The sequence below is a fragment of the Vulpes lagopus genome, chromosome 7 (assembly GCF_018345385.1).
Source record: "Vulpes lagopus strain Blue_001 chromosome 7, ASM1834538v1, whole genome shotgun sequence".
In the NCBI taxonomy this organism is placed as follows: Eukaryota; Metazoa; Chordata; class Mammalia; order Carnivora; family Canidae; genus Vulpes; species Vulpes lagopus.
This window is the reverse complement of record NC_054830.1, coordinates 13,681,642-13,962,437: the sequence shown is the minus strand read 5'-3', so window position 1 is coordinate 13,962,437 and position 280,796 is coordinate 13,681,642. Positions and strand designations below refer to the sequence as shown.

The 280,796-nt window shown below is 53.0% G+C and overlaps 9 protein-coding genes and 1 non-coding gene across 18 annotated transcripts; 5 read left to right on the top strand and 5 right to left on the bottom strand.

Annotated features, from left to right (window-relative positions):
- Positions 1-28,162: 28,162 nt before the first annotated feature.
- On the top strand, positions 28,163-36,125 carry HOMER3 (homer scaffold protein 3). The gene is made up of 10 exons (XM_041763949.1): positions 28,163-28,336; positions 30,229-30,310; positions 30,390-30,546; positions 30,798-30,929; positions 32,213-32,320; positions 33,189-33,310; positions 33,828-33,984; positions 34,322-34,435; positions 34,531-34,617; positions 35,657-36,125. The coding sequence occupies exons 2-10, from the start codon at positions 30,297-30,299 to the stop codon at positions 35,846-35,848; spliced, it is 1,083 nt and encodes a 360-aa protein (XP_041619883.1). The 5' UTR covers positions 28,163-28,336; positions 30,229-30,296; the 3' UTR covers positions 35,849-36,125.
- Positions 36,126-36,721: 596 nt separating this feature from the next.
- On the bottom strand, positions 36,722-44,669 carry DDX49 (DEAD-box helicase 49). The gene is made up of 13 exons (XM_041763948.1): positions 44,509-44,669; positions 43,156-43,279; positions 41,825-41,910; positions 41,616-41,737; positions 40,921-41,108; positions 40,623-40,763; positions 39,824-39,899; positions 39,475-39,551; positions 39,210-39,307; positions 38,420-38,494; positions 37,517-37,605; positions 37,365-37,436; positions 36,722-37,267 (listed from the first exon to the last, which is right to left on the bottom strand). Exons 1-13 carry the CDS (start codon positions 44,621-44,623, stop codon positions 37,064-37,066), a joined length of 1,467 nt encoding a protein of 488 aa, XP_041619882.1. The 5' UTR covers positions 44,624-44,669; the 3' UTR covers positions 36,722-37,063.
- Positions 44,670-44,943: 274 nt separating this feature from the next.
- On the top strand, positions 44,944-61,959 carry COPE (COPI coat complex subunit epsilon). Of its 2 annotated transcripts, XM_041760922.1 has the most exons (10): positions 44,946-45,114; positions 51,081-51,143; positions 52,462-52,562; positions 55,006-55,158; positions 56,922-56,975; positions 57,406-57,487; positions 58,415-58,570; positions 60,389-60,457; positions 61,537-61,611; positions 61,747-61,959. In XM_041760922.1, the coding sequence occupies exons 1-10, from the start codon at positions 44,989-44,991 to the stop codon at positions 61,792-61,794; spliced, it is 927 nt and encodes a 308-aa protein (XP_041616856.1). In that variant the 5' UTR covers positions 44,946-44,988; the 3' UTR covers positions 61,795-61,959. The 2 variants fall into 2 exon arrangements, with proteins under 2 accessions (XP_041616857.1, XP_041616856.1); XM_041760923.1 differs by lacking the exon at positions 55,006-55,158 and having other exon boundaries at positions 44,944-45,114.
- A 2,855-nt stretch (positions 61,960-64,814) lies between these two features.
- On the top strand, positions 64,815-81,380 carry CERS1 (ceramide synthase 1). The gene is made up of 7 exons (XM_041760919.1): positions 64,815-65,108; positions 67,501-67,660; positions 71,651-71,831; positions 73,450-73,611; positions 73,906-74,053; positions 74,296-74,405; positions 81,245-81,380. The coding sequence occupies exons 1-7, from the start codon at positions 64,860-64,862 to the stop codon at positions 81,285-81,287; spliced, it is 1,053 nt and encodes a 350-aa protein (XP_041616853.1). The 5' UTR covers positions 64,815-64,859; the 3' UTR covers positions 81,288-81,380.
- A 249-nt stretch (positions 81,381-81,629) lies between these two features.
- GDF1 (growth differentiation factor 1) lies at positions 81,630-83,400 on the top strand. The gene is made up of 2 exons (XM_041760921.1): positions 81,630-81,954; positions 82,566-83,400. Exons 1-2 carry the CDS (start codon positions 81,630-81,632, stop codon positions 83,354-83,356), a joined length of 1,116 nt encoding a protein of 371 aa, XP_041616855.1. The 3' UTR covers positions 83,357-83,400.
- Positions 83,401-83,746: 346 nt separating this feature from the next.
- On the bottom strand, positions 83,747-120,416 carry UPF1 (UPF1 RNA helicase and ATPase). 2 transcript variants are annotated; one of them, XM_041760917.1, is made up of 24 exons: positions 119,903-120,416; positions 106,605-106,747; positions 104,686-104,775; positions 102,272-102,439; positions 101,733-101,913; positions 100,020-100,181; positions 99,251-99,368; positions 99,001-99,099; positions 98,404-98,512; positions 98,077-98,236; positions 97,842-97,960; positions 97,190-97,354; positions 96,974-97,088; positions 96,390-96,533; positions 95,352-95,565; positions 92,117-92,234; positions 91,574-91,730; positions 90,694-90,836; positions 89,373-89,547; positions 88,726-88,807; positions 86,979-87,140; positions 86,627-86,844; positions 86,201-86,323; positions 83,747-85,611 (listed from the first exon to the last, which is right to left on the bottom strand). In XM_041760917.1, the coding sequence occupies exons 1-23, from the start codon at positions 120,131-120,133 to the stop codon at positions 86,204-86,206; spliced, it is 3,393 nt and encodes a 1,130-aa protein (XP_041616851.1). In that variant the 5' UTR covers positions 120,134-120,416; the 3' UTR covers positions 83,747-85,611; positions 86,201-86,203. The 2 variants fall into 2 exon arrangements, with proteins under 2 accessions (XP_041616851.1, XP_041616852.1); XM_041760918.1 differs by having other exon boundaries at positions 99,284-99,368; positions 119,903-120,415.
- A 35,133-nt stretch (positions 120,417-155,549) lies between these two features.
- On the top strand, positions 155,550-163,199 carry LOC121495334 (cartilage oligomeric matrix protein). The gene is made up of 19 exons (XM_041762643.1): positions 155,550-155,648; positions 155,887-155,972; positions 156,342-156,393; positions 156,842-157,011; positions 157,685-157,822; positions 158,104-158,178; positions 158,273-158,431; positions 158,539-158,643; positions 158,731-158,838; positions 159,064-159,223; positions 159,811-159,929; positions 160,145-160,197; positions 160,297-160,478; positions 160,641-160,819; positions 160,925-160,973; positions 161,327-161,523; positions 162,154-162,326; positions 162,781-162,920; positions 163,009-163,199. Exons 1-19 carry the CDS (start codon positions 155,570-155,572, stop codon positions 163,053-163,055), a joined length of 2,271 nt encoding a protein of 756 aa, XP_041618577.1. The 5' UTR covers positions 155,550-155,569; the 3' UTR covers positions 163,056-163,199.
- A 448-nt stretch (positions 163,200-163,647) lies between these two features.
- Positions 163,648-243,271, bottom strand: CRTC1 (CREB regulated transcription coactivator 1). 5 transcript variants are annotated; one of them, XM_041762169.1, is made up of 16 exons: positions 242,203-243,271; positions 199,502-199,618; positions 198,245-198,292; positions 196,555-196,692; positions 195,482-195,543; positions 193,648-193,742; positions 191,121-191,206; positions 186,380-186,420; positions 185,646-185,866; positions 180,194-180,327; positions 177,257-177,409; positions 177,098-177,148; positions 174,885-174,989; positions 171,752-171,838; positions 170,959-171,139; positions 163,648-169,254 (listed from the first exon to the last, which is right to left on the bottom strand). In XM_041762169.1, exons 1-16 carry the CDS (start codon positions 242,326-242,328, stop codon positions 169,043-169,045), a joined length of 1,857 nt encoding a protein of 618 aa, XP_041618103.1. In that variant the 5' UTR covers positions 242,329-243,271; the 3' UTR covers positions 163,648-169,042. The 5 variants fall into 5 exon arrangements, with proteins under 5 accessions (XP_041618103.1, XP_041618099.1, XP_041618104.1 ...); XM_041762165.1 differs by having other exon boundaries at positions 177,098-177,409; XM_041762170.1 differs by lacking the exon at positions 198,245-198,292 and having other exon boundaries at positions 242,203-243,270.
- On the bottom strand, positions 190,811-190,912 carry LOC121496333. The gene has a single exon (XR_005989165.1). It is a non-coding gene; the product is annotated as a U6 spliceosomal RNA (small nuclear RNA).
- A 7,405-nt stretch (positions 243,272-250,676) lies between the features above and the next one.
- Positions 250,677-280,234, bottom strand: KLHL26 (kelch like family member 26). Of its 3 annotated transcripts, XM_041764541.1 has the most exons (4): positions 280,116-280,196; positions 260,557-260,671; positions 257,301-257,483; positions 250,677-255,112 (listed from the first exon to the last, which is right to left on the bottom strand). In XM_041764541.1, exons 3-4 carry the CDS (start codon positions 257,480-257,482, stop codon positions 253,531-253,533), a joined length of 1,764 nt encoding a protein of 587 aa, XP_041620475.1. In that variant the 5' UTR covers position 257,483; positions 260,557-260,671; positions 280,116-280,196; the 3' UTR covers positions 250,677-253,530. The 3 variants fall into 3 exon arrangements, with proteins under 3 accessions (XP_041620475.1, XP_041620474.1, XP_041620476.1); XM_041764540.1 differs by lacking the exon at positions 260,557-260,671 and having other exon boundaries at positions 280,116-280,234; XM_041764542.1 differs by lacking the exons at positions 257,301-257,483; positions 260,557-260,671 and having other exon boundaries at positions 280,116-280,206.
- Between the last annotated feature and the right edge of the window lie 562 nt (positions 280,235-280,796).

Here is a 280,796-nt window from a genome sequence, read left to right as displayed (position 1 = left end):
GTGCATTGCTGAGCAGAACTTCAGCTGTCTCTCATGGAATGACAGTGTCAGGAGTATTTGATGCCACTGCCACCTGGTCTTCCCCCGGGGCAGTCTCCAACAGCCAGTTCCACAGGGTGTCTACAGGTTGATTCCCCTTCAAACCTTCCCTTTGGCCACAAAATTAAGAGCCACCAGAGCTCCAGATTGAGCCTGGAACAAATGAATATTCTGAACTTCTCCAGGAAAAAAAAATAGTTCTAGGGGTGCCTGGGAGGCTCATTCTGTTAAACATCTGCCTTTGGGTCAGGTCATGATCTCAGGGTTCTGGGATCAAGCCCCTCATCTGGCTCCCTGATGAATGGGGAGTCTGCTTCTCCCTTTCCCTCTGCTGCTCTCCTGCTCCCACTTGTGGTTTCTCTCTCTCTTAAATAAATAAATAAATAAATAAATAAATAAATAAACAAACAAACAAATAAATAAATAAAATTTTTTTATTTATTTATTTATTTTTTTAATTTATGATAGTCACAGAGAGAGAGAGAGAGAGGCAGAGACACAGGCGGAGGGAGAAGCAGGCTCCATGCACCGGGAGCCTGACGTGGGATTCGATCCCGGTTCTCCAGGATCGCGCCCTGGGCCAAAGGCAGGCGCCAAACCGCTGCGCCACCCAGGGATCCCAAATAAATAAAATTTTTAAAGGTAGTTCCAGGGGCACCTGGGTGACTCAATGGTTGAATGTCCACCTTTGGCTCAGGTCATGATTCCAGGTCCTGGGATTGAGTTCCACATCAGGCTCCCTGGAGGGAGCCTGCTTCTCCCTCTGCTTGTGTCTCTGCCTCTCTCTCTGTGTCACTCATGAATAAATAAATAAAATATTTAAGAAAAAAAAGGTCATTCCAGGAGCTCATGTTCACAAATATTATGGATGCCTCTGCCTTGTGCATGTCCCCAGGGCCCAGTAATTCTGGACCCATGAAAAGCTTCAGTCCTGAAGACTCCCCCTGGGGGAAGAGCAGAGACAAACCCAGATACTCCCAGCCCCCCAGGGTTAGGGCTAGACTAGAGGGAGGAATTGAAGCTGAGGGACCCCAGAGTAGGGGGCTGGGCTCTGCCGGCGGGGTGGTTAGAGGAGGCTTCTTGGGGAAAAGGCACTGGGTATTAAAGGATGAATAGGAGTTCAGCAGGTGGCAAGGTGGTGCGAGTGACTCTGACAGAGGGAACCTGCAAGAGCATGACGCAGGAACGTGGAGCAAACATGAGAAACCATAAGAGGTGGGCACAGAGTGGCCAGGGACACTGCTCAGGAATCCTCTGCTGCGGAGTGACCCGGGGGAAGCAGCTCCAGCAGAAGCAGGGGCCATGCCTTCCTCCAGCCTCACCAGCTCCATCCCGAGACCAGCTTCCACTTCAATGTCCTGCAAGAAACTTTCTCTTTAACAAGGATCTTTCTGCTGCAGTGGTAAAGTAAGCATCACCTCTGTGCCTCTTGAGAGCAATAATATGACACCCACTGCATGCAGACCACATGTCAGCCTCTTGTCAGAGGCAGAAACAGCCACTCAGGGAGGTTCTCGTCTTTGGATTCGAACCCCAGGCTGCAGGGAGGGGTGACTCTGACCTGCCACTGGGACCAGCTGGAGACATTCCTCTCCTGGATCCTGCACCACTTCATTTCATCATCACCCCAACACAGGAAGGGGGTGGTGACAGAAAGAGCCTGATCGCCACATACTGAGCCTCTGAGAGAGCATTCATGCTCAAGGATCCACAGTGCTGGCACCTCCAAGGAGTTGCAGAGCTCGTGACCCCCGCGTGCACCCATCCACTCCCAGGAGCTCAAACTGGGAACGTGGCCGAAACCCACCCTCAAGACAGGTCCCTGCGAGTGCACCCAGGTTAACCGCCCCACCCCGAAGTTTTACAGGACCACTTTCCCCTGATTATCAAAATGTTGGGCAATCTCCTGATGGAGAATCAAAGAAGCAGAAAAGAAAACAAATGAAAAAAGTCACAACCTCTCCCATAATCGCTCAGCACAGACATAATCTCTGTTGGTATTTTCATGCACTGCCTTCCAGCATCTATAAAAAGGTCTCATTATTTTGTTGTCGTTGTTATCCAAGTAATGTGACTGTGTGACTATACTGGAGAAAAAGCAACTGATGAGATAAGCAGAAAGAAAAAATAAACAGAAATTAGTTTCCCAAACAAGAACTTTTAATACTTTCAAGTATTTCTATTCCTTTGTACGCAACACTTCACGTCTACTTCAGACAATTTAGAAAATGCGGAATAGCCCAAAGCAGACCAGTTGCATTTTTGTTCCTCCACCCAGAGACAAGCCCAGTTAAACTCTAGTTCTATGATTTTCCAGACTACATATTCTCATGAGATGAAAGATAGCAAGCGGTTATGAACAAAGACTCTGGACACAGACAACTCAGGTTCAGCTCCCAGCAACTCCAACTGGCTGTGTGACTTTGGACAGGTAGCTTCACCTCTCTGGGCCCCAGTTTTCCTGTCTCTACATAACAGGAAGGATGATAATCATGCTGACTTCCTCCAAGGGCATAGTGAAGATTAAGAAAATGCAGTTGCAAAAAAAAAAAAAAAAAAAAGAAAGAAAGAAAATGCAGTTGCTGTGCCTAAAAGACATTCTTTAAAACTTCTTTCCTTCTTTCCTCTGCTTACAAAAATAAGATGTGAAGACCACATGCACACATGCACACATGTAGCAATACCTGATGTAGGAAGTGCAAGGCTGACAGTCCCACTCAGCAGAGCCCAGCCTGATCCCAGATGGAGCCATGGAACAGGAACAGCACCCTGAAGGTTGTCTAGCCTTAAGGCGAGGAGCTGGGCTAGTATATCCAAATCTGCCTTCCCAGGGTCTATTATTTCTCTTCATTTTACAGAGAAAGAAACTGAGGCCCAGAAAGGTGACTTGTCCAAGGACCAGACTTGATCCATGATGTGGATGAAAGGATCAAGTTATAAGGAAAAAAGGTAATTCTTTTTAAATTAGTGAGAGAGAGAGAGAGAGAGCACTAGTGGGGAGAGGGAGAAGCAGACTCCCCACTAAGCAGAGAGCCTGACATGGGGCTTGATCCCAGGACCCTGGGATCATGACCTGAGGCGAAGGCAAACGCTTAACTGAGTCACCCAGGTGCCCCAAAAGGTAATTCTTTTTTTTTTTTAATTAATTTTTATTGGTGTTCAATTTACCAACATACAGAAAAACACCCAGTGCTCATCCCGTCAAGTGTCCACCTCAGTGCCCGTCACCCATTCCCCTCCAACACCCGCCCTCCTCCCCTCTTCCACCACCCCTAGTTCGTTTCCCCGAGTTAGGAGTCTTTATGTTCTGTCTCCCTTCCTGATATTTCCCAACATTTCTTCTCCCTTCAAAAGGTAATTCTTTAAACAAATTTTCCTTTTGTTATTTTATGTTTAAAGAGTTTATTTATTTATTCATGAGAAATACACAGAGAGAGGCAGAGACACAGGCAGAGAGAGAAGCAGGCTCCATGCAGGGAGACTGATGCAGGACTCGATCCCGGGACTCCAGGATCACGCCCTGGGCTGAAGGCGGCGCTAAACTGCTGAGCCACCAGGGCTGCCCATGTTACTTTATTTATTATTTTTTTTAAGATTTTATTTATTTATTCATGAGAGACACAGAGAGAAAGAGAGGCAGAGACACAGGCAGAGAGAGAAGCAGGCTCCATGCAGGGAGCCCGATATGGGACTCGATCCCGGATCTCCAGGATTAGGCTCTGGGCTGAAGGCAGCGCTAAACCGCTGAGCCACCCGGGCTGCCCCTGTTACTTTATTTTAAATACAAAAATGAGGGGTGAGCAAAGTGGCTGAAAGTAGTCAAAAGGTATAAATAAATAAATCCTGGGATGTAATGTCCAGCATGGTGATGATAGTTAATAATACTGTATTCTACACTTGAAAGTTGCTAAGAAAGTAGATCATAAAATTTCTCATCACAAGAAAAAAATACCTTGTCTGTATGTGTAGTCATGGTTGTTAACTAGACTTATTAGGATGATCATTTCACAATATACACAAATATTATATCCTGTGTACATCTGAAACTAATGTAATGTTACATGACAATTATATCTCAATAAAAAATAGTATGTGCTCAGTGTGAAAAATTCAAATTTACAGAGTCCTGTGGAATAAAGAGAGAACTCTGACTATACCCTTTGGAGAGTAGTTTGACATGCATCCTGCCAGAAATAAACACATAGATGCAGAAATGTGCATGTGTGTACACTCTTAATTTCACTAAAATATGATTCTACTCTACGTATTATCTGCAAATTGTTTCATTCACCAACTCTGTGTTGTGAATGTGTGTGTGCATCTATTCTCTTAGATCTACCTCATTTTTTCCCCTTAAATGGACCATCTTAATCCCCCCTCCATTCACATTTTTGGAATATTTTTTCAAATTTGTTGTGAAATGTAAATTTATATTTTTCTTTTTTCTCTATTATTACAGTATGGCATATGCCCAGGAACATGCATAAAGTACACGAATCTTTTTTTAAAATATTTATTTATTTATTTATTTATTTATTTATTTATTTATTTATGAGAGAGAATGAGAGTATGAGAGAGAGAAAGATCACGAGCAGGGAGGAAGGGTAGAGGGAGAAGCGGACTCCCTCCTGAGCAGGGAGCCCAATGGGGAACTCCATCACAGGACCACCAGGATCATGACCTGAGCAGAAGGCAGATGCTTAACTGACTGAGCCACCCAGGTGCCCTAAAGTGCACTAACCTTAGGTGTGTGGAATTTGGTTAATTTTTCATATGAGCTCATGTAACCACCACCCAGATCAACCTGGAAGTTGCCCTGTGCCCCTCCCATACATCATCCAGTTCAAAATAACTATGTTCTACCTTTTTCGCAAAGGTTGTCCCCATTTTGCAAAATATCCATTGTTTTCTGTTATTTTCGATAGAGGATCTTTTTTTTTTAATTTTTTTTTTAAATTTTTTATTTATTTATGATAGTCATACAGAGAGAAAGAGAGAGAGGCAGAGACACAGGCAGAGGGAGAAGCAGGCTCCATGCGCCGGGAGCTTGATGTGGGATTCGATCCCGGGTCTCCAGGATCGCGCCCTGGGCCAAAGGCAGGCGCCAAACCGCTGCGCCACCCAGGGATCCCTCGATAGAGGATCTTAATCCCTCAGCACTGCAAGTTTTGTAGGGGTGTTTTCTTTTGTTTTGTTTTGTGTAAGTTCTGTACCCAAGATGGGGCTTGGATACCCAGAACAAAGAGTCTCATGGTCTACTGACTGAGCTAGCCAAGGACCCCTGCAAATCTCCCCTCTCCTCTTTTTAAAAAAGATTATTTATTTATTTATTCATGAGAGACACAGAGAGAGAAAGAGAGACAGAGACACAGGCAGAGGGAGAAGCAGGCTCCATGCAGGGAGCCTGATGCGGGACTCGATCCCGGGTCTCCAGGACCACACCCTGGTCTGAAGGCGGCGCTAAACCGCTGTGCCACCGGGGCTGCCCTACCCTTTTCGTTAAATGTTTTACTTTGAAATAATTCTGGATTTGTGTGCAGTTGTAAAAAGGTAGACAGAGAATTGAAAACATGTGTCCACACAAAAACATATACGTGAATATTCATACCAGTGTTATTTAGAATAGTTAAAAGTAGAGTGATCCAAATGTCTACCGACTGATGAATGGACAAGTAAAATGTGAACTATCTATGCAGCGGAATATTATTCAGCTACAAGGAAGGAATGAAATATTGAAACATACTAAACATGGAGGAATCTTAAAAAACATGATGCTGAGTGAAAGAAGTCAGACATAGAAGACTACATATTATATGAGTCCATTTATATGAAAAGTCCAAAACAGACAAATGTATAGAGATAGAGGGTAGATTAGTGGCTAGCCCGAGGTTGTGGGGGGGGATGTGGAGAATGAGAAATGATAGCTAATGGGCATGCAGTTTCTGAGGGTGATGAAAATATTCTGGAATTAGACAATGGTGATCTTCGTAGAACTTTGTGAATAAACTAAAAAACACTGAATTGAACGCTTTAAAAGGGTGAATTTTATGGTATATGAGTCATATCTCAATAGAACTGTTAAAAAAAAAACACAGAGAGATCTGGGGGTACCTTTCACGCACTTCCCCTGGTACTAACATCCTGCATGACTAGTATGTTATCATAACCAGGAAGTTGATATTCATACAATCAAGAGACCTTATTCAAATCTCTCTAGTTTTACATGGATTCATGTGTGTCTCATAGAATTTTAAAGAAATAATAATGGCAGTGGTTATGTGAGTTCTAACCACACAACAGGCCTACTGGATCCAATAGCACAGCAGCTCTGCAAGGTGGGGAACTCAGAGTGAGAAAGGGCTTTGCCTCAGGTTGAAATTTTGTATATGGCATGAGGTAGGGATCAAGGTCCAATTTATCCCACATAGATATCCAGTTGCCCCAGAACAAATTTTGAAAAGGCCATCCTTTTTTTAAAAAGCTCACACAGGTAACCAGGGAAGGAAAAGGGATTTTAAGCCAGATCCCTCTGACTCAATGCCTAATGCCACCGGAACAGTCTCCACATTCCCTCGGGGCCTGTCCTAACGGCCAGCCAGCTGAGCAAGCTTTGCCCTGTCAGCAAAATGCAATGACTTTCTAGAGCATTGCCAAAGGACGCAGGGTGGGGAGGCACAGGCCAGCTCTAACTCGCTTCCTTCCTGCAGGGACTATGAAACATCTCACTCTGCCTCCTGCCTACTCTGACCTCACCCATTTTTATTTTTTCCCTTTTCCTGCCTTCTTCCAAGGGGAAAGGTGGATGTCATGCCTGGTGTCCAATCCCCATGCAGAAGATTCAGCACGTCTTCACCAAGGGGAGGTTCAAGCTCATGCCCATGTCCAGCAGCTTCGTCCATAGGATTTGTGGATGTGAGGCCACCCTCAAGCCTGCCCAGTACCCTCCAAGTCTCCCCAAATCAAAGAGAGTCTTTGTCAAACACCCAGACTTCCAAGAGTCTCCCTAGGCTCCTCTCCTCCCTCAGCATCCTGAACATTTCCCACCCTGGCCAACTTCTCCCCTCCCCCCTCAAGCAGGCTGTCTCTCCCACAGAGGCTGCTCCAGCTCATCTTTGGTCTGGGGATGGTCAGGGAGCCAGGAGGTGGTCCGCGGGCCACAGTTGCTGTCTAATCAATGCTGAACAGAGCTGTAGTTACACTCTATGCCTCCTGCCACCACCCAGTCCCTTCTCCCTACAGCAGCCACAGGGAGCTTTTGAGAACTTGAAAAATACACCAAGTTTCTCCCTCACGCAAAAGCTGCCTGTGGCTCCCATCATCCTAGAATGGAGCCCCCTTACTCCCTACAGCCCTGGCAGGAGACCCAGCCCCTGCCCATCTCCCTGGCTTTCCCTCCTCCCTCTCCCCCTTGCTCACCCTGCTCCAGCCTCCGCACCCTCCTCGGTGCTCCTCAAACATACCCAACTCCTCTCCTCAAATATGCCCAACTCCTTTCCACCTCAGGACCTTTGCATATGCTGTGCCCTCCACCCGGGATGCCCTTCCCCGTGATCTCAGTGTGCTTGACTGGTTTCCGCTCTTTCAGATCTCAGCTTAAATGTCACTTCCTCAGAACAGCCCCCCACCCCATGATCTCCAGGCCACCTCCCATTTCCTGTTTGAGTCCCTTCTCAGTACACACTGCCACGTGATCTCTCCTTGTTTATATATTTGTCTTTTATGTTTATTATATCTCCCACCCCCAGCCCAGAACCTGCGATGTAATTACACCTCGATATGTATTTGCAGAATGGATGAATGAATGCAGGGACGGGTATGACTAGAACCGCCTTCTGTGGCCCAGCTAGTAGGGTGGACTGTTTATGCCTTCTCTGATTTGGAAGTGGGTACCTCTGGAAGCAGCCAGTAGGGGTGGAGGGTGAGGACACAGCCCAGGCCCCCCACCGCTGGATTCAGCCCTGTGCTCACCTGGCGTGGTGCCCCAGGTCAATGCCAGCCCCCTAACCTCAGTCTCCTTCTTGGGATAGCAGGCATAATAGTCACTGTGACTTCTCCCGCCCTCCTCCTCCACCCGGTTCAGGCAAGGGCAGGGTCCAGGCACAGCAACCACTGCCATCACTGGGACAGTGGGGAGCCAGGAGGCCTGGGAGCCGCGGTTGGTGCCTAATCAATGCTGAAGGGAGTCATAGTTACATTCCAGACCTCCTTTTGGGTCTTAGTTTATGGAACTCCTACTGCTTCTCCACCTAGGCAGCGAGGGTGGGGGGCAGTTCTTCATCTTTCTGGTCCTCCCCGAACCCCTAGATTTGGGAGAAGATAGGGAGTTGGGGCCTTGGAGATCCCCACCCCCACCTCACCCCAGTGAGGGAACATCCACAGTACACTGAGCTTCATGGCAGCCCAGATGGGGAAACTGAGACTCAGACATGCTTCCTTACCTCCAGCCCTGAGGAGGAAGATGCTGAAAAGGTCTTTCCACAATGTCTCTCTGGGCCTCTCTCTGCAGTAGAGGCTGAGGATGGGCCCCAGGAGGGCTGAAGCTCAGGGAAGTGGCTTTGTCCACCCAGAGGCACAGAGTGGGGAAGGACAAAGCCAGCGTCCTCCTGAGACAAGGAGGTCCAGACAGCTGACTATATGCAATGCAGGATGACAGCAAAAGCCACTAAACAGTCCTGCTCCCGAATGCTGATGAGTGCCAGGCACACATGGGCCCAGACTGTAGAAAAGTGAGATGATTCTGAGCACCTTGTATCAGGCAGCCAGGAAATCCCTCCCTCCCTCCCTTCCTCCTTCCTTTGAGCATCAACACAAACTCATAGATTTTTAACACGTCTGATGTGCTTCAACCCCATGGGTCCTTGTTCTTACTTATCCCATATTTAGCTTGTAGGCAACCCTCCGTGTTTGCTCCTTTGACAGGACCTCGATGATGTTTAGAAGTTTCCTTGCTTTCCGGTCTCATAATATACATCTGGCTCTTCTGACCCATCTCCTGCCCAGATACGAAGCCGGAGCTGTGCTTTCCCCAGGAGCCCTGGCTCCTTTTGTGGGAAGTGAGACCAGAGTTGGCAGGAAGGGGCTCATTGCTGCAGGTCTGGTCACCGTTTCTAGGCCTTTTCAGTGGACTGAGCCAAAGCATGCCTTTTCTTTTTAGAAGATAATGCATTCTGTGTTCCTACTGATTTTCCCATTCAATTATTTAGGATTGGGACGCCTGGGTGGCTCAGGGGTTGAGTGTCTGCCTTTGGCTCAGGGCATGAGCCTGGGGTCCAGGAATCGAGTTCCACATTCAGCTCTCTGAGAGGAGCCTGCTTCTCCCTTCGTCTATGACTGTCTCTCTCTCTGTGTCTCTCATGAATAAATAAATAAAATCTTTAAAAAAATTATTTAGGGCTGCAGAATTTCATTTAACTTCCTTGCTTTTATATGTGTACATCTTTCCTCTAACATTGAAAATCTTGGTTGCTAACATTAACAAAATTACTTATTTGCTTTATCAAAAAATGTAACAAATAGTTTCAGGATAGCAACACCAATATTATTACTAACACTACGAATATCAAAAGCAATTTAAGATTTCTTTGTGATTCTGTTTGTCCTTGGAATGTACTGTGTACCACGTGCTGTGTTCAGATGACTGTGTTTTAAAGTGATCTGAAGTAATTCCTGTTTGTGGCATTAAACCACCAACTCAAAACCAGAGTTAGTTTCATTTGTCTCATTGTGATTTCAAGATTTTGTTTTGTTGTTGTTTTTGTGTGTGTCTCTCTTTCATTTAATTTTGTTTTATAACCATACAAAACATTGACATGATCCCAAAGTTGCATTTACAAAACAAAGTAAACTCAGAGAAACCAGCTTTTAGACTGTCACTTTCATCCTGTTTCTTTTAATTTTTGAGAATTCTCTTCCTATTTAAAATATAAACAATAAATGATAACATATTCTGTGCACTGTTTCCTACTTTGCACTTTATAACATACTGAAGCATTACTCTGGTTGCTTCTTACAGTTGTGAACTCCACTGGGTGGACATAATGGGTCGTTCACCCCATCATCCCCTCTACATTGTTTACAGCTTTTGTTATTGCCAAGCATTTCACCCACATCTCTTTGGGAAAGATGCTTAGAAGTAGAGTTGCTGGTTCAAAGGGTAAATGGGGGCACCTGGGTGGCTCAGTCGGTTAAGCGCCTGCTTAACTCCAGGGTCCTGGGATCTAGTCCCACGTGGGGATTCCTTGCTTAGCAAGGAACTCTCTCATTGTACTCTCTCATTGTCCTTCTCTCTCAAAAATCTTAAAAAAAAAAAAGAGAGTAAATTAACATGTAGATTTGTTACATACTTTCACATTCCCCTCCATCACCATGCCATTATACTATTTTACATTCCTAGCGGCAACGAATGATTTCTCTGCAGTCTCACCAAGAACGTAGGGTCACACTTCTACCTCCATGTATCTTTTTTTTTTTTCAAATAAAATGGAAATTTAATTTCTTTCTTGTAAGAGTTCAGAGGTAGATCGTCCAGGGCAGGCATGGTGACTGTTCCACCAAGTCCTCTGAGATTCAGGATCCTTCCATCTTGACCTCCATGCCCAATGTCTCTTGGCTCAAAGTGGCTGCTTCAGCTCCAGCCATCATATTTGCATTCCAGGTAGCAAGAAGGAAGAAGAGATAGAGAAGGCTCAAAGAAGTGCCCTCTGTGTAATATTAATTTGCATTTCTCGTTAGAGCACATTTTCAAGGCAATTACATTTATTTACTGTGATTTCTTGCCCTTTTGTATCTACATAAGGGTAGTTGATTTCCTTTTTTTTTTTTTTTTTTGGAAACTATGTATTGGATATGTTAACTCTTTGCAATATAAGTTGCAACTATTTTTCCCACTTCATCATCTATCATTTTACATTGATAATGATGTATGTTGACAGACAAGACTTTCTGTTCTGTTTTACATATTCACAGACACATACATCCCTTCCCTTTTACTTCTGGGCTCTGAATTGCCATTAGGGAAGCTCTCCTCATTCCCAAGCAGCAAAGAAAGGCACACACATTGTCTTCTAGTGTTTGTGAGGTGTGTGTTTACAAGTACATCCCTGATGCATTAGGAGTTATCCCACTATACCTGGTGAAGTATGGACCCAACTTTATACATTTTTGTATTATTCTCCAGTTGACCTAACATCCTTTTGCGTCTCATAGATTTGAAACTGCGTAGAGGGAGCTACTTTGGCCAGGGTGGCAGGCAGCATTTGAGCTGAGTGACCTGAAGGAACAGCCAGTCAGGAGGAAGAGCTGAGGAAAGGAACTTCAGGCAGAGGGATCAGCATGTGCAAAGGTCCTGAGGTGGGAATGTTGCCCTGTGCGAGGACAAACAGCGACGCTTGTGGTGAATGAGGGAGAGTGGAGGGAAGAAAGGTTGGGGAGGAGAGTTGTCTGACTTTACTCTGAAGCTTCCGAGGTGCAGAGAAGCGTCCAGCTCTGGTACACATAAGGTCCCCTCTGGCTCGGGTATGGCGCGTGGCATTTATCAGATGTAGAGACATAGGTTTAGAGCTGCCGGGAAGAATGGAGCACAGACAGGGGATGAGGATCGTGACCTCATTTCCCTGAAGAGGAGCGTAGGCCAGTGGCCTCCTCCCCTCTCCTAGTGCGTGGACTGCGTGGGCCGGCAGCCTCGTCTACACCTGTTCCCTGGAGTTGCCGGAGGAGACACCTCAATACGTGCACTATCACCCTCAGTCAGCTCCCCCAATCTGGCCTCCAGTTTTTGCTCAATCCTATAAACGTCCTCCGGCCCGCCCAGGCCCCTCCCAGGCCAGCCTTCCCACCCCGCAGGTGCACCTCCACCTAACCCCGCCCACCAGAGGTCAAGCCCCGCCCCCCGCCCCGTCCTGAGGCTCCACCTACCTGGTGGGAACCTGGCCACCCGCCCCTGGAATCCAGACTCCAACTGCGGGCCTCAGCACCCGTGTGCCGCGTCTAGCCACCGCACCCTCCCAAGCCCCCCAGGCGCCCTGAGTTCAAGTCCACTCCTCGCTGCCCTCAGCTGTGTGGCCCCCGGCACCCCGCCAGTCTTTGTGCCTCACCTTTCTCTGCAGCTGAACATTCTTGTTTGTGACCTCAGGTGTGACACTTCGCCTTTCTGAACCTCAGCTTACCCCTCTATACAATGGGTGTGGATCCAACACCCCCTCTTCAAAACCCTGCCCTCTTTTCCAAGCTGTGGGAGCTTTGGCAAGCCAAGGGGCTTTTTGACTGCTTTTTGCCTCAGTTTGCTCACTTATAGTGGGCCGTTGGAAAGGTGAACTTTCGGCATGCAGGTTGGACGCCCAGCATACAGCAGGGACTCAATGTTTGAGGTTATTGGCTCAGTTGGTCCAGGAGAGGAGATGCAGAATCAGGGGGTGGTTGAGGGGGCTGGCTGAGGGGGAAGCCAGTAGGCTGAGGTTACAGGGCAGCACGGAACCTCAGTTTCTTTGTCTGCAAAATGGGTCTGCAAGATTGTAGTGAGGTCAAAAGGGGATTCACCCAGGGCGGCTTGGTGACAGAATAGGTGCTTTACAAATGAGGGTTTTCCCTCTGGTGGTGTCAACGACAGCCATCCCCAGCTGGTCCACCCTTACTCTAGAAACATTTCTTACTGGCCACCGCCTCAAGCAGACTAAGGTATTCCAGGGGTCTGGAGGCTGGCATGTGCTTGGCACTTTTAAGGACAAGATTTTTGAGCCTGGCTGGAGTGGGGATGAGCTGAGAGGGGCAGGCACTGGGCAGCTACAGCTGGGGAGGTGTGTGGGCAGAAGAAGAGCAGGATCCTTCTCCAATGGGCCAGCCTGAGCTGGGTGGGAGGGGAAAGTGTGGCCAACCAGCAGTTTAATGAGGCGTGTGGCAGAGGAAGGGGCTGAGAAGCCAACCTTGGGCACTGAGTCCTGGCCTGGAGTGGGCCTGGCTCTCCTCACATCTGCCCCTGCAGACACCCCACAGCCAACTCACATTCCAAGGCCCGCACGAACTGGGGCTTTGGGTGGAATTAAGAGGATGGAGAGGGTCTGGAGTCAGATCTGTGTTCAAACCCAGAATACTGCCCCTGCTTCTCCTTTCCCAGGGGGCTGTGGCCATCACAGTCCTTGGGCTCAGTTTCTGCATCTGTGACAAGTAGATGATAGTGTGAACTTGGGAGGTTGAAATGCCCCTGAGCTGGGGGGTGGGGAGGTCTGGCTAGGCTTGTGTACAAGGCCTGGGGAGGGGGTCTTCTTGAAACGGCTGCAGAAAGAATGAGCAAATCCAGTGTATGTGCCATTCACTTGGGTCACCATTGCCTTAGTTGGGACCACCAGAAGGTGACCCTGGGAAGCCCTGGTGCAGGTTGGGGGCATAAGACAGAGAGGGAGGGAGCCCTGCGCGTGATGCTAGGCAACAGGGGATCAGTCCCACTGAGGACCCCATCAGGAGACAACACAGAGTACATGTGACAGAGTGGCCCCAGGGATGATGTGGCACTTCCGGCCGGCCCCACAGGTGGGCAAGGTGGGCTAAGGCCAGAGCAGCGGCGTTAGGAACTGGGCAGGTCCTAGGGGGACGGAAGAAATCCCGCCAGCAGTTACTCTTCACACCTCATCTCAATGAATCCTCGCCCGATCCTTGAGCGTCAGTGCCCTCTCACGTAGCCAGAGTAACTGAGGCCCAGGGAGGGTGTGCACCTGCCCCTGTCACACAGCAGGACAGGGCAGACCCAAGATCCCCCCCGGGTCTGTGTGGGACAGTCTGGCACTCAGCAAAGCCTGGAGCACTAGCCCACCTCTGTGTCCTACCCCCAGACATTAGGTACCTGCCCAAGACCCATGGTCATTAGGGAAGAGGCCCCGGGATTCCCAGGCCATAGATTCCATGGAGCTGACTTTCCAGAAAGAGAGACCACCCCTCCATGGTCATCAGCCTGACCCATAAAAAGTCTCTCCCTCAGTACAACATATCCCTTCCGCCCTGCACACATCCGAGTCCACCTGCTTTTACCTGGTGCTGCCCCAGTCTCCTCCCAGAAGCCCCCAGCCCTGCCTCCAGCCCTCTCGTGCCTCCCTAATTCTGCCAAAGGGGGCTTCTCCAAATCTTCCTGTGATCCTCCAGCCCAGTGGGAATAAAACTCAAAGTCCCCACCAAGACCCTGCCCCACTTGGCCCCCTCCCAATGCCTCCGTCTACAAGTGCGCTCAGGCTACTCTTTGCCTCCCTCTGTTCACACTGCCAGGTACATCAATCATTCCCACCGTTGGGCCTTTGCATATACAATGTTCTCTACAGGAACACCTTCTCCTGTATCTTCCCCTGTCACTGAATTCCTCCATCCCTTAGCTCGAGCCACCTTCTAGAAGCCTTTCCAAACTCCCCCAGCCCAGGTCTGGCTCCTTGATATAAGCTCTCATAGAACAAATTCTTTTCCTTTCAAATAGCTCTCTTCATACTTAGACATTCATTTCTCTGACTATACCTTCTGCACTGGGTCATTGCACCACGAGGACAGGCCCAGGTCTCTTCTTGTTCCCAGTAGTATCCCAGGCTCAGCCCAGGGTTGCCACACAGTAGGACTCAATGAATGCTGAATAAACCTCTCCCATCACCTCACCCTTCCCACCCAGGCCAGGACTTCCCTTCTCCATTCTTTCCTACAGCAAACAGGTACTAAGTGTGTGCCCCATGTGATCCACAGGACTGCAGGCTGGGAAAGGACCCAGCATCTGGGTCCCGAAGTTCCCTGAATGTCCCTCTTTCAGTTATGCTACATGTCCCCAGAGTATCCCTGGTCTCAGGCCATCCTCCTTACCTACTCTAGGCCCCTGAGCCTGAAACCAGGGAGGGGCCCTGATGCCTCTCACTCCCAAACACACATTCACACAGGTCCCTGGTCCTGACAATTCTCCCTTCTCAACTTTTCAGCTCATCCCGTTTGCTGTCCCCACGGCCCCCAGGTTCCCACCCAGACCTCACCTAGACTCCTCCCTAGACCCCGAGTCTGGCTCACCCCAGAGGTTCATGCCTGGCCCACCTCCCCTGCTCATACCCCTTCATGGCTCCCCAGCACCATTAGGTGCTAGAAGGAGGACTCTGTTGCAGCCATGCCTGCCAGGAGGCCCTGACCTAGTGTGCAGAACCCACTGGAAGCCAGGAGGCCTGGGAGGAAGCCAGATAAGAGGCTGTGCCTGAGACCCTTCCCTACTGCTCCGGGGCCCCTACCTACTGCCTCCCCCTGGTCCAGCCCCCTGGCCTGGCTGCCAGGTACATGCAGCCCTGTCCCCTAGTCCTGGCCAGCCCACTGAGGCAGAAGCCAAGGCCATCTCTCACTCCCATTTCACAGGCGAGGGAACCACTGTCCTATAAACCCACAAAGGTAATGACAATTGATGTATCAAGTAGCCTCAAAGCAAGGAATGTCCTGTCTGTTTCAAGAGCAGCCACCGAGTGGCCTCAAAGGCTGAGCAGTTTTGCAAGAAGGGAAGGAGAATGGGTATTCCAAGTGGAGGGACTGCGTAGACAAAGGTGTGGTTGTAGGAAGGGGTGGGGTGGATTTTGAGGTCTGCACCTGACCTGGTGTCACTGCACTGTAGGGAGCAGTGGGAGAGAAGCCTGAGCTGGATCACAGGGGTTTTGATGCCTATAAGAACCATAACCGTATCCAGTGTTTATTGAGCACCTACTTTACGCAGGCTGTCTGGCGCTAAGTCCCGTTTATATATGATGACTCCTCACGCTGCCATTGGATGACTGTGCTCACTCCCATTTTTCACACAAGCAACCCAAGGCTGAAAACACACAGTCCCCACAGCTTGTGAGGGCAGGATGGAGACAGGACTAGGGCCCTCACAGGACTAAAGAGTTTCCTCTTTGTTTAGGGGTGATTAGCTCAGAGCGTCCAGGAGGGAAGCATGTCTGGCTGTTCCTTGGCTGGTAGGTAGACATACAACAGTGAGACACCTTAGCTACTTCCATACAAGTCGCCCCCAGGGGCTTAGGCTGGCTTGTTTGCTTTTATTTTTTATTCATTTATTTTGGTTTTTGGTTCTGTTTTGTTTTGTTTTTTAAAAAACTCTGTCCTTGGGGCACCTGGGTGGCTCAGCCGGTTAAGCATCTGCCTTCTGCTCAGGTCATAATCCCAGAGTCCTGGGATCAAGTCCCGCATCGGGCTCCCTGCTCAGTGGGGAGTCTGCTTCTCCCTCTCCCTCTGCCACTCCCCCTGCTTATATGCCCTCTCTCTCAAATAAATAAATAAAATCTTAAAAAGAAAAAAAAAAGCTCTGTGCATAAAGTGTTAATGCTGACCAGAAAATGCAACCAAGGGGGCCCCAGGGCTTGGGCTTTATCTTTGGAGACAATGACAGATGTCACCTCAAGCTCAGGGAGAGGATGACCCTTTCCCTCTGGCCAGTCCCCCCGGCCAAGCCATCCTGCTCAGCCACTCAAGACCCAAAGGTCCTTCCCTAGGACCAGAGCCCCCCGTCTGTCACCTCCCAGGACATCTTCTTGTCCTTACCTTTGGGAGTAACTCTTTGGAAAAGTTTCTGTCCGCCTCCCACACTCTGTGTGATTAAATGCACACGATTCATTTGCCCTCCAGCTGTTTGTAAAATAGACATTTCAGGGAAATGCACACAAGCAGAGAGAGGTGAGGAACTGTGTGCTCCACCTCCACCCCCTGGAGCCCCACACTTTGGTTGTCTTTTTCTGGATGGATTTTGCTCTTCCTTGCCTGGCCCTGGTCCCACTCTTTGCTATAGATTGTACCTGGCCTTTTTCCTGGACATGATAGCAATAATTGGACTGTGACTATTGTTTCATAAACATGTATGTATTCAGCAAATTTTCACTGAGGACCTACTCTATGCCTCCAGCAAGGCTACTGAATGAGTGAATAAATACATGAATGAATCAATGCCAGGGAGTGGTGGGAGTCATGAGGACAATAAGCAGACACATGGAAAGTGCTAGAAGATGTATGCGGGGTTGGGTATGGTAATAAGTGGAGGCTTCTAGAGTAGGTGGCATTGGAGCAGAGTTTGGGGGACTTTCTGGAAGACAGAGATGCCAGGTTGGGGCCTCTGATTTGTTTTTTGTTTTGTTTTTTTTTTTTAGGCAAAATTCACATAAAATAAAAATGACTACTTTTAAGTAGAATTCTGTGGCATATAGTGTATTCACAGTGTCATGCAACCACCACCTCTATCTAGTTCCAGAACTTTTTATCTCTCCTAGAAGAAACTCTGTACCTATTAACCAGTCACTCCCTATTCCTTCTTTGGGGGTCTCTGATTTCATTTTATTATTTTTTTTAAGATTTTATTTATCAAAAAAAAAAAAAAGATTTTATTTATCCATTCATGAGAGACACAAGCAGAGAGGCAGAGACAGAAGCAGGCTCCCTGCAATGCAGGACTCAATGCTGGGACCCCAGGATCACTCCCCAAGCCAAAGGCAAACACTCAACCACTGAGCCACCCAGGTGTCCTGGGAGTCTCTGATTTTAATCCACATCACATTTTCCAAAGGAAACATCTCTAGTATTTATATAAATGTCAGATGTTCAAGGAAATGGACACACTCACCCACTGCTGCCAGGAACAGATTGAGATATGGGTACATGGTATGGAAAGCAGTGTGGCCCTAAGCATCTGTTAAAAGCCTTAGGACACCTGGGTGGCTCAGAGGTTTGGTGCCTGGCTTTGGCCCAGGGCGCGATCCTGGAGTCCCGGGATCGAATCCCACATCAAGCTCCCTGCATGGAGCCTGCTTCTCCCTCTGCCTGTGTCTCTGCCTCTCTCTCTCTCTCTCTCTCTGTGCCTCTCATGAATAAATAAATAAAATCTTTTTAAAAAGCCTTGAAAATATGATTCTACTTTTAAAAAATTTTATTTATTTGTTTGTTTGTTTATTTGAAAGAGAATATGCATGCCAGTAAGGGGTGCGGGGAGGTTGGGGGGGCGGGTAGGGAGAGGGAAAGAGACTCTCGAACAGACTCAGTTGAGAGCAGAGCCCGACCTGGGTCTTGATCTCACGACCCTGAGATCATGGACCAGAGTTGCAAGAATCGATCAGTTAACCGACTGAGCCACTCAGGTGCCCCTAATTCTACTTTTAAGGCTGTCCCCAAAAGCCATCCCTGCAGGAAGCAACCTAGAACCCCAACCATGGGGGATCCATTTAATAAATCATGGAAGAGCCCCAGATGGACCATAGTGAAGTCTGTCAACACAAGAGGGTAGATTGGTGTCGATCACTGCGAAACATGGCACTGACAAATCATGTGTACACTAGGAGTCCACTGTGGCTGGAAAAAGGAAAAAACTGAGAGTGAAATAAGCCATCATGTTCATAACAATGATTTCTGGGTATTGCTTTTATTGTAAAAATTTCAGTCAACAGTTTGTTACAGAGCATCTGGTGTGTGTCAGCCCAGGTCGAGGGCAGGGACCGCGTCTCAGTTGAGTTTCTTTTGCCAGTGGTTTTTAAACTTACCAGTGAGCACCAGGCACATCATCAAGTGCATAACAAAGATTCATTCAGGAGAGTAAAGGCTATGACAAGGGAACTATTTAGATTATTTACATTGTGTTTGTATTTCCTGAAACTGCTTTTACCCTGAGCACATATTACTTTGGCCATCGGAAAACAGGTAAAGATGCTTCTGTTAGGAGATGTATGGGTGACTGTCCCATGCCCTCCCTGCACCCCCACCCCCAGCATGGCTCTCTACCTTCCCAGCCACCCCTCCTTTCCTGCAGCCTGGCTCCTCCTGGCTTCTCGGCAAGAGTGGGGCCTGGGGTGGGTCTGGGTTTCTGGAAAAAGTGTAAAGATGAGATGGAGGGGCACCTGGGTGGCTCAGTGGTTGAGCATCTGCCTTTGGCTCAGGGCGTGATCCTGGGTTCCTGGGATCAAGTCCTGCATCGGGCTCCCTCTGCCTGTGTCTCTGCCTCTCTCTCTGTGTCATGAATAAATGAATAAAATCTTAAAAAAAAAAAAAAAAAGAAGATGAGATGGAGAGATTTCCAGATGGAGGAACCAAGACTCAGAGAAGTAAAGTAACCTACCCAATGTCACAGTGTGTAAATGTCAGGGTTAAGCTGTCTGCTTAAGGCTGTCCCCAAAAGCCATCCCTGCAGGAAGCAACCTAGAACCCCAACCATGGGGGATCCATTTAATAAATCATGGAAGAGCCCCAGATGGACCATAGTGAAGTCTGTCAACACAAGAGGGTAGATTGGTGTCGCTCCTTACTGTTCCTTAAGGTGGACACAGGTCAAGCCCGGATTCTTTCCTTCCCTGTGGCCTTTTTATTTGGCTGCTATGCCAGTAGCTTTTTTACTGAGGAGGGAGATTGCACCCCACATGGAAGCCTGTTTGATTACTCAACAAGCTTTCAGCAGATCACTGGTCTTCTCCTCCGTCCCCACCTTCCACTGGGTTTACTGAGACCCCACGAAGCCTCAGCCCCAGGCTCTCAAAGAGCCCCCAGTCTGGGGACACCAAGTCAGACAATTCACTCTCAGCTCCACTGGATCTAGGCATGAGCCAGATGCTCTGTCTAAAAAGTCTGGAGGGCTGCACAGAGGAGGCGACACAGAGTGGGGGCTTGAAGAATGAGTGTACTGGACTGAGAAAAGCTGTGCAGACGCATGGGTGGGGAAGCTGGAGGTGAATCATGGATGATGCCTGCACCTGTGGGAGGGTGAGCAGGAGGGGGTATGGGCCACAGGGTGAATGGGTGGGAGAGTGGGTGGTGAATGGGTGAATGGATGGCTGGGTGGGCAGGTGGGCGGGTGGACAAATAGATTTGAGGGTGGAGAGGAGAGGAGAGGCCTTGGGCTCTGCACTCCGTAAGCACTCCACCACCACCTCCCTCCCAGAGACCTCAATGTAGAATGTCACATGGTGGCCGGCCACAGCGCCGCCTGCACTGCAGCCACTTCTCCCACCTGGCCCCCGCAGGTGGCTCTTGGTGGTCTAGCCCCTTCAGCTACGTGACTCCTGGACACCTGCTCTTGGCCCAGCCTGATGTTGCTCAACACCACGGAGACCGAGGCGGGGCCCTACAACTGCCAGTTGGCAGAGGGCGCTGGCAGGTGTGACCTGCAGGTCCCTGTGGCCAGCATCACCCTGTCTTGGATGCAGGCACCGCCACAGCTTCCCAGCTGGGCTCAGAGGCGCCCCCAGGTGAGGGGCCAGGCCCCTGGGGAATCCCCCGGAGCGCCCATTCTCCCAGGTCTGTGTGTGTGTTTGCCTTCCTGCCCTTCACCTGACTCACCTGGAGCCTCGCATGGGGTCACGTGCTCTCAGACACCCCCGGCCCACGTAGAAGGTCCCCGATTGCCGCCTCCCCTGCGTGTGTAGTTGGTGCCTGGTGTGTGAGCTTTTCTTTTTCCCTCAGTGGTCTCCCTCCCCCAGCCCAGGGGCAGCAGGCTCCTCTGGGGCCTCCTCTGGGGCCTCTCAGGGAAACAGGTGTTTCCGTCCAGTGGGAAGCCGGGGGTGTCAGCGATAAGTCCCGGGCCGGCATCAGGCCCAACGTGTAGGAGAGAAAGGAAGGCTGGACAAGGCGGAAAGAGGGTTACTGAGATGGACTTCCTCCCTGAGGCCCTGGGGGGGAAATAAACTCAGAGCCTGTGGACATCCCCACAGAAATAATGATCCTGCTAATAACAATGTCATTTGTTTGTCAAGCACAGCCCAGGATACCTTCTGCATCGTGATAATGGAGGAGGAAAGTATTAAAATCAATCCAACTGTCAAAAGCCTCCCATGGCTCTCTAGTGCTCCAGAGTATAAAGCCCATACTCTTTTTTTTTTAAGATTTTATTTTTTATTTATTCATGATAGACAGAGAAAGAGGCAGAGACAAGGCAGAGGGAGAAGCAGGCTCCATTCAGGAAGCCTGACATGGGACTCGATCCTGGGTCTCCAGGATCGCACCCTGGGCCAAAGGCAGGTGCTAAACCGCTGAGCCACCCAGGGAGCCCCATAAAGCCCATACTCTTTGTTGGGACCCACAGTGCCCCTTGCAACCCAGCCTATGGCTCCGCCCACCCCTCCCCTCCTCCCAAGTCAACCTGTTCCAGCCACACCCATCTCTCTGATGCTGGTGCTCCAAGGAGCTGAGCACATTCCCACCCCAGGGCCTTTGCACATGCTGTTCCCCTGAATCACTACCAAATCAGAGTAACCTTCACTGACCTCCCATCTTTGCTTTATTTCTTTGCCTGGTTTTCTTTCCTTTACAAATTGCTATCAGAAATAATCCTACTTAGTCCTCTGTCTGTCATGTTCACCAGATAGCTGAAGCACTCTGAGGTTAGGGCCCTCCGCAGTGCTGACACCTAGTAGGTGTTCAATAAATATGAGTTCACAGATGAACCACCATCTTTTTTTTTTAAAGATTTGTTTATTTATTCATGAGAGACACACAGAGAGAGGCAGAGACACAGGCAGAGGGAGAAGTAGGCTCCCTGCAAGGAGCCGATGCAGAACTCGATCCCAGGACCCCGGCCGGGATCACGACCTGAGCCGAAGGCAGCCACCCAACCTCTGAGTCACTCAGGCACCCCAGATGAACCCCCATCTTACAGAGAAATAAACCCCCAGAGAAGGCCCCATTGCTTCCATGGAGACAGGTTCTTGGACCCTAGAAGGCTGAGCCCAGCTCCTATCAACTCTGCCTTCAGGCAAGTGAATGTCCCCGTCCCCCTGCAGTGGGTAAATAAGCCTCCAAAAGCTGCAGAGAACAGGGTCTGGTCTTTCAGACCTGAGTTTGAGGCTAAGCTTTTCCACTTAGCCAGCTTTGAATTTGGGTAATTGGCTTAAGCTTCCTGAGCCTCAGTTTCCTTTTCTATAAAAATGGAGTTAGGGGCACCTGGGTGGCTCAGTTGATGAAGAGTCTGACTCTTGATCTTGGCTCAGGTCATGACCTCAGGGTCTTGAGATTGAGCCCTACATCGGGCTCTCCACTGGGCATGAAGCCTGATTGAGATGCTCTCTCCCCCTCTCTCTCTGCCCCCCTGCTCTCTCTCTCTCTCTCTCTCTAGAGAATAAAAAAAGGAGTGGGGCACCTAGGTAACTCAGTGGTTGAGCCCCTGCCTTTGGCTCAACTCAAGATCCCGGGGTCCTGGAATTCAGTCCCACATCAGGTTCCCAGCGGGTAGCCTGCTCCTCCCTCTGCCTATGTCTCTGCCTCTCTCTGTGTGTCTCTCATGAAAATATAAAGTCTTAAAAAAAAAAATAAAAGGAGTTAAAGGTAGGGCCAAGGAGATTCCTCCTCCTTCCCTTTGTGCCTCTCACACTGGGCAACAAGAGGGTCCCTCAGAGGCCTTGCCCTGAGCCGGGACTCCAAGGAGCCCCCAGTCTGAAGTGGGGACACAGCAGTCCTATGGGGTCAGGGTAGAGGCAGTGGAGGGAGTCTGGGAAGGCCTCCTGGAGGAGGAGGTGTCAGAGCTGGCATTTCAGGCCACAGGTGGGGCTGAGTGCAAAGGCTCAGTGATGAGGCTAAGGGCAAAGGTTCAGAGATGGCTTCGGGTGCTAGGACAGTGGTGATGAGGAGCCCGATTCTCCCTCTGAAGCCTCCAGCAAAGCCACGGAAGCCTCCAGAGCAGGAAAGTGAGCAATGCATCCAGTTAAGGGGATCCTGCAGTGGAGGCTGGAGCTGGTTTGCAGGCCACCCAGAGGGGCACCTGCTGATTCTCGCCTGTGCCTGGGGACCGGGATTGGCCTTCCCTGGCAGGCCGAGGGAGGAGGCTGCAGCATCTGAGTCACCCGGTTCCTGCAAGAACATTCGGCACCCAGCGGCCCCATGTGGGCTGTCACCAAGCGGGAACACGGCCCCCGGAGCCCCTCCACGTTGCTTCCCCACAGCTTCCCGCTCTCTGTTCCCACAGCTGTTCCTCCAAGGCCACAGAAGGAGAGTAGGAGGAGAGGGCAGGCAGAGAGGAGGCCATGTAGGGTTTGGGAGCCTGGGGTGCGGGGGCAGGGAGCTTCCCTGGCTGAGGGTCCAGTGTGTCCCGGGCCTGTCTGGGCCTCAGGACTGTCTCAGATGAGAAAAGGGAGGCTTGACGGGGGGAAGGGTCTGCCCCTGTTCTGCACACGTACAGATGCTTGATTCTCTCTCAAGAGCCGAAACCCTGCCCTGGAACTTGCAATGTTAATCTGATTGTGTCCCTTCCTCTCTGTCTCCACACTCTCCCATGGCTCCCCAGTCCCCTTGGGACAAAACTCACACACCACACCATTGCTTATGAGCTCTCAGCTGGCTCCTGTGACCTTCTTAGCTCTTGGTGACCCCTACTCTCTTCCCACTCACTCCTCTCTGGCTCCCCTTGACCCCCACTATTCGTCCAATACATTCAGCCCATCCCCACCTCAGAGCCTTTGCATCTGCTGTGCCCTCTGCCCAGAGTACTCTTTGTGAATTATTACCACCACCCCCCACCTTTGATCCCTCAGGAAAGGTGAAAGAGAGGAACTTCCATGTTCAGTAACACGCATCAAATTGGTGGGAGTCAGGACTTGCATCCAGGCCCGTCCGACTCTCCACTCAAGCCCTCTCCCACCAGTGGTGCCATATTTATTTATTTATTTATTTATTTATTTATTTATTTATTTATTTATTTAAAGGATTTAATTTATTTATTCATGAGAAACACAGAAAGAGAGGCAGAGGCTCAGGCAGAGGAAGAAGCAAGCTCCCTGCAGAGCAGGGAGCCCTATGTGGGACTCTATCCCAGGACCCTGGGATCATGACCTGAGCCAAAGGCAGAAGCTCAACCACTGAGCCACCAGGTGCCCCTGGTGTCATCTTTAAAACAGGCCTCCAGACCAGTGCACCTTTGAACTGAATGATTCTCAGTCCCTCCAGGTCTCGCAGCCTCCAGCTAGATGCCAAAGACCCTGAGGCAGGGGGGTCCAAAGTCCCCCTGCTCAGGGAGCTCCTGGGCCAACCTGACCCCTGAGTCCCCCACTGTCCCTCCTGATGTGGCCGCAATTTCTCCGCCCCACTTTCTGCCCTTCACGCAGAAGGATGGTGGAGCCTTCAAGGACGACACAGCCAAAAATAATCGGGCCCCGACCTACCTCCCAAAAGTGGGGCAGCCCCGCCCAGCCACCTGGCACCGCAGAGGTAATTAGTGCATGTGGCAAATGAGGGTAATTAGGTCTGTGGGAACCAAACCACAGATCCAGGTTTGGAGTTTGGAGGGGGCTCAAGTGCTGCTTGCCCCCACCCTCCACCCCTCCCTGCTCCCGGGAGCTCAAACGCAATGTCAGATGCCCTCCTCCCAGCCCCTTCACATCTTCCTGGGGGCTGCTTGTTTCACGAATTAACCTTGGCCTTGTGCAGAAGTTGAGTTGGATCTGAATTTAAGGTGGGGTCTCTCTTGAGTGATGAAACATCACCAATATTGAGTCATCAAGTTCTCCTATGCCATGACCCCCATGCATCCACTGCATGCTGGGAGAGCTAGACACAGACACCCCTAGTCCCTAGGATCAGAGTTGGGTCAGAAGGAGGGAGGGTGTTGGGGAGAGTCTAGAGGGAGACATGGGATGGCTTCTCAGAGAAGGGAGCATTAGAGGTGGGATGAATAGGAGCTTCTTAGGAGGCCAAGGTCTGGTGGCTGGCCCAACTGGCCATGGCGGAGGGAACATGGAGAAAGAGGATGAATGTGGCTAGAGGAGCATATAAGGTCCCATAGCTAAAGATTTAGAAGTTATCACGCCAAGTTGGATATTATTTCTGTCCTTAAATACTCATACCTAGTTGATCCCTCAACCCCTGACAGAAAATATTCAGAATTTGGCTCAGGATCAAAAGCATATTCCAGACAGCCAAGAATAAATATAATGTTTATAACAACCAGAATTTATTAAGGTGTCAGGGTCATGCCCTTTTCACACAAGGACTTGTTGGATCCTTAATGTAAACTTCAGCACCATTTTTATGTCCATTTTATAGATGGGGTAACTAAGGCACAGAGAGGGAAAATGGCTTCTTTAAGGTCACACTGTTCTTTTTTTTTTTAATTTTTTTTAAATTTATTTATGATAGTCACAGAGAGAGAGAGAGGCAGAGACACAGGCAGAGGGAGAAGCAGGCTCCATGCACCGGGAGCCCGACGTGGGACTCAATCCCGGGTCTCCAGGATTGCGCCCTGGGCCAAAGGCAGGCGCCAAACCACTGCGCCACCCAGGGATCCCATAAGGTCACACTGTTCTTAAGAGGCAGGGCTGGGAGTCACTCCTTGGTCACATGACTCTGGAGGCCACCAAGGACCAAGACTGGGGCTTGAGGATCCTCTCCTTCTTGAAGCATTTCAAGACTTCCTGCTGCAGGTCAGGCTTGCTCTAGGTGCTGGGGACAGAACCATGGAAGAGGTGGACAGTAACCAAATCATGTCATAAACAGATCTAAGTCTGGCCACTGTCATCCACATCATGAAGTTGGGCATGTAGCTTTGGGAAAGAGAGACAGACTTCCCCTGATCTGGTGGGATAGGAACTCTCCAGGGATGAGAGACAATTTAGCTTCAACCCAGAGGTGGGTCAGATTTAACTAGGCAGAGAACAGAGTCTAACCCATAAGAGCCACTCTACAAATACAGCATCCCTAGAGCCGAAGAAACTTTTCGAGGCTCTGCTTGGCCTTTTCTGTGACAGGAAGTTTGTTCCCTTATATCCCTCTCTCAGGCCCAAGGGAAAGCTATTGTTTCTTATCAGCCACCCTGGGATGGTGGCCTCTTCCCATTCTATAAGGACATCCCCAGGCAGACCAGGCCTCAGGCTGGGGTGGAGGTGGCAACTTGGGGCAGCCCCCTACTGTCTCTACCCAGAGGAGAGTGAGGAGCTGCTCGTGTTGCCCAGATTCTCCTGCTTCCTCTCTCTACCCCTTTGCCCTGCAAGCGTCAGACCATTCTCCAGGTGAAAAAAGTGAGGTCCACACTGACAAAGCCACTCCCTCAATTTGTACTCGAGTGACACTACATCAGGTCAGGGCTGCTCAAGGCGAGCCCCATCCAACTTCTCCTGGAGCCCTGAGGGGGGCCCAGGGAAGTGATTCAACTCCCCACTCTCCCTCATGTTGTTGCCTTCTGCCCACACAAGGAATAAAGTCAGCCTAGGCCCCTCTCCTGGCCACCCCCACAGAATAGCCACATGGCTCTGGCTCTGTAGCCGGCCAACACAGCACACCCTGAGTGGCCTCCAGAAGCCTCGGCCCTGTCGGCACCTTTCCCAGTTACTTAATTTTTTTTTTTAATTATTTTTTTGGTAATAAGGAAAAGTCACTCTTTGCACAGAACAGACGGTATTTTCTTTGTTCCCCACAATGTTCAAAGCGTTTTGTGGCTTCAGGCCTGAAAGTGAAGCCAAATCCTTTGCTTGTGCAGATGCCTTGTGAAGTTAGAAGCAGCTGGGGAAACTGAGCCTGAGCCTCAGTTTCCCCAGCAGGGGTGAGCGGTTCCTCTCATACTGGGTGAGGCTGGGGCTCCAGGATGGGCTAGTCCTCCAAAGAGTGCCCAGACCTGGCCACGATGGAAGTAATACACAGATAATACACATCAGGGAAGGGACACCTGGGTGGCTCAGTGGTTGAGCATCTGCTTTTGGCTCAGGGTGTGATTCCGGGGTCCTGGGATCAGGCTCCCCATAAGGAGCCTGCTTCTCCTTCTGTCTGTCTCTGCCTTTCTCTCTGTGTCTCTCATGAATAAATAAAATCTTAAAAAAAAAAAATGGATGAAGGGTCCCAGAGAAAGTGATGGGGTCCTGGTGCAGTACACAGCGAGATCCCTTCCAAGCCCCAGATAGAGTAGCTTCTAGGCCAAGAGGGGCCAGTGGAGCTGAGCCTAGAAGGACAAGGCCAAATATACACCTGCAGAAAGGGTGTTCCAGGTGTAGGGGAGAGTTAGGGCAAAGGCCTGAAGCAAGGTAAACTCCATCTTGGTCTGGAAATAAGTCGTCAGAAACGACACGACCTGGAATTCACCTAAAGGTAATTAGAAGATAGCTACCAGCCCAGATGATTCTGGTCAGGGGAAAACAGAAATAAAAACAGGGAAAGGAGTCGGGACGGAGAAGGCAAAAAGCAAAATCTCTGAGATTGTTGGAAAGCTCAAGCATGAGGTTTAGGGCTTTAGGGAACTGTAGGCCTCGGTTTGGGGGAGCTGCAGTGCCTCTGTCCATGAACCCGATGGCACTGTGTGACTTTGGAGGAGTCCAGAGAAAGGGCAGCCACTGAACTGCCAAGTAAGTGGATCCCACAGGCAGACCCTGGCCTGGGGAGGCTGATCCTGGCTCATCTCCAGTTGGACCCTCTCCTGGCAAATGCCTGAAGGGTTCCCCCTGACCAGTGATGGCAAACCCAGGCCTGAGGACCTCCAGGAGATTTGCACAATTGGTGAGAGCTGGGCCCCAATATTCGCTCTGCCCTGGGTTCTGAGACCCTATAACATAGCAATACTGATAATTCGACCATGTTGGCATTGTTACGGTCCTCTCCTGGGAGACAAGGTGGATAGAAGCCTCTCCCCAACAGGGGATTGGAACGATTCCTAACGGGGCACCCCTGATCCAGCCTCATTAAGTGCCTACTGTTTGCCTCTCTCAGTCTCTTCTAGCTTTCCCCAGCCTGTGTCTGTTTCATGTCCTGGCTACACCCACTGAGCACCTACTGTGTGCAAGCACCCAGCTCCTGCGATAGAGGAGCCCGGGCCTCTAGATCCCTGTCAGGTGGAGAGGGACTCCCATCAAAGGCAGAAGGTCATGACCTCAGGCAGTGCCCCGAGGGCCAGGGCCGCCCCGACAGGAGGATGAAGCCCCATCCTCCATCTGTCTCCTCCTGTGTCTCTCCCTCATATCTCTGCCTCTGGGTCTGGGTCTCGTCCCCATCCGCCCCGGCCCTCTTCCCCGCCCTTCACCCCCCCCACCCCGCCCCCAGGGAGTCCCGTCCCGCCCCGCTCCCGGCTTCCGCCCCTCCCTCTCCCCCTCTCCCCCGCCGCGGAGGGCCGGCAGGGGGCGCTGCGGGGCGGCCTCGGCGGCCCGGGGAGGCGGGGCGGGCGGCGGCCGCGTCGGGACCGGCCGCGATGGGACCGGAGGCGGCGCGGGCGGCGGCGGAGGCGCAGACAAAGGCGCGGGCGGCGCGGAGGGCGGCGCGGAGGGCGGCGCGGAGGGCGCGGGCCCCGGAGCCAGCGAGCGAGCGGGGCGCCCGGCTGCGGGGAGTCGGCGCCGCGGGGCAGCACCCGACTCGCGCCCGGACACTCGCGGGGCGCCGAGCCCGCAGGGTGAGCCCGGCTGTCCGAGCCTGCGCGGGGGACGCGGGGGACGCGGGGGCCCCCGGGCGCCAGGACCGGGGCGAGGGCGCGGGGGTCCCCGAAGTTCCGGGCCGGGAGGCTGGGGGCGGCCGGGGAGCCCCGAAGCTCCAGGGCGTGAGAGGGCGCAGGGGCCCCGAAGTTCCGGAGCGGGGGGCGGAGAGGGCACGGGGCGAGGGGTTCCCAAAGTTCCGGACCCGGCGTTGGAGGAGGCTGCGCGGTCCCCGGCGTCCCCGGCCTGGGGTTGGGAGGCGGCACGAGAGGATCCCGAAATCACCGGCCGGGGCTGGAGAGCTGGCAGGGAGTCCCCGGAATTTAGAAGTCGGAGGTGGTGCGAGGGATCCCCGAAGTTCTGGACCCGGAGTCGGGGGGCATCGCGCGAATCTCGGAAGTTCCCGGGTCGAGGGTGGCACTTCCCGAAGTCGGGGAGCGCATTGGGCGCCCCGATTCTGACGCGGATGGGAATTCTTTCCTTACTGAATACCAGGCCCCCCAGCCCGGGGCGCATGGGGTGGGGCTTCGCCCCCACACGCAACTGGGGATCCTGGCACCGGGCGGGGTCCGGGCCTCCTCCGGGAGCCCCGCGGCCGGCGGCGGCCGAGGCACATGACTAGTTGGTGAGTAACTTTCCCCAAAGCTGCAAGTCGCGGCAGGACCGTCAGGGCCGGAAGGGCCTGGGTTTCTGGGACCCCTGCACCCTGGAACCCTGCTTCGACCCAGGACTTGCTCCCAACCCGGGCCAGCGCTGCCGCCCCTCCCCCGCACAGGGGCTCCGGTTTCAGACCCTGTGACCCGGGCAGCAGCTGCCCAGGACAGGGTGGGGGGGCAACCCTCCTCTGACCAGGGAGGCCGCTCCGCGGGGGGCCTCCCTTCCCCCACTGGCCACCTCCCTTCCCCAGGTCCCTCCTGGTCCCCTGCAGATCCCCCAGATGCAGGTTTTGGAGGCAGAGAGGTGAGGTTAAGGAATTCTCCAGGGCAGCCATTCCTGGTGTCTGTGAGGTCGTGGCTGGAGGCAGCAAGAGGGGCTGGGGATCTCCCAATCCTTGATGCCACCCAGCCCTGCATGGTATTGGGATAGAGTGGTCATGGGCAACCGGTTAGTGGGTACCAGGGTAAATTTGTTTGGCTACATCTTCTTAACTAGGCTGGCAGCTCCCTGGGGATTTGGACTCTGCCTCCAAGTGTGCCTCTGCCCTAGAGTGGAAGCTGAGGGGTCCCTCTGTGGGATCTAGGAGGAACTGGTCTCCCAGGAGGCATCTGGTGATGGCCCACATTTTGATGGAGATCCTGGTTTGGGGAGTGATGAGTGAATGTGGCAGAAAATACCAAGTAGGAGTTCACCTTGGCCTTCTCTATCTAGCACCAGGATTGAGGGGGTGTCACTCTGGGTTCAGTAACCAGCATGCTGACAAGTTTATGCTGGGAGATCCAGGGCCACCTGCCTCCTCTCAGAGAGTCATCTCCTGCTCAGAGTGTGTGGGGGCTTCTTCCCAAAGGAGAGGGACAGGGTGTTTTTGCTGAGTGATCTGCTGATTCCTTTACCTTTTTTTTTTTTTTTTAATTTTTATTTATGATAGTCACAGAGAGAGAGAGAGAGAGAGAGAGAGAGAGGCAGAGACACAGGCAGAGGGAGAAGCAGGCTCCATGCACCGGGAGCCCGATGTGGAATTCGATCCCGGATCTCCAGGATCGCGCCCTGGGCCAAAGGCAGGCACCAAACCTCTGCGCCACCCAGGGATCCCTCCTTTACCTTTTTAATTGAGGTTCTATGAATGGTGTGGCTGGTGGTGGGTCCTGAGGTTGGACCCACTTGGTTTCCTTAAGCCTGTCCTGGGGAGACACTCATAATCCCTCTCTCCCCCCAGAGACTGAACCCGCAGCTCCTGCCATCCCTCTGGCTGCCTCTTGGAGCCCACCCAACCCAACCTGACCAATGTCCACAGCCAGGTGAGCCCCTGCCTCCCCAGCTTGGCCCTGAGCCCCCTGGGGGATGCCCAGCCCCACTGAGAACCGTCTCCCCACGCAGGGAGCAGCCCATCTTCAGCACACGGGCACATGTGTTCCAGATTGACCCGGCCACCAAGCGGAACTGGATCCCCGCGGGCAAGCACGCACTCACGGTCTCCTACTTCTATGATGCCACCCGCAATGTCTACCGAATCATCAGCATTGGGGGTGCCAAGGTCCTGGCAGGGCCTGGGTGGGGGTGGCAGGCTCCTGAGGTCTCAGAGGCAGGTTTGGGTCCAGTCATTACCCTGCTGTGTGCCTGGGGGCTGGGGGTTGGGAGGAGCCCTTAAATCAGTCTCTGTCCTGAGATGGCTCACACCTAGAACCTCCCAAGAGCTAATACAAAGTGACGCCCTGGGGGTCTCATGTTCATTATTGTCAGTCTCCTCAAGCTTGAATTGTGTTCCCCCCTCTTCCCTCTTCCCAGGCCATCATCAACAGCACTGTCACCCCCAACATGACCTTTACCAAAACCTCCCAGAAGTTTGGGCAGTGGGCAGACAGTCGTGCCAACACCGTCTATGGCCTTGGCTTTGCTTCTGAGCAGCATCTGACCCAGGTGGGCTTGCAGGATTACATGGCGGGAAGGACAGGGCTGGGCCTGGGGTTCCTCTTAGGGCCATGGGGGCCTCTGGGCAGGTGCTGTAGAATAGGCATGAGAATTAGACAACCCTTCCTGGTTCCCTGGCTCATGTCTCAGCTCTGCTGGCCACCTGCTCCAATTTTGGACACACCCCGCCCTTCTCTGGGTGCCTGGGATGAGTTGGGAGTTCCCTCACACACCCTAGCACTACCTTCATCATTGCCTCCCTCCACCCTCTGCTGTCTTCAGACTTCAATATTGTCTCATCCCATTGTTCCCCTGGATGAGTAGTGCTTTCTGATTCCTAATGAGATCGTGAGGATTCTCTTTGCTTCTAGAAGCTTTCATTTTCCTTTCAAATTTAGGTCTTGAATTAATTTCTGTGGGTGGTATAAAGCAGGAGTATTTTTTCTCACTGAGTATTTAGTTGCTCTTCAACCGTTTTTTGAGATGATTTCCCTCCAAGGACTTGCACTGGTCTCTTCCCCCCAATCGAGTGACCGTCTGTGTGTAAACATTTTCTTTAAAAAATTATTTTCAAACTAAAGAAGTTTATTTTAAAATGAAAACCAGTGTATCCTACCCTAACTGGAAAATCGGTATAGGTAGAGTAGGAATGAGAAGAGGGTGATTTACTTTTTCACTGAGTACAGGTGCCTCTCAGAGGCTCTGAGCCCAAGACCTGCTTTCTCTGTGTTATAAAAAGATATTCACAAGTGTCCGGGGCATTAAAGACAGCACCCACCTGAGGCTCTCCTTGCTGAAATAAGCCTGACTGAGAGGAAGGGGATTCCTTTCTTTCTTTTTTTTTTTTTTTTTCAAGATTTTATTTATTTATTCATGAGAGACACACAGAGAAAGAGGCAGAGACATAGGCAGAGGGAGAAGCAGGCTCCACGAAGGAAGCCCTATTCGGGACTCGATCCCTGTACTCTGGGATCACACCCTGAGCCGAAGGCAGATGCCCAACCGCTGAGCCACTCAGGTGTCCCAGGGGATCCCTTTCTCAAGGTGGCTCCATGGAATTCACCTCCACCTAAATCCTACCTCTACCATGATACTCAGTCTGCTCACTGGGACAACATATTCCAAGCCTCCTGACCACTCTTCCAGTTCATGAGACCAGAGGATATGCATGACTCCTAAAGTCCCTTTCAAAGTGACAAGGCTGGTGCTGGGTGGGGGTGACCAAGTGAGGCCCTGGGAGAGGGGGCTGGGTTGGCTTTGACTGTTTGTTCTGCTCCCCACCCCACCCCCAGTTTGCTGAGAAGTTCCAGGAAGTAAAGGAAGCAGCGAGGCTGGCGAGGGAGAAATCTCAGGATGGGGGGGAGCTCACCAGTCCAGCCCTGGCGCTCGCTGCCCACCAGGTCAGTATTTCCTGTCCCATGCCTGCCAGTCACTCAGCTGATACTGAGGGTCCAGGTACTGTGTGGGCACCCAGGACCAAATGCTCACAGATCCCATAAAACTCCACCTACAGCAGGAGCCTTGGAAGAAAAGGCTCAGGAGCACATCCTAGGGGTCCGGCCTAGCCTTGGATCACCGAAGGCCTGGAAACCAGCTTAGATGGCAAACCAGCTTAGATGGCGGAGTAAAAACCCGGAGGTTGAAATAGCTAATGGGGGTGGTGGTGGTGGGGGGTGGCCAAGTGAGAAACTGTCCCTGGAGCTTTCCCCCACTAATTTATTCAGCATAAGTTACTGACCACCTACTGTGTGCCAGGCCCAGGGCTGGGAAAGAGGGTGACAGAGATGAAAAAGCAGGCTGCTCCCTGCCCTCAGGGCCCGCGGGCCAGGCAGTGAGGGGGATACATAATGAATTCGGCCTGGTAGAGGGCTTCCTGTCTGAATCTTAAAAGCAGGTGGAAATTTGGCCCCAGGGAAGGACATTGCTATGAAGGAATAGCACAGAGGCTTCACATTGCTCCCCCCACCTTTGCAGATTTTGAGTGTCTCAGTGGTTTATTTAGACCAGCCTGAATCAGGTGTGCCTGGGGCCTTGGTGAGAGCCCAGGGAGGCTAAGTGGGGGTCCAATGCCTGGAACTCTGGCCCAGGGGCCATGGGGAGCCACAGAGGGTAGATGAGGAGAGGGGCGCGCTTGCATCCCAGGGCTGGAAAGGACCCTCGCCTTCAGTCACAATACCGGTGACATCAGTGCTGACCCCAACCATGACCTTACTGGTCCTTGGCCGAAGCCATACCCCTGTGTGACCCCTCTTCTGCCCACGCCCTTAGGTGCCCCCAAGTCCCCTCGTCAGCGCCAATGGCCCCGGCGACGAGAAACTGTTCCGTAGCCAGAGCGCGGACGTCCCCGGCCCCGTCGAGCGCGAGCGGCTCAAGAAGATGCTGTCCGAGGGGTGAGGCGGGTAGGGCGAGCAGAGGGGTTGGCAGGACGCCAGGCACCCGGAGGAGCTCCTCAGAAGCCCTTGGGGCGCGACGGGCCGCGGGATCGGACTGTACCCAAGGCCCGGGAAGGGGAGGAGACTGGCTCGCTTCCCGCCCCTCCTGGAGCCGACCTCGCCCCTGCAACGCGCTCCTCCTTCGAGCACGCCTCGGGCCGCCCCTGCCCGACCCCATCCCTCCCGGGGACTAACCCTGTCTCGGTCACTCCTCCCCGAGCGAATTCTAAACCCACGATGTCTCCAACCCGCTCTCCAACCCGCGCCGGGTTCGGAGCACGCCCCGAGGGGCTGACGCCGCTGCCTGTTCCGTGCGTCTCCCTGGGCGGGCACCCGGCACTTACTTTGACCCCGCCCCTGCCAAGACCCCGCCCAGGTGGCCCCGCCCCTGCCAAGGCCCTGCCCAGGTGGCCCCGCCGCTGCCCCCTACCCTTTGGGGCCGGGTCTAGCGCCGCCAACCCTTGCACCCCTGCAGCTCCGTGGGCGAGGTGCAGTGGGAGGCGGAATTCTTCGCGCTGCAGGACAGCAACAACAAGTTGGCGGGAGCCCTGCGAGAAGCCAACGCCGCCGCCGCCCAGTGGAGGCAGCAGCTGGAGGCCCAGCGTGCAGAGGCCGAGAGGCTGCGGCAGCGGGTGAGAGGATCCCTTCCTCCCAGAGACTCCGAGTGGCCCCAGCAGCTGGGGAGTCCGGGCCTCCGCAGGTCCTATCCGTCCTTGGGTTCACTGCCTGGCTGCAGGCAGTGAAATGACCTGATCTCTGCAGGTCATTTCTCTGCGCCTCAGTTTCTTGTTCTGTATTATGGGTCTGAGATAATGCCAACCATTGTCAAACCCTAAAGTCCTACCTGCTGCATGGTGGTGGCCCCAATCAGAGGGGATGAGTGCCTAGTCATGGGTGTGACCGAGCAAGGGCAGATTCCCCAGGAGAGTTCAGGCTGGGTGTCAGGGGCTGACTTTCCTGTCCACACAGGTGGCTGAGCTGGAGGCCCAGGCAGCGGCGGCAGAGCCACCCTCGGTCAGTGAGAAGGAAGGGCCAGGCCAGTCACTGGAGCAGCTGGAGGCACTAGTGCAAACCAAGGACCAGGTGAGCACTGAGTGTGTGTCCCTGGGCTTCATCTTCCCTGACATCCCACAAGGGAGCCAGGACCCCCAGAATAGACCCTGGGAACTCTTCTCTAGGAGATCCAGACACTGAAGAGCCAAACTGGTGGACCCCGTGAGGCCCTGGACGCCACGGAGCGTGAGGAGGCGCAGCAGAAAGTGCAGGTGTGTGTCGTGGGGTGGGGTGACAACACAGGGGCAGGCGGCTCTTGGTGTGGGACAGACCTGGGATCTTTCTTTCCTATTGGGTCCTGGGCAGCTGTGTGCCTATCCAAGCCTGTTTCTTAACCTGTAAGGGGTGAGGAAGAGATTTGCCTAAGTTTGTGAAGGATTGGGAAGACCGGGTACATGGAAAGCCTGAGTTGCAGGCAGTGTTTTGTAAAGGACAACTGTTATTAGGACAGTGTTTCCTATTCTTTGATTCAAAAGCAATTAAGACCTATTTTATTTATTTGAGATAGAGCTTGGGCAGGGAGGGGTAGAAGAAAAAAGAGAAGCAGGCTCCCCACTGAGCAGGGAGCCTGACATGGGGCTGGATCCCAGGACCCCGAGATCATGACTGAAGTCAAAGGCAGACGCTTAACTGACTGAGCCACCCAGGAGCCCCTCAACAATTTTTGAGTCCCTGCTGAATTCCCATTCTTGACCCCATCAAGTCCTCAGGTCAGGAGCCTGCATTTGAACCCAGGTCTGAGTGGCCTGGCTTTCACTGAAGACTTTATCGGAAAAATGTTGATGGGGTATGTCCCGTGAGTCCAGGAGGTGAAGATGTTAAAGGATCTGGGGACCCAAGAGAAGTTGGGGAGATGCTCCCTCTGGTCTCCTGCACAGTGTGCACAGCCTATGCAAAGGCCCTGAAGTGGAAAGAAACTCAATATTGTGGTTCAGAGAACCACAAGGAAGCCGGCAAGGCTGAGTTGGAAAGAACAAGGAGAGGAGGGAGTGATGTGGGTTTTGTTCCCAGCCTAATGGGTCACAGAAGGGTTTTGGGCAGAAGGGGGATGTGATCGGTTCTATGACCTTTAAATTGGCCAAGGGCTCAGGGAGTGTCTCTTATCCCTTCAAGGAGGATGAGACTAAAAGGCTTGGCATGGCCCAGAGTGGAGTTTGATGGGATGGCACTCAGATGCTGAATGCCCCAAGCAGGGCTGGTGACCCTAGAGATTTGTTGGGGCCCCAAAACCTGCCTGCTTTCTCCCTGCAGGACCTGGAGACCCGAAATGCCGAGCTAGAGCATCAGCTGCGGGCAACGGAGCGCAGCCTTGAGGAGGCCCGGGCCGAGCGGGAACGGGCGCGGGCTGAGGTGGGCCGGGCTGCACAGCTGCTGGACGTCAGGCTGTTTGAGCTGAGTGAGCTGCGAGAGGGCCTCGCCCGCCTGGCAGAGGGCACACCCTGAGCCTGGCTGCAGGGTCTGCGTGGGAGCCGGGGCCTGTGGCAGCTGGTTTTATACGCAGGATTCCCGCCTGGGGCACGAGCCGGGCCGCGGGCGGCACAGTGGGCTGTTCACCCTGGCAGGGACTGGGGGCCCAACCCAGCCTGGGGAGGGCCTGGCCATAGTGCCCCAGCTGGCCCTGGCTGCTCACAGCTCAAGGGCTGTTCTGGGGCTTTTCATTGTGTAGATTTCTAGAATTCCCAGGGCGCGTGCTGGTGCCCAGATTACATTTCTATGAGTGGCTGTGCCTGTGTGTGTGTTATGTGGGCACCCAGGCATCTGACCGCCGTCACTCACCCCTCTTCCTGCTTCCTCTTCCATGCACCTCAGCTGCTCTGTCTTTGTAGGGCTTAGTAAACCACTTGCAGGTGAGAAGAATGAGTTTCAGAGCCTGAGAAGCACACCCAGGCCACACAGCCAGGAGCTCAGCTCTGCCCAGCATAGCTGTGCCCACCCCCTGGGGCTCAACTCATGTGGTCTGGACCACTTTGCCCTAAAGTGGTCCTTGGTTAAGCATCCCCTCCCTCTACTCTGGCTACAAATCCCAAATTCCACCAGGCGTCATTTCACTGAACCTGATGGCCACGTTTGGAGGGTGATGCCCTTGCTGTGCCCATTTTTCAGACAAGGAAAGAGAGGCCCAAATGGGGCTTCTCAAACTCAAGGTCACTTGGCCAAAATGGCCAGCACTGTAGTTCAAAGCTTTGGGCCTGGCCCAATGGAAATGAAGAACGAATGGTGGGGTGGGGGTGACATGATGTCCTGGGGGGCTTGGGAAGCACCAGCAGCTGAACCCTCCTCCCCTGCCCCTACTGCCACAGAGTCAGACCAAGGAAGTTGAGAGACCCATTTATTAAGTGACTCCTGGCAAGCAACATGCCTTTGCTCTGGGGCCCTTAGCATCCCCCTGCCCACCCAACTGAGGTGACCAGTGTCACTGTGTATGGAGTTGGGCCCAAACTTGTAGCCAGTGTTCTTTCCTTCTCTGCAGCCTGATGCTTGGCAGAGGCTCTGAGAAGGGGCCAGCTGGGGGCTGCAGGGTGGAAGAGCTGTGCAGTGCACAACATGGGTGTCTTGGGTCCCACTGACAGGGACTGTGCAGGTCCAGGGGAGTGGAGGGGCCCTCCGACTGTCCGTTCTGGGAAGGAATCCCAGGTTAGGCACATGGCCATGTGGCGCTCAGGGCTGGCTGTGGATGGGCGCTGGGGCTGAGTGAGCTTCAGGTGGGGCCCTGGGTGGACGCCCCCTGGGTGGATGCCCCCCGCGGCCAGCCTTGCTGGCCTTCTGCCGCTGTAGCACCTGCTCCACCTTCTCCTTGAAGCGCCGGTTCTTCTGCTTGATCTTGGCCAGCTCAGCCTTGCGTTTGGCTTCTAGATCAGGGTCCTGGTGGGAGGACCCGCAGGTGGCCAAGCTGGGCAATCTGCCCCCTGGAAGCCCTCCCTTTACCCCCCACACCCCGACCAGCCCACTCAGCCCTCACCTTCCCCTCCAGGATCAGCTGCTTCCGCTTGTTGATCTCCTTCTTTTCGTCAAAGTTGGCCGCCTCCAGTTTCTGGGGAGAGAAGGAGAGGCTGTCATAGGGGCCCTCATCACAAAGGGAGCACCCTGGGCCCCAAGGCCTCCCATACTCACAATTTCACACTCCCTCCGCACCACATTGACCTGTGTGAGGATCTGCAGCACCTTGGCCTCCTCCACTGAGAGCTCCTCTAGCTGCTTCTCTGAGAGAGGGCAGACAAGAGGAGGGATCCTGGCTTAGGAGTGAGCTCCCCATGCAGTGGGGTATACAAGATTGGGGTCATATCATATAAAAGTCAGATGGGCAAGATCTGGAATTGTAGACCTAAAGAAAATAGGCTGTCCTTTTTTACTGCTATTAGCAATACTATGAATTTGACTGGAAGTTTGTTGTTGTTTTTATAAACTTTAGAGGCACCTGGCTGACTCAGAAGAGTATGTGACTCTTGATCTCGGGACTCTTGACTCCTGAGCCCTACGTTGGGTGTAGAGATTATTTTAACACTCTCCTTTAGGGATGCATGGCTGGCTTAGTCAGAACAGTGTGTGACTTTGATCTTGGGGTCATGAGTTTGAGCCCCATGTTGGGTATAGAGATTACTCAAACACTGTCCTTTGAAGTCCAGAGGCTTCTGAATTTTAGGACAGTCTGTGCAATGATTACAGATTTTCCAGTAGTTCTTGGTCTGGGCACTTGCTAAACCACCCAAGGGGGGTTTTAAACACACCCAGACCCTGTCCCTGGGGCCTCTGACTTAACCACAGGGACCATCCATACATCCCTGTCTAAAAAACCAAAATCCCTTCACATTGGATGTGGCTTTCAGTGGCTGAGGGCACTGTGGGAAGCTTGTTTAGCTAATTGGGCTAAAAGCCTTCATTTGGGATTGCACAGAAAGGAAAGTGGAGTTTAAGCCTGCTCGTGAGTAGCCCAGCAGGTGTCAGAGAGGGGTGAGTGGGCATCTTACCCAGAGGCATCCAGCTCCCCACAGCCCCCTCTCCCACCCTACCACTCACTGATCTGCTCCTCGATGGCATGTACAAGGTGGATGTCATACTGCGTCACCAGTGTGATGGCCTGTCCCTGCCGCCCTGCAAGGACACACCATAGTTACCTGCTGTGAGCTAGGGGCCAAATAGACAGGCTGTGACCACTAGGCGGCTCAGGGCTCCTCCTGGTGGGAACAGTAAGGGCTCAGTGAATGGGGCGAGGGCAGGTCCATCCCAGAGGAGACACAGGACACCAGCAGGGGTGGCTCCGCTGCCAGGCCGGCGGCGTTACACGGTGCTGGTGATGTGGCTGATCTCCCTTTGGGGTCTGGCTATCAGCATTTTGTCAGCGATAAGGCTCAATGGGCCTCAGCCCAGATCTGCCACACTACTTTCTCCATTCCCCGTTTCCGTGAGGGTGACTGGTGCTTGGGACAGCATGACAGCCACTGAGGCCTGTGACCTCTGGAGCAGCACCAAACAGGCATCGTTCTCATTACATGTCCTTTGATGAGGAGATGGGCCCAGAGGGCTGATGGAAACTGCCTGAGGCCACAGGACAGGAGAGAAGGGCCAGGCCCTGTCTGGCTCCAGAATCCATGTTTCTCCCCACTGCTGGCATGAGAGGATCTCATAAACCAGAGCATTCACCGCCTCTGCTTTCAAAAGGATGATTCCCCAAACTTTTGGACACTCCTTCTCACCAGCAGGCTATACCCCCATATCTTCTCTCACCGACTCCTGACTTTGGTTCCTCATGGTGAGGGGAAGGCAGGAGGGACATGGGTCCAAAGGCCATCCCGCCCTGTCCACTTACCTGCACGGGCTGTCCGGCCAACTCGGTGTATGTAGATCTTTGGCAGCCCGGGCGTGTTGTGGTTGATAACCACCTGCACTGTGGGAATGTCCAGGCCCCTAGAGGCAGAGGCCAGTCAGTGCCACTGTCCATGTGGGGAAACCGAGGCGGGGACTCATCCAAGGTCACTCAGCCACCCCAATTCTTGCCCAGGTCAGCCCTCTGGCCCCACTGTGGGGGTGCCACTGGACCAGCACAGAGGACGGAACACCCTGGGGCTGCTCACCGGGAGGCCACGTCTGTTGCAATCAGGATCCTGTAGATGCTGGACTTGAATTTGGCCAGGGCAGCAAAGCGTTCTTTCTGTTGCCAAGTTGGGGAGAGAATTGGGAAGATAGGAGTCAGGGAGCATCTCAGCAAACATTTGAGCACTTACTGTGTGAGGCCTGGGAACAGGGTAGAGTCCAGGATAGGCCCACCCTCACGGGGTTCACCCATGGAAAGGATGGACCAAGGCAAATGGGTAGCAGGAAGTGTTCAAGGCAGAGGAAAGAGCGTGGCCCTGAGGCTGGAATGAGTTGCCAGGGCAAGGCTAGGGGTGGCAGGTGGGTCTCTGGGGCAGTTTGATCCCACACCTGTTTCATCATGGAATGCAGAGCCACAGTGGGGAAGTTGAATTTACGCAGCATCATGCACAGGATCTGGCAGGTCCTGGTGGGAAGGACACACTGTCAACCTCTCGTCAACCTCTCCAGGGCCAGGGTCTTGGGAAGGCACTCCCATCCCAGCACACCCCAAGATCGAAAGTAGGTGGCCCTGCACCACCGGTAAAGGAGAAGCAGAGGTGTGCGGTATCCTGCCTGCTGACCCCTTCCCTGGCTAGGCCAATGACAGTCAGACCTACATCCAGATTTTCTTCTTCTGGAAGCCAATAAATTTTTGGAGGGCAGGAACCAGTTAGGGGGTCTCCTCCAGGAGATGTAGGCTACATATCTACTGACTCATGCTACTGCTTCCTAATAATCTCCTCTAAGACCTTCAAAGGATTTTGAAGGCCCCTGGGACTATAGAGAGGACAGACCTGGGTCTTGGAGCTGATGTGCCGGGGCCTAGCAACACACTGAGACACAGTGAAAAGGCCTTCCCAGCTATTGCTGAGGAATTCTGGGTATAGCCAGAGGCCCCTGGACCTTCTGGGTAAGAGTGGGCCTGAGGAACCCCAAATCCTGGCTCTGCCTTCAGGAGGGGTAACCTCAGCAAACTGCTTGACCTCCCAGAGCTTCCTTGAATGAATCCTCTAGAACCTTTGGTCTGAGCAGAGGCCCTGGAGTGCAAAGACTGGCTGTGTGTCTCGTACCTTGGGCCTTCATAAAGGGTTATGGGGGGCAGGGGGTGGGGGGATCTGAGGGAAGAGAGAGGCAGGCCCATGCTCACTTGCACGTGTTGGTAAAGATGATGATGGACCAGTCCTCGTGCTCATCCTGGAAGTTCTGAATCAGGTGGACCAGATAGGCGTCCTTGACCTTCTCAGGCACCAACAGGTAGCGCTGGTCCAGCTGCTCCACTGTACGCACCCTGGGGATGCGCAGGGCTCAGTTTCTCCCCCGCTGAATGGAGCCAATGCCCCACACTGGCCACGGGCCTTAACTTCTTTTGGGTGTGTCTCCCAGTCCCCTCACCCACACCCCCACCTGCCCCTGCCCTGCCCCTCTGGACCAGGCTGTGGACTCACGGGGCCTGAGCCTCCCAAAAGAAGGGCTGATTGGTGGCCAGTCCCTGCAGCTCTTTGAGTGTGTCAGTCAGTGTGGCACTGAAGAGCAGTGTCTGCCTACGAGTGGGCACGGCTGCCAGGATGGCCTCCAGATCCACGGTGAAATCTGTGCAGCCCTGCTCCAGCAGTCGGTCAGCCTCATCCATCACCTGCAGCACCAGGGGGAGGGGGTAGGAGGTCTGGGGTGAGAGCCCTGTCCAGGGCCTGAGCACATGCCCAGCCCAGCCTAGCTCAGCCAGTCTCCCTCACACACCTCCTGCCCAGCCTTGGACACATGCCCTGGAACCTTCTCCCTCTAGGTCTCTGACATCTGCTCCTCAGAGAGGCCCTGCCCCCAACCTCCATTGATCTCTCAGCTGTCCTATCACTTCTTCTTCTTTTTTTTTTTTTTTAATTTTTATTTATTTATGATAGTCACAGAGAGAGAGAGAGAGAGGCAGAGATATAGACAGAGGGAGAAGCAGGCTCCATGCACTGGGAGCCCGACGTGGGATTCGATCCCGGGTCTCCAGGATCGCGCCCTGGGCCAAAGGCAGGTGCTAAACCGCTGCGCCACCCAGGGATCCCCTGTCCTATCACTTCTAATGCTCTCCTGGATGGCCTGTGGGACACGTGTCCTGAATGGATCAATCAATTGATGCCCCAGGCCGACTCACCAGGAAACGGATCTTCTTTATGCTAAAAGTGTTGGAGCTCCGGAGGTGGTCAGCCAGGCGCCCTGGTGTGGCAATGACCACGTGTGGTTTCCGGGAGAGCTCCAGGGCCTGGGCCACCATATCTGTAGGTGGAATGTGAGAGGTGGGTCTGGGTGGGTGGCCTGAGGCCACGGGGGAGCCCTACCCAGAGCCTCCCCGGGCCCCCGTACCCATGCCGCCGACAATGATGCAGTCTTTCAGGCCCAAAGGCTTCCCCAGGACCCGGAACTGCTCTGCAATCTGGTAGGCCAGCTCCCTGTGGGTGTGAAGGGGCCAGGCTGGGTTAGATAGGGGCTCTGTACTTGCCTCTCAATCCCATGCCCATCCCTCAGACCTCCCGACTGGCCCTCTCCTGCTTATACACACACCACAACTTCCAGTTCCCTCTGGATAAGGGCTCGGTCGGATACTGAGCACTGGAGCCCTGTTTTGGCCCCTGCCCCCTTACAAGGCTGGGATCCAGACATCCCACAGCCCCTCGCCCACCAGACCCACCCAAACTGGCCTCTCCTCCTCAGTAGTGACCTCAACACCATAGTCACCAAAGTCCAAGATCTAAGCCCACAGTCACCAAAGCTCAAGATCTAAGCCCTCTCCCTTGGGGCTGGTCAGTGTCCAAGCCCTGTCTTCCGTAGCCTTCAGCCCCAGCTCTGCCCAGGCCTCTCCCTGGCCCATGTGTCCACTTCTTGTCCTCTTGTTTTGCCCTCTCCTGCTCACGTGCCCCCAGAATTGATCTAACTCTCTTCCTGGCATTCTGGGCTTTTCTCAAGTTGGCTCTAACCTGCCTGGCCCCAAGTACCCTTTCTGTGCCTTGCCTCTCTCTCACACCTCTGCTCGAATGCACTAGCAGTTCCCTCTGCCTAGAATATCTTTCCCCAAATTTGTCCCTTTGAGAGATCCTTGTCATTCTTTAAAGAACCCCTTGAATGAAATATTCCCCAACTCCCTCCTCCCCAGGCCACACCCTCATAGCATACAGTGCCTACCTCTCCTCCTGCTGCTATAGGACTTACCATGTCAACTGCCATATTTGTCTGCCCAAGAACAGGAGATGTGTCTCTATCTTGGGCTACAAAACTCTTGATAGCTCCTGACTAGCTGGAACTTGCCATGAGACAGGCCCTGTGCTCAGCACTTCTCACACACTATCCTGGTTAATTTTCTACCTCCCTTACGAGGCCAGAATGATTTTTGTCCCCATTTTATTTTATTTTATTTTTTTAAATTTTATTTATTTATGATAGGCACACAGTGAGAGAGAGAGAAGCAGAGACATAGGCAGAGGGAGAAGCAGGCTCCATGCACCGGGAGCCCGACGTGGGATTCGATCCCGGGTCTCCAGGATCGCGCCCCGGGCCAAAGGCAGGTGCCAAACCGCTGCGCCACCCAGGGATCCCTGTCCCCATTTTAAACAGAGGGAAAGTGAGCTCAGAGAGGTAAAGGTGCTTGCCTAAGAAAACACAGATGGTTAACTCACCCGGAAAGCCTATGGGGAGCTCACCTGGTAGGTGTCAGGACAAGGCAGAAGATGCCATAGGGATCCTCAGACAGCTTCTGCAAGATGGGCAGGACAAATGCTGCTGTCTTGCCACTGCCTGTCTTGGCACAGCCCAAGCAGTCCCGACCTGGGCAGAGGGCAAAGGAGCATCAACACACTTCAAATATCCACAAGTGTTCTACTGAGCACAGTTTACAATAGCTAATGTTTAATGAGCAGTTACTATGTATCCAATACTGGCCTATGTCATTTACATCTGGGCACACTGACAAATTCTAGGAGTGTATGATCATTACTGTCTACACGCAACAGAAAGGGAAACTGAGTCTCAGAGATGTGCCCGGGACACACAGCCAGTGAGCAGCAGGATGGAGCGGAACCCACATCCATCTGACCCAAGATGCTACTACTCACTATCTCATTATGAAGCCCTTACAGCACATCCCAGTGTGGGGAAACCTGAATGCCCCCCCCCCAATCTGCATCCTAGGATCCCTAATGATTTCTTCATCTTCATTTATTCAACCCTCAACCTGTTATTTCCTAGGTTTCCTAAGGGCATCTCTGCCTTTTTTTTTTTTTTTTTTTTTTAAGAGAGAGAGAGAGTGTGGGGAAGGGGTGGAGCAAAGGGAGAGGGAGAGAGAGAATTCCAAACAGGCTCTACACCCAGCACGCAGCCCAATTCGGGGCTTGAGCTCAACCCTGAGATCATGATCTGAGTGGAAATCGAGAGTCCGCAAGCTCTACGGGCTAAGCCACCCAGGCGCCCCCAAGAGCATCTTTTTTTTTTTTTTTTAAGATTTATTTATTTATTTATGATAGACATAGAGAGAGAGAGAGAGAGAGAGAGAGAGAGAGACAGGAGGAGGGAGAAGCAGGCGCCATGCCGGGAGCCAGACGTGGGACTCGATCCCGGGACTCCAGGACCGCGCCCTGGGCCAACGGCAGGCGCTAAACCGCTGAGCCACCCAGGGATCCCAAGAGCATCTTTTTAATGGCAAACCGGGTTGGGCCATTAGAGTAGAGAGTAGAGTCCTCTACTCTCGGGACCACAGTCCTGCATTTACCAGTAATCCTGACAACTTCAGTTTCCATTTGTAAAATTCAGATAGTAGTGCTGTGCTCTGAGACCACGAGTTTCTCGGATTACATCACTTATGTGCGGACACACAGGGAGTCAGCTGTGAATCCCAAACGCCAACACTGCCCAGTCTACCTTTGGGACCCAGGCTCGTCCATAACGCCCAAGCGTACCCCTCGCCTCGCAGAAGTGGCTTAGGCAAAGGCTAAGGCGCGAAGGCAAGGGAGCCGACAGAGTGGGGAGGCTTCCTGGGGAAGAGGCCGGGCCACACTTACCCTCCAGGATGGCGGGGATGCAGCCGAGCTGGACAGGCGTGGGCTGCTTCAAACCCAGCTGCCGACATTGTTCCACAAGCCACGATGACAGCCCAAGCTCCGCGAAGCCGGCCATCCTCCCCGCCAGCTCCGGGTGTGCACCGTGTGAGCCCTGCTTTCCGGCGCACGCCGATGACATCACGGAAACCTCGGTTACTGGATCGCCTGCAGCGCGGTCCCACCCCGGTCTAGCTCACACTGCCATTCCCGGGCTCCACCGTGTGCTTACCATGTTTCCCCGATTTCCATTGGCTCGCGCGATCAAATTAAACTACAATTCCCGAGATGCCCAGCGAGTCGCACTTGCGACTCCCGTCCAATTTGGCTCATCTTTAGGCAGGAACGAGTAAACTACAATTCCCAGCGTGCCTTGCGGCGACGGACTCCCTGCTTCCGGCCGACGTGTCCCTCCGGAAGAGGAGCGACTGGGACCGTAGCGATATGGCGCCTCCAGCCCCCGGGCCGGCCTCCGGCGGCTCCGGGGAAGTGGACGAGCTGTTCGACGTGAAGAACGCCTTCTACATTGGCAGCTACCAGCAGTGCATTAACGAGGCGCAGCGAGTGAAGGTGCGGCCGCTCGGGGGCGAGGGGACAGTGGTGGTTCCGAAAGGCGTTTCTTCCTGGTGGCCACTGGTCGTGCTTTGATTTTTAAAATCTTCCTTCTCCTCGAGGTGTTTTTTCCCCAACGTATCTCTTCAGAGCGTTGTAAGGAGTTACCCTTGTCTTATGACAAAACTCAGAGCCGTGACAGTTTTTGTTATTTCTCACTCTAAGAGCGCGTTCTGCGCGGTGGAAGGCATTTGAGTAACGGAGGCGTTTTACGCCACTATAGTGATAATAATAGTGATTTTCACTTGTGGAGGGCCCACGTGTGCCACCATACATACCCATAATACCCCTGAAGTAGGGACTGTTGTTTGTTCTCATTTTAGGATGCCAACACCGCCGTTGGAGAGAGAAATGGCTTCTCCGACGTTACCCTGCACCACTAGCCGGGTTATTTCTCTCCAGACTTGCCTCTTCATTTCATTTCGCTTCATTTCATTCACTCCTCGTTGAGTTTCTCTTTGGGCCAGGCAGTGTATTCGTGCTGGGCTCAAAGCAGTGATAAAACAGACAAAACTCCGAACTCTCTTAGAAACTTCAAGCTCAAAAAAAAAAAAAAAAGAAACTTCAAGCTCCCAAGGGAGACAGTAAAGCGGTTAATAAGAAGTTGGGGGTAGTGTGATGGATAGTGGTGGGAATGAGTTTGGCCATCTGAGAGTTAGAAATAACCCCGCTAGGGATCCCTGGGTGGCGCAGCGGTTTGGCGCCTGCCTTTGGCCCAGGGTGCGATCCTGGAGACCCGGGATCGAATCCCACGTCAGGCTCCCGGTACATGGAGCCTGCTTCTCCCTCTGCCTGTGTCTCTGCCTCTCTCTCTCTCTGTGTGTGACCATCATAAATAAATAAAAATAAAAATAAAATAAAATAAAATCGGACTTGCTTTAAAAAAAAAAAAAAGAAAAGAAAAGAAATAACCCCGCTAGGCAGGGCCCAGCCACCAGTGGATGACAAGAGAGGGTCGCAGGTCCTTTAGCAGAAACTTTTTTTTTTTTTTTTTTTTTTTTTAGCAGAAACTTTTAGGGAGGGACGTGGACGTACATTATAGACACTTTGAGAGTGAACTACTGGCGAACCGTTAAGAGCAGTGAACCTGACAGGGTCTTGCCTGCCCTGGTTGTTAACCTTCAAAAAAAACCTGTCAGTTATTTTACTAGCAAAATGGGTTTGCTGGGGATTAACGGATAATTGCAATCTGAGACATGTAACCTATGGCAAAACTGTAGGCAAGTCCAGAGAGCAGAGGAGAGGACTGCTGTCTTTCACAGGTGAAAGGGGGAGTTGAGAGGGGTCATTATGAACAAAAAAATCCATTGAAGTAAACTGAGCTCTGAGTGTTGCGGCTTCTCATTACCTGAGCTGTGACAGTGTCTCCTTGGCTCCGCAATTGCCAGACAAGGAGAACATCTCTCATCTTCCTGTGGGGGTGGTAAAGTATAGGCTTCTTCCTCTGGGGAATGCGTGGTACCTCTCTTTTGTTGGGGTCTGCCACTAACCTGGAGTGTCAGGGCTTGAAAGCTCCCCCTTCTGGTCTCCTGACTCTCTCTCTCTCTTTTTTTTTTTTTTAAGAGATTTTATTTATTTATTTATGAGAGAGAGAGAGAGAGAGAGAGAGGGAGGCAGAGACACAGGCAGAGGGAGAAGCAGGCTCCATGCAAGGAGCCCAACGCGGGACTCAATCCAGGATCTCCAGGATCACTCCCTGGGATGAAGGTGGCGCTAAACCGCTGAGCCACCCAGGCTGCCCCGACTCTCTTTTCAACAGGCTGCCTAAAGAGATTAGACAAGTAGAGAAATGTGTGAATATATCATAACTTGAGTGCTTAAGGGGACAAGGTGAGATAAAAAGTGCTGAGTTGGAGGGCACTGGATGGTTAGTCAGAAGAGCATAGGACTCTTGATCATGGTGTTGTGAGCTTGAGTCCCACGTTGGGTGTAGAGATGAGTAAAAATAAATATATCAACTAAAAAAAAAAAAAAAGACAACACACATACCACTCTTATTTTTTTTTGTATATTTTTTTATTGGAGTTCGATTTGCCAACATATAGTCTAACAGCCAGTGCTCATCCCGTCAAGCGCCCCCATCAGTAACCAGTCACCCAGTCACCCCATCCCCCCACCCACCTCCCCTTCCACTACCCCTTGTCCGTTTCCCAGAGTTAGGAGTCTCTCATGTTCTGTCACCCTCTCTAATATTTCCCACTCTTTTTTTTTTTTTTTTTTACCACTATTAATAAAAAAGAAAGGATGCTGAGTTGGAGAATGGGCAGGGGTCAGGGAGGAGGCTGCTTCCTCTGGGAATGGTCAGGTAAGCCCCAGTCTCTCTATTAGTTGAACCCAAGGCTGAACCTTGAGAAGCATCAAACCCCATAAATTGCTGCAAAGGTCTTGAGGCAGAGATGAGCTCCGGGGAGTCAGAGCATAAAAGACCAGTGTAGCAGAAGTGGGGTGAGTGGCTGGGTGTGTGTGTGTGTGTGTAGGATGGAGAATGAAGTAGGCAGGGCCTCACAGGAGCCACAGTAAGAGTTTGGATTTTATTCCTAAGATGTAGGGGGCCACTGGAGCACCAAGCAAAGGAAGAGCCATCTATTTCACCCGGGCAGCCAGAGGCTTGGGAGGACTTTGTACTCTGAAGTAGAGAAGGCTTACTTGTTCATGCTTCTGGCCTTTGACACTGTACCTGGTTTCCTTGAGCATCATGGGAATAAAGCCTAAAATGGGCTTCAGGAGACTGTCACACTCGGAATAGTACTTGTGCAATTGTATTCGTTTTCTGATTCTCTTATAACAAACAACCACAAATGATACCTTGCAGCCACACAAATTTATTTATTTATTTATTTATTTATTTATTTATTTATTTATTTATTTATTTATTTATTTATTTTATGATAGTCACAGAGAGAGAGAGAGAGGCAGAGACACAGGCAGAGGGAGAAGCAGGCTCCATGCACCGGGAGCCCGATGTGGGACTTGATCCCCGGTCTCCAGGATCGCGCCCTGGGCCAAAGGCAGGCGCCAAACCGCTGCGCCACCCAGGGATCCCGCCACACAAATTTATTATCTCTCACTTTCTGTAGGTCGGAAGTCCTACATGGCTTGCACCAGGCTAAAATCAAGGTGTTGGGTAGGCTGTATCTCTTCTGGAAATTCTAAGGAAAAATATGCTTCCAGACTCAAATGGTTGATAGCTCTGAGCCAGGGGCCAGCCTTGCCTCCTAGAGGCTTCTCTCCAATCCTCAGTCTTGAATGTGGTCTCTCCATGTCAGAACCAGCCACAGGGTGTCAGATTGAATATTCCTCTCTTGGGCTCACTTGGATTTCTCCTGCTGGTGCTTTATTTCTGACTATTCTCAGCTATAAAAACTCTTGCTATTAAGGGCTTCTGTGATTAGGGTGGGTCCTCCCCCATAACCGGGCACATTGTCCCCATTTTAGGATCCATAACCTTCATCACATCCTCGAGGCCCCTTTTGTGACAGAATGGAAGCTGTTCACAGATTCCAGGGCCTTGGATGGACATCGCAGGTTGAGTGCCTTATTCAGGTTGCCACCACAGTTGTGTGCCTCCTTCCTGGGTAACATAGGCGGTGAGAAGATCAAGACAGACCTGTGCTCAGACTCTGGCTCTGTGGTATTCTCTCTGCAGCCAGGGCTGAGTCATTGTACTTCTGTGCGCCTGTCTTCCCTCTGGCCCAGTGGGAACAGTGGTACCTGTTTCACCAAGGTCACTGTGAGATTCGGCGTCACACTCACACTCTGCCATGTGGCTTCTCTTGTCTGTCTTTTCTGCTTACATCATAGCGATATGTCTTTTGAGTCTTCTCTTGTCATAATGTGCAGACTTCCCGTCACTGCTGAAAGGAAGAACCATCATGACCTGCTGTACTTAGAGAGGGACGAGAAACATTCACAGAAGCCAGACTGGTGGTCCCTGTGGGTGGAGGCACACTGCAGCCTGGCCTCTGAGCTAGGGAACTGCTCCCTTTTTGGTGATGTGGGAAACATACACTGGCACGAAATCTGACATTCTTCCTGTTGCATCCAGAATGGGCATACTGTCCCCACTGAGCCACTTGATGTGCCTTAATTCTGGTCTTTGTGCTACCTAAACCCTCTTGGGCAGCCTATACTGGGTTGAACGGTGTTTCCTAAAAGATATGTTTACCCAGAACCTGTGAATTTGACTTATTTTGGAAAAGGATCATTGCAGATATAATTCCATAAAGGATCTCTGGATGTGATCAGCTGGGATTTAGGATAGGCCCTAAATCCAATGACTGGTGCTCTTCTAAGAGAAAGGCAAAGAGAGGTTTGAGGCAGATGGAGGAGAATAAGGAAACAGAGATTGGGGTGATGGGGCCACAAGCCAAGGAGTTCTTGGAGAACCTGGAAGAGGCCAGGAAGGATCCTTCTATAGAACCTTTGATAGTATGGTCCTACTGACACCTTGATTTTGAACTCCTAACCTCCAGGACTGTGAGAGAATAATTTTCTTTTTTTTTTTAAGGTTTTATTTATTAGAGAGAATGCGAGCATGCGAGCAGGGGCAGGAACAGAGGGAGAAGGAGTCTGTTTCTCGTTGAGCAGGGAGCTTGAGCAGGACTTGATCCCACGATGCTGGGATCATGACCTGAACCAAAGGCAGACACATAACTGAGCAACCCAGGTGCCCCAATTTTCTGTTATTTCTAACCACCCAGTTTATAATTCATTACAGTGGCCCCAGCAATCTCTGGCAGGCATGATCTGAGGTGGCCCCAAGTGGAACACCTGGTACATCATTGCTTTTTATCAGATGTAGTGCTCTGTCACCATCATGATGTTTGTTTGTCAGACATTTCTTAAGTATCCACAAATGGTAGGTACCACCCTAATGCTGGGGATAAAGCAGTGAAGAAAGCCTCAAGAAGCTGAAGGCCCAGCGTGGCCATCCTGACAAGGGCCATCCCCACCCCATCACTAGACCCACTTCTCCCCCCACAAAGGTACTCACTGTCCTCAGGACTGGCTGCACCTCTGAGCTGCCTAGGGGCAGTCAGAGGCCACTCTGGGATCGGCCATCATTGATGGGTATGAACCTCCTGGCTTTGTTCTCAGGTAATTCTGATGAGCTATCCCCAAGCAGCAAATGGCTGAGAAGCATTTGTTCAGAAAGACGCCATTCCTGTTTACTTAGATCTGGAGATCTGCCTAGCACTCAGCACACAGCTTCTGCCTGAGGCCTTATGAGCCTTCTTCCGTTCTTGGCTCTGAGGCCCTCCCAGGGCCTCATGGCCTGGCCAGGGCTCAGGGGGCTTTCCCCACAGCCCAGAGTGACCAGTGTGTGATGTCCCCTCTCCAGGGCTCCCCAGCCCTGTGGTGGGAGGCTTGAGTGGCACGGCCCAGGCTGGACACAGAGGTCACTGAGCCAGGGCAGCCCAGCTGAGCTCTCTCAGAAAGGCCCTCTGCGTGGGCAACCTTCGTCTCTTCTTCGATGTTTAAAAAAGTGTTTTGGAACAAAAACAGGACAGGAACACATTGCATAGAAGTACAAAAAGTAAAGTCCCCTGCGCATGTCTCCTGGGTCCCATCTGTTCTGCAGAATTACCCATCCACCTTTGGATAGGAATGCTCCCAGGCCTGTTTTCTCTACTTTTACAAACCCAAGCACTGGGGTATTTTCCCTCAACAACTTGGACCACCTGTACCACTGAGAAGCTTCTGTTTTGACCCGCTGCACCCTGGGAGCCCCTGTCAGTATGAGTGGCTGCATGTCCAGTGGTGAGAGGCATGGGCTCTACCCTGCTCCCTTCCCTGGGTAGTGGTAGTAGGGGACAAGGTCAGGGCTGGAACCCAGTCCTGGGGAAGCTGCTTGCTCCTGGTCTCTGCCAAGGACCTGTCTGGCCTGTGGCTCCAAGTGTCCTTATGTGCTTCTGTCTCCACAGCCCTCAAGCCCGGAGAGAGATGTGGAAAGGGATGTCTTCCTGTACAGAGCGTACCTTGCACAGGTGAGTGTGGACCTGTGACCTCCAGTGTTCCTGGGACAGGAGAGTAAGGAACAGAGTGCTGGGTGGCAACAGGGGCTGGGACGGTAGACAAAGGAGGTCAGAGTCCAGCAACTTCCCATGGTTGGTGTGGCCTCCACAAGTAGGTGGCTGTGTCCCCAAGGTTGTGGACTCACCAGGCCCAAGGACCAGTATGGGGATTTCTCCCTTTTCTTCTATCATCAGTAGATTGTGTTTGTTTAATACAGCTTCGGGTTTGCAGAATAGGATAGAGATAGATAGGAAAGAGAATCCCACCCCCAGTAGATAAGAAAGAGATAGGAAAGAGAATCCCACCGCCCACCCCTAGTCTGCAGGCAGGTTTTCTTCCTACTCACATCTGGGGTTGGTGGGATGCTTTCATTGGTGGATGCACCAGTGTTGGCACTGCTGTTAAGTCAGGGCCATAGTTTATTCCAGGCTCTAGGAACATTACCCTGGGAGTGCAAGCAGTCCAGATGGTGCGGACAGGACTGAGTCGTGCCCTGCCCTGGTTTCCCCCGCCAGGGCCCACTGGAAGCCAGCCTCCCACCTGCCTTCCCCCAGCCTCAGCCTTGGACTGTGGTCTGTCCTGGGCACTTGGCTCCACGGCTGCCCTCATCTCACCTCACCTCAGGCCTTGAGTGGCTTCCTGGTTCTGTTCACATCTTTCCCTCTGTGGAGTGTTCTGGAGCCTGATGGGACCCCACCCTCCCATTGACCAAGCCTCCCCTGCCCCCTGACCTTGAGGGTGAACAGTATGTGGTTGGCCTCTACAGAGGAGCTGCCCTGATGTATGTGGAATCTTCTTGCAATGTATACATTTTTTTTTTTTTAAAGAACACCTATATATGGCAGTAAAAACATCAGAATCACTCCAGTTCCCTCCCAGCAGTTAACACCACCACCAGTTCTGAATGTCAGCAGGGAGGGGGTGAATGTCCTGATTTATAGAAGTGCATTCCCTGCCTGCCTGCCCCCCTGCCCCTGAGCATTCCCCCCAGAGCTGGCAGGCCCCTCACCCTGTCACCTCAGCCCTGGGAACTGGACACTGAGCAGCTGGGGTCTCCATTGTGGCCTGACAGGTGACAAGTGACACTGTGCTGGCTCGCAGCAGGTTCTGTAGTAGAACTGGCAACTGGCAGGCTGAGGGGTCCCTGGGGGTGGTGGGCCTGGTTCCAGGTGCTAGGGCTCTGCCAGGGTGATGCTAGAGCCCTAAAAAGCTCTCATGTATTCTGGGGTCTGAGGTATAAGCCCTACGGGGGAGAGCAGGTCAGTGACAGTGTGCTTGTCTTGACTGCAGAGGAAGTATGGTGTAGTCCTGGATGAGATCAAGCCCTCCTCAGCCCCCGAGCTCCAGGCCGTGCGCATGTTCGCTGAGTACCTGGCCAACGACAGCCAGAGGTGAGGATGGGAGGGCACGGGTGGGCATCTCTCCCTACCTTCTCACCTCCCTGAGCCTCAGTGAAAGCACATTCCATGGGATGCCTGAGTGGTTCAGTGGTTGAGCGTCTGCCTTCCGCTCAGGGCGTGATCCCGAAGTTTGAGGATCGAGTCCTACATCGAGCTTCGGAGCCTGCTTCTCCTCTGTCTGCCTATGTCTCTATCTCTCTCTGTCTCTCATGTAAATAAAATCTTAAAAAAAAAAAAAGAAAGAAAGAAGGAAAGCACGTTCCTATCCTGCTTGGACATTTATGTAAGCCATTCATTCTGTTGCTGGCCAGGATACTTGCCCAGGTGCTTATGAGCTCTGCCTCTGCCTCTGCAGGTGGAAGCTGTGTGACCCTGCCTTGTCCGTGCATAGGGGACCAGCATGACCTGGCAGGCTCCATGGCTCCAGTGCACCTCAGTTCCCCCCACCCCAGGAATGGCTGGTTGTGAGGCCCCTAGGATTGGGAACGTAAAATGTTCCCCACAGGGTACCTGGGATAGGGCAACAGCCTAGCCCATGACATGGAGACACTCTGCTCTGTAGATCTTCCCTTGCCCCCCTGCCCAGCCCTGAGACCCCACCACCACCCTGGAGCATCCCTCATAGTGGCAAGGAGCCTCACGGAAAGGCCTTCCCCAAGCTCTGCCTAGTGGAACTTCTTAGATCAGGACTTGATTGTGACTTGTTGATACCGCGCTACTCTGTGGGCCACTGAGGTTGACTTTGGGTCCCAGGTGTGGGTGAGACCACCTGCTGTGATCCCTGCCACTGCTCTTATAGAGCGCAGTGTTCTGTGCCCTGTCTGCTGACTGGGCTCCTTCACCTTTGAAGCTTGAGGCTCAGGGAGATTTACTTGTCAGCGATGACAGCTGAATGGGGACCCCCAGATTCTGACCCCCAGAACCCATGAATGCAATACCATTGGAAATGAGGTCTTTGCAGATGGAATTAGTTAAGGATCTTGAGATTGTCCTGGATATAGGATGGACCCTGGTATCCTCATAAGAGACCAAAGAAGAGAAGACAGAGAAGGTACAGAGGGGTGGGCTGTGTGAAGATGGAGGCAGAATTGGGATGAGACAGAAGCCAAGGGGTGCCAAGGACTGTGGGCAGCCAGCTGAAGCCAGGGGAGAGGCTTGGGATGGATTCACCCTCAGGAGCCTCAGAAGGAACTCGCCCTGCCCACACTTGGATATCGAGCTTCTGTCTCCTAGAACTTCTTTTCTGTGAGTCTGTTCCTATTGCTTGTATCTTTCTGGTTTGTGATGCCTTGTGATGGCAGCCCCAGGACACCAAGACAGGCAGCCTCCTGAGGCTATCATTTCTTCCTCTCCACACTTCATGAGCCTTATTCTTTCAGAAGAAGACGGGCCCTGGGACCATCTAGGAGCAGGGGCTTAGGAAGGCAGAGTGGTTTGGGGTGCATATGTCCTGCCAGCACAAACTGCTGCCCCCTTGCCAGCCCAGCAGGCTGGCTATGGAGAAAGTCCCAGGACCTGCAGGTAAATGATGATATGTTACAGTAACGGCATATGACACCAAGGTCACGTTAGCAGCAGCATGTAGCATGTCTACTCTCAGTGCCACAAACCAGCCAGGAGACTATGGGGTGGCCCCAAGCGCTCCATGACAACTCTGTGTCACACCGTGTATATGGTCTAGGTGTGCAGAGTGGGAAATAGTCTCAGATTTGAAGTCCTTTGTCCATCAGGCTCTTCGGTGGGCCTGAGGACAGTGACAGTTGTGTCCCCATCCTCCAGGACCTTGAGACACAGATCCTTGGGCAACTTGGGGCCTGGCCTTTGCTTCCCTTCTCCTATCAGCTATTTAGCAGCCTTTTGAAACAAGGGGTCTTGACTCTGTTTAGTTAAGCAGATCTTGGTTCAGGTGTCCTGTGGCCCATGGAGAAACTGACTGATCCTTGGTGGAGCCCTGACTTCAGCCTGGCCCCCAGCCCAGCATGTCACCCACCTGCCAGGAGCAGCCAGCCTCCTTGGCAAGGCAGCGACGTCACTGGTGTGACATTCATCTGTGTAGCTTCCTGTCTCCAGAGAGGCACCCCTGGCGAGTCAGCTTGTACCTCTGTGTCCAGGGTGGTGTAGACACTATGGCCCCCTAGCTCTGAGGGCCAGGAGGTCTTTAAGCTTAGGCAATCATTTGTGCCACTTTATAGACATGGCCCCTCCTGCACCACATCTCCTCATGAGGCCTGAGACCACCCAGCCTCAGTTTCTCTGTGTAAGGGTGAGAAGTGCCACATGGGAAGGTGGTGGGTCTTAACAGAGAGCCTGTTCTGCCTGCAGCTGCTGTGTTCCCCTGGGGGCCCTCTCACCCTTTCCGGACCTGTCTGCTCCCACGAGGGCAAGGCTGGCTTCCCACTCCTGGCTGCAAGCCCTCAACAGCTTCCTCTTGCAGGGACTCGATCGTTGTCGAGCTGGACCGGGAGATGAGCAGGAGCGTGGACGTAACAAACACCACCTTCCTGCTGATGGCTGCCTCCATCTACTTCCACGACCAGAACCCAGATGCAGCCCTGCGTACTCTGCACCAGGGGGACAGCCTGGAGTGGTGGGTGTCCTCCCTGTTCCAGGGGGAAGGCCTGGAGGCCTGAGGGGCCCCTTTGGTCTCCAGGCTGCCCATGGCCCCATTGGCCATTGTCATGGGAACAGTGTGGGGCTGCCCAGAGAGACTGCTGGGGCCCAGGCTTCCCATTCAGGCCGCAGCTCCCATTCTCGGGCCAGGAGACACTCCTTTCTGTTCGGCTGGGCTGCTGTTCCCAAGGACACGGCTCCCAGGGCTGGAAATCCTCTTTTCCCAATGGCAGAGTTGAAAGCACCTTTGTTTCTGCCCGTGGTTTCTACACCCCCACCCCCACCACGGAGCTCTGTGTCCCTGGGCTCTGGCCTTTCCAAGGTCCTCCCCACGTTCCCCCAGGCCCTCCCTTGAGGCTAGCCCTCATTCATGGGACTCCAGGGCTGGGGTGCTGCTGGAGCCCCTTGTGGCGCACTATATGCTCTACCCACCACCTCAGGAAGTGACCCTGGGCTGGCGCTGCATTGAGGACCCTGTGTCCAGGGCTCCAACCCAGAGGGTGTGACAGCCCTGCCCTGTGAACTCTCTGGTGCCTGCTGTCCCTTGGTGGGTAGGTCACCACAGATTCATTATTGTATCTGTTTACATTCCCCCTTCAGTCCAGAAAGGGATTTGCGGCAGCCTAGATATAGGTCTGGCAAACAGTTTACAAGGCAATAGACTGTTGTTGTTGTTTTTTTAAAAGATTTATTTATTTATTTATGATGGACATAGAGAGAGAGGGAGGCAGAGACACAGGCAGAGGGAGAAGCAGGCTCCATGCAGGGAGCCCGATGTGGGACTTGATCCCAGGACTCCAGGATCGCGCCCCGGGCCAAAGGCAGGCGCCAAACTGCTGAGCCACCCAGGAATCCCCCGGCAGTAGACTGTTTTTCAGATTCCTACACAGGTTGATCTGGATGGGAAAATGTGGGAACTAGTGACTATATATATCATTGGTGGTCACAGCTGTCAGGCAGAGAGGGAAGCCATGGGTGTGGGACCCACCTGTCCCATGGAGCACCCCTGTGACTGGAACCACAGCCTTCTCTGGTGGCTGACCCTTTGCTTGGCTGCTCAGCTTGCTCCCTGGGCTCTTGGTACTGGGTGGTGGCTGGTGTCCCCCTCATACCAGGAGTGGGGTGCAGGTATGGTGCCTAGCCTTGGGGTAGTCAGTGGGATGACTTTAGACGCACTATATGCTCTACCCACCACCTCAGGAAGTGACCCTGGGCTGGCGCTGCATTGAGGACACTGTGTCCAGGGCTCCAACCCAGAGGGTGTGACAGCCCTGCCCTGTGAACTCTCTGGTGCCTGCTGTCCCTTGGTGGGTAGGTCACCACAGATTCATTATTGTATCTGTTTACATTCCCCCTTCAGTCCAGAAAGGGATTTGCGGCAGCCTAGATATAGGTCTGGCAAACAGTTTACAAGGCAATAGACTGTTGTTGTTGTTTTTTTAAAAGATTTATTTATTTATTTATGATGGACATAGAGAGAGAGGAACCCATGAAAGCTCCAGCCCCAAGTGCTTAGTGGTGAAATGGGGGAGCCAGGGTCCCAGGAAGCAGTGGGAGGTTTGGCCCAGTGTACAGTGCCTGGATCTGAGTCCAGTACTGTTCAGCATCGCCCTCTATAAGGCAAGGCCGGCAGCCCCAGCTCTCCTAGGAATGTTCCTGGAGGTGGCACTCACACAGAGTGAGCCCTGATAGGCAGCAGGGTGATGAGGATGCCTGCTGACTGCCCGCTCTGTCCCGCAGCATGGCCATGACTGTGCAGATCCTACTGAAGCTGGACCGCCTGGATCTTGCCAGGTAAGTCTCTCCCATGCGTGCCCACCTGTGGCTCCTGAGCTGGGACCCATGTGTCAGGGCTGTCTGAGCAGCGGCCAGGCCTTTGCCCACTAGGGGGCACTCACCCTGGGGACCTTCCCTGAGCCCCTTCCAAGGCCTAGAGCATTAGTGGTACTATCGCTTCTCCGGTCACTTCATTCTAGCCCACTGGGATGACTCACTGTGGTTTACCTGCCCTTCCCTGCAGGGTGTTGCCTGGGATGAGGAATGGTGCTGTCCATGCCTTAGTTTCCTTCTGTGACTTGGGGGGTAGGGCCTGCAGAGTTAGGGTGGGCTTCCCAAGTGTGTGGTGGCAGCGGCTGGGCCGGGTCCGTGAGCTGGCACCCATGGCTACTTTGTGAGTAGGAATGGGGTGGTGGGGGGGCTTCCTTCAACGCTTCTGTGTCCCCAGGAAGGAGCTGAAGAAAATGCAGGACCAGGACGAGGATGCGACCCTCACTCAGCTGGCCACTGCGTGGGTCAATCTGGCTGTGGTGAGCTCCTGGGCTGTACTGAGGGAAGGAGGGAGCCCCTGCCTCCAGAGCTGGCCGGTCCTATGGGGGAGAGTGCCAGTATGGGCTTCTGTGGACACATTGGACCTGCTGCTTCTTCGGGGCCAGGGCACATCCCCCAGGGGAGCCCCCAGCCTGGTGCGCCCTGGCACATTTCCTACTTTACTCAGAACCAACCCAATTCCTCCCTCCTCAGAGCTGAGCAGCTTGGCCAGAGCCAGAGTGAATGAGCTGGGGGAGGACTCTGGAACCATACTTGATGGACTGAGTGGGCCAGCCTGGCAGTGCAGCCTCCTCCCAGGGCTGACCCTGGACTTGGCTCCCACTCAGTTTGTTCCCTGGGCTTTTGGCACTGTGCAGTGGTCAGTGTCCTCCTAACACCTTCCCCTGCACCTAGCCCCTATCTCCCCCGGCCTGGGCAGCACCCCCCATCTTGGCAGTGGCCCCTTTTCTGGCTTTTGGCACTGGACTTTCTCTCTCTAAGCCTTTTTTTTTTTTTTTTTTTTTTTGGTATGGGCTGCTTAAGATGTGTTCCCCGTCTGTGTGTGCTTACACTGCCCTTGGGGGGCTGAGGCCTCACACGAGCTTGTTTCTAGTGTCTAGTTTAGCCGATGAACCCTGCCCACACTTCACCAGCTCTGCATTTTCCCGCAAGCTTTCACGTTTTGGTCTCGGGGTCCCCTGTAAGAGTGATGTTACTACATCTTTAGCAGGCAGACAGAACCTTTCATTCAGAACCCAGGTGGTCGAGATCAGGACTGCTGGTGACAGGGGTGTCTAGGGACTGCCTGCCATGCGCTGGCCATGCCAGGATCACCTCAGTAAAGTGATCTGCTCTGTGAGGGAGCGGGCAGTGGCAGGGCTGGGAAGCAGGGTGACAAACTGGTGATGTTGGAACTGTCCCTGCAGGGTGGTGAGAAGCTGCAGGACGCCTACTACATCTTTCAGGAAATGGCTGACAAGTGCTCATCCACCCTGCTGCTGCTCAACGGGCAGGCGGCCTGCCACATGGCCCAGGGCCGATGGGAGGCTGCCGAAGGGGTGCTCCAGGAGGCTCTGGACAAGGTATGGCAGGCCCAGCCTGCACCGCGGCTCCCAGTGGGGGCAGCAGGTGACGCAGGGCTTGGGTTTGCTTCAGAAGGAGACCCCATAGGCCTGACGTGTGATCACATGGGAATTTATATTAATGCCAAACCAGCTAAGAATCAGGATTGCAAATAGAAATGTTGAGTGTAGTTTCTCTTAGAAGTAGGAGGATCCCATCAGCCTGGGCTTCTGTTGGCCTGAGCTGAGCAAAAGTTCTTGCCATCATGTTGGCTGTTGGCCTGGGGGCCTCTTGATGTGATTCCTCACCTGAGTCGGTACTTGGAAGAGATGCCCGCTGTTCATCATCAAGGGGAGAGTGGGCTGCAAATGTGAGGTGTTGCCTGGGCCTGTCCTGGCCTAAAAGAGGGACCTTGAGTGAGGCCCTGTGGGGAAGCCCCAGCTGTTGTCTTCCCCCGACCAACATGTGAGGTCTTGTGTGTTATTTTTATAATCAGAGGACATGTCAAAGTTTCTTTCCATCTTTGGAAAACATTTCTTGATACAATGAGAAACAGACACCAGTAGGAAGCTTTCTCCCTGTATCTCTGTGAGGGGTCGAGTTACCATCAGAAGGTTGTTTGCAGATCAGGGACGGGCCAGGGCCGTTAGGTGCTCCTCAGGCTGCATACTTGGAGCTGCCTTGCCCTGCCAGGCAGCCACCATGCCTCCTTGACAGGGTCTGACTCAACTGGACTGCTGTATGCCAGCCGGGCTGGTCAGGAAAGCCTGGCCTGGTGGGGCGTCTCTGCCCTAGAAGGAGAGGGCAGTGGGGTCCCCAGTTAAATAACACCCATCTGTCCTCATTCTCTGAGACACCACCTGGGCTGGCTTGCTGCCCCGTGGCCCTGTCCCTGCCCCCCCCCCCCCCCCCCCCCCGCGGCCTGAGGCATGCCGTGGCCTCATTCATCCTGGTGCCTGCGTGTCACCCCATGCTTTCCACTGTCCTTCCCATTCCTTTTTGTGTTCACCTCGTTTTGCTTCTGTGAGCACATGCCATTGTGCCCTATGACAACAGCTGAGGAGTCTAAGGTGGAGAGAAGTTGAGTCTCCCCAGAGAAGGGCAGCCGTGGCATGGAGCTGGGTCTGGGCAGGAGGCTGGGGTCCATACAACTCCTTGAACCTGCAACACCACGAGTCTGGGTTGCTGTTCTCTGCTCCAGGTGCCCAGTTAGGGCTCCCTGCATTGTCCCTGCTTCAGAGCCCTGTGTGGGTGGGTAGAGTGAGGTCATCCGCTTGGATGTTCTGGTAATTTCCCAACAGTTTCTTGTCAAGGCCCCTGGAGAGCAGGAGGGGCAGGCGGGGTCTGCCCTGTGGTCTCAGACCTCATTTTTGCAGCAAGAGGGACAGCTTGCCAGTGATGGTATTCAGACCATCTTGGGTTGGGCTCTGTTACTTTGAGGTTGGTATAATAAATATACCCGTCGCAAATCACAGCAAGCAAGGGGGCTCTTTTGCATCTTGGTCCGCAGATGAGACACCGGGCTTCGAGGGGAAGCCGCTGTTGGGGAAAAGAAAGGTAGTCAGAAGGTGGGTTGGGGTTGGGGCTGGGCTGGGGCCCTCTCGTCACTTAGGTGGAAAGGAGGGCCCTGAGGTCACCACTTCGCAGAATGGCCAGTAGGCACGTTTTGGGTCTTGCAGCCCCGACCTGCTCCACCTCTGAGGGTATGACATTGTATGGGTCATGTCTTCACCCTGGGTCAGTGGGAGGCATTTTCCCACCTGAGATGGGGATGGGCAGGCCAAGTCCGGGGCCTAGGGGAGCTGACCCTGCTCGCCTGGTGTTCCCTGTGTTTCCAGGACAGTGGCCACCCGGAGACACTGATCAACCTCATCGTCCTGTCACAGCACCTGGGCAAGCCACCCGAGGTAGGGTCCCCTGGTGCATGGGAAGTGTTCTGGCCCTTAGGGTGCCAGCGTGTGGTGGGCAGGGGTCTGTGATACGGCTCCAGCCCCAGATGAAGGTCAGCATCTTGAGCGGAAACGCATTCCTTTTGGGGGCAGGGGTGGTGGTGGTGGTGAGTGCAGTTCATTGGCGGAGGGGCCCTGGGAAGTTGGTGTCGCAGGTGATCCTCTAGGGCCCCACCCTGGCCCAGGCTGTAGGCCAGCTGCTCCATGGGCCCTATGAACTATGAGCTGTGTCTCAGAGGGCCAGCTGAGCTGGGATCCCCATCTGTGCCATCTCTTGGTGGAGAGAAAATGGGCCCAGGGGAGCAATCCCTGTGAGCCCATGTTGTCTAAGGGTGGGGAGGGAGGGAGAACTCTGGGGCACCGCTCTCTGTAGGTGACTGACTGGCCCAGTTGGCCAAGGACCGACCCCAGGACTTCCTGACAGTCGGTCACCCATCCCTTATAGAAGCCCCACCCCCACCCCCGGCAGCCTCAGGTCTGGGGCAGAACAGCATAGACAAGACAGCTGTCCCACTCACCCCAGAAATAGCACTGGACCCCTAGTCTCAGGGAGACAGGTGCCCCACCCCCTGAGTCAGAGCTGGGCCTGGGGAGGTGAGGGGAGCTGGGAGCAAGGGCTCTTCCTGGGGTCCAGGTTCTAATACTGAGATCTCTGAGGTTTCTCTGTACAGTGTGCCCAGAACAAATTCACCTCCCCTCCCAACCCTCTTCCCCCTGACCTGCCCTCTGCTCCTCCTAGTCCTAGTCCTCTCCTAAGGTCCCTCCCAGCCTACTCCCCTGAATCTGGTGATGCATCCTCCAACTGTGCACTAGCATGGGCTCTGTGCCAGGTGCCCCCTCTTCCCTCCCCAGCCCTGGGGGTCCTCTGTCATCAGCCTGATTTCACAGTGGGGTGATGGACGTGATGGGAGACCAGGGCCCTTGCTTGGGGTCATCTGGGCAGCCCTCACTTCACCCCTCCTCTCGCTCTGCATGTGCAAGCCGCCTGGGTGCCCCCTATTCAACTGACCTGGCCTCTGGCCTCATTTCCCTTGCAGGTGACAAACCGCTACCTGTCCCAGCTGAAGGACGCACACAGGTCCCACCCCTTTATCAAGGAGTACCAGGCCAAGGTGAGCCTGAGCTGGCGGTCTGTCCCACATCCCCAGACCCCCCCTAGGCGGGGCCAGGGAAGGCCTGTGACTGAGGTCTTGACTCACGTTCTCTGTTTCTCTTTCTGCCCCCACTGTCCCCAATCCACATTGCAGGAGAACGACTTTGACCGGCTGGTGCTGCAGTATGCTCCCAGCGCCTGAGGCCGGCTGCAGGCTGGTTCCCAAGCCCGGGAACAGCGAGGCTGCGCATGCTGCCCCCACTGCCAGGCACCCATCCTCTTGTGCTCTTGGTTGCTCTGGCTAGAGGTGAAGGCTCGAGGCTCAGCCTGACCAGGGCCCCTTTTGTCAATAAATATCTCCACCTGATCCATGTCTGCCACTCTGGGAGGGACATGTGTGAACCACGACTCAGAAGGGAGGGTCCCAGGCACTGTCCCCCAGGGCTTTTCCTGGGAGGGAAGCCTTGGAGACCAGGGCCTGTGAACAGGAGCTGCACAGACTCCCCACCCCTGAAACAGCTGCCCCATGATGCTGAGCTACGGCGGCACTGCTATGTCTCCCAAGTCCACTTGGCATCCAGAGAAACTGAGATAGTGACAGCCATCATGAGGAGCATCAGGACTCAAAACCAGTATCCTGGGGGTGGCAAGGGAGGTAGGAAGTACTCAGGCCTCAGTTGAGTCACATGTGTTCAAGGAACACATGCACCCCCACCCCACCCCATCCGACCATCCCCTCCTCCTTGTTGTGGCCGAGACACTCAGCTCTCTACCTGGAGAGAGGAAGCCATGGTGAGTGCCCTTCCATAAGAGAAAGCCAGGGCAGTTGTCTGGAGAGAGGGTGGTACCCAAGCAGTGGGGACTTGTTGGCTGGGCCTCTCAGATGAGGTCACCACTGATCTGTCTCCACCCGAATAACTAGAAGGATCTGCCAGGCCAGGTTCTGGGGGGGCGAGCAGTCATTCAAGGCAGCATGGACAGCCCATGCAAAGCGCCTGAGGCTCCGTGAGCAGGACAAGGCTTTGTGGCCTTTGGCCCCAGGTCGTCAGTGTCTGGGCCTCTTCCAGGAAGGAGGTAAGACCTGGGTTGCCAGAGTGTGGCCTCATCTGCCTGAACCTAGGGCTCGGTTGCCAGGACAGGATATAGAGCATAGGATTCCCAGCTGCAGGACCCACCTGTGTCCCCTCCCTGCCTGGTGAGGAGCTCAGCAAGGGGGAGAGGTGACAGAGGCATCTGTCAGGGGTGCGGATCAGGGATCTGGGGATGAGCTCCCCAGGTTCCTCAGGTGGAATGAGGAAGGGGCACCTTTTGACCTTTGCAGCCCCTTGCCAGGTCACTGGCAGCTGGCAGCACCAGGAACCACATTCCACTTCTGCACTGCACCCACCCATTGGTGGCCTCCCAGCTGGCCCCATCAAGATGAAACTCAACACAGCTGGGGCCGGACTGGTGGGCGGGGGTGCCTCTCCCGTTACTGATGGCTGCCATGGCGACCAGATAGTGACAGATAGTGCTGGGTGGGAGGGTGGGGGTGGGGGAGTTGGAAAGTCCAGGGCTGCACCACATGCCCAGCCAGATCTCTGGGGGCATGGCTAGCCAGTTGAGGACCCTCAAGTCCCCCTCTGCCTGCTAGGCAAGCTGCATCAGTCCTGTCTCTGGCCTCTGGTTGAGCCTTAATACTTGACCAGGCCAGGCAGCGAGGCCTCAAACCCTGCAACATGCTGGGCCTGTCACTTATTGGCCTGGGTGGCCAGATGGACCCCTGCCCACAGAGTGCAGGTTCAAGAATAATGAGTAGGAGGTACAGTGAGCAGATAACAACACCGAAGAAGACTAATGGGAAAGTCAGGGGTGCACTGAGCAGGTGATCTTTGTAGATAAAGTCTGAAGGAAGTGAGCGAGGGTCCCCATTAGCACCTGGGAGAACAGCATTCTAGGCCAAAGGCCCTGAGGCAGGACTGTGCCAGGGTGCTAGAGGAACAGTGAGGTGGCCAGTGTAGCATATGGGGAGCAAGGTGGAGAGGAGAGCATGAGAGTAGGTCGTGAGTCAGTGAGGAGTTGGCCTTTACTCTGCATGGTGGGAGCCATGGGGGGCTGTGAGAGAGGAAGGACAGCAATCAGGCTCCCTCTGGCCTCTGGGATGAGGAGGAAGCCTGGGTGCTAGGCAAGAGGCACTAGGGGGGCCCAGGGGCCACAGGAGGCTGTATAGGTGCAGGGAAGTGGCTGAATTTGTGAACATTCAGAGGTAGGGCCAACTGAATGTGTTGCTCAACTGGATGAAGGAAGGGAAGGGGGAGAGATGTGTGACTCTTCAGTCTGCCTTCGGGTTTTCCCCAAGCACCTGAAGGTCAGGTGAGGCCTCCTACAAGTCCCATACTGATTTTCACTCTGCATCTTAAAGGTTTTGGGATGATGCCCTAGGTGGGAGGAAGGAAGAACACAGGAATGTGGGAGTTCCTGGGAGAGGGGCTATCAGTGTCAGGGAAGGCACTATCCCCAACAGGTGACCACAGGCCTTGATCATGGCTGTTGGGGGCTTCAGACACGGCCTGGTCACTGGACTGTAGAGTATCACCCAGGGTGGTCCCAATGGAGCCACCATCTTGATCCAGCCTCTGAGTCCCAGCAGGTGGGTCCCTGCTCAGTCCCTCTGCCTCAGCCCCCCACTCCCCCACCCCCGCAAGCCTGTGTTAACCTGGTGCAGAGGAGGCCTGCCAGGTGCTCAGGGTCACGGATAGCAGGTGGCCCTGAGGACAGGGAATGGTGAGGTCGGAGGGTGGAGGGCCGGGGAAAGAGCTACCGGTGCAGGGGAATGCCTGTTGGTGCTCGCCAAGCCCCACGCCGCGGGGGGCTGGGGAAGCCCAGGTGGGCACGGCACTTCGGCACTCCCGGGCGCGGACGGGTGCAGACGACTGACAGATGCCATTCCCCGCTGCCTCGCGCCTCGATTTCCTCCACTGGAAAATGGGCAGGAGCGCGGGCCCGTCTCCTGGACGCGTCGCCGGGTCTCGTCCTCCCGCGGTCGCCGCCGCTGCCCCGGGAGACCCAGCCCCCGCGCGCCCTCAGGGTCTCGGTCGCCGCGACCGGGCCCGGAGTCCCCGCCGCCCGCGCCCCCGCCGGGGCGGAGCTTGCGCCGGTCCCGCCCCCCCCGGCCCCAGCTCCCGCCGGCGCGCCCCCGGCCCAGCTGCGGCGCGTGACGCGGGGCGCGCGGCTCCGGAGGCCACCGCGGGCGGGCGCAAGCGGCGGCGGGGACGGCGAGCGGACTGCATGGCGGCGGCGGGGACGGCGGCGGGGCCGGCGGGGCCCGAGCCCATGCCGAGCTACGCGCAGCTGGTGCAGCGGGGCTGGGGCAGCGCGCTGGCGGCGGCGCGGGGCTGCGCGGACTGCGGCTGGGGGCTGGCGCGCCGCGGCCTGGCCGAGCACGCGCACCTGGCGCCGCCCGAGCTGCTGCTGCTGGCGCTCGGCGCGCTCGGCTGGACGGCGCTGCGCTCCGCGGCCACCGCGCGCCTCTTTCGGGTCAGTGCCGCCGGGGTCCGGGACGTGGGGCCGCGGGCTGGGGCGGGGGCGGGGGCCGGGGCCGGGGCGGGGGCCGGGCCGTCAGGAGGGCCCGGGACCCGGAGCCCGGCCCTCGCCTACCCCGCTCTGCCTCCCAGGGCCGGGTCGCTGGAACGTGGGGCCGCGGGCTGGAGGAGCTCGTCCCTCTCGGGCGGGGGGCGGGGGGATGCGGGGGTGTGGCCGAGCTAGAGGAAGCCCGGGACGTGGGGTCCTCCCCGCGGATGGGGCGTTCGAGAGGTGGGGGGACCGGGGCCGACTTGGCGGGTCAGGGCGGGACGAGGGGGCCCCGGCCGGTGGGAGGGCCCGGTCCGCCGCGCGCCCTCTCGGGCAGGCCGAGCCGGGACCGCGGGGCGGAGGGCGCGGCGGGGTAGGCTCGGGCCACAGAAGCCGCCTGCGCCTCGCGCCTCAGGGCGATGCGGGGCGCGCTCGGAACGGAGCGGGGCCCGCGGTCCGTGCGGCTGCGGAGCCGACTTGTCCGCCGCTCCCGGGAAGAGGCGGGAGCTGCCCGGCCCCTGCCTGGCGCATGTCTGCAGTCAGCGCCACCCTCCGACCGGGGGAGGCAACGGCCTGGGCTCCCCGGCCACGCCGGTGGTCGCAGGCTTGGGAGGTGGCACGGCCTGGGCCTTCAGAACGGCCGCCTCCGAATTGCCCAGTTTCTAGCGAGTCTGGGAGGCTACCGCCCCGATTGGAGAGTGACCCTGGGTGTGACATTGGCGCCTGGCCTCCCTCCCATCCTTAGGGAGGGGTCGCTGCTATGGGAGCTGCTGGGAAGGCATTTGGGCCCCTAGCTTGGCCGCGACTCCCCCAGGGACTGACGGGGGTCACTCCGCCCAATCTGGCTGGAGGTGGCAGGGGCTGCAGGGACAGAGAGCCCAGCGTCAACAAAGGGGCCTTTCTCTGCTGGCCGGGAAGAGGCTGGCCCTTGTTAAGTCAAGGGTAGGGTGTTGTTTGGCGGCCGCTGTCCCCACCACCATCTCGTATCACCCACATGGCGAGGAGACGCCGGCCACCGCCCTGCTCCCAAGAGTGGGGAGGCAGGCACGAGGGCCCCTCCACAAGTCCGCCTTGGTCCCCATCAGGCTTTGTTGGTCCCCCCGACTCTCCCAGTTTCTGGCTGGGGAATGGGGGGCGGATCCAGGAGGCTGAGAGTCCGAGCCTGGGAGGGGGATGTGGTCGCTCTGGGACAACCAGAGTGGAGCGGGCTGCCTCCTGGAGGAGGAGGCCTGGCGATGGGGGAGCCTGGCGGTGGTGGCGGGGGGGGGGGGGGGGGGGAACGGTGGAGGTGGGGGGAACGGCAAGATCCTGTGCACCCCCCCTGCTGAAATCCACAGAGCTCTGGCCGGTCGGGGCGGGGTGAGAGCAGTTCGAGGCTCGCCCTTCCCAAGAAACGGGTGGAGGGGCTGCTTTTTCCTCCAAAGCTCATCTTCTTGGCAGCCGCCTGGTTGCCAGGGGTGACTGGAACTGGCTCTGGCTGTCTCCATGGCAACTCCTGGTGCTCCGGCCCCCTCATGCCTCTCCTACGCGGAAGGGGGCGGGCTTGACCCAGCAGCTCTTAGCCCCACCCCCAGGGAGATGGAAACTGGGCTCCTGAAATCCAGGGGAGCTGTGCCCCTCAGATCCCTCCCTGACAGTTGCATGACCTCTCTTCCTTCCAGTGTCCCTGATGTGTCCCTAGGTGGCTGGGTTCATGTCCCCTATCATTGTACATCCTTTCCCTGCCCTGCCCCACTCTGTCCTCCATTGTCCCCCCAAGTTCTCATGCTGTCTCTCACCTACTCACTCCCTGCTTCCCCACCCTCTCTCTCTAGCCAACCTCCAGTCTCCCTCCGAGGTACCCCTTCCCCGAGGTGCCATGATTCCCCATGGGGATCACTTGGGGTTCCAGCCTCTCCACATTCACCCCAATGCCCCCATACTCACCTCTGTGCTCTCTTCACAGGCTCACCCCTACCGGCCCCTCACATCTTCTCTTTAATCCTGCTTCCTCCGTGGTATAGCCCCAGGTCCCTCTGGGACCCCAAGGCCCCCCAACTCCACTGAGCTGGCCCCATTGGTCTCCCTTGCTTGTACTCACGTGCCCCCTCCTCGGCGTCCTGGCTTCCCTTACGTTTCCCTCACATCCTCCCCCCCATTCCCCTCCCCACACAGCACTGGACAGCTGGGCACTAAGTTTAGCCCTTGGCTGGCAAATGTGGGCTCTGGTTACCCTCCAAGCGGCAGTGGGTACCAGGGCCCCCCCCCCACCAACACAGCCCAGCCTGGAGAGCCCCTGAGCCTGGCTTTGCCCACCCTGGAGGAGTGGGCCCTGGCCCTTGGCCCCAGTATTGATGGCCACCCACCTTCTCACCCACAGCCCCTGGCCAAGCGGTGTCGCCTCCAGCCTAGAGATGCCGCCAAGATGCCTGAGAGCGCCTGGAAGTTTCTTTTCTATCTGGGCGCCTGGAGCTACAGTGCCTACCTGCTATTTGGCACCGACTACCCGTTCTTTCATGACCCACCCTCCGTCTTCTACGGTAGGGGCCCTGCCAGACAGAGCTGGGTCGGGGAGAGTTCTGCTCTCCATGGGGGAGCTGGGCACTCATCACACATCTCATGTTGGATGTCTGCCCTAAGATAGGGCTGCTCCAACATAGCTCCAGGACAAGGGTGCTCAAAGGGCTCTGAGGACAGGGAAGGGTGCTATCAGGGCTCAGGGAGGTATTATCCTGATGAGGTGATTTCCAAATTATGGTAAGAGCCCAAATGTCCTTGTGTGGACCCAGGTGGGCATTCCAGGTGTCTGGAACAGCATATGTCAAGGCCCTGGGGCCTGTATGTGCTTGGTGCATGAGAATAAGAGGAAGGCAAGAGGAATCTGAGTTTGAGTTTCATTCTAAATGGGATGGGTTTGTGGATACTAAAAAGCTGCTTCTGGCTGCCATGTGCAGGTAGGAGAGACTTGGATAAGGAAGAAAGTGGCCCAGTGGGGAGGTGAGGGGCTACTGTGTCTTGGACCAGCTTGGCAAAGAGATAAAGATGGTGAGAAATGGCCGCATCCACTGATTGTGCTGGATATGGGGGCCGTCAAGGCCTGAGCCTGGTGGGATAGGCAGGAAGGTGACTGCAGTGTCCTTTATCACCTGCAGGCAGGCTGTTATAGAAAACCTGATCTGTGATGGGAGTGTCAGGATTTCTCTATTCCTGTGCTGAGCACCCAGGCTGTGTACCAGGGACACACACGGAAGTGTTTTCTGCCATGTGACGTAAACAGTTTCAGAAGGCTCCTGGTGGCACCAAGCCCCATGTCCCCATCTGAGGACTGGGCACAGAGCTTCTGTGTTTTGGTGTCCCAGTGACGAGCGCTGCGTTTGCCGGGCACCTGTCTGTCTCTGTGGGACCATGTCGCCCACATGGCCCCTCTTCCCATGTGCATTGCCCTTGTCGTAAATCTCTAGAGGGCAGGGTTTAGCTGTCATTCAGTTTCCCTTTGCGGGAATGAACCATGATGGACCTCTGTTCAGTTTCAGGTATGGAGTTGCTTCTGGTTTTTTCTTATTATAAGTTATGCTGTGATAACTTGCTTGCAGGTGAGCTGCTGCTTTGCATGTGCACTTACTGGGTACCTACTGTGTACCAGGCACTGCTCTGACACGGCTGAGTGCTTCAGAGAAAGCTCCCCCCACCTCCATCCCTTGTGGTGACAATGAAGTCTGGAATCTGTTAACAGCTATGAGAAAACTCTAGGGGGCGGGGAATGTTCTACAGAGATGGACGTTCACACCAGAAATGACTTTTGCGTGTGGACCTGGAGGTGCCTGGAACAGATAGGAAATCCAAAGGCCACTGTGGGACAGGCACACTCAGTGCAGATCAGAGGCAGCGAGGAGCCCCTCCAGGATAGTGGGTATCTACTGGGGCACTGTGAGCAGAGGAGGAATGTTGCCGGGCCCAACTGAGTAGGGGGCTGAGGGCAGGAGCCAGGGCATGAGGGGGGCTCTTCCCAGGACGGAGCCCAGAACAGGAGAGAAGTGGCTGGTTTGAGAAATGTTTTGAAGGGAGAACTGATAGGATTCATTGCCAAGTCAGAAGCAGGGGCGAGCAGGGACCGTAGGGATGACTCTGGGGGCTGGGATCCGGGGCTGGGGAGGAGGAGGTTTCAGGGAGAGCTGGAGCTGGGTTTGGGACACCTGGGCACTGATTCCAGAGGCCAGGGAGGGGGATGCAGTGGGGGTGGCATGGAGCGTCCAGAGCAGCAGGTAGGTTGTGCATGTGGAGGGCAGGCCAGCGGTCCCTGGGTGGAGTCCAGCCTCCGCATGCAGGGAGGTGCAGATGGAGTCCGAATGGTGAGCCCTATGTGGGCCATACCGCCCCTGCCCCGCCCCAGATCTGGGGCCTGAGGCTGGAGGGGGACACTTGCCCAATGGTAAAAGACTTGCCAGTGCAATTGGTGGAAAATTCGGTGTCCTGTTTCCACAGCAGGTTCTGTGCATTGAGGCTCCTCTATGTCTCTTCCTTCTAAAGGGGGGTTAGAAGCACCCAGCAGGAGTTGGAGGGGTGGCTCTACTGGCTACAGCATTCCCACCTAGCTGAGGACAGAACGCAGAGGAAGGGCCCTGCCAGAAGTGTGCGTTTTGCTGTCAAACTTTGGGGAGCCTTTGGACCTGATAAAGTGGTGGGTGGAGATCTAATCCACTGGGGGGATGCATTTTTTTTTTATTATTAATCAGATAAAATATACTTGACATAAAGTTAACCATAATTTACCAGTCGCAGGTTCTGCATGAGTCCACTTGTGTCAGGTCCTTGGAATAGCCAGATTCATGGAGACAGGAGCCAGGGCTTGGGGTGGGGGTGGAGGGCCATGGGGAGCTGGTGTTTAATGGGCACAGAGTTTCAGCCATACAGCGTGAGAAGAGCTCTGGAGATGGCTGCACAACCATGTGAACATAATAATGCTCCTGAACGTATGGCTGAGATGACAGGGTGTCCGTGGTATGTGTTTTACTATAGTTTTTAAATATTCACTGTTCTAAAGTGAGTTCAGTGGCATGTAGCACATTCACAGTGACGTGCAACCATCACCTGTGCCTAGTTCCAGAACATCTCCATCCCCCCAGAAGGAGACCCCATCCCCACGAGCAGTGATGCCTTCTCCCCTAACCCCTGGCAGCCACAAATCTGCTTTCTGTCTCTACGGCTTTGCCTGTCTGTTCTGGATGTTTCATGTACTTGGGATCATGCACCGTGTCACCTTTTGTGTCTGGCGTCTTTTGTTCAGCATCTTGTTTTTGAAGTTAATCCATGCGGAAGTGTGAACCAGCACAGCGCTCCTTTTCACGGCTGGGTAATATTCCGTTGTGTGGCTGGATCACATTTTCACCCACACACGAGTTGATGGGCACTCGGGCTGCTTTTGGTGATGGCCAGCAGTGCTGCTGGGGATGTGCAGGTACAAGGAGCCCTGATGTTAGCTCCCTTGAGCACATTACTAGGAGTGGACTTGCTGGGTCATGGGCTCACGTGTTCTTGGCCATTGAGGCCACCAAGGGGAGAGTGGACAGTCGGGAACAGCTCTGGAAGGCCAAGAGGAGCTGGGACAAAACTGAGCGGGAGACAGTGGTGCCAGGACCCGGGTCAGGGTAGCGAGGGCAGGGGAAGTGAGCAGAGGCATGGATGTAGAGGGGCCCCCACATGGGGGTCCACATGGATCCCTGTTGCATGAGGTGTCAAGGCGCAGATGAAGAATTGTCACTGAGGTGAGACACTGGGGCTTTTGAGGGGATAGCCAGGCTCCAGGGAACACGGGGGTCTGGCTCCAGGTCTCTGAGGCTGGAGGTGGGAGGCCCTAGATGGAGCCCAGGGAGGCCATTCTGGGGAGCAAGCAGAGAAGGAGTGGCCAGAGAAGTCCAGGTCGATGCAGGCAGAGCCCTCTTGGTGATAGTCCTAAGAGAGGAAGCAGAGGCGACTGGGAGAGTTGGGGGTCTGTGTCCCCAGGAGGGGTTGAAGCCTGAATGTGGGAGGGCACAGGTGCCAAGAGGAACGTGGTGGCTGCAAGAGCAGGCGAAGCGGAGCCACACCCCACTTGGTGGGACAACCCATACCCAACGGCATTGGCAGGTTTGATTTCTGCCTCAGCTGCCCTGCCCAGCACAGTGAGGCCAGTGGCAACCTCCATCCAGTGGAGGGACTGGCCGGGATGGGAGAGCCCAGGATGAGGGCATTGAAGCTGCTTCCAGAGAGCCTGAGGAGTAAGACAAGACAAGAAGGGGAGCCAAGCTAGAGTTGGAAGGCCTGCAGGGGACAGATTACAGGGATAGGAGTACTTTTTTCTATAAATCTAGAACCATTCCAAAAAAAGAACACCTATTCATAAAAAATAATGGGTAGAGAATGAGAACAGACAACCGGTGGCCAGTACACCTGCAGAAGTGGGTGGCACACCGTGGCTTGTGGAGGATGCATCCCAGCTTGAGGGGTCCTGGAGGCCCTGGCGGTCCCTGATGACACAGTCCTGCTCTCTCCAGACTGGACGCCGGGCATGGCGGTACCACGGGACATCGCAGCCGCCTACCTGCTGCAGGGAAGCTTTTATGGACACTCCATCTATGCCACGTTGTACATGGATGCCTGGCGCAAGGACTCGGTGGTCATGCTCATCCACCATGTCGTCACCCTGGTCCTCATCGTCTCCTCCTATGCCTTCCGGTGAGTCTCGGAGAGGGCAGGAGGGTGTAGGGCACAGCATGAGCAAAGAAGGGACACTGGCATGGGGCAGAGAGAGGGGGCCATGGTGGGTATCCAGGGAGGTAGGTTCTGGGGAGAGATCCCAGAGGGATGGGGTATATCAGGTGCAGAGAACCCCCACCACACTCATACCCCATCCATCCCCCTCTAAGCCCTCCCACCTTGTCACACAGCCTTGGTCGAGTCACGTAGCAGGTGTTTACTGCCCAGGTGCTGCGGGAGTGCAGCTAGGAACACCCACTGTGACATTCTAGAGCCCCCTACAGCCACCACACATGGCCCCTGAGGGCCTCAGATGCAGCCTGTCCACCCCTCAGTGTGCCATATGTGTAAGATCCAGTCTGATTTCAGAGGCATTGGAGGGTGAATATGTCTTGCCAATCCTTTTGTTGCATCAACTACACGTTAAGATGACAATAAAGGACTTACTGAGTTGATTAGAATTAGAATATAACATTAAAATTAGCTGGACGTCTTTTTTACCTCTTTTTTTTAAAGTGACTGATAGAGAATCTAAAATATCATACGCAGTTCACAGTCTGCTCCTGCTGGACGGGCTGCCCTGGCTGCACCTCCAGTATAATAGCTGCGGGGCCACTGGTGCCTATTTCAGCTTTAGCTAAACTGAAGTAAAGTTGCATATTTGTTCTTCAGCCACACTGGCCACATTTCAGCTGCTCAGTGGTCACATGTGGCTGCTGGCTGTCATACTGGACAATGCAGGTTTAGAACATTCCTATCATTCTAGAAAGTTCTATAAGATAGCACTGCTCTAGCGTAGAATCAGATGACAAACCCAAACAAACAGACAAGAAAGATACTAATGGTTTGTTTGAAGGTGATAACTATGGGGAAAAAAATCAAGTGGGAAGATAAGGTCTGTAGGAGTGGTGGGAGGTGTGGGTGGTTGGGTGATAAGAGCGAAGACTGAAAGGTGAAGGAAGGCTCCATGAACACTGGGGAGGTGCATGTTAGGCAATGGAAACAGCATGTGCAAAGGGCCTGTGGCACATGAGCTATCAGGAGTGCAGAGAGAGGTGTCCAGCCATGTCCAGGCTGAATTCAGGTCCAGTGGCCCAAGCAGCTGTTGAGTGTGAAATGCTGGGGAGGGATGGGGGGATGGCCTTCAGGCTGTAGAGCCTCATGGGGACTTGGCCTTTCCTAGGAGGGTCTGCAGATTGCAGCAATGTTTGGGTTAAATGAACTGAGCTAGGAGGGTGAGCTGGCAATGCTGTGCTGTTCAAGGGGAGGGATAAACTTGTGGGGGATCTGGATACAAAATGGATACAATCTGGATACCAGGCCACTGAGGGTCAGGGGTCACAGAGACCAGGAGGGGCAGACAAGGAACTTCCAGGGAGGCTCCTGGGTCACCCGGGAAGAGTGAGGCAGGGAAGGGGAGGATGCAGGTGGGGCTGCTCAGGGGCCGGCACAGCTTCCCCACTCGGCCTGGTGAGGAAATGGGCAGGTCACGTGGGCCCACAGGAAGCTGGGGGTACAGCCTTGGTGCAGGGTAAGGGTCCCGGGTGTAACTCGCCCTCTGTGCTCTCTTGTCCCACTCCTCCCCTGCCTCCACCAGGTATCACAACGTGGGCATCCTCGTGCTCTTCCTGCACGACATTAGCGACGTGCAGCTGGAGTTTACCAAGCTCAATGTCTACTTCAAGTCCCGCGGAGGCTCCCACCACCGCCTCCACGCCCTGGCGGCGGACCTGGGCTGCCTCAGCTTCAGCGTCAGCTGGTGAGGGGGCAGGGAGGGAGGTGGGGCTGGGGCGGGGTACACTGAGGGGTAGGGCTTGAGGGGGCGGGGCCTGGAAGGACGGGAGAGCCCCAGGGGGGCAGAGGCAGGGTCGGGCAGGAAAGGACAGGGGGGAGACAGATGGACTGGGGTGGGCAAGGCTGGGGCAGGGGGACAGGGATGGGTGGGGAGGTGCAGGACCAGATGGATGAGTTCAGACGAGACTGTGGGGGGGGGCAGCCCTCCCCCTCCCCCTCACAGCTTCCTCAGCTCCCACCGCTCCCCCGCCCCCTGCAGGTTCTGGTTCCGCCTCTACTGGTTTCCGCTCAAGGTTCTGTACGCCACGTGTCACTGCAGCCTGCGCTCAGTGCCCGACATCCCCTTCTACTTCTTCTTCAATGCACTCCTCCTGTTGCTCACCCTCATGAACCTCTACTGGTTTCTGGTGAGTCGGCAGCCCACAGCTCCTCGCCGCCCCCCCCTCCTCAGCTGGCAGTCCTGTTCTAGTTCCTGTCCTGAGCAGCGGTCCAGGGGCAGGGCCCCCCTCCCAGGCAGGCCCAGAGAGGAGCATGTTCACACCAGGAACAGCATGTGCAAAGGGCTGGTGGCAGGAGCGCACAGCCATCTGGAGGGCGGCAGGGTCAGGGAAGTGGCACTTGCTCACCTGTGCCTCCCCGCCTCCCACAGTACATCGTGGCTTTTGCCGCCAAGGTGCTGACCGGCCAGGTGCGCGAACTGAAGGACGTGCGGGAATACGACGCAGCAGAGGCCCAGAGCCCCAAGCCCAGCAAAGCTGAGTGAGTGTGGAGGGGCCACCACCCCGGTTCATTCCTTTAGCCACGCCTGGCCTGCTGCGCGCACTCTGGGGGCGCTGGAGATGAGGCAGTGGATGACCCGCCCTGGACGCTGCCCCCTGGAGCCTCCATCCCAAAGAGACTGCAATAAAGCCGTGGAAGATTAGCCACAGAGTTAGATGCTGTCAGGCCAGACAGGACGTGGGTAGAGTGGCCTGGGGGTGGGGGCAGGCTGGTGAGGGCGGAGAATCGGTCTCCATGGTAGGAGCAGTGAGGGCCAAGCTAGTAGCTAGTTCGGTGCACCAGCAGCTGTGAGCTAGGCCAGAAGGGAATCCGTAAGCAGGTGGCAGTGGAGGTGGGGAGGAGGGGGAGTGGGCAGCCCACTGGTCAGTTGAGCAGGAGGAGGGGCTGGGGGCTCAGACCCAGTCTGGCCCAGGTGGGAGTCCAAGGAAGGAGGGGAGAGGGCCCAACTGAGCACCGCAGAGGTAGGACACCTGGGACTCGCCAGCCCTAGGTTGTAAGCCAGATGATGTCCAATGCCCCCAGCCTGGAGGGGCCCCAGGAATGAATGGAGGCAGGCTTGGGTGACCAGTGGAGTCTAGGGTATCCAGTGCTCCAGAGACAACACGAGGAGTGTTTGATGGCTCACGAGGCACCGAGTCAGTAGAACCTATGATTTGGCTTCTGGGGGGCGCATCGGTGACCGGCCTGGGAAAGGTGGTCTCAGGGAAGCTTTGTGCTCAGAGCTCGATGAGGTGGGTCAGAATAGGCCATGAGGAGGAGGAGAGAAGCAGAGATTTTAAAAATCTTCTTGGAATACAGAAGAAGAGCAGGGAACTGGGGGTTGCCAGAGTGGAGAGCTGAGGGCTCTGTGGCCAGTTCGCATAAATAAAGGCACTTTATACCCTCCAAGCCTGGAACTACAGGTGGGGGGTGCTAAGACCAAAAGCCAGCACCCAGGCCAGAGGGGGACCAGAGAGGTGAGCAGGGATCACTGATATGAGAGGGCTGGGCAGCAGGTGGGGTCTCCCCAGCTGGATCATGTGTAGGCATGTTGGCCCAGGTGACTGATCACCACGAGGCCGTCACTGTCATCGGGGCATGAGGGCACAGGGGCCGTAGCCAGGAGGAATGTGGTCGGATCCCAACTCTGCTGTAGAACCAACCAGACTTGTTTTAGGTGAAACAAAAATAAAAGAAAAGACAATCCAAGACTTCTGGCTCAAGCTGCCATTTACGGAGATGGAAATTGGGGCTGAGTTGGGGTAGGGTTGTGCACACTGGCGGGGGGGGATCAGGCATCTGGTTTGGGGGCTATTAGATTGGCCTATATCTAGGGAACGTGAGCTGGGAGTTCATGACGACATCAGTGAGGTCTCACCAAGGAAGTCTGACCAATCCTCAGAGGCTTCCAGCACAAGCAACAGCTAAAGCAGTGGGTGGGAGAGGGCAGTGCCTGCATGGCCAAAACGAAAAATCTGAAAGATCTTCCTGCTGTACACCAGTGCATGCCCCACCCTGCGCGCCTCCCTAGTCTGTCTGCTCTGAGAAGGCCTAGCCAGGATCTTGGTGGGGGGCTGGCACCTGGCCAGCATTTCTGGTAGGATGAAGGCATGAACTCCAAATGTAAATGACAGGGCCTACACCAGGGAGCACACTGCCATGATCCACCGGCATGGGCGTCACTGGTGGAACTCAGTTCCCCGCGGTTGGCCAGAGTTAGCGCAGTTGGGTATAAAATGGGATAAAAAAGCAAGGAGAATGTGGATCAAGCTACACAAGAGCGGTCAGGATGCCTCCAAACCATCAGGTCATGGAAAACGAGGCAGCTGAGGAACTGTCCCCGATCAGAGGAGATGAAGAAGACATGGTGACTGAATGCTGTGTGGGCTCATGGGCCAGAAAAGGGACATCCAGTGGAAAAACTGGTGAAGTCATATAAGGTCTACGTTTCATTCAGAGCACTGTCCCAGAACCTTGGTTTCCAGTTGTGACAAATGCACTAGGATTTGCGGAGATGTAAGATGATAACATTCAGGGAGGCCAACCGAGGGCTACACTGCAGCTCCCTGTACTGCCTTTGCAACATCTTTGCAAATCGACGATTACCCTCAAATAAAAGTCTTAATAAAAAAAAAGAAAGCGAAAAGCATGAAAGACTGTCAGAAATGACACTGGATGTTATGCTGCATTGCGAGTTCTGAGTTCTGTTGTAACAAAGTATCATGAGTTGGGGGCCTTTAAAACAACAGCAATTTGTCTCTCTCTCCCAGTTCTGGAGACCAGGAGTCTCACGTTGTCAGCAGGGCTGTGCTCCCTCTGAAGTCCCTAGCAAATGACACTTCCTTGTCTCTTTTAGCTTCCCGGGGCTCCACACGTCCCTTAGCCTGTGGCTGTGTCACTCTGGCATCTGTTCTCTGTCTTCACATGGCCTTCTCCTCTCTGGCTCTACTCTCTTACAAGGACATTTGTCTTTGGATTTAGGGCCCACCCTAAATCCAGTCTGATCTCAGCCCAGATTCCTTAGTCACATCTGCAGAGACTTTTTTTTCCCTAAAAAAGTCACATTCACAGTTGCAAGAGATTAGGAGGTGGACACACCTCTTTGGGGACCACCCTTCGTCCCGAGGTGGATGTTAAGGTCCAGACAGTTAGATGCTGCTGAAGAGAGAATCGGGAAGTTGAAAGCTGCGAAGAAGTGACCCAGATTACAGTGAATGCAGCTGGAAGCGATGATAGCTAGACTTCTAAGAATGACCTGGCTTCACTGAGTTCTGATAGGAGGCAGAGACAACATGAAGATGCAGTGCTCAGAATTTTCCAGATGTAAAGATGTAAATCATAAAGAGGATGAATAAAAAGGCATCCATACCCCAAACACGTAGCAAGAAATGTAAAACAGCCACAAGAATGATGGCCTATGCGACAATGACACTAACAGCAGCGAGGGACACTGGATAACTGTGGAGGGAGCTGTCCTGTGCTGAAAAGAAGGAACCAGCAACTGGGAATTTCATAGACAATTTTGAAAACATTTACCTGACGGCGCCTGGCTGGCTCAATCGGTAGAGCACACCAACTCTCGATCTTGGGGTTCTGTGTTTGAGCCCCACACTGGGTGTAGAGTTTGTTTTAAAGAAATAAAATCTTTAAAACTAAACAAATGATTACTCAAGTGACAAGACACCCACAGAAACAAAAACTAGGAAAGTTTACCACCACAGATCTCAACGGGTATATTTCAAAACACAGGAAAACTATCCCAAGAGGTAGACCAGCAGGGGTGAAATGACATATATCTGGGTAAAAAAATTTAAATGCCTAGTTTGAGATTTTAAAAAAAATGACAAGTGAAGTAGTAAATACTGAAGTGGGATTGGCACTCAGCAGGAGGGTGGGGATTACATTTAGGCTACATTAGGGACCTCTATGACTGCTAGTGGGGTGTAGAGGGAAACCCGGAACAAAGAACAAAATAAATGCAAAAAAGGAAGGTTAGTAAAGGCAGGATAAGTAATGCAAAACGAGAGGGTAGGTTCTCAAATATTACACATCCAAATAAGCATTCATGGAATAATCAGTTGCAGAATTGGTTTATTTAATTTATTGTTTTAAAGATTTTATTTATCTATTTAGAGAGAGTGCAGGGGGGAGGGGCAGAGGGAGAGAGGGAATCTCATGCAGACTCCCTGCTGTGTGGACCACCAACCCCCCCCCCCCCACACACACACACACACACACACGAGGCTGGACCCCAGAACCCTGAGATCATAACCTGAGCCAAAACCAAGAGCCAAAACCAAGAGCCAAAACCAAGAGTCAGTCGCTTAACCAACTGAGCCACCCAGCTGCCTCACAAGATTGTGTTTGTTTTTAAATCCACCTCTCTACTGGTTAAAAGACTTCAAGTCTAGGGTATGTGAAAGTTGCAAATAAAAGGACAAGACAAGAAATTCAGATGTAATCCTTGATCTGGAACGTTCCACATGATACAGCCCTAAATCTCAGCTTGACGGAGCATCAAGCAGCTCAGAACAGGGTGAACAGACACTCTTTTTAAGCACAGGACGTTTCTCAAAATTGACCAAGGCTGGCCATGGGGGAAATCTCCGGGACTCAGAACCAGGATCCCGCAGGCCGTGTAGACGAAACTTCAGCAAGGTTTGAGGACAGTAAGGAAATGATGACTGAGACCCCTGGGGCATGATTCAGGAGCTGGGAGACAGAGTGTGTGACAAGTAAGCAGCACCCCTCTCTCCCTCCCAGAACAGACCACCCTCAGGGACTGCCCCCTGGGGGGACCCCCAGGACCTGACCCAGCCCCTCAGCCTGACCCAGCCCCTCAGGCTGGAGCCCTCCCCTTGTCGCCTCAGGGGCTGCTGGTCCCAGCAGCCATCGAGGGCCCTCACCTCACTCCGTCTGCTGACCTGCCCTGAGTTACCTGCCACTTACCCCCGGGGATCCCCTTCCCGCAGCCCCCTCATTTAACTCATCCAACTTCCAGCTTTCTCTCCCAGCTCCTGGGGCTCCCCAGCATGCCGTTCTCCGTCTCCGGGTCTACCTGATGTTTCTAGCATCTCTGAAAAATGCCTGGAATCAGCCCCCCTTCTCACCCCAAACTACCTCCCTGGAACATTTGCCCATTGCAGTCGTTGGAAACTCAGGGTGAAAACCGTGCCAAACTCCAGGGAGCCCCCTCGCTCCCTCTCCTTACGCCTGAGGAAACATCCAGAATCCCCCTGAGATGCCGCCTGTCCTCATCTCCGTCCAGCTCCCACCCTCGTTCTGCTTCTCTTTACCCGTAGCAGTGCAATGGAACTGAGAAGCCACCTCCCCCCCACCCCAGATACTAACAGGGGTTTTGAGCCCCACTGGGAGGGGCGCTTGGAGGCTTGTACAGAAAGATAAACCAGCATCATCGGGGAAGTTCTGATAAAAGGCTTGTGGCGAGGTATGAATCCTTGAATGTATTAAACCTACTAATGAAAGCATAGGAACGGAAACCTTGGAAGAGAGCCGAGTCCATAAATAGGCTCCAGTCCTAAAGATCACTGGGAGGGACGAGCTGTCAGAGTACTTGGTAATCATCTGGAGAAAAAGAGCAAACGTGTGTATCTCGAATCAGCCCGAGGGCAAACTCCCGATGGAGCAGATGTTGAGACAGAAGCAGAAGCTGCGAAATGAAACCAGAGGCCAAAAGGGAAATGGTGGCATCTAGCAGCTGAACTCTAAGGGTCAGAAGCCAGGAGCCCCACCTCTGCTCCGTCTAGAGAACCAATGGGCGAAAACGGATGACAAAGGACCCACAGGAGGCCCCCATGGGGCTTATCTGTAACCTCACAGATCAAGGGCCCCTGCGGGTGGGAGAGAAAGAGCCACGGAAGAGGGGGCAGAGGATGGGATGCGCGCTCCCAGGAAGGGACACATGTGGCTCCAGCCCAAGGGAAGAATGAATTGAAGTGACTGAGGTCATCTCCTGGGAAATAGGTTCTTCTATGAAAGGGTCTCTGAGCCAGAGTGCTCCGCAAAGTGAGGGGACCCGGGGTGGGGCGGTGGTAACACCCCAAGTGCTAGGATCCGTGTGAGATACCAGCAAGATTTGTGTGAAATTCGACACAGAAGCAAGAAACCCAGGTTGATTTCCAGGAGTGGCTCAGGGAAATGTGAGTTCTCCGTGCTTTCTGAGGTCTAGACCGTGAGAATATAGTACCAGCCCAGGAAATACGTTTGTGCGGAAGCTAGACTAGAACCCACTCCTGCAAAGGCACCGAAAGACCGATGTGCAAAGGCATGAGGGGCTCCCCGAAGCGGGAACGGGAATAGCCGGGGCCTTGGCCAGTAAGCCGCAGTAAGTAAGTAAGCAGGTGCTGACAAAGGCACCAAGGAGCAGGGGTGGAGCCCTTTGTCGGAGCTGGTGAGGTGGCCCCCGGCACACCCCCCAGTCAGAACCCGAGCGCCGCCACTGTTGCAGGCAGTGAAAATGCAATTTAGGGAGAGTGGTAGTGCACACAGGAGCAAGGTCAGTGTTGACTTTTTGGAACATTTGGGTGCAGAAGACGTGTGTGTGTGTGTGTGTGTGTGTGTGTGTATGTGTGTGTGTATTATATATTGATTTTACTTGGGAGAGCGGGAGAGGGAGAAAACAGAGGGAGAAGAGAGAGGGAGAGGCAGACTCCCCACCCCTCCCCCCTGAGCAAGGGGCCTGACACCAGACGCTCAATCCCAGGACCCCAACATCTGATCTGAGCCCAAGGCAGACGCCTAACCTACTGGACCACCCAGGCACCCCCAGAAGACATCTTTATAGACAGTTTGAAATATGCAAACCATACATTATCTAGAAATTAGGGGCCTTTCTCTGGACTTAACCTGGACACTTATTAGAGTTTTAAAACTGCTTAAGTTGTTTTAGGAACATGGAAGGAAAGTAGGGGCTGTGGCGGATGCAGAGCGCAGTGGCCGGAGAATCCCAGGGCGACCAGAGCCAGGGGAGGAGCTCTCCCTGGCTGGAGGGTCAGGGAGCGCGGCCCCTTGTGCGCGGCGCCTGGAAGGGAGGAGTATGCAGTGCAGGGTTTATCCAGACCCAAGTGGTGGTGGGGGGGCGGTTAGATGCCTTGGGTAGCGCAGGAGGGAGGAGAGAGGAGGGTGTAATTGGGAGGGGCAGGGACGCCGAGCCCGCCAGGCGGGAGGCAAAGGTCTGATGGCCGTGCGGGTAGGAAGGAAGGAGCCAGGTCGGTCTCCGTCTGGCAGGAAAAAGGGATGTGGAGGGCGATGCAGGCGAGGCAGGGTGGCACGCGGGGCATGGGGCCCGGGGCTAACCTGGGCCCGGTTCTGGCCCCCAGGAAGCCGCTGCGGAACGGCCTGGTGAAAGACAAGCGCTTCTGAGCTCCCTGATCGCCGGCCCACCCCTCAGCACCCTCCCCGCCCGGCCCGGCCCCGCCCCCTCGGAACCGACCCCGCCCCTCCCCGAGACTCCGGCTCTGTCCGCCCCGCCTGGGCCCGGCCACTCCCGGTCACCTCCCCCTGGACCCGCACCCCGAGACCCCGCCCCCGGGGTCTACCCCCGTCCGGCTTCTGGACCGCGGCCACGTCCCCTGGGGACCCTGACCCCGCCCAGCCCCAGCCCTCCGTCCTGGCCCCTCGGGGACCTCGGCCCCGCCCCCAGCCTGCAAGTCGAGGGTGCCCCGCGGCCCCTGAGCACTCGTCCGGCCGCCGCCAGCGAGGAAGATGCCCGCGCTGCGCCGCCCTCCTGGCCGCCGCGTCCTCTTCCTCCTCCTGGCCCTGCTGCTGCCCTCACCGCACCCAGCCCGCGCCCCCGCGCCCCCGGGCCCCGCCGCCGCCCTGCTGCAGGCTCTCGGGCTGCCCGACGTGCACCGGGGCGCCCCCAAGCCCCGGCCCGTACCCCCCGTCATGTGGCGCCTCTTCCGCCACCGGGACCCCCAGGAGGCCAGGGTGGGCCCGCGGCGGACGCCCCAGGGGACCACCCTGAGACCGTGCCACGTGGAGGAGCTGGGGGTCGCCGGAAACATCGTGCGCCACATCCCGGACCGCGGTGAGTGGGGTCTGCGCTGGGGGCGTGTCGAGGAGGCGGAGACCCCGCTGTGCGCCCCTCCACGAGTGGGGGAAGCCAGAGCAGCTCCGAACGTCCCGCCCGCCCAGTCCGGCCCACGAGCAACCGGAGCCTCCGCACTCCATCCGCTCCTCCCCGTGGGCACCTGCAGGGACCGGTCGGAGTGGCCGAAGGCCAGGCTCCTTGCACCGGGCAAGGCCCCTAGCTTGCAGCTGAAGCCCTGCCCCCACTCTCCCCTCCGTCCCCCGCTGTTTCACGCCATTTGATGCCTTTCCTGCAGATACCACCTCTCCGGCATCACTTCCCCACGGGCCCCAGGCATCCGTTCATCTCTCACCCTGCCCGGTCCCGCCGCAGGCCGCCGTGCCCTGGCGCTGGGCCTCCTCTTACTTGCAAGCGACGCCCTGCCCCCCACTCCATCACTCCCCGCCCCCCGCGCGCCGCTTCACACCATTTGACGCCTTCTAACGGCGCCCGCAGCCCCAGGCGCTCCACCTTTCCCTGGTCCGGTCCGCGATCAAAACCCTTGGCGGTTGGGGCCGGGCAGGGCACGGGGGCGCAGCGCGAGCCCAGCCCTCTCCCTGCCTCCCCAGGTGCGCCCACCCGGCCCCCGGAGCCCGCATGGGCCGCGGGACAGTGCCCTGAATGGACCGTCGTCTTCGATCTGTCGGCCGTGGAAGCCGCCGAGCGCCCGAGCCGGGCCCGCCTGGAGCTGCGCTTTGCGGCGGCGGAGACGGCGGCCGGCTGGGAGCTGAGCGTAGCGCGGGCGGCGGAGGGCGAGGGCGGCGGCGGCGGCGCCAGGCCGGTGCTGCTCCGCCAGGCGGTGCCCACCCTGGAAACGCCGGTGCGCGCCGAGCTGCTGGGCGCCGCCTGGGCCCGCAACGCGTCGGCGCCGCGCAGCCTCCGCCTGGCGCTGGCGCTGCGTCCCCGGGCCCCCGCCGCCTGCGCGCGCCTGGCCGAGGCCTCGCTGCTGCTGGTGACCCTTGACCCGCGCCTGTGCCACCCACTGGCCCGGCCGCGGCGCGAAGCCGAGCCCGCCCTGGGCGGCAGCCCCGGGGGCGCGTGTCGCACGAGGCGGCTCTACGTGAGCTTCCGCGAGGTGGGCTGGCACCGCTGGGTCATCGCGCCGCGCGGCTTCCTGGCCAACTACTGCCAGGGCCAGTGCTCGCTGCCCGCCACGCTGTCGGGACCCGGCGGGACGCCCCCGCTCAACCACGCCGTGCTGCGCGCACTCATGCACGCGGCTGCCCCCGGCGCCGCCGGCCTGCCCTGCTGCGTGCCCGCGCGCCTGTCGCCCATCTCAGTGCTCTTCTTTGACAACAGCGACAACGTGGTACTGAGGCACTACGAGGACATGGTGGTGGACGAGTGTGGCTGCCGCTGACGGAGCCAGGCGGGGCCCAAACAATAAACACTGCGTGGTCCGCTCCCCTGTCTCCAGTCTGGTGGCCTGAGGGTGGGAGAGGAGGCAGAGGCATCCACTACGACCTGCTGCCAGGGTGATGGGACGACCCACAGTGACACCACCTACCCTGTGCTCCCAGGGCTGGGTTCCTAGATCCTCATCTCCAGGAAGCGGCATGTCTAACCTGCCCACGAGGGTGGGAGCTGCCCACAGCACCCCCAGGTACTGCCCACCAGGGGCTGCCTGTCCTGGCACAGCTGGCCGTTCTAGCCTGGCCATCCAGGTGCCCCCAAAGCTCGCAACCAGCCAGACCCCAGATCAAGTGCTCTGCCATCTGCAGTTTATCTGCCGCAGTGTGAACACAACAGCTGTTTATTAAGATTTTATTGGTGACAATAGAGCTTAAAACAAATCGACCCAAAATCAAAAGTTACATTAAGCTGGTACAGATGCTCCATTTGGAAAACAGAATAACTGCTGCTATGAAGGTGGAGAACAAAGCGAACAGCACAAAGCAGAGGCAAAGCGTTCCAAGGAACAGAACAGGGCAGGCGGGTGGGCACAGGGTGTGGCCCACAGGGTGTGTCGCACAAGGGGTCATAGCGGAAACCTATCCAAACTCTATGCCTCTATGTGGCCTATCAAAAGAAGGGGGAAACCGAAAGCCCTACAGCAATGGTAATAAATAAGAGGCCTTGCCAGAAGGAAGGTGGCCTGTGTGTCCCCATCTCCCAAGTACAAGCTGGAATCTGGAGGCTTTGATAAGGGCATCAGCCTCACAGGGACGGGGACACTGGGGAAGGGGGTCAGGGTCACCAGGGCCCAGGTAGGCAAGGGATGGTCCCCAAAGAGGTGGTTGCCAGGGAGACTACCTCACCGTGGTGTGCAAGGAGCTGGGGGTGGCTCCCAGCTACAGCTCCTTCTTGAGTCGTGGCCCAGACCCAACCAGACAAAAGCCCCCTGTGCTAGCTAATGTGACAAGCCCCTCCCAGCCCCTTCGGCACAGAACCAACTTATTTTTGAAACTTACTCCTTTTCCCAAAAAAAAAAAGCAGAAATCACCCCACCCCACCACAGCTGTACCCACAGGTAGAGGGGTTCCCAGCTTGGAGGGTGGGGTAGAGAACAAGGCAGGTGGGGCGCTCAGCATGTCTAAGCAGCCACAGGTACTGTGGGTGCCTCCCTGGGGATGGGTCCTCTCGGCTGCTGTCTTCCACCAAATCCTCAGGAAGGACCCCTGGGGAAGAAGCCACTGGCCGGGGAACAGCCACCTCCCCACCCTCTGGCCTCACAGCCAGTCCTGCCCAAGGCCCGTCCCGGGGTGGGTGGGCACTAGTCCACCGCATGTAGGAAGCACTTTGCTTCTCAGAGTCCAGCGGAGACTGTGGGGCTGCCTGGCCCGGGACGACACGGTGCTCTCTCACCACCCTGACGTGCAGGGAGAAGCCGCTGGAAGCTAAAACTGAAAACAAAAATCCTCCTCGTGATCCCGTCACAGGTGTTGATCTTAATCTTGTGATGTGTTGGTTTGTTTAAACTTCGTTTCTGGAAGCTTCTCGCATCTCCCAGGTCCGCCGCTAAGATTTGAGAGACAAACTCAGGAAAGTAGATTTTTCAGTACTCCTTTGAAAGAATCTTTTAAAAAACAAACAAAAACCCAAAACACCGTGTTTTCTTTAAATGAAACGCTCTTAGAACACAGGCAGCGTGACCAGGGCAGTTTCAGAGCTGGTGTGGACAGAACCCACACCTCCGCGGGGCTTTCCCGGCACGGCTGCCCCGCAAGGAGCCTGCTCGGCACAGAAATGCGAAGTTTTTCCTGCTAAAACGTAGTCCCCTTTCAATAAAAGAGAAACAGAAAGAAAAGAACAGAGGAAAGGGCTACTCTGAGATGAGGGTCTTCCTCCCTCCGCCCTGGTCGCAGACCCAGGTGTGGACGCGGCGAGCGCTGGGCCTCCTTGGCGAGCGGGGCTGGCAGGGCTCGCTGGCGGGCGGTCCTCCGAGGCCGCCCGCCTCCCGCTCTCCCTTCTCCTTCTCCTCGCCGCCGCGGGCCAGCAGTGGGCGCTCGCTCTGTCTCGGGCTCCTCCCTCGGGTGCTCCTCTCCCTCTCCTGTTGCTCACAGTGGTGCTTCAGTTTTAGCAGTGGAAAACAGGTATCCATTTATTTTTATTTTTTATTACCCAGAATAAGATGCTGATGGACTAAGCCACATAGCTTAGCTCTTCCGCTGCCACCTGCAGGGAGGGAGGGAGGGCAAGGGGCCATCAGAGAAGGCAGAGGCCTACGACGCAGCACCCACCACCAAGGGTACAGGGCTTTCCCCCCCACCCCACGGTACACCTGGGAAATGGGACCTCAGAGGCTGGCTGGGTGCCCAGACTAGTGCTCCCCAGCTGAAAAGGAAGCCGAGAGTTAAGGGGCTCCTTCTGCCAGTGGCATCAGTACCCCACTTAGCCAGCACACACCATGTGTGGGGAAGGGGACCCAGGCCCATGCTCATCCAACTCTGGCCACACTATGTTCAGGGGAACCAGTGGTGAGGGCCTGAACAGCGCCCAGAAGCCCTCTTGCAGAGGTGCCCAGTGTATCTGGGGCCGGGACTCCCACATCCACCCTTCCTCACTGAGCTCTAGGACTCTCAGGGAAGGAGCACCATGCATGAAGCTCACATCCCCCTGCCACCATGAGCAGATGAACAGGGCACTGAAATGACTGGCCACAGGAAGAGCTGGCTTCAGGGGACCTGAGACCCCTACTACACATTTCCCAAATTTCCCATCAAGTCCAGGTCCTGGTGAAGACCTCCTGCAGGGGTCAGCTTGCCTTCTAGTACTGGGACAGCCCTGTCACTCCGCCGTGCTGGTATGCCCGCTCCCCTTGGTACGTGGAGTCTTGCGACAGTGCCACATCAATCTGTGACTTAAACTCATCGCCAAGGTAACTGTCCTGAAAAACAAAGTTGGGAGCTAAAATGTGCGCATATCGTTCCAGCCTCAAGAACCTGCCCCAGAGAAGATTCTGGAAAACCTGGATCTGAAGCCTAAGTGGCAGGAGATCCACACTGGTTACCTCACCAAAGAACATAGGTAACCCAGGCCAGCTGCCTAAGACAGTGTCGGGAACGTCAGGTTTTAGAGCTTACAGACCCCCACATGGTGTACCTACGGAGGATGCTGTGCAGAGCCATGCTCAGGTCCTTGTGTGGAGGGCCCCCCCCAGGCCATCCTGACTTCCCTGCTGCTGGCTCACCTGGGACAGCTCGGGCTGGGAGAGGCCAGGCTGGCTCATCTGGGAGGGCTGGCTCATGGAGATGTAGCCCTGTGTCAGGGCGCCCTGGGAGAAGGGCTGCGATGCCACATCCTGGCTGGCCTGGCTGTTGGGGAGATTCGTCTGGCTGGGTCCAGGGAGCCCAAAGCGGTTCTTCTGGCGCCCCCCACGACCAGTCTTGCCTTTTGGGGTACCCCGGCCTGAAAGACAGCAGTCCAGGGTTCCTTGAAGGAGGTCAGAATCCAACCAACAAACCCAACTGTCCAAAGCCCAGATGTGAACAAACTCCAAAACCAACGTGCTTTTTGCCTACATGCTGCCACCTGGCACTCACCTGCAGCTGGCCCATTTGCTTGTCCAAAATATCCTGGTGGTGGCATGGGTGGCATGACCAGGTTGAAGGGGATGGGAATGTTCATGGCAGCCACGTGGCTGGGGCCTGCACTAATCATGCCGATCTGGTCGTGGGTCTGGAAGTACATGTTTGAGGGCCGGCCTGCAAGACACAAGGTGGACAGCAGGTGTCACCCACCACATGCCAATGAGCCAACTGCCCACCCCCACAAATGGCAGCTTGAACAGTTGGAATGTCAATCTCATCCTGTCACTGCTCTGAGTGCCATGGTGTTTCTTGGTGTACCCCTACAGCAAAGCCACCTGATAGAGAATCTCACAATTCAATCCCCACTCGACAGCCTCTCTGGGGCTGGCTCCTGGGAACAAGCCTTTTTTCCAAGGGGACTTAGGAGAATCACGGCCTACCAGCATCCAAGACTAAAGCTAAGTTGCATTTCCAACTGAAAAAATAAAAGGGAAAGTTTTATATTCGTGTAACCCACACCCCACTCTCCACCACCACCCAAAAGCAAGAAAAAACCTGAGTGAACAGACCAGTGAATGGCACTGAAGATGAAGGCCCCAAGGTAGCCCCAGAGCTGGGCATATCCCCCCATCTGCACACAGCTGCTCCAAGGGCTGGGAAGCCAAAGGGAGCCAAGGCATGACAGCATAGCCTTATGGTCTGCTCCCTGCCACCCCCCACCACCCCCAAGGCTGAGAGTGCCTTATCTGGGCCCACGGTGAGCTCAAGGATGAAGGATGGGCCCAGAGCACCCTACATAGCAACTCACTGGATGTAGCAATGACATCCGTCACTTGAGCCCAGCAAACAGAATACTAGGCAAGGAAAGGGGGTTTTCCTACTTCACACAAGAGAGGAACTGTTGGGGTGTACCTGGCCCCAGGATGGCCAGTGAGCCCAGGTGGAGATGAAGCTCAGTGTAAAATGCAGGCTGTGGCACCAAGCACCTGGGTGAGCCAGTCACCCTCTGTAGAGGCTAGGGCAGGGAAAGGCCTTAGGAGACAGGGACCTGGGAGATGAATGGGAACCGTCTAGACACTGGCTCAGGCAAGAGGAGGTGTTCCATACAGCAGGGGTTAATAAGGCTCAGCCTCAGGACAGAGACCCCACCCAGAAGTGTGGTCTCAGAGAGTGCACAGAAACAAGGACCACGCAACTGGAACTGAGGCTATGGGTGGCCTGGAGGAGCTGCAGGAGTGCCCACCCCCCCTACTGAGTGGAGGCACAAAGGGCAAGGTAGGCAGGGAGCACTGTGGCACGGGGCACAGGGGCAAACAGGCAGGGCTGCAGTATGTGCCTGCAAACCTCCATAAGCAGAGCTCTGGTATTTAAAAAAAAAAAAAAAAAGTTTATGGGACACCTGGGTGGCTCAGCAGTTGAGAGGCTGCCTTTGGCCCAGGGTGTGATCCTTGAGACCTGGAATCGAGTCCCACATCGGGCCCCCTGCGTGGAGCCTGCTTCTCTGCCTATATCTCTGCCTCTCATGAATAAATAAATAAATTCTTAAAAAGAAAAAAATTTGTATTCAGAAACTGACAACCAATTCTCTGATTTCAGACAAGGAAAGGCAACAAAGAGCTTTGTGAGGCAGTTTCTGTGGACTGAGGCTTGGGAGGTCACCCCAGGAGTGATAGGGCCAAAAGCTGCAGGCGTGGGAATGATCAACATGCACAGGGCCAGTGTGGTCCCACCCCACCCACTCCTCCTGCAGCAGACTCACCCTGGCTGCTCCGATCATAGACCGACCCTGGGATAATAGCCTCCCGGGCATCATACATGGCTGTCGTCATGAAGCGGGCTCCCTGCAGAGGGTTTAGATAGGTGAGGAATTTATCACCTTGACACAAGATGAACTCTCTTAAGATCTGAGCGCCTGGCCACCTCCCAGGCCATGCCTAGGCCAACCCTGAGGGGCTTGCTGACCAGTGGGCTCTGGGCCTCACCCACCCTCCTCCACAGACATGGCTTTTTTTTTTTTGGCCTTTGATGCTGAACATAGATACGTTCAGGCTTCACCTCAAGCAGCATCATGACTTCTAAGTCCCCTAGAGCACCCTGGGTTCACAGAATTTCCTAACTGCCTATGTCCAACTCCCTAAACACCACTCATGACTGTGTCCCAAAAGGCCAGGTCTGAGAGCGCCTTATAACACTTGAGAGACCTGGGGTGGGGGAGCTCTGTGACAACAGGCCAGCTCCATCACTCTCGTGCACATGGACAAGCATGTCCAGCCTCAGCTCACACCAGTCGCTGGTTACACCTGCTACTGCTCACAGCCACGTGCTAGGAACACCAGTCTGAGGGAGAAGAGGGTTCCTGACCCTGTCTTCCTCCATGCCTCTCTGCCAGCCTACACTGGTACTCACCGGGTTGATGGTATTGACCAGCTTCCTGGGCTTGCTAAACTGCATAAGGCTCTCCCGCAGGTTGTTCAGGGGCCCCTCCACCAGCACCTTTTGCTCCTTGTAATAGTTCAGCAGGTGGTTCCAGAGGGGCTGCTTGGACAGGGCCTTTGGGTTGCCCACAATAATAACCCCATACCTGCAAGGTATGGGCATGAAAATATGGTGTTTAGGGCTCTACATGATGAGCGGAACACCACGTAGAACAATGAGGAAAGACTGAACAGACTCAAAATCCACATCCAAGGTGACAGAAGTTAAGCCCAGGCTGCTCTCCCGGCATCCTCTCCCTCCCTGCCTAGACACCTGGCCTGCTGGGGGCAGACAGGTACACTGCTGGTCACAGGGATGGAGCTGGCACTGGAGCCCACTGTGCGAACTGCCAACAGCACACCGGGTATATCTGAAAACAATTTCTGAGGAGCCCAGGTATCAAATGCTTCCATAAGCAGATGAGCTCAGAGGAGTCTCCTTGTTTGCAGCCATGAGTCGGCCTCCTGGGACATCATCACCAGTCCCAGCAGGCTCTGTGCCTCGGGAACCCCAAAAGCCCAGAGCACAGAACTCAATGACCAAGCTGGGGACTGGCTTCTCTGGTGGATGCTCACCCTACCCAGCTGTCTCAGGATCCCCATATGCCCCAATATTGGCCACCAAACAAGAGAGCACCCTAGAAAGGGGTGGGAGGTAACAGATAACCACCAAAATGCCCTGAGAGGGGAAGAAACCAACGTGTGAAGTGAGCCTAACTCCCAGCTGGTATGGGGCAGCTGAGGACTGGTTTTACTCAAGGTGACAAGGGGCCACCTTATTTTCTGGGTCTCCTTTGCTATCATCATTATTTCAAAACAGGTTACATTCTAGGGTCAATGAAGCATACAAGACCAAAAGATTAGATTCGTGGATTCAATTTTCTGCAGGAACACAACCTGAACTATTGCATTTTGATCTTAGGTCAAAAGGGCCTAGATGACCCTTGCCGCAAAACTGAGGCCACAGAAACCCACCAGGACAGGAAACAAAGGTGTCTCATAGGAATGCATTCTAAATTGCTGCTTGGGAACACTTTACCCTCTGGTGCTGGCAAAGTCCAGTCCTGCCTGTATGCAGCCCAAGGTTCAGCTGTGATGCAAGAACAACCAAAGAGGAAAACCAGGCAGGGAAGCGGCTCCTGGGTGGACCCTCCCAGCTCCAGATTCTGAGGGAAAATCCCCCCAAAGAACTCCTGTGTCAGGAGGGAGGCACCTGCTACCAGTAAAGCCCAATGGGACTCAGGCCTCCATACCTTGCTCTGGTCAGGGCCACATTAAGCCGCCTGGGGTCGTTTAAAAATCCAATGCCTTGGTGCTCGTTGGCTCGCACACAGGAAAGAATGATGAAGTCCTTCTCTCGCCCCTGGAATGCGTCCACGCTGGCAATCTCTACCTCCTACAAGGGACACATGGTCACAGTCAGCCAGCTGGCTGCCTTCAAGGACCCTCTAACTGTGTGAACTGTGTTGAGATACACTGTCCAATCCTACCAAAGAGCCTGACACCTGAAGCCTGCAGAGCCCTGGCACCAGCCACCTGCCTGCTGTACCTGTGAGGAAGCAAGGAGGGAACCCCTTTGACTGAGCCTGCTCCCACCGGGCCTTCATGGTCTCCCGACCCACTCTCCTGGCCTTCCTGTGTTCTGGTTGCTTTTTAACCTTGGCAATCTGTTTCCCAATGATAAACACATACATGCTTGCTACAAAAAACCTTAGACTGTACTCAAGTTAACAAAACAGAGACCAACTATCATCGTCACTCAGTCATTACTTTACATTTTGGTCCATTTCTGCAGAGAGAAATAATTACGTTGTCCTGCATCCTGAAAGGATATACACCCTGGACATTTTATCCAGGCGTTGATACAGGAGTGAACAGCATTTTCACAACTATGTAACATCCACTGTAAGGCCAGCACGTAATCATGCCATACGTTTCAACTTGGGATTACTTTAAGTTTTTTTTTTTTTTTTTACTTTAAGTTTTGCTCTGAAAACTATCCTGAGAAAAACCTGAAGGAACATGCACCCCCCCGCCCCCCAAACTGTGCCGGTTCACAGGCCACAGGCCAGGAGGTCAGGTCAAGGTCCGCTTCTGTGGTGGGACCCAGCAGGCCCGATTGGGTGCGCGCACCTGGTAGAGCTTGGTGTGCAGAGAGCCGCTGAACTGCATGTACTGCACCAGGTAGGAGCGCTGGCCCTCGTAAGGTGTGATGATGCCAATCTGGTCAGGCTTGGCACCCGCCTTTAGCAGCTTCGTGGTGATCTTCTCCACGTTTGCAGCTTCCGTCCTAAGAAAACCCGCCATTCAGTTCCTAGGCGGCACCCGTGGGCTCCTGAGACTGAGGCTAGAGACCATGGGAGGTGTGGGGCCGGCTCCAACTCCAGGGCAGCCCTGTGAAGGCCCACTGCACGGACAGCTGGGCTCCCCATCATTTACCAAGGGAGTCACGAGGGACAGAAAAGCTTCACACGTGAGCTTAGCAACTTTTGCTCAATAGAAAAACACACTGAAGATGGAAGGTGGAAATATGCTGTTGGTTTAGGTGTCCACAAAGAATGGGGATAAGGAAGTAAAAGAAAAGCTTCAGAAGAAAGAACACCTTAGTGGTGGTTAGTGGCTATCTGCCAAGCTGCCACTGAAGCCTGCAGATGTCAAGGGCGAGTCTCTGCTTACCTGTTCAGGTAGGAGGTGCCTGAGCTGGCGATCTCCTCTTGGCCCTGGGTCACGTAGAAGAACATTGGCTTATCAGGTTGGGGCCACTGGAAGTCAAACCCCTTCTTCACTCGATCAGCTGTCATGGGAAGGAAAAGAGGTAACACTTCAATTTAGAGTAAAAAGCCACAGCATATTTTGACTGAGTACAGATGGAGCAATGCAGAGACCACACCATCACAAACAGAGGCACGTGTGAGAGCAGCTGACAGCAGGCTCTGGGCAAGAGACCCTGGTCGATGGGGCCGTGAGGTGGCCATCCGGACAGGTCTATGGCCCCCAAACACCCTGGATGAAGTGAAACTCAGTTGCCTGGCGCACAATGCTGGCTCACTCACTGAACATCTCACTGGTTGATGCTTTCTCTGGCCTGTTTATGGAACCTTTCTCTGGCCTGCCTACCCTCGGGTCATGACGTCCCTATAATTGGCTTTTGTGGACGACACTGTTGAGTCAATTTGATCCTGTCATAGACCAAAGACTATGGACAGATGGGTCTGCCTCTGGACTCTATCTTAGGCACTGTCCCCAGAGTATCCTGGCAACTGCAGTTTTAGAGTAACTCGTGACACCTGGTAGTGTAAGAGAACACCTCCATTGGGCTCTTCATGTTCACCTTGGCTACTGTGGGCCCTGTGCATTTCCTTATAACTTAAAAATCAGTTTGTCCATTCACACACCCCACTCACCCCTTTGGGAATTATGGAGTTGCACCTACTCTCAGCAGCCTGAGAAAAATGGCATTTTTGCATCAAAACACAAAAATCGGGGAACCTGGGTGGCTCAGCTAAACATCTGCCTTTGGTTCAGGTCATGATCCCAGAGTCCTGGGATGGAGCCCCGTCAGGATCCCTACTCAGGGGTGAGCTGGTTTCTCCCTCTCCTCACTCATGTTCTCTCTTGCTATCTCTGTCCCTTTCTCAAATAAATAAAATTTTAGAAAACCCACAAAAACCCAGCCTATCATCAATGATCCATTTTATGTCAAGCTGAGAAAGAGGCCTTGTCCATTTCTATCCTTCTAGCAAAGGCAGAAGCCAAGGCTAGCTCTGTGGCGCATTAGCTCAGGGGTTTCTGGCAAATGTTTAGCCACTGGAGTAGTGGCGGCAGGGGCTGATCTATTAATGCCCGCCAATTTTTGTAGTGCAAATGCTCCTCCTAAAGCTAAGGCCCAGCCACCCAAGAGTGGGTCTGGGTGGGCACCAGCATTGCCTTGAACAGAGGTCACCTCAGGACACAAGGAGGCTCCTGTATGCTGGTCAGGTTGTGTTTTGGAGTTCAGATACTAATTATACAGGTGTGTTTACTTAAAGAAGACTCGCTAAACTGAACACTTAGGGTTTGGGCACTTCTTTATACTCTGATGAAAAATTAAAAAAACATGTACTTGGGGTACGAGGGTGGTACCATTAGTTATGCATCCAACTCTTGGTTTTGGCTCAGGTCATGATCTCAGGGTCCTGAGATCAAGCCCGGAGTTGGGCTCTGCATTCGGCAGGGAATGTGCTTCAGATTCTTTCTTCTCTCTCCCTGTCTCACAGAGCAGGACCGGCAAAAGTGAGAATCAGTGCTAAGTGGTAGCTTTCCCAACTAGCATCCAATTGCAAATAAGTTCCCTGTGGCCTGGCTCTTCCTAGCCCTACCACCCAATGGACCAGCAATGTTCTAAGCATCACAGTGATGGTAACAGTCCCATCAACTCCCAGGACCGCACCACATGGCAGCTTCGTGGCCGGGCCAGGCACGCACTCTCAGCCTCCATCTCACCTAGACAGCAGGCCAGACAAGGCTGACATGGCAGGCTGCTGGCATGAACCAAACATTAAGAACGCCAGTCTCAGGACTCTTTCATACTCTGAAAAGTTGAGGAATCCCAATAGCTACCATTTCCATAATTTTACTCTACTGAAGTTTACTGTATTTAAAAACCTAGAAACACAAAATATGTATGAATTCCTCTAAAAATAAATATCAGCAAAATCCTTTTTTATGAAAAACAACATTTCCCACTAAAGTATATTATCTATTGAGTTTCTGCAACTCCGTTCCCAAATGGTAGACTCTGCTCCTGCAGCCAGTCTCTGTCAGCCCTGCCAGTAGCACGACCGGGCCTCACAGATGCATGTGGCTGGAAAAGGGAAGAGTGTTTCATGACCTTCCCCACAATTATGAGATCCTGCCTGATTCCAAACCAACACTGGATAGAAGGTCACCCTGCAGGCTTGCGATGATGGTGGTCCTCCTCGGCCCTGCCCTTGAGACAGCCTCAGACTTTGTACCATCCTTGCTGGCCATCAGCATGGGAAGTACTTGCTCACCAAGTCAAGCAGAGCTTCCAGAGACTCCACACTCCACAGATATTTGTCCACCACAGATCTCATCAGAAAAGCCACTTAGCATTAGAAAGACTTGATCAGCTGAGTTTTCCAAAATTCCGATTTTCATTTGAATTCTCAAGGTTTTACCACTGGTGATAAATACTGTCAACTATTTTCCTTGAAGCCACAGGCTGGCTCTCTTTGATCATTTCTGGGAAAGCACCTGTTGAACACCCCAGGCTGAAGGACCGCCCTCAAACGTATCCCTGAGTCCTTTTCCAAGCACCTACCACAACTGCCAAGTGTCTTAGTCACGCACAGGGTCCCAAGGATGTGCACCCAAGGGGTTAGTAAAGTGAGTACTCTTTGTTGATTGGGGCCTTGCCTGCTGCAAGCATGTGGCAATGAGAACACACGGGCACTCTGAAAGCACTGTCCCCACTCATGCTGCAGCAACAGCCAGCCTTCCAGGGACGCTTCTGCACCTTCAGCATAACCAGACACATGGCAAAAGGGCACACGATGCCTCAGTGTTACTACAAGAGTAGTTCTGACCTCAGTTCCGTGAACCCCCAGGGCCCGGGCTCTGAGAACAACAGGGTCAGGAGTGGGAGGAACCGTCAACTCTGCCACCTCCTGCTCTGCATGCTGTGTGATATGCCCCTGCTGAGAATTCTCACGTACTGACTCCGCATTTTATAAGGATAAGCTCCCCCTAGCCCACCCCGCAGAGTGGACATTGCGTCCTGTACACCACTGGAGCTCTCTGAGGTGACCCCTACACATAAGTGATTGCCATGTGAGGCCGCCTGGGCGACAGCAGGTTTCATTCCCAGGCCGTGTTCCCTCTAGGCCCCCCACTCTGGGTTAAGCACTACCTGCAGTGACGCCATTCTGAAGAGAGCCCTCGTAGAATATGTTGGATGGGAAGGCACTGAGCGCAGGGTGCATCCGATACTGGACCTGGAGGCGGATGGGACGGATGCCCAGCACCACCAGGCGCTCGAAGAGCGACTGAGATAGTCCAGCCTTGGCTGCTTTCTTGCACATCACCACGGGGCCCAGCTGGCAGTGGTCACCCACGAGGATGAGCTGTGGGGAGAACCCCACACAGGTGAGGAGCTTGAATATGAAACGGCACAGACACGCGCTCATGGGGGCACTAACCCGGGTGCTATACGACCACCTGGCCATGTGGATTCAAGTAGTAAGCGTTGACCAGGCACAGGACCACCCACCACATACAAGTATCCTGATTTTCCTAACAAAGTTCACCTTATGGGCAGCCTGGGTGGCTCAGCGGTTTAAGCGCCTGCCTTCGGCCCAGGGCGTGATCCCGGAGTCCCAGGATCAAGTCCCACGTCAGACTGCCTGCATGGAGCCTGCTCCTCCCTCTGCCTGTGTCTCTGTCTCTATCATGAATAAATAAAATCTTAAAAAAAAAAAAAAAAAGTTCACCTTATGCCACTTCTCTTTTACAAAAGACCTGTATTAATATGGTTATGGCTTTCATCGTAAAAGCAAAAATTCCCTTCAGATTTCTTTCAGTTGTCAAAAACAAGTACTAATGTAGGCCTTTTGCAAAAGCCAAGTGGCATGATGTGAACTTTCAGAAAGTGCAGATATTCTTCACTTTATTTTATTTTGGCTTATGAGAGGTTTCAAAGCAATGTTTTACTTTTGGATAGCGGGGAAACCCACATATGAAACACACAGACGTGCACTCAGGACCCAAAAGAGATGCTGGGTAGGGCACTCATCCTTCCAAGAACCCCTCAACTGTGCATCCCTCTGCTCTGTCAGGATATCATGGTACATAAAGCATTATCAAAAACAAACCCCAGCACTGAGAATCACACAGAACTGGAACAAGAGAACACACACATTTTCAAACAGGACTACAGTGAATGGCCCACCTGCTTGGCACCAAGGACGACAGGGACCATGCATTCTGGCTCAGTGGCCTGGGTGCTCTCGTCAATTAAAATGGAGCGGAACTGCATCTTGGCAAGCCTTGGGTCCCCTGCACCCACACATGTGCAGCAGATGACATCTGCATTCTGGAGACGAGAGTAGGTGAGGCATCAGGGCACCTGCATGGTAAATGTTACCAGGCCCCAAAGGGCAGACAGGACAGGACACAGATTCACACCCTCCCCGACACCTATGTAAACAGGCTGCTATCCCACCTGAACAACATCTACGTCCAGGCTCTAAGTGATCGTACTTTATCACAAAAACCTCTCAGCACAGACGTGGTTCTGTGCCTAAAACAGCCTCTGAGAGGCAGTGTTGAGCTGAGGAAACCTTGGTTGGTTACAAAAGAGCAGGAGAGTGTTCCAGACCCACCTTCAGACCAAGATGTGCAACCACTGAGAAGACAAATATGGGAGGGTTCGAAGTTCTTTCCCAAAAGCAAAATAAACTGATCTACAGCTTCACATACTGGGACAGTCCCACAGCCAAACAGAACAAAACAGTGCTGAGGCTAAGAGCTCACCATGAGCAGCTCCCTCTCAGCGGTACGCTTCAGGGCCCGGTACCGCTTCTCATCAGCAGATGACAGCTCCCCCGTCTCATCCTTCAGCTGCTGCAGCTTCTGTAGCTCTGGCATGCTGGAAGCATGGTGACATGTCAGCAGGCACGGGAGGCATGTGTCATCAGGGACCGTGCACGGGAGATGTGCTGTGCTTAAGGTGGGCTATCCAACACCCACCTGTCCATGTTCCTGATCTGGTTGTGCAGGGCCAAGAATGACACTGGGGAGTCGATGGCCTCACGGCTCTTGGCACAAAGCCGTACAACTTTCAGCCCAGTCTGGTGGATCTTCTCAGTCAGCTGATCCACAGCTATGTTACTCGGAGCACAGACGAGCACAGGCCTTCAACACAATGTGAATGAACGTCTCAGAGCTCACCCAGAGGAAATTCAGGAAATGCTAACTGCCAGGACTGTTGTTCTGAATCACAGGCAACAGAGCCCCACTCGTGATCTAAGACTAAAGCCAGGAATGAACAAAGCTGAAGGAGCTAAAACCCAACTGGTCTGGCGCTTCCTGTTCCCACCTAGTTTTCACATTTCTCATGTGCAGCAATACTACTAACAGGATCCTGCATCCTCACCCTCCTGTCTGCACCCTAAAGACTTTCAAAGCTCTGAGGTGCACACAAGTACAAAAGTCAAGATGCACTAACACACTGACCCACTGTGGCCTCTACCAGAGCAGCACACTTGCTTATTAAAAGCAACCACAAAGATCAGATCTCACACAGATAATGTAAAACACACAGTGCCAGGTAAGAGGGGCCCCCAGGCATCCCAGCAGACAGGTCTCCCCCACCCCCACCTCGGATGGTGCTGAGCCCTACCCATTGCCCTGCCGAGCAAGGTGATAGACGATGGTGGCAGAGGTCACCGTCTTCCCTGTGCCTGGTGGTCCCTGGATCAGGCTCAACGGTCTTTGCAGCACAGTCTTCACAGCGTAAACCTTCAGATAACAGATAAGTGCTAGGCTGCACCCAACCCTGGGGAGTGAGGGGGGGCTGCCCATCCAAGCAGGCTCTGCCAGCCAGGCCCCTTCTGGTCCCCAGAATGGGTCAGAACCTGAGAATGGTTGAGGTCGGGGAGCCCCTGTGCCGTAAAGCGTTTTGGCAGCTGGCACTTGATGATCACATCCTCCACCTCATGCCCGAGCAGTTTGTGGTAGATGTAGCCTGACACAGAGGTCTCATCCACGGCGAACGTTTTCAATGCACTCTGCATCCTGGAAGGAAAACTCAGGGTCAGGGACCCGTACAACCATGGAGTGTTTGGTGTGAGGCCTGGCCACTGCAGATGAGAATCATCCAGATGGTGGAGGTGGCAGCTGTGCCACCAGCAAAGCACTGCAAAACAGATGCAGTAGTACCTGCAGGGGCAAGGTGGACATACCTATCAAAGGAGGTTGACTTCCATACGAAATCCACCTGGAAGTTATGAGTCACCTCCACAGGTGCACCCACACTGCTCCGAAGCTCAATGGCGATCTCATCGCCATAATCTGTGCCACCGAGTTAAGTTTCATCATTGTCAAAAGCTGGGTTTACCTTTCTGAGGAGCCTTCATTCAGCTACTGAGAAAAAAGACCCTCCCCTGTGCCCAGCACAGAAAACCCAGCCCACCTGGCCCATGTTCTCACTGACAGTCACCACCATGGTGTCTGCACCCCCTACTGCCAGCTCCTGCAATCCTGTGAGCACTGGGGCAGCACCCAGCATGGAGCAGGCCAGGATTCTGATGGAGCCTCCAGAGCCCCAGGACACAGAGCTGGGCAGGCCCTGGCCTCAGGCCAGGCAGTTCTTTGATCAGTTTGATACACATGGTGCACCCTCAGAGTACAACTGAAGAAAAGACTCAGTGGCAAACCCCATCACTCAGAGGGACTCCCACCACCGCCAGCCACCCGCGGAGTCCTTTCCTCCCCGAGGCGACCCCCACACAGGCCACCTGTGCTCAGGATGAGCTCGTCCTTCTTTACACAAAGGATACTATCAGGGACCTTGATGACGTGGCCGATCCCTTTCCAGAGGGGTGCCAGATCCCCTTTGTACCTCAGGCATATCTCATCCCCCTGCATGAGCCGCATGTCTTACAGAGAAAACACAGCAAGAAAGTTAGCGTTTTCAACATGTGCCAAGGCTGCCACCATGAAGAGTTCAAATTAAGGGACACTTTACAAGGGTGAAACTAGGAATTTTATGCTACTTATGGTCACAAATATTTTAAAACTTAAAATCACCTCTTAACCAAATTATGACTAAATCCTCATTACCAGAGTCAGTCTTGGGCAAAGTGAAGTAGGCGATTCTCTTCTTGTTAAGGCCCAGGTCCCACCTGACCGTGATGTTATCTTGAGTCTGAGCACATGAAAAATAAGAGCCCTGTTAGCCTGAGACACAGACACGGGCCTGGACTCCTCGTGTCTGGGTTTCCACAGGTGTGTGCCCTACGGCGACCTTACGAGCCATGATGTCAGGGTGCAGCACACAGCACCCAACAGCCTGCAACACCAACAAGGGCACATCCGGGAGAGAAGCCATTAGGACCCCCAGAACCCGCTCAAGATGACCAGGAGACCCCCACACGACGTCTGCTCTCAGAGGTGGCTTTTCTGTGAACCGTGGAGGGAGAAGGAAGCTGGCGGCCGATCCTCGGAGCTCCCGCTTCCTACATGTGTTCTTCAGGAGACTGGTACAAGGAGTGCCCTCAGCGTGCCATGGGCTCCTCAGCTCCGACTCTCATAGCCGTGGGCAAAGGCTGCGACCCCAACTGCGAGGGATTTTTGTTGGATTTTAAATCAGAAAACACTCGGTGTTTAGCTCTGAACAACCGGGCGTCTGCCCAAGGGTCACTCCCTTGCCTGCCCTCAATCCACCGTTCCGTCTCTCAGGGCACTGCGCCTCTGCCCACGTCAGCATCCGCAGTTTGCAGAGAAAACCGCCCTCCCCAGACCTTAGGAGAGACGCTGTGTTAAAATGACCGAAACCCTCCTGCACACACCACATCACCTGGGACTCTTTCAGTTTCTTATCGTAGTCGGCCTCCAGCTTGACCAGAGGGCCGAATATGTTCTGGTACTGGTAGGCATCCTCGTACCGCAGGAGGACATGCTGCGGCTCCTCGTCCACGCCCGGCTTCTCCAGGTCCTCCAAAGTGGCAGAAGGATTTTCCTAGAAGACAAGCACCACAACTGTTCTTCCCTATTTTCACCTACATACAAAAGGAAGTACACACAGGCTCACTAGTCATTAGAAGAACAGGCCATAGCCACCACCTATCAGAACAAGCCAATGTCAGCCTGTCATTCAGAGAGCACTGGTGGCAGGTGGTGTCCACCCCACAAAGAGAGCCCCTCATGTGATAAAGTGTATGTGGCACAGGGAGGTGGACACGGGCCTGGGTCTTTGCTCCCCCTTCAGCTGTCGCCCCTATTCTTCCCTTGCACAGGGCTACACCAGCAGGGTGAATACTAGCAAAGACACCCCAGGTACACAGCCTGACACACCTGTATCAGCAAGTGACTATATTCTCCAACAAATGCCTAGTCCCTGAACTGGGAGAGAGAATACCTCTTTTGGGCTGCCAGAAAGACCACTAGTCCTCTGGCTGTGTAAACAGAAGAGGAGGCCCATCTTTTCCCCCCACCCCAATTTCCTCCTGACCCTGATTAGGGGCGATACACTCGTCCTTTGCAGGGACAGAACAGTATCTAGGCTGTGTGTGTGGCTATAAACAGAAAAGGTGAAATAGTTCTGGCCATCTGAAAACTGAAGTAGAAAGGTACCTTGCTAGATGACAGTTGAGAACTATTCTGACTTGCACTCAAAGTGAAAATAAATTCACATTTAAGATTTTGGATTATTGGGGGCAGCCCCGGTGGCTCAGCGGTTTAGCGCCACCTTTGGCCCAGGGGCAGATCCTGGAGACCCGGGATTGAGTCCCACGTGGGGCTCTCTGCATGGAGCCTGCTTCTCCCCCTCCCTGTGTCTCTGTCTCTGTGTGTGTGTCTCTCATGAATAAAATCTTAAAAAAAAAAAAAAAAGATTTTGGATTATATGGGCTCCTAATTAAAGTTTCTAGCCCAATTACAAAAACTTTATCACAAAAGCTGAACCAAAAAAACAAAAACAAAAACAAAAACAAAAACAAAAACAAAAACCCACCAAACCAAAAGCTGAACCAGACCCAGAGAAGGGCTTTCCTGGAGAACTAGGTCTGTCACATGGGGTTGGCACTGAACCACCCAAGCTGGAAGCCCCTCCTCTTCACTCATCCAGCTGCTGTGGGCCCTGCCTCTCTGACCTTTGTGACCTGGATCCCTTCTTCCCTGAACATTCACCCCTGGCTTCAGACATGTCACAGGGCCAACGAGATCTTAAAGAATCCGCACAGTCCTATCTCCCCAGGACTACCTCCTCTTGCCATGTCCACCCACAGCTGCCCATAGCCGTCCACAGCCAGTTCTGGTCTTCCTCCTTCCTACCACCCACCCTCACCCTCTGCAACAGGAGAAAAATTCCAGCAACCGGAGCTATCCATTCCCAGAGGCCTGGCAGGAGGTGCCTGTGGGATTCCATCACGGGGCCATTCCAGGTAGGGATGGCAGTCTCTCCCTGGAGTTCCTTCCAGAATCTCTCCCGTTGTGAAGCTAGTCACTCCCAGCAGCTCTCCTTGGACAAGAACAGTGCTGAGGCAGATCTGCATTCTCAGCAGGCCCTCACCTTCCAGAGCTCCTCCAGCTTGTTGATCTGCTGGGCGGTGATCTGCCGAGCCCGCAGCTGCTCCTGCTCAGAAGGGATCTTGACCAGCCAAGAGAGGAAGCAGCGGTCCTGGATGAGGGGCTGCCACTGGGAGCTATCCCAGTTGATGTCCTTCAGGCTGCTCTGACTGGCGCAGGGCTGCCTACAGAAACCAAGGGCAGGGGAAGCCAGGGTGAGGGTGACTGCCACCCCCAAGGCTTACCTTTTATCCCAAAGTGACGTTCCTTGCATTTTATTATGTGATCATATTACCTTTAAATTGCTAGTAATCACTGCCTCTCCCCATGCACTTGAGCTCTGAACTCTTAAAACTCCTAACACTGTTTTTACAGAATTCTTTTTATGATTTAACCAGAACACACCCCAAAAGTTACTCAACATTCCCAGTTCTCTTAACTAGCCCCAGCCCCCAAATATCCTCACACCTCTCTAATGGGCAGAACAGGGCCTACCGGGGCCAAGTGCCCCCACCCCCTCTGAATGGGGGGCTCCGCCCTCACCTGCACAGCAGCACCACTACTGAGTCAGCCTTGGCAGGGATGAAGCCAAGGAGGAAGACATTGCGGCAGCCACAGTTGTAACACTCCAGGACTGTCTCCCCCAGGGGCCCATCCTTGTGCAGAGTCACCTCTTTGCATTTTGCCCTCACGAGGTGATTTACAATGTGGCTGAAACCAGGAAATGATAAATAGTTAACACCCAAAGTTTGGCTTTTCACCACTTCCAATTTTCGAGCCCCCCGTTAAAAGTTCCGGTACCGTTCACAGTCCATTAGCAGGGGCGGTCACACCTCATCCATCTGGCATCCCAGGGGGCCAGCCCGCCCCTGAACTGGCTCCCCACTGAGCGCAAAAATCAATCCGACTTGAACAGCCTTTAAGGAAAACTTTCCTAACACGTTTCACATAGTTCCTGCTTCTTTTTTTTTTTTAGTTCCTGCTTTCTGAAATCCTATGTATGGGGCCTGAATAAACCTATCAGTGGGGCCAAGGCTGCTGTCCCGGAGAGGCAGGAGGCCTGCCCCTTCCTCGGTTCCTCTCCGCTTGCTGAGGCTTCTGGGCTGCTGCTGCTCTCGAAGAAGTTGCTTCTCCAGGCCCCTGTGCCTGCTTCCAGGAGCAACAGCCCCTCCTAATTTGCTGCAGGCCAGGAAACTTGATAACCAAACGTATTAGAAACCTGAGGACAGTAAAAAATATAGAGCAGCGGGGCTCAGGGCTACTCTCAGGAAGCACAAGGCCCGCTCTGAACTGTCTGAAACCCCACTGTCTCAGCTCTTTCCTTGCTGCTGGGCGGCTAGGACTCTGCTGTCCTTCCCATTTCCGGGACACAGCTCACCTACACCTGGGGCTTGCAAACTCCGCCCTAAGACAATCCAGCCGGGCATGTAGCCCACAGGTGGTGCTTGGCTCTGTCTTAGGCTCTCCCAGCTACCTACAGCCTTGCTGCGGGTTGGTCAGACACCAAGCACACCTGCCAAGCTTCCAGACTGCCCTGCTGCTGCCCTCCCTCACCTCGGGGAAACCCCTTCTGTGACAAGCTTTAGCTCAGATGCCACATTCTAACTCTCTCTAGCTTCATGAAGCCAGCCGTCACCACTGTGCACCCAGAGAACACCCACTCTTCTGAAGCTATCACAACCGGGCATTTTTAACCAGACTGATTTCCTCTGGTCTTTTCTGCACCCGCCCCTCCAGGTTACACTGGAAGAAGCTCCCTGAAGGTAAGTGCCCCACAATTTTTACAATCTGGTCTCATGCAAAAATGCAGTGTGGTTCACAGAGTCTGTTTTCTCTTAGAGGCTTTTGCTCACTTCTCTGATCTTGGCTCTACTGACCGGAAGCTGGGGTTGCCAGCTAAGAAGTTTTATTTAATTGCTTTTCCTGCAGGAGAGGAACTAATGCAAACACAGTAATGCTGAAATTACCCAGAACATTCTGAAAATGGGATATGAATCCGGTTACCCTGAAGATGCTTTTCCTTTCAAATCTTTAGAATTAAGTATTAGCCCACTTTCTTGCCTCACTCAGAACCCTACAATTCGCACTGCTAACTCTAAGATGACAAGAGATCAGATCTGACCACTGTGTCCTTAGGCAGCACGCATGAAATGGTGAAGCCTGGCCTGCAGCTGTTGAAGACACAGGAAGGGTGGGGACTCTGTGCAAATATACCTGCCTATGGGGTTTTGTCACTGTATGTCTCTAAAACACGACCCCCAGAAGATGCTCCTTTCTTGCTGACAACCTGGAGCTCTGTCTCACAAGACTGTTCCACTTCTCCAGAACAGTGCTGTGAGTTGTCACACATCACAGCAGCTCTGGAGAAGCCACCAGGACTGGACCCTCCCTTGGAATCCAAGCACCAGCACAAAACTGGTCTCACCCCAAACACAAAACAAGAGACCCAGTCACAGCTGCTGCTGATCAACAGCAGGAAGGGAAGCCCAGAGACGACGGTCAAGTGAACTTAATTTAATCCGATGATTCAGGATCTGGCCCGTATTAGCCTCAGGACTGCTCCGATGAGCTAAGGCCAGAGGGAGCCTTCTCAGGAAGTGGCTCCCATGGATGCCCATTACTGTCTTGGGAACATCCTCCCCAGGCACCCAGTAATGAAGATGAACGGGCGTGCCAGGAGCTCATCTTGCAGAAAAATATAAATAAAAACGGGGAAGGAGAATTAAGCCAACCCTACTTGCATAATAAAAAGAACCACAGAGAATAAATCAAGGGTAAATACATTAAGGCATTCACACACCACCATCTGTTTCAAGTTAAACCAGTCACAGAGGAGGGGAAAAACCAGGTTTGTTAGCGTGATTTTATATTGTGCTTTTGCTTCAACATTTCCATAATTTACACACAAATCTGAGCACAGCATTGATTAAAGACACATGCACGGTCTGATTATCTACCTGCCAGAAGTATTTCCACGCCCGTTACAGAACCACTTCTTGCTGGTGTTACAGTAAACCACGCAAGCAGGATCGTGTATTCCGCAGTAACTAAAAAAGTCAAAACATCAACAGTTAAATCTGGAAGGTCTCTCTCTGGTTTTAATTTGGCAAGATGTAAAATTCTTTCCTCTTACAACATTTTTAAATTTTTCATTAAACACATACTCAAACCCAACAATCCCACTAGCAAAATCCAATCAGTTAGCAGCAGAGACTTCCCAACCCCTACAAAGCAGAGAAGGGGTATACAGGGCGCCGTGGAGGCTTCCGAGAGAAGCCCTAGGCAATAGCAAAGCCCCTGCCAGGTGAGGGGTGAGAGCTGTGGAAAATGCCAGGGGAACCCAATAACAAGGTCTGACACCCCAAAACAACCCCTAGCCACCCCGCTTTGGCCTTAAGTTTCAGGAACCATGACTTATAAAAGCAGGAAAATCAGCATCCCTGGCTCTGAACACACAAGTCGAGCGGTGCATTCACAAGGCACTCCACTCTCCAGCAGAGGGCGCCATGCTCCCGGGAACGCTTTGCTCATACCCAGCAGCAAAGGGTCTCTGGCTGACTTGAGCTCAAGCTTAAAAGGAGCACCTCAAGAGAGCCCCCAGCCTCATTCTTCTGAAAATCAACATATCAAAAACAAAAAATGGCTAACCACGGAGTTCTTTATGTGGATAAAACCAAGACTGAGTCTCAAGAATGTGCTCCAGTCAAGAACCTTACCTCTCCAACACCCTACACCATGGGGATAGCTGGGAGGGTGAGGGGTGTCAAACTTTAACCACCTGCAGCTTTACCAGAACCACTTCTCCAGCATTTGTGTAGATAACAGGAATACTAACACATACGTAAAATCATTTGTAAAGGAGTGAAAAAAGAGCCAAAATAAAGTTAAAAAGCCGAAAGAAAGAGGAAAGAAAGAAAGAGGAAAGAAAGAAAGAGGAAAGGAAGGAAGGAAAGGAAGGAAAGGAAGGGAAGGAAGGGAAGGAAGGGAAGGAAGGGAAGGGAGGGAAGGGAGGGAAGGGAGGGAGGGAGGGAGGAAGGAAGGAAGGAAGGAAGGAAGGAAGAAAGAAAGAAAGAAAAGAAAAAAGAAAAGAAAAGAAAAGAAAAGAAAAGAAAAGAAAAGAAAAGAAAGAAAAGTCTGCCCACAGAGCAGGGGAAAGAGCAGCACTCTGTCCTGTGGCGGGCACAGACTTCAGAAGGTCAGCATGCCTGGGAGACAGGCAACACAGTGCTGGAGCCCAGGCCCAAAATGGCACTGACTTGCCAGGTGCCCTGTACAAGACCAATCACCTCTTTTGGTCTCAATTTCCCTGTCTACATATAACAAAAAACAAGAATAAGTCCATTCTTAAGGGTCCATCCAAATATAAGGGATAGGTCCTGCTACAGATGAGAATTCCAAACTTGGTCAACAAGTAGTTCTATCCACCGACTATTCAATTCTAATTTTTCAGAAGTTTTGAACAGATCAGAGAGGCAGATATGTTAAAGTATCCTATGATCATCTCTTCGTAAGAGAAATCTTAGCTGCTTTTTACCCTCTAAACCCAAGGTAAACCCTTTTTACCCTTACACCAAATATAAGTACTTCATTTCAAATGAGTGAGTAGGACAGGTACTGGGAACCACGAGGACCTGACAGAAGGCAGAGAAGGGAAGCCTCTCCCCTACCCTCTGGGGGAATGAGGGTATGAGGGTGCTGATCCCACCCTCCTGCCCAGTAACAAGGACTATGTATATATAGGCCTGAAGAACCTCCTTATTTTTGTAATACCAAATGTCACAGTTCACAGTCTTAGATGGACTTCCAAAGCCAGCAAATCCACCTGGAATGCAAAAGCTCTGGGAGGTGAGTCTGTGCCTCTGCCATCCGCCCTTACCTGCAGGCATGTACAGGGAGATCCTTTGTGTAATAGGTATCTTCTTCATCTTCTTCAAAGTTCAACTCAGCCAACAACTGGCTGGTCTTGGCCACGCTGTCATCCACGGCCCCATTCTGCAGAATGCCCTCTGGTCCACCGACCTACAGCAGAATAGCAGCATCACCATGCAAGGCTGCAGCTCTCGGGCCTTAGCCCAGGCACACGGCTTCTCCCCAAATGAGCAGCCACAAGCACCTTTCCATGAAGCACTGGCCTGCTCACTACTTTGAAACAGTTCAGCTTCTTCTGATTGGAGTTTTCCCACTCTCTGCCTCCCTATTTAACCTACCTGGTCAAAAACAGGGTGCTGGTGGCCTAGGTCATCCACCATGCCTCTTGCATATCCCGGTCCAACCCCATCTGGTCACAGAGACATGACCCAACCAGGATGCTGAAGAAAGAAAACACTTCATTCCCATGACTGAGGGCCACAAGGAACAAGATGACTTTTTACAAAGCAGTTGCAATCCCCTCTGGGGACAGTTGCACACGTCAGGCCAGACAGCCTGGAATCCCACCACAGAGAAGGGTCCTGTCAAAGCCTAAGCCAGAAGTAAAGGTCGTGTACACTGGAGATGTGGGACAGCAGTTCTCTCGTTAGTATTTCCTCCAATGCCAGTTTCCCTCTCTGGAGGGCAGCCCTTCTTCATTATGAATCAGAAGTTCAACGTTTAAGACAACCTTCCGAAATGAGGCTATAAACTTACTCCACATATTACCTTTTGTATGTTACAACAGCAAAAGCATAAAACAGACGATTTTAACAGTAAGCCATGAATTTCACAGGCACTTCTCCTGAGCTCAAACGTCCATTCAGAGGCACATAGATTCAGTTTGCCAGAGAGTAACAGGCATTCCTAAAGCCACCTCCAGGAACCTCAGGTGGCGGTCAACAGTCCTTTTCATCTCTCCCCACAGAAGGAGGAGATGACACATCTCCCACACAAGGCTGGGTCAGGCAGCAGGAGAGTGGAGTGGTGATGAGGACAGGGAGGAATGACAGGGCAACCCCAGGGCACCAGGTCTCTCTGTGAGACAAGATCTGACACTGGTCTCTTTCCCTCAAAAAGCCCCTGCCACCTGAGCTATGCCATGTGGGCCCGCTCAAGCCAGCAGCGCCTGTAGGGCCTTTTTCCCTGTCCACTGCTCCAGCCAAGGCAACTGTAAGATTCTAAAGACAGCAGCTCAGGGGCACCTGGGTGGCTCAGTCGGTTGAACACTGGATTCTTGGTTTCAGCTCAGGTCACGATCTCAAGGTGGTGGGATTGTGCACCCCCCACCCCCACATCGGGTTCTATGCTGCTCAGTTTGGTTAGGATTCTTTCCCTCCTCCTCTCCCTCCGCAGAGTGTTCTCTCTCAACAAAATAAATAGTATCTTTAAAAAAGAGATAAAGAGGGGAATCCCTGGGTGGCGCAGTGGTTTGGCGCCTGCCTTTGGCCCAGGGCGCGATCCTGGAGACCCAGGATCGAATCTCACGTCGGGCTCCCAGTGCATGGAGCCTGCTTTTCCCTCTGCCTGTGTCTCTGCCTCTCTCTCTCTCTGTGTGACTATCATAAATAAAGAAAAAATATATTTAAAAAAAAGAGATAAAGATAGCAGTTCTCTTGGGAATGCATAAGTCCAGAATCAGGAGTGCTATGCCCCTCAGGGGGTGTTCCAAAAATTGCAGTGGTGCATTTGGGTTGTAAGTAGGAGGTCTAAACCTGTGTCTATAATGGTCTCAGCCCAGACCAGAACCCTATTTCAGAGCCTCTGCCACTACTTTAATGTACTTTTTTCAGGTAGGCAACAACCAATTGAAACGCAAGAAAACCATGCTTTGTTCGAAGAAAGAAAAAGTTTTTTCAAAGAAAAATCAAAATTAACTTTTGGATTTTAATGCAGATAAGTTAGTGCTATAACATAATCATTAACATTTGTGAATCCCTGATATCTTTTTAAAATTATGGTAAAATACACACAATATAAACTGTACCATTGCAACCATTTTTAAGTGTACAGCTCAATGGCATTAAATACATTCGTATTATTCTACAACCATCACCATCATCTATCTCCAGAACTTTTTCATCTTCCCAAACCAGAACTGTCCCTATTAAACACCAACTCCCCATTCCCCTCCCCCAGCCCCTGAAGCCCCCCATTCTAGTTTCTGTGAATCTGACTACCCTAGAGACCTCATATAAATAGTCTCATAGCATTTGTCTTTTTGTGACCAGCTTATGTCACATAGCATAATGTCTTCAGATTCACTCATGTTGTAGTAGGTGTCAGAATGTCCTCTTTTAAAGCTGGGGCACCTGGGTGGCTCAGTTAAGCATCTGACTCTTGATTTCAGCTCAAATTATGATCTCAGGGTTGTGAGATCGAGCTCCACACTGGGTGTAGAGCCTGCTTGAGATTCTCTTTCTATCTGCTCCCCCCCGCCATCATCACCCACTCACATGTGTGCTCAAAGGAAAAAAAAAGTTCCTTTTTTAGGGCTGAATAACATTCTACTCTATGGATATACATTTTGCTTATCCATTAATTCTTCAGTGGGGACTTGGGTTTCTTCTACTTTTTGGCTGCTGTGAACATAGTATATATACAAATTATCAAATCCCTACTTTCAATTCTTTTGGGGATACGCCCAGAAATGGGCTTGCTAGATCTTATGGTAATTCTGTGTGTCCTATTTTTGAGGAACTGCCATAGTATTTTCCACAGAGGCTACACATTCTCCATTCCCACCCACAGTGCACAAGGGTTCCAACTTCTCCACAGCCTCATCGATACTCATTATCATTGTTTTGTGTGTGTGGTTTTTTTTTTTTTTTAAATAGCCATCCTAATGAATGTGAGGTGATCTCATTATAGTTTTCATCTGCATTTCTCTGATAGCTAATGAAGCTGAGCATCTATTCACGTGCTTGTTGGTCACTTGTGTATCTTCTTTGGAGAAATGTCTACTGAAGTCCTTTGCCCATTTTTAATTGATTGTTAAGGTTTTTTTGTTGTGTTGTCCTCTGAAATTCTGGTAGTTGGCTATCATTTCAAAAAGTCACCCCTCTGGCTTCCCCTGACACATGCAGTGGCGATACTATGTGTGAGGCTACTCACAGGGCCAGCGCTGCTCGCTCACAAGGTCTCCTGGTATGATTGCCCCTAGGCACACACAGTGTATGTGACAAGTTATGGCACCCGGATTTAACCTTATGGCAGTGAAGGAAGTATACATATCACACTTCAGAAGGCAACAATTAGAAACCGACATCTGTGATCCCACTTCAACTCAATACACTGCTTTCCCAAATACTTGAGGTAACAAAGTTGTTTTTTTTTTTTTTTAAGATTTATTTATTTATTCATGAGACACAGAGAGAGAGAGAAAGAGATAGAGAGAGGCAGAGACACAGGCAGAGGGAGAAGCAGGCTCCATGCAGGGAGCCCGATGCAGGACTCGATCCCAGAACTCCAGGATCATGTCCTGGGTCAAAAGCAGGCGTTAAACCACTGAGCCACCCAGGGATCCCCGAGGTAACAAAGTTTTTAAGAATATTAAGAAACTCAAACTTCTTTTTACTTGATCTAAAAGTGTTCTTTCCATAGATCTGATAACCTGAACTTAGATAAATGGATATTGACACCTTTTATGACTTAACTTTGATCAGCTTTCATCTTTCCAGAGAGAAATGTGGTACTTTTCCAATCTAATCTCAGCAGAAAAACACCTTAAAACCCAAGATCACCTAAGAAGGTGGTCTAGGAAGGAATCAGCATGTGGGCCCACCTCTCAAGCTCAGAACAGTACTTACATTTTTAAATGGCTGGATTAAGTGCCTAATAATATCCTCAATTTGCTGCTTCTCCTGTAAAGTCTAGAATATTTACTATCTAGTCCCTGAAGAAAATGTTTACAGATTATTTGTCTAGAACAACTCCTAAATTTTTTTATCAGGTTGCATAAGCTTTTACATATAAATAAATGTCCTTGGTGATATCTGAATCTTTACTTTCCTGAAATATCAAACTTTGTACATAGAGTAATATAGAAAAGTGCATACCACCCAGGTGCTCTCTTTCAGAATTCCTGGGGGACAATATGATACAGATACAAGGTCAGGTAGACTTTCCACACCTCCACTAAAGCCGGGGAAGCTGAATAGAAGAGTTCAGATTTCCAAAGCCCCAGTAGTCCTCCAGCTTCCTGGTTGGGGAACATGTGGACGTGCACACACATGAGCGCATACACATATTCCCAGTTCCCATGCAGCCCCATTCCTGCCCAGCTATGATCTGGCCACAACACAAACTGGCTTCTATAGCTAGGTTGTTAGTTTCTCCCTCTACTCTCTGGAAAGCTTTAAGATAAACGTTAACTTCAAAAATATATTTGACCCCAGAAGCTATAATTAAATTAGTTAAAACACAGCACTAGAGAGCACAGAGAGGTCTTACAACCCGTGCCAGGTGACCTGACAGGAGGACTGTAGGGTCCTGGTCTTTGGCCAGTACAGGACTGAGGTCCTCTGAGGTTATCAACCTCTCACTTCCAGCCAGGATCCCTGAGGCCTGCCAGGCTGAGGTGCAAGACACCCCTGCAACCACAGGCACACCAAGCCCACCCCCAGGCACCACGTCACTGGGGAAACAGTTCATTCCCTCACCTCTGCTCTGAGTTTGAAGTACACCTTCTCTGCTATTTGAAGTATATCTATGAGCTGCTGAGCTGATCAAGGCTGCAGGCAGAAATTTCTGCCCAGGGACAGTTCCATACAACCAAGTACAGAACTCAAGATTGTGCACATCAGAGTAGCAGGAAGAGCAATCACTTCAGACCTACATTGACTCCTCAATGTCTGAAAAGTGTTATTTTTTTTTAAAGATTTTATTTATTTATTCATGAGACACACACACGGGGGGGGGGGGGGGGCAGAGACCCAGGCAGAGGGAGAAGCAGACTCCATGCAGGGAACCCAACCTGGGACTCGATCCCAGGACTCCGGGATCACACCCTGAGCCCAAGGCAGATGCCCAACCTGTCAAGCCACCCAGGCATCCCTTAAGTATTTTTTTTTTAATCTCAAGGTTTAAATAAAAAGAGTGGGAAGTCCCCTTTCCCTCAGTGTGGCCCCAGGCAGAGGGGAGTGGCAGAATCTCTAAGCCTTACCTAAGGAAAAGGCTAATAACAGAAGTTCTGGCCTTCCCCCAGCTTTTGAGAAAGTTCCAAAACTACAGAAAATGAACAACACACACCCGTCACCTGAATCCACCAGCCACTCACATTTTGCCATGCTTGCTCTCCCCCTCTACACACACACACTTTTATTTTCCTGATCCATTTCAGAGTCACAGGCCCCAGGAAAAGCACTTTCTCCATATAATCATAATACAGCTTCCAACTGGAGAAAAATACTGATGAAATTGATAGAATATTGCTATCTAATGAGCATGGTCACAATTCCCCAACATCCTAATAACGTCCTTTGTAATTTTTTACATTCAAGACCTAGTTAACACATTACTTGTAATGTCTCTTTAGCCTTCTTTAATCCCTTAGTTTTAACCATATGTAAATGATGAGATTCAACCATTTCTGACCTATGAGGATGACGTCACACGGTCCAACTCAAGAGCCTGGTCCCCAGCTTCTGGACAGAAAGGATCCTCACCAGCCTCTTCTTTACAATGGACCCTTTTCCTGGTCAGCATGCTGATTGAATCTAGCCCTATAGTTCATTTCAATGCTGAGTATTCCTGACATGTCTGAGGCATCCCTAGCTAGCCTTGGGCTGCCCCTGTCTGCTGGGATCACCACTCTCAAACCCACTCCATACCTGCAGGGAGAAGGCAGTGTGTGACAAGGGGGTTCAGTCCAGAAGCAAGGACACCTCACAGGACAATAACCCCATCTAGACCCCAGCTCAGGGGCATGAAAAGGAGAGAGAGGGACTGCCCTGGAGAGCAGGAACAAAAGACAAGACAATCATATTAACGCTGGGCCTCACAGGGGCCCAGATCAAGCCAAGACATTTTCTGACAAGTGAAGAATCTGACTGTGGAGAAAGGGAAGCCCCGAGTACTAGATGATCCCAAAAACTATTGATGGTGCTGTTCATCTGACAACAGCAGTACTATGACAAAAAAAAACCACCTTTTTGTTTCCAGAAATGCGCACTAAATATGAAAGGTCAAAATGAGTGTGTATTGCTAGCTCATATGGCTCAATCTCAGAAGGAAGGGTAAAATGACATGTTGGATTCACTTTATAACTATTTGGCAACGAACAAAAAAGGGGGAGAGGAAAATCTTCACAACTGCTGAATTGAGGAGATGGATGGTCAAGGTTTGTTTTACATAGAGAATTCATAACCAACATTTTTACATAATACAGATGGACAAGGTGGCCTCCTAGAAACTGGGTTATTAACTCTATAGAGCCATGCACTCAAAAAGACTAATGGAAAACAAGCACAGCTCCGACCAAACACCTTCCAGTCCAGGATAAAGAGAGCAACCTCCCCAGATTCACGGTCATCCCTGGCCGCTGAGCTCTGCAAGGAGCTAAGCAGAATGGAGGGTGCCATGCTCAGTTGTGACAAAGGGCTACCTGCAGAGCTCAGCAAGCAGCCTATGTCTAGAAATGTCTAGAAGCCACCCTGGCAAAAGTCTGGAGGAATCCTAAGAAGCCTGGCTTGGCTCTGTAGTCCAGCTCACAAGCTGCTACCAGACCAAGGCATATTAAAAGCCAACAATGACCCTTTCTCAGCATCCCAGTGTTTTATCAGAGGAAGCAGCAGGATTCGGCTATCAAGGAAAGCTCCTCTGGCAAGAAGAGTTCAAAGACCCCCTGAGCATAAGACCCAGAGACCTAGAAAAGGGAACACTGAAGACTCAGCCAGATTTGCTGCCCTTCTGCACCTTCCAGGCCACACTGTTCTGGGTCCCACTGAGCAGAGCTGGGTGTCAGGACCTTTTCTGTGGTCAGGACTATCCCATACCACTGAAAGACCACCCTGCCAGGGTGGCAACCCACAACTACCCACAATCTGCCCCCTCCAGACTCTATGCACGCTGCTCTGATGGGCCTTTCTCTCCTGCAGGGCTTCTCACCCTTCCTCTCAAAGTAGTGCCTCCAAAGAGTCGGCTGACCAGCACCATTCCCACCCATACCTCCCACCAGTGTGGAGCCCTTCCTCACTCTTGGAGGATCATGGGCTCTGATGAAAATCACACATAGGAGCTAATGCCTGCTCTAGCCATAATTCCTTATGAGGACTCAGGGGCAACAGGTTATCCAGTGCAGTGAACACATCCCAGGAGTGGCCACTCTGGCTGCCTGGTACTGTGATAGCTCACACACTCCCTGGTGCACACAGGCACATATCCAAGCACAATGCACTCTGTCTGAGCTCCCCTTCCAGCCTTGTCCACACTCTGCCAGGTCCACCCACCATCTTAGGGCTCTTCCTCTCAAGTGAGGTCATGGTACCCATCAGCAGCTCTATGAGGCTCCAGGATCAAGCCCAAACCCCTTGGCATGGGATACCAGTCTGCACCCACTCTCCATCTAAACCAAGCCAAAAGTAGTGTCCCATGCCCACTCCTCTGCCTAGCAGGCATGCCCTCCTGAACAACTTAAGGAACACTATTCACAAAGGCTTTCCCTCTGCAGGGCAAACCACTCCCTCTTTTGGGCTGTCATAACCCCTAAGGTCAACTGCAGTCTGGGCATTTCTAACAAAACAACTACAGATGGCAATGGATTCCACTTTGACACTCAGCCTTCACAAAGCACAGCAAGGCAAGGAAGCAGGAACTGCTGAGAGGGCAAGAGCCAAGGACCAAGCTGAAGAGGTTGGCCTGACAACAGATATATGAAGGTTCCCATGCTCATCCTGAAAGCAGTGTGGCCAGGCCGCGGTTCCTGACTTTGAACTCAAGTGGAGGGCTTGGGTACACAGGGTGGTGAATCTCCCCAACATGTGACTGGGAGTGGCCGAACACAGGGTCACTCCATTTCCCTACATTAGAGCTATTGAAGAGAGACTACAAAGTTTAACAGGAGCAAAAATGAAGGAAAAGAAAAGAAAAAGAGGAGTGAAGGAAAATCAAAGACCATGAACAATGTGTGATGATTGAACTCTGCCAATTTACTAGAAAAACACTGAACTGCACACTTAGAAATAAGAGACTGTGTAGTATGTGATCATACCTCAATAAAGCTATCAGAGAGATGTCTCCTTTTTTTGGTTGTGGGAGCTGGAGAGAGAACTTTTTTAGTTAATATTGACAGTGTACTAGTGTTAACTCTGCCCCCAATTCTACTGCATATGGGTTAAGAAATTGGGATAAAGAAAGAGTCATTTCACTTATGTGACTGATACGGAAGCCCTGCCTCTCCCCAAATTGCCCATTGAGTCCGAACCCTTTGGAAACAAACCAGGGAAATCCAATAAGGGGAAAGTGCCAGACAAACACTTGCCAGAGCTCCTGCAAGGTTACCCGTGTCTTATCTCCAATTTTCTCAAGGTGTGCTTATATCACAGCTGAACTGAGTGTTCATGAAACCAGATGGAAAAAGTCCCAAATTTTAAACTCACCACTTTCAGGAACCCCTGAACTATACTGAACTCATTCCTCCTCTTCATAAGCTACAAGCCAGTAAGCAGATGATCTGTTTACCTGGCTGCTCAAGAATATGTCAGGACAGCCTTCCATGATGAATTCTGAAGGCAGCCAGGACTATGGTATTAATGACTAAGTTAGCAACTCTTTAGCCAAGTACCTTACTAGCCAAGTATCTTACCAGTTGAATAGGAAAAACAAGCCCAAGTGTATGTACTCAGCACTACAACTGATGGGGGAACCAAACTGGCACAGTTGGTAGAGAGACTCTTCATCTTAGGGTCATGAGTTCAAGCCCTATGTTGGGCGGAACTTACTTTAAAAAAAAAAAAAAAAAAAAAAAAAGATGCCTGGGTGGGTCAGTGGTTGAGCATCTGCCTTCCGCTCAGGGTGTGATCCTGAGGTCCCAGAATCAAGTCCCACATCAGGTTCCCTGCAGGGAGCCTGCTTCTCCCTCTGCCTCTGTCCCTGCCTCTCTCGTGAATAAATAAAATCTTTAAAAAAGAAAAAAAAGACAACTGATGAAGAGCCCCTGTTTACCTGCTGATGGTCACTGGGGTTGTCCCAGTCTGAGGCTCTCATAAACAAAGCAGGTATAAGTACTCAGAGCAGCCCCAGGTGTAGACAACTGTCTTTGTTTCTCTGCTGGGCCACAGAGGTGTGAACCATTCTACCAGCAAGGTATGACTGTTCCAAGTGGTTTTCCAGCCTTTTAAAGAATCTAAGCCACTCTTATGAGTGGGTAGTGATATCTCCACATGGTCTTGAGTTTCATTGAGGTATAACTGACATACAATCAACAGTGCATGTTTAAAGGATACAATTTTATAAATTGACATACATCCATGTATGTAAACACCCACAATCAAGATAATGAACATATCCATCACCGAGTCTTCTTATGCCCTTTCTCATCCTTCCCTTTTTTTCTCCCTCCCCCAACCACTAATCTGCCTTTTATCACTATTAGTTAGCACTTTCTAGAGCCTTATATGAACAGAATAAGAATCACAGAGTATATACTCTTTGTCAGAATGCTTCTTTTACTCAGTGTAATTATTCTGAGATGCATCCACATCATTGTGTGTGTTAATACTTCATTCCTTTTTTTTTTTTAGCTGGGTAGTGTACCCAACTCTTAGATTTCTTTTTTTTTTTTTTTAAGATTTGTTTTTAAAACATAATAAAGATTTATTTATTTATTTATTCATGATAGAGAGGCAGAGACACAGGCAGAGGGAGAAGCAGGCTCCACGCTGGGACCCCGACGCGGGACTCGATCCCAGGACTCCAGGATCACGCCCTGGGCCAAAGGCAGGCGCCAAACCGCTGAGCCACCCAGGAATCCCCAGATTTCTACCATAATACCTATATTTGAAGAAAACTTGAGAGTACTGACCATCAAAAGGAAATATTCCAACGACTGTAACACCAGCTATTATGCAAAGCACTTCTGAAATTACCTTTCCCTGCCCTTTGAGGGGTGGGGGAATGGCCCAGCAAAGTCAGATAATCAAAAGAAAATGGTCCCTTGTGTCTTAAGGACACTTGACAGGGCTATGTCAGCCCTTGTCATCCTAGGATCTCAAAGGCTTTGAGAAATACCAGTTTTATTTTATAAACAAGAAAACAAGTGTTATTTGAGCTCAGCAGGAGTCACCCTTGCCTGCCATTCTCCTACTCTGGCAGTGACACACATTCTGCCTCTAAATAAGCTTTCAGGTAAAACCAACTGAGCATCGGGCAGCCCAGGTGGCTCAGCAATTTAGTGCCTGCCTTCGGCCCAGGTTGTGATCCTGGAGACCCGGGATCGGGTCCCACGTCAGGCTCCCTGCATGGAGCCTGCTTCTCCCTCTGCCTGTGTCTCTGCCTCTCTCTCTCTCTCTCTCTCTCTCTCTCTCTCTGTCTCTCTCTGTGTCTCACATGAATAAATAAATAAAATCTTTAAAAAAAAAAAAAAACTGAGCAAAACTGGTATCAAATGTGGCTGCACGTTGGGAAACAATCTGGCAGCTCCTGGATGGGTTACCCACAGAGCTACCACACAACCCAGCAATTTCACCTACAGCCACACAGAAACTTGTACACAAGCGTTCACAGCAGCATTATTTATAATAGCTAAAAGTGGAAACAACCCAAACAGCCACCAACAGATGAATGAATAAATAAAATGTGGTCTGTTTATACTGTGAAATATTCAGTCACAGAAAGTAATGGGAGTAGACATATGTTACAACATGGATGAACCTTGAAAACATGCCAGATACAGAAGACCATATATTGTCATTTCTATCAAATGTCCACAGTAGGTAAACCCAAGACATTAAGATTAGAGGTTGCCTGGGGTTGGAGAATGGAGGACCAACAGGCTAAGAGCTGTGGGGTTTCTTTTTAGGGTGATGAAAAATGTCCAAAAATTGATTATGGAGATGGCTGCACAACTGGGAATATACTAAAAGGTACGGAACTGTATACTCTAAACTGGCAAACCATACAGTGTTATGAATTCTATCTCAGGAAAGCTGTGAAACAGAAGTGGCTGCACAGCATTTGATAAGTCACAGCCACTTATCCAATAAGATAAAATCAAAAGGCATTCAGAATGGGTTTTTTGAGTCTTTCTGGAAGCCCCATCGTACAGTTAGCTATACAGCCAACTCCTGAGGACAAATAAGGAAAATCCCAAATGTTGCAGGCAGCCAATGCCACCAACTGGCACATGAAATAATCAACTTTTTTCCACTTTCCAATTCTATTCAGACTTTCCTGCCTCCAAACTTAGGGCCTTCTCTTGCAATAAAAAGGATATTCCCCAAACACAAAAGTTAAGCTACAGGTGAGTGGGTCAGAGTTAATTAAAGGCAAGGAAGGGTAAACCCTTTTGATGTCATGAGAACTCAAATGAGCTAAACTGCAACATTTACCTAATTTGGAGAGTTTAAGGCTCTTGTTTTACATAGATCAGTGTCCAGATGCAGAAAAATAGATCATTTCAACTTAAAGAGAAGGACACACCCTGCAATTAATCACACAGAACTGCAAGGACAATACTAGAAGTCAGAGCTGCTGCTTTATATTAGTTACAGTTTAAAAAGAATTTGCAATAAAATAATTACCTTTCCCAATCCTGAGCTGCCATGAATCCTGGCACATTGCTCAATGGAAAGATTTTTCTCCTTACCCTTCTGGCCATGCTGGACACAAGTTATAGACAGTGCTAACCCAAACATGAGGCCAGGTTTCACATATGTTTAAAAGTAACAAAACTCCTATACTCCCTTTTTACAGCTGTGGAAACAAGTCTACAGAACATGAAACTACAGGTGTTATGAGCTGCCAGCCGCTCATTCATTTCTCCAGGCAAACTCTCTCCTCTCTACCTTCCTCCACCATATGTAAACCAAACTGAAAAAACATACATACTTGCACACCTGTTCTCCCTGATGCTCCACACAACAGGCATCTATTTTTAAGGAATCTGAGGTTAGAATGAGTCAAATGTTTTCTGCTTCTATTAGGGGCTAAAAGAAAATCCAAGTGGGTGGTCTACCCACGGGAGTGACTCAATCAACTAGAATGCAAGCCCTCCTCCCCCAAGGACAGTCTGAGCTCACACTGGATGAGATGGTGTGGCTCCCCCAGCCCTGACGGTGGGTCCTCATACCAAGGGACACCTGTGACAAGGTATCCCAGCCCAAGACCCCAGCCAGTCCCCTCTGCCACACCAGAGCAAGGACCTAGGTTCAGGAAGTGTGAGTGTGATACTTCCCATAACCCAAACTTAAAATATCCAAGTAGCTTTCCCCTAAACATTCACTAAAAACATTCATTAAAAACAAAATTTTCCAACGTGGCGGTACCATTTATGTAAAACCCACTAGCACTACCCCATTGGAGGAACAAACTCAAATCTAACTTTTCCAAGGCAGGGCTGTGGAGTTACATAACAGGTCGGTTTCAGCAACAGGCAATACAAGGAGGAAAAACAAAACGCAACCTGTCTCTTGAATAATCTTAATAGCCAACGAGTATGGGGGTCTCGATAGGTGGCAAAAAATCGGTTTCTGCTGCAGGAGCTTCGACCCTCTCCTCTCCAGCGTCCCAGGACCCGGGGAAATTTGAACCCGCGGCTCAGTAAGCATGATTGGAGGGGCGGGGGGGTGCTGGGACCACAGGTGGGGGGGTGGGGCAAGGAGGACGGATCGGCCAGTGGGGGAACCCAGGCAGATCACCCCGGCGCTGGCTTGAGCAGGGCACGAACGCAGCAGGAGGGAAACTCGGGGACAGGTCATCCCCAACCTGGCCAGGGACCGACCGACGGCAGGTCACCTCGGACACGCCCGGAAGGGACTTCGGGCAGGTGACCTAAGATGCGGCCTGAGGTAGATCCTGAGCAGATCACCCGGACCCAACCACAGCCGGACCCCAAACAGAACTACCCAGGCCCAGCTGGAGACGGGGAACCGGGGCAGGTTACTCCGGGCCCGGCCGGAATGGGAAACTCGGGGAAGGTCAGCCCGGGCCGGGCCTGAGTCGGGGACCCGAGACAGGTTACTCCGGACCCGGCCAGAGGGCAGGACCCCGAGCAGGCTCCCGGGCGCCGCGGCCCAGCCCGGGCTTCCGGCGCCGCCATGTGCCGCTCACCTGCGCGTCCAGCTGTCCGGCCGCAGCGCCCGCGCCCGCGCCGACCGGGCCGCCCGCGCCACCTCCTCCGGGGCCGCCGGGGCCACCCGGGGGCGTCTGCGTCTGACTGGGGAGGGTGAAGTCGGTGAACTCGAACTCCGAGCCCTGTGTGTCGGCGCCGAGCAGCTCGGCTTCCTCGGTGTCCAGGAAGGTGAGCGTCTGAGAACTGGGCCCGTACGCCTCCACGCTCATGGTGCCGCCGAGTAGGGCCCTCAGGCCGGCTCCGCGCCGCACTCGAGCCCGCCGCCGCGCTGAGGCCTAGGCCGCAGGCCTCGGGCCACCACCGCCGCCGCGCCCACGCTCCTGAACCGGACTGAAACGCCCTCCGCGGCGCGAGCTGGGCCAAGAGCCACGCGTGCCGAGCCTCCGCTGCTGCCGCCGAGCCCCTCAGCGCCGCTGCTCCCCTCGGAGCCGCCCGCCGCTCGCAGCCCCCGGCAGGAACCGCCGCCGCTGCCGCTGCCGTGCGCGTGCGCGAGCCCGACGCCGGCGCAGGTGCGCGTGCGCGAGCCCGACGCCGGCGCAGGCGCGCGCGCTCCTCGCGGACGCCTCCAACCGCGCCCGGACGCCCGCAGCTGAGCGCGCCGGCGGAACACTCAGAGCGCACGCGCAGGGGGCGGGTCTTGTAACCGCCGTCGCGGCGGCCGCACGAGGACGTGGTCCCGCCCCAACTGCTGTTCAGCGGCGCGGGGCGGCGAGACCGAGGTAGTTACGCCGGTGTGGGTGGCTGCAGTGCGTCTCGTGAATTGAGCACTACCAGGTTGCTTTACAAAGGTGGTCTCGGAACACCCAGTTGAGGATGCTTGGCAGGGACAGTGTACCTCCATCTCTGGGAGAAGCTCCCTGGGCCTCAATTTCCCCATCTGTAAAATGGGGGTCCTGGCATAGCACAGATAGATGCTCAGTATTCGTTGTTTGAATAAAAGAATGGGGACAGCCCTTAGCACGGAGGTTGGCCACAGGGCAATGGTGGTTGCTGCTGCTTCGGACGATAATCATAATAACAATAATGTCAATTATTAATATAGTAATTATTACATTAGCTATAATAATATATTGTAACTATAGGTTACATTGATTATAATTGCATAATTAATAATTTTAATCTTATTATTCAGAGGCTATACCAAAGTGATTGGGAGTGATTGCTTTGGGGTGAAATCCTGACCTGGACGCCTGCTAGCTGTGTGATTTTGTACAAGTGACTTAACTTCTCTGAATCTAGAGTTTCCTCCCCTGGGAAAGGGAAATACTATCCATTAAGATGGGATGAAGAAGCAATTCTGGATGGCTCTCTGTGTGGAGCCTGTCACTTGATCTCTGGGTGGTGAGTTCGAGCTCCACGTTCCATGTAGAGATTGCTTAAAAATAAAATCTTTTTTAAAATGTTGGGGAAAAAAAGGTGAGATGAAGAATACATGCACTACTATTCACTTCCTGAAGTATTTATAAAAAAAAAATTCAACATGCACCGAAGTTGGCTTGTTCACATTACACAACCTTTCCCAAGGGGAGAATAATGCCCCGACACAGTAGGTGCTCAGTAAAAGTTTGTCCAAGTTCAGCTACTGGTTTATTAACTTCAAGCCTCAGCTTCCTTTTTTATATAGTGACTGGGAAAACCTCTCCACATCCACTTCCCTTTTTGTTGCAAGATTCTGGGGCCTTCTAAATAATTGAAGTCAGTTCACAGGGCTCCTGGTTTGCACACCTACACTAAAAGTTCCTGATTCTGCATGGTTTCTCATTTTCCAATATTCCTGTCATTACATGATAAGAGATTCCTTTTTCTTTCTTTACATCTTTTCTGGCCTCCTACTATGCACTAAAATGTAGGAATAGAGAAATTGAATAATTAGGTTCCCAGAAAAACAGAGTTTAAGAGGAAATTCCAACAAGTCAATGGATGGTTTCAATAAAACACAAAGTCCTCTTTGGAATAGTCAATTGAATTGATAGAAGCATTTAAGACCAATCTGGTAACACCTATCACAGATTTAAATGCCTTTTCCTCCCCTCCGTTGACTTAACATTTCCACTTCTAAAGATTTCCTCTTTATTTTTTAGGTACAGTCACATTTGCAAAATGAAATTTTGGATGATATACTAAAACATTGAAAATGAAGGTGGTAGCAGAGGAATTGTGGGGGACGGGGGGAAGATAGAGCCATATAGAAAACTAGTAGCAGCATGGCAGAAATAAGTCCTTATCTGGAATTACTTAAATGTAAATGGATTAGGGCCACCTGGGTGGCTCAGTGGTTGATTCTGGGGTTCTGGGATCGAGTTCCACTTCAGGCTCCTTGCAGGGAGCCTACTTGTCCCTCTGCCTATGTCTCTGCCTCTCCCTGTCTCTCATGAATACATAAAATCTCTTTAAAAAAAAAAAAAAAAGAGGGACACCTGGGTGGCTCAATGGTTGAGCATTTGCCTTCAGGCTCGGGTCACGATCCCGGGGACCTGGGATTGAGTTCAGCAGCGGGCACCCTGCGGGGAGCCTGCTTCTCCCTCTGCCTGTGTCTCTGCCTGTCTCTGTGTGTCTCTCATGAATAAATACGATCTTAAAAAAAAAAGGCGGGGGGGGGGGGGATCCCTGGGTGGCTCAGTGGGTTTGGCGCCTGCCTGCCTTTGGCCCGGGGCTCGATCCTGGAGTCCCAGGATCCAGTCCTGCTTCGAGCTCCCGGCATGGAACCTGCTTCTCCCTCCTCCTGTGTCTCTGCCTCTTTCTCTCTCTCTCTGTGTCTATCATAAATAAATAAATATTTTTTAAAAAAGGCAGAGATTGTCAGATGGATTTAAAAAAACAATCCAACTAGGGGCACCTGGATGAAGAATCTGACTTTGTTTTGTTGTTGTTATTGATGTTTGTTTGTTTAAAGATTTTTTTGTTGTTGTTGTTTAAAGATTTTATTCATGAGAATAATGAGCATTTGACTTTGGCTCAAGTCATGACCTCAGGGTCCTGGGAAAAAGCCCCAAGTCAGGCTCCCTGCTCAGCAGGAAGCCTGCTTCTCCCTCTCCCTTTGCCCCTCCCCTGGCTCATGTTCATTCTCTCTCTCTCTCTCTCTCAAATAAGTAAAATCTTTTTAAAAATGTAAATAAATAGGGACCCCTGGGCGGCTCAGCGGTTGAGTCTGCCTTTGGCTCAGGGCATGATCCCAGGATCTAGGATCAAGTCCCACATCAGGCTCCCTGCATGGAGCCTGCTTCTCCCCCTGCATATGTTTCTGTTTCTCTCTCTGTATGTCTCTCATAAATAAATAAATAAAATCTTTTTTAAAATATAAATAAATAAAATATTTTAAAAACTGATCCAACTAGATGCTGTCTACAAGAGACTCACTTTATTTTTTTAATTAACATTTTATTAAGATTTTATTTAGATTTCATCTATTAGGAAGATATGATAATTATAAAGATATATGCACCTAACAACAAAGTCCCAAAATACATAAAGCAAATTGGGATAAAATTGAAAGGAGAAATAAACAATTTAATAGTAATTGTGGTTTACAATAGAGAAAAGAAGTCAAAGACTTACCAGAGATTGAAATGTTAGAGTGGATTGTCATTTAAGACCACCCTCAGAGGGTCCAGATGACACACCTTTCAGCATGACTGTGAGAAGTGAATTTGTGGGGGCAGGGGTAGAGGGGAGCCTCAGCATCCTTGAAGAGCTCTCTGATCACTCACCTTTGTAGACCAGAGCTTACAGTGGCAACTGTTGCCATTGAATTGGGAAACCTAAATGTAGTGAGAGTAATTGGACTTTGGAGTGGTAGGAGCCCAGTAGTGGCATTCAACAACCAAAGGCAAGGTAGATGTGGTTACCAAAATGGATAGCAGAGTCAAAGGAGCCATCAGAATAGTCTGAGCAATAGACTATTCTGTATTTTGGACTAGTTGATCATGGTACTCCCAGAAGTAAAATCGATGGGAAGCTTAGTAAATTCTTATTCTGTATAAGCAGAAGAGTTCTAGATCGAGTGAAAAAAAAAAATCTTGAACCATCAAAACAGAGAGCCACAGACCATCCATCTACTTCTGGACTTGAGCCAGTTCACAAACCCGAGTCCCTTGAATAAAAAGGGAAGGCTGAGGAAGGACTCCAGTACACTAGTGAAAACTACACTATTAATCTTTCAGTCTCTCCCATGGGACCCACGGCCCTTTACTAGCGTGACTGTGTGTTGGGGAAACTGCAATAATCAGGCCTTTCAGGGATTACTGGACACTGGCTCTGAATGACACTAATTCCAGGAGACCCAAAATGTCACTGCTGTACACCAGTCAGAGTAGGCCCTTCTGGAGGTGAGATATGGGTCCAGTGAGTCCCCAAACCCATCCTGTGCTTATTTCCCCGGTTCTAGAATGCACAATTGGAATAGATAAACTTAGCAGAATCTTCACATAAGTTCCCTGAGTAATGTTTTTTTTTTAAGATTTTATTTATTCATTCATGAGAGACAGAGAGAGGCAGAGACACAGGCAGAGGGAGAAGCAGGCTCCATGCAGGGAGCCCATGCAGGACTCGATCCCGGGACTCCAAGATCACTCCCTGGGCCAAAGGCAGGCACCAAACCGCTGAGCCACCCAGGGATCCCTCTGAGTAATGGTTTTTATGGGTGAAATAGCAACGGGAAAGCCACTAGAATTGTCTCTACTAAGAAAATGGTAAAACTTAAGCAATCCTGCACTCGTGGGATTCCGGAGATTGGTGCCACCACCAATGACCTGAAAGATGCAGGAGTGGTAATTCTTACTACATTCCCATTCACCTCTCCTCTGTGGCTTGTGCAGAAGACAGATGGAGCTTGCAGAATGACAATGGATTATTGCAAGCTTAACCAGGTTGTAACTCCAACTGCAGCTGTTCTATCAATGTGGTTTCATTGCTTAAGCAAATTAACACACCCCCTGGTACCTGGTGTATAGCTATCGGGCTGGCAAATGTCTTTTCCTCCAATCCTATCCATAAGGCCCACCAGAAGTAGTTTGCTTTCAGCTGGCAAAGCCAACAGTACACCTTCACTGTCCCATCTCAGGGGTATATCAACTCTCCAGCCTTATGTCATAATTTAGGTATTGGGAATCTTGATTGTCTTTCCCTTCCACGGGGTACCAACCACTACCAACACTAGGCCATTACATTGATAGCATTGTGTTGATTGAGCCTAGTGAGTAAGGAGAAAATCCTCTAGATTTATTGGTAAGATAGTCACATATCAGAAGATGGGAAGTAAATCTGACAAAATTTCAGAGACCCTCTACCTCAGTGAAATTTCTAGAGATCCAATGGCGTGAGAGATATAAGGTGAAGGATAAGTTGTCACATCTGGCCCCTACCACAACCAAAAAAGAGGCACAACACCTAGTGGGCCTCTTTGATCTTGGAGGCAAACAGATTCTTCATTTGGGTGTGCTCCTGTGGCCTGTTTACTGGGTGACTCAGAAAACTTAGTTTTAAGGGGAGGCCTGGAGCACATGAAGGCTTTGCAACAGGCCCAGGCTGCCTTGCAACTTGTTCTGCCACTTGAGCCATGAGATCCAGCAATTACAATGGTGCTCTAAGTGTCAGTGGCTGATAGGGATGCCATAAGTGAACCACATTGCAGGCCCTTAGGATTTGGGAGCAAACCCCTGCCATCCTCTGCAGATAACTACCTTCCTTTTGTGAAACAACTTTAGGCCTGCTACTGGGCCTTAGTAAGAACTGAATACTTCACCATGGGCCACAAAGTTACCACGTGACCTGAGCTACCTATCATGAACTTGATATTGTCTGACACATCAACCTGTGAAGGTGGGTATGCACAGCAACACTCAATGGTAGTGGTAAATATATAAGATCTGGTCCAGGGATCCCTGGGTGGCGCTAGTGGTTTAGCGCCTGCCTTTGGCCCAGGGCGCGATCCTGGAGACCCAGGATCGAATCCCACGTCGGGCTCCCGGTGCATGGAGCCTGCTTCTCCCTCTCCCTCTGCCTATGTCTCTGCCTCTCTCTCTCTCTCTGTGACTATCATAAATAATAAAATAAAAAATTAAAAAAAAAAAAAAAAGATCTGGTCCAAGCAGATCCCAAAAGCACAAATAAGTAAGCTGCAAGAAGTAGCCCAAATGCCCATGGTCCCCACCTGTGCTCTGTTGCCTTCTGTCTCCTATATCTGTGTCTACAGCTTCATGTGAAGTTTATTATGAACATGATTAGCTAACAGAGGAAGCGATTTTTTTTTTTAAGATTTTATAGGGATCCCTGGGTGGCTCAGTGGTTTAGTGCCTGCCTTCAGCCCAGGACATGATCCTGGAGTCCCCAGGGTTGAGTCCCACATCAGGCTCCCTACATGGAGCCTGCTTCTCCATCTGCCTGTGTCTCTGCCTCTGTGTGTGTGTGTGTGTCTCTCATGAATAAATAAAATCGTTAAAAAAAATAAAAAGATTATTTATTTATTGGGATGCCTAGGTGGCTCAGCGGTTGAGAGTCTGCCTTCGGCTCAGGGCAGGATTCTGGAGTTCTGGCATTGAGTCTCACATCGGGCTCCCTGCATGGAGCCTGCTTCTCCCTCTGCCTATTTCTCTGCCTCTCTCTTTCTGTGTCTCTCATGAATAAATTTTTTAAAATAAAGATTTATTTTATTTATTTAAATAAATCTTAAAATGAATATTTATTTATTTATTCATGAGAGGGAGAGACAGAGACAGAGCACGGGCAGTGGGGAGGGGCAGAGAGAGAGGGAGAAGCAGACTCCCCCCGCTAAGCAGGGAACCCTACTTGGGGCTCTCAGTCCCAGGAGCCTGGGTTCATGATCCAAGCCAAAGGCAGATGCTTAACCCACTGAGCCACCCAGATACCCCTAAAGGAAGATATCTTAGACCTGGATTATACAATATACAGGCCCCACCTAAAGGGGACAGCTGCAACACTACCATCCCTCTGGGACATCCCTGAAGGACAATGGTGAAGGGAAGTCCTCCCAGTGGGCAAAACTTCAAGCACTTAGTTGTTCATTTTGCTTGGAAGGAGAAATGGCCAAACATGCAATTTTATACTGATTTATGGGCTGTTGCAAATGGTTTGTTTGGATGGTCAGAGAATTGGAAGGAAGACGATCGGAAAATTCATGACAAAGAAATCTGGGAAAGAAGTATGTGACTAGACCTCACTGAATGGGAGGAAGTGTGAAGATATTTATGTGCCGTGTGAATGCTTACCAAAGAGTGACCTCAGCAGAGGAGGATTTTAATAGTCAAGTGGATAGGATAACCTGTACCACGGATTCCAGGTGGGCTCTTTCCCCAGCCACCCCTGCTATTGCCCAGTGGGCTCATGAACCATGTGGCCGTGTGGCAGGAATGGAGGTTATGCATGGGCTCAGCATCATGAACTTTCTGACTCCCCAAGGCCGATCTGGCTATGGCCACTTCTGAGTGCCCAACCTGCCAGGAGCACAGACCAACCCTGAGCCCCCGGGATGGCAACATTCCCTGAGGTGATCAGCCAGATACCTAGTGGCAGGTTGAGTACAATTGTTCCATTATGGGAAAGAGCATTTTGTCCTACCAGACAGACACTTATTCTGCATATGGAATTGTCTTCCCTGCATGCAGTGTTTCTGCCAAAACTACTGTCTGTGGACTTACCGAAGGCCTTATCCACCATCATGGTGTTCCTCATGGCGTTCCTTCTGACCAAGGAACTCACTTTTCAGGAAATTAAGCACAGCGATGGACCCATGCCAATGGAATTCACTGGTTTTCCCATGTGCCCCACCACCCTGAAGCAGCTGGTTTGGTAGCGCAGTGGGATAGACATTTGAAGACTTGGGCTCAGTGCCAACGAGGTAGCATTACATTGTAGACTGGGGCACGGTTCTCCAGGAGTCTGTATATGCTCCGAATCAGCATCCAATCTATGGTGCTATTTTCCCCCCAACCAGGACTCAAGGATCCAGGAATCAAGAGGTGGCGATGGGAGTGGCATCACTCACTATCACCCCTAGTGACCCACTAGCAAAGTTTCTGCTTCCTGTCCCTATGACTTTATGCTTTCCTGGCCTACAGGTCTTCATTTTAAAGGAAGGAACACAGGGATCCCTGGGTGGCTCAGTGGTTTAGCGCCTGCCTTTGGCTCAGGGCGTGATCCTGAAGTCCCGGGATCGAGTCCCACATCGGGCTCCCTGCATGGAGCCTGCTTCTGCTTCTGCCTGTGACTCTGCCTCTCTTCTCTCTCATGAATTTAAAAAAAAAAAAAAAAAAAAAAGGAGGAACGCTTAGACCAGGAGAAACAATGATCCCACTGAGCTGGAAGTTAAGATGACCACTTGGCCACTCTAGGTTCTTCATGCCTTGGAATTAACAGGTAAAGAAGGGAATTACTGGGGCACCTGGGTGGCTCAGTTGGTTAAGCTTCTGCCTTTGGCTCAGGTTGTGATCTCAGGGTCCTGGGAAAGAGCTCCACATCAGGCTCTCTGCTCAATGGCAAGTCTGCTTCTCTCTCTCCTTCTCCCTCTCACTCTCTCAAATTAAGAAAGGAAAGAAAGAAAGAAAGAAAGAAAAGAAAGAAAGAAAGAAAGAAAGAAAGAAAGAAAGAAAGAAAAAGAGTTCCTGTGCTGGCTAGAGTGATTGATCCTGACCATCAAGGGGAAATGGCCAGTGACTCTGCAGTGAAAGAGCATGTCTGGAATATAGGAGATCCCCGAAGTTACCTCTTGGTATTACCATGCCCTTAGTGTTACCATTAAGGTCAATGAAAATTACAACGTAATTCGGTCAGGATCACTCATGGCCCTTCAGGCATAAAGATTTGGCTCGCATGATCACTCAGGTGCTTGCCGAGGGCAAAGGGAATATGGAATGGGTGGTGCCCATTGGCTATGCCCACATGGCCAGTTACAGAAATGAGGACTGTAATTGTCATAAGTATTTGTTTCCTTCTTCTATTATGAATGTGTGTGTATAATGTAGATAGCAAATATCTATGTTTTCTTCCTTCTCTTATCCCCTTCTCATGTGACATGACGTATTGACTTTACATCAGAGCATCTAAGAGTTGTTGTCTCTCATGAATGAATAAATGAAATATTAAAAAAAAGAAGAGGTGGACTTATGACAGTTAATTTTCTGTGTCAACCTCATTAGGCCACAGTACCTAGATGTTTGGTCAAACATTGTTTTAGGTGTCTCCATGAAGGTATTTTTTTAGGTGAGATGAACAGATAAATCAGCAGACTTTGTGTAAAGCAGATTCCTCTTCATAGTATGGGTCGTCCTTATCCAATCAGTTGAAGGCCTTAATAGAAAAAGAGTGGACTCAAGAAAAAAGGAATTTTGCCAGGAAACTGCCTTTAGACTCAAAGTGCAACCTTTCCTAGGTGTCTAGCCTACCCAGCAGGTGTTGAATCGGTCAAGCTTCCATAATCAAGTGAGCCAGCTGTCTGAAATGAAGTCTCAATCTCCCTCTCCGTCTCCCTCATTCCATTTCCCTCTACCTCTTTTCCTCTCTCTCACTTTCTGTTTTGTTGGGTCTGTTTTTCTGGAGAATCTTGATTCATCCACCATTCAATGGGGAAATACATTCTTTTAATATTTTTTTAAACTTTTTTAATTTATTTATGATAGTCACACACAGAGAGAGAGAGAGAGGCAGAGACACAGGCAGAGGGAGAAGCAGGCTCCATGCACCGGGAGCCCGACGTGGGATTCGATCCCGGGTCTCCAGGATCGCGCCCTGGGCCAAAGGCAGGCGCCAAACCGCTGCGCCACCCAGAGATCCCCCCTTCCACTAACCCTTGTTCATTTCCCAGAGTTAGGTGTCTCTCAAAATCATTATATGTTTATCTGAAATTCAAATTTACCCCAGGGAATCCCGTGTTTGTATTTGCTGAATCTGGCAACTCTATACTGGCATCTAGTGGGTAGAGGCCAGGGATGCTGCTACAAGTCCTACAACACACAGGGCAAACTCCTCCCCCAGCCCCCAGGGAAATCCGGCCCAAAATGTCGAAAGTGCTGAGGTTGAGAAACAAACCCCTGCTGTGAAACAAACAGGAGGAGGATAGAGGTTAGTGTCACCTGACAACCAGCATCACAGCAACTCTGAGAGTAGGTGGCATTGGCCCACTTTCTAGGAGTGGAAACTGAGGCGCAGAGCAGGAAACACACTGTTTTTGAATCCAACACTGGGGGATAGGAGATTGGGATTCATCTGGATACTCTTAGAAAGTTGTTCCAGGAGAAACTGTCCCAGAAGGAAATCTAGGAGCTTTTCAGAGGGGCCTGGGATGTCCTGTATGATGCAGGCATCTCAGATTGGAGGAGCTCGATCTCCAAGGACCCCCCCCCCCCGCCCCCCCCCGCCACCACCAGTTTCTCAGCTTGGGAAGGTCCTGGATGGTCCGAGGCATCTGCATTTTTTTAAGTTTTTTTTTTTTTTTTTTTATTCTTTGGGAGAGAGAGAAACTGCACGTTTGAGCAAGAGCAGGAGGAGGATGGGGGCGGGGAGGGGCAGAGGCAGAGGAAGAAGCAGATTCCTTGCTGAGCAGGGGCTCGATCCCAGGACCCTGGGATCATGACCTGAGCTGAAGGTAGATGCTTAACCGACTGAGCCACCCAGGTGCCCCAGACATCTGCATTTCAACACTAACCCGGAGGGCTTTTTTTTTTTAAGTTTTTTTTTTTTTTTAATTTATGATAGTCACAGAGAGAGAAAGAGAGAGAGGCAGAGACATAGGCAGAGGGAGAAGCAGGCTCCATGCACCGGGAGCCCGATGTGGGACTAGATCCCGGGTCTCCAGGATCGTGCCCTGGGCCAAAGGCAGGCGGCAAACCGCTGCACCACCCAGGGATCCCCCGGAGGGCTTTTTTAAGATATGACATGGAAAGGATGAGAAATAAATAATGCTTGGTCTAGGCCATATTCTCATCCCTAGAGGTTCTGTGACCACTTTTGTTTACTTGGTTACTAGTCATTTTTAAAAACCCAACAAGCAATAATTAATGTTGGCCTCCTATAATAAGTTGGATGGTGTTCCTCCAAAAAAAAAAAAGAAAAAAAACGGCTGCGTCCTGACCCCCAGAACCTATGGATGTGACCTCATTTGGAAAACGGAAACTTAAAAAAAAAAAAAGAAAGAAAGAAAAAGAAAACAGAACCTTGCAGAAGTACCTAAGTGAAGGACCTCCAGATAAGATCATCTTGGATTTAGGGTAGGCCCTAAATCCAATGACAGGTGTCCTTATAAGAGACAGGAGAGGGACACTTGAGTGGCTCAGTGGTTGCACATCTGCCTTTGTCTCAGGGCATGATCCCGGGATCTGGGATCAAGTCCTACATCAGACTGTCTGCAGAGAGCCTGCTTCTCCCTCTGCCTGTGTCTCTGCCTCTCTGTGTCTCTCATGAATAAATAAATAAAATCTTTAAAAAGAGAGAGAGACAGGAGAGGAGAACACATGCAGGGAGAAGGCCATGTGGACACAGAGGCAGAGACTGGAGTGATGTGGTTGCAAGTCTAAGAAGGTCTGGAGCCCCCACAGGCTGGGAGAGGCCAGTAAGTATCCCCCGTAGAGCCATTAGTGGGAGCATGATCCCTCTGACACCTTGTTCCTGAGTATCTGGCCTCAAGAAAGAGGAGAATAGATTCCTGGGGTTAAAGCCACACAGTCTTTGGTGACTTGTTACAACAGCTCCATGGAACTGTCCCCCCACCAAGCACCCTTCGCCTTGAATCCTCCATTCAACCCTTGTGCTCTATTTTTTTATACTTCTATTTGTCACTAAAAGTGCACATAGGGCACCTGGGTGGCTCAGTCGGTTAAGTGTCTGACTCTTGATCTCAGCTCTTTTTTTTTTTTAAGATTGTATTTATTTATTCATGAGAGACACAGAGGGAGATGTAGAGACCTAGGCAGAGGGAGAAGCAGGCTCCACGCAGAGAGCCCGACTCGGAACTTGATTCCAGGACCCCAGGATCACACCCTGGGCTGAAGGCAGGTGCCAAACCGCTGAGCCACCCAGGCATCCCTCAGCTCAGGTCTTGATCTCAGGATTATGAGTTTAAGCTCCACGTTGGGCTCCATTCGTATAAAAAAAGTGCATATATTTTTTAGTTGGATTGTGTTTAACTTTATAAAGGTCATCAGGCTATCTGTGATCTTAGAGGGACTTACTCTTTTTCAGGTGGTGATTCTATTTCTGAGCTGAGGCCGCTTTGACATCCATCCCTCAGGGCATGCTTCTTGATGGCTTTCTGACCTCATTCAGCATGGAGGTAGATTCCAGGTTTGCCCGGCTATGGACACCTCCAACACATCCCTCAATTGCCCTTGGGCAAATCGCAGGGCACGTGAACATTCCATTGGCGGAGGAAGGACCAGCTGGCTTCAACACGGCCACCATAACACACCAGGACCGTCACCCGGGAGGTGAGATTCCTCCCGGGAGCCCCATTCCGACCACCCTGGGCATCATCTCAGTTGGTCACTTCTCCTAAACAACCGGATGCAAAGTGGTAGATGACGGAGGTACTCGGGTTATTCTGATGCACCACTTTAAAAAATTAAATTTTTTAAAAAATTGAATTTAAAAAACTCACAAAACATAAAAGTTACCACTTCAGCAGTTCTAAGGTGGGCAATTCAGGGGTATTTAGTGCATTCACAGTGTTGTGCAACCATCAGCTCTATCTAGCTCCAGAATATTTCTATCACCTGAAAATGAAACCTGGTAACTTAAAAAAAAAAAATTTTTTTTTTTTTAATTTATGATAGTCACAGAGAGAGAGAGAGAGAGAGAGAGAGAGAGAGAGAGGCAGAGACACAGGCAGAGGGAGAAGCAGGCTCCATGCACCGGGAGCCCGATGTGGGACTCGATCCCGGGTCTCCAGGATCGCGCCCTGGGCCAAAGACAGGCGCCAAACCGCTGCGCCACCCAGGGATCCCCCCCAAAAATTTTTTTTTAGGTTTTATTTATTTATTCATGAGAGACACACACAGAGAGAGAGAGAGAGAGAGAGAGGCAGAGACACAGGTAGAGGGAGATGCAGGCTCCATGTAGGGAGCCTGATGAGGGACTCGATATCCCGGGACCCCAGGATCACGCCCTGAGCTGAAGGCAAAGGCTCAACGAAACCTGGTACTTTTTTTTTTTTTAATTTTTATTTATTTATGATAGTCACACAGAGAGAGAATGAGAGAGAGGCAGAGACACAGGCAGAGGGAGGCAGGCTCCATGCAGCGGGAGCCCGACGTGGGATTCGATCCTGGGTCTCCAGGATCGCGCCCTGGGCCAAAGGCAGGTGCCAAACCGCTGCGCCACCCAGGGATCCCGAAACCTGGTACTTTTAATGAGACTTCTGACCAAAACAAAGCTGCTGTCTAATGGGCATTTAATTTTTGTATGTTTTTCCTATTGGGGAGAAAACTGGAAGTTTTGTGTGTATGAGATGGAGGGTCCCCCACTGTAAAAGGAATATATTCTTTTTTTTAAAGATTTATTTATTTATTTATTTACTTACTTACTTACTTACTTACTTACTTATTTATTTGAGACACAAAGGGGCAGAGACACAGGCAGAGGGAGAAGCAGGCTCCATGCAGGGAGCCTGACGTGGGACTCGATCCTGAGTCTCCAGGATCAGGCCCTGGGCTGAAGGCATCACTTAAACCACTGAGCCGCCCAGGCTACCCAGGAATATATTCTTGATTGTTAGGAAAGAAAAAACAAATTGGACAGAACAGAAAAGTAGGATATAAGACACTGGAACCTCACAACCCAGAACACAGTGTCAAGCGTGATCCCCTACTCCCACGCTCACAGGAAAAAAGCTGACACTAGCAAGTGCCGACGAGGGTGGGAGGAACCAGAACTCATGTCCAGGCTGCTGGAAATGCAGAATGGTGCAGCCGCTTGGAAAGGCAGCTTGGCAGCTTCTGCAGGAGTTCATCATGGACCCACCACAGAGCCAGCCTTGCCCCTCCTTGGGGTTTCCTTGAGAGAAAGGAAAAGTAGGTCCATCGAGGGCCTGGTGCAACTGCTCACGGCAGCTTTATTTGTAATTGTCCTGTACTGGAACAACCGAACCATCCGTCATCGGGGTGATGGGTGAACCCACGATAAAATACTTCTCAAAGATGACAAGGCGTGGACTAAGGACACTTGCCACAACACGGAGGTACCTCCAGGGCATTAGCCGAGTGAAAGAAGCCAGACCCAAAAGGCGACACACTGCGAGATTCCATTTCTTTGCCATTGTAGGAAGTGTGAAGTACTGTAAAGTGACAGGAAACAGATCAGAGGTTGCCCTAGGAGAGGCGAGAGGGACGGATGAGATAGGGCAGGAGAGAACATTTGGGAGTGATGGCTGTGTTCACTATCTTAATCAAGGTGACAGTTTCATAGGTGTAGACATATGCCAGATGTATCAAACTGTATACTTTAGGGCCGCCTGGGTGGCTCGGTGAACTAAGCATCTGCCTTTAGCTCGGGTCATGATCTCAGGGTCCTGAAATCGAGCCCCGCATCAGGTTCCCTGCTCAGCAGCGACTTTGTTTCTCCCTCTTTCTCTGTGATCCCTTTCGATCTCACTCTCTCTCAAATAAATAAATAAAATCTTAAAAAAAAATTCATCATTGAAATTTAAAAGAAAAGTCATTTCGGACCATGCCGAAGCCGCATGGAGCTTCCGCCACAGGTGTGTGTCTCTCTTGGCCCAGGCAGGGTCTTGGGTAGGTCTTGGCCAATCCCAGGCCCATCCCACTTGGTGACTTTAGCAGAGCTGAGCTCGGGTTGCACTCCTGAATCCACCCGCCCAGGTCCTGACTTCACAGCTCTGCCCCACATCCTGGTCCAGCCCCTCCTCCAGTTCCCTGCCAGCCTCTGCGGCCAGGAAACTGGAATTCTTCTCTCGTACCAAGAGAGGTCCCTCAAGGGTAAGCAGCGGCAGTGGCTGCTGCAGGGAAGTTCCACGACTTTGGAAAAAAAGCATATTTCGGATCATGCAGCTGCTTCTCCCAGCCTAGCCAGGAGCATTTCTGAAACCCCCTCTCTTGGGGTCCTGACTTCCGCACATGTGGCCCTCACCCTGCTCCTGCTGGGAGGGAGGCAGCTCCAGCAAACCTGGACCCCACTTAGGGATCCCCCCAAGAACAGTGGGCTCTTGTGGGTTTCTGTGGGCACCCCTCTACGGCCCCACTTTTGCTTCAAAGGAGCCCTTTGTGGAACATGGATGTGTGGCCAAGGCCCCAGCGACGCCGGTGGGGAACAGAAAAATAGGCATGTGTGTCTATTTTATAGCTCTTCTCTGCTCTCTGAACGGCCTCTTTGAAGGTAACGATGGGTCACAGCAGGCCTCGGGTGGGAGGACAGTGTGCGGCCACCTTGATTCTAATTTGACCATACGTTGCTTTTTTGGGGTATGCGCTGGGGTGTCTGGAGAGGTGGGTTTGGGCTTGGCCTCAAAGCTCTGGTTCCCACAGAGACTCAAGGCTCCCATTGTGGGCTGCCAGGCTCCAAGGAGGAAGGCAGCCCCTGGGGACCCCCTTCTATTCCCGCACCAGGCTGCACGCCGGGATATATTTTGGATGGAATTCCACTGTGGCTATTTTTGAAGGTGCTGGGGTGGGAAACTAAATCACCCCTTCTCGCAGGCCCCGACCCCATGTCACTGTCCCCAGTTCACAGCAAGCTGTGTGGCCTCTTCCAGCAGGGGGACGGACGACCAGCAAAGTCATCCTGAATCAATAACTGGCGTAGCGTGTCAGGAGGTGACCAAAGAATCAGAAGGGGAGCGGACCTCATCACACTCACAAGGACGATCGTCGTCCAAAGTGGAAAATAACAAGTGTTGTCAAGGATGTGGAGAGACTGGAAGCCTCGTGCACCGCTGGTGGGAATGCAAAACGGGGCAGTGGCCGTGGAAAGAAGTTTGGCGGGTCCTCAAAAAGTTAAACATAGAATTATTTTATGAGCCAGAAACTCTGCTTCTGGGTGTGTACCCAGAATAATTGAATGTCGGGTCTCAAAGAGATTCTTGTACATGTATGTTCACAGCAGCATCGCCCAAAGGTAGAAACACCCCAAGTGTCCAGAAACAGAGGCGTGGATAAACACTGTGGTCCATGCACATGGAGGAATGTTTCTCAGCCATAAAGAGCACTGAAGCTCTGATACATGTCATATCATGGATGAACCTCGAAAACATCGTGCCGAGGGAAAAAAGCCAGATGCAAAAGGGTACATCGTGTGTGATTCCATGTGTATGGAATGTCCAGAACAGACAAACCCATGGACACAGAGAGCAGGTTAGTGGGTGCCAGGGGCTGGGGGAGGGGGAGCTGGATGACAGCTAATGGGGATGGGACATTTGTGTGGGACCAATAACAATTATCCGAGGGGTATCTGGGTGGCTGCTCAGTCAGTTGACTGGCCAACTCTTGATTTTGGCTCAGGTCATGATCTCAGGGTCATGAGATCCAGTCCTGAGCCAGGCTCCATACTGTAAGAGTCTGCTTGAGATTTTCTCTCTCTCTCTCCCTGTGCCCCTCCCCCTGCTTGGGTGCTCTCTCTCTCTCTCTCTCTAAAATAAATAAATAAATCTTTTAAAAAATCATTTGAGGGGCAGCTGGGTGGCTCGGTCGGTTAAGTGTCTGCCTTCGGCTCAGGTCATGATCTCAGGGTCCTAGGATCAAGCCCCACATTGGGCTCCCTGCTCCGCGGGAAGTCTGCTTCTCCCTCCCTCCGCTCCTGTCCTCCACTTGCTCTCTCTCACTCTCAAATAAAATAATACATAAAAATCTTTAAAAAAATAAAAGAACACACAAAAAAATAAGTGTTGGCAAGGATGTGGAGATGCTGGAACCGTTGTGCACTGCTGGTGGGAATGTGAAATGGTACAATCACTGTGGAAAACAATATGGCAGTTCCTTAAGAAAATTGAAATAGAATAAATAATCCAGCAATTCCACTTCTGGGTAGATCCCCAAAGGAATTGAAAGCAGGGTCTCAAACAGATACTTGCACACCCATATTCACAGCAACATTATTGACAACAGCCAAAAGGCAGAAGCAACTCAAGTGTCCATTTACAGATCAATGGATAACCAAGATGTGGTGCGTCCATACAGGGGAATATTATTCAGCCTTAAAAAGGAAGGCAATTCTGACCCAGGCTATAACATGATGAACCTCTAACATTACACTGAGTGAAATAAGCTGGTCACAAAAGAACAAATATGGGATGCCTGGCTGGCTCAGCCTGTTGAGCATCTGCCTTTGGCTCATGCCAGGGCATGATCCTGGGTCTAGAGATCGAGTCCCACACCGGGGTCCCTGTGAAGAGCCTGCTTCTCCCTCTACCTGTGTCTCTGCCTCTCTCTGTGTGTCTCTCATGAATAAATAAATAAAATATTTTAAAAACCCCACAAATATTGTGTGGTTCCACTTACATGAGGTTGCTAGAACAGTTGGATATATGGAGACAGAAAGTAGAACAGTTGGGTGCCAAGGGCTGAGGTAGAAGGATAGGGAGTCAGTGTTTAGTGGGGTTTCATTTTGGAAGATGAAAAAGTTCTGGAGATGGGCGCCAGGGTGGCTCAGTGGTTGAGCATCTGCCTTTGGCTCAGGTCATGATCCCAGGGTCCTGGGATCAAGTACTGCATCAGGCTCCTCGAAGGGAGTCTGCTTCTCCCTCTGCCTATGTCTCCGGCTCTCTCTCTGGGTGTCTCATGAACAAATAAAAATTAAAAATCTAAAAAAAAAAAAAAAAACCCAACCCAAAAAAAACTTTGTTTTCTGGGTGTGCATGTGTCTGTCTTGATAAATCTGGCACCCCTACACTCAGGACCGTGCTAACCCTCCAGCATGGGTCTTGGGGGTTGTGTGGCACACGGGGACAAGGCAGTGGTTGTGGTCCAGCCTTATGCAGGGGGGCCTGAAGGACAGTGGAGGGACATCCTTCCCCATAAGCAGAGCTGTGAGGACACCCCTGGCCACCCACTTTGAGGGAGGGGGAGGTGACTCGGGATAAGAGTGTGCATGGATTCCTGGGCTGGGGCCACAAGGAAAAGGACAGAGGCAGGTCCTCCAGGACCTCAATGTCCTCCAGGAAGCATCTGCCACAAGGAGCTTGGAGCCACCACACAAGCCACAAGACTTGGCCAGGTGATATTGGCTGCCTTGGTCATTTGTCACGTGACAGGCTCATGAACAGAGGGGTCTTGGGTCAGAGAAAGAGTGGCACATAGGCCAGCAGCAGGCACCCTCACTTACGAGGTTGATCCAGCTACCACTGCTTCTAGAATAGTCCAGCTTATGAGCAACAGAGAGCAATGCTGATATGAGGCAGGGCCAGATGAGGACTCCTTCAACCTGGCCTGGACCTTCTCACAGCTCCCATCCCTAAGGCTCTCCCCACCCCCCTTCCTCCTCTCCTTCTCGGGTGGCACCTGAGTGGTCTGATGGCCCTGTCAGCCTCCATCAGCCCCCTCAAACCTCTACCACCTCTAGTCCCTTCTAGGCGCCCCTGGACGTAAGGTCCCTCCCTAGACATCATCCATGCTCACAAAGACATGTGTCTACCTCTTTGCAGGCATGGGGGTCAAGAGGGTACACTGCCTCTGCCCCAGCATGTGCTGTTTTTCCCACTTACAACGTATCCTCCAGGTAACACTTTATCGATTCTCACAGCACTATTTGTCTTCTTTTCTTTGAGGTGACAAATGTCACCTCATATAACATAAAATTCACCCTGTTAAAGAGGACAATTCAGTTGGCATTTAGTACATTTGCAGTGATGTGTAACTATCACCTCTCTCCACTTTCTTTTTTTTTTTTTTTAAGATTTTATTTATTTATTCATGAGAGACAGAAAGAGAGGCAGAGACACAGGCAGAGGGAGAAGCAGGCTCCATGCAGGGAGCCCGATGTGGGACTCGATCCTGGGACTCCGGGATCAGGCCCTGGGCCGAAGGCAGACTCAACCGCTGAGCCACCCAGGCATCCCTCTCCACTTTCAAATAATGTGTTTAAAGATTTTACCCTGATGTGGGGCTAGACACTAGGACCTTGAGATCATGACCTGAGCAGAAGGCAGACGCTTAACCGACTGAGCCACCCAGGCGTCCTTGTTTTGTTTTCTTGACAGCAGCCACCAGATGCGGATGTGGAAATATCTCATTGTGGTTTTGGTTTGCATTTCCCTAATAATTAGTCCTGTTAAGCAGCAAACACCTCTGGGACATACTGATCCTTTAAAAAAAATTCATTGTTGATCTGAATTCAAATTCAGCTGGGCTTCCTATATTTCTGTTTATTTTTTCGTTGCAGTGAGGTATACAGGATGTAAAATTTGCTATTTTAACTATTTTTAGGCCCACAAATCCATTGGCATTTAGTACGTTTACAATGTTGTATAAACACCACCACTATCTAGTTCCAGAACTTTTTCATCATCCCGCCACTCCCACCCCAAACAGAATAGGCATCTGTATCTTATCTGGCAATCCTAGCCCTGGGGCAAAAAGTATAAATGCATATTCTTGTTTAGCTCACGGGAACTGAACTATTTCTCATCCTTCTTTCTTTTCCTTTTTTTTTTTCTCCTTCATCCTTTTTTCTAATTGGAGTAGAAAAGAATGCGTTCACTAACCCAGTGGCCATGTGCCACGTGCAAGTGCCATGTACCAGTGATGAACTCCGGCGAAGCTCCTCCCCACAGCACAGCAGCTGGGTGAGGGCAGCGACTTGCTCAGGCCTGTGGGGGTCCACGCTCATTCCCCAGGGCCCACCTAGTGCCGAGAGAGGCCGAACTGGAAAAGTAAATGGAGATGTACAGGGAGCCACCCCTCCATTCTTCAGGCCTGTGGCGGTGGCCTCTCTGCAGGTGCAATACTGGGTACCTTTTAATGCTCTGGCTGGGGTGGGGGCAGCTTCAGAGGCCTCCTATGGCCTTCCCCACTCATCCCCCAGGCCAGGAGCTCAGTGGTCAGAGGAAAGCCCACCAACTCTCATCAGTTCTAATCATACACTGGGAATCCAGGGAGCTGGTCCACTGTGAGCTAAACTTTGTCCAGGACCCTGTCCATTACCAAGACCCCCCCTCTGCCAAGACCTCAGGCTCTAGATGGCCATGGTACCTTGTGGTCTCCAGGGATCAGTGTCAACTCAGCCTCTATGTCCGATAGTCCTTGAAATGTCTGGGCGCCCCCTTCTGCAGTGAACAGTGCCTCAAGGAAAGGACTGCAGGTCACTATGGGGAGGAACTGGGGCTGTCATAGCACCTGATAGCCCTTCCATCTGGCTCAGGCCTGAGAACCATCCAAAGGGATGGTTCTCAGCGTCCTACTCCTCTCTTCTTCCTTTCTCAGGTTCTGGATGTTAATGAAGAGGCGCCTTCAATGACTGCCCAACCATCTCATCCAGAGAGACATTTGTTAACTTCATTAACCATCTCTATGACTCAGTGGGGGCTTGAGCACCTTGCCTGGCATCCCAAGCATGTTCTCCCAAAGAGGGAACCAACAGGATATGGTATATCAAGAGGCTTATTGCATGGAGCTGGCTTATGCAACTGTGGGGGTTGACCAGTCTGAAATTCGTAGGGCAGCGGGGCAGACTGGAGACACAGGGCGGCACTGATGCCACAGTCCACAGGCTGCCCAAGACTCTCCATAACCGGGATGCCTGGGTGACTCAGCGGTTGAGTGTCTGCCTTTGGCCCAGGGCATGATCCCAGGACCCGGGATCGAGTCCCACATCAGGCTCCTTGCAGGGAGCCTGCTTCTCCCTCAGCCTATGTCTCTGCCTTTCTCACTGTGTTTCTCATGAATAAATAAATAAAAATCTTAGGAAAAAAAAAAAAAAAAAAAAACAGCTCTCCATAACCAAACCCAAGCCAGGCTCCTCTGAATCCTCTTCTTGACTAGGCCCAAACCTTGACCTATAAAGATTTGAACAAAACACAAACATGGTGTCTAAAGGCTCAAGGCCATATCCCTAGGATGACCCTAGCTCCCTTAAAGTACCTGCTTGAGAACACTCAAGGCTGCTCAAGGAATTGGCCATCTGATCCAGTGACACCTGAAGGTGGGCCCTGTCTCCCAGCCTCTGGGGTATGGGAGCCAAACTTCCAGAAGCACAGTTGGCAAACCCAGATGGGTTTAACAAGGACCAAGCACCCGCCCCTCCACTTCCGGTGTTTTGTACTGGTTCACTTCCCTGACTACGAAGCCCCCCTCACCTATCTCCCTGTCCCCCAACATCAAATGGGTGTTGAGTTTGCCTAGTGCAATAATTATGTTCCTGGGCAGCCCCGGTGGCTTAGCGGTTTAGCGGTGCCTTCAGCCCGGGGTGTGATCCTGGAGACCCGGGATCGAGTCCCACGTCGGGCTCCGTGCATGGAGCCTGCTTCTCCCTCTGCCTGTGTCTCTGTCTCTCTCTCTCATTCGCTGTGTCTCTAATAAATAAATAAAATCTTTTTAAAAAATAATAATTATGTTCCTAAGATCTGTCCTGACTTCAGCTAGGGTCTGGCTTTCTCTTGGACAAGGTGGAACTTGCTCCTCCCAAAGGAAACCTCAGTTTTGCTCTTGAGGCCTTTGGGCTAACTGCCACCCTGATTACGTGGGGTCAAACGGCCTGGATGTTAATCCCATCTACAAAATACCTCCGTGGCAACACCCGGGCTGGTGTTTAATAGTGGACGGGGCGTTCTGGCTTAGCCATGTTGACATGTAGAACTGTCCACAGCACTGTCTCAGGATGATCAAGGGCTCTGGCCGGACAGGTCCCTCTTGTTCCCACTTCGTCCCCGGCACCCGACGTGGGACTGGTACACAGGGGGAGTAATTGCAGGTGTTTGTTGAGTGAATCATGGGAAACACATCTGGCTTCAGCCCAGACCTCTAAGGAATTTCTTCTCCAGTCTGGGGGGGGCAGGGGTGAGGGGAACTTTGCTGTAGCTCGAGCGTCTCTGCAGAGCCCCGACCTCTGAGGAGGGCAGAGGAGGGCGGGCGGGGTCCAGGCCCCTCTGCAGAAGGAACGGCAGCGTGACGAGGCCTTTCCACTCTGCGGTCAGACTCCTGGCCCCGAGAGCCGTAAAACAGCCCTGCTTGGACTGGAAACATTTTCCTTTAATATGTTCCTGGAGGCGTTGGCAGGGCCTGTAAGGAAAATTTCAGGGGAAGAAAGAGAGAGGTCTTCAGCAGCCACTGAGGCCTGGGAGGTGGTGGCCAGACCCGTGGCTTTGGGGGTACCCAAGCATCTTGAGGGGCGGTTAAGGGACCTGGGTAGGACCAGGCAGCTGTCAGTGCGTTATCTGGATCTAGGAGAATCCTGCGGACTACTGGACCTCCCTGAACCTTGTGGTAGCGGGGATGGCGGGTGGCCTCACCAGTCAGAGACAGTTCTCCACAGGAATTTGTGTAAAGCTGCCTGGAGATGGTCTCTGCAAGCATGAGCGTGTTGAACCCACAGGGTGCTGAGTCCTGGGGAGGGAGCCCCCAAGGGCCTGGCACAGGGCAACGGGGTACAGGTCTGATGTGCCTTCTCCTATGGCTCCCCATTGCCCTGGGATGGAACCCAGACGCTGTCCTCCCAGGTGCTGGCACCCCATCCAGCTCTAACACCTCAACTCCCCTCAGCCCATGTGGGCCTGGCCCCACCATACCCAGTTCTAAGAACGTTGCCTCGTTCTCTGTCACCTCCAGGACTTTGCTCACTCTGGTGCCCATCACCCCAAGCACCCTCTGTGGCCTCTGACTTGGCTTATTCTCATGCCTCCTCCAGTTGGAGCTTAGAGGTCCCTCCTCCTGGCCCCCCATGGCTGCCTGTGTGTCCCTTCCCCTCATCAAACCCAAAAGATCCTGGCATGTACTGAGAGCAATTCTTGGTTATAAATCCTGGGGTGTTTTGAGGGGAGGTCAGGAGGCCTTGGAGGAATAGACGTTTCTCAAACTTTGTCATTGTGACTGGCATGCCCCTAGGTCCCCAAGAAGATACAACTCCACTAAGTGTCAGGCAAGATAGAATTCACTGGGAATAAAACACAGTTTGTATTTGCATATGAACACACGAAGATGATCATTCCTTTTTTTCAAAGATTTTATTTATTTATTCATGAGAATACACAGAGAGGAGAGAGAGAGAGAGAGAGAGAGAGAGAGGCAGAGAGAGAAGCAGGCTCCATGCAGGGAGCCCGACGTGGGACTCGATCCCGGGTCTCCAGTATCACGCCCTGGGCTGAAGGCGGCACTAAACCGCTGAGCCACCAGAGCAGCCCCAAGATGACCATTTCAAAGACTGGAGAGGGCAGCCCTGGTGGCGCAGCGGTTTAGCGCTGCCTGCGGCCTGGGGTGTGATCCTGGAGACCCGGGATAGAGTCCCATGTCAGGCTCCCTTCATGGAGCCTGCTTCTCTCTCTGCCTGTGTCTCTGCCTCTCTCTCTCTGTGTCTATGAATAAATAAATAAAATTAAAAAAAAAAAAGACTGGAGAGTATTTGGAAGAAAGTTGGGTAGAGGTATCTATGCTCAGGGGTTGAGGTAGGTCTCCCGAGGTGCTAACATTTAAGCTGAGATTTGGAGGATGATAGGAAAGCATCATGTAAATATGAAGGCTGAGCATCCCAAACAGAAGAGATGACTCGTGGGGCCCTGGGGGAGGAAAGAGCTTGGGTGCTGGAGGAACACGAACGAGGCTGGTGTGGCTGGAGCAGAGCGAGTGAAGAAGGACGCATGCTAGAGGGATGGGCTGAAGCCGGATCACATGGGGCTTTGCAGGCCACAGAGAGAAGGTGGGTTTTATTATGAGAGAAATGGGGAGCCATGAAGGGTGTGTGAGCAAGGGAGGGGAACATGATCTGATTTATGATTCTGAGACGTGCCCTGTGGCTGCTGTGGGGAGGAGGCAGGGGCAGCGTCCAGGCAGGAGTCGGGAGGACAGGGACCAGGGCTGGATGGCAGGAGAGAAGTGGTTGGATTTGTATATTTTGGAAGCTGAGGAGACAAGAGCTACTGATGTACTGGACACAGGGGGGCAGGGAGGAGTCTCAGACGCCACCCAGGTCTCAGGCCCAGCGCTGAGTGAATGGTGGGGTCGTTGCCTGAGACAGGAAGACTTGGAGAGGTGACGTCAGGGACCAACAGCCCCACCTTGGCCGTGTGCTTGTGGTGTCTGGTCGGACCCATGTGCCTGGGCTGGGCTGGCCAGGCTCCAGATGGAACCACGGGCTTTGCAGGCAAAGAGTGGCCTTTGCTGTCTGGGCCTGGACGGGATCCACCAGGGAGAGGCGGGCAGGGGGCAGGCCAAGCCCCCGACGCCCAGCTTTTGTGCAAGCAGGCAGGGCCCACCCCAGGTCCTTTTGTTCCAGCTGGAAACCGGGACCAAATCAAAAAGTCCAGATGTGGAGTTGGATGCAGTCCCGTGACCGTGCGGTTTGGGGAGGCCCAGCAGCCAGGCGTCCAGTGGGTCAGGCCTCCGTGTGGCCTCGCTGGCCACCACCCGGTTGGGTGTGGGGGGCAGGACGGCTTCAGCTTTGAGTCTCTGGCTGCAACAAAGGTTAAAAAAATAATCACCAGCACCAAGACCCGGCCCCTCCCAGCTTCAACCCCAGTGCTGGGTGGAAAAACAGGTCCCGGGACCCCCGCCAGCCCACAGGCCTGAGACTTCCCCAAGGGCCAGGCCCATTCAGGAGCAGGGGCAGGGGTCAAGAGGGCATTAAGCTGGATCCCAATCCCTCTCTACCCTGGTGACTCAGTTTCCCATCTGGAAAATGGGGCATTGCTGTGGAATCACGTCATGCTCAAGTTCTCCTGGAGCACCTCCTGTATACCAAGCCCCCTGCCAGGTGCTGGGAACTTGAATGTCAGACAAGCCAAGGCTGGCTCTGCCCTCACAGCCTCCCAGGCAGGGGGGATGAGACGGAAGATTTGCTGGACAGGGGTGGTCACCTCCCTGGGCCTTCGTTTTTCCAACTCTATGATAGGGAGAAAAATAGCTACCTCTGAGAGTCATCTTTATTCCCGTGACAGCTTCTCCATGCCGGACTGTTTACCATTCAGCTTGGAGCATCCGGTGGTCCCAATCCGGTGGAAGATTCCAGGACAAAGGGGCAAGTTGGATGTTTAAAATCAGGTTTTCGAGGCGCCTGGGTGGCTCAGTGAGTTAATCATCTGCCTTCAGCTCAGGTCATGGTCCCAGGGTCCTGGGATCAAGCCCTGCATCAAGCTCTGCATCAGGTTCTGCCTCAGGCTTCCTGCTCAGCGAGGAGTCTGCTTCTCACTCTGCCCCTCCCCCATTCCTGCTTGTACTCTGTCTCTCAAATAAATAAATCAAATATTTTTTTAAAAAATTAGTTTTCCTGATCCCAGTTGCTAGGAGGAAGCAGTTCACTGCATGGATGAAGAAGACGCAGACCAGTGGCAGGGGCTGGGACAGGAGGAGTGGAGAGGTGTCGTTTAATGGGGACAGAGCTTCACCTTTCAAGATGAAAAGAGTTCTGCAGATGGCTGCACAACAATGTGAACCTGATGCCATTTAAAAAGGATTCAGATGGCAATTTTTATGCTACGTGTTTTTTACAATAAAAGCTAATTTTTTTTAAAAGAGGGAAAAAGGTAGAGTTTGGAATCAGGTCTGCCTCCTGTTTACTATGTGGCCCTGAGTGAATGTCTGACCCTCTCTGGGTTTCTGTTTGCTCCCTGTCTCCCTCCCTCCCAGCCCTGGGTCTAGGTCACTGCCAAGATCTTCAGATTCCCTTCAATTTTGCATTTCTCCATTTCAGCCCTTTGGGGCTTGATGCAGGGCTGGGAGCAAGGGAGCCGAACATCACTTGAGCTGCCTTCGAACTGGCGATGGGGTGAGGAGGCTCCTTCTGTGGGCTCCTCCACTACCCGCCAGCCATTTGGAAATAACAGGCTGGCGGTAGCAGCCGTTCTGGGCAAAGCCAGTTTCCTGTGATGTTCAAGGTTGCCTGGTACCCGGGAGAGGTCAAGAGGCCACCAGAGTAGGGAAGGGCTTTGGAGCTGGGCCTGGAGCTGCCCCCAGTGGCACCTTTCCAGGGAAGCCTGGGTCAGAGCCGGGACTGCCATCTTTCCTAAGGGCAGAGGGCAACAAGAGGGGTCTCTCATAGTGTTTGGAGATGGAGGTAGGGGATGGGAGCTTGGTCCACTACCAGAATCACCCCCATTAAAGCAGGTTGAGCCTAACAGCCTGTGATCCAGAAAGCCCACTGAGGCAGGAGTGAGGAGAGGGGATCCAGTCTCTACTGTTTGCCTATTCAGAGTGGCATCCAGGAGGGACTGACCATCACCACCACCACCAACCCCCCAACACACACACACACACACACACACACACACACACACACACCTAGAGAGGCTGGTCAGGCTGGACCATGGTGATTGGTTCTGGGAGGGGCATGGGACCCATGCTGGACCAGTGAGAGTCAGCCTGGAGATCTCCCCTGGGCCAATCAGGGGAAAGGTGTTCTGTTTCCTCTAGACCTTGGCCTGGAGAAACGTAAGCCTGGCCCCACCTGGCCGCCCCAAAGGGCAGGAAGAGAGCTGAGCAGAGAGGTGCAAATCAGATACCACCTCCCAGCCACTAGGATGGCCATCATCACAAACCTAAAAAAGGATCCTTGTCAAAGATGTGGAGAAGCCGGGACCCTCAGGCATTGCTGAGGTGGGAGCGTCGAGTGGTGTGGCCACTGTGGAAAATGATGCGGCAGTTCCTCAGAAAGTCAAACATCGAGTTAAATGATTCTGGAATCTCACTCGCCAGTTATGCACTCCAGAGAACTAAAACAGGTATTCAAACACTTGGCACAGAGATGCTCATAGCATTCATTATGCACAATCGCAAAAAGGTGGAAACAACCCAGATGTCCATCGACTGGAGAACAGATAAACGAAACGCAGCACACGCTTAAAATAAAATGCTCTTTAGGCATAAAAAGGAATGAAGCTCTGATACAAGCTGCAACGTGGATGAACCTTGAGGACACACTCCGTGAGAGAAGCCAGATGCAAAAGGACACATGTTGTATGACTCTGTTTATATGAAATGTCTAGAACAGGCAAATCCATAGAGACAGAAAACAGATTAGTGGCTGCCAGGGGCTGGGGGAGGGGACAGAGAGTGCCTGCTAATAGGGACCAGGTTTCCTTTTGGGAGGAGATGAACATGTTTTGAGATAGAAGAGATTATTGCAAGGCATCACGAACACAATAAAAACACTAAATTGAACAGTTTAAATTTGTTGAAATGATAAATTTTATGTCCTGCATATTTTACCACAAATTTGTTGGTTCTTCTTTTTCTTTTTTTATTTATTTATTTTTAAAGAATTTATTTATTTATTCACAGAGACCCAGAGAGAGAGAGAGGCAGAGACACAGGCAGGCTCCATGCAGGGAGCCCAACGTGGGACTCCATCCCCGGGTCTCCAGGATCAGGCCCGGGCCGCAGGCGGCGCCAAACCTCTGTGCCACCGGGGCTGCCCTTCTTTTTTTAAAGGAAGAAGACAGCTGACAGAGACACAGATCCTGGAGGTTTCATTTGGGGCTCTGGGTCCAGCCATGCCTGAAGGCAGCCCTCCAGAGATGGGCTTCCGCTCCTTCTAATTTGGCATTTCAGAAAGTCAGCTATGTTTGTTCTTGCCCATGTCCCCATCATGATGGGAAGATCCTCACCAAAGGTGCTGGGGGTCTGAGGAAGGTCTAAACCTCACTCCCTGGCCCACTGCTGTCCCATCTGTAAGATGAGAGGGGGGCAAGCTCTCTCCATGCCAGCAACAGCAGCTCCCAGTTTGCACTCACTAGGATGACATTTCACTGCCCATCACAGGCCTGTGAACAAGATGTCCTGAGCTCAGCAAAGGGAAGAAATTGCCAGGGTATGTTCCTGCCTTCCATGCTGTGCCACCTCTGGAAGCAAACTGTTGGGGCGTCAGGAGGAAGGTGGCTGGGGCCCCGAGAGGCAGCCTGGCAGGTGCTGATGAGCTCATGCTTAGCATCTGATAAGGTGGGGTTCAAGCCTTGGCTCTTGCCCTCCGTGATCCTGGGCCAGCAGTCTCCCCTTCTGGGCCTCAGTTTCTCCTCTCCAAAACAGACAGGTTTTTCTGGGGGTCAGGTGCTGGGTGAACAGTTGCTGTCTCAGGAGAGCTCATTAATACGCGGATGTGTCTGGTGGAATCCGAGCTGGACTAGGAGTACTGGTGTGGCCAGCGACGGGTGCTGGGGAGCAAGGGGGGTGGACAGCTACCCGGTTTACTGCCCCGGCCAGAGGGGGATGTGGCCAGGCTCTAGCCGCCCCTCTGTGCCGTGTTGCTATTGGCTTCCAGAAGGATATGGATGTAGAAGTAACTCGTTGATTCTTTTTCCACTTGCTGCTGAGCACTCAGCGTCCCGGCGCGCCTGGCCGGAGGCTGGCACTGTTTCCAGGCACCTGGACAGCCTCACTTGGCCCTGGCACAGGGACTCACTGAGTGCTTGGCGGTTGGCGGGCTCCGGGTGTCAGCAAATGGCGTGGTCCTTTGCTCCCGTGGCTGCTCCAGAGATGGGGGAAGAGAGCACCTCATAGCTCCCATGGCCTCCAGGAGCCTCCCTGGCCGGCCGGCCGACGGTATGACCAAGAGAGTGGTTCTGTTGGGGTCAACTCAGAGACTCCCTCCTGTGGCACCTCAGATGTGGGATGCCCCTGTGCCGTGCCTCAGCCTCCCTGGGGTCCTGTGGCTTCCACCGTTACAGCTCTGAGCTTCCACTGACGGGCAGCCACATCACCCTGGGTCTGTGGCTCTGTAACACCATGATCCTGCGGCTCTAGGATGCCACAGTCCTGTGGTTTTAGCATACTGTGGGCCCATGTCCCCACTGACCCATGACACTATGACTTTGTCATTCCTTAGTTCTGTGTCTCCTTGTTCTGTGGGCTCATGACTCTTGGATTATTTGGAAGTTCATGCCTCTAGAAAAGAGTAAGTCATTCAAACCAGTGGGAAACAGAGTCAGGAAGTCTCATGGGGTGAGTGTTCCAGTGGCACCCTCCCCCCAGCACCATGTGGACCAACAGCAACAATGACATCACCCGTTTTCCAGAGGGTTCCATGTACTTGTCATTGTCCCATAGCTCCCTCTCAGACTATCCTGACCATTGCTGTGGTTTGGCCATTCCTGGAGGGTTTTATCTCCCTTTGTGGCGCAGGAATATGGACACACAGGTCAGAAAGCCTGGTCTGGCCTGAGGGAGTAAACTTTAAGTTAGGCTAAGTAGGGGTTGGCTGGGTAAAAAGCAGGAGGAAGAGTGCTCCAGGAAGAGGACACAGCCTGTGCAAAGGTCCTGAGATGGGAGAAGCTGAAAGGTAAAAGGTACAGGGAGGCAGCCAGAGAGGCTGCAGTGAGGCCTAATTGTTCACTTCCCTTTGTCTCAGGTAGGGACTTCAATTTCATTCTTTCATGGACTCCTTATAGTAATCACTGAACGGGGTTGCCACATAGCCAGAGAAGCTCCCAGGGGGTTCAGCCTAGCTAGCCAGCCACCCATCCACCTATTCACCCACCTATCCCCTCACTCATTCATTCATCTGTCCAACCACATGGCTGTCCATCCATCCACCCACCCATCCATTCCATCTATCTACCTACCCACCATCTATCTATCCAACCATCCATTCATGATCCATCCATCTACCCACTCATCCACAACCCATCCAACAATACAAACATCTATCATCCACCTACCCATCCAATCATCCAACCATCTACTCATCCAACCACCCATCCACTCATCATCCTTCCCATTTGTCCACCCAACCATCCATCCATCCGTCCATCCACCCACCGACTCACCCGAGGAGCCCAAACATGGCTCATGGCTCTGTTCCTGCACAGGGCACCCATCACTGCACCCCTCTCTGTGATCCAGCCCTCCTCCCCCTCCACTGCTCCCTCACCCCTATGCTCCAGCCACAGCTGCCTCCTCCGTGAATCTCCAATGCATCAGACCCCTCCCGCCTCTGGGCTTTTGCCTTTGCTGTGCCCTCTGCCTGAGGCGCTCATCAGCCAAAGTCCATTCACCTGCCCTGGTCTTGGCACCAACCTCCCCCCACAGTAGTCTCCCTGACCCCCTGGGCTGCGTCTCCTCTGGCCTAGCCAGCTCCTACTTCTGGACAGCAAGCATTCCGTGCCACTGCATGCACTTGTCCACCTTTGAGGCCACCCACCTTGGGGCTGAGAAGCCAAGACCACCTCTTCCCTGTTGGCTTTGAGGCAAGGGGTCTGTATGGTGGGGAAATTGTTTCATCTCATCCCACTGATCAACAATCACTTCTTTGGCACCCAATTGTGCCAGTTTTCCTACACTGGGGCTGGGGCTCCTCCTTGCCCAGTACCCTCCCTCCCCCACTGGCCCATGCTCTGGTCTGGGCATCTGCCTGCCAGGCAGTCGGTGGGTAAACACACCCCGCCCTCTGCCTCCTGCCCCATCCATCACTGGCTTGAACAAGGGCCTCCTGTTAATGAGCTGGGGTGGGGGCCAGAGAGGGGTAGGAGGAAGGAGGATGAGGAATTGGGGTCAGGGCTCTGGTTCCCATGCTGTTGCTCACCCACCCATCCTCCCAACAGCTGCAGAAGCCTGGATGGGGGACACTCTCCCTATGGCCTTCATGGGGGAGGGGAGTGTGTGACTGCCCTCTCTGAGCATCCAATGCCCAAACTGAGGCCACAGAACGAACCTATCTCTCTGAGCCTCGGTTTGCCTGTCTGTAGAGTGGGGACGTTAGTGACTGCCTCAGCGCACTTCTTTTTTTTTTTTTTTTTTAAAGATTTTATTTATTTATTCATGAGAGACACACACGCACAGAGAGAGGCAGAGACACAGGCAGAGGGAGAAGCAGGCTCCATGCACCGGGAGCCTGATGTGGGATTCGATCCCGGGTCTCCAGGATCGCGCCCTGGGCCAAAGTCAGGCGCCAAACCGCTGCGCCACCCAGGGATCCCCCTCAGCGCACTTCTTATCAACTAATGTATTCAGTTCTCATGACGATCCCAAGATGCAGGGACTCTTCTTGCCCCCACTTCACTGGGGTTTTTATTGCTCCTGTGCACAAAACTTTAGTTATTTCTATTATTCACTTCATTAAACAGAGAAAGAGAAAAAGAACAAAACTCGTGTAGTTAGTCGCACAGGCTATCTCTCTCCCTGTAATACAGACACAGGCTTGTTTTACTATTACCTACAAAACCCTCATTAAACGTGAGAGGAGAGAAGAGCACGGTGATCATTTGCCCTGCCACAGTTGTCTCTGGAAAATTGTAACTTCTTTCTCCAAAATCAGTGCCCACTGAACAGCACATTGGTCAATTCCAGTTGGTTCCTCGTGAGGTTCTTTCCCCCCTGCAGCAACTCTTCAGGATACTCACTAACCTTGAGAATTCAAAATCCACATTATAATACACTTTTGAAAGTGGCTCTGCCTTCCCTCCAAAAAAGAAAAGAAAAAAGAAGACACTGAGGCACAGACAAGTTAAGCAATCTGCCTCAGGCCCCACAGCAGAGCTGGGTGGGATATGCAACCCAGAGCTCCCAAGCCAGAGAACAAGACCTTTGTCGCTGTGCCCTGCTGCCCCCATGATGGTGAGCTCCTGCCTCCTGGGGCCGGGGAAGGGGGAGCAGGGAGGGGAAACCCATAGAAGTGGTATGGCAAGATTTTGAACCCTTGGCACTTGCTCAATAAAATTGTAGCCACTATATTTATTGTTGTCTCCTTTCTTTTTTATTTTATTTTTTTTTAAATTTTTTATTTATTTATGATAGTCACAGAGAGAGAGAGAGAGGCAGAGACACAGGCGGAGGGAGAAGCAGGCTCCATGCACCGGGAGCCTGATGTGGGATTCGATCCCGGGTCTCCAGGATCGCGCCCTGGGCCAAAGGCAGGCGCCAAACCGCTGCGCCACCCAGGGATCCCTGTTGTCTCCTTTCTTTATCAGCACCTTTCTGAGAACCTGGGGCAGAATGGGGACAGAGTTGGGGCAGATGGAAAGTGGGAGTGTAGGCAGGGCTTCTTAAAGTTTCCAGTGCAAGTCAGAGGGAGGTGTGCCTGACCCCAGTGCCGGGTGGCACCCTGGCACCCACTCCCCCACCCCCAACTACTTGATCCTTCTGGAGAGATGGGTCCAGTGGGGCCGTCTGAGGCAGGCTGGGTCAGGCTGTCAGCTATGGATGCAGCCGTGGCCAAGTGGCCTCCCTCACTGCCCTGATGAATTCCCCAGACCCTGGGCCTGTGGCTGGGCCCGCCCAGGGCAGGGCAGCTGCCTTCCCGACATACTTTCCCTCTGGATTCACGAGGAGAGGCGGCTGGGTAAGCTGGGGGCGCCCACATGTCTCCTGGCCCAGCAAACCCCTGCCAGGAAGGGCCCGGGGGCCCCATCACACAAGCACCAGCCCCTCTGCCCCAGCCTGGCCAGGGTCCCGGAACCACCGGGTCTGGTGTGATGGGAAGGGGAGCTGGCTGGGGCGCCAGCCAGAGGCTCAGGCCAGGAGGTCCTGGGCAGCAGGATCTTCACAGCTAATGAGGGGCCTGGGCCAGCATTTCTTGTCTGGATTCCGGGGCCAAGGGCAATGGTGGGGGGAAGTGTAAAGGCCTTCAAGCTCCCGCCTTCCCCAGTTCTAATTCCTGCTGTATGACCTCGAGCTGTCTCGTCTCCTCTCTAAGGAAAATGTGAATAAGGGCAATCTGAGTTGTAAGTGACACAGTGTATAAGTTCCCTATTGCATAGCAAGGCTAATACTGGAGCCAGACATCCGGCACAGGTTAGCTCATTCAGTTGTCTCAACAATGATCACCTCCATTTTACAAGTGAGGAAACTGGGGCACAGAGAGGTCAAGCAACTTGCCCTAAATCACACAGCAAGGCTGTGTCCAGCCAACATTTGAACCTAGACCATGTGGCCTCCAAGTCTGTCCTAAAGTACAGTGGGGGCAGGTATTACTCCTATTAACAGTAATGATGTTATGTTAATGACAAGGAATTAGAAGTGATATGCTAATCCTAGGAGGTACCCTCACAGCTCAGCAGCCTCTTCTCACTCTGCACTGAGGGATCCCCAAGCTGTGAGAGAACAAAACATAGACCATCCCAGTTCCCGGAGTCAGGCCATTCCAACCTTCTCTGCCAGGAGTATTCTGCTAGGGGTCCCGGAGAGCCACCAGCCCCTGAGCCTGGCCCAGGAAGAGCACAGAGGGCTTCATGGAAGAAGAAGCAATAGAGCCTGGACTTGAAGGATGAAAGAAGGTATTTGGGGTGATGGGGAACAGTAGCTGCAAAGACCCGGAAAGACACCTAGAGTAAGTTATTCTGTAACGTGAGAATGGTGTGGTGTGCACGAGAGGAGTCACTGCCTGGAAAGAGGATTTCAGGGTTGGTGAGATCCAGGAGGCAGGAGCATGAAACTAGAATGCTCGTCTGGGCCTCTGTTGTCTGCTCTGCAAACTGAGACATCCTCAGGATCTCTGCCTTTGCCATTCCCCCTGTTTGGATGCCCTTCCTTGCATCTCCCCCATGGCCTGGCCATGAACAAGGGCACGTGCATCCAAGTTCCAGCCTCGTGCCCAGCCTGTGGCAGGGGCCTGACTTCCATGCGCCCTTGTCTCAGCAGCATGAGGTACACACAAGCCCACAGGCTCTGCTGGAGTTGTGGTTTTCCCAAGAATTCCAGTGCCAGCCGGGAACGGCCCCCACGTACGGTGGATGCCAAGGAAAACAGGAGGTGAGCTCATGGCCCGGCCACAGGCAGCAGGCAAGGTGGGCACTCTCAAGGCACAGGCTTCACTAGAAATGCCCAGGTTGGGGCTGACTTCTCCCACCCAACCTCCCCACCAGGCTCCCAGCCTTCTCACTCACCCTCTGTGGCTCCCTATTGCCCTAGAAGGCAGCCAGAGCTCCGCACTACTGGTACCACATCTCCTGAGCCCCAACATCTCTCCATCCTGAGATCATTCCTTCTAACAAACCAGGCTCATTTCTGTCTCAGGGCCTTTGCGTATTCTGTACCTCTACCTGGAATGCCTATTACCATCTTTTTGCCTGGCCATGTCCTCCTCAGCTTCCTGGTCACAGTTTAGTGTTCTCTCCTCCTCTGAGGAGCCTACCCAGATTCCCCACCCTAACCCCAGGCTATGCCAGGTACCTTCACTGGAGCTCCCACCGGCTCTGGCCCCTTTGCATGATTATGCAGCCTCCTCCCCACCCACCTGGGCTCCTGTGGAGGGAGGAGTCCAGTCTGGCTTCTTCATCCTATGTCAGGAGTCCAGCCTACGACATGATATACAGTAGGTGCTCAATGCGTATTTGTGGAATAAATAAATGTGTCTGAAATTTCCCCACCTCCAAGCCATAATTCTGCTGGAATTGGAATTCTCACCTTTCCCCTGCTGATGTGAGTCCTTTCTTTCCTTCAGGCTTTCCTTCCACCTCCTCCAGGAAACCCTCAGTGACTTCTCTGCAGCCTCCCAAGAGAACAGATCTGGCTATGACCCTACTCTGACTTCACTCATGCCCCTTGCAGTGGCTTTAGGCTAGCCACTTCCCCTTTCTGGGCCTTAGTTTCCTGATCTGTACAATAGAGGCTTCAAGCACTTGGAGGGTGGGGTGGAGAGGGTTAACTCCAGAAAGTTGAGGTGTTTTGTAGCTCAGGAGCAAGGCTGGGCTGGGAGGGACGGTTTTCCTGATTAGCAGTAATTTTTATTTTTATTACAAGCTGTTCCCACAGCAGCTGGAGCAGAGCTCGGAAGGTATGGCGAAGTCTCCACTAACAGAAGCCCTGGCCACCCCCCACAGATCTCCTCCAGCTGGAGCTCTTTAATTTGTGCACTCCCCTGCTGAGGATGGGCTCCCACACAGCCCACTACACAGATTGGGAAACTGACTGGGCTCCCAGCCAGGCTGCACCCCCCCCCCCCCAATCACTAGCCAGTGAACCAGGGAGAGAGAAGACCATAAATCTCTTCCCAGAGCCACTTACAGCTCTCTAGACCTGGGCAGGGAAACTGAGAGTCTCTGCTCTCACTTGAGCCCCATTTTCCTGTAATAATGATAACCATTAACAATGGTACTTATTACCGCCATTGTGCAGGGGAGGAAACTGAGGCACAGAAGGACATCATTCGCCCCATTTTGAAGCAGCTGAGTAAGGAGTGGAGGGCCAGTCAGCCTGACTGAAGCAGAGCGGGGGGTGGAGGCCCTAACCTTTAGCCTCTCTTGATTTTGTTTCCCCAAATGTGAGTTGAGGGGAGCCGCCATGGGGATCGCCTCGCACTCAGCTATGTCCCATCCTTGGCATACAGCGGTCATGCAGTAAATACGGCTGTAAGAGGGCTGGAGGGTGATCACACCTGATAACCCGCCCCACCGACCTCTACATTCAGTTTCCCCCGTGACTCAGTTTCCCCCCTCATGTCCAGGTTCGGCAACACCGGGCGGGGCCTTGAACGCAGAGGCCAGCGCCATCTGTTTACCTTGCGGCTGGGCGCTGGGCAGGGCCGCGGGTGGGCCGTCCCGGAGCCGGCTGCGCCCTCCCGGATAAATAGGCCCCGCGGGCCTCGTGGGCAGCAGAGAGCGAGCTGCAGTCCAGCTCCCCGCCGCCGCCATGGTTCCTGCCGCCGCCTGCGTTCTCCTGCTCACCCTGGCCGCCCTGGGCGTGTCGGGTCAGGGCCAGATACCACTAGGTAAGCCGACCCTTCCCCCACGCGTGGCCTCGATCCCCTACCACACCGGAGGACCCATGGGGCCTAGGGTCGCGGCTCCTAGGGGCCCGGGACTGTTCGCCGGGACGTGCAGGACGGAGAAAGCAGGCAGCAGGGCAGAGGAACGGAGGGCGTCCCGGGTCCCCGCCGAGGCTCCGTGAGCACTGGGGTTGGGGGTCCCCAAACCCCGAAGCCCCATCAGCGCCCCCTGTCGGCGCAGGTGCAGATCTAGGACCGCAGATGCTTCGGGAACTTCAGGAGACCAACGCGGCGCTGCAGGATGTGCGGGAGCTGCTGCGGCAGCAGGTGCGGGCCAGGGTGGGGAGACAGGGAGTGCGGGGGCGCGGAGAGAGGCCTGGAAGAGGAGGGGGAAGGAGGATGGGAGGAGGTCCCGGTGGAGAGGGAGAGGGTTCTGGGTACCAGATCCGGGGAGGAAGTTAAAGAAAAGAGGGAAGGGGGAGTTCCAGGAGTAGAAGGTTCGGCGAGAGAAGGCAGGGGTCTGTAAGGGAGAAAAGGAAGTCCCAGGGAAGGAGGGGAGGGGCTGGGAGGATAGGGAGTCGGGAGGGAGGGAGGGGACGGGGGTGTTGGAAGGAGTCTGAGGGAGGGGAGGGGGACCCAAGGGAGGAAGAGACGGATAGGTCCGCGCCGACTACACCCCGTCCCCTTGCACCGCAGGTCAAGGAGATCACGTTTCTGAAAAACACAGTGATGGAGTGCGACGCGTGCGGTGAGCGCAGCTGGGGCGGCAGAGCCGCGGCAGGCGGGAGCTCGAGAAGAGATGGGGAGACAGAGACAGAGACGGCGGAGGAAAGACGAGGAGGAAGAGACAGGAGGAGAGGAGGCTGACAGAGATGGAGAGATTGGATGAGGGATGGAGAGAGACGAAGGAGGGGAGACAGAGACTATGGGAAGGGAGACGGCGGACACGCGAGGAGAAGCAGAGGCCGTGCGAGGGATGCAGGGAGATGCGGAGACGCTGAGGGAGAAGCCGGAGACGGACGGGCACGGAGATACAGAGGAAACCTGACGGCCGGGGAGCGCGGGGCGGGGCGGGGCGGGGGCTGAAAGCCCGGGATCTCGCCACGCCCGCAGGGGCGGCCCCAGGAAGGGACGTGGTCGGGGTAGACTCTGCCCCCGGGGCGGGGCCCTGAGCAGCCCTCCTGCACTCCCCGCAGGGATGCAGCCCGCGCGCACCCCGGGGCTGAGCGTGCGGCCCCTATCCCAGTGCGCGCCCGGCTTCTGCTACCCCGGCGTGGTCTGCACTCAGACCGCAAGCGGCGCGCGCTGTGGCCCCTGCCCCGCGGGCTTCACCGGCAATGGCTCGCACTGCGTCGACGTCAACGAGGTGCGCTCGCCCCCCTCCACCCCGACGATCCCCCTAACGCCTGCCCCCACGACTACCCACCTTCCCAACAATCTCCTCCCCCGATGAGGGCACTCACCCGGAGGACCCCTTCATCTCTGGGGGCGTACGTCCAGACCACCTTACCGGCGGGGGGCACCCACCCCGACCACTTCCCTCACCACCAGGGACGCCGGTCCCGCCAACCCCTTCCGTAGCCAGTGACGCCCGCCCCGACCACTCTCCTACCGCCTGGAGTGGCCCTGCCCAAAGACCCTCCTCACCTCCGGGGCTCACAAGCCCCAGCGACCCTCCTACCACCACGAGGCCCCCGCCCGTAAGACCCTTCCACCGCCGGGCACGCACGCCCCGACGACCACTCCCTCCCTCTGCTGGGGACGCCCGCCCTCGCAACTCCTCACCCCGCCCTTGAACAACCAGCCCGCGCCACTCCCAGCTCGCCCCCCTCTCCGCCAGGTCGCTCCCCTGGCCGGATCAAGGCAAAGTCGTGTCTCACCCCTGGGATGGTGGCCTCTGCCCCACAAGGCAGCACCCCCCCAAGTGCTGGCTAATGGCTTGAATTTTCTAAGCTCAAGCCCCCCAAATCCTGAGGCGCCGCTCTCGAGGGGGCCCACCTCCCGGATCCTCTGACTCTCCGTGGCCCTTCCTCCCCCAGTGCAACGCCCATCCCTGCTTCCCCCGCGTCCGCTGCATCAACACCAAACCCGGCTTCCGCTGCGAGGCTTGCCCGCCGGGGTACAGCGGCCCCGCCCACGAGGGCGTGGGGCTGGCCTTCGCCAAGGCCAACAAGCAGGTGAGGGCCATGGAGGGGTGGGCGCCAGGAGGGAATGGGGGGGACTCATTTTGTTCAATAAACTGGTCCTCCAGCCTTGCGGCCAATTTCCTACCTCGCTCCAGCGGGAAGGGGTGGGGACCGCGGCCTGGGGGATGGACAGAGTAAGGGTCCTCATTAGGATGGCTGAGGTTGGAGGAGGAATGTAGGGGAGAGGTAGGATACAGAGGGGACGTGAACCCGGTGGGAGGTCTGGGGGTTTGTGCGTGTGAGCAGTGACCTCTGCGCCCCCTGCCATCCAGGTTTGCACGGACATTAACGAGTGTGAGACCGGGCAGCATAACTGCGTCCCCAACTCCGTGTGCGTCAACACCCGGGTAAGGCCCGGGAGGAGTGGGGAAGGATGGAGACACTGGGGGTGGGTGCGAAGCGGCAGGCAGCCCAAGCTCACTGCCCACGGCCCCGGCCCAGGGCTCCTTCCAGTGCGGCCCTTGCCAGCCCGGCTTCGTGGGCGACCAGGCGTCTGGCTGCCAGCGGCGCTCGCAGCGCTTCTGCCCCGACGGCACGCCCAGCCCGTGCCACGAGAAGGCCGACTGCATCCTGGAACGCGACGGCTCGCGATCGTGCGTGGTGAGTGCGGGCGAGCAGGGAGGGGCGTGGCCTGGGTCTGGAGGGGTGAGGTGGGCTGGGATGGGTGGCGATCACGCCGGGGCGCCAACTCGCTTCCCCACCCGCAGTGCGCCGTTGGCTGGGCAGGCAACGGGCTCCTCTGCGGCCGCGACACGGATTTGGACGGCTTCCCCGACGAGAAGCTCCGCTGCTCAGAACGCCAGTGCCGCAAGGTGGGCGGGGTCTGAAGGGCGGGCTCGGGACGGCGATGGGCGGGGCTCGCTGGCCACGCCCCTCACGCCCGCTGTGCCCGCCCCTAGGACAACTGTGTGACGGTGCCCAACTCAGGGCAAGAGGACGTGGATCGCGACGGCATCGGAGACGCCTGCGACCCGGATGCTGATGGGGACGGGGTCCTCAACGAGCAGGTGGGGCCTACGTCGGATCCTAGGCAAGGCTGGGTGGGATGTGGCTTGGGTGAGGGAAGTGGCCTCAGAGGATGTGGACTCGGGGGTCCGGGAAGGATGAGGGTGGCTCTGCGGAGGAGACAGGGTCTCGGAGGTGGGCTGGTCTAGGGAGTGACATTTGCCCCTCCGGGCCTGGTTCCCCCCCCCCCCGCCCCCGCCGCCCCCTTAACCGGCCCTGTCCCCCAGGACAACTGTAAGCTGGTGCGGAACCCAGACCAACGCAATGCGGACGGCGACAAGTGGGGTGATGCTTGCGACAACTGCCGGTCCCAGAAGAACGACGACCAGAAGGACACAGATCAGGACGGCAAAGGCGACGCCTGCGACGACGACATCGACGGCGACCGTGAGCGCTGAAGCAGGGGGAAGAAGAGAGGGAACCGGCACGGAGGGGTGGGGCTTGCCTGAGGGCGGAGCTCGCCTAATTTTGGAAGCCGCAGTGGGCGAGCTCCCCCTGGGCTCTGGGGACGACCATAGACTGTGTTCTGGCGGGCAGAAAAACGCAAGATGGGAAAGGGCGCAGAAGGTAAAAGGCAGGAACATTTGGAGGGGGGCGGGGAACGTGGGCCCTGTGTCAGATGCTGCAGGGAGTAGTAAGTAGGAGAACAGACGTGAATCTGGAGTTTAAGGCCAGGAAGGTGCCCATTTTATACCTGGGCAGACATGTAGGGTGGTGCATTCACAGTGCCAGCGGAGGGTCCCCCTGAGCTTTGCTTGTGAGATGACAGCCAGTCCCCTCACCCATCGTCCATTCATTACGTCTCTGAAGCTTGGGCCGGTAAAGGAGCACTTGATTTAACTTTGTAGCTACTGGGAGCCAGGAGAGGCGTGGGACTCTGTCCCAGGCTAGCCCCAGGTTTGCAGCTGCCTTGCTGAAGTCAGCCTTGCCCCTCCCCCATCTTGGAATCCTTGCTGTCCCCCTACTTCTTGCAGGGATCCGAAATACGGTGGACAACTGCCCAAGGGTACCCAACTCAGACCAGAAGGACAGTGATGGTGACGGTGTAGGAGATGCCTGTGACAACTGTCCCCAGAAAAGCAACGCAGACCAGGTGAGAGCGGGCTACACACCAGCTGGGTTAGATCCCTGAGGTGAACTCTAGACTAGTCTAGACTCTAGTCTAGTTAAGAAGACTGAAATCCAGTCTAAGCATGGTGGGGGTGTCCCATGGGGGTCAGGATGACCTTGGCTCTGGAACTGGGTGTGGGTGGGAGGCTTGTGAATTTCCCTGCCCTGATTTCGGACTCCTGCATCCACCCTCCCCAGAGGGATGTAGACCACGACTTTGTGGGAGACGCTTGTGACAGCGACCAAGACCAGTAAGGAGGCCATGTGGGGTGGGAGTGGGGACTGAGGGTGGGAGGCTCCGACCCAGCACTCTGGGAAATCTCACTCTGTGTCCCACTCACCAATTCTAGGGATGGGGATGGGCACCAGGACTCACGGGACAACTGCCCTACAGTACCGAATAGTGCCCAGCAGGACTCAGACCACGATGGCCAGGGTGATGCCTGCGATGACGACGATGACAATGACGGAGTCCCCGACAGTCGGGACAACTGTCGTCTTGTGCCCAACCCAAACCAGGAAGATGTAGACCGTAAGGCAGGGGATGGGGCCTGTGGTGGGATTGAGGCTGGTGTGGCAACCTTGGCAGTTATGGGCGGGGCTGGGACGTGGTGTGGGCGGGACCGACAGCAGGTGTGGGCATGACTAGGCCTTGAGCGATGTTGGCGCTGACCCCACCGCCTATGTCTCTCAGGGGACGGTGTGGGCGATGCGTGCCAGGGCGACTTCGACGCGGACAAGGTGGTGGACAAGATCGATGTGTGTCCGGAGAATGCCGAGGTCACCCTCACCGACTTCCGGGCCTTCCAGACTGTCGTACTGGACCCCGAGGGCGACGCGCAGATTGATCCCAACTGGGTGGTGCTCAACCAGGTTGGGGCCAGGGCCCAAGGCAGAAGGTGGTGGGAACGGGTCTGAAGCTGGGGGCGGGGGAACCGAGGGCCCACGTGGCCCTCCTGAAGCCCTTTTTCCTGTCAGGGTATGGAGATCGTGCAGACCATGAACAGCGACCCTGGCCTGGCTGTGGGTGAGACAACGAGAGGGGCTAGGCGGTGCAGCCAACCAGATAGGGGGCGTGGCCAGCGGCGGGTCTGAACGCAGGAACCGCAGAGCCAGCTTGGGTCTGGGGTCAGCGGCTGGACTGTTCTGGACTCTGAAGGAGCGTGGCAGCGTGGCTCTGGAGGCTGTCGAGGCTGTCGGCCGACTCAGGGGCGTGGTCATGCCTTCGGCGGTGGGGATGGGGCGGGTCTGTGGGTGGGGATCTGGGGCTAGGCCGCAAGCTGGACTCCGAAGCCACGGGGGCGGGGTTGGACGCACCAGGGCCACCGGTGGGGGTAGGGATAGCGTCCTGGAACCCCACTGGTACCCTCCTTCCCCCAGGTTACACGGCCTTCAACGGCGTGGACTTCGAAGGCACGTTCCACGTGAACACAGTCACCGATGATGACTATGCTGGCTTCATTTTTGGCTACCAGGACAGCTCCAGCTTCTACGTGGTTATGTGGAAACAGATGGAGCAGACATACTGGCAGGCGAATCCCTTCAGGGCGGTAGCTGAACCTGGCATTCAGCTCAAGGTGTCTGTGGCCCTACCTGACCTCTCAGTCTTTGTGCTCTCTAGAAAGCCCCAAATCCTTCCACGGACTCCCAAAACCTTTACAGCCCTGTCCCCAGCATCAAGCTACAGACCTCAAAGTCCTCCCAACCACCCCCCTTTGGATTCCCACAGGCCCTCAAACACTCCTCCCAGGCCCCCAATCTTCCTTTGGGCCCCAAAACCTTCTTATGGAACACTAAACTTTCCTTCAGGTTCCAAATTGTACTGCAGGATCTGTGGGCCCTAGTATGTCACTGAAACGCTGCAGCAAACTCCCCAATCCTCTTATCCCATGGACACCCAAAACTTTCTAGAGGTCTCTAAATCCTCTTGCAGACCCCCTCCAAATCCTCTCAGACCCCAAACCTGTCCATGGACTCCCAAATACTCTAATGAGATCCCGGACCATCCCTGCCCCCAATATCCCACCTGCAAATCTCCACATGACCCCTAAGAAGGCTTCCTTGCAGGTTTCCCATCCAGGCACCCTAACCACCCACCCCCCACTGCCAAGACGTACGGCTCCCCACCTGTCCCACAATGCAGGGTTCTGGGGCTCCAGTAGCCTGTGCAGTCTCTGACCCTGTTCCTCTGTCCCTGGGCTCGGTAGGCTGTGAAGTCCTCCACAGGCCCCGGGGAGCAGCTGCGGAATGCACTCTGGCACACAGGGGACACAGCATCACAGGTGCGGCTGCTGTGGAAGGACCCCCGCAATGTGGGTTGGAAGGACAAGACATCCTACCGCTGGTTCCTGCAGCATCGGCCCCAAGTGGGCTACATCAGGTCGGGATCTCATCCCTTGCCAATGGACCAGGAGTTCCTTGCTCTGTCCTGGCTCCTAGAGATTCAGGGGGCCTCAGTCCCCTTATCTGTAAAATGGAAATGATGTGGGCAATTAGAATGAACTATGTTTGGCTCTGGGACATGACACTCCTCCTGGGACCCAGGACACAGCAGGTCCTCACATAGAAGGTAGGGTCCCACTAGCTCCCTGTTTCTCAGTCCCCACTCTGCACTGCCAGAAAGTCCGGGCACTCTGGTTAGCACCTGCTGTGTCCATCCTCTCACACAGGTCAGAAGCCCTACCTGCCCTGAGTGTGGTCCAGGCGGTGGGGGGGACATGGCCCCCACTCCCAGATAGGAGGGGGGGGGAACCCATCTTCCAGGGCAGACGCCAAAGTCTCAGAGGGGAGAGCTTAGCCCAGGGCCCTGCCTCACTGTCCTATCCTCTTCATAGAGTGCGTTTCTACGAGGGTCCTGAGCTGGTGGCCGACAGCAACGTGGTCCTGGACACAACCATGCGGGGTGGCCGCCTGGGGGTCTTTTGCTTCTCTCAAGAGAACATCATCTGGGCCAATCTGCGCTACCGGTGCAATGGTGAGGGGAGTGAGCATCTGCCAAGGAGGGTGGGGAGTTCATCCCACCCAGACTCACCCCAACTCACCTGCTTGCCCTTTCTCCCCAGACACCATACCAGAGGACTACGAGACTCAGAGGCTTCTGCAGGCCTAGGGATGGGGGTGGGGACCCATTGCTGGAAGATGGCCACCATCGTGGCTACCCTCACTGCGACAAGCAGGGAACTTGGCACCTGGCTCCAAGAGGTAGCTGCACTAGAGGGGCTCAGAAAGGACAAAATAAAGTGTGTGTGGTGGAGTGGCTGGCTGTGGTCTCTACTGCAGAGAGATTGGGGGTGGGGCCTCTGAGGGAGGGCTGAGCAGGGACCCCAAACTCAGCTTGCTGCTGACACCCCTCCTGACTGGCTAGGGCCCAGCAGCCTGACTAGGAGTGTCCAACCCCGATATGGGAGGCCTTAGGCCTGCTGCTGCACCCTATCTACGTGAGGTCTCAGGCCTGGATCCCCACCACTGAGTGCCTGCCCCAGGATCCTGGAGGGGGTGGGTCCTTCCCCTTCCAGACAGGCCCAACTAGCTGGCCAGGGGTGGGGGTGAAGGGCTCATGCCAGTGTGCCCATATTCGTGTGTGTGTGTGTGTGTGTGTGTGTGGCACCTATGTGTGGCTCCCACCAGGTATACCTTACTAGGTCCATGTTTCATCCCCAGTGTGGGGGGAGGCGCAGGAAAAAAGGGGAGGAGGCAGAGACGAAAACATTGGATTTTTATTATGTTTCATTACAAAGGATGCAAAGGTACAAAGACAAAAGCGTCCACGCCAGAGAGGATGGGCAGGGGCCGGCCGAGTGCGCCCTGAGCCGCCCGCCCCCACCCGCCATGGGCACCCAACCCACGGCCCACGGGACATCCACAGCAGAGTGTACATGCTGGGGAGGGGGGCAGAGCCAGCCTGGGGACAGAGGAACAAAGGCGGAGCAGGGCTCGGACCAGCAGGTTTGCATATATCAGTGGTGCCGCCCAGGGGGGCAGTTTTCTATGGCGGGGCACAGTGGGGTCAGTGGACCTTGGCTGCCAAAGCCCCCCTTCTCAGGGCCTGGTGGCAAAGGCCACGGCTGTGTCCACCTATCCCAAGTGGGCAAGAGGTCAGAAGTGATGGGCTGGATGGGTTGGGCATCAACTGCCCCCAAACTCCAGAAACCTGCGAGATGGGGGTAACACCACTCCCGGGATGTACCAAGTGTCCCTGGCATCTTGGGACAGGGTACTGAGGGCTGGCCAAGAGGACAGAAGGCAGAGGGAACTGTCTGGAGCCAGCATCACTCTGACATTCAGCCCTTACTCCTGACCCTGCCAGGGAAGCTTAAGGGCTCAAGACCCATGGGTCTGAGCCAGTGATAGGAGGGAAACTGAGGCCCGGGTCACAAGGATCTTTTTCCAGTTGCCACCCCCCCATACCTCTGAGGTACCCTAGCGCCCAGGCCTGGGTGGGGGCAGGTCACCTCACCTCCCTCCTGGGGAGTGGCCACTTTGGAGAGAACATGTCTGTGGCCAGTTCCCTGTGGCACACGGAGGGTTATAGAGGTGCCTGAACCCCACCCAACCAGGAACCCTGGAGGCCAAAGGCCAAGAGAAACCATGGACTGAGACAGTGCAGGCTGGGCAGGGCCTGATAGGGGAATGTTCCAGGAACCCCCAGTCACACACCGTGAGACTCCCAGGAGGTGGGGGCCCAGGTTCCAAGGAGAAAGGAGCAGCGACAAATCCGGATGCCCCCATACCTAGGCAGGCCTCCAGCAGTGGGGGAAACATGCATTCCCCACACCCCTGGAGCTCTGCAAGCCAAGTGGGAAGGGCTCAGGTGGCCACAGCTCCCTTACTTGGAGCACCCACAAGCAGTGACAGGACAAGTCCAGGGGCACTGGGTACCCTCGACCTTGCAGCCCCCACACCCTACCCTCACACTGTAAATACTGTGGCCTCTTAACCACGGTTCTATGAGAACCCAGGGAGGGTGATGGGTGCTGCTGCTGCTGCTTTGTCAGGACCAGGGTAGGGGGTGAGGGCCCCCTAATACTACCAGGCCTTACCACACCCAGCCTGTACCCAGGAGTGGGGATGCTTCTTTGGGAATGCAGAAAACCCAGAATCCAGTTGGGGGTGGGAGTTTGGAAGGATATTTGAACCAGCTCAGGGTTGGCTGAGATGTGGAGGTCTGGGGAGGGGGGCTCAGCTCCCCTGAGGGCCTCTCGAAGGACAGCCCCTCATAGGGGCTTTTCAGGTCCAGGATGCCGGATGTGGGGGAAGGCAGCCCCTGCTGCCTGAGCCCCACCCAGCTCCCCCACAGACCTGCACCTGCTCCCGTCCTGCCTGACCAGGCTGCAGCTAGCACCTGGCATACAACCTGCAAACCGTACACCCACCCCTAGACATAGGAATGGACATAGAGCCTTCTCACCCTCCGTGTGGGGGTCTCATGGTGTCTGACATCCAGCCTTGCCTGCTCCACTATGACACATGGGCCTCACAACAGGGCCCACCTGGCTAGGCAGCCTCCAGGGAGCGCAGCCACCCAAAGAAATCAGGCCACACACAGAACCCTTCTTCCCAACCTCCAAACCCCAGAAATAGACAAGATCAGAACGCAGCTGCAAAGGCAGGACCCCTGCCCTTAATGCATACCCCTGGGGCAGGCGGGTGGCTCAGAAGCCAGCAGGGAGGTCTATTTGGAGGTGCTGCTGTGGCAAGGGCCACAAACACACACGGCTGTCCTTCCCTTAGGCCTGGCTGTTCCCAGGGAGTCCTATGGACCGCAATGGCTGGGCAGACGGGACCCACCGTAATTTTGCTCTGGCTTGGCCCCCACAGGGGAGCGCAAACAGTTTTTGGATGCCGTTAGCTGTGGGCCTCTAACGTTTGCTGAAAGGTCAATCTGCCTCCTGAGCTTTCCACTGAGTGTTCAGAACCCCTTGCCCCAAAGGGCAGGCCACCCCCAGCCCTTCCTGCCCAGTACAGTGCCGGGAGGAAGCAGGGTATGTGAGAACAGGGAGGCCGCTGCAGGACGCCCTGAAGAGCGCTGCCTACCTTCCCCCTGGAAGGACTCAGTGGGGATGGAGGTTGGCATGGGTACCTGTGACAGGGAACACAAGTCTGACAAGACCCCTTCTCCTCCCCCACATCAGCCCTGGACACTGTGGAGGGTGACTTTGATGGGTACGTGTTGAGGGGACAGGGGCATAAGCCCTCTTCTCTGGAGAACACAGTGAGGGGCTGATCCCAGGCTCTACTTTGGGCCACAAGTGTCCCTGGGGGTAATAAACTGTCTTGGGGGCTGGGGAACAGAGGGTAAACTGAGGCAGGCGGGAACATACTTGCTTGTTCCCGGGGCAGAAGTTCACACAGCTAAGAAGACTGAGATTGGGAGCACTGGGGGGGCAGTGGCGGGGGGACAGACTGGCTTGGCCTCTGACTTCACGTGGGCTGAGCATTCCAGGCCTGTCCCGAACGAGCGAGTGAGCAAGCGAGCACACAGGCGGCGGGTCTATATACAAAATTCAGGGGCCCCGGCCCACCCCTCATGGCGCAGCTCGCCTAAAATCACAGTATTTTCACATCACAAAGGGCTGGTTCCCTTAGGCTGTCCTGTTTCAGGAAATCTTGGCAATTCAAGAATATTTAGTAGAGAAGCAATATTTAAGAAATAAGCACAATCCCCCGTTGCAGACCTCAGGAGGCCTGACCAGGCCCAGGCAGGAGTGTGAACCCTTTGGGGACACAGGGACATCTGGCCACTGGCTCCTGGCTGGGACCCCCTCCCTAGGCAAACTGCACCTATGCCCGTCATGGGCCAAAGTGGCCATGTAAATACAATGTCACCTGTGCCCCTGGCCCAAGGGATGTGGGACATAGGCCGCAGGGGGTGGAGGCCCTCCCTCTCCTGCCCATCTGCACTGAGGACTGGGCGCCAAGCAGACAGGAAGGAAGGATGGGCTGACGAGGCTCCTTCACAGGGTCCCCGATGCCTTGTTTGAAAATTGCATCCAGGAAGGTTGCTTGTAATTTTATTAAGGCCATTTTTTTAAAAAGTTCTACACACAAGTCTAATGATAATCAAACTCTTCTATGTACATGTAGTTTTTCTTTAAAAAAAAAAAAAATTCTCTTTGCTCCCAGCCCCTGCCTCAATAAGAGGCTGGGCCCTCGACTGGGACGGACTGACCCCATGTCCCCAAGCCCACATGAGGGCAGCAGGGGCCAAATGACTGAGGAAGGAGCCTTCTTGCACCTGTCGCCGCCCAGACGCTTGGCCATGTGCTAACAGCCTGGCCCGGGAACGAGAGGGAGGGATGTCGCTGGGATCAATTCTGGCTCCCACAAGGACGGAGCCAAGGGCTCTCAAGACCTAGAGGCAGTGGCTGCAACACCACAGATAAATTATGCACCGAGCAGAAGGTGCCAGCCCAGCCTGCAGGCCAACGAGCCAGCGAGAGCTCGAGATCCAGCTTTGAAGGGATGAGACAGAAGTTTCCACCTCAGAGCAGCAGACAGAAAACAAAGACACCCCTGCCACTTTACCCCCAGGCCCTGGGGGGCACATGGACAGCCCCCAGCATGGCGGCCAAGCCCAGATGGTCACCTCAGCCTCCAGAGCCACTTCAAAAAGCACTTGGAAAGCTGCCACTACAACACACTCTGCTCTTTGCCTCCGAATCCAGCCCTGCCAGGAGGAGCCATGAAAGGGGTGGCTGGAGAGGACAAATGTCAGCAGGTTCTCGGGGGTGGGGTTGGGGGAGAGGGCAGCCTCATCACGGGGTGGGGGGGGGGGTGTTAGGGCACAGGGGCTGCAGCTGCTGCCAGCCTCGGGGTCTGGGACTAGTCCTCCCTGAGGACCGGCAGGCACCTTGAGGGTGGCCAGGCAGAGGTGGATCTTCGAGAGACCCTTAATAAAAGCCGTGGCTCCTTCCTGGGAGTCTGCCACATGGCTGGAGTGGAGGCACCTCCGGCCACTTGGAGCTTCTGCCAGAGACCCTAGCAGGCCCAACCTGCCCTCACTCAGCCCTTCCATTTAGAGATAACGTGCGCCTTAGCTAAAATGGCCAGAGACACAGCTCAGACCCGGCAGGCAGCAGATCGCTTCCAGTTAGCTTAAAAAATATATAACATGGGATTTCTGGAATAAAAACATGCTCTCAGGCAAGTATTGGATTGAAGGAGTCAGCTACTCATCTACAACAAAAGTGTAAATACAAACCAAAAGAAACAAATAAACAAAAACACAACAAAAATACCCTGGCCACCCCCTCCCCACCCCATTCTTTAAATAACAGTAACAGTGACCACGGTACAGAGAAGAAAAGATGAAAACAAGTTGAGAGATGAAAACAACCCCCAGAAATAATCCTTGCCTCCACATGCAAGCCCTGGCAGGCCCCTTCATCCTGGCCAGGGGCTTCACTTTCAGGGCAAAGGTGGCCATAGAGGGATCTGGCTGGGGGTGGGCAAAGCGGGAGCATGGGTCCCGGGAAGATTTAGCTGCTTTGCATGCTCTGTTCACACCTTGTAGTCTACCTCCATGGGACGGATTCTAGCATTCTCTGAATGTGCTCAGAAATATAAAAGACAGCAGTCAAAATAGTGTTTATTTCACTTTGTGTCTGCCCCTCTCTCTGGCACCTTCTCCCTTTGGCAGGGTGGGGCTGGCTCGCTACCTAACCTTGGGCTGGGGGTGGCGGGCGGGTAGGGGGGGCCAGGAACGAAGGAAGGCAGTGAGAGCTGGACAACAGTCGGAAAATGCACCTCAGCCCACCGCCGCCATGGACCACAGCGCCCCCTCCAGGCCGGCGGCCCTGCCCAACATGCTTTCCGCATTTTACAGGGGGACGGCTCATGGCCCAGGGTGGGGGGCGAGAGAGCACGCGCAGGGAGGATCCGCGGGGGTGACACGCGGCCTCCCGAGGGAGGTGGACAGCTGAGGGCGGGCGGGTGGGCAGGGGGCGCTTGGCGGCATTGCAAGCTCAGAATCACAAGCTCGGCCGTTTGCGAAGGACGGAGCGCGGCCGTCCCTGGGCTCAGGGAGACGCCGTCGGGACCACTGACCGGCGGGGTGATGGAGCCGGGGGCTGGGCGGCGATGTGCCAGATGTGCAGCTCACAGACGGTCCATCCGGAAGGTGTCCTCGGTGGCCGGGTCGGCCAGGACCATGTCAGGGTCGTTGAGCATGTGCAGTCCGTCCAGGGTCAGGGGGTCAATCTTGAGTTCATCCAGGGGGAACTGGTTGTCGGAGTCGAAGCTGACGTCACCGACTCCGGCCAGTGTGCTGGTCAGTTCTTTAGAGAGGCTGGGAGGGGACTCTCCCGTCACTGGAGGGGAGGGCACAGGACAAAAGTCTCAGTGTGGCCCTGGCTCCCTGTTCTCAGGTCCTGTGCCTCCAAGCCCCCCTTAAAATGCTCAGGGAAGAGGGGCTTGGGCCACACCAGGGGTGCTGACCTGGGGGTTTGCCAAGAACTGGCAAATGTCTAGGGACATGTTTAGTTGTCCTGACTGAAGAGGGAATGCTGCTAGCATCGGGTGGGTGGAGACCAGGGAGGCTGCTCAGCACCTCAGAATGCACAGGATTGTCCCACCAACCCAGGGAAAGGTCCAGCTCCATGTATTAGCAGTCCAAGGCTGGGAAGCCCTGGGCTAACACCTATGTCACAAACATTCAGTGTGAGCGGGAAGGGGCAAGGGCCTCTCCTGCTCTACCAGGATATTTCCTCTATGTGCATCACTGAGAAGCAAGCTGGGGTGTGATTTCCCCCCCACCGCCGCCCTGCGAGACCCAGGTTCAAACCTGGACTCTTTCTTCCACTTGCAGTGAGACCTTAGGCCTTAGTTTCTCAATATGAGACAAGGGCATAAAAATCCTGGTCTTGGGACTCCTGAGTGGCTCAGCGGTTGGGTATCTGCCTTCAGCTCAGGGCGTGATCCTGGAGTCCCAGGGATCGAGTCCCATATTGGGCTTCCCGCATGGAGCCTGCTTCTCCCTCTGCCTGTGTCTCTCATGAATTTTTAAAGATTTTATTTATTTATTTATGAGAGACACACAGAGTGAGAGAGACAGAGACACAGGCAGAGGGAGAAGCAGGCTCCATGCAGGGAGCCCGATGTGGGACTCAATCTTGGGTCCTCAGGATCACACCCTGGGCTGAAGGCAGGCGGCACTAAACTGCTGAGCCACCCAGGGATCTCCAAAAAATAAAAATCTTAAAAAAAAAAAAAAAAGCCCTGGGCTTTCTAGGCTTTGGGGGGGCAGAGGGGCCTAAGTTTTCTTGTGCATTTGAAGCTACTGCCCCCAAAGCATCTATTGCAGACTGATGCTCACACCCCTCAGGTAGGGAGGAAGCACTACATGTCGTGGTCGGGGGGCGCTTCTGGGCACAGGCGTCTTCTCCATCCTGGAGATGTTAGTGGGACCACGAGGGGGTGTCAATCTTAATCCTGAGACAGTCCTGGCTTGTAAGGAAATCGCTTTCTTTCAATAAAACCCAGAATCTACAGGATAGGGCAGAGGCAGCAAAGGGTCTGGGTTCCATGCTACATGGAGCAGGGACTTACATATGTGCTATGCATGTCCCTAGACGTCTGGGTGCTGTGCTTAGGCTGTCTGGGGATTCTCACTGCAGTGTGTGTGAGTGGTTGCATGTATGCTGGCTGCATGTGACAAGCCCTAGCAAGCAGGGCTCACCCCCTAGTCACCATTATACTCAGCTAATGGGGTTCAGGGACCTGGGTAGCAGAAGCAGGGCGGGGTGAGTGACTGGCTCTGTCCTCTTCTTGCTCTGACCATGGGGCACAAGAAGCCTGGTCCAGGGTCCAGTGTGTCCCCCGGGGCCTATTCCAGAGCCCAGCAACAAGTCAAAGTTGGTGGGGTCTGGCCTTCTTTGAACCAGTCTTAATACGACTCATCCTGCAGGGGATGAGCACCATCTCCCCTGAGAACAAGGCCTCTTGAAGCTGCCAGGCCCCATGGAGGCACTCTGCCCAAGAAGCCCATCCAGGATGCCACGGCCAGGTGGCCTCACCTGTGAGGATGATGTTGGGGATGCTGCTATGGCTGGGGTAGCCAAGCTGCTGCGTGTCTGGCAGGCTCCCATGGCTGCCTGTGAGGCCCATCATGGCCGCCTGTGAGTAGTTGAGTGTCGAGCCCGGGCTGTACAGGCTGCTGGAGCTGATGGCATTCTCCATCATGTTGAACTGCTCCAGCTGGGGGGAAGCACACAGCATGAGGCTGGCCCTGCTGAGCCCCTGGCTATTGCTGGCTGGCTTGTCCTGCAGCAACTGGGACCAACTCCTCTGCAACAAGCCCAGCGCCTGTACTCAGATACTGAGGGCGCTGTTGAATATGAGACTCTTACCCTAAGGTCTCCCCCTCCTCCCTCTCTGAACCTGCCCAGGCGTGTCCACACACGGCCCCTTCAGGGCTTTGCTGGATGGATGGATTGATGGAAGGATGGATGGGTGAGTGACCTGCTCCAGGAAGAAGCCAACCCTACTCATGCCCACATGCCCTTGACCCTGACCTCTACACAAAGCCAGCTCCACCTCCCAGCAAACCCACATGCACAGCCCACGCTGAGGTGCCAATGCTATAGCCACTGCCTGTCCCTGTCAGTGTTCACTGCCCACCCTCCCTACCCCTCTGCCGTTGGCCTTATTCTGTGGGCCAGGCACAGGTGCCTGAGGAGACAAAGCCAAGCCACCCCTATCCAAGGCCTGGGACAGGAGGGAGCCTTAGGAGCGAAGCTCACGCCCGAGGGGCGGGCGGGGTCCGGGTAAGCGTCTGCTGTGGGCGCTGTGACCCGGGCACCCGCTCACCTGGTGGGACAGAGCATTGGCCTGCCTGGCCGCCATCTGCTGCTCATAGTACGAGTCCCCAAACACGCTGCCCAAGGTGGAGGAGTGCTGCAGACAGAAAAGAGGCCTGCTGTCATCACGGTCCCCAAGACCAGGTCAGGGACTGCTGGGGCACGGTATCTCCCACAGGCTGGTTGTACCCATAGGGAGGCCCTGAAACCCCCCGGGGAAGATGCTCAGGATAAAGTAGGTTGAGCATCTATCTCAGGCCTCCTGGGACAGTCCACACCTTCCAGGATGGAGGAGTGCCCCCCCCAATCCCAGGATGTTTCTTTTCACTACCTGCTCCTGGGGGGCCTCTGTACCCCAATATCCCCCAAAGCACCTTCTACCATCTCCTCTACTTGAGCTCAGGTATGAGTGAATCATGTCTCCATCAGACAGAAGACAAGGGGGCCAAAGGGATCAAGAAACCCCCCTGACAGGTTCCAGAGGAAAGCATTGACTGGGGCCAAGGTGTGTGCGTGGGGTGCTCTGAATTTCAGCATGGGAAGTGCACTTGATGACCCTTGTAAGGCCCCCAGGGAGACATGGGACATGGTGGCAGTCCATATACATGTGGACAGGATGGGTGCACAGAGCCAGATGCCAGCTGAGCAAGCACAGGACAGGCACACAGAAAGCTACCTGCCCATGGCTGCCTGCCTGGGGGACCCCAGGGCCCATGGGTGGGCAGGGAGCCCAATCTCCTGCTCCTCTAAGGCCAGCTGGGGGCCAGGTCTGCTCCTGGGAGAAGAGCAGGGGACTAGGGACCCTCACAGGCAGTAGAGATGCCAAGAAAAGGAGCTTGGAGCCCCTGCCAGAGAGAAATGGCAGAATGGAGCCTGGTGGGACGTGGGAGGGAGGAGGGGCAGCCAGTGTGTGGCCAGAGCTCACATGAGGCACCAGGCCTCAGGAAACACAACCACAGCCCAGACCCAAGTCTGTTTCCTCCTTGGTGAGTAGGCTGAGAGCAGAAAAACAGCCAATTTGGCAAAAATGTCACCTTTGCCCTCAATATAGTCAGCTTCAGTTTTGGAAAATGGGGCTGCAAGGTTGTGGCTAGGTTTCCCCACAAAAGAGGAAGCAGGTCTGTTCTGGGATATGTTTCTATCCCCATGGCCTTGGCATCAAAGAGGCCTGTCACAAGCAGGGGACCTAGGCTAAGACTTCTTTTGTGAGGCTGCCATGAGTTTGAAGAAAGGTCCGCTCAAAATGGAAGGGAGGAACACAGCACATAGTACCGAAGGCCAGCTGCTTAAGGCCCACGGTACAGACCAGATAACAACGTCCACTTGAGGCTGGGTAGGCTGGGGAGAGGAGGGGAGGCCCAGGCCCACAGGACCACTGAATGCAACCTGGGGACGCAGCTGCAGTGTGAAGCCACCCGGCCTCCACCCGGCACGGTCTGCCCCCCAAGTGAGTCTCTCGGTCATCTTAAGCCCATGTCTGGTTGAGTACAGACAACCTGACAGCCCTGACCTCATGGCTGCTTGAGCTGCCAGCCTCCTTTGCAGCACCCAGTGACTGGATGGACAGACCAACACACAGACATGGGCTTGACGAGACAGCAACACACTTTTTGTCTAGGATGGATGAACCCCCTTTGGTCTTGGCAAATCTCTCCTGGGACAACTGCTCCACCCTTGAATCTCTGTCCTGCTGCCTGTGTAAAAAGGCACATTACTCAAGGACCAGCCCCAGAGACAGGCCCCACTTGCCATTTCCCCTGCCTGGACCCCTTCTCCCATCTCTCAGCATCCCATGACACTCCATGACCAGACTAGCCATTTTTTGGGAGTCACAAGAGCTGGGAGCTAGCATGGATGTATTGAGAGCTTGCAGACTCCAGGCTGACCTCTGGCCTGCCCTGAGCTCACTGATGCCTCCCCACCTGCCTATGGAGCAGGAAGCTACACAGTGATGGTCCCAGCAGGACCCCAGGCCACTGCAGAGGAGTCCTAGGAGAGCCCCTCCTATATAGCAGGTGGAACCATGAGGGCAGCCTTCTTGAACATGATACCCACCATCTCAAAACACAGGGCCCAATTTGGGTGCACCTCTGAGAACTGGGGAAGTAAGGACAGCAGGGCACATCCCCTGGGACAAGGGAGCCCAACATTGTTCTTGCATGGTCCTGTCTGGTGGAATAGCTTCTCTCCCCTCCTTAGCAGGGAAGGAAAATCCTATTGTCCCTGGGGCCAAGAAGGAGGCTTCAGGGCCTGGGGCACTGCTCTTTCGCAGCAGCTCCTGGGAGTCTCTCAGCTTGGTGACATTTTGGGGACAGAGAGGCAAGGTCCTGAGGAGGCTCTGCAGTATGGAAATTTCGAGCCCAGATGTCAGCTTTGTGGGCACCTCCTCTCCTCTGGTGGAATACTCCAGTCAGGATTCAGCCACCAGGTGAGTGGTGCTAAGGGGAATTCTGAGGTACCTGGATGGGGGTAGGTATGCATGTATGTGTGCCAGGGACTGGAGTCCAATTGTGTTGGGGGAACACCCAAGTCTGATGGATGTGGTCAAGCCCTGCCTGTGGCGTGAGGCAAGCCTCAGTCTCCTCATCTGTTGAGATGGGGACATAGACCCCTGAGAAGCTGTGGTGCCACTCAGAGGAGCTTCCTTTCAGGACATGCCTTCCTGTCCTGAGGCAGAGGGGAGAAGAATCTGAGGAGTCAGGGTCCCAACCACAGGCCAGCCATCACCTCAGCTGTGTCCCAAAGCAGGAGGAGAACCCCTCCAACTTCTGGCAGTCTCGTATGGGCAGGTGCAGGGGGTCTGTGTGCACGGGCTGTTTGACACATGCTCTGAGCCACATGCTGAGGTGTCCCCAGCTGCTGGGCAAGAAGCCAGGGTGTGGCCAAAACTAAGGTGACTAATGCGAGTGAGGGGCCCACCACCTCCAGACAGGGCTCTTGCAAAGGCCCCAAAGACACAGTGGGGACATGGCAGCTTCTGGGCTGGGCCTGGCGGGCAGTGCCTCCTTCTCCCTGCCCTGTTGGAGTGGACAAGATGGGATGCAATGAGGCATGAGGCACAGGTGATGGGGGACAGATACATGGGGGATGCAAAGCAAGGCTGGAGTGCAGGGTGCTGGGAGAGGGGAGGCGGCGTCCCTTACTTGTGGGGAGCTCCCAGGGGAGAAGCCTTGATTGGAGACAGGTGAGGTGGGAGACTGGTTAGCCGGGGAGCCGGCACTAGCACGGTACTGCTGCAGAGCCGGCGCCTGTGACAACAGACAGGTCAGGACGCGCGAGGGGCCCCAGGCCTGGCATCCTGGGACTGGCCATTCCCCACTGGGCATCCCCCCAAGACACCTCCCACCACCCATCAGGTGAACAGAGTGTCAGGAGTATCTGCAAGAGGTGTGGATCCCTGAGCCCTGTCTGAGCCTGGGGTCTTTTGGGTGCCTGCCTCCAAACCCAGCACCCAGAGGGCTGGGGGGATTGGTCGGAGAACTCAGCTTCACGGAATCACACAGAGGGCTGTGGGAGGGGGACGGCGGGGTCCACCTTGACTCAGCAGGCTTCAGAAAACCCCCATGAATGCACACTCACACCCACGCCCACATACATGCGCACACAGCCACATGTGTGTACATACAACAAACACACCCACACACAGGCGGGCATGGAAGGCTGGGGCAGGGAGGTGCTGCCTTCTGCTGCCGACTCTGGGCAGCTCCCTCGGCTCTCTGAGCTCCATCTCTGTGCTCTAGCACATCCTGTCCACCACGAGGGGTGCTGGGACCAACAGCAAAGGCCATATGGGGCACGCCCCAGAATAACCAGTCCTGGGCAATCACTATCATTGGCATCACTTGGGACAAAACTGACTGGTACACTATCCAGAGACCTCCAAGGGGCAGCAACCTCAACTGAAGGACAGAGGGCCTTAGCTTCTCACCAGGACCAAGATGGGCTGAGTCAGGACCTACTGTGTGCCTCTGGACAAACTGTCTGACTTCTCTGGGTCTATTGTTTACTGAGGTCTGGATGCCTAGCCCAGGGCCCCATAAATGCTTGATCGCCCCCATTTCCTCAGTGGTCTGTTCTGAGTAGTCTGGGATAGGGACTGAGCCTATCCCGGAGGGGTGGCGGTGGGGGGTGGGGATGGGAGCTCAATGAGCAAGGTATCAGTGTTTGGAGGTACCAGCACAGTCACTTGGCAATGACTGACTGGGGGCTTCTCAGAGTTGAAAAGAGGAAAATGTCCAGAGGGATATTCTTGCCTGCCTGTACTAGCAGATACTCAAGAAGAGGCTACAATCCCAAGGGAGCCAGATGTCCCTGGTGGGGGTGCCGGGCAGCACACTCACTGGCCTGAGAGCCTGGGGAGGTAATGTCTGTGCACCTGGCCCGGACACCCGTGCCTCCATTGTCTGCCCAGCTCAAAAGTGAGGCACCACTGTTGGAGGGTGTCAGGGAATGAGGTAGCCTGGCAGGCTCCACCATCAGAGCTGCCTCCACACCAGCTGTGTTTCTGACAAAGAAAAAACTTGCACACTTTCCTGTCTGGGGTACCCCTGGGGTCTGCCCTATGAGGAGTCAGAGAAGTTTGGAAACAGGTCTCCATTCACCCACCTGCCCAGCTCAGGGGGACCTCGTCTTTGCAGAGCATATGATATTCTGATGACGTTTATTTTGGGGTTGGCAGCCAATGGCTGAATGGAGAGGACTTGCTGTACCCCAAACATAGTCCCCGTACCTTGGATAAGGCCCAAGGTAGCTGTGATCACCCCCTTCCCACCAGGGCAAAAGTCTAATCAAGAAGGCTTGGGGTATAGAAGTCAAACCAAGCACCCATTAACCTGAGCCCAGGAAAGGGGTCCCATGGGTTGAATGTCCCTCTTGGCCCAGGGCACTGTGCACTGCATGAACCACAGTGGGGGCTTTATACCTTCTCCCCCTCCAAGTTCCCCTCCATCTCTGGCTCCCAGAATCTGTTCTCCAGGCCCTGAGAGCTCTGTGTCCTCCCCGCCTCCAGGGGAGCCATTGCAAGTAGCAAGCGCTGAAGTACTGGACAGCAGGGGCCATGGGGGAACCTTGGCAGCCAGATACAGGGTGGCCCGTCTTGGGTGAAGTATGGGGCAAAGGATCTATGCTTGGAGTCTCCACTTCCTCATCTATACATGGGATGACCTCAGCCCAGCAGTGTTTGCCTCAGCTCTGACCCCTGGCCACCCTGGCCTTCAAGTGGAGTCTCGAGGAGGCTTCAGTCAGATGCCTGAGTGTCTTTGGGTCTTGGGAGCCCAATGGGGGTCTCCCACAGTTCCCTGGATCCTCCTGCATGAGCCCCCCAGCCAGGCCCCACAAAACCCCATCCTAGGCTTACCGAGGTAATGTCGATCCCCATTGGCGGCTGGCCCGGGTTCTCTGGGGGGGACTGGGGGAGAGAGGACGGTACCGTGACCGCGAGTGGGGGCAGCTGGGGGCCCCGCGTCAAGCTGGCACTTGGCATCAGGGGGCCACCTGGGGGGAGGCCGACGGGCACCTGCGGGGGTGGCGGGGGCGGCTGCTGCTGGGATGCGGGCGGTGGCGGTGGAGGGGGCTGGGGCTGCGGCGGCGGTGGCTGCTGGGAGCCTGCCTGGGTGAAGAAGGCGTAGGGCAGCTGCTGCTCCAGAGACAGGGCATCCATGGCCACAGCCTGGGGGAAGAGGAGGGTGTCAGGTGGGAGGCTACTAGGCAGTAGGGGCCAGACTGTGAAATACCTGGTCCCTAGGGATGCTCTATGGACTAACATGCTCAGCAAAGACGTCACAGATAAACAAAGGGACATCCAGACCCCAGATAGGGGAAGCACAAGCCTAGAGAGGGCAGGCCTTGTCCAGGGCCAGAGTAACAGGTTTGCCTGTGGGTGGACAGGGCCTGGACTTCTAATCCAGTTGAAAGTGCTCTGCACCCAACAAAGTTTTCCTTTGTCTTTGCCACACACCAAGAGGTAGGCCCCACCTTTTGTACCCCCTCAGGCTCAGGAGGTCCCTGGCCTCACTGACCCAGAGTTTGCTCACTGCAGGCAAGCCCAGGGTGCCACACTCCCAGCAACCCAGCAAGCAGCCTGTGCCTAGCCCACTCTGGGCAGGGAGGAGTTAGAGATGGTGTGGATGATACATGTGCTGGTGTGGCCACTTGGTAATGACCAGCTCAAGTCTTCTTGGAGTTGGACAGAGGAAAAGTTTTCCCTGGTTAGAGGGAAGCCTCCACAGGAGACTGCATGTGACCAGGAGCTATAGGATCTAACTCTTAGCAGAACGCCCAGCCTCTAAGAAGCAATGGTTACTTCATGAACAAAAAGGAGTCTCTAGCAAAGGAAAGCAGGTCTAAGGGAGAAGAGCAAAGGAACAGGGGTCACAGATGGAGAGACTGAGGACATAGTGCCCAGATTTAGATCCTGGTATTAACAAGTAGAAGGGAACTGGGCCTAGGTCTATCAGAAGATATGAAGCAATGCCTGTCAGTTTTGTTGGAGGTGGATAATGCCAGTGAGGTTATGTTTAAAAAAAAAAAAAAAAAAGAAACAAAAAAACAACAAAAATGTTATACATTAGGGATCTTTAAAAAGTAAGATGAAAAAAAAAAAAAGTAAGATGAGATGGGCAAATTCCTAGAGACACACAAACTACCAAACTGACACCCCCAAAAATAGAAATTCTGAATAGATCTATACCAAGAAAGGAGATTGAATCAAAAACCTCCCAATGGAAGATATTTGCAAGTGACACAGCTGATAAAGGGCTAGTATCCAAAATATACAAAGAACATACAAAACCCAAAACCCAAAAATCAAATAATCTAATTAAAAATGGGCAGAAGACATGAACAGGCTTTTTTCCAAAGAAGATATACAGGTAGACAACAAAGATGGAAAGATGCTCAACCATCACCCATTGTCAGGGTAATGCAAATCAGTATCACAATGAGACCTTACCTCACACCTGTGAGAATGGCTAAAATCAAAAACACAAATAATAGGTGCTGGTGAGGACACTGAGAAAGGGGAACACTCCTGGACCGTTGGTGGGAATTCAAACTGATGTAGCCACCATGGAAAACAGTATGGAGGTTTCTCAAAAAAGTTAAAACTAGGGGCGCTCAGGTGGCTCAGTCTGTTAAGCGTCTGCCTTCAGCTCAGGTCATGATCCCAGGGTCCTGGGATTAAGCCCCGTGTTGGGCTCCCTGTTGAGCGGGGAACCTGCTTCTCCCTCTCCCTCAGCTGCTCCTGCTGCTTATGCTCTCTTGCTCTCTCTCCTCTCTCTCTGTCTCAAAAAAAAAAAAAAAAAAAAAAGTTAACACCAGAACTACCCTACAATCCAGCAATCACGCTACTAGGTATTTACCCAAAGAATACAAAAATACTATTTCAAGGGGATACAAACACTCTGATGTTTATAGCAGCATTAGCTACGATAGTCAAATTATAGAAGCCCCTCAAGTATCCATTGACTGATGAATGGATAAAGATGTGATATATATAAAATAGAATATTATTCAGCCATTAAAATTGAAATTTTGCCATTTGCAGCAACATGGAAGGACCTAGAGAGTATAATGCTAAGTGAAATAAGTCAATCAGAGAAAGACAAAGACCATTTGATCTCAATTATATGTGGAATTTAAGAAACAGAACAAATGAGCAAAGGGAGAAAAAGAGAAAGAGAGAGAGAGAGAGAGAGAAACCAAGAAACAGACTCTTGACTATAAAGAATACACTCCTGGTTACTAGAGGGGAGGTGGGTGGGGTGATGGGTGACATAGGTGATGGGGATTAAGAGACACACTTGTGATGAGCACTGGGTGTTGTGTGGAGGTGAAAACCTCTCAGTGAAAATTACCTCAGACCAGTGGCTTTGCTGGTGAATTTTACGAAATATTTAAAGAATTTACACTCGTGCTTCTCAAACGCTTCCAAAAAAACAGGAAGGAACACTTCCTAACCTGTTTTATGATTCTAAACTAAGTAAAAAAGAATCAAATTACTGAAATCAAAAATGAAAGTGGGAATGTTATTATCGACGTCAGAGAAATAAAAAGGATTGTGTTATGAACAGTCGTATGCCAACACACTGGATAACGTAGATGAAAGAGACCAATACCTAGACACACATGAGATACCAAAAAAGCATATGAAACAAAATTATGGTAAACTGAAAAAGGAAAAAAAAATCCACCTCTCTAAACATTTTATTTTGGAGAATTTCAACTAGATCCTCGAGGGAAAGTAACACAACAAAAAACATCCACACAATCTGCCCACAACAGATACAGGAAACTCCAGGCCAGTAAGTCATGCTCTCCATGTTTGAAATTTGACAAAAGCCAAAAGTGTTGGGAACCTTTGTCTTCAGGCTTCTATGGCCCCCAGGAAGTAGAGGGAGGTCTCTCAAAGGGGCAGAACCAGCCACACCTCCCCCACCCCACCACGCCCTCACACCTGAGTGATGGGTGACAGCTGGGAGAGGGTGGGTGACACCTGCTGGGCCTGCTGCCTCCTCGCCTCCGTGCTCAGGGACAATGGGCTGACACCAGCTGGGCGATGCTGTGGTGAGGAGCCTGGTGTGCTCATCCCTGAAAGGGAGGACAGGAGAGAAGGGTGGGCATGACGCTAGCCTCCAGAGGGCTGCTCACACATCATAACTGCTGAGAACAGCCCAATCCATCAGACAGAATCCATTGTGTCCTGATCACCAAAGCCATGGTGCCCCCTCCAAGGCCTCAATACCTATGTGGGCTCTGCTCTCCTTCCTGACCCATCCCCAAGCTGCCCAACACTCTCCCACTGATCCTGCCATCTCTCCAAGAGGGGTGTCTCCCACAGGCCCTGCCAATCAGCACTTCCCTGTCTCTGGACCACCACATGATTGGCTCCCAGATAGACAGGTGACCAGACTGGCCCAATGAGAGCCTGCCCTGGGACTCTGGATGGAATTCAAGGGGGGAGGTCTGGAACTGTGTAGAGGGTGGCTGCAAGCAGAAGAGCCAGCTGGAGAATCAGGGGCTGAGGGATAAAAGCAGCACCTGAGCCCCTGATCCAGCCATACTGGTGCTTCCTGGTTTTGCAAGATAATCAATGACTTTTCAGGATGCCTGAGTGGCTCAGTGTCTGCCTTTGGCTCCCGGCAGGATTCCCCCGGGTCCAGGATCGAGTCCTGCTTTGGGCTCCCTGCATGGAGCCTGCTTCTGTCTCTGCCTATCTCTTTCTCTGTCTCTCTCATGAGTAAGTAGATAAAATCTTAAAAAAAAAAAAAAAAAAAACACACAATGCCGCCCCCCTCCCTTTTCTTATACCTAAACTAGCTTAGGGTTTGGTTAGCTTCAAGAAAGCTGGTCCTGGGGGCACCTGGGTGGCTCAGTTAAGTGTCTGCCTTTGGCTCAGGTCATGATCTCGGGGTCCTGGGATGGAGCCCCACATCAGGCTTCCTGCTCAGTGGGAAGTCAAGTTCTCCCTCTGCCCCTCCCCCGACTCGTGCATGCTCTCTCAAATAAATCTTAAAAAAAAAAAAAAAAAAGCTGGTCCTGTCCAGACACTGTAGTTTCTATAGAGCCTCATGCTCTCCTTATCGTCCTTCAACAAAGTTGTACTTTCCTGTCCTGTAACTGCTCCTTCAGCTTGATCTTCCACCTCCAGACCTGTGTATCTGGCAGCCCTCCCCCACCTCATGTCCACATCCTCCCCCACCCTTCACCCCTCCATGTGCTTTCCATGCTAGACCATCAGCCCTGCTAGAAACTCAGTTACTCTTTACCTTCTTCCAATACCCCTGTTCCTGACTGAGCCCCTGCCAGGAGGGCTCCATGTTGCTCCTTTCCTCACCTCGGCCCCTGCCCTCAGCAATCCTATCCCTAGATGTGTCTGTTGTGAAGGAGCTGAGTGAGGTCAAGTTCAGTATGGCAGCAGTTGGAACCTGCTGGGTTATCCTGGGGCACTGTGCCAGAGAGGCAACAGGCCTCCTGATGCTTGGGAGAGCCCTGGGGGCTTGGCCTGATCTCCCAGACTTGGTTTCCTTATCCTTGAGATGGAAATGATAACAGCCACCCTCAAGAGTTCACTGCAAGGGCTGTAATGAGACTGGGAGCAGGCTCTGAAGACAGTCTGGCCTGCAGTCAAGGCAGATGCAGGAGCCTGACTCACCCAGGGTAGCTGGGCCCATTCTGCTGAGGGCATCAGATCAACCTTGTTCCAGTGGGTGAGACAGCAGGTTCACAGGCCAGTGGGAACGCACCCAGCACACACCGAGGGGAGATGACAGGCAGCCTTCTCTCCACCCAGGGCAGCTGCTCACTGGGGCTGTGTTATCTGTGTGCAGCAAGCCTGGTCACGCCTGCACTTCCCCTCGGGCGCCCTGGCAGCTCCACTTAGCCAGGCACTTCAGGAGGGTCTGGCACCACTGAGTGCTCCCAAGGCACAGCCCCAGATTCTAGGTTATGCACAGACCTTGGGGACCAGAATCAGGCTGCTGCAGACACAGCAACATCAAGGGGGAGCCTTGACAAGAAGCCTGAGCAGAAAGAGCCCAGGAGATGCCTGGTCAGAGAAGAGTCAGGACCACGTTCGACTGGCGGGTGGGCTGGGGCAAGGGGCAGGTCAGTCAGGGCTGCTCCCTCTCCTTCTCCAAGTGTCCACTGCCTCCTATGTCCTTCAGGCTGAAAACACCCACATCCAGGGAGCAGATGTCAGGGCTTGGTAATAAGCAGCAGAGGCAAATGTCAGGAGAGGGTGAGTGGGGCAATAGGGGCCTGTGGCAAACTGGACCATGTGAAGGCACAGGACCTCAACCCACCACTGCTGGGCCTTCTGATTCTTCAAGAGAAGCCAGGAATCCAGAGTTTTAAATGCACTCTCCTGATTTTTAAATGTTGATTCAAACATCACACACGCAACTGTGGGTCAGACAAAATACACCGGTAGGCTGGATCTGGCACTTGGGCTGCCAGCCTCTGTCTATCCAGAATACAAGGGAGTTTTTAATCCTCTGCTGGGCTGCAGAGTGAGCTCCTGGTCTCACACTGGGCGGCCACCACCCCAGGAGAGGCCAGTTGGGCCAGGAGGGTGGACGGATGCCTTGCTGTTGAATTCCTTTTGGCAACCTGGATCACCTTTGGGAAAAGGAGTGAGGCCAGCTGGAAGGGAAGTCTGGGGAGGGCAGGGAGAGCTGCCAAGGGAGGGCAGGCCAGGTGGCAGGGGCCCAGCCGGAGGCACGCAAGCCTTGTGTGCGGGGCCGGCAGGCCTCAGAGCTGTGCCAGGAGGACCTGGGCCTGCCCTCCTCCAGGTTCTGGCCAACAACCAGGAAAACGACCTCAGCAAATGTTTAAGAGGACGAGAGGGGCCGCTGTCTCCCTGGCGGCAGAAGCCTCCCATTCTTCTCGGGGCTCACGTTCGATTGGCGGGTGGGCTGGGGCAGGGGGCGGGGCGGGGAGGCGATCACCACGTGTGCCAGGGGCCAGTGGCTCAGCTTGATTTAAAATGTGCCCAGAAAGCAAAGCCCCTGCCAGGCGAGCTGCTAGAGCGGCAGGTTCGCAAACAACTGAACACATGTCAGACATTACGGGGCTGACGCTCCCAGCCAGGCGGGCCAGGGTCTGGGCCCCACGCTCGGGGTCTGCGCTTGCTCCTGCGTCTATGGCTTTCACATGTGTTGTGTTTTCCTGTGCTTGTTTAGACTCGGCGTGGGCCAGAGGTGCATAGCTCCCGGGTGGGCGCTGGGGGGCTGCCAAGGACCCTCTGGAGGGGGGGGGGGGGGTGCTCTGGAGGCCACGGCGAGACATGAGGAGAAAGATGGGGGGGCCAGGAAACAGTGGTGTCTGCACAAGGGGGCCCTCCCACCGGCATCCCCAGAGCCAACCTTCTGATTTCTTGCTTTGCACAGGCCTGTGTGGATGTGCTGCCTGCCCACCCACATCTCAGGGGGTCATGGGTCTCAGGCTCCCCTGCCTCTGCTCGTTTGGTCTTTTAGGCCTTCCCTGGGTCAGGGGCACAGTGGGGGCTGGCGCCCTCTGCCTGGTGGCTGAGCCTGGGTGGGCCTGGGGCCAGCAGTGCAAAAGCAAAAACAGCCTTGGTGCTGTTAGACTAGGGTCCTGCTCCTCTCCACACTGTTCTGGCCTCCATTTCCTTGTCTGGAAACTGAGAAACACTTGCACCATCCTCAACAACCCTCACTTGCCTCTGGCCCTGTCAGCACCAAAGCCAGGAATGACTCCCAAGCTCCTCAAGTTCCTCTGCTCCCCACATTAACCCAGCTCTCAGGCCAGCCAACCTCACTGGCAAGTCTCTCTAGAGCATTCGATGGGGCCCTGCCCTGGCACCGCTGCCCCTCCTGATGGTCCATTCTCCTCAGGCAGCCGCATGGGCTGTGGCCAATGGGAATCTGAGTATGTGATTCTCCCTCAGAAAATCCTGCATGGTGCTGCCCACCAAACTTGGGGCAGAGGTGTGACAGGCAGATGGACAGAGTGAGCATTGGCTCCCAGGCAGGATGGAGGGCACAGCAAGGTGGTGCTCTCACTGGCTGCCAAGTCCTGACATGTGTGGACTCACAGAGGAGCCCCCCACAGCCCATCCTGCCTGTCCCACCACAAGGCTGTCGGGGCTGCCCTATCTCCTTCCTGGATGCAAATCCGCACATTCTACATCAACATGGGTGCAAGAAACATGGCGGGGGGCACATAGGGGTCATAGTGGGGACACAGGAGAGGTAGGCCTGGCCCGGGAACAGATGAGAGCAAAGCAGTGACTCAAGAGCAGCAGAGTGAATACAGCAAAGCAATGCAGGGTGAGAGACTGAGGGTGAGGGTGTGTAGGCAGGGAGCCAAGACGGCTCATGGAGAAAAAGAGGCATAAGTGGGCATGGAGTGGGCAGGGGGTCCTGCAGCCACCTGGAGGAAGAGAAGGACTGTAAGAGAAGAGCAGCATGTGCCAAGGCCCTAAGATGAGCTCACTGGCTGCAGAGGAGATTGGGGGGGGGGGGGCAGGGGTAGGGGTGGGGACGGGAGACCAAGTTGGAGGATAAAGTGGACCTCCCAAGCCCCAGGGGTCTCAGGTTTTCAACAGGAGGGAGCTGAGGACCACTGCAAGGTCCCGAGCAGACAACATGAGGCGATAGCCACTCCAGGTAAGAAAAGGCTGGGAGTTGGAGGGTCGGGTAGGGGGCAGGCAGGTGGAGGCCATGCAAAGTGGAGTGGGTCCAAGTTGGGTCGGGTCCTAATTCTGGGGCTGACAGGATGCATCAACAGGTCAGGGCAGGCAAGAGAACACAGGAATCAAGCCACTGGAAAACAGTACTGCTCGTCCCCAGGGGAGCAGGATTGGGGCAGCACAAGGGGGCCCTGCCACCGGCATCCCCAGAGCCAACCTTCTAATTTTTTGCTTCACACAGATGTGGGTGGGCAGGCAGCACATCCTGGGAGACATTAGGATGGTGAGGGGCCCGTGGGATATTCCCATGGTCATGCCTGGTGTGTCCCAAGCAGATGGACACCATTAACCACTGGGTGGGAGGGTGTGTGGAGGGAGCAGGTCAGGACTGGTTCGGTCCCTCTGGGAAGAGCTGAAGACAAGGGGAGGCAGGGGGAATGCTGGTCAAACCCTTGGGGACTCCCATCCTAGAATGTTCTGGACTCACCCCGACTCTCTGAAGCCCCCAATATACCCTCAGAACCACTGTCTGATCCCTGGGGACCTCATGAGTTTTCCCACCCCCTAGGCCTCTGCCAAGGCTGTGCCTTCTACCTGAAATGCCAAGCCCCTGTGGTAGGTTCTGCCTCCCATTCCATGCCCAGCACTCTAGATGTCACTCTGCTAAATCACCATTCAAACCCATCTGTCATCTTCACTAGATGTTGAGCTCTGCCAGGGAAGGAAGTTCTCCCACCGCCCGGCCTGGCCTTACCCTGGCTGGCGCCGCCGATGCCCAGATGAGTCAGGTTGGCTGCAAGGTTGCCGGTGCTGCTGGAGCTGCTGAGCGCAGGGAAGGTGGGCTCCTCAGGGTCCAGTGGGGTCGGGAGGGGGGAGGGGAAGTGTATGTTGGTCAGGTCAGGCAGGGAGCCCCCTGTGTTGTGGGTGGCGGGGATCAGGGCTGTAGTGTTTTCCTGGTCAGCGGATGGAAAGATGCTGGGGGGAAGGCCAGACAGAGGGGGGAGGTGAGCTCTCGCCCCGGCCCATTCTCCCCTAGAAACTATGGCGGGGGTGGGGGGAGACTGTGCCAAAACACTAGGGGGCACAAAATGGTACCCGGAGATTAGGTGCTGCCATGATCAGAAATGACTGTCAACCTGCACCTCCAAGGGGACATTAGGAAGCAACCTCTCTATGCAGGATAGGGGGCTGGGGTGAGGGTCCTCCTGCTGCCCAGGGGACAGGGTCTATCTGATGAGCTCTCGAGCTGGGGCTGAATGTGTATGTGTGGGTGTCTCAGCTACCGCAAGCAGGGAGGGGTAGGTGGGCCCCTTTTCCCTGCACCCCCCAACACCCCTCGGCCCCGGACAAGGCTTGTTGGATGGCTGCCAGCGGTAGGGCAGCCCTCTTTTCAGGACTTGCAGCCTCCTGAGTGGACGGGAAGTCCTGGGGTCATCTAAACAGCCCCAAGAGCCCTGGGCATGCAGGGTGGGCCCTGCTGAGACTTACTTGATCCCAGGGACCTCACAGGACTTGGGCCTGGACCCCGTCTGAAAGAGAAGACAGCAGAGGCTGAGCAGACCTCTTGGTGCACTGTAGCTCTTCAGGGCGCAGCTAACTCTACCAGAAGGGCTGAAGATGCTCAACAAAAAGAGAGTTTATCAGGTCCCAGAATGTCTCACAAACCAGAACCAGGTGGCCCTGAAGGCAAAGGGACCTGTCCCAGACATGCCTAGGGGCAAAACCAAGTCTTCTATGAAGAGGAGCCTCTACAGCTCCCACCTCCAGCTTCTGACCTTGGTGGCAGGCAGGCAGGCACATCCCAGCCTAGCTCTGCCTGCCCCTAAGGTGGACACAGCAGAGGGGTGACATAGTCCCTTGTCAGAGCAGGCATTTGGGAAGAACATGGCTTGTCCACTCTTCACACCTGAAAACCCTAGGGGCATGCCACAGCTGTTAGACACCAGCTCAGCAATGGGGCCACTGGAAACCCTGACACCCTGAGGCCAATCCATTCCATTTCCAGATCAGAGCCAGTAGGGCTCCTGGGAACAGAGCTGCCTCTGCTCAGCATCCATTTGTGTATAATAGACAAGTACCTCATGCGGGGCAGCATGAAGATACAGAGGGCGCTGTCCATGCCCCTAGCTGATCCACCTACCAGTGGTCCCTCAGCTGTGGCTCCCACAGGGACCCATGGTGCTGTATGTGCTCCCATGCCCTCACCACTTGAGGGTGAAGGCTCTGGCTGCCCTGTGGTCTATGGAAAGGGTCTCAGGGAAACCCTGCTGACAGCAAGGCCCTCGTTTCCTCCTCTCGAGCTGGGGCCATGATGCCACTGGAGAACTGCAGGCTCTAGGTAGACCCCCTAGATGCTCATTCAAGGACAAAGGAGGGTACTCTTCAGATGGTGGCAGACATGACTGGACAGGGCCTACGTGCTGATGGAGGGCTCCAGCTGTGTCACATTCCATAATTCCCCATTCGCCTTGCAGGCCCTCAGGCTGATGTGTTCTTTAGGGATTACCAGACATAAGAAGGTGGATGCACGGCAGAGGGCTGGGCTGGCGGCCTCTCTGTGCATGCCTAGCGTGCGCGTGGTGGTGAAAGGCGGTGTGCTGGCAGTGACTGAGGAAGCTGAGGGGTGGTGTGTGACCAGCAGTGTTAAGCCTCTGCAGAGAATGCCAGAGGAACAGGTTTCTACTTGGCCACGGACTCCTTAATTCTGTGAGTAAACACTCACTTCATTACCGGATTTTTGCAAAGCATGATGACAATGCTTTCTAAAGAATCTTTTCAAAAGCATTCCATGAACATTATGGAGATAACCGTAGATTTCTAAACAGTATTAAAAATTCACCCATCATTGCCCCCCAACCCGAGCCTCACCCCACTCCCAACAAATCCAACGGAATTCCTTTACTGACATCTTACAGACACATCATTTCACATACTAGTTAGAAGTTGAGCCACAATGCTGGGTTCTGCCAACTTTTTCTCACTCCCAGGATGTCAAGTGTGTTTGCACCAACACTCACCATCTTCACTATATGGCTCAGCAGCACATACAGCTACTCGTAAGGACCCTGATGTCCGTCCTTATCCATTCCTCTGCAACTACATATTTCAATTGCTTTTCAGTTTTGTTGGGGTTGTTAGAATTCTTTTTGAGTGCGTTTTTCCCCCGAATATGAAAATCATCCGTATTCCCTGTGCAAAACTGGAACATGCAGACAGGGATAAGGGCTGTTGGTGGCACCCACACCTGCCACGCAAGGCGACACGCCCCCCCCTTGCAGGTCTCCCTAGGCATCTGGGTATAGACAGGCATACCTTGAAGATACTGTGGGTTCAGTTCCAGACCACCCCAGTAAGGCAAATGTCCCAGTAAAGTCAAATGAATTTTTGATTTCCTGGTGCATATAAAAGTTATGTTTACCCTATCCCTCAATTGAAGTATACAAGAGCAGTATGTCTAAAAAAAACAAAACAAAACAAAACAAAAAAACAACAAAAAAAACCCCTTATGTACCTTAATTACTTTATTGCTAAATATACTGATCATCATCTGAGCTTTTGGTGAGTTGTAATCACTGATCAAACATCACAAGACAAAAATAATAATAATGAAAAAATGTGAACAACTGTGAGCATCACCAGAATGTGACAGAGACACAACGTGAGAAAATTGCTGTTGGAAAAACCACACTGATACTCATGCTCAACACAGGATTGTCACAAACCTTCAACTTGTAAAAACCATAGCACAATAAAGAAAAGTGCAATAAAATGTCCATTTCTAAATTTTGTATGCCTTTCTAAATAGCTTTATCCTGTTCTTTCCAGACAGTGTATTATCAGGAGTGTCACTCATGACCTCTACAGCCATACCACCCTGAACACACCCGATCTCATCTGATCTCAGAAGCTAAGTAGGGTCAGACCTGGTTAGTGCTTGGATGGGAGGAGTGTTACTCATGCCTTTAAAATTCCTTCAAAAATCCCAACTCTAGGGGTGCCTGGGTGCCTCAGTCAGTTAAACATCTGACTCTTGATCTCAGTTCAAGTCTTGATCTCAGGGTCAAGAGTTCAAGCCCTGCATTGGGACATGGGGCCTACATTAAAACAAACAAACAAAAAATCCCAACTCCATGGGGATGCCTGGGTGGCTCAGCAGTTGAGGATCTGCCTTCGGCTCAGGGCATGATCCCAGAGTTCTGGGATCAAGTCCCACATTGGGCTGTCTGCATGGAGCCTGCTTCTCCCTCTGCCTATGTCTCTGCCTCTCTCTCTCTCTCTCTGTGTGTGTGTCTCTCATGAATAAATAAATAAAAATATTTAAAAAAGGGATCCCTGGGTGGCTCAGAGGTTTGGCGCCTGCCTTCGGCCCAGGGCATGATCCTGGAGTCCCAGGATTGAGTCCCATGTGGTGGCTCAGAGGTTTGGCGCCTGCCTTTGGCCCAGGGCATGATTCTAGAGTCCCAGGACTGAGTCCCCATGTCGGGCTCCTTGCATTGGAGCCTGCTTCTCCCTCTGCCTGTGTCTCTGCCTCTCTGCCTCTCTCTCTCTCTCTTTCTCTCTGTGTGTGTGTCTCTAATGAATAAATAAATAAATAAAATCTTTTTTTTTTTTTAATTTTTTTATTTATTTATTTATGATAGTCACAGAGAGAGAGAGAGGCAGAGACACAGGCGGAGGGAGAAGCAGGCTCCATGCACCGGGAGCCCGACGTGGGATTCGATCCCGGGTCTCCAGGATCGCGCCCTGGGCCAAAGGCAGGCACCAAACCGCTGCGCCACCCAGGGATCCCAAATAAATAAAATCTTAAACAAAAATATCCCAACTCCACATATGTGGAGCTTTCCATATGAGGGACTGAGGATAATTTCCTTATGAATCCCCCACTGTTGAACATTCAGGTTGTTTCCAGTTGATTTTAAAAGCTCTGAACAAACACGTTTGAGGAACACGTCAGTGTGTGCTCATTTGTCACCTCCTGACGATTTCCTGGAGGGGGATGAACAATTCATGTTGTTGCCCCATTCACCACAACTTGACCAGCAACAGGTTGTAGGTATTTTTTTTTTTAATATTCAAAATAACTTTAGTGTTAAGTGCATTCTGTACTATTCAAATTCTTTGAAATCTATATCCTAGAACATGAGAAATTTGTTTCTGGACCTGGAAATAATACAGAAATTCCAATTCAATTGGAAATTCCAAGTAGACTTTGTAGTTTAATAAAAGTTGTAGTTATTGGGCAGATGAATATAAGTTTTTTTTTTTTTTTTTTTTTTTTTTTTTTTTATGATAGTCACAGAGAGAGAGAGAGAGGCAGAGACACAGGCAGAGGGAGAAGGCAGGCTCCATGCACCAGGAACCTGATGTGGGATTCGATCCGGGGTCTCCAGGATCGCGCCCTGGACCAAAGGCCGGCGCCAAACCGCTGCGCCACGCAGGGATCCCTAAGTTTTTTTTTTTTTAAGATTTTATTTATTTATTCATGAGAGACAGAAAGAGGCAGAGACATACGCAGAGGGAAAAGCAGGCTCCTCACAGGGAGCCCGATGCGGGACTCAATCCCGGAACCCCGGGATCAAACCCGGAGCCAAAGACAGATGCTCAACCGCTGAGCCACTCAGGCATCCCAGATGAATGTAACTTTAAGGATGACTGTCAACATGTATAAACACTGACAATTACCCAATACTATGGGTTAGCAGAAAGATCAAAGGTTACGAACTAGGAGGTATAGGTTCTAAACCCTGAGTATCTTTACAGCCTTGGACAAACCACTTAAATCTCCAGAGCTTCAGCTTTTTTTTAAAGCTATAACTGACCTATAATATCGTATTAGTCTTCGGTTATTATGATTCAGTATTTGCATATATTGTGAAATGATCTCCATAGTAAGTCTAGTTAACAGCCAATACCACACATAAAAATATGGAGCATTTCATGAATTTGTGTGTCATTCTTGTGCAGTGGCCATGCTAAGTTCTATATCATTCCAATTTTAGTATATGTGCTGCCAAAGAAAACAAGTATTTTAACTTTTCTTGGTTTCTGCCAGTGTAACAAGCCTGTCGTCCATGTTAAATAGGCCGATACAACTGGTCATCTGAGTGAGGTTCACACTTCAGGGAAGGCAAAACTCTCCTGATGTGCTATTTCGTCACTTTCGGCCAGGCTATGCTTGAATAAAAAGATCAAGAAGGAAAATTGTTTTTGAAAGCCCTTAGACTCTTACCTTCTTGGTGTCCCATGCTTGCTTAGAAAGATTCTTATCTGTCTCTGATGTGGTTTCCTCCATTCCTGGAACTGTTAATAGTAAGACTAGGGTGGGGTGGGGTGGGGGAGAGAAGGATAATCAGAACCTTTTTACTTTGAAGCTATGTCGCACCAAGCGAAGAGCTCCTTTGACATATACAGTCACAATCCTGACACAAATGTAACTGCCCCAACAGTAACTTCTGGGGATTGCACTAAAGCACAAGAAAGAATTTGATTCAAAGCAAAACAAAAACACTTAAAATAAGTCAGTGGCTCTGTCAGTTGAGTGTCTGACTCTTGGTTTCAGTTCAAGTCATAATCTCAGGGTTGTGGGATTGAGCCCCAAGTTGGGCTCTGCATTCAGTGGGAAGTCTGCTTGGGATTCTCTCTCTCCCTGTCCCTCTGTCCCTGCCCCTGCTTAAGTGCATGCATACTCTGTCAAATAAATAAATCTAAAAAAAAATAAATAAGTCAGAGACCCTGTGACTTAAAAAGAAATGAAAATATGGGGATCCCGGGGATCCCTGGGTGGCTCAGCGGTTTGGCGCCTGCCTTTGGCCCAGGGCGTGATCCTGGAGTCCCGGGATCGAGTCCTGCGTCGGGCTCTCGGCATGGAGCCTGCTTCTCCCTCCTCCTGTGTCTCTGCATCTCTCTATGTCTATCATAAATAAATAAATAAATCTTTAAAAAAAAATGGGGATCCCTGGGTGGCTCAGTGGTTTAGCGCCTGCCTTTGGCCCAGGGCGTGGTCCTGGGGTCCTGGGATGGAGTCCCACATTGGGGTCTGTTTCTCCCTCTGCCTGTGTCTCAGTCTTTCTCTGTGTCTATCATGAATAAATAAATAAAATCTTTAAAAAAAAATGAAAATAGGAGCCCTGGAGCTGAGGACATGTATCAATTCTGCCGCCCATGGGACCAACCCAGGCCTTGGAGGCCTTCAGGTTGCAGAGAACAGCAGAGAAATCCTCCTTCCCTCCTTGCCCCACCCACCACCTTGGAGTCACCTGCCTCCTAGCCCATGATGTTCAATGTCAGTGTGGGGCTGGTTGATCTATTCATTGTAGCAAATTAGTTGCAATGCCAGCCAGCCCTACAGGAGGAGAGGAGGGGAGGGAAGGTCTGAGGAACTAGACAGGCATCCTTTAAGGCCCTGGAACCAGCTATGCCTGAAGGCCCCTTTCTTTGGACCTTTTGGTTAAGGTGGGATTAAACATTTTCTTTATGAGGCCCAGTTTCTTTCTGCCTCTTGGAGGTTTAGTCTTTTACTTGCAATAGAGCCATACTGAACCACAGGCAGATGGGTCAACTCTTTTTTTTTTTTTTTTTAATTTACTCATAGAGACACACACACAGAGAGAGGCAGAGACACAGGCAGAGGGAGAAGCGGGCTCCATGCAGGGAGCCTGACATGGAACTCGATCCCAGGTCTCCAGGATCACGCCCAGGGCCGTAGGCGGTGCTAAACCGCTGAGCCACTGGGGCTGCTCAACTCCTTCTTCTTAAAACCTAGAGAGACCAACTGTAGCAGGTGGGAGGGAAGCCAGGCTAACTCCCTACCCTGTCACTGCTTGGGTCCCTCCTAAAGAAACAAGGGCAGTGACATGTCTCCCCTCTCCCCTCAAGGACAACTGGACTCTGAGCGGCCAAGGGCCCCTGGGTTGCAGCTCCCCTCCATGGTCACAGAGTCCCAAGGAATAATGACACTTGCCCTGGAAAGCCTATCTTGAAAGTCTCATTTTCTTGGGGAACCCACCAAGGAGACAGTATCCTCAGATCTGCTCCCAGTTTTGGAAGAGGAGGGAAGAGGAAAGCACCAGGTGCCCTGTCCTCTTCACTCCTGGGGCATTTGGAATCAGCACTTTTATTATAGAGACAGTTCCTTCTATAATCTCACCTTCCCGTCCGATGAGCAGTGATCCCTGGAAGGTAGCATGTGGACAGCCCTACCACTCTGCATGTGCAGAGCTCACTTAGAGAGGAGACTAAGCAAGAGGTGGGAAAGAACCAGCCCCATTTCCCCCCACAGTAGGCAGAAGGGGCCCAGGGTCTGTGAACAAGGAGGGTTCTGAGCTGCAGAGCCAGAAAATGGTCCAGTGGGAAGTCCTAGATTGAGCTGCACCTAAAGCTGAACATCTGGCTCTGGACTGCTTGGTCATGAGTTGATAAATGCCTCCTTTTTGCTTGGGCTTGCTGCCCTCTACAATGAAAGGACCAGGAAGGCCCACATACTATGTGGCCATGCCCTGAATTCATGAATGGAAGCCAACATGTGTTTGCAGGAGCTGTTTTCTCTGCCTAGAAAACTCCTATGCGCTCTTCAAAACCCAACTCAGGCAGCATCATCTCTGAAAATTTTCAAGCCACTCCCCTTGTCCCACAGTAGCACCCACTGACCCTGCCTTTGCAGATCTGTCCACTTATGAGGTTGTGACCTCTGGGAGCACAGGGACCACCCATTGGACTCGCTTGAACCGAGGAAACATGCCCATGTGCCCTGCCAATACCTCTTTTCTGGTGTGCGTCCTGGGACCCGCCTGTAAAGGGCTCTGGCTGGGTGGGTGTCATTGTGCTCTGGTGCAGGGCAGAGTCAGAATTGGTCCTGAGGAGAGAAGAGAGACAGTGAGCCTTGGCTCCAAAGGGGACAATGGAATTGTCCTGGCCCCACTCTATCCATGACATGCTGAACAGGACAGGGTGGGAATAGTGGGTTATAGTGTGAGCTGTTTTGCATAAAACGCTAAGGACAGTGTTCTCAAAAGGACCACAGGAGTGACCATGATTTTCATCTAAAAAGCCAGGTGAAGACAAAAAACTGCAGAAGAGATGTCTCTCCATTACTAACCAGACCTTCCCCACTCCCATACGGTCTGTGGGCTTCTCTGCTTTGGGAGAAAGGATGGTGCCTTCTTGCTGAAACTCTCTGGAGAGGGGACCCCATGGTCCCACAGTGGCCCAGCCTTGGGAGTACAAGTCCCAGCCCACACTGGGTCCCCTTTTGGTGACAAACACCAGTGGGCAACCCTGCCCCCTGCCCCAGGATGCTCAGTTGCAAACCAGGTGTAATGAGAAGGGGAGGCAGTGATATGAGGCTCAGAGTACTACCCAGAAAGAATGCAGTCCCTGGGAAGGGGTGTGGCAGGAGGGCTGCCAAGAGCTCTGCCTTCTGCATCAGGAATAGAGTAATTCAATGTACTCCCAGCTGCAGGTGCCTGGAGAGAAGATCCCTAGAAGAGCTCCTCAGGTTCCCAGGGAACTGTGGGCACCCGAGGGGAGCTGGGCAGATGAACAAAGGGCAAGTCCAGCACGTGACTGGCAATTTGGGCATGAAATAAGAGCAGTAGGAATCCAAAAGGGACATCCCAGCCACTGAAAGTGACATGGAAGAAAGTTCAAGAAGAGCAAGTTACAAAGGGTTGGGCCAGCTGACTCTCTGACCCTGGGGCCAGACAAGCAGTGAGAAGCTGATCCAGATCCTAGACCCCCACCAGCTGTGTGTCCCGGAACAAGTATTCTGACCCGTCTGTGTTCACTTTCCTTCTATCTAAAATGTGGAGAATAAAAGTACCTACTCCACAAAGCTCTGTGCATTTTATATCAGTTAATGAATATGATGGCTGAAATAGGGCCTGATATATAATACATGTATGGTAGGAATTTAATTATTAAATTATACATTACATATGATAGTTCATATATATATGTATATATATACATATATGCATTTTTTAAACAACTTACTTTTGATCTTTGGTGAAATCACCTATATTTTTTTCACGTGTGGTAAAATATATGCAACATAAAAATTATCATTTTAACCATTTTTAAGTATACACTTCTGGTGTAAGTAAATAGCAGGATGGTGTGCAACCATCCTGCTATTTACTATAAGTATTAACTATGTTGCTTTTCTAGATCTTTGTAGAAAATGGTATTATCAATTTTTCCCCCCCTTCGAGGTAAACTTATATGTATTCCTAATCTTCTGGTAATAAATGTATAATACTTTTATAATCACATTTTCAATGACTGTTCAGCAATGTGGGAAACTACTCATAATAATACATGAAAAAAGACAAGTTACAATACTGAATATCCAACCTAATCCCAACTCTGTCTATAAAAGAAAAAAAAGTCATGGAAGAAAAAAAATAAAAATCCCTGGAAGACTCCAAAGCTATGACCTTGGTGTTAGAGGGATAGAGTTGATTTCTAGAAACTTCCGGATACTTCTTAGTTTTGTCATTTTAAAGTGACTGTATATTGGTTTTCCAAGCACAAGCATGATGTAAGTTTGTTTTTCTTTCCAAGAGGGCTGAGGGCCGGTTCTGGGTCACTGACCTTCTCCAGCTGGTGTCCGCGGGCGGCGAGAGGTACACGGTGCCGTATGGGCAGCTGTCCGCTTGAGTGTGAGTTAAGGGGACAGCACTGTTGGCTCAGGCCCCACCTCGAGCCCCAGGAACCTCGTGGCCAGGCTGCTGGGAGCCTGCAAACAGCTGGGGCCGCAGGGCGGGGGCCTTTCCTGCCTGGCTGCAAGCAGCCCCCGGGGTTCGGCCCTGTCCACCTAGCACTCAGCACTCACCCCCTGCAAGCACACGTGCGGGCTGCACCCCTTCCAAGAGGGGCCTCGCCTGTGAAATTGAGGCCCATGGGGGGCAGTGGGGAGTCTAGTTCAGCTGACCTGGGTCTTGACTTTTAATTCTAGGCTGACAGGGCAGCTCCCCAGGCCCGAGGGCTCTGTCTGGGGCCCAGCTGGTTGGGCTGCCCCAGCCACGTAAATGAGAACTGGGAAGTAACAGGCATTCTCTGTTCTAGAATGCTGAGAGTGGCAGGGGGGTCCAGAGAGCAGCCACTTAGACTCTTCTTGATGGAGGAGCCTGGCTGGCCAAGTACCAAGGGGCAGCCAAGTCTTGGGACTTGGGGGTGGGGGAGAAAGTCCCGACAATCTCTTCTTGGCCAAGGTGCAGAGGAGAGTTCTTCGTCTTCAGATGGAGCCTCCCTTGGATCTGTCTGGGTCTGGCTCAGACCCCCACCCCAGCCCTGCTGCCTGGGCTCGGCTACCCTCCACATGGCCCCGACATGTGAACACGCTGCTCACAGCCTTTCTGGGTTCCACTGCCCAGCCAGGCTGCGGACACAGTGTGGTCTGACCTGACCCTCCCCAACCCTCACGGCATGCTGCACGCTCCAACAACCTTGCTTCCTGTGTGCCCCTGTCCTAGTCAAAGGCCTCCAGCTAGCCACCCTGCCTCCTCCAGAGTGGCCCTCAACTGCGCCCTCTCCTGGTGCTGCCTGGGAATCCTGGGGGGCTGGAGCAGCCCTTATTCCAGCTCCAGGGCTGGAGGCTCAGTCAGTGAGACTCCAGGTCCTGCAGTCACCAACAGTCCCACCCCCGTCCTCTGGGTAAAAGATATCTGCCGTCCATGTTTGTCCACTGACAAGGGCCGGCGATGTGGGGAGCCAAGCCGGCCACGCTCTCGGTATACTCTGTCCACCAGCCCGTGGTGCCGGGTGGTTCGGCTGGTGTCCAGGCCTGAGGACTGGAAGGGTGTCTGGGTGAGGAGGGGGAGGGGAGGAGACCAGAAAAGAGAGAGAAACCCAAACAGTTATCAGCTGTGATCTGAGATCCAACCCAGGTCTGCCCCCAGGATCTGACCTCAGGGCCCCCCACTCTTGAAACACCCTTTGTCACCACTCTGCAGCCTGGACAGGCTTCCTCCTGCAGCCAGGGCCCCCAGCCTTTGAGCACTGCCGGGGTAGGGGAGAGCTGGGAATCCTAGGTGCCGGGCGGCAGGCGTGCAGTGCAGCTGGCATGCACGGGCCAGGCAGAGCAGCACAAGCTCGGAGCCCGGTGCCGGCTGGGGTGCCAGGGGTGCAGACGGCCCAAGCGCCCCCCAGCCTTGCCAGATGCAGACAGGCCTCCGCCTTCTCTCTCTGGGCCTGGCTGGCCTCCTCTTCCCACCTACGTCATCCCTGGAGGGGCCTGCCAAAAGACAGCCCCCAGGGCTTCCAGCCGAGGACGTCAAGGGGCCCACCTGGCCAAGTGCTGGCTCCCCGGAGGCTCCTTATTGAGCCCTGGCTGGTCTTGATTTGAGATGAGCCCCCCACGCTCTCCCCCACCATCTCATCCCTTCACCACTGGAGCCAAGCATAAGCACTTTCCAGAGCCCTGGCCCACAGCTTGGCCGGAAGGGGCTTCCTTCCAGCACCTGGGGCTGGCACGAGGCCTCCGTCCAGCCCTTGCTCCCTCTGCTCCATGCCCCTGGGGCTCCTGGGAGCCTGCTCCCTGCCTATCCTGGTGCCATGGGGCTGCTTGCCATCTGACTAGGGCAAGACTGGCAACCTTAGCCAGCTCTGGAGGCAGCCGGTCCCCTCCAACCCCCACCATCTGGCCCTTGGGCCCTTCTGTCTTCTTTGGGCAGCCAGGCAAAAGCAATTTCCTTCCGGAAGACTGCCACTGGCTGGAATCACTGCTCTTCCCTACCCATCCAAACGCCTGGCCCAGTGTTCAGGGCTGACTGTTCTCCCTGGAGTCTGGGGCCCCCTGTCCCTCTCTGACACAGAAAGGGCCCTGATGGCTTGGGTCTTTCTGCACTTTTGCCTCCAAAAAGGCCTTGGGCCTGGAGACTTCAGGGACTGAGGGAAGGTGGGAACCCTGCCATCCAGGCACAAACACCGGAGGGCAGGGGCTGTCCATCTCCTCCCAGAGATGCCTAGAAGGCCGGAGGGGAAACCAAGGCAGCTGAAGCAGAGCCAGAGGCAGAGAGAAGCTCGGGCCCAGCCACAGCCCAGCTTACCAGGCTGCACCTAGGATCCACACACACACTTGTATGTGCATGTGTCACGAGAACGAACCATGCAGCATTGATGCCCATGCTCGGATCCCCTAGGCAGGGGTGGGGTGGGGGAGGTGGGGGAGCTCTCGGCGCAACCACACACATTTCCCCCCACCCCCGTACAGGGCAGGGGGAGGTGCGGAGCAGATTCACTTCCGTTTGGCAGACAGGACACTTCCCGCCAGGCCACTGGGGCAACCACGCAAGGATACCCAGCACCCACGCACGTGCCAGGGACGCCGAGGCCTCAGCCCAGGGGCTCATTTACCAGAGAGACAGGAGCCGCTGCCAGGGCCTCCCCCAGATATCCGCTGGGCTGAAAATGCAAAGAACCGAGACTTTGAGACACTCCTGCCTCGTCCGGCCCCCCAGCAGGATGCCCAACAGGCCCCAGTATACCCTTGGCCCAAGGGGGCTTTACGCCAGCCCTAGCCAGGGCCGTGCTGGGGGAGGGGTACCCAGAGAGATGCCCTCCTTGATGGAGAAGGGGATGGGGGAAACAGAAGGGGAGAGGCAGGAGAAGGGGAGAAAACTCAAACTAGGGCCTTGACAAAGAGGTCAGGCTCTTGGAGCATATTCAGAATCAGCACAACAGCCCCACACGTCTGCTCCGGCAAGGAGGCCATCTGGGAAGGGCTATGCTCTGAAGAGCCCAAGGGATGTGGACCTGAGCCAGTCTAGGGAACCCCAGGCCAGTGCCCTGCTGCACCCCAGCAATGATATGGGAGGAGTAGGAGCTGGGGAGTGACTTGAGAGGGTGGGGGGACTGAGCTCCATGAGGGACAGGCCTCGCTCCACCTGGCCTGTCAACACATGGACAGACGTGGCTGTTTCTGAGGCCCTGTCCCAGCAAAGGGGTGGGTGTGTGGCCGTCTGGTGGACCTGTCCCTACAGAGCCCACATAAGCTGGGGGTGGCCCCGGCTCTCAGCTCCACTTCCAGGCTCATCTCACCCCTGCTTCCACTTGCAGACCAGGGTCAGGGCACAGCCTGGGGTAAGAGGCCAGCCCTGCACCCACGCGGTGGGCCTTATCTCTATTTATGATAAGGACGTACACGGCGGCTGTGTGGCCTGCGGGAGCCGTGTTGTGTGCGTCTCTGCCAAGAAACGTTTGCAGACAAGTGGGGTCAGGCCACAGGGCCTCCTTCTGAGAATTGCTGGGCTTGCGGATTAGTGAGGCAGGATGGAGCCAAGCCCCAAAGGCCCCGAGCGGTTCCCGATGCCGCACAGCCGGCCAACAGGTGTAGCGGCTGCCGAAACGCTCTTGGCCAGACCACAGCCTCGCTGCGGGCTCTGCTGACAGGGGAGAGGCAGGGGGGGTCCAGGCAAGGCCTGACCAAGCCATCCCAGGGACAGGAAAAGAGTAGGTGGGGGCAGGGCGAGACAGGCTGCGACAATTATTTGGTGACTCCAGCTATCCGCAGCGGCTGACACACACGCTTGCTCGCTCTGTGTCCAGAGTGGGGCCCAGATATGATGTACACCAGGTGGGAGGCTGTGCAGGAGAGGGGGGATGGGGGCTCACCTGGAAGGGCAGATCCACGGTGCCACTCCCAATCTGGTTCACGTTGGGCAGGGACCCGCCATAGTACTGGCCACGGCTTGGGCCCAGCTGCAGGTACTGAGACTTCTGGAGCTGGAGCTGAAAGAGAAGCCAGCAGCTACAATGTGGGCCTGAAGCCCTCCAGAGTACATCATGAAGAACGCCACCTCAGGGGGACCAGAAAGGAACCAAGTGATGGGGTCAATGGCACCAATCCAGAGGGTGTGGGACCCTGTGACTCAGAGATACTCAAAGGAGCCAGGTGTCTCTCCACCCAAAACAGCAGAATCAGAAGCCCAATAGTGTGTGCCCTGTGGGGAGCTGCCCCCTTGAACTCGGTGGGGGCGGCGGGGGGGGCGCTGCTGGTTTACTTGCACTGTTTGTGAATGAGCAAGAGAGTATGGGGCAGACCTGGAGCCCAGAGCCTGTGGGGGAGGCCCCTCACCCACCCTGGGGAACCATTTCTTATCAGCCAAAGACTGCGTTCCTGGGGCACGGGCCAGAGGCTGCAAACTGACGCCTGGACAGAGGAGAAATCGTCTTTCCAATGGCCTGAATCCGAAGGGCCATTTCAGAAGCACAGCGCTGGTTTTCAAAGTGCAGGATGTGTGATCCCTCCGGCACCATACATGGGGCAAACGGACCTGCCAGACCCCACCCGAGTTGTAAGGGGTCCTGCCCAAGCCCCCAGGCTCCTTCTGCCTGGCTTGCTGGCCCACTGGAGCTGGGCCCAGTGGAGAACCTTCATCTGGGATGGCCTCATGCCTGCGGAGCCCTCCACCCGTCACTCACATGGGGATCTGTCCCATGGGGCCACACCTCTGAACCAGGAGCCCAGCTCCCTGACCAGCCACGGCTGCCTTGGGGTGAGGCTGGGACCTGGCCTCCTCCCCCTTGAATAGCTGATTCCACTTTCCTGGGAACAACAGCAGATGTCCCTGGCGTGGTCAGCGCCACTCGTGGCCCTCACAGCTGAAGGTCCACAACACCTGCCACACACACACCCGGGGAGGCAGGCGTCATGTCTGGGGGGTGGTGGCTGGGCAGTCGGGAGGGTGGGCGTCTGTTCTGGCTCTGGCTGGGGCGGTTGCTAGGGTCCACACTGTGTACACAACAAGGCCGGCTCACGTTCCCTCACAAACAGCTCCTGGCAGCACTCTGTGAGCTGGCTGCCCGCACCGCCCCGCTCTCCCACGCCATCCCCTGCTTCCTCAGGGGCCTTGGATACTGGACAGGGAGGTGAGGCCCGGGAACTGGCCACCCGCCCAGCAGAGCACCTCACCCAGGTACACAGCTGTTTCCTGTAAGCTATAGTGGTGTCAGGAGGGAGACTGCCTTCCTTGTTTCATCCTTCACAAGTGGTTCCTGGGGTCTGCAGGGCCTGGCCCAAGGTCTGTCTCCGATGGCTGGAGATGCTCACTGTGAACATCCCACTGTGTTCCTTCCACCCCACAGTCATTCAAGATGGAATAGGCCAGCCCCCGGCCAGGGGAAGGGGGAGACCAAGCAGCTTGGGGCCCCCACCACTGCCTGAGCACAAGTCACCTTAGACCCAAGACATCCAAGTGCTTCCTTGTGTTTGAGCCTTGTGGCAGAAGCCAGCATTGCATCCAACTCTCAAGGACCACGTGGCCCCGTTTTTGGCCTCGGTTTCCCCTTCCCATTTGTCCAGGAGTGTATGGGAATGCCTGGCATGTGAAATAGGAAGTACTTACACCACATGCATTTTTGTCACAGGCTGAACTGCCAGCTCAGGGAGCCCCAGCATCCCATCCAAGCACCCCACAAAACCACCATGTTCCAGTACAGAAAGAGCCTGGTGTTGGGGACAATCTACAGGACTGGGAAGTGACACGATGCTCATGCTCACGTGCTATTGCGACACCAGTCCTCCCAGGCCCTGCCTCTGTATGCACCCTTCTCTCTAGCAATGGCCTCCTACCCACCTCCGCACTTTACCACAGGACTGTCAGGTTTTAGAGTACAGCTTCTGGATTTGGAGTGGAAGGTGTGCGGGGCCCTGTACTACTTCTGGGGGACCCTGTGCCTGTCCCTGGTTACATATTAGCTGCACAGGAAAGTGTCCACCTGACCTAGAGAAGTCTGGCCTTTGTCCCCCAGCTCCTGAGAGGTGGAAGCCCTCTGAACATCCTGCCTAACAAGATGATCTTTGTTTGCCTGGGGCCTGGGGTGGTCTATGCCAACACTGTGATTTAGGGCAGGAGGCTTGGGTCATGTGGAATCAGCTCGCCCTCTACTGGGGCTAGAGACGGAGGTCACCCATGTGGTAATCAGCCAGCTCCATGTGGGTGAGCCCCAGTAAAAACCATGGACACCAAGGTTCAGGGAGCATCTCCGGATGCATCTCCTGCATATTGTCACACAGCGGTGCTACAAGTGAAAGCTGTCCACACGACTCCACAGAGAGGGGACAACCGGAAGTTCCATGCCTGGAACTCTGCTGGGTGCCACCCCAGACACCTCTTCTCTTTGCCGATTATCATCTGTGTCCTTTTGCTTGTAGTAAACAGTAACTGGAAGTGTAATGGCTTCCAGGGAGTCCTGTGTGCCTCAAGTGAACTGCTGATCTGAGCATGGTCTTGGGGTCCCCCTAACTTTGCAGGAGCTAACTGCCCCCAGGCCTGGCCAGGAACCCCCAGGGTACTGAGGTAAGAAGATACCAGCCTGGGGCCCCCTGCCCAAGGACCTGTCGCTTCAGAGGCCCCACGGGAAGGAAGGACAGCAGAGTGACACCACCAGGCAAGACCTGATAAGCTGCTGAATGCTGAAGTGTGAGCCTCTTCCTATTGCCAAGCCACAGCCCCACCTGCATCCTTCCACCCAGGAGTCCTCACTGTGCAGCCCCCCCAATGGCACCTGCCCTAATTTTGCCAAAGGGCTCTGTAAACCCAGCATCCAAGCCAGAGCCTGTGGCTTAGCAGCACCTGCTCACAGAATACATGTCCGAACATGTGAGTGAGTGAGTAGTGAGTGAGTGAGTGAATGCCACTGTTCCTGTTCTCAAGGGCTGACTTTCCCAAACCAGGTGACAGGCCCATTTAGAGACCAACACAGCCCCCAACACTTAGAGGCTCAAGGTCAAAGTAGGGTTTGGATGCCTCTGCCTCCCCCCACCCCATCCTCATGGCTGTTGGAAAGGGCAGTGAGACCCAAACAAGGCCATCATGTACTGGAGGACATGTGCTAGAATAGGAGACCCACATCTCCCAGGGCTCCCCCTTGTTCCCCTTGGCCTGTGGTTAAATAGCCTGGGGTGAGGGTGGGTGAGCACCCCCATTACCCATGCTTTTGCCATTATTTCCTTGCCTTCTGCTCTCCCCACTCCTTTGCCTCAAAGCACCCTGAGTCTGTGTGCCCCCAGGTCCTGGGCCTCTAACAGCCCCATGCCCATCCCACAGGCCTCCCTAACACTCTACCCAAGAAGCAGCACCTTCAAATCACTATCACATCAGTCTCTAGCTTGGTTTATGTTGCTTTAAATAAAATTTTCAATGCAGAAGCTGTAGATTTACAGAAAAACTGCAGATGATACACTGTTCCCTTACAGCCCTTACCCAGCTTCCCCTAAAGCCAGGGGCAAAATTAGGAAAGTGGCAGTTGGTGCAGCACGCCTGGCTAACCCAGACCTACTTGTGTGAAGCCTTAAGTGTGTCCCATCAGGTTTGCTGTACTGGAAACACCTTTGTTCCATGACCCTGCCCACCATTCACATCCAGTCCCCACCAGATGGTGGGGACCCAAGACTCAAGGCCTGCTGGTCACGCTGTGTCCACTGCCAGGACTATGTGTGGTCACGTTGGACCCCCAGTAAGTACTATCATGTGTCTGCCTTACCTCCTACCAGCCGGCTGTGGCCTCAGATCTTTCCAGAACAATATTCCCTTCCATGCCTCTCAAATCCTCTTTCTCTCAGGTTTAAACTGACTGAACAAGCAGCAGGAGGCCTGAGGGGTCAGAGATACCTCAAGGCGGAGGCCACCCAAGATAGATGGCCAAGAAATGTAGCACAGACCCTGGCCACCCTGTGCTCAATGTCTCCCCACCCCAAGCATTACAGATGGCACCCCTGGTGTCCCTGAGCCCCCACTATGGGCACAGAGCCTTTCCCAGTACATTTAAGCTACCACAATAGTCCTACCTTCAGTGTCCCAAGGCTACCGTAACAAAAGACCACAAACAGGGTGGCTTAAAACAAGAATTTACTCTCACAGTTCAGGAAACAGAAGTTCAACATCAAGATGTGGGCAGAGTTGGTTCCTTCTTTTTTTTTTTTTTTCAAGATTTTATTTATTTATTCATAGAGACAGAGAAAAAGAGAGAGAGACAGAGGCGGAGACACAGGCAGAGCGAGAAGCAGGCTCCATGCAGGGAGCCTGACGTGGGACTCGATCTAGGACCTCCAGGATCATGCCCTGGGCTGCAGGCGGCACTAAACCGCTGCGCCACCGGGGCTGCTCTGGTTCCTTCTTGAGGCTCTAAGGCAGAGTCTGTCCCAGGCCTGTCCCAGCTTCTGGTAGCTCCAGTACTCCTGGGCTTGTGGCCACATCCCTTCAGTCTCCGCCTCCACCCCCACATGGCCTTCCCCTATGTGTGTCTCACATCTCCCTCTCCTTTCTCTTATAACACCTGTCACTGGACTCAGTGCCCACCCTAATCAAGAATGATCTCAAAAAAAAAAAAAAGAATGATCTCATCTTAAGCCCCCTTAATTATATCTGCAAAGACCCTTCTGTCAATAAGGTCACGATCTCAGGTTCTGGACTGTGCTTTTTGGGGGGATACAATTCAACCCAAGACAGGCATTTTGAGGGGAGCAGCAGCACATACCATTTTCCAGATGGGAAAGGCAAGACTTGCTAGGCAAAGGAACTGCCCAAGGTCACCCAGCTTGGAAATGGCTGAGCAAGACACAGACTCTACTTCTGGAACTTGATCCCTGTGTGGCCTGCAGACAGGTAGGCAGCTGGCACCACATAGTGTCATGGGCCATGTAGCATCATGGATAAGAGCACATTAGCTCCTCTGGGAGCTTCCAGTCAGAACGTCAATCCAATGACAAGTCTACCACCCTGACTCCATCAAGGTGAGACCCAACATATGTCTCTGTAAAAAGCCATTTCGGATCCTGTCTCAGCCCGAGGACCCTTGTTTCCAGGCAGGGTACTCCCACTTCCTGATACAACACCCCATGCCTGGACCACCTCCCTCCACTACCCCACACAAAGTCCTCTCCCTTGTCCCAACCTGACCCCCACTCCCTCTGCAGAGCCCTATGTAAATGGTGGCTTCTCCAGCCTCTCCCAGCCAGCGCACTTTCCCATGTCAGCACAGTGCATATCCCCCACCTCCATCCATGCCCACAACCCCTGCTGGGCACATCCCCCAACCCCGTTGGTACCTACTAGCCTGGCAGAGGGGAAGCCACAAGATTGGGGAATGGGGGCCAGTGGCCCTGGGAAGGCATGGTATGATACACACACACACACACACGCACACGCACACGCACACACATGCTTCCCCAGCACAGCCCCCAGTTCTCCAGGACCCTGCACAGGATGCAATGAGATACACCTACCTGCCAGCCCCTCCCAAGTCCTCACTCTCTAGATGAAGCTGGCCTTGGCTTCCCCCCACCCCCAACCCCTACCAGCAATCACCATGGCAACTGGCTGGCCTTCTAATGAGATTAAGGGGAGCAGACCTGCTGAAGGCTGAGCTCTGTCCTCTGCAAAGCCAAGACAGGCATGGGGGCTATGCTGCAGAGGGCCAGGGAGGAGTTGTGTGCTCCAACCTGATGTTAGTTCCCCATTACCACCAAAAAGGGCCTGCATGGTCTGGCCCTCTGTTCTCCACCACCAGAGCTGGTTGCTGCCTCAGTGTTCACACTGGCACTCACTCCTCCACTGGGTCAGCCCAACACTGTGCATCTCTTTTCCAAAGGATCACTTTTTCCCACAGCTCACTGTCCAAACCCACCTGACTGAGGTCTATCTCCTCTTATCAGACTGTCAGCCCCACAAGGACCCTGGCACAATGGAGTAGCTTGGCATCCACGTGAAGAAACTTGTCTGGATGAACACATGAGTGCAGAATGCACTCAGGGTCCCACACAGGGATGCTTTTCCTCTTGCACCCACACAGGACTACTTGTCCCCCCAGGTAAATCGAGGCCCAAGGGAGACCGGCCAGCTGCCCAAGTGCAGAGGCAAAGAACCACTGTGAGAGGGAAGTAGAGAGTGAACACTCTCTGGAATGGATCAGAAGAAACCTAGGGCTCTGGGAGAGACAGCTGTGTACACATAAGTATCTGACCAAGAAGGACCATGACTGCTTTTTCTTTCTAAACTTATTTATTGAAGTAAGATTCACAGGCATAAAATGAACCACTTTAACACGTAAAATTCAGTGGCATACAGTACATACGCAATGTTACATGCAACTACCACCTCCATCTAGGTTCAGAACATTTCTACCACCCCAAAAGGAGACCCCGTCCCCATCAGCCACTCTCCACCCCTCTTCCCCAGCCTCTGGCAACCACCAACCTGCCTTCTAAGTCTATGGATTTGCCTGTTCTAGACATTTCACATAAATGGAATCACATAACATGTGGCCTTTTATGATGGGCTTCTTTCACTCAGCACAATGACTTTTTGGTTTTTTTAAAGTAATCTCCATGCCCAATGTGGGGCTCAAACTCATGACCCCCAGATCAAGAGTCACACCCTCCACCAACTGAGCCAGCCAGGAGTCCCTCATTCAGCACAATGGTTTTAAGGTTTATCTGTGCAGTAGCATATGTCCAAGATTCTTTCCTTTCTGTGGCTGAGTAATATTTCCATTATAGGGATGGACCACATTTACCAATTCAGCTGCTCATGGACATTTGGGTTGTTTCTACCCTTTGGCAATTCTGATTAGTACTGCTGCAAATTGAACAGGTGAGTACCAGTACCTGTCTCAGTCCCTGTGTTCAAATCTCTAGGAATACAGCTAGGAGTAGAATGGCTGGGTCACATGGTAATTCTGTATTTATCTTGTTCGGGAACTGATGGACTGCTGTCCACTGCACCATGTTACATTCCTGCCAGCAGCACCCGAACAGTTGCAATTTCTCCACATCCTCACTAACACTTTCTAGTTTCTGCCACATGATGGGTGTGAGGTGGTCTCTAACTGGTTTTGATTTGCATTTCCCTGATGATTAATGATAGGGTACAACTGCTCGTGTGCTTATTGGTCATTTGTATATCACCTTTGCAGAAATGTCTATTTGAGTCTTTTGCTCATTTTTAAACTGGGCTGTCTTTTCCTTGTTGCATTCCAAGAGGTCTTTATATATTCTGGATAACTTTTTTATATATATTTTGGATATTAACTGCTTATCAGCTACATGGTTTGCAAAAACTTCCCACATTGTAGGTATTTTTTAAAGATTTTATTTATTTATTCATGAGAGACACAGAAAGAGAGGCAGAGACATAGGCAGAGGGAGAAGCAGGCTCCCCTGCAAGGAGCCTGATGCAGAACTCGATCCCAGGACCCCCGGGATCATCACCTGAGCCAAATGCAGACACTCAACCAGGGAGCCACCCAGGTGCCCCATAGGTTGTCTTTTCACTTTCTTCCTGGCCATCAGATGCATGAACATTTTTAATGTTGATAAAATCCAAATGCTCTATTTTTTTGTTGTTGCCTGTTTGTTTATTTAAGTAGGTTCCATGCCCAGTGTGGAGCCCAATGCAGGGCTCAAACTCATAACCCTGAGATCAATATTGGAGCTGAGACTAAGTCTGATGCTTAGCCAACTGAGTCACCCAGGTGTCCCTGCTGCTTACTGTTTTACTGTCATATCTAAAAATCCATCACCTCAGGATGATTCACACCTGTGCTTCCTTCCAGGTTTTCTAGATTTAGATCTTAGTTAGTCTCTGGTACACTGTGAGTTAATTCTTAAGTTTGTTGCAGCCCGGGTCCCACCTCACTGGTACCTCCCCCGCAGGAGGGCTCTGCACGGAGGAACACCCAGCTGACCCTGAGGAAGTGTGCTGGTACGCTGGAGTGGCTCATCTAAGTCTGCTGAGCGCGGGAGGGAATACTGAATGAAGGAGGGAATGAATGAAAGCGTCACAGGCGTGTGGCCTAGCGTGGATTCCAGGCTGAGTCACCCCTGCCCCCGGCCCCCTGGCCGACTGAGACACTCCCCAGCTGCCTCCTCACTCGTTCCCAAAGTGTAAATACAGAACCAGATACACAAACACCGAGTGCGCCTCGGAATGCCTTTAATCAGGCTCTGCTGCCGCTGCCAAATTCCCAACCCTGGCTGAATCACAGGGTCCTCTGTGAGCACGTTTTGTTTCCCTTGTTGGTGGTGGCTGGTGAGTACAGACATTCCGGCTGGGATGTGTGAAGGGTCCCTTGGGGTCTGAGTGCAGCACAGCTGGCTCACAGGGGCCTCTTTCTCTGTGAACAAGACCCCGGCCCTGCCAGCCGGCTGGGAGCCAAACCTGGGTGGGGACTTGCAGCAGCTCTGAGACGGGGGACATGGCTTCACCTTCATTTTACAAGGGGAGGGGAAACTGAAACACTAAGGGACAACAGGCTTGTCCCCAAGTCACTAGGTGACAGGAGGGGGTTACAACCCAGGGTCTTTCTTCAGCAAGGTCCACAAGGCCCTCCCGCTTTCTGCCTCTGGGCCTTTGCACCCAATCCATTCTTTTCTGGAACCTTCCATGGAGCTCCTTCTCATCGTTTAGGTTTTAGCTCAAATATCACCTCCTCAAGAAGCTCTTCTTGACCCCCTACTTCTAAAATAACCCTCTGTATTAACTCTGGCTGCCGTAATAAAATACCACAGACTGGGCAGCTTGAACAACAGACACTTATTTCTTCCAGTTCTGGAAGCTGGAAGTCTGAGATCAGGGTGCTGTGCCTGTAAGAGCCCTCTTGCTGGCTTGGAGAAGGCCACCTTCTCCCTGTGTCCTCATGCGGCCTTTCTGGGTGGTGCGTGTGGGTGGAGAGAACTGTCCTCGTTCTTCTCCTCACTCTTCTTCTCCTCCTAAGGATGCCTGTCCTATCAGATCAGGACCCCACCCTTATGACCCCAATTCAACTTTGTCACTTTCTCCTCACAGACCCCATCTCCACATACGGTCATATTGGTGATTAGGAATTCCACATATGAACTTGGGGGATACAATTCAATCCACAGCACCCCCTCATGGATATGTTGCCTGCCTGTGTCTGTCTGGCAGGCTGGTCTGCCCTAACAGCTTGGACCCCTGCTTGCCAAGCCTCCACAGACACCTCAGGGACCAGCGCCTAGCTCCAGGAAGTGACCACTGAGAGCTGTATTTGGAATTGGAAACTTCAGCCTGAGTCCTCTGGGAACACCCACAGCTAGCCAGTCCCAGACAAAGCCCAGGGACCCCAGGAATGTCCCAGCAGGAGCCCCCAGGGTGCAGGGTGCGGTGGCCTTCAAGGAGAGACCTTGGGGCCTGGCCCTGGAGAGCCCAAGAGTCAGTGAGGTGAGAGTGACAAAGAGTGCATGCTCCCCCAGGGCTGCTGAGCTGCCGAGACATAATGTGTGGAAAATCAGGGGCACCGCAAATTGTCCAAGTATAAAATTATGTGCCTATTCACTGGGGTCATGGGCTGGAGGATGGATGAGAATACCTGGAAAGCAGCTCAGGCAAGGGAGTGTGACAAAGCAGGAACAGCCTGAGGTGGATCAGCTCAGCCCCTGCACTGGGCTAACCCCTGGCCCCCAAATTTACACCCATCTGGAACCTCAGAATGTGACCTTGTTTGGAAATAGAGAGTTTTGGGACACCTGGGTAGCTCAGCAGTTGAGCATCTGCCTTCGGCTCAGGGCGTGATCCTGGGATCCAGGACTGGGTCCCGCATCTGGCTCCCTGCTTCTCCCTCTCCCTGTGTCTCTGCCTCTCTCTCTATCTGTGTCTCTCATGAGTAAATAAATAAATCTTTAAAAAAAAAAAAGAAGACTCTTGATATGAAGTCACCCTGGTTTAAGGAGATGTCTGAATCCTATTACTGGTATCCTTATAAGACAACACAGAGGGCAGCCTGGGTGGCTTAGGGGTTTAGTGCCGCCTTCGGCCTAGGGCATGATCCTGGAGTCCCTGGGTCGAGTCCCGCATCGGGCTCCCTGAGTGGAGCCTGCTTCTCCCTCTGCCTGTGTCTTTACCTCTCTCTCTGTTTCTCATGAATAAATAAATAAAATCTTAAAAAAAAAAAAAAAAGAGGACACAGAGGGGGCGCCTGGCTGGCTCAGTCAGCAGGGTCTGAGACTCTTGATCTTAGGGTGGTGAGTTCAAGCCCCACACTGGGTGTGGAGATTACTTAAAAAAGAATATATATATATATTCTTTTACATTCTTTATATATATATATACACACACACACATACATATGCACACACATATATACATACATATATTTTAAAAAGAAGAGAACACAGATACAGGAAAAAGGCCACGTGAAGGTAGAGGCAAAGATCAGTGATGCAGCCATAAGCCAAAAAACCCCAAGGGCTGCTAGCAGCCATCAGAAACTGGGAGAGAGGGCCTAGGACAGGTTCCCCTTCAGGATCCCCAGAAGGAGCCAACCCTGCCCACACTGTGATCTCTGACTTCCAGCCTCCGGAACTGTGAGAGAGTTCCTGTCATTTTAAGCCTCCTGGTTTATGGTTCTCTGCTATGGCAGCCCCATGAAACGAACTGCTACAGAGTAGAGTCCACAGGGGACCCAGGGGAAAGCAGGGCTACTCAGCCAAGCTTGGGGTAGGAGGAGATCTGAAAACTAAACAATCAGGGAGGGCCAACCACGGGGCCCCTCAAAGAATAAGCCAGAAAGGGTCCAGGCAGAGGGAACGAACAGCAGGGGCAGAGGTGAAGGCCCAGGGAGAGAAGGAGGAAGGACAAGGCCAGGCCAGCTCTGTAGAGAGGTAGGGAGAGTGACACTGGAGCCCAGAGCAGGGTGGCACAAGGAGTGGTGAACTCCTGGCTGGGGACTCAGCGATTGCTAATACCACAGCTGGCTCACCAAGCAGGAGTGTCCCTGTACACTAACAACTGTGGAGGGGCCTAGGCCAAGAGACACCCACCGTTAGGTCATGGGGGCTCCCACCCATAACCTCATGCCAACCCCATGCCAAGGTCCTGGGGGCTGTACTAAGTGGGGTAATATGGAGGTGGGGTCTCACCAAACACAGTGCTCAGCCCTGAATACACATGCCTCCAGCCTATGCCTGGGTACCACGTCCTGCAGGGCTGGGGTGGGATCCAGTGAGCAGGGACCTGGGTAGCATGACTCCGCCAACCATTCCCACACCCACATACTGACTGAAGGGCTGCAGCATGTCACTGTCGGACCCACAGGAGGCTACACACAGCAGGCCATGAAAGTGGAATGTTCACTCACCCACCTCTGCCTTATATACAAGCCCAGGTAGGTCTGGGAAGTGTTGGTGGTCAGAGGGAGACATGAGGGCCCCGAGCAGAAGACAGGGCAGTACTCTGTGAGGTCCATACACGGCCCAAAAGCAAAGCTCAGTGCCACCAGCACAGCCAACTACAGACGCAGGCCACCTCTTGCTGTCATCTGTGGAGGCCACGGATGACCCTGGACTGCTGAGGCGGCTTTTTACATTCCAGGATGTCTGCTCGCCCTGGTTCCACGTCACAGTGGCCACAGAAGAAGAAGCCGACTGGCCCCCGAGGGGAGAGGATGACCAGCACACGAGAGCCACCCCACACCCCACCTGTCTGAGTGCCAGGTTCCCACAGCACAGCTGAGCATGTTCACTGCTGGCCAGCATCCCCTGGGACAAGCGGCTGACCCCAGTACACATCAAGGCTCTGTCGCTCTGTCCAAAAGGCCAGCGGCAGCTGGCCTCACCTGTGACTTCTGGAATCTCTCCCAGCCTCCACGGGCTGCCCGGTCCTGGCCCGCCAAGAGGCTCTGGGGAGGCCACAGGGTTGGACTGAGGCAAACAGAATCAAGTCAACTTCTAAAGAAGATCAGGCTTAAACAAGTCACTTGGATCTGTTGGTTATGACCTCGTTCTTATGTGACTTGCTTTCAGGAGCTGATAAGATCTAGATCTCTGACATTTTTAAGTCCAAACCACTTGGACACTGCAGCTCTTTCCGGGTTTTGCTAGGCCACTATTCATTCTACACAGCTAATTAAGCTGAAGAAGCCTGGGAATAAAGTTTGGAACAAGGTTAAGAAAGTTCCTTCCCTTATAACAAAAACAAAGAGAGCCAGAAAGAGGGAGGGAGTCAGGATGGTGCAGGTAGCAGGGCACCAAGAAAGGGAGTGCTTCTCCAAGAGCAGGGACCCTGAGTCCAGAGGCTCTCTCTGTCCACTCCGACTCTCGGGCACTGTACAAGTTTCCTAGGGCTGCCGTAACAAACAACCACAAACCAGCGGGCTTGAAACAACAGGAATATATTCCCTCAGCACTCCAGCGGCTGGACAACTGAAATCAGGGCGTGGGAAGGGTTGGATCCTCCTGGAGCCTCTGACAGAGAATCTGTCCCAGGCCTCTGATCTGGCTTCTGGTAGCTGTTGGTGGTCCATAATGTTCCTGGACTCGTAGATACCTCCTTCCAACCCTTACCTCTACCTTCACACAGCCTCCTGCTTGTGTGTCTCTGTGCTGTCTTCTTATAAGAACACCAGTCGCTTTTAGGGACTGCTCTTCTCCGGGATACCCTTCTCACACTGACTTGATGACATCTGAAAGCCCTTATTTCCAAAAAGGTCTCGTTCACAGATTCTGACTGGACACAAATTTGAGGGTGGGGGACATTTTTCAAACCATCACAGTCACCCCATCCTGTGTCACCGCAGGTCCGTGCTAAGAACCTCTCATGATGGCAACACCCTCAAGCTCAAGCCCTGGTCCTTCCCCTGTAGCCAGCCCTTGGGCCTCCCCTCCCCTCCTGAGCCTCCATGTCTTCTGCTGATCACCTGAGAGCTAAGGGGTAAAGCCGGGTAGCACACGGACCCACCCAGTACACATCAGCCACAGCAGAAACAACTGGGACCCTGCCAGGCAGGTGGCCGGCAGCGTCTGGAGAGTCATTTGGCAGTCTGTAAGGAGCCTGAACAACGCTCCTGCCTTCTGACCCACTCATCCCACTTCTGGGAAGCTCTCCTGAGGGAGATCGTCCAAAACTCAGATTTATGCACAAAAATGTTCCTGCATCATTGTTGTCAGAGCAAGGAGCTAAACTGTGCTGCAAGATTAGGCCAGGCCAGGGTGGAGCCTTCAATTCTGGAGAGGAGCAGGGGATACGTGCCCCCAGGCCAGAGGTGGAGAGGAGGGACACAGAGGTCAGTTCATGCAGGCACAGGCAGACCTGGAATAAAGCCAGGCCATTCCCTTTCCAGGGACATCCCCAAGTGGGGCTGGACACTGGAGTGCACAGGGAGATAGGGCAGAGGAGCAGGGTGGCCAGCAGTCCCACAAATGCCCCTTGGGACAGGAAAGAAATTCTCCAGAACAAAGGAAGGGCTGTGGAGAAACATATAACTGGGGTGACCAAGGCCACCTGAGCTCAAAGGGGGGCTAACACTCCACGATATCCCTTCCAGGTCAGAGGCTGAAACAAATCCATAAACAGGCCAATGCAATGATCTGGACAGTAAGGGGTGCTGGAGAATGGGAAAGGCTCTCTGAAGATCATGGAAAGGGATCCTTCAACCTCAGTTGAATGGAGCCGGGGAAGGGGGATGCTCCAGGTGCAGTGGCCCCACAAAGTTTAGAGAGGAGGTTCCCCTACTCAGGCTGAGGGGCCTGGGGAGTGGCAGAAGTGTGATCCTACATATGGACAGTGAGTCACAGACATCAGCCTGGTATACTCAGGACAGAGGGGCACCCCCAGCACCAGGCAGGCCCCCTCAAAAAGGGCACAAAGATGGGAGTAGCAGGTAACCATGGGGAGGGAAATGGGTGGGGGATGGGCAGGCAACAGGGTTGGAAGCCCCTAACTGACAAAGTCAAGAACACAGTAACAGCAAAATCCAGCCAGAGCTTCCCCCTGCCTCACGTGGGTGTCATTTGAGCACTCAATGCAGGTAACTCAAGTACATGCAGTGGGTTCTTCCTTTGTGTCCTTGAAAACTTACCTCCCTGTCCTCACTTCTGGAATCTGTGACTGACCTTATTTAGAAAAAAGGTCTTTGCAGATATATAATTAAGGTAAGTATTTTGAGATGAAGCAATCTTCCTGTTTTATAGGGGTGGGTCCTCAATCTGATGACAAGTGTCCTTATAAGAGACACACAGGGACAAGGCCATGTGGAGATGGAGGCAGAGACTGGCATCACACAGTTCAAACCAGCAAATGCCAGAGCCCCCAGAAGCAGTGAGCAGCCAGGAAGCATCCTCTTCCAGTGGCCCTGCTGACCCCTTCCTTTCAGATTTCTGGCCTCCAGACTGTAGGATACTAAACTCCTGCTGCTGTAAGGCCCCCAGTGTGTGGTCCCTGTTACAGCAGCCCCAGGACACACACACTCATGGCGCCCCTGAGCCAGGGCCCTGTTCCCTTTCTTTTTTTTTTTTTTTTTAAAGATTTATCTATTTTGAGAGACACAGAGAGGCAGAGACACAGGTAGAGGGGAAAAGCAGGCTCCCCGCAAGGAGTCCGATGCAGGACTGGATTCCAATCCCAGAACTTGGAACTCTGATGCCAAAGGCAGCCGCCCTCCATCGCTGAGCCACTCAAGAGTCTCTACCTCTTCCTTTCAACATGAAAATGAAACTTAATTCCAGCAAGCACAAAAAACATCATCTCTGCCCCAGCCCAACATCTAACCGTCTCAACTTCCACAAAGTGGACAGGGGACCCTGAGGCCCTGAGGATGCCGCCAAGGACCTGTGTTTGTGCCATGCTTCCCTCGAGGGATATCATTACTGTTGATACACACCCTGCCTTCCAGGGGCTCTGAGGGGATGGTGGCCAGGTGGTGACCCTCTCATCTGGGCCCCACATCCCTCCTGCTCAGAAGGCCTTCTGACCATCCAAAGCTCATGGCTCTTTTACGCATCCCCACCCCAAAGAGCCCCAAGGCAGAAAACATCAAATAGATAAGCACATGCCCCAGAGTTCCCCACAAGGTCCTCCATCCAGCAGGCACCAAGCCCACTGCTGGGAATGCTGCCCTGAACCTGTCACAGCACAAACATCTGACACTTTTTTTGTTTTTTTTAAATTTTATTTATGATAGTCACAGAGAGAGAGAGAGAGGCAGAGACACAGGCAGAGGGAGAAGCGGGCTCCATGCACCGGGAGCCCGACGTGGGACTCGATCCCGGGTCTCCAGGATCGCGCCCTGGGCCAAAGGCAGGCGCCAAACCGCTGCGCCACCCAGGGATCCCCACATCTGACACTTTAAACTGCAGTGTGGTGGCACTCCACATCCCCAGAGGCTGGACAGCCCCACAGCGGGATAGAGCTCTACGCTTGTTGGCCTTAGTAGGGTGGATGCCCGCCCTTCCCAGGGCCTTCGCATCCATACCTGGCTCACAGGTACTTCCTGAGCACCAGTATCAGGGGCAGAACACTGGGGCAGACAGGAACAGACGTGAGGAGACTGAAGGTCAGGGGCAAACAAATTTATAAACTGTGGATGAACCATTCATAACTGCTGAAGGGTGGAAACAACCCAACAACAAAGAGGTAAATAAAACATGGTCCATCCACGCAGTGGAATATCATTCAGCCATAAAAAAGAATAACCCCTCAGGTGGTTGAGTGTCTGACTCTTGGTTTTTGCTCAGGTCATGATCTCATCAGGGTCATGGATGGAACACTGAATTGGACTCCACACTCAGCAGGGAAGTCTGCTTGAGATTCTCTTTCTCTCTCTCTCCAACCCCTCCCCTGCCTCCTCCACCCCCATGCCTGCATTCTATAAAATAAAATAAATAAATCTCAAAAAAAATTTTATTTTATCTTAGTTTAAAAATTGGGAGCTCTTGGTAATCCTTGGTGTTTCTTGATTTGTGGCCACATCACAGCAATCTCTGCCTCTATCCTCCCATGGCCTTCTTAGAAGGACACAAGTCATTGGATTCAGGGCCCACCCTACTCCAGATGATCTAATCTCAAAGTATTTAACTTAGTCACACCTCCAAAGGCCATTTTTCCAAATTAGGTCTCAGTCACATGTTCCAAGGGTTAGGACCTGCACATATGTATTTGGGGGATACCATGCAACCCATTCCACCAGGGCTGCTGTAAGGCTTATGGGGAGTAGGGTGTTGTCCAGTGTGCACATGGCCTGTGTCTGTGCCCAGCCATGCCCCTGGTCTGCCACTCCCTGGCCAGAGACCACAGCCCAGTTTGTAATCACTTGGCTTCAGTTTCCCCATCTGCAACATGGGGCTAGAAGTGCCTCCTTGGCAAGATGGTGGAGTGGTCAGATGATTCCCACACAGAAGTGTCACATGGTGACTGGGACGCAGTGAGCCTATGTACAGACACCAGGGGCCCATAGTGCATGTCCACAAAACCCACGGCTCTGTGCCCAAACAGCAGAGACTGCATCCACATTCAGCTGAGACTCTGGCCTCACTGGGACCCAGGTACCCATGTGCTTGAATGTAAGGCAGGTATGTCACTGAAACTTTCAGGGGGCCTTACTGGGGGCCTGCCTGATGGAGGATCTGTTGTGGGTTGAATTGTGTCTCCCCAAAATATACATCCATGTCCTAACCACCCTGTACCTGGGCATGTGACCTTACTTAAAGACATCTTTGAAGATGACATTAGTTAAGATGAGATTATACTAGAGTAGGGTGAGTCCTAATCCAATGACTGGTGTCTTTATAAGATGACAAGAAGTGGCTCAGTGGTTGAGCGTCTGCCTTTGGCTCAGGGCGTGATCCTGGAGTCCCAGGATTGGGTCCCACATGGGGCTCCTTGCATGGAGCCTGCTTCTCCTGCCTCTGCCTGTGTCTCTGCCTCTCTTTCTGTAACTCTCATGAATAAATAAATAAATAATCTTAAAAAAAAAAAAAAAAAAAAGATGAGGAGAAGCAGACACAGACACACAAGGAGACCATGTGGAGACAGAGGCAGAAACTGTGGTGATGCAGCCACAAGCCCAGGAATGCCAGAGCTTCCAGATGCTGCAAGAAGCAAGGAAGGATCCTCTCCTAGGGAGCCTTTGGAGGGAGCACAGCCCTGCCAATTCCTTGATTTTTCAACCTCGGGCCTCCAGAAATATAAGAGAATAAATTTCTGTTGTTGAAGCCACCCACTTTGTGGTTATCTATTACAGCAGCCCCAGGACACTGAGATGGACATGAGACCCCACACATAGGTGTGTGTTGTATGTGGGAAGAGAGAGAAAACTTAAAACTTGTCATTTCTCTGCCTTGACTCTGAACACACCCTTAGGTGCACACAGCTTCTGAAACGCGCGAGTACACTTCTCTATTTGTAGCTGAGGGAACAGATCCTTCGCAGTTTAATTTTAAATCTCGTTACCAATTGGATAACACAAATCACCAGCCGGAAGGCCGGCCACTAGAAATAGGGGCTGCCTCTCACCAAGGGGCCCCTCGGCCTAGGCTGGGAGCCAGACAAGGATGCTGCCACCGAGACAGGTCCTGTGCCTCCCCTGGCCCATTCCATCTTGAAAACATCAGGCTGAGTTTCTGACAGGTGCCAGACCTGCTCCGGGGTGTGGGGTCCCAGAAGGGACAAGGAAGTCAGCCTTTGTTGTGCTAGGGAGTCAGCACCTACTGGCTTCGCCTGACCCAGGTGTCACAGGGCAATCGGCCAGCAGCTGCCTTGGGCTGATGCCAAGCAGATGACTTTTGAAAACGGTATCGACATGCTGACACACAGCCTTGCTCAGGTTCTGGGATGAAGCCACCTCTTGCGAGCCACTCCTTCACAGTGCTGCCTCCCTCCAGGATGGCTGGCAGGGGCCATGGGAAGATAAGACAAAAGCGAGATGCCCTCATTACCATGGGCCCAAAATAGCTTTATGCTCCATTTTTTAGACACAGCACAACTACAGAGTTACATAATGACAATGAAAGCCATTTTGTGGTCTGGAAGGCAGGATCCCGGAGGCTGCCCAGATTCCCCCTCAAACCCCTATCCTGGGCAGCACCTGCCCTAAGCATGGGGATGAGGCAGGGTCGGCCCTATGGCTGTTTCAACATCCTCAGACCACATGCTTGGACTGGTGAGATGGGCCCAGCACAGAACCGTGTGTGGCACCAGTAGCTGGACAGGCGACACAGCAGAGTGAAGAGATAAGGCCAGAGGGCTGGCCAGGATGGGCTGGAACAGGTCCTAAGTGCTGTACCGAGGTGGCAGGAGAACACTGTGGAGTCGCCCTGGGGCCCCCCTTTCCTCTCCCCCTTGTCTCTTCTGTGAGAAAGTCCTGGCAGCTCAACCTCCAGAGTTATGTGCGACTCTCACCCTGATCCCAGCCCATGTCATCTTGCACCAGGACACCCACCAGGACCTCCTCCCTAGTTCTGCCTGAAGCCTTCTGTTTCTCTGCACACCGCTGCCAGGAACCCTCCTTTTCCTTTTCTTGATTAATGAAGTTCAAATCATTCCCACTCCTGTTCTAAACGCACCAGTAGGTTGCCATCGTATTTAAAATAAAACCCAGCCCAGTTTAAGGGCTTCTAAATAAGTTAAACTGAGTCATGACAGGGCACAGCAATTCCACTCCTCAGCGTATACCACAACAAAACCAAGATGAACGTCTATGTCCACACTTGCACCTGTGTTCCCAGCGGTCAAAAAGATGGGAGCAACCCAAGGATCCATCGATAGATGAACGGATAAACAGAACACAGCCCATCCACACAGTGGAATCACTCAGCCATAACAAGGCACAAAGCCCTGACAAATGCGACAACTTGGATGAACTTCGAAAACACCATGCCCAGTGAAAGAAGCCAGTCACAAAAGACTGCATGTTTCATGATTCCATTTACATGAAATGTCCAGGACAGGCAAGTCTCTAGAGACAGAAGGCTGATTAGCAGGTGTCAGGGACTGAGGGAGAGGTCTCCTTTTGAGGGTCACAGAAATATTTCAGAACGCGATGGTGGTGGTAGCTGCATAACACTGTGAATGTACCAAATGACATTCAGTTGTTCTTTTGAAATGGTTAATTTTATGCTATCTGAAAGTCACCTTGATAATAAATAGATCACCAATGAAAATCAAACCGGACCCTATCACCAGGTTGGCCATGCCTTGCAATCTTCTCCCTTGCTCCTCATCCCATCTCCCGGGCTTCCTCCAGGACCTCCAGCTCTGGAGATGTCCAAGCCCCTACCCCCCCACCTTAGGCCTCTGTCTGTGCCAGCCCCGCCCCCTGCCCCTACTCCCCTCAGTTCTGGGAATGGCTGTGCCTGGGCTTGGAGGCGGCATGCCTAGCCCCCTCCATCAAGAAGCCTCATCTGCTCCTCTCTCAGGGCCCAGGAGGACAGGAACAGTGTTGCAGCTGCCTGGGGTCTAACAGGGGCTGCCAATGAGAGGAAGGCCTGGCCCCTTGGCTCTGCCCCTGCGTGCAGTATGTGGCGGCAACTCTGATCCTCTTCATGGACCACTGAGAGGACTGAAGCTGGACTCTAGGGCTATGCTTGACCCTGAGGACTACTGCCCAAAGGCTATTAATGCACCCAGGACAGAAGAGCTGGAAGAGACAGGCCTTGTCCTGAGCTACACACACCCTGGACCCCCATGAACTAGAGGACCCCCAGGGAAAAGGTGCCAGGGCTGGGGGGGCCCTCCCCTTGACTCCTGACTGAAGCCCACTTGGACACCCACTCCCAAACCAAGCAGTCCTCATTTCTGCCCCACCTCACACTTGTCAGGATTCTCTCGAAGCCCCCCAAATTCACGCCTCCCACCCAGTGCCTGCCGTCCTCCCGAGGAGGCTATACAGATATCACAGGCAAGCATATGGATACATCTCACTCCTGTGTGTGCACAGAAGCACCCATGCATACTCAGGCACACACTCCAACATATATGTGTTCATACACACCCAGCTGCCAAATGCATACATGCACACACAAGTGCACATTACTTATCCACACACTCCCATGTGCACACCTATTCACAAATATTCATGCTCATTCACTGGTGCATGCTGACATGTGCACAAATTTATGTCCTCCCCCAGGACGGCATCTCTCACAGTCCTCCCAGCTCACTCCCACACCTACCCCAGCACCCTAAGCCGTCACCTTCTCCCACACCTCTATCCAACTGGTCCAAGCTCCACTGTCACCAGCCCCACAAATGCAGAAGCCTCCTGCCTAGGTGCCCAAATCAATTCCTAGCCCCCAATCCTCTCTGCAGGTGGCAGCCAGAGTCTCACCTAACTGCCTACCTAAGCAGGCAGGTCCTAGAGCGCCTCTCCTCACTGGGCCCTCTGGCTCTCACTTCCCCAACAGCCTCTACCAGCATGGAGGCCCTGCTCCCCAAAATACACCCTTACCCCGGGGCTCCACAGGAGCTGCACCCAACACCACCTCCAACAAGGACCCTCAGACCAAGGTCCCCCACCTTGGGCTGTGGGACCCACGAGGTGGGCCGTTGTGCGCTCACCATGGTATCCTCTGAGCCCCTGAGGCTTCTCCCTGGCTACAGCAGCCCAGCATGGGGCTGGGCCCTGGACATGGTACCCCCCTCCATAACCCTCTCCATCACATAGCTGCATACACGCCCCAGGCTAGGACTGCAAGAATGCAGGTGGCAGCTCCAAACAGCAGCAAAGTGGAAGCCACGGGGATCCCTGGGTGGCGCAGCGGTTTAGCGCCTGCCTTTGGCCCAGGGCGCGATCCTGGAGACCCGGGATCGAATCCCACGTCGGGCTCCCGGTGCATGGAGCCTGCTTCTCCCTCTGCCTGTGTCTCTGCTTCTCTCTGTGTTTCTCATGAATAAATAAATAAAATCTTAAAAAAAAAAAAAAAAGTGGAAGCCACGTTGGGAAGGAATACCAACCATGGCAAACCCAACTAAGGAACACAATACGGCACTGAGCAGGGCAAGCATACTCACTACTCAGTGGAAACAAACCTCAAAACCCAGGCCAGCTCAGAGAGACACCAGCCCTGGGGGTCCATGTGCACACAGGCAAACAGCACTCTGTTCTGGGGTATAAAATACCATGACAAAAGCAAAGTGCGTGGCGCATGATGCCCACGCACTAAGTGTGGTGGGGCAGGAAGACATGGATGGTCAAGGGGGATGTTTCATTGCCTGCTCTGTGTTTAGAGCCTTCACTGTGGTGATGCCTCATTCATATATCTTCTGTTGTGGGTTGAATTATCCCCTCAAAAGGAGATGTCCGAGTCCTAACCACTGTACCTGAAACGTGACTTTGAAAACAGGGTTATTTGCAGATGTGATCAAGTTAAGACGACAAAGCCATGCTGGAGGGTGATCCCTGGGTGGCTCAGCAGTTTAGTGCCTGCCTTTGGCCCAGGGTGCGATCCTGGAGTCCTGGAATCGAGTCCCCCGTTGGGCTCCCGGCATGGGGCCTGTTCTCCCTCTGCCTGTGTCTCTGCCCCCCCCCCTCTCTGTGTCTATCATGAATAAATAAATAAATAAATCTTAAAAAAAAAAAAAGCCATGCTGGAGTGGGGTGGGCACTAACCCAATGAATGATGCATGTCCTTCTAAAAGTCAGGACAAAGATGCACAGGGGAAAATGGAGACTGGGGCGAGGGGGCCTACCACCAGCTGAGGACACCAGGAGCCACCAGAAGCTGGAAGAGGCAAGGAAAGATCCTCCCCTAGAGTTTCCAGAAGGAACGACCAATCCCTGAGATACTTTAATTTCAGATGGCTTGCCTCCAGAATATGAGACAATAAATTCCTGTTGTTTTAAGCCACCAGATTTGTGGTTATTTGCTGCGGTGGCCCCTAGGCACTAATAACACATAGTTCCCGAACCATCCCCTAATGCTCCCAGGAGACCCTCCCCAAGACTGCCCTTAGGCTGTGCACAGCAGAGCCCAGTGGGAGCAGGGAGGGCCCTCAAAGGCACTGAAGCAGGATATGGTGCTGGGGAGGGGGATGGAGGCCCCTGAGGCTGTCACTACCCCTCAGAGCTGGGAACAGAAGCCTCAATCCCGCTATTCTGAGATACTGAAAACTCTGCAAAAACCCTTCTGGTGGGTGTGGCATAGGCCAACAGCAGTGACATCTGATAAGTGGACAGGAGGCTGCCCTATCTGTTCTCAGAGCGTCACTTTTGCTGCAAACATACTACCAGGACCATATTAGGAGGCTGCCAAACTGAGGGTGTTCCCTCATGACAGCATGCATGCTGCACCATCTTCCCAAAAATTGAACCAATAGGATTTCTGGGGCACTCAGTCTGCCACGTGTATGGCCTGCCTGGCACCGTGACTCAGGCTGGAGGCCAGTAGAGGGTTATGTGGGCCCCAGTCAGCACCCCAATTCCAAGGCCCCAATTCTGGGTGGGCCCCAATTCTGGGTGGGCCCCAGTGCAAGGAGAAGAGGCCAGCTCAAGCTGCCCAGAGGAGGCACATGGCTGCTATTTCCAGGGTGGGTTTCCATACTGGGGAGGCCCTCCTGCTAGGACAGGGAATGGGCTGCATGAATACGGGGCATAACTGGGCTGGGGGCACACTGGCAGCTGTGACACAGGCATCTGGGAAAGACCCCTGGATGCACACAGAGGTTCCCCACTTCAGTCCATGCCCTGGGGCTCTGGCCTGGGTGGACTGTGTAACATCCTTGGCCTTCACTTCTTAGCACATGAATGGAATATTCCAGATGCACCAGGGCAGCAATCCCAGCCTTCATCAGTTCCTTGGGACACTGAGCTAAGACTAACCAGAAATGAGCTTTACAATTACAGGGCCATGAGCAAATGCCACAAACCTCAACAATGTAAAGTAATAACACACCCAATCAAATAAGGAATGACTGGGGAGGGCAGGTGGAGGACCCAGAAGTGGGCAGAGAGCTCCAGGTCTCAAGCAAGGGTGCAGCCAGGAGCATGGAAGAAGTAGTCTGCAAAACCAGTCTGCTCTTGGAAGATAGTCTGGTGGTTCCTCAAAAAGTGAAACATAGGGATCCCTGGGTGGCGCAGTGGTTTGGCGCTTGCCTTTGGCCCAGGGCGCGATCCTGGAGACCCGGGATCGAATCCCACATCAGGCTCCCGGTGCATGGAGCCTGTTTCTCCCTCTGCCTATGTCTCTGCCTCTCTCTCTGTCTCTCTGTGACTATCATAAATAAATAAAAATTTAAAAAAAAAATTAAAAAAAAAAAAAAGTGAAACATAGATAGGCAGCCCAGGTGGCTCAGTGGCTTAGCGCCGCCTTCAGCCCAGGGCGTGATCCTGGAGACCTGGGATCGAGTCCCACGTCACGCTCCCCGCATGGAGCCTGCTTCTCCCTCTGCCTGTGTCTCTGCCTCTCTCTGTGTGTCTCTCATAAGAAAAGAAAGAAAGAAAAGAAAGAAAAGAAAAGAAAAGAAAAGAAAAGAAAAGAAAAGAAAAGAAAAGAAAAGAAAAGAAAAGAAAGAAAGAAAGAAAAATTAAAAAGTGAAACACAGGGATCCCTGGGTGGCGCAGCGGTTTGGCGCCTGCCTTTGGCCCAGGGCGCGATCCTGGAGACCCGGGATCGAATCCCACGTCGGGCTCCCGGTGCATGGAGCCTGCTTCTCCCTCCGCCTGTGTCTCTGCCTCTCTCTCTCTCTCTCTGTGACTATCATAAATAAATAAAAAAATTTAAAAAAAAAATTTTTTAAAGTGAAACACAGAATTACCACATGACCCAGCATTTCCACTCCTGGGTATAGACCCAAAAGAACTCAGGTGTTCAAATAAACACACACACACACACACACTCACAGCAGCACTAGTTACAACTGCCAAACAGTGGAAACAACCCAGGTGTCCATCAAGGGGTGAATGGATAAACAAAACATAAACAAAATTGGTCCTCATTGTAGAATATTACTCAGCCATAAAAAAAAGGAATGATGAAGCACTGACATAGGCTACAATGTGGATAAACCTCAAAAACATCATACTGAGAGAAGCCAGGCACATAAACCATGTATCATACAATCCCATTTACATGAAACATCCAGAACACGCAAATCTATACAGACAGCAAGTGACTGCCAAGGGCTGGGAAAGGGGCAGTGACTGCTAATAGGGCTGAGGTTTCCCAAGGGGTGATGGAATTATTCTGGACACACACAGAGGTGGTGCTTGTACAACACTGTGAGTTTAACAGAATGTGTGGGTGGCTCAGTTGGTTAAGTGTCTGCTTTTGGCTCAGGTCATGATTCCAGGGTCCGAGGATTGCTGGAGCCCAGCGTCCGGCTCCCTGCTCAGTGGGGAGTCTGCTTCTCCCTCTCCCTCTGGCCCTATCCCCTGCTCATGTTTTCTCTTTCTCTCAAATAAATAAAATCTTAAAAAAATAAAAAACATTGTGATTGTACTAAATGCCATGAAATTACTTGCTAAAAAATGGTGAATTTTATTATGTGAATTTTACAATTAAAAACAAAACAAAACAAAACATGAAGAAACGAAAAGCATTCCAAACATTCTAGCCAAGGGCAAAGTGCATGTGAGCATGAAGGTGAGCCCAGAGTCTCATCCCAAGCCTGTGCCTTTGGGACAACAGCAAGGGTAGGGGACTATCACCAAGGAATGCATTTCTGCCCTTAGAGCAGTGTCACCTAACTGGGAAGCCACTGTGATCCCATGTATATACTCAGAAGAAGAGCATGGCCTGCCAGAGACCCTGGGCCACGTGGCTTCTTGGTCACTGCACCTCCCCTCTGCAGGCAGCCCAGGAATAGGTGGACCCACAAGGCCCCCATTCCAGGAGTGGCTCAGCCGCCTGTCCACTGCAACCCAGATACCCTCAGGGTCCACTGGCCCACATCAGAGCCCGCCACCTGGCAGGCAGGAGCAGGGTGGCTGCAGCTGCGGCCTTCCTGAGGTCTGTGAAGCATTTTAAAGAATGTGAACTGGGGGCCAACTTAAAAAAAATTTTTTTTTAATTAACTTAAACATCAAAATTGCTGGCTTCTCCTGAAATACCAGAAGTGCCAACAACTCAGGGCCGAATTCCTGGCTGGCGAATTTTTACCAGCCAGCACAGGGCCAGGCATAAAGGCACCATGGGTCCCCTCACATCCCACACCCAACCCCCAGGCTCCAAGAGGGTCAGCACAGCCTGAGGTCACCCAGCTGGCTGTAGACCCAGGGCCTCCAAGCCTAACTCATCCCGCTGCCCTCACTCCAGCTCGGCAGCTGCATGGCCTGACCCAAGGCCTGAAGGGAGGGAGCCCCCACCCCATCCCAAGAAGCAGGCCAACTGGGACGGGAAGGTGCAGAGCTAGGATGCTGCATGCGGGCCAAGCAAGGCCCGGAATGCAGGTCTCACCCTGAGCCAAAACCCCAAAGAAATCCACTGCTGCCTGTTCAGCATTTAACCATTAGCAGTCCAGGCCCAAGTAGATGCTGAGAGGCCTGCAAAGCCCTGGGGAAGGGGGGCGAGTAAAAGGAGAGGGGCGAGTAAAAGGAGAGGAGAGAGCCAGGCCTAGGCACAAGCTTGCTCATGAGCCAGAGGTTCCGGGAGGACAGCCCACATTACAACCTTACCCAAAGCACCCACCTGAGGAAATAGCTCAATACAACACAGAAGCCAAACTGCTCATACTGGCTCCCATCTTTACCCTCTAGCAGTCCCTGAAAATTCTGCATGTCTGGCCCAGCTGGCCACAGCCAGCAGGGCCAGTCCTCTCCAGGGAAGGTCCACAGGGCATTTCCTGGGGCCAGCAGGACAGGAAGCCTGGGCAGGCAACCGGAAACAGAGGGAATCCGTTACCCAAGGCTCCTGGAAAGGAGGCTGGCAGAGGAAGCCAGCAGGCCCATGCTAGCTGGGGACAAGCTCTACCAGTTCACGAGCTTGCCCCTAAGCACAAGGCACAAACAGGTCCTGGTGCACTCTGGACAGACAGACCAGTGGAAAAGGAAGGAGGTTGAGGATTTCCGAGTAAGAGGGCTTGTGCTGAAAACAAGCAGGAAATGGGAGGGAGGGGAGCGGGGGAAACAGGCAGGTGGCCAAAGAGGTGACATTGGAGCTGGGAAAAGGATTCTAGGCAGGAGGCCCAGCGAGTGCAAAGGCCCTGGGGTCAGAATGAGCATGATGGGAGGAGGATCATCATGGAGGGGACAAGGGGCCAGGCCGCCCACCAGTAAGCAAAGAGGTGGGGTGGGGGGAGGGTTCAGGGCCTCACTCTAAGTATGATGAGAATCCACTGGAAAGATTTAAGCCAAAGTGACCCAAGCCACCTTCTCTTGCACAGTGTCTTCTGTGCCAGAAGGAGGTGGATTGAGGGGCCAGTATGGGGCAGGTAATGTGGGAGTGGATGGTTCATTTTTGGTAGATGGAACACAGAGCAGATGGGACCCCCAACCCCAGTGCCTTCCAAGATGGGGCCCAATGAGACATATGGATGGTTAGCCACTGCCAGAACAAACGAAGACTGCCCAGGGCAAGAAGAACCTAGAGGCACATCTCCTGGAGGCTAAGTGCTCCCAGGTAGCACCCCTGGATGTACTTACAGCTTCCCAAAGGGTCCCCAGGAGGGTGTGCACAGGCACAACAGCTCACCCCAATTCCTGTCCAGAGCCTCTCATGGACACAGCCCCCCACCAGACACTCTGTTTCTCCCTATTTCACCCCCACATGGATGCTGGACATCCTCCCTCCTGATGTCTCCTTCCTTCACATCCTGACGCCAGCATAGATCACATGGCTACTAGATGATTATGAAAGGTGTCACAGCTGTCCTCGCTTCCCAGCACCCTACCTGTCTCCTGAACCAACAGGTGTGCCCCCCACTGCAGGGTTCCCATCGCCACCCTCAGGATGAAGTCCAATGTGCCCGTGGGGACATGAGGCCAAACTGGGGCGCTCTCAGGATCCCGTCCCCTTGGGCCTGGCTTCTCAAGCACATGTCCCCCACACCAAGCCTCTGCAGCTGCTGTGCCCCGGAAGGTGCACCTTCTCCCATCCCTAGAGGCAACCGCACTCAGGATACTACTGTGCTCACTGTGGTTGCCCCCAGGCCCCCACCTGGCACCTGCTGCTGCTCCAGAAGCAGCTACAGCCCCTGCACACCTCCAGCTCCAGCAGGCTCAGGACAGGTACCAGTCACACATCTGTTGACTGGAGGTACCAGTCACACATCTGTTGACTGGAGGTACCAGTCACACATCTGTTGACTGGAGGAGCCCAGCACCCATGGCCACCCTCACAAGGGAACCCCCTCCTGCCCCTCATCCCATGGTACCTCCTCTGGCCTCTGCTTCGTGGTCCTCTCCCAACTCCTTCAAACATGACTCTGTGAGGGCTCAGGCCTTCAGGTACCTCATGTGCCACTCCTCGGTGTCAGCCATCAACTCCTGAGTGCCACCTAGCCCTAACCTCAGAACACCCTCCAAATGCTCAGAGGAACCTCCTCTAACCCACCAGCCCCTAGACCAGGCTCGCATCCTCCCAAATTTTCCATTCTACACTCCTGCTCCTCCTGGCCCTCGCAGATGGCACCATGATCTTCCTGTGCTGCAGCCTGTGTCCCCCTCACCCTCACCGGCCTGGCAAGCACCTCTCACAGCTCCTGAGCTCTCCAGGACTCCATGCCTCCTACACCTGGTCTCTTGCTACCCCCCCAACCAATCTTTTCTCAAGTTCTCCCTAAAATCCAAAGCTAATCCTGGGTCTCCCCTTCCCTACCACATTGGCTAGCTTCTGGATTGTGTCCAAGCTCCCCACCTTGCTCTTGGGGCCCCTCCAGATCTGACTCCCACCCATCGCTCTCTTCTCTCACCACTTGTCCCCCTACCCAGATTCACCTTACATCATAGTCATGTATCAGACAATCCTCCTCCAAGCTTCTGTGCCTCCATACACATCATTCCTCTTCTTCCCAAAACCATTTCTCTCTACCCTCTCCTGTCTCACCACAGAACTCTCCTCTTCCAGGCAGCCCTCCCAGCTTGGCCCCACCCTCCCATAGCCTCTTTTCTCCTGGAAGTTAGTAGCTCCTCAAGGTAGTCAGCAGACACAACTTCCTCCATTAGCACCAACTTGTGCAGGTACAGTCCTAAGGGCTTGTTCATGCACTGACAGAGTTGACTCCCCGCCCCAAGTGTATCTGAGGAGTGGCCATTGGGAACCTGACAAGACGCAGGTATATGTTTGCCCAGGGTCACCCAGCTGGGAGAAGGAGAGCAAGACTTCATATTGTTAAGATGGCAATACTGCCCCAAGCAATCTACAGGGTCAGTGCAATCGCTATCAAAATCCCAACAATGATTTTTGCAGAAATAGAAAAATCTAACATAAAATTCATATAAAATCTCAAAGGACCCCAAAGAGCCAAGACAATCTTTAAAAAGAAGAAATTTGGCAGACTCACACTTCCTGATTTCTAAACTCACTACAAAGCTACAGTAACAAAGACAGTATGGTATTGGCAAAGAAACATAAAAACCAATGGAAGAGAAAGCCCAGAAATAAACTCTTACAATACACTGTCAAATGATTTTTTTTTCTTTTTTTTTTTTTTTCTTTTTTTGTCAAATGATTTTTGACAAGGGTGCCAAGACCATTCAACAGATAAAGGACAGGCTTTTCAACGAGGTGCTGGGAAAACTGGATCTCCACATGCAATGAATAAAATTGGACCAACACCTTATTCCATATATAAAAATCAACACGGATCAAAGACTGAAAGCTAAAACCATAAACTCAGAAGGAAACAGAGGAAAAGCTTAATAATATTAGATTTGGCAATGACTTCTTGGCCATAAAACCAAAAGCACACTCAACAAAAGAGAAAATATATAAATTGGATTTTATCAAAATTAAAAACATTTGTGCAACAAAGGACACAAGAGACATAGTGTAAACGCCCCGTTCTCATGGAACGCGAGAAAACATTTGCAATCATATACTGGATAAGGAATTGATGTCCAGAGTGTATCTAGAACTCCTACAACCCAACAACAAAAAAATAAATTCAAAAACAGGCAAAAGACTCGTGTACACATTTCCCCAAATAAGATCTACAAATGGCCAATGTGCACATAAAAAGATGCTCAACGTCACTCATCATTAAGGAAATGCACATCAAAACAATGAGAGCTACCTCACACCCACGAAGATATTAAAAAAAAAAAAAACCACCATAGAAGGACAAGTATCAGTGAGGATATGGAGAAACTGGAACCTTGTGCATCACTGGTGGGAATGTGAAATGGTGCAGCCACTGTGGAACACAGTCTCACAGTTCTTCGAAAAATTAAACCGAAAATTACCATATGATCCAGCAATCACACGTCTGCGTATATGCCCCCAAAATGGCAGCAGGGATATGTACACCCATGTTCACAGCGGGATTCTTCTCAAGAGCCAAAAGGTGGAAGAAACCCTAGTGCCCACTGAGAGAGGAATGGATAAAATGTGACGTATACATAAGATGGAATATTACTCAACCTTGAAAAGAAATTCTAACACACTACAACACAGAGACGCACTGCAACACTGAAGATGTTCTGCTGAGTGAAACAACCCAGTTACAAAAAGACAAATACCAGGGCGCCTCAGTGGCTCAGGTCATGATCCCAGGAGGTCTGGGATCAAGCCCCACACTGGGCTCTTTGCTCAGCGGGGAGCCTGCTTCTCCCTCTCCTATTCCCCCTGCTTGTGAGCATGCGCATGCTCTATGTCAAATAAAAAAGGGGGGGGCTTAAAAAAAAAAGACAAATACAAGTCCATTTATAGGAATGGTCAGATTCATAGAGACAGAAAAATAGAAGAGTGGGCACCAGAAGCAGGGGGAGAGGGGATGGGGAGTTAGTGCTTAATGAGGACAGAGTTTCAGTTTTGTAGGAAGAAAAAAAGTTCTGAAGATGGACAGTGGAGATGGTAGCACCACAATGTGAATGTGCTTAACACCCATGAGCCACATTTACTCCTTTTTTTCAAAGACGTATTTACTTGAGAGTGAGAGAGAGACAGTGCACATGCATGAGCAGGGGTAGGAGGGTTGGGCAGAGGGAGAGAGAGAATCCCAAGGTGACTGCATTGAGCACAGAGCCCACACAGGGCTCGATCTCAGGACCCTGACATCATGACCTGACCCAAAATCAAGAGCTGGATGCTTAACCAACGGTGCTTCCCAGGCGCCCTGAACCACACATTTAAAAATGAGTAAGATGGTAAATTTTATGTATGTTTTACCACAATTTGAAGAAAGGAAAAATATAAAAAGAAAATCAGCACTGTAGGATTCCTGCCCAAAACACATCATCCCAGCTCAATTGCAAGAAAACATCAGACGAACCACCCTGAGCAACAAAAAGATTGAGCCCTTCTCATCAAGAGGCTGAATGTCATGGAAGACACAGAAACCCTGAGCAATGGTCATGGGTTGGAGACCAAGGAGACATGATGACCAAATATGACACGGAAGCTGGACAGGAACTTGGATCAGAAAAAAGTCCATCAGGGACATCTGGGGGAAATCCAAACACAGTCCGGGTCTATCTAGTCAATAGAAGTGTGCTGACAATGCTTGCCCCGGATGGACCATCCCACCCTGGTCACATGACATGTTCACAGAGTCAGGTGGTGAAAAGGTAGGGAAATGAACGGTCTATACTCCTTGCTGAAATCTAAAACTATCAAAAGAAAAAGTTAAGGGGGCACCTGGGTGGCTCAGTCAATTAAGCGTCTGCCTTCAGCTCAGGTCATGATCCCAGGGCCCCATGACAGGCTCCCTGTTCAGCAAGGAGTCTGCTTTTTCCTCTCCCTCACCTCCTCCCCTATGCTCAAGAGCACCAGCACACACACACATGCACTCACTCTCTCTCACACTCTCTCAAATAAATAAAATCTTTAAAAAAAACTGAAGAGAAATGAATGCACCCACTGCCCACCAAATAAAACCAAGCAAATGGTTCATAAGCCATGTCACAGCATTGGTCACATGTCAAGCCCCAGCATATGGGTCCAAAGCGTAAGACCCTGCCCTCACAGCTGCCCCATAAACCCTGATGCTGGGGAGGCATGGAGCAAAGCACTTAGGGTGAGCATGTCCTAAGCTGTACAACTCTACAGATGGGAAACTGAGCCACTGAGACATGGAGTCATTTGAGGGAAGCCAGCAGAGGCGGGGCTTGAGCCAGAGGGAGCCACCTGGCTAGTCTTGCCGGGGTGACAGAGGGGGCTGTGGGCAGGCTCTGGGCACAAGAGGCGCCCAGTAGGGCGCTGCTATGGACCCTCAGGGCTCTTCCCTCTGCCTGTGCAGAGCCAGCGGTGAGGGAATTAGCGTCTCCTTGCCACCTGCAGGCAAAGACTGAGGCTGCTGGGCCTACAAATCACTCCCCGGGCTGTGCATTGATTCTGTGATGGTTTAATGAGCCACTCCCATCCTAATTACAGCTATCAAACCCTGCCTGCCTGGGAGGACAGAAGGGACTGAGAAAGCTCACAGGTGCAAAAGGACCCGTGAAAGAGAGCCACAGGAGCCTGTCTCTTCAGTTACTTGAGAAACACTGAACTTACCGAGAAAGGCTTTGTAGCCAGGCTAGGAGGGGACACAGAGACTCCCTTGTGATATGTGCTCTGCCGCCCCGTGCCCCCACCCATCCAGCCCCCCCCCCCCCCCCCCCCCCCCCCCCCCCGCCAATGGACTGGCTGGCTCCACAGAGCCAGCCCCGGGCACTCTGCCTGCCTGGGCCGACACTTCCTCCCAGAGATTTCCAGGCAAATGACCAGCTGGCATGCACCCACCTGCCCTCTGTGCCCAGGTGAGCTGTGTCATATGCACAGAAGAAATGGGAAATGCTTTGGGTTTTGTTTTCAATTTTCACTGAAGTTTTGAAACATAAATAATTTCTTTTGTTTTTAATTAAAAAAAAAAAAAAAAGCGTGGCAGAGAGGTTCCCTGCAAGCCTAGCAGGCAGGGAAGGCAGCCTGCAAAAAGTTCTCAGGGGACTCCACTGCTTGACAGTGAAGCCTAGGAAGTGAAGAGACCATGGAACTCTGAGGGTGCAGCTGGGAATGGGTGCTGGTCCACTAAACAGCTAACTGAGGAAATCTGCCCTTCAATGCAGAGACTTACTCCTCTGGACAAAACGCCATACCCCAGCTTTGGGGTGAAAACCCCATGACCACTGGGGTATCAGGCCGGGGACAACAGATAAAGAAGAATTTCACATATGAAGTTAGGACTCTAGTCTCTGCTGCAAAAATACCTTTCCTCAGTCCAGGAGCCACCGGAGCACAGAGTCGAAGCTATTTAATATACACCCACCCACCCCCCATCACCTTCCTGGGGAATCAGATTCCTGATTCTTGGATTTAAAAAAAAAAAATCTCCCAAGTCAGCAAGTGTTGGTCTATAATGATCTTGGTGGGCGAGGGGGAGGGAGGGGAGGCATTTGCCCCAGCCTCCTCTCAGGTCCCTGCAACTCCCATATGGCAGCCAGAGGGATCTTTGCTAGACCAACATCTCACATCATAGCCCAGCTTAAAATCTTCCCAGAGCAGCCCGCTACCAGACCCTGACCACTGACCAGGGCCCACGAGTTATCATTCACTGAAAGGCTTCATGCTCTCCATCCCCATGGCTCATCCTCATCCCCTGGGCTCAGCTCAAACATCACCTCCCCCAAAGGGTCCCCACCCCTTTCACTCTCTTAGACCCATGACCTCAGGCCTGGGAACCAGCTGGCCACTGTTTCTTGTGACTTGTTCTGCAAAGCATCCCCAGGACACAGCACCAGGCAGGTGCTCAATAAATACTAACTAAAGGAATGGACTTTCCAGTCCAAACAGTAGCCACTGCACAGAGATCCCACTGTGCCATTCTGATGCTTTTTTTACACTCTCTACCAGGGCACCACACTGCCCCAGGCCCACCGGCCCCAAGCCCACATGGGTCTGCAGTCCATTCCATAACACATCATACCTGGCTGACACTCAAACTTTCTCCCAAACGAAGCTCCAGGAAGACCACCATGCTACCCACATTGCTCCATGCCCCCTCAGCACCTCATACATGTTCCCAGATTGAGAATAGGAACATACTCCTGCTACCTAAGAGGGGGAAGCCTGGCTGTGTGGTGGGAAACTGGCCCTATTAAAGGACACTTGCATCTTGCCAATTCCAGAATGAACCTGACCTCAGGGATTTCACAGTCCAGTATCTGCTTAGCACCTGCTAAATGCCCACTACGTGCCTCCTGAGTATATTGTGTGTGCTTGCTGAATTCCTGCTGAATGCTTGCTGAATACGTACACTGTGTGCCTGCTGAATGCTTGCTAAGTACATACTGTACTTGAGCTAAATGCCTGCTGAATGTCTGCCATGTGCCCACCAACAGTCCACTATGTGCCTGCTGCCAAGTGCTGCTGAGCACCTGCTAAGTACACACAGTGTGCCTGCTGAATGCCTGCCATCTGAAGAGTGCCCACTGAGCGCCACCATGTGTTCACTGTGCACACACCTCCAGAATCTTAGCATCAGTGACCACGCAGTGAGCATCTATGTGCTGGCCCCATTCTGGAAGTGCTACATGCATTAACCTAAATCTGACCACAGTCTGACCAGAGGCCACTGTAACCCCTGGTTAACAGAGAGGGAGCAGAGCACAGAGAAAGCACACCCAGGTTTAAACTCACCCAGGGAGGGTGCAAACTCACCCATGGAGGAAGCAAAAAGCCCAGCAGCAATGGCCCTGGGCCAGGCACCAGGTTCTACAGAATCCCCCCACAGTTCCTATACTCCGTTTCCATTTGGCAAATAATAAATATTGACTCTCTCCATGTCCTTGGCTTGTGAGGCAGGCAGTGGCTTCCTTGTTTGCGCACCTGGACCCCCATCCGGCCAGCAGCACCACAGCCACACCCAGCCAGGGCAAGGTACCCACCTCTGCCCTGGGGTCAGGCTGGATGTGGTAGCAGGAGGAAGGGGAGGGGGTCAGAGACACCCCAGCCAGAAACAGGGGGCCATTCCATCCCATGAGCTCCAAGGCAAAGTGGGACTCTCCCACCCCTGCCCCTTTCTCTCTGGTTCCCCCATCGCAGCCAGGGAGCTCCCACCTGGCCCTCCTTCCTCTCACCTCCTGATTAACTCTGACATTATTACCCTCAGAACGTCCCAAATCAGCACTCCTTTTGTCCTCACCATGGCCCAGCCCAAGCTGCTACATGCCCTCTCCCCGCTGTGGGGCAAAATGACACATGAGACAACCAAAAATGTCCCCAGATGTTGCCAAATGCCCCTGGAGGAAGAATTGGCAGGGTGAGTATCCTGCGCCACCTATCTCTGATGCTTCCCTGGCACTGTGCTCAGGCCAATCTCTCCCCAGACTAGATTCCAACCCCAATATCAGCATGCCATTTCTCAAAGGGGCTTACTTATTTATTTATTCATGAGAGACACAGAAAGCGAGAAGCAAAGACACAGGCAAAGAGAGAAGCAGGCTCCCTGCAGGGAGCCTGATGCGGGACTCTATCACAGGACCCCAGGATCACGACCTGAGTCAAAGGCAGATGCTCAACTGCTGAGCCACCCAGGTGCTCCCAGAGGGTCCAATTTAGAAAGAAATCCCTAACATCAAGGACTCTTAATCCTGACCCCTGAGGTACCTTTGCCTCATATCACAAAGTAGTACCAGGGGGAGCCCCAGACCCCTGAGTTAAATCCAGAAACCCCCAGCACAGAAACCAGCAGGAAAGGGCTGACATGTAGCCTTCCACAGTGCCTGTGATGGCCCAGGTCTGACCCAGAGAAATCTAATTAACCCCAACCAGGACCACAAGGACAACTGCAAGGACAAGAATCACCTTGCACAGTCCCCCAGGCCAGCTTTAGGAACAGTGACAGTGGAACACTTCCTTGGCTCTATGGACCCACAGATACCACCAACCAAGGGCCAGACAGCTGGTTCACACCCCTGACTGAGGCTGACCCTCTCCCTCTGCATGGCACAGCTCTGGTGACGGCAGTGCACAGGACTCCCAGCAAGGCCTGTGTTGACCAGGTCTTCAGGTCCTCACTCAAATTCAGGGTCCCACCTGGATCTGCAGAAGCAGAATCTGAAGAGGAGCCCAAACGTCTTCATCCTTTAACTCACAGGTAGTTTAGAGGCCCTCAAAGTGACAGAACCACCACCTACCATCTTCCAACCTTCCCTGTTGCTCTAAATTAGGTCTCAAACTGTGGGTAAGATCCATTGTCCTGGGACCCGCAAACTACTTCTACAAGGCTCCAGATGGTAAATATTTTTGCCTCTGTAGACCACATGGTCTCGGTCGAAATGACTTAACTCAGCCATATATAAGACATAAACGAACAGGCATGACCATGCTCTAATAAAACTTTATTTACAAATGGCATTCCACATTAAATAGAAGGAACTGATTTTATCAATTTTCCATATACACAGTTGGGGCAGGACTATTAGAGAAAAGTTATTTCGATTATATGTTTGTTGTTGGGTGCTGGGATGCCATACAAACACTAATTTCTAACTATGGGTCAGAGTCAAGGAAGTGAGAAGGTGCTGTTCCTCAGCCAGTGACACCCCCCACCGTGCCCAGCAAGTGTCTGCTTGAGCCCGTTTTCATTTCATAGGCACATGCTCAGGAAAGGAACTCCCATGCATATTGATTCCCTAGGGTGATGGCAGGTGGTCAGGGCGTACAGAGGTAGGGCCCCCTGCTCTGGGGAATCCAGGAGGGCTTCCTGGACCTGTAGCATGCATGGGCCTGGGTGTGAGCTTAAGGAAGGGATCTCTGCACAGGACCTCAGGCTGGTAGGAGACACTCAACAGTCACCTGTGGGAAGCATGCATGGAAAGACTGGGAACAGGGCTGGGGCTCCCATGAAGTCTCCTTCCAAACGAGAGATTAGAAGCTTGTCCCTTGCAGGCTGTGGAATGGAACACCCAACCTGACCTAGGCAGTGACTTTCACAGAAGAGCCAAGAGTCACAAACAAAGGTGCATATATTGCACCCCTCAGCTACCACCTCTGTGACAACAATATTCAATGGCAAGAAATATGTCTCCTCGGGTCCAACTCACAGGAGGAACATCTTCCAACATGCTTAGCTGCAGAAACAATCACATCTCACAGAAATCAAGGCCCAAGTAGCACTAAACGTGCTCTGGCAAGCAACAGAGGTTCTAGTCTGTGATTTTAATTTCTTGTTTCGGACACATTGTGTGTGATTGTCTCAGGGTTGAGCACCAACTCTACCTCTTCTAAGCTAGGACACCACTCTGGGCCTCAGTTTCCTATCTATACAGTGGAGAAGACGACAGCTCCTCTCTAGGCAGGGCTGAGCTCAAGAAGAGCAAACTTGACCCACTGCCTTAGGATTAAACTCTCATCTTGCCCCTGGGCCTTGCTCCTACTATTATCCCCCTGGCTTATTCACCATTGGCTCGTACCAGCAACAGAGTGAGGATCCCCAGGCCCTGACAATGGATGAATGAAGGGTCCACTCTACGCCTCAATGGTGAAGGCCACACGACCTGTATGAGCAGGCCAGAGATGGCCAGATGTGTGCATCTGCAGACAAATCCCAGGCCCACTGTCCCGAGGTGGTTTCAACAAGGCACCCAGACTCTGCCTTAGCCTATGGGGAGAGCGACCTGGAGCCACCATCACAAAGGACCACAAAGTGAGAAGTGTAAAATGACAGGACTTTATTCCCTCACAGTTCTGGAGACCAGACTTTGGAAATCCAAGGGTGGGCAGAGCCACATTCCTTCCAGAGGCTCTAGGGGAGGATCTTCTTGGTCTCTTCCAGCTTCTGGGGGCTCCCAGCATCCTTGGCTCATGGGAGCATCACGCCAGTCTCAGCCTCTGTCATCATATGGCCTTCTCCTGTGTGCGTCTGCATGTTCTCTTTTTTATGAGAACGTCAATCACAAGAGTTAGGACCACCCCAAATCCAGGATGATCTCATCTTAAGATCCTACTCTTATTTCATTGACAGAGACATTTCTTCCAAATAAGGTCACGGCCACAGGTTGTGGGGGTGAGAACGTGGGCAAATCTTTCTAGAGGCCCCTATCCTGTTCAGCCCAATACACAGTGTGCAGCTCACAACCTGGAGAGCACTGAGCCTGCTGGGGCTGTCTGGGGGCGGGAGATGGCTCCCTCCCTCCTCTCAAACAGAGCAGCTCGGGGAGTCCTGCATGCGTGTGTGTTGAGGCTGCAGATGGCACCAGACACTTGAAGCAGCCGGCACAGAGGCAAACAGTGCCAAAGCCAGGACTGGGGCCAGGACTGGGGGCGGCCTTCACGCTCAGCTAACCCGAGCCACCACTGTGCTATGCCTGCCGCCCAGGGACCCGTTTTCCTCCAGCCTGTGCAGAGCCACCCCCGTAACAGGGCAGGGCCAGGAGAACACCCTTCTTCGGCTCAGCCATAACTGGCAGCCCTGGCTGGGCCACCACAGACTGGACTGCTTTGCTTAGCGTGTGGGCTTTTTCTGGCCCAAGTGGTGCTCCCGGGGATGCTTAGCGATCAGTCACACGCAGAGCCTGCTGCATCCCGAGTCCCTGGCTGGCAGGTGACACGCCCCATTCCTTCCCCTCACTCCCCTACATGAGATCTACCTGCACATCCGGGCAAGTCTGCTGCCAAAATATCACAAAAGCCAGTAATCCTGGTCACTGCCACAGAGATCTCTCTGCTCTGGCCACCTCTCCTCAATCCCAAACCCAGGTGCCACAGCAGCCTTGCACTGCCTGCCTGCTTCCCCTCTTACCTCCTTGCCTGTTCAGCTCACAGCCATCTTTGTGAGACAGGAAGAGTCCTAAGACGGTTAAATGGACAGTCACTCTATGATCTGGCACCTATCACGTGACCTCCGTTCCTCGGTATATACTCAAGGGAGAAGAAGACCTGCACCCACACAAGCTCCTGGGCGCAAACGTCCATGGCAGTGATACAGTGGCCATAAGGTGGAAACAACCCAAATGTCTACTGATGGATGGATATATGGAATGTGCCAGGGCCACAAAATGGAGTATTATTCAGCCTTAAAAAAGAAATGACACACATGCCCAACACTGTGAATGTACCTAATGCCACGAAACTGCCCACTTAAAAAAGGGTGAAGGTGGTGAATTTTCTGATACATATATTTGTTCATATATTTTTTATAAATATTTTATATATATATATATATATATATATATATATATATATAAAACACCACAATTAAAAAAAAGAATGTAGCACTGACAAACACTACAATGTGGATGAACCTTGAACACATCGTGCTGAGGGAGAGAAGCCAGACACGAAGGACCACATGTTTCATGATTCCATGTATATGAAACGTCCAGAATGGACAAATCCATAGAGACAGAAGGCAGATTAGTGGGTGCCAGGGGCTGGGGGAGGAGGCGTGGGGCTTCCTTTTGGAGACGGAAACATTCCAAAGTTGACTGCTGATGGTCACACAACTCTGTGAACATGCTAAAAACCACCGAATGGTATACTTCAAGGAGGAGATTGAATGTATTCAGAATCGTACCTCAATAAAGCAAAGGAGGAGGCCATTCGCCATCACAAACCTCCGCAGGGCTCCTCCCTTGGTAAAATCCAGGCTTGCCAAGTCACTCCAACCTCACTCCAATTCTTGCTTCTCTACAGGCCAGCCTCACTGTCTTCTGATGTAGCCTCAACCTCGCCAAGCCTTTCCCACTTCAGGGCCTCTGTGCCTGCCTGTCCCTCACCTGGGGCACTCTTCCCCAGTGAGAGGGAGTGGGGCTGCATCTCATTGTTAGAGTACCAGCTTCCCACCCTGGCCACTCCCAACACATCACTCTGTTGCATCCCTCTGAGAACATCTGTGTTGTTCATTTGCAGCAATTCACCTGTCCCCACTAAAACTTCACCAGCTCCCCAAGACTGTGGCCCTCACATGCCTCAGATGCTGTTTCCCCAGCACCCAACGTAGTCCCTGGACAGTCCCTGAAATGTGCTGCCCCAAGCTCAGAGGTCAGGATTCTGAGGCCCAGAGAGGTTAAGACAACTGCCCAAAGTCACACAGCAGAGCACCACAGCTCTCCCGGCATCTTGGGCTCTCCCAAGTCTCAAGACAAGAATGGAATATCCATATAGCCACTCCTCTTCCCTGCAACTTGAAAGTGGTCTCTCTGACATCACACCTCATGTCCACACCTAACCTAGTGCTTAGGGTCCCTGCCCCTGGGTAAGATCACAGCATGGATTTATGCATCAGGCTGAATGATTGCTGGCTTTCACACAGTAATGGCATGCCTATCACCACCAAGAACTGCAGACTGACACATGGGAGCATGAATTAAGGCTCTACTCATTCCAAGAGTAGGTATGCTACCCTAAAGAATTCATGAGAAGAAGCAGGTACTAAACCAACCACATCCCACCTGTTCACAGGTATAGGTAAAACTTTGGCATATATTACAGGGGAAGGCTGCAGCCACAGGAGGGCAGAAAGGGAGCCTGCATCAGGTGGGTTCGCTCACCTGCACCTGCACCAGGCACTGCAGATGTGCCACTCATCACATGCAACAGCCAAACAGGCCTATAAAGAGCTTGCTCAACCTGGTCCCAGGTGTGGGAAAAGCCACCAGCCCATCCAAGACGCCACAGCCATACAAGTGGGTGCAGAGCTCTGAACTCTATCTGCCCAGGTACAAAGTTTGTACCCCTGCCCATTCAACATCTCCTCCAGACTGAAGGGTTTTTAGCCTCAGCACTGCTGACGTTTAGGACCGCATCACTCTCTGTGGTGGGGGCCATCCATGAATCGTGAGGTGTTAAGCAGCATCCCTGTTCTCTACCCACTAGATGCCAGTAGCACCCCCTCCCCCAGACGAAACAACCAAAATGTCTCCAGACATTGTCTAATGTCCCCCGTATGGGGGGACAGAAATCGCCCCCCGTATGGAACACTGCTCTGTCTCATGAGATCCAGTGTAAGCTCACCTCCGCCCAGGGTCACGCCCAACTCCCAGTATAAAGGAAGGTAACAGAGAGGGAGGAAGGAAACAGAGAATGGTTACCAGAACTGAGAGAATGACTGTCTGCATATTTTACAAGTCTTTTCTAACTCCATCAATAGATGACATATAAGCAAATGTGCTCCATGCATCCAATGGAGTATTACTTGGCTATTAAAAGCAATGAAAAAAAATAAAATAAAAGCAATGAAATGGGGATCCCCGGGTGGCTCAGCAGTTTAGTGCCTGTCTTCGGCCCAGGGCGTAATCCTGGAGACCCGGGATCGAGTCCCACATCAGGCTCCCTGCATGGAACCTGCTTCTCCCTCTGCCTGTGTCTCTGCTTCTCTCTCTCTCTTTATCTCTTATGAATAAATAAATAAAGTCATAAAAAAAAAAAGCAATGAAATTCTCTGATACATGCTAATGTGGATGAAACTTGAAAATATTATGCTGAGTGAGAGAAGCCAGACACGAAAGGTCACATGTCGTACGATCCCATGTATACGAAACGTGCAAAATAGGTAAATCCATAGACACAGAAAGCAGACTGGTGGCTGCCATGGGCCAGGGGAGGGCAGAATGGGAGTGACTGCCCATGAGGATGGGATTTCTTTTGAGGGTGATTAAAGTGTTCTGGAATTAGACACTGGCAATGGTTGCACAACTCTGTAAATATACTAAAATCCACTAGCTTTTACACTTTCAACAGGTGAATTATTTGTTACACAAACTATATCTCAATAAAGCTGTTATTTTAAAGAAATCTTTTTAAATACAATAATACATTTCCAACCTCAATGCAGAAACCAGACCTCCCGTCGTGACGACAGCCATCAACCTAATATGACCTCCTTCTTCCTGTTACACTACATATACCTTCTGCATGAGGCAAGATAAAGTGGACATTCCTGCCCTCAGAAGCCCTGACTTATAGAAACACTCAAGGTACATGCTTGCTTGCTTGCTTTGCTTGCTTTCATTCATTCAATCACCAACCATCTCCTTCTCTACATGCTAAGCAAAAACATGAGCTGCTAGAGCAAGAACAGGCAGTACCTGGTCAATGGTGAGCACCCTAACAACATGTGCCAAACAAACGCACAGAATTGAAGATACACATTCTAGCCTATATGGTCGTGATCTCACAGAGAAACAGGTGAGTAATTAGAAGAGTTTGACTTGAAAATTGCACCTGAAGAATTAGAGACTGAGGCTCTTATCACAGAGGTATGTCTGCCTAGAACAGTCAGATCAGAGGCCGAGTCCAGAAACCAGCCATATGCATGTCTGCAGCTCCCATCCAAATCCTCCCTGAGGCCTTAAGATGCAGGACAGGGGGGAGGGTCCCACCACTCTATAGGAATGCAGCAGAGACTTACTGCCACCTGTGCAAAGCGTGCTCTCCTCCTTGACCCACAAGGACTTGCCAGACACACTCGACAAAACAGGATACTAAAGGCCTGAGAAGCTTGGTACCTCAGTGCAGTCATGTGGCCAGAGAGCTGGGCCCAGAGAAGGGCCAGGCCTCCCACTCCTCTAGGGGCCAACAGTAGCTTCCCAGGTGAGGTGAGCAGGTAACCTGGCCTGCCTCTGCAGGCCAAATACACCCAGCAACTTAAGGAAGAATTGTCCCTCCACCCTGGTCCCGAGAGACCAGGAGCCATCCGTGGCCAGCTGTCCCTTATCTCAGTGGGAGGAGCACACCTGGTCCCCACCATATGGGCTACCTGAGGAAGGGGTAGCTGTCTCCACTCCAAACTCCAGGATGGAGAACAATCTGCCTTCTTGACCACCCTCAGGTTCCCACAGGAGAGGGCACCAAAACTTTCCTTCAGATAATCCAAAAGGGAGAAATACCTATCCCACCTCAAGTCTGCAAATAGGGATACCTGTCCTTCCTCCAACAACCAGGGAGTGAAGGCACAAGTGACAAAGATGTAGAAAGAACCTGTCCCTTCAGATAGCAATGATGTGGGGACAGCTGTTCCCCTCAGATCTCAGTGATGTGGGGGCACTTATCCTGCACCAGGTACCAACGATATGGAAACACCTATTCCCCTCCCCAGGCAACAAAGATGCTTACAAGCAGCGCCCAGTTCATACACCTCACAGTGCCATCCTGTCTCCCCTAGGTAGCAGTGATATGGAGGCATATGTCCCCTTCAGGTAGAAGGGATATAGAGACACCTGTCCCTCCTCAGGTACAGTGATGTGGTGGCTGGCACCTATTCCCTCCAGGTAGTAATGATGTAGAGGCCACTGTCCTCTCCGGATAATAATGATGTAGTGACACCTATCCCCACCTCCAGGTAGCAAAGATGTGGGGGCACCTGAACCCTTTCAGGTACCGGTGATGTGGGGGCACCTTTCCCGCCCACGATGTCCGGGGCGTAGGGACACCTGTACCCTCTGTCTGTGCCAAGCCCCGCCCCGCCGCACGCGCCCCGCCCCCGCCGCGCGCCCCCCGCCCCGTGCACACGCCGGACACGCGCCCCCTCCCTCTCTTCCCGGCCCCGAAGGGTCGGCGCGGACAGCCCCCTTACCCGCGCGGCCCGCGTCAGGCTCAGGTCCTTCATGACCTCCTCGAAGGCCGCTGTCTCCTCTGCCTGCTTCTGGTTGTGCAGCGCGATCTTCTCGCTGAATTTCCGCGGATTGTTCGAAGTCGCCATCTTCTCGCCGCCGCCTCCTCCTCCTCCTCCTCCTCCACCTCCTCACCCCCCCACACTCGCCAGTGCCACCGCGCAAGCGCCGGCCGGGCCCGCGGGCGGCGGGCAGTGCGCAGGCGCGTTGGTGGTCGTGAGTGCGGCGCAGGCGTACGGGAGCGACGCGCGGCGCGGGGGCGACTGCGCATGCGCACGTCTCAGGGGCGCGTTTGGGTCCAGCAGAGGAGGCGGGAGGCGAGGGGCGGGAGGTGGGAGCGAGAGTAGGTTTTGGGCACATGCGTAGTGAGTAGACTCCTGGCCCGCTGGACAGCGGCCGCCTGGCTGTTGGACAAGCATGGTTCGCGGACCGGCTGGGGCGCCGGAGCCCCCAAGGAGACCGCCGGACCCAAAACCTTCCAGTTTACAAGGACGGGGCCAGCAAGCCACAAAGACAGGTAGCACCCCGATGCTGAGCCGGGACTAGGACTAGTTTGAGACCAACCAGTCCAGGGAGTTGCTCATTCATGCATTCATTCATTCAACGAATATTTATTGAGCGCCAGTATGTGCCAGAAACACTGGGGAAAAGGCGTGAGCAAGCAGATGTGGTCCCTGACCTGATGGGGTGCGCAGTTAGGGAGGGGGGACAGACATAAGCAACCAACAGATGACCCAAGAACATTTCTGATGGAGATAATTGTGATGTGGAAAATAAAACTAGTAATGGACTGGCAGGATATTGATGATAGGAAGGGAGGCTCCCAGCCACCACTGTCAGGGAAGTAGGGAGGCATTTGAACTGAGACCTGAACCTTGCCAGCAGCCTCCACAGCCCAAAATCCCAGGCATCGAGGCGCCTGGGTGGTTGTGATTGAGCATCTTCCTTCGGCTCAGGGCGTGATCCCAGGCCCAGTCTCACATCGGAATCCTCGCAGGGAGCCTGCTTCTCTCTCTGCCTATGTCTCTGTCTCCTCTCTGTCTCTCATGAATAAATGGATAAAATCTTAAAAAAAAAAAAAAAAAACAGGGATCATCTTTAACATCTTGCTTTCCCTATCACCTTACATTTGACCAGTTTCTACTCTCTGGACTCTTAATCCTGAAGGAACATAGGTTTGCCATGGGGAGCTAAAGGAAAAGCCCAGAAGTCCCACCTAGACTACATCCCGCAGTGAGAAGGATAGCAGGGTCTTCCCAGTGGCAGGAGGGTGAACCAGGGAAACAAGAATGGTTCTGACATCTAACTCTCCCTTCCCAAGCAGAGGGACCATGACCACCAGTATCAAATATTGGTTTATATTCCGGAGGCTTCAGGGGTTTCTAGGCATGGACAGGGTAGGAGCCAAGAGGAGCAGCCAGGGGAATATGTGATAGCTCTAATTGCACAAAAAGCACACTTAAAGAAGCAAAGAGAAAAGAAAAATTGATTTTTATTTTTATTTTTTTAATATTTTATTTATTTATTTATTCATGAGAGACACAGAGAGAGAGAGAGGCAGAGACACAGACACAGGCTCCCATGCGGGGAACCTGACGTGGGACTTGATCCCGGGACCCCAGGATCATGCCCTGGGCTGAAGGCGGCGCTAAACTGCTGAGCCACCCAGGGATCCCAAAAAATTGATTTTTAAATTTTTAAAAAAGAGATTTTATTTATTCATGAGAGACACAGAGAGAAGCAGAGACATAGGCAGAGGAAGAAGCAGGCTCCCTCTGGGGAGCCTGACTCCGGACTTGATCCCAGGACCCTGGGATCTACCCTGAGCCACAGGCAGATGCTCAACCACTGAGCCACCCAGGTGTCCTGAAAGATTGGTTTTTAAAAAGCGCACTTTTTACTAGGGTGAGGGGATGGCTAGAGGGGTTGCTTGTGGTGATCATAGGGAGACACCAGTATTTTATGAACGTGCTTTTTGTTTACACTTTACAACAGTTTAGTAAAATATCCTTATATTAAATATATATAGATAAATTTAAATTTGGAGTGCCCTGGGCACTACCATGATTTTATTTTATCCTTTTTGTTCATATGGTTTTGAGCATTTTCATGATCTTCTGACCTTTCTGCCTATGATGCTTGTATCTGCCCTCCCATTTTGGGTACCAACAAATGAACTGCCCTTCAGGAAACATTCTGCAATTTTCAATCCATGATCTATGGATGGGGTGGGCTTCATTACCCTGTCTCCCCACAAACACACCTTCCCAAGTTGGAAGTCTTTGCCAATCATCAGAACCCATGGCTTTGCTGTCATGATTGGTTCAAGGCAGGCATGTGATCCTATTTGCCTAAAGAGAGGCAATTCTGGAATTTTTGCTTGGACCACTGGAAAGAGAAGCACCCTTTTCACTTGGATGACTGGTTTGAAGGATAACACAGATTTGCAGTGCCAGAGGTCACTACTTGAAGAGAGATGTCCCAAGAGAGTGACCCTACACAGAGAAAAACAGTGCCAAAGTTAGAGAGACAATGAACTCCTGGATCCAGCCATGCCTGAAGCTAAATACTCCTGCATTTTCATTTTTTAAAAAGATTTTATTTATTTATTCGTGAGAGAGAGAGAGAGAAAGGCAGAGACACAGGCAGAAGGAGAAGCAGGCTTCATGCAGGCAGCCCAATGTGGGACTTGATCCCAGGACTCCAGGATCATGCCCTGAGCCAAAAGTAGGCGTTAAACGCTGAGCCACCCAGGGATCCCAGTACTGCGTTTTCATGAGCCAGTAATTCTCTTTTTTTCTGAAGTCGATTTGAGGTTTATTTTCTGTCTCTGGCACTGACTGAGACCACAGCTTCTGGGAGTCAGGTGCAGAGCTGGGCATTCTACAGATACTGTTTCCAGTTCCAGCCATCATCCTGTAAGATTGAAGAGGAAATAGAGACCGAGCAGGAATGGCAGCTGCCTGTACCAAGTTAAGTGCTAGAGCCAGGACTAGACCTCAGGCCTGATGACAGAGCTCAGCTTCCTTTGCTGCACTGAGTTTTGTAAGGTTTAAAGGCTGTTAACACATGTCAGGTGCCTGGCTTATAACAAGTGCTCAAAAATTGCTGGTTACCCTGATCACTTACATATGCCTGCACTAAGCTGGTTTCTGGGCAGAGTAAATAAAAAAGAATTGGTAGGTAGCAGGGGTTATCAGGTCACCAAACCGGGCCATGCCCGCAGAGCAGAGGTGAAGAGCCAGTGCTCGCCCTACTCACCCCCATTCACCCCACACCCAGGCGGTAACTCAATCCGTCCTAAACCCTGGTGATGAGTCAGAGGAAGCTGTGAGCCTGCTTATTGCGCAATTGCCGGACAGGGACCCAAGCCCTCCTCCCGCTCCATTGACCCCCAGCCCTTAGGAAGGCGAGGCTGAAGCGTCTGGTGACCAGGGCAGAACCCAACCCTGCTATTTTTTCTTTTTTCACTCATCAAAGAAAGCTGCTAATGCCAGTGTGGCCCGGGCAGGCTTCTCAGAGCAGCCCATGGCCTCTGTAAATCAGGGTGGATCTCATGATCCCCATCACACTCATGAAAAAAAATCCACCCTCCTCCGGGCAACTCAGGAGGCCCTCATCCCCCTTCCGCCTCCCTGGCCTCTCATTTCAGCCAGTCTGGCCTCCTTGCTGTACCACCTCCAGATCTCTGCACGCCCTGTCGCCTCTGCTGACTGCTTCTGCGTCATTGTGGCACCTTCACAGCTGGCACCTTCTCATCTTTCAGGTCTCTCCTCTGAGATACCCTACTTGAAGGCCTATCTGAAATATGTCCCTGCATGTGTGTCCCATGACCTGGGAACACCCCACTCTCTGAAGGCAGCTGTTTCCAGGGTCCTATCTGCTCCCCTCTAGACCAACTGAGACCAGAAGCTGAAAGTATGTTCACCCTACCCAAACATTCCCAGACTCAGGTTCCCTGTATAATGCACAAAAGACACAGACACACCAGTTGCTTAGTCTTAAGGCTTATTCTCTGGGGCGCCTGGGTGGCTCAGTCAGTTGAATGTCTGTCGTCGTCGGCTCGGATTGTGATCCCAGGGTCCTGGGATTGAGTCCTGTATTAGGCTCCCTGCAGAGCCTGCCTCTGCCTCTGCCTCCCACTCTCTCTCTCATGAATAGATAAAATCTTTTAAAAAAGAAAAAAAAAGGCTTATTCTTTATCCCTTGAGGCTCTGAGCACTTTAAGCCTCTTTTTTTTTTTTAGAAGATTTACTTATTTATATGAGAGAGAGCATGTGTGCATGCACACACAAGTGGAAGGAGGGGCAAAGGGAGAGGGAGGAAAGAATCTCAAGCAGACTCCCTGCTGAGCACAGAGCCTGATGTAGGGCTCAATCTCACAATCCATGAGATCATGATCTGAACCGAAATCATGAGTCAGACACTCAACTAACTGGGCCACCCAGGTGCCCCTAAGCCTCATTTTATACTTGCCTATTCATTCTGTTTTCCTGGGTCCCCAGAACTAATACAAAACCAGGCACAGATGGAGAATTAGGAAGTGTTTGTTAAGTGAATCATTTTTCTGCCTGGAAACTCCTATTCATCCCTCAAAACCCACCTTAAATGCCCCCCCCCCCCACGCTGAAAGCCCATCCTAACCGCTAAGGAGAGCTGTGTTCCTCACTCTAGGGCACACCTGACCCTGGGTCCTCCTCCAGCCAGTCCTGACCCAAAGGGGCTGGGAGTGTCCAATTGTTGAATAGTTTCACTTTAGTTACACAGGACATCCAAGGGTGAGCTAAGTGAATCCTTTTAAGCCACTTCCTGCTGCCTGCAGGATATGGTTTTCTCTCCTTTGCTTCAGAGTTCTGCCTGACTCCATTTGTTCCTGGCCAGCTTCCCCAGCATCATCTCCCACTCTTCCCTTTCTCACGTCCGCCACTCCAGCCTTGCTGCATTCTGCCAAAGGCTGTCTCCCTGCCTAGAATGCCCTTCCTCTGCATCCAGGCCATAGCACTCCTCAGCATTAAGCTTCTAAATACAAGCTTTAAATTAAAACCTAAACTCCTGGGGTGCCTAGCTGGCTTAGTTGGAGGAGCACACAACTCTTGGTCTTGGGGTCGTGGGTTCGAGCCCCACATTGAGTGTAGAGATTACTTAAATAAATCTTTTTCAAAAATGATAAAATAAACCTAAACTCCTGAGCATTCCTGTATGGTCCAGCCCTTACCAATTCTCCACCCATGTGACAATGGGGAAGTGACTTCACCTCTGTGAGCCAGGCTGGCTTGTGTTAAATGTGGATGGTGGTACTCCTCGTTGCAGGCTCTTGGGAAGATTAAATAGATAATGCACGTAAAGCACTTAGCTCAGCGCCTGCTTCCTCGCAAGTATTCAATAACTGTTAGGAAAGAAAACCCTACCTCGAGATGTTAGTTTTCATGCCTTGCTTTTCTACACTGCCTTATATGGAATCTTAGTCAATCCGGGGTACCCACATCGCATAGAGGTGAATTCGGGCCATTGGAGCGGGAAGGCAAAGAGGAAAACCATCCAGACCCTGTCTTTGACTTCCAAACCAGGCCCTCATCAAAGTTTTGAAAGGGAAAGGAAGAGCCAGGTTTGATTATGAAGCAAAAGGGAAGAACCTGAAGGAAGCCAGAAATACCAGGCATGGAACTCACCTTTTACCATTGAACAGGAAGAGGTTAGCTAAGGACCTAGTAGGCCCCTTGTCCCCCCATCCCAGGCTGAGTGTAAGTGAGGGGGGATCAGGGCAGGGCTGCCAAAGCTGAAACTGAGGGGGTAGGGATCCAGAGGATGGCTTTATGGGATGGCAGGACAGGAGCAGCGCCAATAGTCCAGTGCCTCCCTGGCAGCCACCCATGCTGAGGGGATGTCTGGGGTAGGCCTTCCAATGACACCACGGTGCCCTGACACTTGGACTCCCCAACTGAACTCACCACACAGACCCTCTCCCTACAGCCCAAAAGCCCAGGACACTTAAAACCCCAACCTACATAACAAAAAAGAGGACTGGCCACCAGGGGGTAGATTGGCTGTAGGAGCAGTAGAGCAGGCTTTTCTCTTTGGTGACCCAGCATCTGAGTTCCCATCCAAGTCTGGGAAGTTCCCACAAGGTCAAGTAAGCCCCACCGACAAGAGAAGCCTCAAGAACAATGGTACAACTGATCAAACTATGGGCCTCAGTCCCCCTCTTTTCCTGTGTCCTGCCCTTTGCAACACCACTATGTAGGTCTTCTTTCTTAAGTCTGAGGATATGTCCCCAGCCCTGATTCTAGACTTGACCATATCGTTTGCTTTGGCCAAAGGCATATGGGCAGAAAAAACAGCATATGATTTCCAAATCTGGACCCTGGTAGGCTCACGATTCCACTTGTCCTCTGGTACCACTGTAGAACACAAGTTGGCCAGCAGCTAGTCCGAGGAGGATGTAAGACAGGTGGATCTGAGACTCCTGCCTTTTCCACAGCCTTGCACCTGGAAGCAGAGCATGCCCAGCCGAGGGCAGCCTAGAATGAGCACCCTCCAGCCTAGTCACAGGCACATGAAAAACAAACATTCACTCTTGCATGCCATTGAGACATGGAATTGTTTGTTACCCAGCAGTAACAGCTAGTACACTGATATATTCCTTTTCCCCACTCCATGGGCATCTGGTGCATTGACACACAGGATGTGGGCTAGGCCAACAGGATGTTTGCATTCTGGAACAAGTGGTGCAAAGAAGTAGCATTGAGACGGGAACATCTGGTTTTCAGGGGCAGCTATGGCTGAGTGCCAAGGGCAGATGGCAGTGCCAACTGAGGCATCTGGATTCCATGGTAATGGCAGAAGTGTCCTCACCAACCAGTTAGTTCCCTGGCATGATTTCAGCTGATCACCCCAGCTGCCTCGCCCCTTAGTTCCTACTGTTTTCTGAGCCTGATTTTCCAGCCTTCCTGCCACTTCTGTGAGGAAATGAACATTTTTGCCCTTTAAATCAGCCAGAGGCAGTTTCTGTTGCTTGCAATAAAAACCGACTTTTATAAGATGGGCACCCCCCCCAGCATATTACATTTATAATGTAATTTTGAAATCTGAGTTGCAAGTATTAGAATATCTGACTATTAGTATCTTAAGCAACACAGGCATTGTGATTTCTCATTAAAAGGAGTTTGGGGGACTCCTTTTAATGGAGCCTGGATGGCTCAGCAGTTGAGCATCTGCCTTTGGCTCAGATCATGATCCCAGGTCTGGGGATTGAGTCCCACATTGGGCTCCCTGCAGGGGGTCTGCTTCTCCCTCTGCCTATGTCTCTCTCATGAACAAATAAATAAAATCTTAAATAAAAAATAAAATAAAAGTTTGGAGGGGCATCCAGGTAGCTCAGTTGATTAAGCATCTGCCTTTGACTCAGGTCATGATCCCAGGGTCCTGGGATTGAGCCCCGCATTGGGCTCCCTGCTCAGTAGGGAGCCTGCTTCTCCCTCTCCCACTTCCCCTACTTATGTTCTCTGTCAAATAAATAAATAAATAAATAAATAAATAAATAAATAAATAAATAAATTTTTTAAATAAAAGGAGTTTGGAGGTCAGAGGTTCCAGGGTGGGACAGGCAGCCCTGTGATTTCAGGGCCTCCACCTTGGGAGGCGGCATCTCTGCACCTCACTTAACTTGCTCCTCATGGCCACAAGATGGCTGCAGAAGCTCCTGGCATTGTGTCCTCACAGGAAGCAGTAAGGGAGGAAAGGGGGCAATAAGGCCTCTCGGGTGTCCAGAAACCCCCACCCCAGACCTCTTCTTAAAGCTTGCTGGCCAGATCTGGGAAATGTGCCCAGATCAAAAACAACCCCAGCAAAAGGCATTGCCAAGAATGGCTCAGCCAGATCCTAAATTAACCCCTGAGGCTGGGCACACTGCTGCTGGCACCAAATCAGGGCTCTGTTGGTAAGGAGGGAAAAATGGCTGCCAGGATGGCAACTAGCAGGGTCAGCCACAAGATGTAAGCTGGTACCTTGTTGCAGGCAAGAGTGCAGGCAGCATCATGGCCTTCTTGCCCTTGGGGTATGCAGGCAGATGGTACCCACAGCCACTGGAGTGGATGAAGCTCTGCTCCCACCTCCCATCCTAGGACCTCTCATTTGTGTGGTAAACACTTCGACAGTGCCTCCAAGGCCAGGTGCCCCTAATAAAACCTGTGCACCGAGTCTCCACCACAAGAAACAAAATCTCTGGGGCCTGTGAGAACACAGGAGAAGGAGCTACGTTCTCGGAGACAAAGCCAGGGGCAGGTTTCCAAGCTGGCCAGGTCCAGGGCAGATTCCCACCTCACACGGCTCCCCAGAGGCCCCCTTGGCCTCACTTGCTGCGAGGCCCCAGAAGTCACACTTGGCCTGCCTCTAGCGGGCCTGAATCCCACTGTCCCGGGAGACAGTGTTTTCCCACAGCCCAAGCCCAGGTGTGGAGGGAGGCTCCTGCCGGCCGCATCCACAGTCTTGGTGGGGAAGCAGGCCATCTGGAAGCAGACAGGCTTTCCCCAAGCTCAGTCCCTACACGCAGTGGCTGGCCATTCATGGTCCAAGCTGCCCTGGGTGAAGGTGAAAGGAGGAGATGAGGTGACAGGCTCCAGACCCCTTCAGGGTGCTATGCAGAGGGGCCCAGGCTGGTCCAAGGATGAGTGTGAGCATGTTTGTGTGAGCAAGCACGTGAGCATGTCGTTGAGCATGAGCAAAACTATGTGTGACCATGTGAGTGTGCATGTCACAATGCATGAGTGCAGGTGTGCATGTAAGCTTACGCATGTGCGTGCATTTGTGTAAGCATGTGTGTGCAAATGCATGTTCCGCCTTTCTCTGAAGGACACAAACGTTCACAAAGTGAAGATTCAAGCCAGTTTCTGCTAAATTAAAAACAGCTTTTTCGTGTTTAAAGTTTACAATACGAAAAATAATTTTCCTTTCTTCCGGGGGGGGCGGTGAAGAGGGAGGGGCAGGGGGCCCCTGAGAACATTCCATGAACCAGCCCAGACGGTTATGCACAATCGACCCGGTTAGATACGGCAGCGCCCCCCTTCCCTCTGCAGCCCCACCCCCTGCGCCGGCACCCCTGCCAGCTCATTGGGGACAAGATGTTCTGAGGTGTGAGCTGATCTGGGGGGACTTGCAGCTGGCAAAAGATTCTCACTGCCCCCCTGAAGGGGCCGTGCCTCTAGCAGGGAAGGGTTCTTTTTGGGGGAGCTCAGGTCGGGGTGAGGGGTGGTGAAAAGGGACTGGAATGTTCTGGTAAGTCCCCAAGGGCTGCTGCTTTCGTTTCAATGCCCCTGGCAGCACGGGCTCCTTCCTGGTTCCAAACCAAGTTTTTATTTCAACGCTGCCCCCCACCCACACACCCAGCCTTGCTCTGGGGCCCTGATGGCTGCTGCACAGGAGCACCAGCCTGCGAGTGCATTTTGTGGGTGATCTTGGAAGCCTCCCCTCTCAGAAAGCTATCCGTGAAATGCAGGCATTCTCCAACATACAGGCCAGTTCTCAGCGAGGCCAGCCATGAGAGCAGAGGTTGGGGGCAATTCACAGAGCTCTTAGGCCCATATGGAATGGTGATGACTTCATGCTTCCTTTAGGACCTGCCCTGTATTTCCCCCATCATGGCCTCTAGGGAGAGGGGCTCCCCAGATCCCCAATTTCACATCCCAGTACTGAGCAGATGGAGACAACCTGCCAAGAGCTGGGGGCTGTCTGGTGGCAGGGGGCCAAGCCACCAGGCTCATGGAAGAACCTGGAGAGAGTCTCTCCAAAGGCCACCCAGCCCAGGGCAGATTTGCCCTCTGTCTTCCAGGCACTCAGTAGAAGTTCTGGCCACAATTCCCACTGCCCCTACCCCTGAGCCAGAGGCCAGCCTTCCTTCCAGCTCCTCTGCAATACTGGAAAAGGGCAAAGAGGGGAGAGAAGCCCCTAACTACACCGAGGACATGAAGAATCTGTGACCCATCAGGCCCCACAAGCTCAGTACTGGGCCTGCTCCATCTTTTCACCGTAACATTTTTATTAAATGAAGGAAAACATTAGGAGATGACATCTGCTAAGATATGAGGTTAATTCTTTACACGGTGAGTGGGTCACAGAGACACAACATCAATCGTCCATTAGCAGCAGAAGAGACACTTTAAGTTGCCCCAAGGGTACAAATCCCATTTATAAGACAGCAATGCCGGTGTCTTAAAAAAAAGCAAAACAGAACCAAAAAAAAAAAAAAAAAAAACAGCTTTAGAGGTTTGACACCAAAACAAATGTGGCCAGAGATGCCACAAAGCCCTTGAAAGGAAGAGGACACACCACCCACCCGGCTTGCCTTGCTGACTGGGCATAGGCCGGTGGTATGACAACCTGAACACGGGACAAGGCAGGAGTAGATGGCTGGAAAAAGGGAGAGAAATAGAAATTATTAGACTTGTGGAAAGCAGACACACTGTGAGTTCTAAAGCAGGTGTGCCCCTTGAACCAGGGGGTGAGGACGGGAACGGGAGCATCTCGGCTCGCTCCTCATCAAGGCCCCAGGAGATGCCCAGCGCCAGGTGGAAGGAAGGCCAACTTTAAGGACCATCTCTGAGAGCTGGCTTCTAGAAGTGAACAACCGAACACACCAAAGGTACAGGACCCAGGACAGGCGTGAAGACAAGTGCAAGACTCTCCTCCAAGCCCACCCTCACACCCAAGCAGCCCAGGCTTACTTGAGACAGAAACATGCCCACCCTCGAGGTCAACTCTGAGCTGGGTTTTTCCCTGCCAACTCATCGGCTCCTAGAGGTCCATGTGTTACAGAGTTTGGGGTGGTGTTTATTGTAAAAAAAAATATATGACATGAGAAACTTGGGAAGGGGGCAGGGTGCAAACCATGAATTTGGGGATCAATGTTCATGAGTTCACATCCAAATGTCTGAAACTGCTGAGCTAGAGGAGGAAAGAAGTGGGACAAAGCCACACAACACCTCAAAGGAGACCCCGATTCCCTCCATGAGTGGGGATGTGGGACAGGTGAGGAAACCTCCCTTCCTTAGATGTGAATCTGCTGCCATGACATGTCAGCCTCACCACTGGCAGGCTTTCTCAGAGGGCACAAAGCCAGGATCTGCTCTAGGAAGGAAGGAGAGACCCCAGGAGGGGGCCTTATCAACACAGTGGGCCCCAAGATGTCAGCCCATGGACCGGGACAGGGGGTGTTCTGTGGTTTGTGGCCCCAGTGTGCACTCAACACAGCCCTCACAGCGATAGCATGAGGCCGGGCCAGGCCCCAGTGGTCCCAGGAGCTACCTCCTGGTCCCCGACCGGGGCAGCAGGACAGGGGCACAGGCAATGCCTGCAAAAGACTCTGGGAAGTGTAGGTCACGCTCCCACTCGTCCGTCTCTGTGTTGTATACTTGCACAATGCCCGTCACGTTGTTGAGGCGCCAGTTGTAGCCCCCCACGATGTAGATCTTCCTGTCCAGTAGGCAGCAGCCGGCCTCTGACTGGCCAGCCCGCATGGGGCTCACACTGGTCCACTGGTCTGTTTCGGGCACGTAGTACTCCACTGCCAGCACGTCAAAGCAGCGGTCGACGTGATCCATACGGCCACCCAGGGCATAGATGCGGCCGCCAGCACCCACCATGGCGTGAAGTACACGGGGCTCGCTCATGGGTGCCTTGAACTCCCACTGGTCAGCGGCAGGGTCATAGCAGTGCAGCGCCTTCTTGTCTTCCACAGAGATGCCATAGCCACCTGAAATGTAGAGGCGGCCCCCCTCTGAGGCACCCGCGTGGCCCCAGGTGCGGCGCTTCAGAGAGCAGGCATAGCCCCACTCATTGCGCCGTGGGCAGTACCTCTCAACTGAGGCCAGGCTGCCGGCCCGGTTGCGGCCACCTGTGGCATACACCATGCCACACAGCACGTTCAACTGGAACTGGATACGGCTCTCCTGCATGGCCTGCAGGCGCAGCCAGCGGTTCAGGTGGGGGTCATAGCGGTAGCAGGCGTCCACAGCACCCTCACCACTGCGGTACTGCAGGTGCTGGCCCCCGGCCACGTACACAAAGTTGTCTAGCACAGCCACGCACGTGTGGCTGCAGCCCACCTCCATCTCTGTGAGCTCCCGGAAGTGGCGGGCACCTGGCTCAGGCAGCTGGTACACCTTACTGCTGACAGAGCGGTCGCTGTCAGTATAGGGTGTGCCACCAAAGGCGACCAGGGAGGGCACATCCGAGCGCACGACTGTGCGTGGGGATTGCATCTCGTGCTGCCGGAAGGGCAGCACCTGGTAGTTGAAGGCCTCCAGCAGGTACTGGCGGCACAGCACGTCCTCCACCATGATGTCCAGCGTCTGCACGCTGTCCACCAAGTCTGACGACCGCATGAGCGGGAAGCGGATGTGGCAGAGCACATGGCTGGCCCGTGGCCGCCGGGCTGGGTCGTGCTGCAGCCAGCGGACTGCGGCCCGGAACAGATCGATCTCGGCACAGCTCTGCAGCCGATTGCTCTGCAGGAAAAAGACGAGGCGCTCCAGTGGCAGGTGCAGGAAGTCCTCCTCCTCTGCAATCTGCAGGAAGTGCTCAAAGGTGAAGGCATCCACGGACTCCTTGAGCGAGGCCAGGCTAAAGGTGGTGGCCATGTGGCCGATGTTCAGGCAGGTCTCTACGCTCATGGCAGCCTTAAGGAACTCCTCGCACAGCTCCACCACAGGAAGCATCTGCAGGAACACAGCCGCACCCAGCACATCCTGCACACAGTCCAGGTCCAGCGTCACCTCGGCACTATAGGCAAAGTCGATGATGTGCCTCAGGCCACGGGCTGACACACCCTTCAGCTCGATGACATCCTGGCTCGCCTCCCTCATGCCACCCGTGAACATGGCCCTGAAGTTTGGAAACACAACATGTGGGCTCAGGGTTGCCAAGGGGCCTCAAGGCCACCCAGGAATAGCCTGGCCCCTAGATGCCATAGCAGGGCACAGCCAACCAGGGGAAAGAGGCCAGATGCTCATTAAAGACATGCAAAAAAGAAAAGAAAGATTTTTAATCCACCCAAGTCATGTGTCTTCCTACAAACAGCAACTCCCCACTCTGTCCCTCCATGTGGGACCACGCCCAGCCTACCTAGAGGTGTGGAGTGCTGGGACCCAGTTGGCTCAGTGGGAGGGGATGGGGTGGGGATGCTGCTCATGGTGGGGGCAGGTACACAGGTGGGCAGGAAAAGGCCAAACCTTGGTTTGGGCCATGAGACAGGTGCCAGCCCCACCGTGGCACCCAGCCCTGTAAGACCACACACACAGCAGGCACCCCAAGAATACTGTGCACCATGGTTCTCAGTGCCCAGCCCCTCACCAGCTGGCACACATGGGCAGATGGCTCCACCTTCCCCAGGCTGAGTCTCAGTCCTGTCACACACAGCGGTGGGGAGGGAGTAAGGGTCCCCAGGTCAGAGCATCCACTAGGAGGCCCTGCCAAAGTCGCCATCATCTCCAGAGAGAGGCCCAGACAGTCAGGAAAGCCCCCCAAGAATGGCCCACAGGAGCCCTAGACTACTGTGAGACAGCCCCCCCCACCCTTGAGTGACACCAGCTGTCAGCCTTTCTGTCCTGCTCTGGGAAGTGGCGCTCATGTGAGCACCAGTCAAAGAAATTGGACGTGGGTCACAGTACTCCATGGCCTTTGGGAAGCCCCCATCAGGAAGAGGGGCAAGAACCCAAGCACCTTCTGGGAGTTCATAAGAGGTTCCTCTCATGGGGCAAGTGCACATTGTGACAGCTGACCAAGGAGAAGGAACTTCCCTCATCCATTCATTCATCCAACAGATACCTGTCCGCCAGTCAGACAGGTGATCTGGGCTCAGGTCCCGGAGTGGGGACAGCTGTGCTTGGTGCTCTTGTGGGGCCACCAACTAACAACTCCCCAACACTCTGAGCAGCACCCCCATGGAGCCTTCTAGGAGCAGAGCTCGGGGAGCCCCCTTCTTGTCCCCATGAGTCCCATCAGCCCATCGAAGGCAGAGGCAGCCACAGCGACGGGAGGGAGCTTTGCCTTTTAAGGCCTCGCCGGCTGCAGTGCCAGCGCAGAGGAGCCTTTAAAGGGCATTTCTGGCTGGGCCGGCCCACCCGTCCCCAAATCCAGAATAAAAATAGAAACGGCGCCCCAGATGGCTTGGCTGCTCTGGCTCCCCAGAACAGCCTTGTTGAGCCTGGGGGGCGGGCAGCTGAGGGGCGCACCGGGCAAGCCATCCCAGCCTCGCCACTCTAGCCTCAAGGACCATGCAGCCTTCAGAACACACCTAGGCTGGGGCTCTATGAGACAGTCTATACGTGCACTTCAGCTACCACTGGCAACATGGGGCCAGAGAACCACCCTAGGACAGCACCCCAGCTTTCTGTGGCAGAGTCACAGCCTGGCAGGAAGAATTGGCCAGTTGGTCACTGAGGAAATGAGGGATACTGTCCTTAGCCTGTGACAGCCCCCAACTGGTGAGAATGGCCCTAGCCCTGCTCCAAGGGGCCCTCACTTCCCCCACACAACCCAACACAGGGAAGATTTTAGCAAAGGGCTCTCACGGCAGACTGACCAGTACACCCAGGAAGGCCTCACCTATCATGAGGGGACTACAACACAGCCTGGCACACTTGGGGACCCCCCCATCTAGATGTCAGTCCTATTCCTCAGCCTGAGTACAGGAACCTAGGAAGGCAGAGATTTGTCTCTGCTGGACCCCCAAAGTCAAGCACAGTGCCTGGTACACACAGGTGTCAAATAAAGACAGAATGAAAACAAGGCCAAGCCCTGGCACTCTCCCAGGGCAGAAACTGCTAACTGGGTGCCCATGGGCCACCTCTATCCCCCAGGCATGTTCTGCTCGCCTGCACAACATCCCCTAAAAGTTTGAGAAAGTTATAAACCTAGAAAAAGTTTGAAGTTTACTGAATGTGTGGCCAATATCACCTACTTTCCCTCAGAGCCATCCTGGCTGGCTGGCTGGCTAGCTGGCTGACACAGAGATCACTTCCTCTTAGTTGGGTGGATACTCTCTGGCCTGTCCCCCGAGACCTGTGCTCACCTGAAGTAGTCGCTGCAGGCGGCCAGGACCACTTTATGTGCATGGAAGGTCTCTCTGTTGATGGTGAGTACAACGTCCAGGAGCTGGCCCTGGGCACGGAGGGCAGCCAGGCCCTGCAGGAGGCTGGTGCTATGGCTGGGCGCTGAGAAGGTGCACTTGAGAGCTCCATTTTTGTCAGCCATGCTGCAGGAGAGCAGAGGTGGGGGCTGAGCTCAGACCCTTAGGTCTGTCTAGTCTCTGCCCAGTGACACTGGGCTGGCTCGGCTGGGTTCTGAAGCTGCCCCAGGCGCATGCATAATCACCAGAACTAGCACTGGAGAAGCAAAAACAAAACCTGGGTCCCAATAGCATCTGCCACCTACCCACCAACTGGCTCTTGGCAAAGGACACTGACTCTCCAGCTTCCATATGCCACCTGTGAAAGGGGCAGAGTTTCTCCTAGGACCTGAGGAGGTTCTAATGCCCATTTTGTTTTTTAACTGAGATACGATTCACATAACATTGAAGTCGCCATTTTAAAGGGAACAATTCAGTGACATTTAGTACATACACAACACCGTGCAACCATCACCTCCAGCTAGTTTCAGAACATCTTAATCGCCCCAAAATGAGACCCTATCCCTATCAGCAGTCACTTCTCATCCCCTCTTGGCAGCCACTACTCTGTTTTCTGTCTCTGGATTTGGCTCTTCTGGACACTTCGTGTAAATGGAATCACACACTACATGGCCTTTTGTGTCAGGCTTCTCTCGCTCAGCATGTTTTTGAGGTTCATCTATGTTGTAGCATGAATCAATGCTTTATTCCTTTTCATGTATGAGTGATATTCCATTGTGTGGACAGACCTCAATTTCTTGATCCCTTCATCCATCTGTAGACATTTGGGTTCCTTCCACCCCTCCCCTTAAACTTTATTTATTTATTTATTTTTTCATTCTAAATGAAATCTCTCAGTCTCCTGAGTGCTCACTTTGTAGTGCAGGACTCTCCATGTTACATCATTGTTTCCCATGCCCTAGCAAGCTGTCCCAGAGGGCAAACCTCTTCTCTCCCCTGCAGAGGGTGGGGGTGGGGATTAGGGTGCTGGCACAGAGCCCCAGCACAGGTATGGAAGAGGGACCTACAGCTTCCAAGGCAGCTCTGGTCCCCAGGGTCAGGAGTGTCACACCCAGGAGAGGCCAGCCTTCTTGGAGGTCCAGCTCCTCTGACACCTGCCCCGTGAGCTCCGTGCCCAACACCCCAGGGGAGAGCAGCCACATGACTATAAAGTCATTTTCCAAAGAATTTGGCTCTGGACTATAGTTGGTGACTGCCCAGCCCAGAGGAAAGGCCCACTGGTCCTACTTTCCAGGGATAGAGTCACAGTGAGTGGCTTGTCCATAGTCCCAGAGCTATAAAGCAACACAACAAGATTTGAACCCAGGCCCAGAATGTGCCAGGGTGGGTGGGATCTCCCTGTCTATCACAGCCAATGAAGCAGGCAAGAAGTACAGCACAGCAAATTGTGGGAAAGCCATAAAGCCAAGAGTATCCACCCTAAGAGGATGAGTTTGCCTGTCGGGGTAGTTCAATGAGGGGATGGAGACAACTTAAACAGAGATTGCTGCACCTCAAAATAAGGGTTCAGGAGGCAAAGTTCATCTTGGGACAAACAATAAAGTTAAAAAAAAAAAAAAAAGAGGTGGAAATAACCCAAATGTCCACCAGAGGATAAATGGGTAAACACAGTGTGGTCATCCACACAATGGAATAGTACTCAGTCATAAAAAGGAATGAAGCTGATTCATGCTACAATGTGAATGAACCTCAAAAACATCACACTGAGTGAAAGAAGCCAGTCACGCAAGGTCATAAATTGTATGGTTCCTTTTATATGTAACGTCTCGAACAAGCAAACTCATGGAGACAGAAGGCAGATCCATGGCTGCCAGGCTGGGGGAGAGGGTGGGGCATGACAGCTCATGGGCACAGGGTCTCATTTTAGGGTGAGGGAAATGTTCCGGAACTAGATAGAGGAAATGTTTGCACAACACTGTAAATGCACTAAATGCCACTGAATTGTTCACTCTAAAATGGTAGATTTTATGTTATGTGAATTTCACATCAAATTAAAATAAATAAAACTAAACAAAAGGATATCTGAAAAAAACAAAAACAACAACAAAAAAAAGGATATCTGAGCTTTCTTAGGTCCTGCATAAAACCCTGCTGTGGCAACCAGCACCCTCATAGTATATGAGGATTTCTGTGGTTCATTCCCCCTCGCCTTGCTCACCCCTACATTCCCTCCCCTCTAGCACCACTGGCCCCTCTGCTGTTTCATCTTGGAAAATTTGTTTAAAATATTAAAGAATGAGTGGTGTGGTTCACTTCACCACCACCCTGAACACAACAGAAGGGAACAATGCCATCACTGCTAAGATCAGGCCCCTGTGGGGTCAAGAACCCCCACCAGGACTCTTGCACCCCATGCCTCACCCACCCCAGGCCAAGGCCTCTGCTCTCTCCCCACGGCCTCCAGCTTTCTGGAACTTACTTTCCCATTTCTGGGACTGAAGCCTGCCCACAAATGAAGGCCAGGAATGTGGGTACTGGTCTTTCCAAGAAAGCAGAAGAAAGAAGGCTCCTCAGCCCCCACTGTCCAGCAGCAATCAAAACAATACTGGGGATAAAAGAGCTGATGCTAAGCACAGGGCATACTGTCAGCACTCAATCAATATAGCTGCTGCCAAATGGAGGTCCCTGACCTGGCACAGGCCCCCAGCTTCAGTGGCCCTACCAAGAAAGCCTCAGGAAAGGGGGGCAACCAACCAAGGGGCAGAGGGGCTGTAGGGCCCTGAGGTGATGACCACAGGCCTGTAAGGTATTCAGGGTCCTAAAGGTCTGGGATCTGGTGTGTATGTTGGGGTGGGGGGAACATGTGACATGCCATAGGGGACACAGGACAGTGAGGGGGACACGGGGCAGTGAGGGGGGATACGGGACACAGCAAGGGGGACATGGTCTACACTTAGCAAAAAGCTTCCCATCCCTGGGAGGCTGCAGCACATGCTTCAGAACTCAGCACCATGCTCATCTGGGCTGGTAATGCTGGGATGCTGGTGGTGCCAGTGGTCAGACCCTGGGTTTGCCAAGGAAGTTTGGCATGCAACCTCCCTAAAGACCACTGAGAGAGGGAAGGAAAGAGTCTCAGAAAGACTCCAAGTCTCCAGTTTGGTCTGGTTGCCTCTCCCTCCCAGGTGGAGGGGATACCCACCTCACAAGCCTCCTTTCCCCTCCTACATTGTTACATCCAGCCCATCGTGGCTCACCAGGCCACTGCTGGGAGTTCAAGCCTCTGCTCTTCCAGTTTCCCACAATGGACCCGAGTTCTGCAGACCACAAAGAGAATGTCATTGGTTCATGGACGCTTGGGCTTCACAGTGTGCTCATCCTCTGGTAAGCACTGCCCACCAGTGTACAGCCCCCACCGGGACATCTCCAGACAGGGACCCACTGTGTCCTCTCAACAACACCTCCTAACAGGCCTCCAGACCTCTTAAGATAAGGCCACATGCCAGATGAGCCTCTAAGGCTCCTTGTGGTACTCAGGTCGGAGCCCCCGTCTCCCTACCCTCCTCTCACGTCACTGGCATTGTCAGCCCCTGGCCCCTTTCCCATAGGTGGGAACACACAGAGTGAACAAGATGGAGAGGCCTTGCCTTCACTGGGTGCACAGTCTGGGGAATGGAGTCCCAGAGTGGTTGAATCATCCAGACTCAGCTTCGCATTGCAGCTCTGCGTGTCCCACAGCTGGGGAGGAGATAAGAGCCTGGTGCAGAAATGTGCAGAGGCCAGAAAGCTGGAGTGTCCCCAGCCTTGCCACCCCCACAGCCTCTCCCTTGGAGCAGAGGGATTAGCTACATCCTGGGTGCTGGTCTCAAAGGCCTGGCTTCCCCAAAAGGCCTGCCCTGAGAAACCCACCCTCTCCCCGCAGCCCTGCCTGGGGCCCTACCTGCACCCAAACAACACAGGGAGCCACCTTCCCCCACACCACAGGCCTCTCCTGCCTGGGGCCAGGCACTCTACTTCTCTGCAGAACACACTGCCCTGGAGGCCAGGGACAGCTGGTGTGAGCCCTCAGGGCCTCTCTCTCAGGGACCGGGAGTGGAGAGAAGGTGCATCTATCTCAAACTTCATGTGTGTGTGAATAACCAAGGATGAAATCAAGACCCAGACTCACAGTCAGCAAGTGTGGGCAGCACTGGGGATGGCAGTGCCACTTTCCAGACCCCACTCAGCATTGCAGATGCTGTGGGGTATAAGAAGGCGACACACATACAGCATTACATACGGCATCAACATGCTACCCTCATTACCAGGATCCCTTGGAGTCACACAAATCCAGGGCCTGGCCCTAAGCAGAGTGTTTCAAGGTTGGTCCAGGACCCAAAGGTGGGGAGATGCAGCTCAGTGAGTGAGATACATTCCTCCAGGAAGCCTCCCATGGCCACACCATGGCCCTTACCTCACCAGGCTCCATCTGGCTACTGGTGTGAGAGGTAGAGGGCAGGATTCTGACCCCTGCTCTGCCATCCACCAGCTCTATGGCTTATGCACATACCCTGATCCTTGGGGTCTTCACTTTCTTGGCTATCAAATAGGGCAGGCAGAAACATGGCTGTCATAGGGCTGTCATGAGGCTCCCTTCATCCCCATCACCTTCCAATAAATGAGGGGCTACAGCTACTTCCTTCAGCTACCCTTTGGGCTGAGGATGTGGCAAGGTCCAGTGAGGAGGCACATCCTGCCACCACCCATACAAGCCACCCACATGCCCCTGAATGGTGCCAAGTGCTTAGAAACTTGAAGCTTAGAACCACTCACAAAGCACTGGCACATGGCAAGTGCCTCTCTATGGACACCTTGTCTCAAAGATTTTGTACATGTGTGCCCCTTCCCCTACCTTTGCCATTTTGCTTTTGGCTGGCTTCATTTTTTTCTTAGAAATTTCTGGTTGATTATGAAGCAGGACTTCATGTGCTTCCTCTAAGCTCCAGGGATTGGCATGCACATGCATGCTTCCACCAAAAGAAAGATTTCATACTTGGGGCAACTTCATCCTAGAGCTCATTAGTCCCTGGACATATATCTATGGTCCTCCATATATAAAGAGCACCAACAAGTCAATAGAAAGCCAGCAATCTCACAGAAGGATGCACAAAGGATGTAGGCTGATGGTTCATAGGAAAGGAAGCACACTGGGCTAGAGAGACCCAAGAGTCAGCATGGCTCACAATAAAAGAAGTACACTCAGCAAGGGACTGGCTTCACCCCTCATGTGAACAGAAGCATTGGATAGCTGGCAATAGACATTCACATCCGTTCCCAGGGGGAGTATGAAGTGGAACAATCTTCAGGAAGGCAGTTCAACAGACCTGGCAAAATTCTAAAGTCTCACACCCTTGATCCAGCAAGTCTGCTTCTGGGATTTATCTGAGCTATACTTACATGTACAAGACAACGGATGCAGGAAGATATTCACCAAATATCATTTCTGGGGGCCAAAGATGAGAAATCAGCTAAACACCTTCCAAAGGGGTATAAAGAATTATTGTATCTTCTGACAAAAGGCTGGCTTCAACTGAGCACAGAGGCCATGTGCACTCCAAGCAGGAGTGTGCTCCCATACAGGAATTAGGACACCCCTAACCCAGAGCCCCTGATCAAGCCCACTGCACAGCTACTTACAGGGTATATGGGGCCTGAGATCCACTGAGTGGGGAGGAAACAGCCCCTTTCTGTACACACCTCATTCTCCCCCAAGCCTTCTCCTCATGCCCCTGGAAAGGCTCTTGGTACCCTATGAGGCTGTTTTTTCCCCCTCTCATCTCACAGATGGCACAGCTGTCCCTGAAGCCCCTATCAATACCCCTACACACACACACACACACACACACACACACACACACACACACCTCACAGCCTCTGGGGAGCTCAGGGAAGGAGAAAGGAAGCCAGCAGGGGCTGGAGTCCCCAGGACAGACAGGCTTGGCTGGGTGGAGGTGGGCAGGAGGAGGAGGGAGGGCTGAGGCCTGGGACCGATGACTAAGGGAAGGACCCATTACTCAGGCCAGCCCAGACAGGGGGCGGCCGGCGCGGCGGGGCCACGGGCCCCCAGGAAGGCGGCGGCGGCAGCCCTGAGCCTGTCCGAGTCTCCAGACGGCCACCCGAGCCACGGTCACCCGCACTGAGTCATCGGAGCCAATGCGTCAGCAGCCGGGTCAGGACGTCTCTAGAGGCCGCTTACTGCCGCCCCAGCTGCACCCTTGGCCTGGATCTGGCCTCTGAGGGGCTACACATGCCCCCTCAGGCCTGGCTTGCTCAGGGCTGTCCTGACTCCCACACTGCATCCCCTACCACTGTCATTGGACAGTCCTAGCCAGGCCCAAGCCCATGCTGGACATGGGGACACAGCCACTGCATCCCTTGGAGTTTCCCCTGTACTAGGGCTAACGTAAAGTAGGACTAGGTAGGGTAAAAAAAACCCAGGCAGATCATCTGTGGCAAGATGTCCACCTTCCCTGGGGGTCATCAGCCAGCCAAGCCTTTTGCCCACATTGTCTCCAGCTCCTTTTGGGCACCCCCTGTGTGGGCTCCTTCCCCACATACACCAGTCCTTCGTGGGGTCATCCCCAGAATACACCACGGGCTAGAATCATTGCTTGAGGGTCTGCTTTAGGGGGACCCAGCCCAAGATAAGATGGCCAAGTCGGGGAGGCCACAGGAAGTACAAGACCACACCAACTGTGGTCCCCATGCCCCAGTGACAGGGCCCCTCAGTGGAGGTGGTGGCTGCCCTGGAAGTGACACCTGGTGGGGTGGGTGTTCTCAACTCCTGCCCTCATCTGGCTGCTGGCCCTGGTCTCCATGGTTGGCTTCCCAACCCTACAGGAGAGATCTGAAGCCCCGGAACGGTTCTTTTCATTGGAATGTTGGAAAAAAAAAAGAAACAAAAAAAAAAAAAAGGAAAGGAAAGGCAAGAACAAGAAAGAATTTCATGGAAACATTTCTTTGGGGTTTTGTAAAATCCTTTCCCACCCCCACATGGAGCCCAAAGCTCCGGCCAGAACAGAGTCTGACGGTATTGCCCCTTTAACATACTGTTCTGACATGCAAATTCCCTCACTTCCCCTCAAAACAGAGAGCACTTCCACTTTCAAAGCCAATTTTGGTTTTATTGTCCATGTGGCTCGATGGAGCGCAGCAGTGCAGCACAGCTGGTTGGCTCACACCCCGGCCGATGTCGTACCAGGGAGCTCCAGGCCACTCCACCCGAGGGTCCCGGCTGCATCAGCAGGAAAGATGCTGCACTTCGCTAGGGAGAGAGAGGGGAAAGAGAGCCAGAGAGGGGACAGAGACCCAGAATGAAGTGGGGAGGGAAACTGGGGGAGGGGGAGTGTGGACAGAGACCCAGAGAAAAGGGGATAGAGACCCAGAGAGGGAGACAGAACCCAGAGGCAGGGTTGGGGGATGGAGAAGCTCTGGCAGCCAGCTGGTCCACCTCTCTGCCCTATTTCACACAACACCCTCTCCCTAGCCCCTGTCCTCCAGTCATACTGGAAACTTCTCTGCCTTCTCCTTCCCATCTACTTCTGACTCTTAACAAGGCAGGCCCACTGATTGAGCACATGCCAGGCGTGGTTCTTCACATGTAACCTTATGAATCCCCCTCCAAGACAGGGAAACTGAGGCCCAGCACAGCCCCTACAGTTGCAAGGCGCTCCGGCACTGGTCTCTACTTCTTGCTGTACCACAACCTGCTGACTGCCAAGGCCATCGTTCTGGCTCCGAAGCATGCAGCTCCGTGGGTGAAAGTGCATCTGAGCCAGAGTCCCACATGCCCCACAAAGGCAGACACCCCCAGCTACTGTTGCCATGGTTACCACAATATTTCACAGCTCTGGGTACTGTGCTCCCAGCCCAAAGGATAGAGTCACCATGTTTTGGCACCTTGCACGAGCCCTCAAATGCTCAGGTTGGCCAGCAGCCCCCATGCTCACGTCACTGTGCTTTCTCTTGGGACTGCTCACCAGAGGCCAGCCCGCCCTCCTCACCCCTTAGGCGGCAGCAGGCCCATTCCTGGGGCTATCCCTCCTGATAAGGTCTTGATCCCTAGGCTCCCAAGGGGATAGACAAAAGACCAGGGCTTCTGGGTGGACAGGCGTGGAGCCCAGGAGCAGATGAAGATCCTCACTGCAGCGTCCCAGCAGGCCAGGACATGAAAGCACTAGCAGAGATCTACAGGGAACAAAGACTCAGAGAAAGAGGGACACAGACTCAGACAGAGGGGGACAGACACCCAGAGGGAAGGAGAAAAAGACCAAGAAAGGAAGAGAAGAAATCCAGCAAGGCCCCTAGATCCCATGTCCCCCAATGAACCTGGGCCCTCTCTATGCCATCAGGAGTTGTTTATTTCTCATTCCTGGTCATCATGCTGGGTTTTTTTCCCACATCTTCTTCGATAATTTAAAACAGAATGCCCAGACAAGGCCTCTCTGTGCACCCTATGAGTGGATCTGTGCCAGGAGGGCAGGTGCACCAGGCCAATAGACAGGGGCAGAATCTCATCCACTCCTTCCCACTCAACCTGCCTCCAAGAGCTGGAGGTGTGGACATTGCCAGAGCCCACTCTGAGTCCGTCCTGGAAACATATTACCTATAGAGATGCCCTCCCGAATCCTGCAGAGGAGCCTCAGGCCACCCTTGCTCACTTCACCTTCTTCATGGCATCATCATCATAGTTATCTCCCTATGTATATGTCCTTGGCTCCTTCCTGTCTGGGCTCGCCAGGCAGTGACAGGGTGACAGAAGAGAGGGGGTATCAGGGAGTTCCCAGCAGGAAATAACCATGCAACCTGCAGGCACCTGAGGCTGACAACTCCTGAGAGCCCCCACACAACAGCCAGGGAGCCTGAGGGTGGAAAGGTCATCGAGACAGGCAGGCAGAGGTTCTGGAACCCACATCCACCTTGAAAGAACCATCCTGAATCCTCCCAAGGACCAAGGACCCAGCATGGTGAGAGAAGTAAAGCTTCTCACTAAGCGGGACTTGAACTCATGACCCTGAGATTAAGAACTGAGCTGAGATCAAGAGTCAGACACGTAGCCAACTGAGAAACCCAGGGGAAGTAAACTCCTCAGAGCTGGGAGTAGAGGCTGGGGTTTGCCCCCATATAACACAAGCCAAACAATGAGACCCTGGCAAGCCCACCTGGAAGCCCACCCAAGATTCCATATACACAGAGTCTGGCATGAGGTGGTCACGCTCAGTGCCAGCTCCACGCAAAGCAGGCCCTGCCAGCTTGGTCATCCTGCCCTTCTATGACAGGGACAAACCACACGGATCCCTACATTCCCCAAATATTCACTGGGTCACAGCTAGAACTTTGCAGACACTGCCCATCCTCCCACTTAGGAAAGCTAACAATATTGAACCCCATCACTCTCCCACCTAAGCCCCCTGTGGCCCTCCACAGCCTCATTTTTCATGGGCCACTGTCAGCCCAGTGTCCCTCAAGCTGGGCTGTAACCTCCTACCCAGACCCTGTGCCATCATCACCTCAGCCTCTGTCTGACCCTAGGACATATGGAGACCTGCCACTGCTGATGGACAGGAGGATCCTGTGGCAGCATTCCTCCAATCCCAAACCCATCAAACTATGGCCATTGCTCAAACCTAGAAAGAAAAGCGGACACCCAGGCCCTACTTCCCTCACCAGCAACAAGTTTTCTGCCTTCACAGTACCTCTGCCCCTCCCTGCCCTGCAGAGTGAGCACCCACCCCATGCAGGGCTGTGGGCCAGGGTAGGTACAAATGCGGCTCTCAGTTCACTTCTTGGTGGGCAGTATGGAAAGAAGGATACCACTATTCTCATCATCTTAGAGATGGCAACACTGAAGCACAGAGATGTTCAAGCACCCACCCAAGGCTATACAGCACACAAGAGGCCCTGGCTGGTATTGGCCTCTCTGTAGGCCCAAGTGGGTAGACCCCATATCACCTCCATGATACAGATGGGGAGACCAAGGCTGGGGTGAGACCACTCTCCAAGGACACTGAACATTAACTGAACATAGAGCTGGACAGCAGGAAGGGCAGGATGTAGCTCCTCAATGGTGGCAGGGCAAGAGTATGCACTATCCCAATAATCCTCCAGCCACTATGAGGGATGTAATCCCACTGTATCAGGTCACACTGGGAGAGCCTCACCCAGGGCCCTATGTCTCTCTGACCCCAACCCAACACTATTTGTCTTCCCTAATCATTGCTCCATCTAGTACACCATCCGTTTCCAGCCTAACTCTCTGAGGCTGAAACAGGAGCCTCTCCAGGGTAGGGCAGGGCAGGTTCTGTCTCCTGCTATGGTCTGGTACCTGCACATCCATGTGCTCAGAGCTCAGTCATGTTCGTTGATTAGATGACTGAGTGGGTGGATTAGTGGATGGATGGAAGGATGAGTAGATGGACGGACAGATAGACAGACGGGTGGATAGGTGGGTAAACGGATCAGTGAGGTGGCAAGTGGATGGCTACCAGGTGGCAGCATTGGCTGGCTGGAGCCTAACTCATATCTCTGCTCCTTGCAGATATCTACTGCATATATCTGCTCTCTTCATCCCCTCCATGCAATCTCCTGGTCCAAGTTCTGGGACTGGGTATGTTATCCTTTGATTGGGTTCAATTAGGAAGCACTCAGCAGGATTTTTTTCTAGAATGTCTGGCCTCCACACTTTGCTCAGACTGTTCCCTGTGTTGAAGGGCTGACTTTTCCTGTCCCCACCCAACCTTCCTCCTTATGCCACACTTCCAAGTTCACCAGCTCTTCCATGCACCTCTGCCACATTACCCTCTGAGCCTTCTGAAAGGAGATCTCCCTTCTCATATCCCAGCCAGGGTTCTCCACAGTCTCCCTTTCCCCTCAAAGCCCAGCCAGGGCCTCCATGTGAGGAGTACCAGGGGCAGACTAGTGGATAAGTCTCAGGCTGAGGCTATGCCTATTTCATTCCCATTCCCACCCACTGACACAAGGCTGATTCCAGTCAGTCTATCCCCCCACATCACCCCCATTGCACTAGGCTTTATAGATGGAGCCACTTGAATAGCAAAACCCCTTCACTCTACAGACCAGGCAAGAAGATACAGGACTACATGGCCCTGAAGGACCACTTGCTCAAAAACCCAGTGAGACTCTAGCACTGCCAAATTCCAGCATCTCAGTGTCCAGTCCAGCTACCTCACCTGGCAGGATAGGTGCTGAGGCCACAAGAAATAGTTCTGCCAAATGGCACATGCTCATGACCAGTGGTGCTAGGCCAGACACAGGGAGATGCAGATATGGAGATGGCTCAGTCTGGCCTTTCCAACAGCAGCACAAGTTTAGGCATCAGAAGGTACCTGTCATAAATACCTCCATTTTAAGGAATGCCAACATCCCTCCTCTCTTCTGATAAGGGCCTCCTGTTTTCCTCAGGGAACCTCCTATTCCCCAGTGGGAGGAATCACACATCTCTGGACTGCAAAGGGAGACTCATGACCAATTAGAACCTCCGAGATCCCTGGCCACAGGATGGGGGGGGGGGGGGGGATGACCCATGTGATCCAATCAGTGCCTTCCCTGGGACTTTTGCTGAAGCCACCAGAATGGAGATTCACCTTCCCCTGAGGTTGCTAGGATGGTGGAGAGCAAGATGAGGTCACCTTGACCAGCCAAGAGGGAAGGCAGAGATGAGAGAAAGGAGTCGCGGATTCTAAGGAAATCATCTGAGCCCCTGAATCTCAATGTAACTAAAACGAGAACTCTCCCCAAACTTTTGTTTGTTTGTTTGTTTAATGTGAACAATGAACTTTTATTTTCTAATTGAAGGAACAGAATTGAGTTTCTGGTGCTCATAACCAAAGGGGGCTTTCAATGTCAGAAGCCTCTGATCTAGGGCTCCTGTCCACCATATTCCAGATGAGTCTCTGAAAAAAACACCACGGAGTTACCACTTCTCCAGCTGCTGCCTCTCCCTGTACTGCACACAGGCTTTCTACCCCAGGGATGGGAGGGGCAGGGGGTGGTTGAGGAAGTCCAAGCTGGGTGATCTGCAGCAAGTGCATAGCGGCTATACTCAGCCTGAGTCCTGTCTGCCTGTGACAAGACAGCCGTCTCTCCATGAAAGGTCAGCAAGCTCCCCATGTCCCCCACCGTGAAAGTTCAGCAACTCTAAATGCTAAAATGCTGGAAGCAAGCCTAAGACTGGAGCTGCAGGGCTGTCCGATGCCATCAGCCGCAGCAAGAAAAACACCACCCCTTGCTTCCGTAAGTGACTCACGTGGAGCGTAAACATTTGTGTGCTCTCAACTGTCCTGCCTTACCCCCTTGCATGACAGAGACAGAGAGAAAAGGGCAAGAGACACCCTCCTGGGACCCACCAGACTTCACCAAGGCAGGCACATGGTTACAACTTTTAAATACAGTTACCAGTTTTCTAAGAGGAGGCCACCTTGGGGGTCCTCAGTGGGGCTCCTTTACAAGCCTGTCGCCTCAAGGACACAGTGCCACCCACTAAACCCCACCTTCGGAGAATGCCCTGCTCCCCGCTCAGGGCTCAGTAGATTCTGGTGATCCTGTCTGCTCCTGCTTCCTTCAGCAGGCTGCTTCAAATTCTCACATCCCGTAGAGAGGAGAGCTCTCCGGATATGCAGCCCAGCCCGCTCCCGCCCGCTCTGTCTCTGACCCCTGTGGAATTTCGCAGTTGTGGCGTCAGAAAACATCTTCGGCCTCAATCTCGGGTGACCCCCCTCGAGGCCTTTAAAAGCCCAAAGGTCCGCCCCTCAAGATTTCCTCTCGGCTGAGCTGTTCAATTCCGGAAGCTGCTTCCCTCACAGGAAAGGTCTGTGATTCCCCAAAGGTGCCGGTTACTTCCTCCCGAATCACAATATTTTCCGTGCGCGGTGAAGCGGTGTAAGCGAGGAAACCAGCCACTCGGCTGGTTGGCCAGGGGTCTGACACCGCGCTGGCGGCGCCCCAAAACCCGCTCCTGCTCCACGGAGCAGGAATGCTAGGGAAGCGCTCCCTCAGCCGTGGGGGACGAGTTCTGTGAATCCCGAGCAGTCCTCTCCGGAGAGCACGGGAGAGGGGAGGGCGAGGAGGAAGAGACTGGAGACTCGGGGTTAACAAGTGTTAAGAGCTCGTCTGCACAGCTGCGGAGCGGCTACCACAGGAGGAAGGCGGTCCGCCCGCAGTGGGGACCCCGCGGCCCGGCCCCCACTTCCCACTGCAGGCAGCTGGACAGGGAGAGTGGCCGTTTCCGTCCTCGGGACACAGGGCCGAGGGCCTGCTCGCTAACTAAACATAGCCCACACCAAAGGGCACTGCTTGCTGGTTTCTAACAGGCTGATTCGCTAACATGCCTGCTTCTGTTTCTCTACCCAGACCATGCCATTACATACAGTGAGAAAAAGGGGCAGTGCAGAAGGCTGTTCCAGAAGCCTCCAGGTCAGGCCAGGTCCCCTCAGAAACCTATCACAGACTATGTGCAAGGTTTGCTGGATCAAATCAGAGCCACCATGGGGAACTTCTGCCCTTGGGGAGCATACATTCTAGGGGACATTGGCCTTTAAGTGTATAGAATGTACTGCGGACACAGGGCAGAGGATGCACAGAGATGGGTGGACAGAGCCACCAGGCCCCAATGAGGCAACACTGTAACTGTGCAAAGCACTGGGACAGGACACTCTAGCCATGGAAGAGCCAGGTCAAAGGCCCAGGAGGGGTGCCAGAGGAGTGCTATTAGGAGACCAGTAGGGCTGTGGAAGCACACAGGGCCCAGGGGGTGGGCAGGACCTCACTATGAGGGTGGGGTGGGGGTGGGGGTCATGGAAAAGCAATATTTGTTCTGAGAGTGAGGAACTCCCCCTGGCAGGTAGCAGGCAGAGCGACATGTTCTGATGCATATCATGGGACGGACCCACTGGCCAAAGTATGGGGAGCAGCCAGGAGGGCAAGAGCCGATGGTGGCTTCAAGAGGGAATGAGGAAGAGATGGAAGAGGGGGCCACACAAGGATGTGGCTCAAAGGTGGAACCAACATGATGTGCCAACAGATGAGGGGAGAGAGAGCAATAAGAGTAGTGTGGTATGTGCTCCCAAGGTGATGCTCAGGGTGGGGGCACAGAATTGAAACTAAGGAGACCTCCCAGGGTGGCTAAGGCTAGGCCAACGCCTCTGCCTCTTCGCAACAGAAGGGACATTCCTGAGAGGAGCTGCTCGCTAGAAGACCTGAGGCCCTTGACCAAGGAGAGGCATGAGGGCTTCCCAGAGCAGAGACAAGCCCTCCAGCCCTCCAGGCCGATGTCCACCTCTGCCTCCCCTCTCCATTGGATGTTCATAGGCAGCACAGCTGCAGGCAAGTAGGGCCCTGTCCTACCTCCTGCCTGCCAGATAAGTCCTTCCCCAGTACTCACTCCTCGATCCCTGGAGGAAACCTGAGAGCCAGTGACTCTGTGCCTGGCCTCCACCAGTGATCAGCATATGGCACGATTTTAATCCCAGATCTTCCCCAAACCCATGCCCACCTTACTATCTCTACAGCTCCCACCTAGGTCCAGGCTCCCTTGTCTCTTAAAAAAGGGATCCTTCCCAAACACAAATTTGATCCAAGTCCCCCCCGCCGACTCAAACTTTCCACCTCCACCCCGAGTTTCTCAGACTCCTTCCCTCCTACCCCCTCCAGTTCCTCTCACCTTCATGACCCCGAAAACCCAGGCTTTTGGCTGAAGAACCTACACATGCCACTTGTCCATACCCAGAAAATAGTCTACTTCCCATTACCCCCTTCCCTCAAGCTGATGACACTAACCATCAGATTCAGCTCAACCTCATTCATGAGGAGACTCTCAGAACCTTCCAGAAAAGGCAGGAACCTCCAACTTGGCCTCAGGATCATTTATGGCAAACATGGAGAAATGATTGCACAACTGTCTTACTAACTCTACTGGCATGTCCCATGTGGGCAAGGCCTGACTGTCCTGGGGGCCCACATGCCCAGCACCAAGCACAGCACAGGAACCATCCACCAGAGGAAGAGAAAGGCATCAAACGAGTCCTTTACACAAGAGAAAGGAGCCCAGGATGCCAGTCACCTCTCTCTCTCTCTCTTTTTTTTAAAGATTTATTTATTTATTCATTCAGAGAGAGCAAGAGAGAGGCAGAGACACAGGCAGAGGGAGAAGCAGGCTCCATGCAGGCAGCCCAATGTGGGACTCGATCCCAGGTCTCCAGGATCACACCCCGGGCTGCAGGCGGCGCTAAACCGCTGCACCACCAGGGCTTCCCAAGAGTCACCTCTCTTGAGGAATTATTTCTATCTGGGCCTTTCTTCCCCATCCCCTTACTCTTCCCATCCTTCTCTAGGGCCTTCAACCCCAAGTCTGCAACATGCCCTAAGACCAAAGGGCAGGAATGCAGAGAAAGCCCCACTTTTAAAGTATCTGGGTGGGGGTTGTGGGGATGCAAGCACAAACCTCCGACCTGGGCTCGCTAAGCTCTCCCATGCGGATAGGCAATAAAAAATAACTGGCGTGAAGAAAAGTGGGATGACACACGGCATGGGCTCCCTGGAGATGGCACTATGATAGCGGAGGCTAATAAAACCTTTCTATCCCAATGGCCGACGACAAGAAGGCCGTCCCCCAGGGGAGTCACAGCTACCAGGTGGAAGCGGTCCAGCTGTGAGACAAATGCTCCACAATTCGGGGCGAACTGAGCAGTTTTCAGAGCAATTTCACATCATAAGCTCACAAGACCCTGCTGGCGAGGTGAGGAAAGGGGCGCCTCGCTCCCAGGGGAGGAGGAGCTGAGCTGCTTGGCCCGCCCTCTAGCCTTCTAGCACCTCCAGCCCAGTGCTCCCTCCAGCTTGCTGCAGACTCAACTGCTCCCACCCCAATAATCTGCAGAGACCCACGGAGCTGTGCTCTGCACTGTTGGCAGATGCCGGGCTCACATGGAGGCATCTGCCCTCTCCATGTTGCAGAAGTGGCTTGGACTCCAATTGTTCCATTCTCCTACTGCCCTGCCACTGACCCTCCCATGACCACAAAGTCATGGTGCCACCATCCTCCCAATAGCTCAGCCAACTGCATGTTTGCATCCCCCTGAAATTCACATGTTAAAATCTAACCCTCAATGTGATGGTGTTAAGGTGGCTGAGGGGGGTGCTTTGGGAGGTGATTGAGTCATAAGGGTGGAGCCATGAACGGGATCAGTGCCCTGATTATAATGGGGGGCCCTAGGGTACCTAACTGGCTCAGTCAAAACATGTGACTCTTGATCTAGGGCTTGTAAGTTTGAGCCCCACACTGAGTATAGAGATTACTTTAAAAAAAAAAAAATCGGGGATCCCTGGGTGGCTCAGCGGTTTGGCGCCTGCCTTTGGCCCAGGGCGTGATCCTGGAGTCCCGGGATCGAGTCCCACATCGGGCTCCCTGCATGGAGCCTGCTTCTCCCTCTGCCTGTGTCTCTGCCTCTCTTTCTCTCTCTCTTTCTCTCTCTCTCTATCATAAATAAATAATCTTTAAAAATAAATAAATAAATAAATAAATAAATAAATAAATAAATAAATAAAATCTTTTTAAAAGGGGGGACCCCAGAGTGCCCTCTTGTCCCTTCTACCATTTGAGGACACAGTAAGAAAACAGCCATCTATGAACCAGAAAGTGGCTTCACCAGACACCAACCCTTCTGGAGCCTCCATCTTGGAATTCCTAGGCTCCAGAACTTTGAGAAATATGTTTGTTGTTTATAAGCTACCCAATTTTTTATATTTAGCAGCGAGAATGGACTAACCTACCAACTTTCTCTTTTCCCCACCTGCCACACTGACTTGTAGGCAAGATCTGCCAGCAACTGCCGGAAATCCCGTCACACCCCATGAGGGCACAGTAGACAGAATGTTGGCAGCGACAGGACCAAAGGATAACACCGCCACTTCTGCACTAACACTTAGATAAGATACACAGGCAATGTGCCAGGCGCCCCCCGAGCACACCCTTGCCCTAGTCTGCTTCGTCACAGCTACCCTGCCCAGTGGGCCTATGGTCCCACTCCCCAGATGAGCAATCTAAGGCACAGAGGGCTGCAAACATGCCCATGGTACACAGTGAGTGTGTGGGGTGGCGCTGCTCACCAGAGGAGGGACCACAGACACAGGTAGGTCTGATGAGGCACCCGCTACCACCAAATCTCCCAGAATTCTCAAGAGGAAGAGCTGAGGCCTCATTTCTGAAGGGTCAAACCCCTACCTCTCCCTCTTGGCTAAAAAGAGGACAAAACCAAAGGAACAAGAACCTTCTCAGAAAGAAAAAGATCCCCCAGTCTTTCATACAGGGTTGAGAGGCTGGACTCTTCCAGGGCCTCAGGGCTGAGTGGCAGCAATTTAGGACACCACCAGAGAGGGCTTGTTAAGAAAGTTTACACAAGCAAAAGTCATGAAGCCAGAGGCAGATAGATGTCTCGCTAAACTATGCCAAACCCGTTCACACTGTGTCTAGGCCATAACTTCCCATGAAAATACCTGTGGCCAGCATGTCCCTCAACCGATACCCTCACTTTAGGCCCCAGGAGTAGTGTGAGTCAGCGAGACTGGGCCCCATCCAGATACCTTTAAGGTAGATGAGCTGAGGAGTGAGGATGCCAACAACCCAAAATCTGAAGAGCCTCTGTGGCTAGAAGGTCCCTCCAGAACTCAGCCAACTGGGTACCTTACAGCGATGGAATTTTAGCTGGGAAGTGCAACTCCCAGGAGAATTTCTCCACTTGCCCTCCCCAACACCCTAAGTGGCCTCAAACCTCCTTTCCCTCCCAAGCCTGAACCCTACTGGAGGGCCTGAGGTGGAGCTGGGAGGGGCCCACTAGAGAACAAGTGTCTTTTGTGTGAGTGAGTCTGCAGCTAGGATCCCACCTCCCCTCTGCAAGCCCTAGGCTGAGACAGCCACACTCCAACCATCCCGGAGGTTCAGCTTGGTTATTAACGACCATCTCTACTAGGCAACGAGTTTTTTGTTGATCCCTCGAGATGGGAAGGAAGGAGAATAAGCTTTTCTCTTTCTTTTTTTCCCCCTTGGTTGCAGAAAAGTAAAGTTGGAACAAACAAGTTATATAACGCTGGGGGCGGTGGGGGGTGGGGGAGCTCAGTCCCTCCTGAGGACAGTTTCTTGAGTTGTGGGACCGTTGAAAAGGCCAAGGGGAAGACAGGAACCGCCCCCATCCCTGGCCAAATGACAAAACCCTTCATGGGACAAAAAGGCAGATGCAGGCGCCTCCTGGCAGATTGGAAAACCAACCTCACAGATAAGGCCAGCCTCCCCTCAGGTCTCGGCAACCCCACAGGTCTCCCTGAAAAGGCAAAGGACTAACCGATCTCATAGAAAGGACTTCCTACCAGTCAGACTGCAGGCCCTAGAGAGTTTTTCCACACTCTTTTGTCCATCCCTTCCTCTCTCCCTCCCCACCCCTGGCCATATTTCTTGAACACTCATTTCCTCGGCGCAGTCCTGGCTCCAGGCACACGAGACAGCATAAGGCAGACATGCTCTCCACCCTCAAGGCACTTCCATTAATAAAAACACCAAGTAATCTTGGGTGGTGATAGCATGATCAAAGACACACAACAGCCATATGCCCCAGCAACTCCACTCCTGGTATATATACCCCAAGGAACTGGACACAAGTGTTCCAACAAAAATTTGAACATGCATGTTCATAGCAGCGCTATCCCAAAAGGTGGAACCAGCGAAAATGTCCATCTGTTAGTGAATGGATAAACAAAATGTGGTATGTCCACATAGTGAAATATTATACAGTCATAAAAAGGAATGAATTACTGATACACACCAATGTGGATGAACCTTGAAAATGTTATACAAAGTGAAAGAAGCCAGACGCAAAAGGTCACATGTTGTATGATTCCATTTATGAAACAGATAAATTTGTAGAGACAGAAATTAGATGAATAGTTTTAGGGGGTTGAGGAAGAAGGAATGGGGAGTGACTGCCAATAGGTACAGAATTTTCTTTTGAACAGACGGAAATGTTCTGGAATTAGATAGATGGGATAGTTGCCCAACATTGTGAAAATACTAAATATCACTGAATCATTCACTTTTAGTGGCTGAGTTTTACGCTATATAAAATTTTTTTTAATGTTATATAAATTTTACTAAACAATCCAAGGTGACCATAAAAAGTGCTCTGGGTGCTAACAGACCTCGGTGGTCAGGCAGATGGCTCTAAGAAGCCATGACCTGGGAGTGTGGAAGCATGAAGAGGAATGAGGCAAGGGCAAGTGATACACTAGGCCTCTCTGGCAGCTTTGGAACAATGAACAATGTTACAAAGGCCTTTAGATCTCAAGGGATCCTTGCCAAAATATTGTGTGCCACAATCTTCCTCAAAACTTGATCCTCTTCCTGCATGTTCCATCTCACCATATTAGGGATTCTTGCCCCTCTCCCCATACGAGCACCACAGGGATTAAAAGACCCTCCCCTACCAGTTGCTCTAGACAACTGTAATTTTTCACTGGGATGGATAGAAGGGGGCAAATGGGAATCTCAGAAGTGAGGGAAATGTCTTTTAAAGAAGTGCCTCCATTTAGAAAAGATTTCTCAGAGCAGCACCTGGGCAGCTCAATTGGTTAAGCATCCAGCTCCTGATCTCAACTCAGGTCTTGATCTCAGGGTCATGAGTTCAAGCCCCGTGTCAAGGTCTACGCTGGGCATGCAGCCTTCTTAAAATAAAATGTAAAGAAAGAAGATTTCTTAGATATGACACCAAAAGTATAATCCATAAGGGAAGAATACTGATAAACTGGACCTCATCAAAATGACAAAATTTTTCCCTGTGAAAGATATCATTAAGAGAGAGAGAGAGAGAAAGAAAGAAAGAAGAAAGAAAGAAAGAAAGAAAGAAAGAAAGAAAGAAAGAAAGAAAGGAGAAAGAAAGAACGAACGAGCCACAGACAGGGAGAAAATGTTTGTGAATCATATATCTAATAAACGATTTACAGACAGAACACATAAAGAATTCTTAAAAGTAAGCAATAAGAAGACAACGCAACTAGAAAATGGGCAGATTTTAAAAGATATGAATCTTTCACTTCACCAAAGATATGAATACCCACCATGAAGAAGTATCCAACATTATTACTTATTAGGAAGATAAAAGTTAAAACCAAAATAAGATTCTAGTATATACTTAAAATGACTAAAATTACAGACTGGCCACATCAAGTGTAGGCACCGATGGGGTGCAACTGCAACTCTTATACATTTGCTAGCAGGAATGCAAATGGCACAGTCACTCTGGAAAACAGTTTGGCAGTTTCTTCAAAAGTTAAACCCACATCTACCATAGGACCCAGTCATTCCATTCCAAAGGTATTTAGCCAAAAGAATAAAAGTATGTATCACACAAAAACGCATACCTGGCTGTTCACAGAGACTTTATTTGTAATTGCCAAAACAGAAATCCAAATGTCCATTAACCAGTAAATGAGCAAGCAAACTATCTGTCCATATAGTGGAATACTCTGCAGCAATGAAAAAGAACAAGCTTCTGATACTTGTGACAACATAGATGAACTTCTGAAACATTTAGTTAAAGGAAAGAAGCCTGGCATAAGAAGCCACATATGTAGGATTCCATTCATGTAAAATTTCTACAAGGGCAAAACTAGAGAGCAAAAGTAGATCAGGGTGTGTTTGGGGCTGGGGATGGGAGTGTGGTTGACTACAACGGGCCTGAGGGAACTCTTTGGAGTGATGTGAGCCTTCTCAAAAACAACTGGATTAGGGGCAGCCCTGGTGGATCAGCGGTTTAGGGCCGCCTTCAGCCCCACGGCCTGATCCTGGAGACCCAGGATCGAGTCCCAAGTCAGACTCCCTGCATGAAGCCTGCTTCTCCCTCTGCCTGTGTCTCTGCCTCTCTCTCTCTCTCTCTCTCTCTCTCTCCCTCCCTCTCTGTCTCTCATGAACAAATAAATACAATCTTTAAAAATAAATAAATAAAGATTAAAAAAATAAACTGGATTGTATTAGAGGGTACACAACTGTATAACTCAACTACTCAGCTAAAATGAGTGAATTATATGGTATATAATTAGTTACACCTTGTTCCTGCCCCCAGGTTATCCCATTCCAGGGCGCAAGGCAGGGACCTAGGGTTAGTGGTCCCCTTGTTCCTTACATGTCACCTCATGCCTAGTCAACAAGCCTTGCCAACTCTACCCCTGAATGTCTTACAAATCTTCTGATCTCTCCTTGCTCCCCGCTGCAGGCCCCTAAAGCCCAGCTTATGCCCAAGCCATCAGGTTTTTCTGGTTGGCACCAGCCCAAGTCTCCACAATAAGGACTCCTCCAGAGTACACAGGTAGTGAACAACTTCATCACTTATCACACTGAAATTATTTGCTCCTGTAAGCTCACCATCAAGGAAGAGCCCAGATTTCCTCCTTCACCAGCCAAGGGGTGACAGGCTTTCCTGGGAGGCCAGGATGGAAGCCATCTGGGCTACACTGACCTTGTGCAATAAGAGGGAGGCTGTGTTACCTAAGGCAGGTGTTCCTCCCTCTGAGAATCCAAAACTGCATATAAACAACTTCAATTCCTACACCAATTCTGGAGCTCAAGCAATCTATCTCAGGACTTGGACAAAGGAAAAGGGAGCCTCCCTTTGACCAAAGGGGATGAATTCTGCCGCCTTGGTCTGTGGGCAAGACCTTGCTTCAAGTCCTTTAGCCTGAAGGAGGATTTTTTTTTTTTAAGAATGTTAATTTATTTATTCATGAGAGACACACACACGCAGAGAGAGGCAGAGACATAGGCAGAGGGAGAAGCAGGCTCCCTGTGGGGAGCCCGATGCAGGACTTGATCCCAGGACCCCGGGATCATGACCTGAGCCAAAGGCAGATGCTCAACCACTGAGCCACCCAGGTGCCCCAGCCTGGAGGAGGATTTGAACCCCATGGAGATGGGAGAGAGAAGCACCAAGGATGGACTCTCCTTAGACCTTCAGGGGTCTCTCAGCATCCTCAGGCTACCCACAACCCACTCAAGCCCCTTAGGACCCGTGGGAACACCAGTCCCCTCTCTGTCCAACAAGACTCAAGGTGATGCACCCCCCGGGGGGGGGGACCTCAGCCTCCCCTCTCAGGTTTTCCTAGGCCCTTTAGGCCTCTATCAGGCCCTCAGATTCACTTGAGCCCCCTAACTCCAGCCTTCAGTCCTCGCCCCTGCCAGGACTTGCCTCAGCATGCCCTGAGGACCACCTTTAGACACCTCAGCGTCCTACAGCACCCTCCAGGAAGCCTTGGGGCTCAGCCCCTCAAGCTCTCCCACCAGTCCCCTCCTTAACAAGCTCAAGACTGCCCACGGTCCTCTGCTCAGGGTCTCTCTGCCTCCCAGGCCCCTTGGCATCCCCAGTTCCTCCATGCCCCCAACACGTCAAGAGGCCATAGGTTTCCCTTCAGACGTCCATGCCCCTCAATGCCCCCTCAGACTCCTAGGGCCGCATGCAGATATCTCGAGGTCCTGGGGCCCCCAGACCGCCTTCAACTGCCGCTCAGCAGCCCTCGGCCCCCCCAGTATTCTGTGACCCCCTAAAGCCCGCAATCCCCCGTAAAGACCCTCGAACCGGCCCAGGTGGCTCCTCAGCCCCTCGGGATCCCCAGGACTCCCCACACGTCACCCCGGCCCCGGGGCAGGTGCCGGCCCACCCCGAGGACGGGTCTCACCTGCTTGGGCGCTCGGGCCCCGGGCCCGCGCCGAAGCCGCCGCCACCGGCGCCACCGCCGCCACCGGACTCCGCCATCTTCCCGCCGCCGCCGCCGCCGCGCGTTCGAGTGACGGGAGCCGCGCGCGCCGGTCCCGGAGACAGAGATGCGGGGGGGCGGGGCGGCACCGGACCTGCTCTGCAGGAGGCGGGGCCTTGGGCGGGGGGCGGGGCCTGCTACCCTGAGGGGGTGGGACCCGGGCGGAGAGGGGTGGGGTCTGCGGGTGGGCGGGGGCAGTGAGGCAGGGGCGCGCTCCGCGGCGGGGAGAGGGCGGAGACCCGGCGAGGGGCGGGGCCTACTCTGGGAAGGGGCGGGGCAAAGGCGAGGAGGGAGGAGTGGGTGGGGCCTGGGAGGGGGCTCGGAGAGCTGGGACTGGCCCAAAGGTGAAGTGCGGCAGGTCTGGGGAGGGGTCCGTTCTACGAAGCGGAAGGGGCGAGGCCGACGTGGGAGGAGCAGGGAGAAAGTGGTCCAAGAACTCTGAGAACTTTCCCTCCCCTTCCAGGGTCATTCACTCCCCAAGACCTCCCTCGGACATGGGAATTCATCCCCTTCTAACAGGGCTGTGGATTCCAACCCTCCCCTCACCTACCCTCCCAGAGCCTCCACCCTCAAGCCCAAGAACCTACACTTTCAGACCCCAGT

Bases quoted from the DNA above. Each gene is read 5' to 3' on its own strand.
- HOMER3 (XM_041763949.1), top strand. The intron at 32,321-33,188 runs GTCAGTATTTCC...CCACGCCCTTAG, and splicing joins TGGCGCTCGCTGCCCACCAG to GTGCCCCCAAGTCCCCTCGT. The intron at 33,311-33,827 runs GTGAGGCGGGTA...GCACCCCTGCAG, and splicing joins AAGAAGATGCTGTCCGAGGG to CTCCGTGGGCGAGGTGCAGT.
- DDX49 (XM_041763948.1), bottom strand. From the start codon at position 44,623: ATGGCCGGCTTCGCGGAGCTTGGGCTGTCATCGTGGCTTGTGGAACAA. The intron at 41,109-41,615 runs GTGAGTCGGCCT...CTGGTGCTGCAG, and splicing joins TAAAGAAGATCCGTTTCCTG to GTGATGGATGAGGCTGACCG. The intron at 40,764-40,920 runs GTGAGTCCACAG...GCGCATCCCCAG, and splicing joins TTTTGGGAGGCTCAGGCCCC to GGTGCGTACAGTGGAGCAGC.
- COPE (XM_041760922.1), top strand. From the start codon at position 44,989: ATGGCGCCTCCAGCCCCCGGGCCGGCCTCCGGCGGCTCCGGGGAAGTG. The intron at 55,159-56,921 runs GTGGGTGTCCTC...TCTGTCCCGCAG, and splicing joins CAGGGGGACAGCCTGGAGTG to CATGGCCATGACTGTGCAGA. The intron at 57,488-58,414 runs GTGAGCTCCTGG...CTGTCCCTGCAG, and splicing joins CGTGGGTCAATCTGGCTGTG to GGTGGTGAGAAGCTGCAGGA.
- CERS1 (XM_041760919.1), top strand. From the start codon at position 64,860: ATGGCGGCGGCGGGGACGGCGGCGGGGCCGGCGGGGCCCGAGCCCATG. The intron at 71,832-73,449 runs GTGAGTCTCGGA...TGCCTCCACCAG, and splicing joins GTCTCCTCCTATGCCTTCCG to GTATCACAACGTGGGCATCC. The intron at 74,406-81,244 runs GTGAGTGTGGAG...TCTGGCCCCCAG, and splicing joins CCCAAGCCCAGCAAAGCTGA to GAAGCCGCTGCGGAACGGCC.
- GDF1 (XM_041760921.1), top strand. From the start codon at position 81,630: ATGCCCGCGCTGCGCCGCCCTCCTGGCCGCCGCGTCCTCTTCCTCCTC. The intron at 81,955-82,565 runs GTGAGTGGGGTC...CTGCCTCCCCAG, and splicing joins GCGCCACATCCCGGACCGCG to GTGCGCCCACCCGGCCCCCG.
- UPF1 (XM_041760917.1), bottom strand. From the start codon at position 120,133: ATGAGCGTGGAGGCGTACGGGCCCAGTTCTCAGACGCTCACCTTCCTG. The intron at 102,440-104,685 runs GTAGATAATCAG...TCCTGGTTTCAG, and splicing joins CGTGGAAATACTTCTGGCAG to CCACATTGTAAATCACCTCG. The intron at 97,355-97,841 runs GTAGGGCTCAGC...ATTGTGTTGAAG, and splicing joins CTTGCTCGGCAGGGCAATGG to GCCTGTGCTCGTCTGTGCTC.
- LOC121495334 (XM_041762643.1), top strand. From the start codon at position 155,570: ATGGTTCCTGCCGCCGCCTGCGTTCTCCTGCTCACCCTGGCCGCCCTG. The intron at 158,179-158,272 runs GTAAGGCCCGGG...GCCCCGGCCCAG, and splicing joins CCGTGTGCGTCAACACCCGG to GGCTCCTTCCAGTGCGGCCC. The intron at 162,921-163,008 runs GTGAGGGGAGTG...CTTTCTCCCCAG, and splicing joins TCTGCGCTACCGGTGCAATG to ACACCATACCAGAGGACTAC.
- CRTC1 (XM_041762165.1), bottom strand. From the start codon at position 242,328: ATGGCGACTTCGAACAATCCGCGGAAATTCAGCGAGAAGATCGCGCTG. The intron at 191,207-193,647 runs GTATTGGCAGGG...ACCCCACCCTAG, and splicing joins GGACGCACACCAGAAAAGAG to TCTTACTATTAACAGTTCCA. The intron at 169,255-170,958 runs GTGAGGCCACCT...CCTCCCCTCCAG, and splicing joins CCCCAACATCATCCTCACAG to TGACGGGAGAGTCCCCTCCC.
- KLHL26 (XM_041764540.1), bottom strand. From the start codon at position 280,192: ATGGCGGAGTCCGGTGGCGGCGGTGGCGCCGGTGGCGGCGGCTTCGGC. The intron at 257,484-280,115 runs GTGAGACCCGTC...GCTCTCCTGCAG, and splicing joins GGGCCCGAGCGCCCAAGCAG to CATGGCTGACAAAAATGGAG. The intron at 255,113-257,300 runs GTGAGCACAGGT...TCCAAACTTCAG, and splicing joins GCCTGCAGCGACTACTTCAG to GGCCATGTTCACGGGTGGCA.